Source organism: Hyperoodon ampullatus (genome assembly GCF_949752795.1).
Source record: "Hyperoodon ampullatus genome assembly, chromosome: 2".
In the NCBI taxonomy this organism is placed as follows: domain Eukaryota; kingdom Metazoa; phylum Chordata; class Mammalia; order Artiodactyla; family Ziphiidae; genus Hyperoodon; species Hyperoodon ampullatus.
Window position 1 is genome coordinate 26,365,225 of NC_136915.1, and position 281,024 is coordinate 26,646,248.

Here is a 281,024-nt window from a genome sequence, read left to right on the forward strand (position 1 = left end):
CCGAGAATGAGTGAGCAACCCTCAGACCAGCAAAGGTAAACTTGAGGATGGTGCTGGAGCATCAGCTGGCAGGGGAAGTCGGGAGGAAGGACCTAGCAAAGTGAAGAAGAGGACCCCTTCTTTTCCTTCCTTAAACCCCTGTTTGCTGAATTCCTATCCTATGCCAGGCACTGCAGCCTTCACGGAGTTTACAGTCTAGTGGGGGAATATATTAGCACATTTTTTGTTGCAAGTGACAGAAACCAATTCAAATTGGATTCAACAAAGGGGAATTTATTGGCTCACTTAATTGACAAGTCAGTTGGTAGGATGGGCTTCAGGCTGGTTGATCCAGGGCCTCAAAAATGTCAGTGGGAGTCAGTCTCTTCCTACCTTGACTCTGCTCTCCGCTGGGTTTCCTCCATTCTCAGGCAGCTTTTCTCCTTGTGGTGGCATGATGGCTGCCCCTCGCTCCAGGTTTTCTTCTTAGCCTGTCAGTACCATCCCTCCACTCCTGCCCCTGAAAAAGATTGTTTCTTTCCCAGTTGTTCCAGTAAAAATCCTAAGATTGGCTCTGATCAATTACCTTGATTCCACGCTTAACATTGACCCAGTTTGGGGGCTTAAGGATGGAATATGCTGACTATCCAGGCCTGAGTGATAGGCACACCCTTCTGTGCAGCTCTACCTAGACCACACAGATTGAGGGTGGAGGGATTGTTCCCAGGGAAAATTGCAGTACTGACTAAGAAGAGGGGAATGAATGCTGAGTAGGCAAAAACAACAGACGGTTGATCCAGGGCTTCAGGCAATGATCCTGGTAATTACAACACAGTGTGATAGATGACATGGTGGGAAGGAAGTGGCTAGGGGAGTGCATAGGCAGCACCTAACCCAGAGGAAGTGACTGTAAACTGAGACTTGAGGAGGTCTCAGGACAAGGAGGGGCATGAAAGGGGAAAGGAGAAAACAGGTCTTGCAAGTTTTTTGAGATATGTGAGATTGTGGCCTGAACGTTAAGAGGAACAGTGAAAATGAAGATGATGGGCCAGATTATGAACTGGGCCTGAGCAGAAAGAAAGGAAAACGGATTTGGGGTTAAGAGGAGATGAAGATTTCAGTTTGGAAGTAGAGTTGCGGATGTAGAAAACAAACTTATGGTTACCAGGGGGTGGGGGGGGAGGGATAAATTGGGAGATTGGGATTGACATATACACACTGCTGTATATAAAATGGATAACTGATAAGCACAGGGAATTCTACTTAATACTCTGTAATGGCCTATATGGGAAAAGAATCTAAAAAAAAAGAGTGGATATATGTAAAAAAAAAAAAAGATTTCAATTTGGGATGTTGTTTTTCAGGAGCACGAGGGTCATCCTGTTAGAGATATCAAAGAGCCATCTGGATATGCGGGTGGAGAGTTTAGGAGCAGAACCTCTGGAGGCAGCACAAGGATGGTCATTGAAGTGTGGGTGAGACACTTCTGGGTGAGAGGATCAAGGTTGATCAGACTCTTTGAAAAGAACAACCAAATGGCCAATAATAAGCATATGAAAACAACATCATTACTCATTAGGGAAAACACATGAAAGCAATGAGATACCACTACACATCTACCAGAATGGCTGAAATTAAAAGGAATGAAAATATCGGGTATTAGCAAGGATGCCGAACAAACAGAACTCCCATACACTACTAATAGGAGTGTAAATTGGCATGACCACTTTGGAAAACTGGCGGTATTTATTAAAGCAAAACATATGTACTCACTGTGACCTAGCAATTCTACTCACATATATATATAGCCAAGAGAAATAAGTGCTTAAGTCCGCCAAAAGATGCATAAAAGAATGTTCATAACAGCTCTATTCAGAAGAGCCAAGGGGCTTCCCTGGTGACGCAGTGGTTGAGAATCCGCCTGCCAATGCGGGGGACACGGGTTTGAGCCCTGGTCCGGGAAGATCCCACATGCCACGGAGCAACTAAGCCTGTGCACCACAACTACTGAGCCTGCGCTCTAGAGCCCGCCAGCCACAACTACTGAGCCCACGTTCCACAGCTACTGAAGCCCGTGTGCCTAGAGCCCGTGCTCCACAACAAGAGAAGCCACCACAATGAGAAGCCCGCACACTGCAATGAAGAGTAGCCCCTGCTCGCTCCAACTAGAGAAAGCCCGTGAGCAGCAACGGAGACCCAACGCAGCCAAAAATAAATAAAATAAATTTATTAAAAAAAAAAAAGAAGAGCCGGGGCTTCCCTAGTGGCGCAGTGGTTGAGAGTCCTCCTGTCGATGCAGGGAACACGGGTTCGTGCCCCGGTCCGGGAAGATTCCACATGCTGCGGAGTGGCTGGGCCCGTGAGCCATGGCCGCTGAGCCTGCGCGTCCAGAGCCTGTGCTCCGCAACGGGAGAGGCCACAACAGTGAGAGGCCCGCGTACCGCAAAAAAAAAAAAAAAAAAAAAAGAAGAGCCAAAAGCTGCAAACAAACCAAATGTCCTCTGTTATATGTTCATTCAATACAATACTACACCATACGCATAAAAAAGAACTAAGTACTGACATGGATGAATCTTAACAGTTACAATGTTGAATGAAGGAAGCCAGACGGTGATTTCATTTATAAAAAGCTCAAAAACAGGTATAACTAGTTGATGGTGATAGAGGTCAGAAACAGTAGTTTCTATTGTGGGAGGGGATGTACCTGAAAGGGAGCCACAGGAGGCTTGCCGGGGTGCTGAAAATGTTTTGTATCTTTTTTTTTTTTTTTTTTTTTTTTGTGGTATGCGGGCCTCTCACTGTTGTGGCCTCTCCCGTTGCGGAGCACAGGCTCCGGATGCGCAGGCTCAGCAGCCATGGCTCACGGGCCCAGCCGCTCCGCGGCATATGGGATCCTCCCAGACCGGGGCACGAACCCGTATCCCCTGCATCGGCAGGCGGACTCTCAACCACTGCGCCACCAGGGAGGCCCAATGTTTTGTATCTTGATCTGGATGGTGATTAAAAAGGTGCTTACAGTATAAAAATTTATCCAGCTGTTCATTTAAGATTCGTGCATTTGTACAACACGGGGAGTATAGCCAATATTTTATAATAACTATAAATGGAGTATAACCTTTAAAAATTGTGAATCACTATATTGTACACTTGTAACTTATATAATATTGTACAGCAACTATAGTTCAATAAAAATAAAGTACTTAGAAGAGTTAAAAAAAAGATTTGTGGGGCTTCCCTCGTGGCGCAGTGGTTGAGAGTCTGCCTGCCAATGCAGGGGACACGGGTTCGAGCCCTGGTCTGGGAAGATCCCACATGCCGCGGAGCAACTAGCCCCGTGAGCCACAATTACTGAGCCTGCGCGTCTGGAGCCTGTGCTCCGCAACAAGAAAGGCCGCGGTAGTCAGAGGCCTGCGCACCACGATGAGGAGTGGCCCCCACTTGCCGCAACTAGAGAAAGCCCTCGCACAGAAACGAAGAGTCAACACAGCCATAAATAAATAAATAAATAAAAATTAAAAAAAAAAAAAGATTTGTGCACATTACTGTATCTATTTTATACCTAAAAAACCAGGGGGGAAGCTTAGCCCCTCCTCCAAAAGACAAAAGAAATTATGATAGCACTGACCCAGGGACTATCAATATTTTACAGTTTGTGATATGAGATGACAGTTCCCCAGACCCAGCTTGATGGTGAAGTCCCCCAGGGCCAGAAGTCTTTTTTTGATTCTGATCTCTATTGTTCCAAAGCATCTATATTGGGGTTCAGATCTCATCAGGCCCACAGCATCCAGGACTCAGTGTCTGCTCAGAGCAGCACACTCCAGCCTCTGAGTGTTCAACTCAGCACTTATTTCTGGCATGTCTGCTCTGTGCCAGGCCCTGTGCTGAGAGCTAGGAGTGTGAAGACAAATAAAACACTATCCCTGCACTTAAAAGCTGCCAACCAAGAGGTGGGTGCTCCAGGATGAAGGAAGGGTTCTTGCAGCAGCGAACTCATCCATCAGCACATGTAAAATAATAATAGTAACAAACAGCCACCATTTAAAAACGGTCAGGTGCTTTATGTAACAGATTTTTTCCCCCTTAATTGCTATTTAAAACCACAACTGCCTGCAGCTACTTTTGTCTGTTAGGGAGTGGCATAATTTTTCTCTGGGTATAGGGATCTTTGTTTAGGAAAATACTTAATAAGTTGCTTTGGCATGAAGAATGAAGCTCCCCGGGGCTAGGCAAGACAAAAGGAGCTGAATAGCTTTGCAAATTAGAGTGGGGAAATGTGGCCCTAGGGAGAGAGGGAGGTCTGAAAACCTGAGGAGGGGAGATGTTAGGAGGTATGGTTCAGGAGATCTGTGTTGTTTTTGTTTTCCTACATTCTGTTCCTTAGAGCACCACCCCTCTGCCTTCCTAACGTCACTCGTTCTTCAGGTTTTGCCTTTTCAAAAATCACTTCCCCATACCACACACAACCTTCAAAAGGAATGAGGCAAAGCTTGTCCTGACATGGAAAAAGGCACAGGATACATTGTGAAGTGAGGAAAAGTAACCAGCAGAGTAGGTGCTTAATAAAATCCCATTTTTTAAAAGGAGTGCCATATATATGTATTTATACCTAGCCACATAAGCAAAATCCCTGAAAAAGTACTGTATTAACAGCTGTTACTACTAGGGAGGGGAGTGGCGGATAATCAGAAGCTTCTATTTTCAATTTTTCCCCTTTTTACCTTTAAATATTTTATCATGAGATTTTATCCCTTTTTCAAAAGTCTCTTCCTCCAAGCAGCCCTCCCTGATGTCTACGGTAGATCAGGTCCCCGTGGTATCCTGCCCTCCTCTGTTGCGACATTCAGACCTTTGTAATTCCTGCTCCCTACCTCTCCCACCCCTCTACCTCCGGTACCCACTGTGCTCTCCGCAGCTCCAAGATGACAGGGACGAGGAACTCCTAGCAGAGTGCTTGGCATAGCTGTTAACCAAATGAATGAATTCTTCCACCTTCCAAAGAGTTTTCTCCTGCCTGGCTTTGAACCTTCCAGAGAGAGGCAGCCCCACCTGTGTGTGCTGCTCAGGCCCGGCTCACTGTGTTCCAGCTAATTCTCTGCCCTGGGCGGGGTGAGATGCCCTCTTTCTTGTTCTGGAGAGAAGCGTAAAGGCAGCAGCTCTACCCTCTTCAGTGCGTCAGCCCTGAGGGACACCGAAATGCCTGAGACCAGGACAACCTGTGAGAGGTGTGAGCGGGGGGGGGAAGCCAATTACCAGAACGAGCCAGGGCAGCCTGGCTGACCTCGGCAGGAGCAGAGACGGCTTCCCTTACATCTTCCTTTCCTTTCCAGCAGCAGGGGGAGGAGGAGACGAAGGCCTAATTGCTTTCACCTTGAGAAAAATCTGCTGCTGACCATGTGCAGAGAGAGAATTGCTCAAGTTATACAGCAGGGGCTAGAGATGATATCAGATCAGGAAGGCTGACAGTTTCCCTGAGGCCCTCACTAACAACTAAGGGGAAGAGATGTACTGGGCCTACTGCTTCCTCCTTGCTCGGGCCCACCAATCACATGTCAGCCCATCTCCAGCTTTCTTTCTGCCCAGAACCCCACAGGGAAATCTCCGTGTCTGCCTCCTCGCCCCGCAGGCTGCTGTCACTAAGATGGTGCCTTCACTAGGTTTTACCCAGGCCAGAGCGAAGGTTCTGGGAGAGAATTAGCTGTCTCACAGGCCCTGACTGCCGAGTGGACGCCTCTATCGACCCAGCCAGCCTCTTCCCACCAAGTTCAGACAGGAAAAGTGATGCCGGCTGCTGCAACAGCCAGGGAGTGGCACTGGCCAGCCACAAATGCCTGATTCTGCTGGATCACTTCTAACAATTAAAGCAAAGGATGAACTCTCAAGGCTTTCTCCATCCCTGATGAAAAGCAAATTCAAAAGCCACACACTGTCCTCAACCCCTGGGGTGAAGCAAGTAATGTGATAAAGAGAAAGCACTGCAACTCAGTAGAGCAGTCTTGAAGTTATACTGATGCTGTACAGGGAAACTGCCACCAGAAGTTCAGCATTCGAGCCACTGAAAATCACCCAGGAAGTATGTGATACTGTATGTGATACAATTAATGACATAAAACTTAAGTGAACTAGCTGGTCACCTATTGAGTCCCGAGTAGAAATTTCCTTTAAGAAATTCTTGAGACGCAATAGAAGCCCCCAGCTTCATATATAGACCACTTCAACCGCTTTCTAGCTGTGTGACTTTGGTGATGCCACTTAACCTCTCTGAGTTTCAATTTCCCCACCTGTAAAATAGAATTAATAACACCTACTTCAAAGGGCGTCACAAAATAATATACATAAACTATCTAGCACAGTATTTAGTGCCCAAAAAGTGCTCCCTAAATGGTAAATGTTCATATTATTGTCATGGAGTCATCAGTGCACACTCCAGCACAGACATTGGTGAGGTGGAAAGTGGGGAGGCCTTTAGGACCATGCAGACCTGGTTTGAGATCCTAGTTCCATTACTTCTATTGTGTGGCCTTGGGAGAGTTAATTCACTTCTTTGAACTTCAGTCTCCCTCTCTAAGAAAACATTAATAATACCGACCTTGTCAATGGGATGGATAGAGCCCAGCCATCACCTGAGCCTGAACACCTAGAAGGTGCTTAGGGAATGTTAGCTGCATGGGTACAGAATCATCACCCTCTTTCCAGCATCCTCCACATAGTCTGTTCGGTAGTTTTTACTGAGAGACAAAAGCCTGCTCAAAGTGACTTACTTTGTGGCAGCATACTGATTTTATCAAAGCCAGTGACCTCTTTCCTGTTGATTCTTTTTTTTTTGGCTGCGTTGGGTCTTCGTTGCTGTGCGTGGGCTTTCTCTAGTTGCAGCGAGCAGAGGCTACTCTTCGTTGCGGTGCACGGGGTTCTCGTTGCGGTGGCTTCTCTTATTGTAGAGCACAGGCTCTAGGCACTCAGGTTTCAGTGGTCGTGGCACGCGGGCTCTAGAGCGCAGGCTCAGTAGTTGTGGCGCACAGGCTTAGTTGCTCCATGGCATGTGGGATCTTCCCGGACCAGGGATAGAACCCATGTCCCCTGCATTGTCAGGTGGATTCCCAAGCACTGCACCATCAGGGAAATCCCCTGTTGATTCTTCTAGCCATCTCTATACTATTTGACCCTGGTGATCACTTCTGAATTTTTTGAGACCGCCTCCCTGTCCCCCATGGTTTTCTTGACTCTGATCCCTTGATCCCTCTCTCTCTCTCTCTCTCTCTCTCTCTCTCTCTCTCTCTCTCTCGCTGTCTCTCTCCTTCTTCCCAGGCTCTTCAACCTCCTTGGCTTACTCCTTATTCTTCTGACCTTTCGTCTCCACATTCTCCGCAGTTATCATTTTCTCAGAGTTTCCTCTGATGTTGGTGTGGTGGTGGTGATGGAGAGCTACCTGTCTGAGGAGTTGGTCGATGCCTACTGAGACACCTGTCTATGCCTTCAACTTACACTGGAGGGCAGAGTTGGTATCTCGAACATCCTCCTGGATGGCACAGCATAGTGTCATAGCGATTTGGAGTTGTACAGGCATGTTCAAATCCTAACACGTCACTTCCCCACTGGTTGCAAGACCAACCTCTCCCAGTCTCACTTCCTCATCTGAAAAACAGCAGTCATAATGACCTCATAGATTTGTTGTGAAGATTAAATGATAATGTATGCAAATAACCCTGCACAGTGCCTGGCACCCAGTCTAATTCAATAAAAGGTAGAGATTATTAGAGTTCCTGGCACCCTTCAGCTTAAGCATTAGTTATGCATCCCTGCTCATTTGCATAGTCAAATAGTAATTTACATAGACTGTGATATTTTACTATAGGTATATCTGCTTTCAAAACAGCTCTCTTTTCCAACTTTCCATTTTTATAAATGGCACCACTGTTCCAATGCTCCCAGGTTCAAACCTTGGCAGTGTACTCGGCTTTTCCTACTCTTTCATGGGCCAAACCCGTTGGCACTTAACCATGGGCTGTCGCTAACTGTTCTGAGACTGTCTTAATTCCCCAGTGGGACTGTAAATGCTTTGAGAGCAGGAACTCTGACTTATACTGCCTTGGTACCTATTACACTGGCATAGAGCAGGAACTCAATATATATTTGTTTTCTGACAAGATGCTATCAACAAATTAATTTAGAGGGGCAGGTGTGAAGGAGGTACTACGCCAATCTGAAACAAGGATCATATATTCTGTGATTATATTTTATCCTCTCCCTGTTTTCTACTCCATGAATTCCTCCTACTCATTCTTTAAGCCCAAATCAATATCCTCCTTGCTGAGATCGGCCATAAACATTATTTCCTTTCTTTCTTTCACTTATACTACTTATTTAACTGCATAGAGGTTTAACCAATTTTTTAATTAAAAATTGAAAAAACTGGAGTTCCCTGGCAGTCCAGTGGTTAGGACTCGGCGCTTTCATTGCCATGGCCCAGGCTCAATCCATGGTCAGGGAACAAAGATCCCGCAAGACATGCAGCGTGGCCAGAAAAAAAATAAAAACCTGAAAACGATACGGCAAGGTGTAAAGTGATGATGAAATTTTTTTCTCTTTGTTCCACTTCTCAAAGGCAACAATTGGAAATTGGTGGGTATCTCTCCAGATCTTTTCCTGTTGTATTGGGAATTGATACCCTATACTATGACAGAACACAAAATAAAATTTTAAAAATAATTGTATTTCTCTGAGATTTTACATGCCCCCAAATGACCATTTCTAGGTCAGGGGGAAGGGGATTAAAATAAATCCAAGTTGTGAAATAAATGTGTAAACTTCAAATCTGTTCCATAGCACTTTGACACCTCTCTTAGAGAGTACCTATCACACTGCAGTTTGTGAACACCTCTGCCTCCCAGCTAGCTTGTATACTAGAGCAACAACTGACATTAATTTTGATATTCCCTGGACATCCCTGGTGGTACAGTGGTTAAGAATCCGCCTGCCAATGCAGGGGACACAGGTTCGAGCCCTGGTCCGGGAAGATCCCACATGCCACGGTGCAACTAAGCCCGTGTACCACAACTACTGAGCCTGAGTGCCACAACTACTGAGCCCGCATGCCTAGAGCTGGTGCTCCACAACAAAAGAAGCCACTGCGATGAGAAGCCCGTGCACCGCAACGAAGAGTAGCCCCCACTCACTGCAGCTGAGAAAGCCAGCACGCAGCAATGAAGACCCAACACGGCCAAAAATAAATAAATAAATTTATTTAAAAAAATTTTTATATTCCCAACACCTAATTTGCACATAGTAAGTACTCAATAAATGTTTAGTAAAGAATGACTTAGCGATTTCCCTGGTGGTCCAGGGGGTAAGACTCTGTGCTCCCAGTGCAGGGAACCCAGGTTCAATTCCTGGTCGAGCAGCTAGATCCCACGTGCATGCTGCAACTAAGAGTTCGCATGCTGCAAGGAAGATCTGCGTGCCACAACTAAGACCCAGCGCAGCCAAAATAGATAGATAGACAAATAAATATTTTTAAAACTTTAAGAAAGAAAACACAATTGCTTAACATGAGCTTTATCATAGCAACTTAATATTATAATAGTTTGAGAACAAATTAATTCGTTTAGGTCAACTTAATGGTACAAAGAAATTCTGTTTTTATGTGTTGTAAATGGTTTTTGGTAAGCATTGTATTGACGCCATTGTAGAATCACCAAATTCAGTATAATTACACCTAGTTTTATAGAACTAGAGGCCAAAATCTACCAATTTACATAATTTTAGGAGTTTACGGTTGTATCATTTTCTTTAAATTCCTAAATTTGTCACATCTATGGTGTAGTGCTTAAAATTTTGGGCTCTCAGAAGAACAGAATTAGAGGAATCACACTCCCTAGCTTGAGAGTATACTACAAATCTACAGTAATCAAAACAGTATGGTACTGGCACAAAAACAGACACATAGATCAGTGGAACAGAATAAAGAGCCCAGAAATAAACCCACGCACTTATGGTCAATTAATCTATGACAAAGGAGGCAAGAATATACAATGGAGAAAAGACAGTCTCTTCAATAAGTGGTGCTGGGAAAACTGGAGAGCTACATGAAAAGAATGAAATTAGAACATTCTCTAACACCATATACGAAAATAAACTCAAAATGGATTAAAGACCTAATATAAGACTGGAAACCATAAAACTCCTAGAGGAAAACATAGGCAGAACTCTCTTTGACATAAATCGTAGCAATAGTTTTTTGATCTATCTCCTAAAAGCAAAGGAAATAAAAGCAAAAATAAACAAATAGGACCTAATTAAAGTGAAAAGCTTTTGCATAGCAAAGGAAACCATCAACAAAACAAAAAGACAACCTACTAAATGGGAGAAAATATTTGCAAATGATATGACTGATAAGTGGTTAATATCCAACATATATAAACAGCTCACATAACTCAACATCAAAAAAAAACCTGATTAAAAAATAGGCAGAAGACCTGAATAGACATTATTTCAAAGATGAAATACAGATGGCCAACAGGCACATGAAAAAATGCTTAACATGGCTAATCATCAAGGAAAAGCAAATCAAAACCACAATGACATGTCATCTCACAACTGTCAGAATGGCCTATCATCAAAAAGCCTACAAATAACAAAATGTTGGCGAGAATGTGGAGAAAGGGAGCCCTCACACACTGTTGGTAGGAATGTAAATTGGTGTAGTCACTGTGGAAAATAGTATGGAGGTTTCTCAAAAAACTAAAAATAGAACTACCTTATGACTCAGGAATTCCACTCCTGGGTATATATCTGTAAAAAACAAAAACACTAACTCAAAAAGATATATGTACCCCACTGTTCATAGCAGCATTATTTACAATTGCCAAGATATGGAAGTAATCTAAGTGTCCAGCAACAGATGAATGGATAAAGAAGATATACAGATATAGATATACAAAATGGAATATTACTCTGCCATAAAAAAGTAAAATCTTGCCATTTTCAACCACATGGGTGGACCTTGAGGGTAGTATACTTAGTAAAATAAGTCAGACAGAGAAAGACAAATACTGTATGTTTCACTCATATGTGGATTTAAAATAAAACAAACAAATGAATATAACAAAACAGAAACAGACTCACAGATGTAGAGAATAAACTAGTGGTTACCAGTGGGAAGAGGGAAGGGAGGAGGGGCAAGATAGGGGTAGGGGATTAAGAGGTACAAACTATTATGTATAAAATAAATAAGCTACAAGGATAAGAGAATGGACTTGAGGACATAGGGAGGGGAAGGGTAAGTTGGGACGAAGTGAGAAAGTAGCATTGACATATATACACTACCAAACGTAAAATAGATAGCTAGTGGGAAGCAGCTGCATAGCACAGGGAGATCAGCTCAGGGCTTTGTGACCACCTAGAGGGGTGGGATAGGGAGGGTGGGAGGGAGATGCAAGAGGTAAGTGATATGGGGATATATGTATACATATAGCTGATTCACTTTGTTATACAGCAGAAACTAATACAACATTGTAAAGCAATTATACTCCAATAAAGATGTTAAAAAAGAAAAAATATAAGCTACAAGGATATATTGTACATCACAAGGAATTTAGCCAACATTTTATAATAACTATAAATGGAGTAAAACATTTAAAAATTGTCCAAGCTGCTCTGCGCGGCCAAAAAGAAAAAAGAAACAAAAGAAAAAGAAAAACTGTAGGGAATTCCCTGGTGGTCCAGTGGTTAGGACTCCACACTTTCACTGCCAAGGGCATGGCTTCAATTCCTGGTCACAAAACTAAGATCCCACAAGCCGTACGGCATGGCCAAAATAATTAATTAATTAATTAATTAATTTAAAAATAACAATTGTGAATCACTGTATTGTACACTTGTAACATATAATATTGTACAGCAACTATACTTCAATAAAAAATAGATTAATTTTAAATTCTTTATAAAAATAAATAAATTTATTTATTTTTAAAAATAAATAAATTTATTTATTTATCTTTGGTTGCGTTGGGTCTTTGTTGTTGCGCCTGGGCTTTCTCTAGTTGTGGTGAGCAGGGGCTACCCTTTGTTGCGGTGCACAGGCTTCTCAGCGCGGTCGCTTCTCTTGTTGCAGAGCACGGGTTCTAGGCCCGCAGGCTTCAGTAGTTGTGGTGCGTGGGCTCAGTAGTTGTGACTCATGGTCTCTAGAGTGCAGGCTCAGTAGTTGTGGCACGTGGGCTTAGTTGCTTCGCGGCATGTGAGATCCTCCCGGACCGCAAACCCGTGTCTCCTGCATTGGCAGGCAGATTCCCAACCACTGCACCGCCCAGGAAGCCCAGATTAATTCATTTTAAAAGAATTTGGGCTCTCGAGTCAGACTGCCTGGGTTCAAATCCCTGGTGACCTTGAGCAAGTGACTTAACTTCCCTGCACTTTTATTCTTTCAACAACAAAATAGGAATGACAGTACCAGCGTCATAGGATTATTGTGAGAAATAAACTGAACACATGTAGATGTTGGCTATTATTATTTCTGTGATTCCAAGTTCCTAGGTCCTAGTAAAGAACAGCCTGTTCTATCAAAAAAGGTATCTGAAAGTGCCCTAGTGAGCTTGTCTTAGAAAAAAAGTCTGATTATACAGGCAGTGAACCATTATCCCAAGAAATACAGACCAACTGTGCCAATAAGGAATCATTTTATGCACAACTACCCTAGAAGTTAGGGACAAACCTAACGAGTCAGTTTATTGGAGCACAGAATCAACTGACTGGTCCCATCCTTTGATAAGCTGGATTTGTCAAGTGTCCTTAAAAAAGCTTTAAGCAGGCCCTAAGTCTCTTTGCCACACTGCACACCCCCAGGCTATGGCCTCACAGATGATAGGATTTAAGTGGTCTCAGGCAGTTTCCCGGCTAGGTCTTTTCCATTACTCAGAGAGTAATGATTTTTCCCTCCTCTGTTCCTTTTCATCTTAGTTAGGGATAACCAGAGGTGTTCAACAAGAATGCTTTGTGTTCTTCAAGACTGAGTATATCAGGTTCAAAGTTACAGCTCAACAGATTATTATTAAGACTGACGATATCAGGAAGAGAAGGAATTGAGGGTTGGGCAGTCCCCTAAACCATGTCCTTCAGCTGCTGAAAAACCTTTGAAAGTCTTTCCTATGCAAACTCAAAAGGTTTACCTTTTAAAAAATACAAAACTTGGGCTTCCCTGGTGACGCAGTGGTTGAGAGTCCACCTGCCGATGCAGGGGACACGGGTTCGTGCCCCAGTCTGGGAAGATCCCACATGCCGCGGAGCGGCTGGGCCCGTGAGCCATGGCCGATGAGCCTGCGCGTCCGGAGCCTGTGCTCCACAACGGGAGAGGCCACAACAGTGAGAGGCCCGCGTACCGCAAAAAAAAAAACACACAAAACTTAAGGCTGATTTCTTTTTTTACAGGATGTATACCTCTAAGACCCAGCCATGCTGAACTCCTTGTGGGTCCTCAATTTCACCAAGTTCTTGCTCCCCTCTAAGCCCCCTTAAGGCCTGGGATGCTCTTCTCCAGCCCTTCCCATGGCCAATTCCTGAGGCCCTTCAAGTTCAGCTTAAATGGCACCTCCTCCAGGAAGCATTCCTTAAGCCCTCAGATTGGTGACCCTCCTCTGTACTTTCACAGCACCTTGTACCTTACTCCTATTCTAGCATTTAATACCGATAAGCAACTGCCAGTTTACTTGTCTGTACCTCCCACTGTTGTCAGCAACCCAAGAACAGGAACCCACATCTTATTTACTATTATATCCCTAGCAACATGCACAGTTCCTGGCACGTAGGAGATGGTCAAGAATTATTCATTGAGGGCTTCCCTGGTGGCGCAGTGGTTGAGAGTCCACCTGCCGATGCAGGGAACACGGGTTCATGCCCCGGTCTGGGAAGATCCCACATGCCATGGAGCAGCTGGGCCCGTGAGCCATGGCCGCTGAGGCTGCGCGTCCGGAGCCTATGTTCTGCAACGGGAGAGGCCACAACAGTGAGAGGCCCACGTACCTCAAAAAAAAAAAAAAAAAAAGAATTATTCATTGACCCTGACTTTAAACTATACTACAAAGCTACAGTAATCAAAACAGTATGGTGCTGGCACAAAAACAGACACATGGATCAGTGGAACAGAATAGAGAGTCAAAAAATGAACCCACACTTATATGGGCAATTAATTTATGAGAAAGGAAGCAAGAATATACAATGGGGAAAAGACAGCCTCTTCAATAAATGGTGTTGGGAAAACTGGACAGCTATATGCAAAAGAATCAAAGTGGTCTACTCTCTCATACCATGCACAAAAATAAATTCAAAATGGATTAAAGACTTAAATGTAAGACATGAAACCATAAAACGTCTGGAAGAGAACACAGGCAGTAAGTTGTTTGACATCAGTCTTAGTAATATTTTTTTGGATATGTCTCCTCAGGCAAGGACAACAACAGCAAAAATAAACAAATGGGACTACATCAAACTGAAAGGCTTTTGCACAGCAAAGGAAACTGTCAACAAAATGAAAAGGCCACCTACTGAATGGTAAAATATATTTGCAAATGATGTATCTGATAAGGGGTTAATATCCAAAATATACAAATAATTCATACAACTCAACATCAAAGAAACAAATAACCCAATTTAAAAATGGGCAGAGGATCTGAATAGACCTGTTTTCAGAGAAAACATACAGATGACCAACAAGCATATGAAAAGATGCTCAACATCACTTATCATCAAGGAAATGCAAATCAAAACCATAATGAGATATCACCTCACACCTGTCACAATGGCTATTATACAAAAGACAACATATAGGGAATTCCCTGGCTGTCCAGTGGTTAGGACTTGGCACTTTCACTGCCAGGGCCCAGGTTCAATTGCTGGTCAGGGAACTAAGATCCAGCAAGCCTTATAGCGCAGCCAAAAAAAAAAGAAGACAATACATAGTAAGTGTTGGTGAGGATGTGAAAAAAGGGAACACTCATGCACTGTTGGTAGGAATGTAAATTGGTGCAGCCACTATGGAAACAGTTTGGAGATTCCTCAAAATATTAAAAATAGAACTACCATATAATCCAGAAATTGCACTCCTGGGTATCTATCTGATGAATACAAAAACACTAATTAGAAGAGAAATATGCACCCCTATGTTCATTGCAGCATTCTTTACAATAGCCAAGATATGGAAACAGCCTAGGTGCCCATCAGTAGGTGAATGGATAAAGAAGATGTGTCATATATATATATAGTGGAATATTACTCAGCCATAAAAAAGAATGAAATCTTGCCACTTCAACACCATGGATGGACCTAGAGGATATTATGCTAAGTGAAATAAGTCAGGCAGAGAAAGACAAATACTGTATGTTTTCACATATATGTGGAATCTGAAAAACAAAACAAATGAACAAACATAACAAAACAGAAACATAGTAAGAGACACAGAGTACAAATGGGTGGTTGCCAGAGGGGAAGGGGGATAGAGGGAGGAAAGAAATAGGTGAGGGAGATTAAGAGGTACAAACTTCCAGTTGCAAAATAAATGAGTCATGGTTATGAAATGTATAGTGTGGGGAATATAGTCAATAACTATGTAATATTTTTAAATGGTGACATATCATAACTAGACTTACGGTGATCATTTTGAAGTGTATAGAAATATCAGGGGAGTTCCCTGGCAGTCCAGTGGTTAGGACTCGGCGCGCTCACTGCCATGGCCTGGGTTCAATGCCTGGTTGGGGAACTAGGATCCTGCAAGCCTCGTGGTGCAGCCAAAATGAAAAACTCAAGGCTTCCCTGGTGGCGCAGTGGTTAAGAATCCGCCTGCCAATGCAGGGGACACAGGTTTGAGCCCTGGCCCGGGAAGATCTCACATGCCAAAGAGCAACTAAGCCCGTGCGCCACAACTACTGAAGCCCGTGTGCCTAGAGCCTGTGCTCTGCAACAAGAGAAGCCACCACAATGAGAAGCCTGCACCCCGCAACAAAGAGTAGCCCCCGCTCACTGCAACTAGAGAAAGACCGCGTGCAGCAGCGAAGACCCAATGCAGCCAAAAATTAAATAAATGAATAAATAAATAAATTTATTTTTAAAAAAAAGAAAAACTCAAATCACTATGTTGTGTAACAGGAACTGACATACTGTTGTAGGTCAATTATACTTCAAAAGCAAACAAACAAACAAAAAAACTCATAGAAAAAGAGATCAGATTTGTGGTTACCAGAGGGGGGAGTGGGGGCAGAGGGAATTGAATGATGGCAGCCAAAAGGTACAAACTTCCAGTTATAAGATAAAGAAGTACTAGGGTTGTAATGTACAACATGATAGATATAATTAACACTGCTGTATGTTATATATGAAAGTTCTTAAGAGAGTAAATCCTAGAAGTTCTCATCACAAGGAAAATTTTTTTTCTATTTCTTTAGTTTTGTATCTATATGAGATGACGTTCACTAAACTTCTGTGATAATCACTTCCTGATGTATATAAGTCAAATCATGCTATATACCTTAAACTTATACAGTGCCATATGTCAATTTTGTCTCAATAAAACTGAAAGAAAAAATAACAACAATAAAACATAGGTTAATTTCTGTACTAAATAAACAAATATTTGTTGAGTATTTACTGTAACAGCCTTTTCATTGGTCTTGGTGCTTCTCTTCTTCCAGAGAACAGAAGCCAGAGAAAACTCCTTACTGCAACCTACGTGGCCATACTGGATTCTGATCCTCCCTACCTCACCCACTTTACTCCTATAGCTACCCCCTGTGCTCGCTTATTCTCCAGCCATTTGGCCCTTGTTCTATTCCTAGAATTCACTCAGCCAGTTCCTGCCTCAGGGCCCCTGCACTTGCTGTTCCTTTTTTCCAGAGCAAGGTTCCTTCAGCACGGGCCATGACTGGCTCCTTCTCCCTCATCAGGACCCCCTCAGAGAGACCTCCAGGGACTATCCCACCTAAAGTATACAACCCCCAGTCACTCTATCACAGTATCTTGCTTTACTGTCTTTCTGAAACTTCTTTCAACCCTGTTAGTTTGCTTGGTGATTATTCATCTCCCTTATTTAGAAAGCGGCACAAAAGCAGGGACCCTGTCTATCTTGCTCACCACTTACCTCGACACTCAGAACAACACTTGGCATCTGTTAGGTAGGTATTTAATGAATACTTATTGAATGAATGCATGCATGCGTGAATAAAACAAGTGCTCTTCTTGAAGTAGACGCTTTGGGTGGGTGTGTTCTGACAGTGCCATCATCTGTCAAAAGTATTTGAGGATCACTTTAAAAGTTACACAAATAAATCAGATTCACTACTCTATAGTCACACTCAATTCTTTACTTGAAATTTTTCTCCCAATTTGATTACTACCTTATTTACTAACTTTGGCTCTGAATTACCTGTTTCCCCAAATTAAATTCACCCTCAAGAATAAAAATTGGGGGACTTCCCTGGTGGTCCAGTGCTTAAGAATCTGCCTTCCAATGCAGGGACGCATGTTCGATCCCTGGTAGAGGAACTAAGATCCCGCATGCTGCGGGGCAACTAAGCCTGTGCACCGCAACTACTGAGCTCGCGCACTCTGGAGCCTGTGCGCCACTAGAGAGAAGCCCGCGTGCTGCAACGAAGAGCCCACACACCGCAATGAAAGATCCCACATGCTGCAATGAAGATCCCTCATGCTGCAGCTAAGACCCGACGCAGCCAAATAAATAAATAATTTTTTAAGTTAAAAAAAAAAGAATAAAAATGTGTCAGCTTTAATGTTAAATGCTATTCATGCTACTGCATAAATTGCATATGTGTTAATTCAAAGAGTCAGCTATAGGGCTTCCCTGGTGGCGCAGTGGTTGGGGGTCCGCCTGCCGGTGCAGGGGACGCGGGTTCATGCCCCGGTCCGGGAAGATCCCACGTGCCATGGAGCGGCTGGGCTCGTGAGCCATGGCCGTTGAGCCTGCGCGTCCGGAGCCTGTGCTCCACAACGGGAGAGGCCACAATGGTGAGGGGCCCGCCTACCACAAAAAAAAAAAAAAAAAAAAAGTCAACTATAAATTCATGAACACAACAACAACAAATTGTCAGCTTTGATAATAGTCAGAAGAATGAGCTTTAGGCTCTGAAGGCAATTTGAAAAGAGGAACTCAAAACCTCTGATTTCAACATGTAATTTCTGGAGTGTTATGCTGATTTAAAATGATTACCTTATTTTACGGTGAAACCTCATACAGTGGGACAATGGTGTTTTCACCTCTGGATTTGTTTCTTGTTTTAGTTATTTTGAAATAGTTCCATTTTAAAGAATTCAACTTCTAGACAACAACCCAATGGTATTTAGATTAAAAAACAACTTGGGGGTCTAAACAATTTGCTTTCTTCTCTTCTATAAAAATCATTCTGACCCAACACTTCTCTATTCCTCACACATCTCATGCATTCTCACCAGTTCTTCCTGTTCTTCCTTCTGACTAGAATGGACTTTCTATGCTCCAACCCAAGTGCTAGCAAAATTTTATTATTCCTTCCAGGCCCAGCCCAAATGTTTCCCTTCAAGAGCTCCCATCCTTCAGAATTAATTCCATCACCCACTAATCTCCCAAACCACCTAGGTGTAAACTGTATGAGGGCAGAGGCCATGTCTGTTTTCTTGATGACTATACTCCCAGCACCTAGCACAGTATCTGGCACATGGTAGGGGCTCAAAATATATTTGTTGAATGAATGAATGCTTTCTATTCTATTATATAGCACTATTTAGTTATTTAAATGTCTTCCTCCACAACAAGACTGTCAATTTCCTCTGTACTAAGGACCATGGTCTTACCTATCTTATATCTCTCTGAGACATGGAGAGGACAAGGGTGGGCCCAGAAGAAGGTAGCTTTTATCTTGCTAAACCTCTAAAGTTTCCATTCATTTACTCTCAGACCAGCCAGGATCACAGTGGGTTTCCTGTTTTGTTTTTATCTTCTCTTTGGTCCAAACAAAGCTTCTTATGGTGGAAGAAGGGCCTTAGGATCTGAAGCTTATTCCCCTCCCCCACTCCAAGCCTGAGCTCAGCTGACTGAGTCCAGATGTAGGGTCCCTTGGGCCTAGGTGTCTCCAAGTTGCATATGAACTCCCTTTGTTCCCTGAGTTCCTCCCGCTGCCATTGCCCTTCCCCCACCCGCTCAACCGTCTTCAATCTCTTCGTCCATTCCCCCCACCAGAATGATCCCTCTAGAGCTGGGTCACTAACTCAAATGCTTAGAGAGTCAGGCTGGTAGAAAAAAAATGCCTGGGAAGTTAGAGGCAGTGCCTTCTAAAGGTGGAAGCTAATTATTGTTTGCAGGAGTACAAACCCAGTGTTCTAGAACAGCTGATGTTTTGAGAAAAACTAGAAATGCAGAATTTAAAAAAATATGTGACATCTCCCAGTGTATAAGTACTGGCAACTCTTTCAGTTTTTTTTAATTAGGCAAGCCAATTAAAACATATGTACAGGCCAGATATGGGCTGTGAGCCACTGGTTTCCTTCTCTGCTGTACATCTCTGACCATGTGATCTCGATGCTCCCCCTGGGCATTCTATCTCCTTACTTGAACATCAAGACATGGACTACCTCTGGGGCCTGAAAAATCTCCTGCCATTTTCCATGCACCTCCCTCCACCCCCAGTCTAGATCATACCATGTGACTTGCCATTAGGGCGCCATGCCAAGCTTTGTAATGCTTTCATGTCTCTGCATGTGCTGTTCCTATTTCTATTCACTGAGCCAACAACTCCTTGTTGATCAGCCAATCCAGCCAATCCAATATGTGCTGGTTGCTGGGGACATAACCATCAGCACCACAGGCAAAGTTCCTGCCCTCATGGGGCTTACATCCAAGTGGCAGAGGTAGATGTTACTCAAATAATCACATGAAGAAGTAAACTTCAAATGTGGTAAGTGTTAGGAATGAGCCCTGAGAACATATTACAACGAGAGCTAAGCTGACTTGCCCTGGGAATCTGGGAAGGCTTCCCTGAAGAAATGACATTTTTAGAAGTCTGAAGGATGTGTAGGAATTACAGTATCTAAGGAAAAGAGGTGGAGCAGGGAGGGACTGGAGTTGGGGGAGGGGAGCCGTGATTGGAGTTTTTGGAGAAGAAACCAGACAGCTTGGAGTCCGCGGGAGGCAGGAGTCTCGCTTGTTTGAGGAACTGAAAAAGGGCAGGGTTGCCAAGCAAAGGAACTGAGGAGAATGGCATGAGATGAGGCAGGAAAGCCAGGCAGGGCTCTCCATGCGGGCAGGGCTGGGTCAGACATGGTAAGGGTTTTGGTTTTTATCCTAAGGGCAATATGAAGCCACTGAAGAGGTTTAAGGGTATGTGTGTGTGTGTGTGAGAGAGAGAGACACACACACACACACACACAGACATGATCAGATTGGCATTTGAAACACTATGCTGGCTTCTGGGTGGAGAATAGAGAAGAGGGGCAGGAGCAGGAGAAGAAATTGGGGACCAGTTCAGAGGTTGAAGAAGTTCAGGTGAGGCATTATGGCACCTCAGATGGAGGCACAGGTAGTGGAGACAGAGAAACACCGATGGGCACCATTTATGAAGTAAACAACAATAGGATTCAGGCATGGATTGTATAGGGTAGGCATAGAGCAGTGAGGCAGCAGAAAGAGGTTAAGGACGACTCCCAGATTTCTGGCTGTGTGGTAAGTTGGGGGTGTTGTTCCCTAAAACAGGGAACAGTGGAGGAGAAGCAGGTTGGTGGTGAAGGCAACGGGGAGGATGAGAGTTTAATTATTTAGCAGGTATTTACTTGGTCAACACACATTTATCAAAGGCCTGCTTTGTGCCAGCCTCTGTCTATATAAAGACAGAAGTGGTTCCGGCTCACAAGCTGCTCTGGATGGCAGGTCAGGCAGAAAAAAAGTTATTATAATCCAAATATCACGCAGGCCTCATAACCCTGTGGACTCAAACAAAGCCACATGAGCACTAATCATCCCTAGTTTCTGTTGTTGCCCCTGCAAAGTTCCCTTCAAGTATTTTTGGGACATTTCTAGGGACTTTTCACATGTGACTGTGTGACTAAGCAGTGGGTCAAGTCATTGGGCACATCAGCCCTGCTCTGACCCCCTTTGTCCCTGCCCTCTGCCCCTACCAAGGGTGCCTTCTGTGGCAATGCTAAGAACACCCTTGGACTAGAGTGAGGCAAGCAAGGAGATGGTCCTGAAAGTGGATGCCTCCTTAAATGTTGCTGGCCCTGATGCTCTCGAGGTGCTGGAGCAGGACTGGGTCTAACTGAAGGATTTAATTTCTCAAGTCATCTGAGCCCTGAAGCAGCACTGCTCGTGGCAGAAGTTTGAGTTCTACTGGGAACATGTTGAGTTTGATGGGTCTCTGAGACATTGAAAGGGGGATGTAACAGGGCTGCAATTGGCTATCTGGATTTGGAACTCAGAAGTTTGGGTTAGAGATCTACATTCCAGATCATGGAGGAGGGAGAACAGGCACAGGACCAAGCTCTGCTGAAGTGCCAACATTTAAATGCCCTGCCCCCACTCCACCTGGCATCTTCCCCCAAAATCCAACTTCCCTCACTTACGTTGGCAGTTGACCAGTCACTCCTTCCGGTGCATTTCTTCAGCTCTTCGTACAGTCCTCTGTGATAACACTTTTCACACTACTAACTCTTGATTTATATATTTGTTCCCTTCACTCTACAGTGAGCTCCTTGAGGGCATGAACTCTCTTATTCAATGTTGACCCTCATGCCATTTTCATCTACCACATTGGCAAAGACTAAAACTATGGGCAGGGAATAAAGAAGATGTGGTACATGTACACAATGGAATGATACAAATGAACGTATTTACAAAACAGACTCACAGACTTAGAGAACGAACCTATGGTTACCAGTTACCGGGGTGGGGGAGGGATAGACTGGGAGTTTGGGATTGACATGCACACACTGCTGTATTTAAAATAAAATGCCTTTCCATGAAAAAATAAAATAAAATCAGGTTAAAAAAAATAAAACTATGGGAAGAGAGTACCCAGAATTGATTGAGGAGGTACGAGAAGAGGATGCTGCTTATCCTTCTGCTTGGCACAGTCTTTCTGTGTCATTTCTAGGAATTTATCCCATATATATATTGATATTAATGCACAAAGGTGTCCTGTAGGGTGTGGCTCATTGCAGCATCATTTGCAATACTGAAAAGCTGGAATCAACCTATATTTCTATCAGAAGGGAACGGATTGAGAAGTACTTGGTGGAATAATAGGCTACCATGAAAAATGAAGTAGAGGGGACTTCTCTGGTGGCGCAGTGGTTAAGGATCCCCCTGCCAATGCAGGGGACACGGGTTCAAGCCCTGGTCGGGGAAGAGCCCACATGTCGCAGAGCAACTAAGCCCATGCGCCGCAACTACTGAGCCTGCGCTCTAGAGCCTGCGAGCCATAACTACTGAGCCCACGTGCCACAACTACTGAAGCCGGCGCGCCAAGAACCCGTGCTCCGCAACAATAGGAGGCACCGCAATGAGAAGCCCGCGCACCGCAACGAAGAGTAGCCCCTGCTCTCCACAACTAGAGAAAGCCTGCGCCCAGCAACGAAGACCCAACGCAGCCAACAATAAATAAACTAAAAAATATATCTTCCATGTCTCTATTTGACTTATTGTTTTAAATTTTATTTATTTTTGGCTGCGTTGGGTCTTCGTTGTTGCGCGGGGGCTTTCTCTAGCTGTAGTGAGCGGGGGCTACTCTTCGTTTCCGTGCGCGGGCTTCTCATTGCAGTGGCTTCTCTTGTTGCGGAGCACGGGCTCTAGAGCGCAGGCTCAGTAGTTGTGGCGCATGGGCTTAGTTGCTCCGCGGCATGTGGGATATTCCCGGACCAGGGCTCGAACCCATGTCCCCTGCATTGGCAGGCGGATTCTTAACCACTGCGCCACCAGGGAAGCCTGAAAAAATATTTTTTAATGTAATAGATTTATAAATAATGACAAGGGAAGGTCACCAGAATATTTCACTTAAAAACTGGTGATCCAGTGGTTAAGAATCCGCCTTCCAATGAAGGGGACGCGGGTTTGATCCCTGGTCAGGGAACTAAGATCCCACGAGCCTCGGGGCAACTAAACCCGCACCTGGCAACTACTGAGCCCACGTGCCACAACTAAAGAGAAGCCCTGCATGCCTCAACGAAGATTCTGCGTGCCACAACTAAGACCTGACGCAGCCAAAATAAATAAATTTTAAAAAAAAGTTAAAACCTGTTCGTAGAGTATGCTGCAGTTTGTGTTTAAAACAAAAAAAAGATAGACTTGCATATACAATAGATGCAATAAAAATGTCTGGAAGGCTACACAAGCAACCACTGAATAGTGTCTTTAGAGAAGCGCAGTCAAGTGCATGGGTCAGGATTTAAGGGGAATTTTACTTTTCACTTTATGCCTTTTTTATAGTTAGATTTTTCTTAAAACTAGAAGCATGTATCTTTTATAATAAAATGTAATATTTGATATTTATAATCTGCTGAGCATTACTCTAATTACTTTATATAAATGCACTCTTTAAGCCCTCCTAAGAGCCCTATGAAGTAGGTAGTAGTTTTTTGTTTGTTTATTTTCTGTTTCTGGCCGCAACATGCAGCATGCGGGATCTTAGTTCCCCGACCAGGGATCGAATCCGTGCACCCTGCAGTGGAAGTGCAGAGTCCTAACCACTGGACCACCAGGGAATTCCCAGGTAGTAATTTATCCCTATTTTATAGAAGAAGAAATGAAGCACAGAGATGTCAAATACTCAAAGCATATATTTTTATAATAAAAAAAATCTTGGAAAAAAAATTAAATATTCTCAGTCTTGCTTTCTCCTTCCACACCCTCCACATATTTGGCACTTTCTTCCAAGAAGAGAAACTGCCCAGGGCTGGAGCCCTTCTTCTCTTGGAAACCGTCTGTGAAGCAGGGGAGGCGGACGGGGCTACAGATCCTCCATTGGTGGGTCAAGCACGGGTCAAGCAGCTACAGGCAAAAAAAAAAAAAATCCTCCAGCCCCTCAGTTAGGGACTCACATGAAAGTGTAAGTATGCAATAAGGTACTCAATAAAGTGTGTAGTAATAACAATGGCCGCTATCACTTATCAAGCACCTACTAACTGTCAGCTCCTGTGCTGAGTGCTTTACAAATACTATCATCACTTTTAATCCTAACAGCCCAAAGGTAGGATTGTTATGACCCCTTTTTTATCAAGCAGGAGAAAGCAGAGGCTGAGCAAGTTTAAGTAATGTGCTCAATTATCCAGCAGGTAAGAGGAAGAGCCCGATTTGGACCTAACTCCATCTGAATCACAATGCTCTCAATTGCTCCTGCATCCTACACCACAGTAACTCAATTAAGGGAGAAAATAGGGTAGAAGGAACTTCTCCCTCCCCCACCCCAAAACAAAGTCTAGCTATAGTCAGTGAAAACCAGACAGATTAGAGAACAGGCCTTTCAGATCCACAGCTCACATGAAACACCCAAAAATCTTCATTAGGCACTAAATGGAATAATAATAATTATTATTCTGCTTATAAGTCCAGGAGGTTTACACTGGTATTTGTTAATATTCACAACAATTCTGAAAGGTAGATGTCATTATCTCCACTTTATATAGGAGGGAACGAAGGCTCAGACAGGTTGTAGTTCTCCTAATGACACACAGTGAGGACAAGGCATCGCTGGCTTATGAATTTGTCTGCCTCACTCCAAAATTAGTTTTTTCACAAGGCCATGCTGTTAATACCTTCAGGTGAAACTGAGGCAGCATATCGTGGTCAACACAAAATGAAATCCAGACCTCTAGGCTTTCAGGACAGGAATTACTCTTCCCTGACCCCAGGGAAGGCCCCCTTCCCCCAAACAGAAGGCTGTTGCTTCACCTACTTGGTAACTACACTGTAGCCTCACAACCCATCACCTCAGAGATTACCTTTTGTGTGTCTCACTAGGAAGAAGAGCTCAAACTTCGCCTCAACCCCACCTTTAAACAAAGTACGTAAAGGTTTGGCAGCCTCCTGGAAAGAATGTTGAGTCTAGTCTAGAAACCCACAGATACCACTACCCAGTGCCTTTTCAGACACTTCTTTATCAAAGTTTTATTAGCCTCCGCTCAAGGTACCTACATCTAGGCATCTCATTACAGAGCAAGGACACTTCAGCCATTTGTAACACCACCACCCAAGCAGGAGTTTCAAGGACAGCAGCAGAAATGTGTTGCAAGGGAGCTATAAATCCTCCTCATCCCCGTTCCCCTCCTCCAGGCATTTGCTCTCTCAACTCACCTATTTCTTCACAGTCTGCAACTGGATTACTCCCATTTCTTAAACTATCTGTGACATTCTCATCTCCGCTCATTTATTCACACTTCCCTTTGCCTGGAACTCATTCTCTCCTGGCCGAAATCTATCTTCCACTTTGAACTCCAATCCCACCTAATTTATCTTTGGGCACCTGTCACTTTACATTCTTCATTACAATTATTCAAAACCATTCTTTTTTTCCCCCTCCTACTTGACTATAAACTACCTATGTGATCTCAAAGTAAAGTACCGCCCTAGACACTGGAGATAAATATGTATAACATATATGTGATAATTTACGGAGAGATTTGTGTTCTCATTTCTGCTGGTGATTTGTCTCCCTACCCCAAAGAAGGTAGCCAGGCCCTAATGTTCCCTAGCTGAAGGCGTCTAAGTTTCAGATCTAAATATCAGCAGTTTCCAGGCACCCAGAAGACAATTTCCACAAATGCTTTTGAAAAGTGTGGGCTTATTAGGGGAACTGATCCAGGAGAAGGGATGGGAGCGAGTGCTTTCAATGGGGGAAGCAAAAATCTGTGGAGGGAAGGAAAGGGTTAGAGAAGGTACCAGGTGTTTGAGAGTTTATGGGAAAGTAAAGACCTAGCTTTCGTTTGCATATAGCACCCCAGGATGAGGAGAACGCTGTGGGAGACTGTCCACTTTAATACCTTGGCCTTGAGAGCAGTGGTAATGGTCTCTCTCTTTGAGCAAGTGTGGAATGATTTATTCATCGTGAAGGGCGGGAGGATTAGCACTCACATTCGTAGAAGGCGCCACCCTAATGATTACGCAGCTGGCCTCTACCCCATGTTTTTGTGGAAGAAACACGTCTGCAGAAAGCCGTACTATATGTACAGAGCCAAAATGCTTTGCCTTTTAAGACGACTTCTCTGATCAACAACAGCTAACGTTTAAGAACATACTATATTGGAAACCATGGGATACGTACTTCTTGGATTCCCTGCTTTGGTCTGGGGCCCTTTTCCTGGCTAGATATCAGGTCTCCGATGTGAACCCTCCCTCTTAGTTTAACTCCTCCAATAGCCTTCAGCCTTTCCATTGACCCGTCCGTCCTTCCTCAATGTCCCCCTCTAAGCTTCCCTTCTCCACCTCTCAACTCTGAGACTCTCCCTTAGTCGTCCCTTCTTCACGCTCTCTCCCTCCTCTCTTTCTGCCCAGACAGCCCCAATTCTCTCTCCTTCCCCTCCCGCGTCCCCCAGGCGGGTCTCCTTTCATTTCCATACTTCAGTGACCCCTCTCCCCTCCCCCCTCCCCACCCCCACCCCCACCCCCACCCCATTGCGCTCCACAGCTCAGCCGTTGGAGGAGGCGTGGCCCCGCGAGCATCAGGTCTCCCGCCCCACAAGCCGCGGGCCCGCGCGCAGACAAAGACATTCCACAGCCCCCGCCCCCTCCGCGCTCTCGGCCAGAAGTGGGAGGAGACACGTGTCCCTCTAGCGCGAGTCACGAGGAAAAGAAACTAACTGAGCCCGCGGACACCCGCGCACGCGCACAAGGCTGCGGCCTGGCGGGCTCGGAGGAAAAAGGGGAGCGGGGAGGCGACTTCTTCGGGCTCTGCGGCGGTGCGCAGGCGCCGTGGCCCGACCGGGGACTTTGTTCTCCGCGGAGAAACCCAAGGGCGGTGCCGGTACTGGCTGCGCACGCGCGCCGCCTCATTTCCGGTGCTCTCTTTCGTTGGGTCGCTCGGGTCGGCTTCGGTCGCTATCGCTCCCGCTCTCCCACCTTCGCCAACCGTCGCTCGGGCCTCTGCCGCTGCCGCGTCGCTTCCTCGATCCCTCGGTCGCACATCCTCCACAATGCAGCGCCGGGACGACCCCGCCGCGCGCATGAGCCGGTCCTCGGGCCGCAGCGGCTCCATGGACCCCTCAGGTGCCCACCCCTCGGTGCGTCAGGCGCCGTCTCGGCAGCCGCCGCTGCCTCACCGGTCGCGGGGAGGCGGAGGGGGGTCCCGGGGGGGCGCCCGGGCCTCGCCCGCCACGCAGCCGCCGCCGCTGCTGCCGCCCTCGGCCACGGGTCCCGACGCGACTGTGGGCGGTCCAGCGCCGACCCCGCTGCTGCCCCCCTCAGCCACTGCCTCGGTCAAGATGGAGCCGGAGAACAAGTACCTGCCCGAACTCATGGCCGAGAAGGACTCACTCGACCCGTCCTTCACTCATGCCATGCAGCTGCTGACGGCAGGTAAGGGGGCTTCCGGGGTCCCTGTGGGTCGCCCGGCCACCCGGGGGCATGGGTGGTAGCGGCTTTGTTCCTCTCCCTTACCGCCCCCTGGGGACCCAGGCAGTCGTGGACTCCCCTTCTCTCGTCCTCGTTTTCGGGACCCCAGATTCTACAACTCCCATCTCGGCTCAGGGTGTGAGGGAGAATTTCTAGGCTGCAGTGGAGGCCCGAAAGGGACTTGGCGATCTCTTAGCGCAAAGATTTTGATGGATAGTGCCGCGCTCCCCGCCCCCTTGCCGACCCTTCCCCCTCCCACCTCTTGCAGCTGCCCCGCGCTCCGAGTGCTCAGATTCTTCCAGAAATGAACCTTCACCTCCCGCTTCCCCGAAAGGGGAAGCTTTTTGATCGCGGGTGGCGGTCGGCGCCTCAACTGAGGGTGTAGGAGGTGAAGGCAGCCTGAGCCGGGAGGGAGGGAGGGAGGGCCGAGGTGAGATGGGGTGAGGCTGGGGTGCCCTGTCCAGCGCGCCGCGGCCGGCGGGGCCGGGTCGGACTTCGCGGTAACTGGAGCTTGAGTTGCTCGGAGGCAGGAGCAACCTGTGGGAATCGGAGCTTGAGGTTTTCCGAATCAGATTGCCGACTTCGGCCGATAAGATGGTCATTGCTGTAGAGCCAGACGGTTGGATCCCTTTATTTTACAACGCGTGCTCGTCATTGGAGAAGGGAAAAACAAACCTAGAGACAGAGAAAGGGGGTGATACAGGGAGATTAAGGATGGTTTGCATGACATTCCCAGTAAGATGAGAAAAAATTGAAAGAAGTTGCATGGTCTCCCCCCCCCCCCCTTTTTTGCTTCAGTCCTGAAATAGATTAGGAATAGTAGCCTTTGTTCTCTGTGTGTAGGCTAGCGCTCCTTTTTTGCTCAAAACTGGCCATCACCTAGTCGCCTTGATTTCTCCCTAAAGCCGTCTGTTTTGCTCTCCCTTCTAGTTTAAACGTTTTAATAAGTGTACCTTATGATACCTAAATTTTATTAAGCAAATAAAAATTCACAGCATTCCAACACTGAATGAGTAGTTGGACTCCTTGGCAGGGTTGATATAATGGACACGTCCGTTATGAAAATATAATTTCCCTCCCTTTGTTCTCTGTCTCCCACCGTTGGTTAGAGGTCGTTACTTTTAAAACCAGTCAACAAAGCCTGAGGTGGTCAAGAATAAGAACATTTAGATAAACTGCTTACATTTTCAACTCTGTGCTTTGCTGTTCTATAACACAGTCAGATTGTTTGAAACATTTCTGTTCATTGTGTTCTTCTGGCAAGCTCTTTGAGGGCAAGGAATGCTTTTAAATCTTTATATTTTTCATATTGTCTTGCATATAGCAAGCACCAGGTGTTTGGAAGCAAGTACATGCAGATTCAGGAACGTCAGACTAAATGGTATAGGTTGACTGGGTCTTATTTTTATTTCCTCCTGTCTTTAATCAGTTCATATTAAATGAGAATAAAATAACAAACTTTAGAAGTTTAAGGTGTTGGCTTGGGTTTGAAATTCTAACTCTTGACTAGTCACCTACTCTCGGGAAACTTTCTGAACCTCAGTAACCTCATCTGTAAAGTGGGATGGTGAGTTGTGAGGATTAAATGTTGTGTGAAAAGCACCAGCACAGTTCCCTTTGACCTGTAATCATTAGATAATAAAGTGTCACCAGTTTTCTCCTAGTTGTAAATTCGTGGTACTGAGTAAGGTATGAAAATGCAAGCTTTTTTTTTTTGCCTTTCTGAGCACATCAAGTGTCCAGTATGGTGCTCGTCTTTTAATAAAAGATGGTTTCTTAGGATAGCCATCAAAAACTATTGATCCTTAAAAGTTACTTCTGATTTTCACCCTTCTTTCATTTTTTAAACTTGGGTGCTTTTTTCCCCCCACTCTTCACACCTTTTATTTTATTATTATTTTTAACATCTTTATTGGAGTATAATTGCTTTACATTGTTGTGTTAGTTGTTGTATAACAAAGTGGATCAGCTGTACATATACCTATATCCCCATGTCCCCTCCCTCTTGCGTTTCCCTCCCACCCTCCCTATCCCACCCCTCTAGGTGGTCACAAAGCACCGGGCTGATCTCCCTGTGCTATTCGGCTGCTTCCCACTAGCTATCTGTTTTACATTTGTTAGTGTATATATGTCAGTGCCACCCTCTCATGTTGTCCCAGCTTACCCTTCCCCCTAAGTCCACTGTCTACATCTGCGTCTATTCCTGTCCTGCCCCTAGGTTCTTCAGGACCAATTTTTTAGATTCCATGTATATGTGATAGCATACAGTATTTGTTTTTCTGACTTACTTGACTCTGTATGACAGATTCTAGGTCCATCCACCTCACTACATATAATTTAATTTCATTTCTTTTTTATGGCTGAGTAATATTCCATTGTATATATGTGCCACATTTTCTAAACTTGGGCTTCTTTAATGTCTTTTTCCTTTAACCAAATTGAATTTTAATTGGAGAAATGGGATTGAGGTAATGCTGGCTCATTGAGAAAACTAGCTTGGGATACGTGAATATTTCTTAGCATGGATAAGTCTTGATATATGTTGGACCTGGCTTTGAAGATATTTTTTTAAATTGAGATACAGTTGATTTAAGGTATTTTTGAATGATCTGGAAAAGTGGTTGTAGTAAAGTCAACCAATTGTGAGAAAGTGAGATTGAGAAGACGGAATAGTAGTATTTAAGCTCTGATAAGGATACAGGTAAGAAAAATACAGCTAACACTATACTGGTTGCTGGACACTGGCCTGAGCACTTTACATCAAATGTTTAGTCTTCATAACAATACTATGAGGAAGTTACTCTTATTATTTTTACTTCTACACATGAGGAAAACAAGGCAAACAGATTAAATCATTTGCCTAAGGTAACAAAATTAGTAAGCAGTGTATGGAGGCTTTGAAGTCAGTCCGAGTCTGGATCCTCACACCTAACCCTCTTTGCCCCCCCCATCCCCCACTATAGGACCTGCAACAAATTGTACTAAAAAAAATAAAAGTAAATTTTGTGCTAAAATATTAAAAGAAAATCTGTTTCATCAGATTTTCTGAACACATCAAAGTCCTGGCCAACAGGGCAATGAAGATCACAAGGCAAGACGAAGGAGGAGGAAACCCAGAGAGCAGAGCCTAGCACTTAGGACTGTAACTCCTCCAGGCAACTCTGCCTGTTTCCCAAGAGGTGCTACAAGACCCAGACCACTCTTCTTTACCAGCCACATAGCCCTCCGTGTACCTTTTCCTAGCTTTAGATTATTTTGCACTTAGCAGCATCTGATGCACCATATGTTGTAGTTAATGTGTTTGCTTGTTGGCTGCCCCTTCTTTATGACTAGAATGTCAGCTCTACCAGGGCAGGGATCTTTTGTCTGCTTTGTTCATGGCTGTATCTTCTGTTCCTTTAAGAGTGCTGCACAGAGTGGCCTCTTACTAAATATTTGATAAATGAATATTCATCCTCACTGCATGATGGAAAAATAACGCAATTCTGAGGGATTTAGATTTTGAATATAGATTTCTATATTAGCCAAATTGATCTTCAACCACGATGACAATTAAATGTGTTTGCAGACATACAAAGACTCTCAGGGTACCCATGCTTGTTTTCTGAAACAAAAATAATTTATCATATTATTTGTGTTAAATATTTACATGATAAACATACGATGTTTTTATGTATATCAGTGTTCTTTTTCTACTTTTTATAACTAGGAAAATACAAGTTAGTGTAAATGACTCAGGAATAAGTAAGCATTTTCAGTAGATTAACAATCCCCAGATGATCTTGAAAAGATATGCAGAAATTCATCTTCCAAAAGCATTCAGTGCAGGGACTTCCCTGGCAGTCCAGTGGTTAAGACTCCACGTTTCCACTGCAGGGGGCATGGGTTCGATCCCTGGTCAAGGCTAAGATCCCACACACGGCGGAGCAGCCAAAAAAAAAAAAAAAACCATCAGTGCAGAATATTTCCAGACAAAAATCTATTGAAATTTCAAAATAGTACATTATTTTATTTACAGTATACTATGGAAATACACCTAGATGTCCCCATTTCATTCTACAGAGCTAGCAAAACCTATTAAAACCAGAAAGTGGAATTGCAAAGGAACTATAGACCAAGTATGGCTCTTCATATCCACGGGTTCTCCATATATGTGGATTCAACCAACAATGAATCAGAAATACTCAGGGGTGGGAGGGATTCCAAAATGTCCTGAAAGCAAAACTTGAATTGGCTTTGCGCTGGTTTACATTGTATTTACAACTATTTACATAGCATTTACATTGTATTAGACATTATAAGTAATCTAAAGATGATTTAAAGTATACAAGAGGATGTGCGTAGGTTATATGCAAGTACTATGTCATTTTTTATAAGGGACTTGAACATCCTCGGATTTTGGTATGGGAGTTTGGTCCTGGGGCGCCAAGGGATGACTGTGTAGGTGTAAGTATATAAATATTAGGAAAGGAAGAGGCAGAATTTATCATTATTTGCAACAAATTCATGGTTGTTTACCTAGGAAAATGGTGAGTGATGTGGCTGATTACAAGGTAAAGATGTATAAATCAGTAGCTTTCTGATATAGAAGCAGTAGCCAATTAGAAAAGAATTGACAAAATGATCTCATTTTTTAGAATAGCAGAAACTTTGGGATAGGCAATAAAAATCAATTCAAAATGTATGTGAATATCCATAACAAACAATAACAATATGTAACCTTTGTAGAGCATATAACATGTGCCATGACCTGTGGTACTCATTAATTCCATCTTCATGGCCATTCTATGAGGCAGGAAGAATTTTTATCTCAATATTACAGATAAGGAATATTGCAATCACATATTGTTGACTTAAAATTTTATTGAAAGTGGTAAACGAAGATGTGAATAAAAAGAAATATGCCATGTCCTGGTGGGAGGAGGAACTAGTCTTATAAAGATGACAACTTTTAAATTAACATTTTTTTTTGCATTTTTCAAACTAATTCCAAACTGGATTTATTTTTTTCAACTTGACATATTGAATATAAAGTAGTTAAAAGAGAGAAACAACAAGGGGTTGTACTGTATAGCACTGGGAACTGTATTCAATATCCTGTGATAAGCCATAATGGAAAAGAATATGAAAAAGAATATATATGTGTATAAGTGAGTCACTTTGCTATACAGCAGAAATCAAACACAACTTTGTAAATGTACTATACTTCAATAAAATTTTTTAAGTAGCTAAAAGAGTAAATGAAGATAAATGAGAAAAAAATTTTTTGGAGACAGGAAAATAATGGAAACCTGCTACATTGAAAGAAATGAAGTCAAACAAGACTTAGTGCTTGAGGGGATGTGGATTAGAAGGAATAGTGCTGGTAGAAGTGTGAATTGGTACAACCACTATGGATAACAGTTTGGCATTTCCTTTGAAAGCTGAACATTCAAATTCTTTAAATTGAGCAAGGTTATTCCTAGGAATATACTCAAAGAAACTTTTGCCCGTGAATGTCTCACTCATAAAATAGTGCACCTTGTTTCACCATTGATTGGATACTGTGAGATTTTCAAAATGAAATACTTAATACGGCAGGGAAAATGAAAACTATAGCTGAATGCCACAACATGGAGAAATCTTGGAAATCTAATGTTAGGTGAAAAGGTCAATCCCATAAGGCTGCATACCTATGGTACAATACTGTTTTGTTTTGTTTTTAGTTTATTTTATTTATTTTTGGCTGTGTTGGGTCTTTGTGGCTGCACGTGGGCTTTCTCTAGTTGTGGCGAGCGGGGGCCCCTCTTAATTGCAGTGCACAGGCTTCTCATTGTGGTGGCTTCTCTTGTTGCAGAACATGGGCTCTAGGCATGCAGGCTCAGTAGTTGTGGCTTGCGGGCTTCCGTAGTTGTGGCACATGGGCTCTACAGCGCAGGCTCAGTAGTTGTGGCACACGGGCTTAGTTGCTCCGCGGCATGTGGGATCTTCCTGGACCAGGGCTTGAACCTGTGTCCCCTGCATTGGCAGGTGGATTCTTAACCACTGTGCCACCGGGGAAGCCCTACAATACTGTTTTTATGGAACATAATACTAGCAAAATTAAGTACAATATTGTTAGCATGCATGGGTCTGTGATAAAGCAGTTTTTAACAAAACTAAACGTGTTTACCATACGACTCAGCAGTTGTACTCTTGGGCATTTATCCCAGAAAAATTAAAACTTATGTTCAGGGGGCTTCCCTGGTGGCGCCAGTGGTTGAGAGTCCGCCTGCCGATGCAGGGGACGCGGGCTCGTGCCCCGGTCCGGGAGGATCCCACATGCCGCGGAGCGGCTGGGCCCGTGAGCCATGGCCGCTAAGCCTGCGCATCCGGAGCCTGTGCTCCGCAACGGGAGAGGCCACAGCAGTGAGAGGCCCACGTACCGCAAAGAAAAAAAAGAAAAGGAAAAAAAAAAAAAACAAACTTATGTTCATATGAAAACTGTACGTGAATGCTCATAGCAGCTTTATTCATAATAGCCAAAAAACTGGAAATAACCCATATGTCTCCAATTGATGAATAGTTTAGCTGTGGTACATCTATACCATGGAATACTACTCAACAAGAAAAAGAAATGAACTGTTGATAAAGCAACAACTTGGATGGATCTCAAGAGATTTTTTTTTTTTTTTGTCAGGCCGCACAGCTTTCAGGATCTTAGTTCCCTGACCAGGGATTGAACCTGGGCCCTGGCAGTGAAAGTGCCAGGTCCTAACCACTGGACCTCCAGGGAATTCCCTCAAGAGAATTACACTGAGTGAAAAACCCAATCTCAAAAGGTTACACACTGTACAATTCCATTAGTTTAACATTCTTGAAAAGATAAAATAATAGAGATGGAGAACATTAGTGGTTGCCAATGTTGGGGAGAGAGGAAAGGAGGTGACTGTGGCTATAAAAGGGTAGCATGAGGGATCTTTGGTGGAACTGTTCTGTACTGAGACTGTGGTGGTGGTCACATGATTAAATTGCATAGAACTAAGCAAACACACACACACACATAAGTACATGCAAAACTGGTGAGGTCTGAGTAAAGTCAGTAAGATTGTATTAAAGTGAATTTTCTGGTTATGATATTATAGATATGCAAAATGTTATGGAGAATAGTGGGTGAAGGATATACGAGATCTCATATTTCTGACAACTGCACATAAATCTACAATTATCTCAAAATAAAGTGGTTTGTTGTTTTGTTTTTAAGAGGAAAAAAAAGCCTTAAACTCTTAAGTTGTACCCGAAGAAAGAGATTTGGGAGACTCTGGTCAATATGCCATAATAGTTTGCCGCTATCCTGGAATGTGGGAATTGAGCCCCTTAGAGTGCTCTTAACTCAGGCTTTGAGGGATTTTTTTGAGCCAGTACCCACCCTTAGTCAACACTGTATGTGAAATACTGTGTTGGTATCTTTTTTCTGGGGAGCTAGTCTGTAGGGGCTCATGACCCCAAACCAGATTAAGAACCTATAGCTCGGTGCTCTTGCTTTAAATAATAAATAATTTGAAAAATGAAAAGAATGGAGTGGTTTGATACAAAATTAATGAACTTACTGGATTTGTGATTCCAAAAGGATTTACCAACAGAAAAGATACAGGGCAAAGAACTATAAATTTGGGAATGATGAAGTTATATGAGTCGTTAAGGGAAGTTAGGGGGTGTTAATGGTACATTTCTTTAATTTGGTAAATGGTTTTTTGGTTTTTTTTGCGGTACGTGGGCCTCCCACTGCTATGGCCTCTCCCGCCGCGGAGCACAGGCTCCGGACGCGCAGGCCCAGCGGCCACAGCTCACGGGCCCAGCCGCTCCGCGGCACGCGGGATCCTCCCGGACCGGGGCACGAACCCGCGCCCCCCGCATCGGCAGGCAGACTCCCAACCACTGCGCCACCAGGGAAGCCCTGGTAAATGTTTATAGATGCCTGTTGTCTATTAGACACTGTACTATAAATGGCAGATAGTTTAGTAATGGCAAGGGTCCAGAAATTGTTCATAGCAGGGGAAAGTGTGCTGTTGTTAGATACATGAACCAAATTCATTGATAGTCTGGAGGAGGGCATGACACCTGACCTTTTGGAGCAGATATCCTATGAATCTTGCCCTCCTAGAAGCACTATCTCTGGATGCCTTAGTCAGAAAATCTTGCTTGTCTTGCTCCTTATCACATGTTCAGTTAATGGAATGTACATGATGGCCTTTTTTAGTTAAACTAGTCCAGTTGATAAAATCTGTATATAATTTTTTTCAAACTTCTCTTGTATTAACAGTTCTGTGTTCCTTAAATCTTTCTTCCATTAAAAAAAAAATCCTCCTTTTTAAAAGTAAGAAGGAAGACTAAATGAGGTTTAATGGCTTGCCCAAGGTCACACAGCAAGCATGTAGCAGAGCTGGGAGTCAAACCCAGTTCTTTTTAGCTTCAAAACTCAGGTTCTTTCCTCTCAGTCATACATTTAAGAAACAGTTCTCATCCTTTGGAGCTAACAGTCTGGTTGTGATAACACCTACCAAAAAAAGGAAAGATTAAGTTATAGTAAAAGAGTAGAAGAAAAGCCACGAGATTTGTTGAATTTGCTCTGACTGATGTAAGGAATAACCTGGGTTTAAATACCTGCTCTGTCGCTAATTTTGTGATCTTGGACAAGATTTCTTCACTAGTTAAGTGGGGATAATCCTGGTTATAAAGACGAAGGGACACAATAAATACAAAATTCCTGACACATAAAAGGCACTCGGTAAGATATGATTATTGTCAGCATCTGACTTTCAAGCAAATGGGTCACCTCTTTGTGTTGTTTACACCTTAGCTTTTCTTTCTTTGACTTTTGGGATATCCAGGGTCTCCAGAGGCCCAAGCAAAGATCTTTTAAAGGAGTCAATTTCAGAAGATTGTCTAGAAAGTACTTTTGCCTGAGGGTGAGGCATTTTTAGGAAGCTTCTCTTTGATTTTTTTTTCTTCCCATTACAGCCTGCTCCTTAACCCTCCACAAGAAGTGAGGCCAAGAAGAGAAATTGAAAAAGAAAAAAGGAGGGAAAAAAAAGAGAATTGAAAAAGAAAAGAAAGATCAGGCAGCTGAACATCTGAGGCACACGCAGAGAGCCCTCTTGTCTTTAGCTGCATGACAGTGTCTGGGGGTATAAGCAGTACTTCCCAAAACTTTACAGAATCAGCTCTTTTTTGCTTAAAGTGCCCCCCACAACTCCTCACTGAAAGGCAATAATAAAAGCATGAGGTCTGAAGTTAGAGAAAGCCTGGGTTTTAATCCGTACTCTCTTACTACTTTAACAGCTTTGTGACTTAGAGATTTAACTTCTCTGATTTTGTTTGCTCAGTTATAAAATGGGGATAGTACCAGCTACTTCAGAGTTATTTTTTAGGATAAATGAGGTAATATTTGTATAGAGTTTGATACATTGTAGGCATTTAATAAATATTTGGTCCTTCCCCTTCCAAACATGGAAGACCACCCTTCTTGAAGGCTCAAGTTGCTTCTTATTCTTTTGCTTTCTAGGCTAACCCCCTGATTGTTTTATCTTTTCAGTTCTGTTTTACTTGTATCATTGTTCTCTGAATTCTCTAAAAATGCTTTAACATTATTTTTTAAATTGTGAGGTAAGTGAACAAGGGGATCCTAATTAAGATCTGCCTAGTTCACAATATAGCAGAAGGATCCATGTTATAGAAAGGTCTTAAATTCACGGGGCACATTACATTGATATTAAACAAACCTTTCTACTGGGTTCAATTTTTGCATCCCTGCTTCCTATGGGAGTACAGATTAACAGACTTTGAGTCTTATCTTCTTGTTCTAACCAATTAAAGTTTCTGGAAAGTGGTATAAAGTACAGCTGAAGGGCCTAACTAGATGGCAGCAATTAGGACACACTGAGAGACATAGATAAGATGAAGTATGTAATTTGTTCCACATATTTAGAAGCTCCTCAGTGATGTTTTCAGATTAGAAATGTGGCATCTTTATTCCTGTGGACTTTGGAAGATTGAGTACCCAGTTTCCCAGCCCAGAACTCAAGAGGTGTGTTCAGAGGTGGTAGGCTCAAAACTAGAGACTACAAAAAGTTAATATTAGCAGTAAGTGGGAAGGGGTGGGGTCAGGATACACTACCAGTGAAACAGTAAACAAATAGGGTGTTGAATGAAGGAAGCATTTAGTCTGTTGATTGTAAGGTCAAATTTGTTTTCTATTCCAGGCAATGAAAAATAGGAGTGCAAAGAGCACTGTCATTTACCGTTCTTATAAGAGTGTAACATCTGAAATTAGGCTTTTTAATAAACAGAAGCCTTCAGTTTGAAATTCTGAACTCTGTGTAGTCTGTCAGGCTCAGTAACTTTCCTTCATCCATGTACTTTACAGCTGGACTTAGTCTAAACAGTTTTTTTTTTTAATTGTTAAAGGTTTAGATTTGCAGTATCTGTTTGAAGTCGTATGTCTTTATACAGAACTGGTGGTTTTCAAAGTGTGATCCCTAGAGCAGCAATATCAGCATCACCTGCTAACTTGTTACAAATGCAAATTCCTAACACAATCCCAGACTGGGATTGGAGCCCAGCAGTCTAGTTTAACAAACCCTCCAGGTGATTCGATGACGTTTGAGAACGCTTGCCTTAAAATTATAGAAGAAACACTGTGGAAATGTTATATAAGGAGAACATTCTGTGTTAGAATGTTCCACTAATTTTAGGGAGTATAATTTTTTTGGTTGTTGTTGTTCTCAGTGGACCATAGTATATAACCTTTTAGGTGCTGCTCTTCATTGCCTCCATACTCGGCCCCCATCTCTGTTAGTACTCCTGTCGTGTAGCATTTAACTATACTTCATTGCTGACTTCATAGACTGGGAACTCTAGTATATAAACATAGTGGAGATTGGGACCATGTTTGACTTGTTCTGTTGTTTCTCATATACTTTACAGGACAAGGTGCCTGGCTCTTAGTAAGTCTTCCATAGTGGTTAGTGATCATACCTGTATCTGTCCCTTCATGTGCCTCTCCATAGGAAGCACTCAAACACTTGCAGTCACTGAATGAATGGATGGATGGGTGAATGAAGTTCCCTAATGATAGGAAATCTTTTAAGGTTCTAGCTGATGAAACTGTCTTAACCCATGAATTGAAATTATCTTGGTGCATTTTTTCCTTTAGGACACTGAGTGAATTTGGGCTAGATAGTGTTGAGTATATATTAAAACACTTCCTGAGAAATGGGCTTTTGGGACTTTCCTGGTGGTCCCATGGTTAAGACTCCACACTTCCACTGCAGGGGGCTCAGATTTGATTGCTGGTTGGGGAACTAAGATCCCACCTGCCAAAAGGAAAAAAAGAAAGAAAGAAAGAAAGAAATGGGCTTTAATTAGCATGTTTACATATGTTATTTTATTCTGTCTTTATAGTAACCTCATGAGGTAGATATTGCCTCCATTTTACAATGAGGAAACCAAAATTCAGAGCAATTAAAAAACGTTTCAGAGTTCACACAGCTGGTGAGTGGCAGAGTAAAAATCAGGTCTTTCAGACTCTTAAGGACTACTACTATCCACAGCACTACTGTTACAGAATTTTAATGGGACTCTCGGTTGTGTGTTTAAATTACTGACTTTGTCTTTTCATTAAGATATAACTTTGTACTTTTTTCTTGATGCAGATTTTAATTTTTTTAGTTCGTTTATCCCCTTTTCCCCAATTCACTGCTAAATCCATTTTGTGTTAAGAACATTTAAATGTCTCTGTAGAGGTTTCCACTAGAAGTGGAAGAACAAACTGCTCTTATTAAAAGCAGGCTTTGGGTTTCCTAGTCAGCTTCATCTAGCTTTGGTGCTTTCACCCAGTCTCCATTTGAAATTAGCACTTTCTCGTTACACAGTACTGTGTTATTGCTTTAAGCTAAGCAGACTCAGAATTTTGCCTTTATTTAAAAGAAAAAACTAAATTAAATTCTGTTTGTCCTATTTAGAAATTGAGAAGATTCAGAAAGGGGATTCAAAAAAGGACGATGAGGAGAATTACTTGGATTTATTTTCTCACAAGAACATGAAGCTGAAGGAGAGGGTTCTGATACCTGTCAAGCAGTATCCCAAGGTAAGGGAAAGAGTGCCTCACTTTGAGTTGTCTTTGTCGTATGAGAGTATGTAGTATGTCTTGTAGCGTGGGCTGTAGCAGAAGACTTACAGAGATTGTGATGTGTCAGAAACTTAAGCTGGTGAAGGTTCTGTCCCATATACGTATCTGGCAGTTGAAACATACAAGTCTGTCACTAATAGCATAGCTATAGCCAGGATGGAAATATAATCATCTTTTTATTATCAAAAAAGAAAGAATTTTTTTCTCAAAGTTTTTTTTTTTTTTTTGGAAAGCAACTAGTTATATTTAGTTTATCAAACCAGTACTACCAAAGGGTACCATATGTCTGTTCTGTTCTGAAGTAACTGGCTTTAAAATGTTTATGTAAAAGTACAAAGGGTTGCAGTGTGGTATTATGGAAAGAGTGCCAAACTACATCAGGAAATTCAAGTCTAAGAACTGCCACTTTCTAGTTGTATAACCGTAGGCTAATCACTTTATCCGTACAGCCTCAGTATATCCTTCAGTAAAATGGGAGCGGTAATACTCTACCTATTTTACAGGATTATTGAAGATAAATAATACATGTGGAAATATTTTATAGGAACATATGTGTTTAGAAATCTGTCTTTATTTTCTGTCAGTTCAATTTTGTGGGGAAGATCCTTGGACCACAAGGGAATACAATCAAAAGACTGCAAGAAGAGACTGGTGCAAAGATTTCTGTGTTGGGAAAGGGCTCAATGAGAGACAAGGCCAAGGTAAGCTCACATTAATGAGGCAAGAAGACACCCTAATGCCTTCCAGTAGCCCAGAGTCCAGTATAGATTCCTTATGGAAATTAGCATTTGCATATGTACAGAATGTGATTCCCTTAAATTTGCATTGGATGTAAGAGATTATAGACCAGTTAATTCACTTCTTTGGCAATGCTGGAAGAACCTAGGTGTGCCCTGGTAATTGTTTTCTTTCTGACTTTGACTGCATAGTAATGGAAACAGCAGTAACAACTTTGGCATTAGTAAGCTTATCTATGAAAACTTGGAAGGGGAGCTGGAGGTACTGAAACTTACTGAGACTAAAGACACTAAAATGTGAACAGCACATTCCCTTTTCAGTAATGTGGAAAAGTGAGAGCACTAGTGTTGTGAGTGCAGGTGAGTCTGAGGATTAGTTGTCTGGTTTGTTTTATAGCCAGCTGGAATGTGAGGCCCTCTAAAAGAAGATATTACAAAAGGAACCATGAGTAATCCTGACAACAGAACCTAATGCTTTTTTTTTTTTCCATGCCATAGCCCCCTACTGTTTATGCTCTTTGTAAGCGTGGAGAAGCTTACCACCGAAACAGAATAGTCTTAGCCTTCTAGGGTCAGCTTTTTAGATGAGACATACCTGCTACAGCCTAAAAACTTACTCTTTCAGGCCTCCTTTTATGCAGCCTAATTGACAAACATGTTTTCTCAGACCCTCTTTTGTCCACTCTCATTTCTCACTAGATGAATACAGTTAGGGCTGAAGTATGTTATTCTAGCTAATGAGATTTACATGAGATTTTCTTCTCTCTGTCCTGACTTTTTTCCTTCCCTAGAACTTCCCAGACCATATAAGCAGATAAGAAGAGCTGGTGATTAAGAGCTCTACCTGGGATTTAAAAGCAAATGCTTGGCAATAAATGAGTGAATGGATGAATGCTTGGCAAACAGCTGTTATCTGAATGGAAACTGGAAATAAGTTTGTCTCTTGTATACCTTCTAATAAGAGCTCCAGTGAATACACCAGTGATTCAAAACAGAAGAGCAGCAGACTAATTGCAGGTTTAGCAGACTGTGTAAATTACTATTCTCCAGAGTTTGTTTTGCTTTTTTCTTACACTTTTCTATTTTTTTAGGTGTTGGGGTCATTTCTCGGTGTCTCTTTGGCCTAGAGGTAAAGGTGTCATTTTCTCCCTAGTCCAAGTGATGCGATGTTTTTGTGCATCTTTCCACAGGAGGAAGAGCTGCGCAAAGGTGGAGACCCCAAATATGCCCACTTGAATATGGATCTGCATGTCTTCATTGAAGTTTTTGGACCCCCGTGTGAGGCTTATGCTCTTATGGCCCATGCTATGGAGGAAGTCAAGAAGTTTCTAGTACCAGTAAGGAAATCTATATCCTGTATCTTTTGAGCAAGAGAAAACTGGGATCTTGTGCTTACTGCTAAGGCAGGGTTTCTTATCCAGGGTCTGTGCGTAACCTGAAATTATATACCAAATTCTGCATTTATGTTCATTTTTCTGAGGTGGTCCATTATTTGTATCTGGTTTTCAAACCACTGTGCCCCAAGGCCACTCTCCCACTCCATGTCTAATGTGGTTTTAATTGTATACCAGTATCTTTTGTCAATATTTTGGATCCACAGTGTGTCTGGCATTTTAACATCTGGTTAACAGAGATTTAACAAGGTCTTCACTAAATTGTGTATTTTGGTGCTAGAGTGGAACCAGAAGGTTATGATAGGAGAATGACTAAGGTGGTCATAATCCCCTGCACTTAGGGGGGTTTTATTCTAGACTCTAGAGAGTCTAGATGATAACAGCAAGAAGCCTCTAGCCTCCAGTGTTAATGGATTGAATTCCGACCTGAATGCATTCAGGGCTTTCTCTCCTGGAGGAGTTTACTCAAGTAGAGTTGATTTGAAAGAGCCATGATGGTTGTAGGCTTAACTGTTGATAATATTAAACAGATTGGTGTACAGCTCCTTTCAGAATGTAACTAAGGCCTTGGAAGAATTGGGACAGACCAGGTTACCTGTCTTGCTTATTATTACCTGGTCAGAGATTTCATTCTTTGAGTAAGTAGAAAATGATGAATTTTTGCCATTTGGCAAGACCTGTTAGTTTTCAGAGTTACTCTGAAAACTACTTACTGTTGAATATTTAATAACCAAGTATGAATCTGGAACCTTAAGAAGCATTTGGAGTACTATTCAGCTAGAATTGAGTAAGCATCATAGTTTCATCACTAAGAGGAGGTGATATATAGTTCTTGGTTTTCTTGTATATGTAAAATGAGGGAGTTGGAACTGTATCAGAGCATGTGAGAATTGGTAGAGCAAAAATTAATAGGGCGTGTGTACCTGTAATGCTGAGCTCCAAGGATTCCAACATTGTCTTAAATGTCTCAGCAGCTGCTTTGCTTCTAAGTATCTCGTCATCATTAGAGTGTTCAACATGAAACAGCCAATTTAAAATATCCTAGGAAAGGACTTCCCTGGTGGTGCGGTGGTTAAGAATCTGCCTGCCAGTGCAGGGGACACAGGGTCAAGCCCTGGTCCGGGAAGATCCCACATGCTATCCCACTAAGCCCGTGTGCCACAACTACTGAGCCTGTGCTCTAGAGCCTGCGAGCCACAACTACTGAGCCCATGTGCCACAGCTACTGAAGCCCACGTGCCTAGAGCCTGTGCTCCAAAACAAGAGAAGCCACCGCAATGAGAAGCCCATGCACCACAATGAAGAATAGCCCCCGCGCGCAGCAACGAAGACCCAACACAGCCATAAATAAATAAATAAATAAATGTATATATTAATAAATAAATAAATAAATAAAATATCCTAGGAAAAACTCAGAGCTCGTAAATCTTCCCTTGAGGATATGCTTTTTACTCTTTGAGGTATATGTTGAAGCATCCTGAGCCATCCGTTTTCTGAAGGACTGCAGGGGGATGCCCATCTCCTCTTTATCATTAGTCTCAGCATATTTCTCAAAAGGACTAAGCTTACAAGGCTTCCATGTAAGTGGATCTTCAAAAGAGAAGCCTGCCAGGGAGATCTGGGTTTCCTCAGTGTTGCTGTGGCAGTTAGAGGAATATGAGCAAATGGCCCATCATTGGTCACTTGATTCTCCAGTGAGTCTCAAGCAGCAGAAATGTGTACAGTAGGAGGAGTTGAAGAGTTGGGGGCAGGGGGCATCTCTGGTGACTAGAATCTTCTAAAAGCCGTATACACCTGGGGTATATAAAAATGCATGAAGTATTAAGACTGAATGCTTCTCATCAGGAAATATGTGAAAAGATTTGCAAATGGCATTTGGCTCAGTTCTTCCCCCTTGTGAAGAAAAAAAGTGAGCCTGTTTTTGCGTCCATGACCAGAGCCCTCCGTTTTCCCCTTAGAACCTGGTACAGTAGGAAGAGCACTGGACTGGGAGCTTTATCTGCATCATCTTGGACAAGTTATTATATCACTTTTCTGAGCCTCAGGTTCCTTGTTCATCCCAAACATTTGTTAAGTATCTGGTAGGTGCCTAATACTATGCTTGGGTCTGAAGTTACAAAAATGGCTCTTGAAGAGCTCACAACCTAGTGAGAAAGACATACAAACAATTCTAAAATGATGTGGTAAGTGCTTAGAGAAAATTACATGGTGCTGTGGGAAAAGAGGAGGGAGTGAAGGGTTGGCATCAAGAGAAAGTTTTTCAGAAGAGGTGAGGTAATATTTTAGATTAAATCTTGTAAGAGTTAGAGTCCCTCAGGTGGACAAAAAAGGGCAATAATATAGTCTGATGATTCAAAACCTAGATTTTGGAGACAGGTAATTCTGAATTTACATGTAGAATTTGCCACTTACTAGCTCTGTGTCCTTAGACTGATTGCTTTATACTTCCCGAATCTGTTTTCCCAAATGTAAAATGGGAAGGTCTGCCTACTTCAGGGTTAATTTGAAGATTAAACTGAAAACTCGATGTAAAGCTTATTGTATGGTACCCAGCCATAGAACTTAATTAATGGTAGTGGCTTTTATTATTCTAGAAAGAGGAAACTATTTGCAAGAATGGATGTGTAAGAGTATGCCATGTTCTGAACTGCAAGTTGTTCAGCATGGCTTGAAAGGAGGTTATACATGGAGAGAGGATGGAAGTGATCTGGAGAGCTAGGCAGGGACCACATCATGAAGAACTTCATCTGAATAACGAGGGGTCTACCATCAAGACTTTCCTCAAAGAGGTGACAGGTAGAGTGCCATTTGACTTCAGAGAATGAATGACCTGAGACTTTATCTGGGCTTTCAAAGTTGTTCTTAGCATCCAAGGCTCCTATGGGCTAGATGACTTCTCAGCAGAAGGTAGAGAATAACACTCCTTCTCATTATCTTTTATCCACAGGATATGATGGATGATATCTGCCAGGAGCAGTTCCTAGAGCTCTCCTACTTGAATGGAGTACCAGAGCCCTCTCGCGGACGTGGGGTGCCGGTGAGAGGCCGGGGAGCTGCACCTCCTCCTCCACCTGTTCCCAGGTATAAATAATGGAGACAACTAGAAATGGGATGTGAATTTGACTGCTGGTACCATCTCTGTTTTACTGGTGCTCTTATCTCCAGCTTAGAAGGGGTCTCAGGATTTGTATGCTGCATCAGGAGTGGAGTTCTAGGGAGTTCCCTCGTGGTCTAGTGGTTAGGATTCGGCGCTTTCACAGCTGTGGTCCAGGTTCAATACTTGGTCGGGAAACTGAGATCCTGCAAGCCGCATGGCACAGCCAAAAAAAAAGAGTGGAGTTCTAGATCTTGGTCACTTTGACCATAGTCAGGTACAGCAGTCCGGAAGCTTTAGGACTTCAGGACTAAAGCTTTTAAAAAAAGCTTTTTTAACTTTTGGACAGTTTTAGCATTTTTAAATGGTCTTTGACTTTAGAATTTTACCTTTGCTGATTGACCTTTATGGACTGTTCAGACTCTCCAAGGCAGACGCTCCACTAATGAGACATTAACAGGTTCACCATGGGACCTGGGGAGCCTTCTAATATGGGTCCTTTACCCACCTACACATTCCTCTGTGTTGTTTTGTTTTGGCTGCGCTGAGTGGCTTGTGGGATCTTAGTTCCCTGACCAGGGATTGAACCCTTGCCACGGCAGTGAAATCGCCAAGTCCTAACCACTGGACCACCAGGGAACTCCCCCTTCCTCTGTGTTTTGATAATAGTCTATTTAAGGCATTGTAAAATCTCCTATCTAGCTCCAGAATTTGCAAACAAATCTGAACATGAAAGTAGCCTATTTATAAAAATCTCCATTTAAAATAAACTTTCTTTTTTGCAGGGGCCGTGGTGTTGGACCACCTCGGGGGGCTTTAGTGCGTGGTACACCAGTGAGAGGAGCCATCACCAGAGGTGCCACTGTGACTCGAGGAGTGCCACCCCCACCTACTGTGAGGGGTGCTCCAGCACCAAGAGCACGGACAGCAGGCATCCAGAGAATACCTTTGCCTCCACCACCTGCACCAGAAACTTATGAAGAATATGTAAGACATTCGGACAATGCCATTTCCTAATACCTAACAGGTTGCCAAAGAAAGTTGAATGACAGGGCCCTTGATGTAGGTGGCAGGGACTGCCTGTAAGATTTGGAATCTGCCCTCTTCTCTTGCAGTGAATGTTAAACTATGAGAAGAGTTTTCCATTTTTAAGCATGGTTTACTGTATGTATGTAGATTAAACAGGAAATAAGCTGTCCCTTGATGTTTAGTGTGTTACTAAAGGAACTCACACTACTACTGCTGATAATGCTGAAGTTCAAAAGAAACCTGGTTTCTTTTTTTTTCTTTAATCCTTTCTTTTTTGACTATTCCACAACAGGTGTTAACATTTTGGAGGGAAATTCCATGTTCTGTTAATCCAGAAGCCCGCCATACTCCTATGGGATATAATTACCTTACCTACTTTCCGTGATTCTGACTTTCTATTTCATTTTATTTGTTCTAGGGATATGATGATACATATGCAGAACAGAGTTATGAAGGCTACGAAGGCTATTACAGCCAAAGCCAAGGGTGAGTCAGGCAGTAGAAGTGCTGTTTCATGTCCTCGGGATGGATAAGAGGGAGTTGGAGGAACTGAGAGATTTAGGCAGCACAAATCTAAGGAGCAGGGTGGCTCACCTCTCTTGAGGGTGTCTCCTCTGCTTTTGACATCTGTAAGGCACACACTTGGATCTGCAAATTTGGATAACTGTGAATCTTAAATTATAGTGTAGAATCTGGGGTTAGCAGATGAAAAATTCCTGAGCTGTGACTACATGGAAACAAAGGGAAGAGGCCTGAAAATTATTTTGATTTATTATTAAAAAATGTCACAGCCACATTAAAGTTGCATAAAAGTTTAAAAGGATACTAGAATCCCACTATTGTAACTCAGGTTCTTTGCTGCTCTTTTTTTAAAAAACATTTTCTGTGTATGTGTGTATATATATCTTAACTGTGATTGAAAAGGTCTCTCATAATTCTACAATGGGGACAGAACAGTTCTTTTCATGTTTCTTTAATCTCTTCCAGTTAGCCCTGTGAATACATGTGTATGTACACTGTGGTTAAAGTTGAGCTTTTGGATTCAGCTTTTTCACTTTAAATTGTTGCTATTCATTTTTCTTTGCTATAGTTGTCACAGTTTTTAAATGAGTACCTAGTGTGTACATGCTTTGGAAATACTTTGTGGTTTGGAGATGGGGTAAAATGAGCATCTTTTCGTTTTATATATATATATAGTATTGGGGAGAAAGGTAAAACTGAAACATGGTTACTATATAGCTCTAACACTCTGTCTTTGGCTTTCAGGGACTCAGAATATTATGACTATGGACATGGGGAGGTTCAAGATTCTTATGAAGCATATGGTATGTCTTTATTTCTGTGGTGGGACAAAATGTGCAAGTAAGTGCCCTGGAGAATGCTGGTGAACTGATTATTGGGGGTGACTGGATTATTGGGGGTCAGTCATGCATCTAAGGAGAAACCTCTAATAGAAGGCCAACATGTTGATAGATGTGGCAATAGGAGTCCTGCTCTTAAATTGTGTGGTGTGCGGTAGAAAGGACTTACTGAAGTGAGTTAGGTGTGCTATTACTCTTGGACGGCTAAGCAGATGTCCTAAACTAGGGCTCAGGTCTAGGTTGGCCTGGTTGGAGCAGCAGGCTTTTCAGCTGATGTTGATTCTTTTTGTACTTTAGGCTGGGAGATGGCTAGGCCTGGGTTATGTTGCTGGGCCTTTGCTGCTGATACCTAGGCCATGGTGGTGGATAATAAGAATTTAATCGTATCCAATTCTTCTGCCCCACCTCATTTTTAAAAACAATTTTGGATCTCATCATAAAGAATCTCAGTGTAGAGGAAATGCTAGCTGAAAGAAACCTAAACGGCAAGAGCAGGTTGGGGGCAGGAACAGTGTCCATTAGATTAGAAACTGGGGGCTGAAGCCAGTTCAGGGCAGCATGGCACCAAGCTCCTTACTGTCTTGGAGACATCTCAGTTCAGTCCTATAATCCTAAGAGAGCTATAGATGCTGGAATGGCAGCAGGACCAAACTGCCTTTCCTGAGGCTTGGTTGAAAACACATTGCTCAAGAGTATCCTCAAGAGCCAGTTATGGCCCTGTATTAATGGGTCCCAGAGGGAGTACCATGTGGCAGTAGATGCAGAGAGAGCAGCCTTTTAAATGTTAGGTGTTTCCAGCACACCCAAGGGGAGTCCAGAGACTTTGGCAAGGGGGTCAGCAGTTGACCGTTTAAGTTACTAGCTGACAGTCTCCCTTACCCCTAACTGAAAAGAGAGCCTCTTAGGGTTCCCACAGACAGACTCCTCAACTCCTCAGCACAGTATGTAGTAACCAGTCAGCTGCTTGCCCAGGGAAACAGTTTTTACCAGTTCTAGCTAAATGGTACTGGACAGTTGCCATCTGTAACACTGCACTGCTCTCTGCTCATATGCCACTATTTAGAAGGGTGGTATGATTGCTCCAGGGTATTTCCCTTCGTCGGTGAGGCAGCACAATGGGGCCTCTGTATGTGTTTGACTAAATTACATTTCTGTTTTGCTGGAGAAAAGACTGCACTGAAATAGGCAGGCTGCTCCTTGTTCTCCTGGTATGATGTTGCCACCGTTAATCTGTTCTGATTTCTGCCTTTATAAGCAGAGTTAGAAAAATAAACTGTCTTGTTGGTACCCAGAAGCCACTTGGAAAGTGATGGACATATCTATTTTACTAGAGGTATAAACAGGCCTAGATAGCATAGGGCTTTGTGCAACATCCATAATGGAGTTTAAGACCTATATTGATGGAAGCAGATGTTTGTGAATGCAAGCAGCTAGAGAAATAACAGGCCTGGGTAACATCTGGGGGTGAGTGGGAAGAATAAGCTTATAAACACAGCTCGTGTTCATAAGAGATCAGCTCTAGTAAGTGATCATCTCTTCTATAGGCTTTTCCCTGTCACAAAGGAAAACCATTTGAGGATGTCAGTCATGTTGTCTGGCTTCTCTGGACTATTGGCACAAAAAAGGAGATAATGAATTCTCCTAATGTGTGCTGTTAACACATTTGATTGTACTTCCCACTGCCAGAGCAGTGGACCAGCTCTGCTGGTGAAACGTGGCCATTGCTTGCTCTTCCCAGGGAGCCAGAGGACATTTCTCCACGGGGAAATTAGACTTGCTGTTGCATGGAAAGGGAGCTACCTGCTGCTTCCAATCTGAAAGACTTGCAGAAATTGTCACCTTACTGGAGGCTCTGTGCCAAATTGCTTTGGAAACAGGAAAGGGGGGCTTCCCTGGTGGCGCAGTGGTTGAGAGTCCGCCTGCCGATGCAGGGGACACGGGTTCGTGCCCCGGTCTGGGAAGATCCCACATGCCACGGAGCGGCTGGGCCCGTGAGCCATGGCCGCTGAGCCTGCGCATCCGGAGCCTGCGCTCCGCAACGGGAGAGGCCACAACAGTGAGAGGCCCGCGTACTGCAAAAAAAAAAAAAAAAAAAAAAAAAACAGGAAAGGGAATTGCAGATCCACTGAGGTCGATTTCCTCATTGTCCCAAGCAAGGTGTTGAGTTTATTCAGGTTTGGGGGCTGGAGTATAGATTATGTTGCCTATGGACAGCTTCTTTCCTGGACATCACTCCATGTCCTTCCTGAACTGTTTCCTCTGTCTGTCCACTCAGAACTGTCCTACAGTTGGAAAATTGCCTAAGCTGCTCAGGCGGGCCAAGCAGAGTAAAAAAGTAAGGACCACCCAGGAGGTGGCAAGACATTGGAAGCAAAGCAGTGTTTTTGGTGATCTTTACCAGGTGACCTACGCCTGCCCATCCGGAAATGCCATTGGCACATGGGTTATAAACTGTTCTTGCTTTTTCCCCACAGGCCAAGATGACTGGAATGGGACCAGGCCATCGCTGAAGGCCCCTCCAGCTAGGCCGGTGAAGGGAGCATACAGAGAGCACCCATATGGACGTTATTAAAAGCAAACATGAGGGGAAAATATCAGTTATGAGCAAAGTTGTTACTGATTTCTTGTATCTCCCAGGATTCCTGTTGCTTTACCCACAACAGACAAGTAATTGTCTAAGTGTTTTTCTTCGTGGTCCCCTTCTTCTCCCCCACCTTACTCCATTCTTAACTCTGCATTCTGGCTTCTGTATGTAGTATTTTAAAATGAGTTAAAATAGATTTAGGAATATCGAATTAATTTTTTAAGTGTGTAGATGCTTTTTTTCTTTGTTGTTTAAATATAAACAGAAATGTACCTTTTCTAATAAAACAGAAGTTGAGTAAAAAAAAAAAAACCACAAACCTGTTAGTTTCAAAAGTGACATTGCTTGCTTAAAGGTTCTGAAGTTAAGGCTTGTTAACTTTCTCTTAGTTTTGACTTGAGGCATCCCGTAAAGTTGTAGTTGCAGAATCCCAAACTAGGCTACATTTCAAAATTCAGGGCTGTTTAAGATTTAAAATCACAAACGTTAACGGCAGTAGGTGCCACCATGTAAAAGTGAGCTCAGACGTCTCTAAAAATGTTTCCTTTAAAAGCACATGGCGGTTGAATCTTAAGGTTAAATTTTAATATGAAAGATCCTCATGAATTAAATAGTGGATGCAATTTTTAACGTTAATTTGATTTAAAAACAACAACAACAAAATTAGGTTCGTAAAACTGACTTTTTCATCATGTGGGTTTTGAAATCTAGCCCCAGACATACAGTGTTGAGAGATACTTAGTGGGAAGTAGGTTTGAAGAGGGTGATTTGGGGAGAGGGGCTGGCCACTTGAATTTGATGCAGAGCTTTTTAGTCACGAACAACCTTTCAGTAATACTACTAATAATTAACATTTCAGTATTTAAAAAGGCAAAGTATTTTGTCCATCTGAGATTCTACACTCCATGAAAAGCTCACTTGGACACTGGGGCCAAAAGCTGATGATTTTCTTAAGTTGACGGTTGTCAGTATTGAACTGTTACCAAGGTAGTTAGTCAAGTATGTCTCAACACTAGCATGATATAAAAAGGGACACTGCAGCTGAATGAAAAAGGAATCAAAATCCACTTTGTACATAAGTTAAAGTCCTAATTGGATTTGTACCGTCCTCCCATTTTGTTCTTGGAAGATTAAATGCTACATGTGTAAGTCTGCCTAAATAGGTAGCTTAAACTTATGTCAAAATGTCTGCAGCAGTTTGTCAATAAAGTTTAGTCCTTTTTTAATCAAAGTAAATGTGATGAATTGTCATTTTTTTGGGTGGACAATAAAATAGTTTTCTCTTTCAAATAAACTTAAATTAACTCTAAAGTTAATGGGCTTGTTAAAAGTTGGAGACATTCTTAAAAGTGGTGGGGGGGGATTTTATTTTAAGTTTACCAAAAAAAAGTTTATGAGTTGTTAAGTTTTAGTTTAAAAATAACCAAAGCTTTTTCACCCCCTGGAAGTTGTTGAAAGCAGTTTTATCCAATCCTTATCACAAGCTCTAATTTTTGGAGAGAAAAATCCAACTAAGTTGAAACTTGGATTGGTTTCCATACATAGGCCTCAGTACTTAAAGTTCCAGCCATCCTAGTTTGCACCTTCTGTAGAGCCCGTAGGTGGCCCTAAGAGTGACACCAAATAATCTCTGTGAGCTTGGAGAGGAATAGCACTTGCCTTTAGATAATGACAATTCAGCAAACCCTGGGTGCCCTTAATGGTTTCCCTTCCAATCCCAGAAATGCTGTTAATAAATCAGCTGGGCTGGGGCAGGATCTGGCATGATAGCCTGGCTCTGAACCTCCCTCCTGAGAGACCAAGAGAGGAAATGATGGAATTGGTTGACCCTGTTTCCACTCCTCTACATTAATTCTCAGGGTTCTCATGCCTTCCCTAAGGGAGCCACCTAAACTGCTCGGGGGTGAAAAATCCTCTTGTATGAAGTGCCAAGCTGCCTGCAGCAGTGCATGATGGACATTTTTTTTTCTTTTTAAAACACACCAACAAAAAAATGTATTTGTAGATTGTGATAAAGTGTAAATAACTGAATTTTCAACCGTGGTTTGAAGTCAGCTTTCAGGGCATTATGTCTTGTTTTGATGAAAAGAGATCACTCTATACCCCCCTTTTTAAAGGAAAATTATCGCAAGAGAATCAGGATGTGTAAAGCTAACATGCATCGCAAAAAACCAAAGGTAACCTAAATGTCTGATTTTAATAGCACATATTTCTCTTTTACATAAACTGTGATAGCAACTTGCATAAACAATTCTTTAGCTGTTAATTTTAATGTTAAAACTTTGCAAAACTTGTTTAATAAAAATAGCTGTAAAAAGAAAAACCATATGCTGCCGCATAAATTAGCCATAACTCTTAATAATCCTGCCCATCACAAGTGAACTGTAATGTAACCTGGGCACAAAGTCTGACATCTTAAATGACACATTGTAAAATTTCAATGACTGTAGTTTAGACCTGCTGCTCCCCAAAGTAAAGCTTTCTGCTCAGCTATTTTAAAATGTACAAGGATGTGAGCCCCTATAGGTCCCCGTATTGATATTCACAATGAAATGTTAGTTAAAATTTCTTTAAAGTTGCATGTTTCTCTCCTGTAATGTGTAAACTGCATGCAGGATCTCTATCTTTTATTTTGTATGTCTTTAGAACTTCCTCTTTAAAAGACTTATCTCTTACTTCTCCATTTTCAGGTGATTGAAAACTCCTGAGGCATTTCTTGGAGTAGAATGGGTAGTGAAGACCCATGTCAGGTATGTTAAGGTGGCTTTCTATTAAGGATATTGGACTTTTATCCTAACTAAAACAGTTTTGCCAGGTGGTAGCCTGGGAGGTAATCAATGGGCAAATCTTGCTTGTATGTACTTTGTACCATATTTACAGCATGACCATGCTTTTACGTTGGTTTACAGTCCATATTGAATTTACTTGTAATGACCAGACTTTTCAGCTTACATCTTTTGACTCCCACTCTATTTTGTCAATAACCTGATAAGGTGGTGTTTCATTTGGAGTTCATTGGTTATAAGCAACAAAGTGACTGGCTCATGTAAATGAAAGGGAATCTATTGGAAGGATATTAGGGGTCCACAGATTTAATGTGAAGGCTAGAAAATCTTGCTTGGGAACCAACCAGAGTGGCTACAGCAAACTGGGACAGCAGTGGTAGACCACAGGAGTGGTTCTAAAGCTGGGATTAGCTCCTTGGACACTATTGCTGGAATAAGTACACTCTTAGCCATGTTTGGTTTCAAGGTTCAAGTTCTAGGGAGGCAAAGTGTCAGACTGGATTAGCTTGAGTCACATGCCCATACTTTACCAGTATGCAGTAAGAAAAAACTAATTCCTCAAAAGGAAGTCAGGGTGTTATTAGGAAAGAGAAATAGATACTGAGCAACCAAACGACAGTTATTCAGTAATAACCGTATTTTACAGAAGTAACTGAGACTTAATGAGGGTAAGTGACTTCCCAGGGTCACATAATTAGTGTGGGTAGTAATCAAGCCCAAGTTTATGTGTTGCCAGAACCTAACATCTTACCTCTCATACTATGCCACTTTTAATCTAAGGAAAGGGTATTTCTCACACAGAAGAGACCCCTGGTTAGAGACATTGTGGTGTAGTAGAAAGGACATGGAACCTGAGAAACCTGGAGTTGAATCTATGAGCTATCTTTTGTTTGGTGACCTAAAACACATCACTTATTTCCACATCTGAGAAGGAAGATAGTGATAATGTACACTTCACAGTGGTTGGCAAACTGAAGGAGTTCAAGTATACATAAGGTCAACCAATTCCGTGCCCTATACATAGTAAATATTAGTGTTCTTTCCCTAAAAAAGTTTAACTCCCTGGTTGGGTGGTTGGGGGCTCTGACAACTGAGTGAGCCTTTCTATTGGTTTTTCCTCTGCCCCTGAGTAAGTTGTTAGGGTTATGAGGGCACTGAGGAGAAAGGATCCAACTAGGTAGGCCAAAGATATTGTGTCCTTTGACAGTGAAATTTGCCTTCTTGGAGATCATTTCTTCCAAACCCACCTCTCGGCCAGGAGCCTCTGCGATACGGAGGCTTTAAGGAGGGCCATGTGTACTGAGCGTGGTTCTGTGCATCCAGAAGTCCTAAGTTTGATACTGGTGACATGAATGGTTAGAAAATTTTAGGGGAAAGTCCCTGAATGCAGAGAATTTAGTCTCAACTCTTCCTAAGGTAGTCTTAAGAGCAGAATTTTGGGGAAACGTCTTTCTTCATTTGGCCTGTGATTTGTACTTGGAAAGGCAGGTTCCATTGTTGGCAGACCCAGGCCTGCCAGTGGTCTGCCTATTCTGGGTGTGCAGTTTCGGTCCCAGTGTTTTCTATCACTACCTGTGAACTTTATTACATCTGTAAGTTTTAGAGCCAGGGAAGACTGGGGACCTGTCCTGGCTGTGCCTCATCATAGCCCTTGTCTTTGTTTTAACAACGAAAAAAAAACCCTTACCCCTTGTCTCATTTCTTTCTTTCTTTCTTTCTTTCTTTTCTTTTTTTTTTTTTTAAGCATAGTGAACATCTTTTTTTTTTTTTTTTCGCTGTGTCACACGACTTGCAGGATCCTAGTTCCCTGACCAGGGATTGAACCTGGGCCGCGGCTGTGAAAGCACCGAGTCCCAACCACTGGACCACCAGAGAATTCCCTGTGTCTTATTTCTTTTTATGATTTGAATTTTATTTTAGTTATTTTTTTTATATAGCAGGTCTGTGTCTCATTTCTTTATCATTAAATGGAGTTGATAATAATAGCTAACATGTATCACTATGTGCATCATAATATCCTAAGCAGTTAATAAAAACTATCTCATTTGGTCTTCTCTACCTTTTCCTTTTTAATTGAGATAAAATTCACATAACATAAAATTTACCATTTTAATCATTTTAAAATGCACAGTTCAGTGGTTATTAGAATATTCACAGTGCTGTATGAGCATTATCACTATTTAGTTCCAGAAAATTTCCATTACCCCAAAAAAATCTCATACGTGTTAGTAGTCACTCCCAATTCCCCTCTCTCCCACTAAGCTACTTTCTGTTTCTATGGATTTCCCTATTCTGGACATTTCATATAAATGGAATCATAATATATGTGCCTTTTGTGATTGGCTTCTTTGACTTTGCATAATGTTTTCAAAGTTCATGCATGTTATAGTACATATCAGTACTTCATATAGTGATAGGAAACAATATTACTTCCCAAAGCAGCCCATTTCATTTAAGACAGCTCCAAGTATTAGAAGTTTTCCCTCATTTTGAATGAGTCACTCTAGTAGCTTATACTGATTCTATTTTGGACTTCTGAAGGGATTCCTATCATGTATTTGAAGATCTTTTTCTTTTTTTTTTTTAAATTTATTTATTTTTGGCTGTACTGGGTCTTTGTTGCTGCGTGCGGGCTTTCTCTAGTTGCAGCCAGACGGGGCTACTCTTTGTTGCGGTGCACGGGCTTCTCACTGCGGTGGCTTCTCTTGTTGTGGAGCACAGGCTCTAGGCGCTCGGGCGTCAGTAGTTGTGGCACAAGGGGTCAGTAGTTGTGGCTTGCGAGCTCTAGAGTGCAGGCTCAGTAGTTGTGGCGCACAGGCTTAGTTGCTCCGCAGCATGTGGGATCTTCCCGGACCAGGGCTCAAACCCGTGTCCCCTGCATTGGCAGGCGGATTCTTAACCACTGCGCCACCAGGGAAGTCCCTGAAGATCATTTTCACTCATGTTTCTTTCCCAGCTCTAAAAGTTATTTGTTAGACTTGCTAGATCTGATTTTCAAGAAAAACTAGAAATTTGGATTTTATATACTGCCAGTTGTTTAATGTTTGCTTAGATTTGTGTCAGTCCCTGTAAAACATATGCTGCAAGCCAAATTCTGCCCATCACCTGCCAGTTGCAGCTTCTGGTTAGCTTATATTAATACAGATTAAAAGGCATATTAGGATTATTGATACATAATTCATATACCAAACTATTCACTCATTTAAAGTGTACAATTCGGTGGTTTTTAGTATATACAAGAGTTGTACAGTCATCAACACAATCAATTTTAGAACGTCTTTCTCACCCCAAAAAAGAAATCCTGTGCCCATTAAGCCATTTCCCCACAATCAGCTTATCCTTTCTAGCTCTAAGCAACCATTAATCCATGTTCTGTCTCTATCACCTTGTCTATTCTAGACACTTCATAAAGTGGAATTATACAACATATAATCTTTTATGACTGGCTTCTTTCACTTAGCATAATATTTTCAAGCCTCATCCGTGTTGTAGCATGTTGTCAGTACTTCCTTTTATTGTCAAATACTATTTCATTATATGCATATACCACATTTTATTTATCTATTTACCACTTTTTGGCTAATACGAATAATGCTTCTATGAACATTCATGTACAGGTTTTTGTGTGGGCGTATGTTTTCAATTTCTTGGATGTATACCTAGGAGAGGAATTGCTAGGTCATACGGTAACTCTTTGTTTAACTTTTTGAGGAACTGCCCATCTGTTTTACACAGAGACTACACCATTCCTACCAGCAATGTATGAGGTTTCTAATTTCTCCACATCCTTACCAACACTTGCTATTTTCTTTTTGTTTATTACAGCTATCCTGCTGAATTGGTATCTCATTGTGGTTTTGATTTGCATTTCCCTAATGAATAATGTCGTTGAGCATCTTTTCATGTACTTATCCACCATTTTGTTTATCTTCTTTAGAGAAATGTTTATTTAAATCTTCTGTCAATTTTTAAATTGGATGATTTGTCTTTTTATTATTGAATTGTAAATTCATTATATAGTTGGATGATGGACCCTTATCATATATGAGATTTGCAAGTATTTTCTCCTATTCTGTGAGTTCTCTTTTTATTTTCTTTGAAACACAGAAGTTTTTCATTTTGATGAAGTCCAATTTATCTGTTATTTTCTTTCATTGCTTGTGCTTTTGGTGTCATAGGTAAGAAGCCATTGTCTCTTTCGTGGTCCTGAAATTTTATACCTTTTTCCTTCCAAAAGTTTTATAGTTTTAATTCTTACATTTAGGTCTATGATCCATTTTGCGTTAATTTTTGTATATGGAATGAGGTGGGGGGTTCATATTTGTTTGCATGTGGATGTCCAGTTGGCTCAGCACCATTTATTGAAAAGACTGTTCTTTCCCCATTGAATGATCTTGGCATCCTGGTTGGAAATCAATTGACCATAGAGGTATGGATCTATTCCCCTTTGAAGTAGGTATTACTTAAAGTGATTAATATAATTTTTGGCATATAGTAGCTACTCAATAATAAATAATAGCTGATTGGACTACTTTGGCATCATTAAGAGCTAGTAAGTGGTGGGACTAGGATTTGATCCCAGGTATGGGTGACCCCAAATCATGTCTGTAATACTGAAGGCTGCTAAAGTGGAAATGAGGCTGTTCTAGCTGCTATGCCTGGCCATATGTAGTTGTCCAGAGGCTCAAAGGCTGAGGCCCCACATGCCCGTCCCCCACCATCAGCCTCCCTTGCTCCTCCCCGCATCTCCCTCCAGGGTTTCCAGGATACTCTTAGAGATGACACTTACTGCTAAGGGAACTCTCTCACCCTTTCTTACCTAGGGATATGACAGTATTCAGATAGCCTTAGGGTTTGTCCACTCTTGCTTTCTCTCCCACCACTTCCCCCTCCTGTCTCAGGCTAAGAATGTAGGTGAAGATGCATCAGCAACTGCTAGGGCTTTCTGGCCACCAAGGATGAAGCAGACTCAGACTGTGTTTTGTTTCAGGAACAGCAGCCTGAGAGTTAGGACCCATAAGGCTTCTTGCCTACACATGTGCAGAGTGCTCCCGAACCAAGTGAACTAGGGGGATAAAGGTAGTGATGGTGGATATTTTGCTCAGATATTTGAAGCTTAAATAATCCCTCCATGGCCTCAAACCTCTGAGGCTGTATGTCGCCCAAAAATCACTTGAGTTAGAATTCATAAAGTAGCACATGGGCTCCCTTTTTCTTGATATGTTCTTGTGCTTTGTTTGAGCCTATACAGGCTGCTGTTAGCTGGCAGAGTTACTATTAAGTAGTCATTTTAATTTTCCCTCATTTTGTTACTTTTCTGTCTATTCCCATTAATTGGTCTTGACCCCTCCCCCCCCCCTTTTTTTTTCCCCCCGGTACGCGGGCCTCTCACTGTTGTGGCCTCTCCCGTTGCGGAGCACAGGCTCCGGACGCGCAGGCTCAGCGGCCATGGCTCACAGGGCCCAGCCGCTCTGCAGCATGTGGGATCTTCCCGGACCGGGGCACGAACCCGTGTCCCCTGCATCAGCAGGCGGACTCTCAACCACTGCGCCACCAGGGAAGCCCTTGACCCCATTTTTTTAAAAGGAGAAAGTGATGTAGAGAAAATAGGCAGCTTTGCCTGGCTAAGGGAGAAGAAAATTTAATTTGAATGTCTACTGTGTCTCTGTTTTTGTAAATGAGGCAGCTGTTACTAGGAGAGGTGAAGTAATTTACCACAGTTGGATTGCAAGTTGTGGAGGAGGTCCACATCAGCATTTTTGTATACCAAAGTCCATTCTTTATGCTGAAAGCATGCTGCTTCTATAAGATGAACACCATATTTCATTGACACTGAGGCCATGTATTATAAGATGCATCATTAAATACTGCAAAGAAATAAAAAATACTGCCAGTTAAACTGACACAGTGGTTTGTTTTCATATAAGTAAGATGCATCCTGATTTCAGAAATGTTAAAATCTGAAAAAAAGGTTACTTAGCTACTATTGCAGTTTTGTCAATTCTAACATTCTTTACTGTGTACCATGCACTGTCTTCTCCACCTGTAAAGTAGCTATTATTATCCCACTTTTACACAGTTTAACACATTTTTACATAGTGTAACTAGCTTTGGAACCTTAGATGGGTTATCCCCTCCAAGTCTCAGTTTCATCATCTATAAAATGGGAGGATAATATCATTTATTTTATAACATTGTTGTGAAGATTGGGTGAATTAATGCATGTGAAACATTCAACATGACATGTAATAAGCACCCAGTACACGTTAGCTATAAACAGAGGCTAGGAGAGTAACTGCCGATTTTGAAAAGCGAAATTTTAGTCAAGGGATTTGGACACTATTCTAAAGTTTAGGGAGCTATTTTAAGGCCTTAAGTAGGGGAGTGACTTGAACACACTCGTGTTTGCCCTTGTGCTGGCGAGTTGGGGAAGTGAGGGAAGCAGAAGGGAATCATCTTCCATAAAGTGCACCACTCCTTTGAGAGCCTGACTTCTGCTCCCTCTTACCTAAAAGCCTTTTTTCAGAAAGAATAACCTTCTCTCCTCTCAGATATTTGGGCTCTTTGAGGGTGGGATGTTAGGCCTTCACCATATGTTGAGGGCATCATCCTGTATCCTATCCCTTTCACCCACCCTGTGAATTAGAGACCAAAACTCTGTGAGTCTCCACTGATGGAAACTTCACTCTTAAGGAATTATTAAGCAAGGCTTTGCTTCACCACTTTTAAGTCTTGAATGAATGAAGTCTCTGCCTCCATTTTAAGCTCAATTCTGTGCTGACTCTCCGGGGAGCATCATATTGCAGCATCCCATGTAATTCTCACAACTCTGTGAAGTGAGGATTATCCTGGGAAACTGACATGCACAGGTTAGGATGACCACAGGGTCCAAGAACTAGAGTTCAGACCCTAGTCTTTCTGCTACCACTTAGCTGCCTCCTGGTCTTTCCTCTGTACCTACAATGGCCACCAGAAGATCAGCTTACACTGAAAGTAGTTCCCGGCTTTGATATATAGGATGTGTGGTGCCCCTAGCTTGGTTTCCAGATTCCTGAAGTTAAAAGAAGTGGATCCTTCTTTGCCCTCCCTTTTTCTCTCTCTCTGGACCCTCATGTACCTCTTGCTCTCTGGATTAATTGTCATTGCATGTTTAAAGCTAGCAAGCATCTGATGAATATTTAATAGCCTTGAGCAGACAGGCTGCATACAGTTTTCTGAGACAGCAGCTGCTGGGGGGAAGGGGAGGAAGCACAGTGCGCTGCCTAACTGCGTATTCTTTTGTTCCCTGGCCTAAGCCCTTGGGAGCAAAGACCTATGGTGGGCACTGCACCCTAGTCCTATTGTGGCCTGATAGCTCCCCTGGGCTCCCAATGAGGCTGCATTCAAGCAGTAGACCAAACCCTTTTGTTTGAGGTAAGGAGCAGATATGTTCACTGACCTCTAAAAATCAATTTTCTAACCCCCAGGCTGGAGGTCTTCTGCTCAGTAGCCTGTTATGGCTCTGGGGCTGAGGATGTGTTCTCTTCCAGAGAACACTAGCTCTCTCTTCTAAAAGGAGGGAGCCTTGTATCTGAAAGGGATTTGAATTTCATAACGGTGCTGCTGGAGGTTACCTTCTTGACATTCCTTGACTACAAATCCAGCAGCTTCTCAGCAGTAGGTGTACTTCTCCCTCCTAGCCTAAGCTGTGCTGGTTGTCTTTGGCTGCATCTCAGGCAGCAGTGGGCAGGTAGGAGTCCTCAGACAGGTACACAAGCTGTCACAGTGCTTCCCCCCACTTGACCAGGGAACTTTTTGCTTCAAGGAGGCCTTGTCATTTCCAGGTCAGATTGGGAGAGGTGGTGGGGACTCCTGAAGAAAGACAGCGCGTTTATGTTTCCAGGCAGAGTGTGAGGTACAGCTAGGCTGTCAGCCCAGATTAATCACCAAAGTAGAGCACATTGCTGGAAAATTGGGGACTGTTTGCGTTCTTAATACTGCATTAAGATGCCTGAATTAGCTATTGCCTTGTCAACCTTGGGAGCCTACCTTGGCCCACCTCAGGATAGCCAGTCTCTTCACCAGGCACATAAGGAATTTGAGATGGAAGAGTTTGGGTTTAGATACAGAGCTAATTTTTCTCTGCTTTCCTCTGTCTCCTGCAGCCTTCGTGCTTCCTACTTACGGCCCAGCTTTAGGTATAAAATGGGGTGCTCCCCATCTCTCAGACTCTCCAGGGTTGGAATGTAGGAAACAAGTTCTGCATCTGCCTTTGAGAAATAGAAATACCTTGTGCTCTGATATGATTCTTCATAAGCTTCTCTCCAGAGATCAGTATGAATGACCCCTTTCATTCCTTTTTTTAAAAATACATTCACTATTATAAATTGAAACACCTACTATGTGCTAGGCAATGGAGAGTCAGTGGCAAGTGAACAAGGTAAAATTGGTCCCTGACCTCGTGGAGCTTATAGTGTATTTGGGGACACAGACACTAAACGTATTAATCTCATAAATAGGATAAATCATCTCAGTTGTGATATATGCTGTGAAAGAAAGGAACGGGTGCTATGAGGGTATACAACAGGAGCTAACCTAGCTCTAGGGTTTTCCTTGAAGAAATGATGTTTAAGCTGACATCTAAAGGCAGAGTTAACTAAGCAGAGAGTTTGGGAGATGGTTTGGGGAAAGGGCATGAAAACACATTCTAGGCAGAGTGTAGGACTGAGGCAGGTTCAAGGTGAGGTGGAAATCTGGGCCTTATGCTATGGTCATCACTGAAGACCACTGAATTCCAGTAGTGAGGGGTAACACGATTAGATTTCTGCTTTTTAAACTTCACTTGCTCCTGAGTGGAGAATGGGTTATGGGGACCTATGAGGAAAGACATGAGAAAGACCTACACTGGAGAAATGAATGGATTCAAGAACTTCAGAGATAGAATGATTGATTAGATGTGGGAGAATAGGGACGTACCAATGAGGGCCCCCAAGTTACTAGCTTGAAAACCTGGGGCATTTTTTCTTTTTAAGATGAAGAGCACAGCTACAGGCTTTGGCATAAGATTAGGGCTCTGACCTGTGCCCCCCGGCTTAGGATGTGTCTCTCCTGTGGATAACGCCGAGAATTGGGGGCTAGGAAGAACCCCTCATAAGGCCAGAAGAGGTGGACCCCCGAGCCTAGGATTGAGGTACTGTAAATAATAGCTACGAGAAGATTCCTGTTCCCCATTCCCTTTCTTCCAAAAGATTTAAAGCTCTTTGTTAATTGTTATCTTTTTCACATCTCTGAGAGAGCAGAGATTATTTTCCCCTTTATATAGCTGGAGGCCCCAAAGCTTGTATAGTTAAAGGCCCCAAAGGTCTAGTTGATTCTGCCCGGGATCACTCAGCTCAGGCATGGCCAAGGGTGGGAGGTGTGAGGTGTGAGTCTCCATTTTCATTGCCTGACTGATAGCAAAAAGAGCTCATAGGCTGTGGACTTCTGTTTTCTACCCACCTGTGTACCTAAAAACCTTGTCCTGAATGCAGCAACAGGGGTTGTGCTGTGGGGTGGGGAGGTTGTGAGGGAGGCAGTCCAGCCAAATGGGAGGCTGGGAAGCCCCCGATACGGCAACTTCATGCTTCTTAATTTTCTGCCTATGTCTTTGCAGCATCAGAGGACTCCCGGAAACCAGGAGAGCCGCCTGCTGTGTCAAGGCTGGCCTGAGGGCATTTGCTGAGCACACAGAGACCCAGGAGAGGAGATCAACAGTCTTTTCACACCCACCTCTTGATCTGTCTGATTTACCCACAGAAAGCCACCCAGAATCCCCTAAGAGTCCCTAGGCCCAGAATGGAGTCCTTAGGGCTACAGGGGGCTGTGATGCTAACAGTTAAACCTGCTCAGGACTTTAAAGAATTGAAGGGGACTAACATTATCCTCAGCATGGCCTCCTAGATGTGAATAAACTGGCAGCTCTTACTGTGTCATTCCCAGTTTGCCTGCTTCCCCTTAGTCTCCAGCAGCACTGGCTGGAACACCCTACTACCACCTATTTCCCACCCTGCCACACATGCGTTGTGGATGCCAGCCTTGAACACTTGCAGAGGGCTCCCAGAGAGTGGCTGGTCACCAACTCTGTAACAGGCTGAGGAAAGTCAAGTGAGAAGGTTCGGGTACTTTAGGCAAGTTATTTAACCTCGGAGCCTGTTTTTCTCTTCATTGTTGATTACTAACGTCCAAAAATCTCCTGAAGGATACGGTAGGGCTTTTCCCACTTCACCTCTGGGCTACATCCCTTCCCCAGCAAACATCTGGCACTGAGGAGCTCAATAAAGGTTCAGTCAAGTGATGAATAGTCCCACTCCGGTAGCTTTTATCAGCTTTGGGAGAGAGCCAAAGGAGGTCCCCTGTCTAACTCCCACTCTCTGTCCAGCTATATTGGGCTAGCCATTTATCCTAACATTTTCTCTTAAAGGATTGGAAAGTCAGCCTTTCCTAGACTTCTGGTTTTCTGTGGCCAATGCCATAGGCTGGTTTTACACTCTTCCTTCAATGCCTCCTGGTTATTTATCCAAACAAGGGAACCAGGGGAAGGGCTGAGTTTGGAGAGACCTATCCAGACTGTGCCTGAGGTATTCTAATGAGCTTTGGAGTCTGTTCTTAGCAGTAAAGGGACCTTGAAATCAGTTGATTTACTTTGGGCAAGTTGTTTAACCTCTAAGCCCATTTTTATCTTCATTATTGATTAAAATATATACTAGCTAATAATTTATTGAATGTTTAGTTGTACCAGGCACTATGTCAAGCATTTATATGTACTATTTGACTTAATCCTCCAGTCCACTATACTCATTTTACAGATGAGGAAACAGAGGCTCAAAGAGGATAACTTGCCTAAGGTTAAAGAAAGGTGCTATCAGACTCCATAGCCCCTGCTTTTGACCTGTTTGTACCTCTTACAGCCACAAGTACTTTGAAACAGTAAAGCATTGTATTTGAGAGATTTATTTAGGGTGACAAACGATCCAGGGTTTACATGACTGAGAAGATTCCTGGGATATTGAACTTCAGTCCTAAAACCAGGAAAGTCCCAGGCAAACAGATGAGTTTGTCAGTCTGTTTGCACTGAGATGCAGTCCAGAGGTGGCCACTGAGGCTTCATTTTCCCTGACTTCTTGGTCACCTACGCCTCATCTTGTGGCCAGTTTCTTTAGCATTTGAGGACCTGCTTCAGTCCAGCAGGCAGGAGAGGAATATAGGGCAGGGGGCAGTTAGGGATTCAGATGGTGTCCTGGTTGTGGAAAAATGGAGGTGCAGAACCTGGGTCACTATTTGAGAAGCCAGCGCTAGATTCTAGGCAGCCTTACCTTCAACCCCCAGATGCAGGATACCTACTTGGGAGCCATGGAATTACAGGAAAGTCCACAAGGGCCAAAGCCAAACATCTAGATTCAAATCCTAGCTCCTCACATATGTGTATTTTTCTGGGCCTGTTTACTCTGTAAAAGTAGGATAATCATCCCAATCCACTGAGTGGGATCTGAGAAGCAACTGAAATGTGTGTGAAATACTTCACGCAGAGTCTATGCATAATACTGCTCAACACTTAGGTGTCCTTCCTCCTCTTTTCCAGCTTGTGTTTCTTAGCCAGCCCTGTCACCTGTCAAGTCTATCACATACTCCCTCCTCCCATTACCACTTGCAGCCCTAGGGATTTTCCTTTGAGAGCCCTGACCTAGTGGGCCTGGCCCACCCACCCAGCTGCCCTGCATGTCAGTCACCTCGCTTGCAATCGGAGAAGGGATGACATCAGCTTTTCCCCCTCCCCCATCCAAAGCCTCTGGACTGTTTTGAGCCATAAATATTTTAGCTGGGCCTTTCTCTGGCTGTTGCCAGGGTGATGGACTCTCAGGGGACTGGGGTGGGAGTGTGGAGGCGGGGCTCGGCAGCCTGGGGCCTAGAAGCAGAGCTGGCCCTTGAGGGGCGGGTTTGAAGTCTGGCCAAGAGCCAGCACTTGCAGCAATTCTGAAGGCTGTTGCTCTGTCTGCCTGCCTTCCCTTTCCTGGGCCCCTCAGAGCCATTCTTACTGCTTTCCAGGCCCAGCTTTGCCCTTGAGTGCCACTTGATCTTGGGTTAATTGCTAAATATCTCTAGGCCTTGATTTTAACATCTGTAACAGAAAAGTCCCTGTTTAAATCACTGTAAGTGGGGAAGGTAAGGTAAAGGAGGTTTTGTAAAAATCGAATGAAACAAGTTTGGTTAGTAAGTCATGATTGGAGAAGCTAGGTCCCACAGCCCTTCCTGATAGACCTGAATGCTGGGGTCCCAGGGCAATGTGGATGCCACTCTAAAGGCTGATAGTCAGATGTGGCACTGCCTCCCATTCTCCCCACCCCCCATTCCTCATGCTGTAGCCCCAGCTCCTTTTCTGAAGTTCCCAGGCCTGGCTAGACGACCTGGCCTGGCCCACGGTGTTCTAAGGAGTTTGGCCCTTATGAGTAGAGTTGATGAAAGCCTTTTTTGATTCAGATACAGAAACTCAGGCCCCCAAACTGGATCTGGCCCTCACTCTCCTCTACCCGCTCCCCCCCATCCTAGAGCTCTTCAATCTGAATAGCTGCTAAACTCTAGCTTGCAGCAGCATGCCCACTCCTCTCCTTGGAATGGGTCTAAGAAACAAAAGAGGGCCAGAGAGGGGGCGCCTGGATCCATTCCCTACCCCTACCATCGAGAAGCTGTGGATTGGGTGCAGAATTCCACATCCCCTGCCTAGCCCTGCCCACCAGTTTTCCTGTTGAGCTGGGAGCTGTGCTTCCTTTGTGTCGAGCTCCCTCTGGTGGCTTAGCTGTGCATTGCATAAAATACCTCAAGAGAGACTGAATTGCAAGCCGCCCTGAGAGATGGGATTGTTTGCTGTATACCAAGAAGAATCCTTGACCCCAACTCCTGATGACAGCCATTCCATTTCCTATATAGGATAACTCTGCCATATGTTTGCTTCTCTAGGTCATTAATCCTCACAACAATTCAATGACATGAGAATTACCCTAATTTTACAGATGAAACAGGATTAGAGAGGTGAAATCAAATCCAAACTCTTCACTGTATGTAGCCTGTAGTGTTCAGGATCCTCAAGTGATAGGAACTTAACCTGTTTTTCCAGCCCCATATTCCATTCTCCCAAGCCAAAATGACTTACTCTTCTGGAACATAGCTTGCCTCTGGACCTTTGCTCATGCTGTTTTCTCTATCTTCACTGCCCCCACCCCCACCCAGTACATTACATACCAAAATCCATACATTTTTGAAAAACTAAAGAAATGCAGCATTTTCTCAAGCTTGCATATATTATCTTTGTAATAACCAAATATTATAAGACATGGATGAGAACAAATGTCTGGATGAGAACAGGTGGGTGAGTGTCCCTGAGATGTGGAAGGTTGGATGGGGAGACTAACATGTACGCGGAAGTGAGAATTGCCCAGGAAATTAAAAGAACATGACATCTGGATTCTCTGGTAGGTTCTTGTAGTGAAAATTCGTTGTAAGTATTCTTGCTGGCAAAAGAGCAAATCTCTGGGAAGCTGAGGCAGAGATTCAGGTGACATTTCTTCAAAAGTCACCGATCTTAAATTCACATTAGTTTTCTTGTTACTTAATAATATATCCATGTTTTAATAACAATAACAGGTGATACTTAAATAGCACTTCCCGGGCACGGGGTATGTTCTAAGTACTTTACACAGACTAACTTAATCTTCACCATAATCTCATAAGATAGGTACTAATACTACCTTCACTGTTTTTTTTTTAATTCAGGTATAGTTGGTTTACAATATTAGTTTCAGGTGTACAGCATAGTGGTTCGAAATTTTTATAGACTACATTTAAAGATATTATAACTTTATATTGGCTATATTCCCCGTTCTGTACAATATATCCTTGTAGCTTGTTTATTTTATACATAGTAGTTTGTACCTCTTCATCCCCTACCCTTATCTTGCCACTCTCCTCTTCCCTCTCCCCACTGGTAACCACTAGCTTGTTCTCTACACCTGTGAGTTATACTATCCTCACTTTACACTGGGGAAACTGAGGCATAGAGAGGTTAAGTAATTTCCTAAGGTTGTGCACCTAGTAAGTGGTAAAGCCGGGATTTGATTCCATATAAGTCTGACTCAGAGAAGGTGCTCCGGATAACTACACTTTAATATTGAAAATATTGCCTTACATTGCCATGAATAAAAGTGACACTCCAGGAAGCAGTATTGTGTTTTACCCTGCGGTTTCAGGACCCCCGCTGTGTACCACCAGAGGTCTGCATAATCCAAGGTGAAAACCGATCAGACTTGCCAGCCTTGGCCCCAGAATAACAGGACCAAGGAAGAGATCCCAATTCCTGATATCCAATGACACATGACTGGCCTAGAGCCAGTGGCATTTCCTCAAAAACTCAAGACTCCTGGAAGAGCCAATAGAGAGCAAGTTAATCAGGAAATGAAGACATACAGGAGGGAAGTGAGGGCTTCGAGGTCACAAAACAGCTGAGATGTGGGGCCACAGATCTGGAGGACAAGAACCTAACCAACATCCTGCCATCTTATGATTATTTTCCCAGGGAGACTGTAGGCGGCAGATGTAAAAGGATTAAGGCCCTAGACGTTTCTGGTAGATACTGAGAAGTGTATATTGTTCTAGATTCTTGCAGTAGCACTTGTCAGACACTAAACACAAACTGGCTTTTTGTTAACAGCAAAGTCCATAAAGGCTTCAGGTATAACTGGATCAAATGATGCCATCAAGAAAGTGTCTCCTGACTTCTTTTAAATACATTTATTTATTTATTTTTAGCTGTGTTGGGTCTTCGTTTCTGTGCAAGGGCTTTCTCTAGTTGCGGCGAGTGGGGGCCACTCTTCATCGCGGTGCACGGGCCTCTCACTATCGCGCCCTCTCGTTGTGGAGCACAGGCTCTAGATGCACAGGCTCAGTAGTTGTGGCTCACGGGTCCAGTTGCTCTGCGGCATGTGGGATCTTCCCAGACCAGGGCTCGAACCCGTGTCCCCTGCATCGGCTGGCAGATTCTCAACCACTGCGCCACCAGGGAAGCCCTCTGACTTCTTGATTTTTCTGTGTTTCTTTCATTGTCAGCTAGTTCCCCCCAAAAGGTGGCAAGATAACCACCAAGAACTTCAAGTTTATATTTTATTAGCCATCCCAGAGGGGGGAATATTTATTTCCCAATAGTTCTAGCACAGATCCTAGGATTGGGGCTTCCCTGGTGGCACAGTGGTTGAGTGTCCGCCTGCCGATGCAGGGGACACGGGTTTGTGCCCCGGTCCGGGAAGATCCCACATGCCGCGGAGCAGCTGGGCCCGTGAGCCATGGCTGCTGAGCCTGCGCGTCCGTACCGCAAAAGAAAAAAAAAAAAAAAAAAGATCCTAGGATTGCATCTCATTTGGCCTAATTTGGGTCACTAACACACCTCCACCCTCACCCCAACCAGTCAGTGTAGCCTGCCTGATGTGGCAGGGATGGAATGCTTTGATTTGTCAGGCCAGGGTTATCTGCATACACTGAAACTGCAGAGTAAGGCAGCCGCACTAAACCACATGGCCTGAGAGAGTGGGAGGAAAGGTAGATTCCCAAGGGAAAATTGGTATTCTTACCAGAAGAAAGAGGAATGGATGCTGGGCAGGTAAAATCAGTAGTCAACCTGTAGAAGGTGGGCAGGAGCCACAGGTCATGGGTTACATGCATAGTGGTCCATTTGAGTGGCCTTACCCTCTTACCCTGGGTTGTACGAATGCCCTCAAATCAATTCAGCAAACGTCTCCTGAGTATTTGCCATGTACAAGGTCCAGTACCTTCCATATAATAGATGCACAGCTAGACAGTCCCCTGCCACCAGCCCCAGTAAGGCAAGTACCAGACTCAAGCTACTGCTTTCTCCCTGAGGAGTATAACAGGCAAACTCCTATTCGTCTCTCTGAAACCAGCTCTAATGTCCTCTCCCATGAAGGCTTCTCTTGACTACCTCCCCTGTCAGGGTTAGTCATCTTCCATTCACCTCTGAACTTGGTACATACTGCTATTGTTATCACACTGTCATAATTTATTGATTCTCCTCTCTGTCTCCCACTGATGAGTGGCATCTCTGTATCCCCAGTGCCCAAGATATAATAGATGCTCAGAAATGTTTACTGACCTGAGTCAAAATGAGTTCCCAGGAATGGCGCAGCCTCAGTCTTCTATGGAATATTCCTGAAACCATTTAGCTTCCCTTCCCAACTGGCCTTTTCAAGAGCCAGTTTGCCACTACCTCAATTCAACTGAACTAATCCTAGCTGAATGCCTATCTCATGCCAGGCGGTGTTAGGCTTTGGGGATTCAGTAATTAACAAGATACACTTCAAATTCAGTATTCCAAAGAGGTCAGGAAGAGCTCTTCTAACCAGACTTTCCTTGGCTGGAAAAAGAAAAAGCAGACTTTGTGACCTGCTTTGTGACCCAGTCATTCTCCCTCCCTGGGCCTCTTTTTCCCCAGAAAGGAAGGCCTGACTTGGTATAAAATCTACAATAGATGTATATGTGTTAAACTCCATCTTTCCATTTGCCTTGGCTAAAAACCTTGGTGTAATCCTGATCTTCTCTTTCTTCCACACACCTATCCAAATTTGTCAACAAATCTTGTTGACTTTACCTTCAAATCCAGACTCCAACCATGTCTCATCACCTCACCCAGTCTGGTACAAACTATCACTATCTCTTGCTAAGATCACTGCCATAGCATCCTGGTCTCCCTGATTCCATCCTTGTGCCACTACAGTCTATTCTCACAGGGCAGCTGGAGTGATTCTTTAAAAATGGAAGTTCAGGGCTTCCCTGGTGGTGCAGTGGTTGAGAGTCCTCCTGCCGATGCAGGGGACGAGGGTTCGTGCCCCAGTCCGGGAAGATCCCACATGCCGCGGAGGGGCTGGGCCCGTGAGCCATGGCCGCTGAGCCTGCACGTCCGGAGCCTGTGCTCTGCAACGGGAGAGGCCACAACAGTGAGAGGCCCGTGTACCGCAAAAAAAAAAAAAAAAAAAAGGAAGTTCAGGTGGCTTCCCTGGTGGTGCAGTGGTTAAGAATCCGCCTGCCAATGCAGGAGACACTGGTTTGAGCCCTGCACTGGGAAGTTCCCACATACCACGGAGCAACAAAGCCCATGCTCCACAACTACTAAGCCTGTGAGCCTAGAGCCTGTGCTCTGCGACAAGAGAAGCCACCGCAATGAGAAGGTCACACATGGCAATGGAGACCCAATGCAGCCAATAATTAATTATTTATTTATTTATTTTTAAAAATGGATGTACAAACCCTCCAATAGCTCCCACCTCATTCAGAGTAAAAGCCACACGTCCATTCCTTCTCATGTCTGACTCTCATGTCTATTCCATTCCAAGCCACACTGGCCTCCTTGCTGTTTCTTAAACACACCAGCCATGCTTTTACCTAAGGGCCCTTCCAATGACTTTTCCCCTCTGCCTGGACTGCCCCCTTTCTCCAGATATCTGCATGACTGACTCACTCATTTCCTTCAAGTGTTTGTTCAAAAGTCACCTTCTCAATGAAGCCTACTGACTACCCTGTTTAAAATTGCAACCTCCCATCCCCCTTTCCTGTTTTCCTCCACAGTAATCATTCCCTTCTAACATACTGCAGGATTTACTAATTTTTTTAATTCATCTCCTCCCATTTAACTGTAAGCTCAGTGAGTATCTATTAATTAAATATCTACTAAATCATTTAATTAACTGACTCTTGTTGTCTATTATGTGCCAAAGACTGTGCTAAGTAACAGAGGTACCAGATGATTGAGATATCTTATAGGTCTTATGAGGGAAGAAATCATAACGGTTACTAGTAGCAGCTCATTTATCGAGTGCTTCCTCTGTGTTAAGTGCTTGCCATATATCATAATAGTAATGACAGCGAACATTAATTAAAACAGACTCTGAAAAAAACAAAAACAGACTCTGTTCTACATGCATTATTTCACCTTATAGGCCACCAAGGCCTATAAGGTGAATATTACCAGTAAAGAGCAAGAAACAGGATTTCAAGTCTTGGAAATGTCAGAATCAGGAATTGAACTAAGATGGTGGAAGGATAGGGTCAGATGTGGTAAATAATTAGGACTTAGGGTCAGCAATAATAGGTGGAAGATTGGATGTGGGGGTAGAAGGAAATGGGGAAATAACTCCCAGGTTTTGACTGGGGTGGACCTAAGAGCAATAAGGCCAAAGAGAAAAGATGAAAGCCCAACTTGGGACGCGATGAGTTTGAGGCGCCGGAGGACCACTCATGGATGCAGGAACCGAGAGGCTATTCCGGCCCCCTCCCTCTGCCCTGAAGAGGTGCTGGGAGAAGGCACGCAAGGTAAGAGCAGGAGGTGGGTTCCCCTCCCTCTCGGGTTTTTCAGCAGCAGCTGCAGGAAAGGCGTGGGGGACCGCGAGACAAAGAGCACGCGGGACTGCCTTGGTCCGAGCGGCCCCTTTAAGAAGCGCGCCCCCAGCTTCTAGCCCGCCTTGTATGCAAATTTGGCGGCGAGGCGGGAGCGCGCAGCTGATACCAGGGGACTGGGCTGCGGCGGTTAGTCCTCTCCCGGCCGCCGTCGCCTCCGACATATTGCCCGCTGGAGCTGCGGCGGCGAAGCGGAGAGCGCCGGGGGGAGGAGATGGGTGAGCGGCGCGGGTCCAACTCGGCCCGGGAACGGGCGGGCTCGGGGGTTAGGACGGCCAAGCTGCTAATTGCTCCCCCACGCGGACAGGATCCCGGCGAGGGGAGGGGGAGGGGATGTGGGCGTAGGGGGACCCCGCCCCCTCCTGTCGTTTTGCGGGTGGGGCTTCTGTTGTGGGGGCGGGACATCGGAGCGGTGGGAGGGGCTTCCAAATGCTGAGGCTCCCTGGGGGCTTTGGTGAGGACCCACTCTTCTGGGCTAGAGCGAACCGAGGCTTAGCGGCGGGCGTGGCCTTAGTGCTAAGGGCGGAGCTCCTGAGCTGTAGGCCCCGGTGCAGGGGCAAACTTTCTGGGCAGTAGGGGCTTTGTACTGGCGAGGTGGGCCGGGAAGGAGACCTTCCAGAAGAAGGGAGCCCACTCTGGAGCCAGGCTTCTGGGCAGAGAGAGCTTTTATTGGCTTGTGGGCGGGTTTTATGAGCTGACAATTGTGTGTAGGCGGGGCTTCTGGGCTGAGGGGCTTCATGTGGGTGCAGAGCTTCTAAACAGAGCAGAGTGGGTGTGGGCAGAGCATCTGGACTGAGGGTGCCTGTGTGGGGTTTTCCAAGCCAGGTACAGTAGTGCATGAACAGAGCTTTGGGGCTGGGGGCTGTTTGGGGCAGAGCTCCCGGACAAAAACTTTTCCGAGACGTGTGGGAAAAGCTTCCAGGCTGAGAAGCTAGGGCAAGGGGTGTGTGTGTGTGGAGGCTGCTCTGCTGCCATGAGGAGGTATGAACAAGGCTATAACTTTGACTGGGACTGGGGTGGTGCCTTGGAGCTTTGTGCAGGACTTTTGTGCAGGGTGGTGCCTGGGAGCTTGGGCTAGACTGCTAAGCCTAGAGAAGGAGGTTGCAGGTCCAAGTTTTGGGTTCACAACCACACCATTCTCCCTTGACACTGTGCTCAGGCCCTGGGTCCTGACTGTGAGAGTCCAGGATGCCCACTAAGCTGGATCTTGGGTCCTGGAGAAAAAACTTCAAGGGTGCCCATAGTTGTAAGCCTACAGGGAGTTGTAGTATCTGAAAGGAGCAGTGTACACCAGCGCTAAGAGCGCAGGACCCAGACCCCCAGACTACCTGTGACACAATGTAAACTGAGTTTACCAGTCTGTGGAACCTTTCCGGATTCATTCCCTCATCAACAGTTATTGAGCACTTACTTCATGCTGGGCACTGTGGTAGGAGGAGGGGATACAACAGTGAAAAGGACAGATCAGGATAGTGACCTCACTGGCCTTCCATTCCAGTGGGAAAGATAGACAGTAAATATGTTAACAAATGAATAAGATGAAGAGTGAATTGTGAAAAAATATAGAAATAAGATAGAGAGTTATGGGGGCAGATACTTACAAAATGGCAGGGAATGGCTCTCCAGAGAGTACAACAAGTGCAGAAGGTAGCAGTAAGCTTGGTTTGCTCAAAGAGAGAAAGGCCAGGCTGGCTGAAACATGGGGACGAGGCAGGGAATGGTAGGAGATAAGTTGGAAGAGGTGGGCAGGGGCCAGATCATGGGTCTCTGTAACTGAGTGACAAAATGAGACAGCAGGTAACTGGCAGCGAGTATCATTGCTGTTATCCTTGATATATGCCCTCTGGCTTGAGGATCTACCTTCTGTCGAGCCCTGCAGGAGGACGAAGAGGTCCCAACAGGACATCCTACTGTCGAAATCCACTCTGTGAGCCAGGATCCTCTGGGGGCTCAGGTGGGGGCCACACTTCCAGCGCATCAGTCACCAGTGTCCGTTCCCGCACCAGGTAAACTACTTTCTGTCTTTTGTGCCTCACTGTGTGCTCTCAGGAGCAATCTGGACAAAGCTCTCCCTGACTGGGCTCTAGGGTGTGATACCCTAGATTCCAGATGGGGGGCTTAAAGGGTGGGGAGCAGCAGAAAAGTCCCAGAGGGTGGTCAGTGGGACAGATGCAGTGGGACATAGTGTAATAAACCCGAAGGCCTGGATTCCAGTTACAGTTCTGCTTCTGATTTGCTGGTGGCTTGGACAAGTTGTCTCCCCTCTCTGGGCCTCCTTTTCTTCATCTGTAAAATGGACCTAATAATTCTTTCCTTCCTGGGGAATGTTGGAAAGACTGAATCAGCTTATGAATAGGAAAAGGCTCTGTCAGCTCCTTTGTCTGACAGGCAGGATTAGGAGGACTCCATCCCTGCCCTGAGCTGCTTTTCTGGTCCTGCTCCGCAATCCTGTGCCCCAGAAGTGCTTCTTGGTAGGGTTCTCAGGTCAGCTCTTGATGTTGTTCCCTCCCACCCCCAGGAGCAGTTCTGGGACGGGCCTCTCCAGCCCCCCACTGGCCACCCAGACGGTCGTGCCCCTGCAGCACTGCAAGATCCCTGAGCTGCCAGTCCAGGCCAGCATTCTGTTTGAGTTGCAGCTCTTCTTCTGCCAGCTCATAGCCCTCTTCGTCCACTACATCAACATCTACAAGACAGTGTGGTGGTATCCGCCCTCCCACCCGCCCTCCCACACCTCCCTGGTAGGTGCCCAGCTAGGACCCGCTGTGTGTGTGTGTGTGTGTGTGTGACATGTTTGGTTTTAGTTTAGCATAGCTTACGCAGAACCCTGTGTGTTTGGCCTCATGCTGGGCATGAGAGGTATAAAAAGAACAGGAAACTGATGATTCCTGAACGCTCACCCCTAGTGTGCTCAGCACCACACTACACAGTGTAATGGTAGCAGAGATGAATCTGACTCAGATTTTGTCTAAAGGAGCACAGAGTCTTAAGTCCTGTGGGGGAGGTGAGTCACAGGCATACATGGCTATTTCAAGGAGAGGAAAGAGCTCTGTGCAGAAGGAGAGGTGCAGGGGCAGGGGCATGGGTGATCAGAGCAAGAGGGCTCACACACCACTCTCTTGTCTCCAGGGACTGTCCCACTTTCCTCCTCTGGGTCCTGTTCTACTCCTCTAGGTATTTTCCTGATCTGACTCAGCTGGAGGCCTATGAAGGTCAGAGAGTGGGGACAGTCCTGATGGAAAGGACTGGGCAGGGGGAGGTGGGTATGCGAAAAGCCCGTACACGGGCAGGGGGCCCACGTGACCCCCAGCCTCTGCCCCCTGACAGAATTTCCACCTGATCGACTTCAACTTGCTGATGGTGACCACCATTGTTCTGGGCCGCCGCTTCATTGGGTCCATCGTGAAGGAGGTGATTGGGTCCCAGAGGCTGGCCGGGGAACTCTGGGACTCCCCTTTACCCATGGGGGTACCAAGGAGGTGTGCCCAGCCCTTCAACCCTGAGGCATTTCCTTGGGGCTCCCTTTGAACTTGGTTGAAGAGTATTACATCCCATCGGCTCTTGGAGTTTCCTGGGCGTCGAGGGAAAGGATTCACCTTGCCAGGTTCTGCCCAGCCTGCTGCCCCACGTTTCCCCGGGCGGGATCACGGGCCATCCTGGGTGGGATTTGGGCACAGCCCCCATGACCTCCATCCAAGGCCCCATCCCGTCCTATCTCGCCCTGACCCAGGCTTCTCAGAGGGGGAAGGTCTCCCTCTTTCGCTCCATCATGCTGTTCCTCACCCGCTTCACCGTTCTCACGGCAACAGGCTGGAGTCTGTGCCGCTCCCTCATCCACCTCTTCAGGACCTACTCCTTCCTGAACCTCCTGTTCCTCTGCTATCCGTGAGTACCCCTCACTCCACCCCCTCACTGCCCAGCACCTGTTCCTGGCCTCTGCCCTGAGTGTGGCTGGGCACTGGGCCCCCCTACCCAGTAGACTCACAGGCAGGCAGCAACAGTACTCTCTCACATTGTCTGACAATATCGTCCTGAGATCAGGACGATTAGCTTTCTTTTGAAGGAGCAGAAACTGAGACGGCAGGCATAATTTCCCCAAGGTGCCCTCAAGGGGGAGGTCAGAAGGGGACTCAGAGCTGAGTGTATATCCCACAGCTCCTGAGGGGGTATGCACGGGCTTCATCTTCCTCTCTCTTCCTTTCCTCTCTCTCTGGTTCTTTCTCTTTCTCTGTCTCTTTGCATATCTTAGTGTTTATGTAGTCTCTCGGTGCCTCCCCCCAGGTCTGTATGCTTGCAAGCACCGGGGTGCGTGCATGTTTCTGTGTGGGTGTCTGTGCATGAAGCATGTGTGTGTGTGTGTGTGTATGTGTGTGTGTGTGTGTGTGTGTATCTTCACATGCATATCTGTATGTCCGTTTGTGTGTCTGCTTTGCTCACTCACTTCCTCCGTCTTGCCAGAACCCAGATTGTTGAGGATGGAAAGATAGTGTCTGGGAGGAGCACAGGCCTGCCCCTTTCCGGACTAGAATTGGGGAGAGCTTTGGCAAGATGTCCACTCTGGCTGTTTCTGGGCATTAACAGTAATTTCCCAACCCCTGGGCTTTCTGAGTCATGAACTTCCTCAGGCTGGGTTACCTCTGTTCCCTGGGAAGCTTCAGAGCTGGACACTCGTCTCTCCCCTGCGTGATCAAAAGGTCACTGTCATGGTAGGAGCCCAATCACACTTGCTTTAGTTATAACTAGTTTTTAATTATAAGAGTGATACATGTGTCATGTAATAATATTAAACTTTACAGAAGCTTTTAACATAGAAAATGGAAGTCCCACATAATCTCAGTCCTCCAGCAAACCATTATCTTGCAGCGTGTCCTTCTAAATTTTTTCTGTGCAAGTACCCTCACATATACATTTTTTAAAATTATTTATTTATTTATTTATTTGTTTTTGGCTGTGTTGGGTCTTCGTTTCTGTGCGAGGGCTTTCTCTAGTTGCGGCGAGCGGGGGCCACTCTTCATCGCGGTGCGTGGGCCTCTCACTGTCGCGGCCTCTCTTGTTTCGGAGCACGGGCTCCAGACGCGCAGGCTCAGTAGTTGTGGCTCACGGGCTTAGTTGCTCCGCGGCGTGTGGGATCTTCCCGGACCAGGGCTTGAACCCGTGTCCCCTGCATTGACAGGCAGATTCTCAACCACTGTGCCACCAGGGAAGCCCACATATACATTTTTTAAAAACAGAAAAATAGGGTTAATCTCTGTGCATGATAATGTATAATTTATTACATGTTCACGTAGTCATATAACTTGGATATTTTCCCATGGCAGTATATATGGGTCTGCCTCAGTTGTTTAAATGGCCTCATAGTATTCCATTGAATAGACTTTTCACAATTTTTTTTGTTTGTCTTCTGTTGGTGGACTTTTGAGTTGTTTCCAGCTTTTCCCTGTTGGAAACAATGAGGCAGGGAACATTCTTTTGCATACATCTTTGCACACTTGTCCAATATTTCTGTACAACAGATTCCCAGAAGTAGAATTATTGCACCAAAGGTATGTTTTACATTTTTGATAGATACTAACAAATGGTCCTCCAAGATTGTACTGATTAGAAATGTCAACAGTTGCCTTAATTTGACACTTTCTGGTTACTACTCAGACATCACCCAGTGTTCATATTTTGCTTTATTTTATATTATTTAATCTTTAAATTTTTATTAATAAAGACAAGTATATCATTAAAAAATCAAATGCAATAGTGCTAAAAAACTTGATGTTGGAAATTCTCTGGTGGTCCAATGGTTTGGACTCCGTGCTTTCACTGCTGAGGGTGCGGGTTCGATCCCTAGTCAGGGATCTAAGATCCCACGAGGTGTCGTGTGGCAAAAAAAAAAAAAAAAAAAAAAAGCTTATTATGAGAAACAGCCTTTAACCCCACCCTCCAGATTTTTAGTCCCACTTCTCAAAAGCAACCTCTTTTACTGTTTCTGGTTTTAAGTGTTCTCTGAGTTACCTCCATAATTCTAATGTCCTTATGCTTTTGTTTATTTCTTTACACATTTATTTATTGATTTTATAATTGGGTAATAGGTTCACATCATTAAAACTGAAAAACAGATAAAAGAATGTAGAATGAAAAATTCTTCCCTTGACTCCTGTCTCCCAGCTACCCAGTTTCCCTTCTATTCTTAGAAGGAAGGGAACCTAACCACCACAAGAGGTAACCACCATGTTTCTGGTTTCTTGTATATCCTGGAAATGAATGTTCTGTGCATATACAAGCATACCACACACACACACACACACACACACGCACACATGCACACATACATTGATTCCCTGCATTGACAGATGAAGATTTACTTCACCTTCCATCCGTACTGTTCCTAGTATTTGATAATTGTTATTCTTTTTAATTTTCTGTTGGGCCTCTTTTTCAATAATATGAGTATGCCTATGTTTTTTATTCCATCAACAATAGTCAGTGTCTTAATCCCTTTTATGTAAGAACATAATATTAGGAGCCCTGTCCATCGGCTTTTCCTCCCCTCTTCCTCCTATCACTTCCTGGCAGCTGTACTCTTATATTGTCATGCTTGACATTCACATTCTCCTATATAGCCACAGTTAAGTCTTCCTTTCTTTGTCTAAGGCTAATTTTAAAAATTAAAAACCAATAAGTGGCCTTGATATTATTATGAGTATGAAAATATTATTCACTGCAGGGCCGAGTAGTGTGCATAGATGATATTCCTTCTCTATATTTACTGAATTATAATCTTGGACCTCTTAAAAAAAGAATGTTCCTAGTGTCAAGGTCAAATGGTTTCTCTTTTCTTATATTCCATCAATTGCTTAAAACCATGCCACATTTTAGTTTGCTTCATATTTAGATAGTAACTTTCTTATATAGCTTTTTATTTTTCTTGGAGTTTCTAATTGCCTTTCTTTTTTCTTGTTGACAAAAGAATGACGGGCCTTCATCATATCCTCAAGTTTATCCAGCCTGTCAATCATACTACCTGTTGCCTGGAGTCCATTTTTCCCCCCAAAGACATCCCTCCTGGAGCCCTCCATCCTCCTGGTCCAGTCTGGAGTGGTTGCTCTTTAAGCCTGCTATACAGCTCTCAGCCTGGGACTTCCTTTCTCTGCCCTCCTGGGTTGGATCCACTGTTTCTTGGATCCTGTGTCTTCCTCTTTCTTGGTTTTCTCCCTTATTTTGCTGAAGTGCATTATGAGGTAATTTTCTTAACAAGGGGTATATGGGAGGTATATACAGTCTTAGTCCTTGCATGTCTGAAAATGCCTTTATTCTGCCCTCATACTTGATTGATGGTTTGGCCAAATGTCGATTTCTAAGTTCAAATTCATATTCTCTCAGAATTTTGAAGATGTTGCTCCATTGTCTCTAGCATCCAGTGTTTCTAATGAGAAGTCTCATGCTAGTTTGATTCCAGTTACTTTGTGGATGACTTGTTTTTTCCTTTCTGAAAGCTTTTGGGAGTATTCTGTTTATCTTTTGATTATTTGAAATTTCACAAGAATGTGTCTGATATGGAACTTTTGTCATTCATCTTATCAGTACTCTAGGACTTTTTTAACCTGGAGATTTGTGTATTTCTTAAGGTCAGGGAAATTTTCTCCTATTATTTCTTTGATAATATCTTCCCTTCCATTTTTTCTGTCCTCTCTGGGACTTCTCTGCGTCGCATGGTAGACCTCATAGATTGATCATCTGTTTCTCTTATATTTTCCCTTATACTTTTCATCTTTCTCCCTTTCTTCCTCTCCCTCCATCCCTCTCTCCCTCCCTCTCCTCTTTCTTTCTCTCTCTGACTCTGTCTCTCTCTTTCTCTATCTTTTTCTCTCTCTTTCTTTTTATGTTGTCTTTAGGGGGATTTTCTCAACTTCATCTTGCAGATTTTTTATTGAGATATTTTTCAGCAATCATATTTTTCATCTCTAAGTCCTCTTTCTTGATTTCTGATTGTTCTTTTCTCATAGCATTCTGTTCTTGTTTTAAAAATCTCTTATGTTCCCTCAATTTTGTCTTTCCACCAGGTCAATTTTTCTGTTTCATGCTGCTAGTTTTCTAAGTGTAGTTAGTTTCTTTGGTTGTCTGTTTACATTTAAGAGTGGAGGACTGAGTGGCTTGGAATGCATTTTCTCTCTCTCTGCCATTGTATACGTGAATGGGAGGTTTGACTGGGAATTCTAAGTATGTGGGCAGGGCACACTGACTGGTAGACTTTGCTTTAGGAAGAGTGAATGAGGTGCTAATTGTCAGGCTGTGGGCACCCATAGACCAGAAAGGGGAGGGAGGTATTACTCTAGGGTGCCCCCATTAGAGACCTCAGTTCTCCTCAGTTTATTCAGTTTCTTTAGAGAAGAATCTTTCAGGGCAGATTGTGTCAGGTTTGTAGGAGAATAAAGGGAGTGACTCATAAATGAATACAGATCTGTGTTTAATCCCATTTGTTCAGCCCTGCTTCTCACTTCTACCCTCTATCAAATGTGCCCACTTCAAGCCAGTCTCTCTTGGGTCACTCTGGGCAGATAAGCTCCTACCCCCATTGTAACCCTCTCATGGCACATTCTGGGTCTACGCTGTCTCATGGCACATTCTAGACCTACGCTATCCAGTTTAGTAACTTCTAGCTGCCTATTGTTATTAAACATTTGAAATAGGCTAGTTTTAACTGAAATGTGCTGTTAGTGTAAAACGTACACTGGATTCTGAAGACTTAGTACAAAAAAAGAAAGTAAAATATCTCATTCATAAATAATGATTATATATTGAAGCGGTAATATTGTGCCTATATTGGGTTAAGTAAAATAGAGTATTAAAATTAATTTCTTCTTTTTTTTAATGCGGCTTCTAGAAAATTTTAAATTACATGTGTGACTCTCATATTTCTATTGGACAGCACTGCTCTAGATGATGACCTCCTCATCTGTCAACATGTTTCCATCTGCTATCTAAATTTGTCAGAATCACTTATGTACTGATAACCCCCACTCCCATTCTCTTTGCTGATATGGATTTATTTTCTACTTTTATTTATTTACTCTCTACATTGATACTGTCACATCTAGGATGGAGAGGATGAAAGAGGATCTGCCATCTTGCATGTGAAGTTGTTTCTAACTTGTGACCTGTCAGAGCAGCTACTTGCTGTTACCAAATAATTTAATTGTATCGGCAGTCCTTCTTAGTGGCAAAGCCAAGAAGATTCTTAAGTACTTGTCCTTAAGGTTGAGTCTGAAGCCCTTGTATGTTCATGTAGGTGCCTCGTGCCCTCATTCCCACCGAGTGCCCTGAAGAGTGTTTTGGGAATCCCATTTCAGTGTTCTTTTCTGTCCCATAGAACCATTGACCTCTTTCTTTTCTAAACAAAATTGTATTGATCTTCTACTTTAGGCCGGACACCATGCTGGGCATTGTTGCAAAGATTAAAAGAGAGTATTTATAAAAACACTAGCATAATGCCTGACTGAGCATAGAGAATCAGTACAAGCTAGGTAACTTAAGGCAAGTTAAGGAAACTGAGGCTCCTAGAGATTATATAACTTGCCCTATATCACAGCATTAGTAAGTGGCAGACCTGGGATTTTAATCCTAGCCTATTTGACCCCAAAGGTTATGCTCTTCACCAGAATTCTCTAAGTTATCTTACTTGAACCTTACCCTAGGAGAAGTGGAAGCATTCCCATTTTATAGGCCAGAAAGCAAAAACCCAAAGAGGCTAATTATATGAGTGCCCAAGAACACTCATATATCCCTTCCTGGAAGTTCAGAATAAAGAAAGAGAACATTACTATAGATAAGAAAATGTAGCATTCTCACTGGTTCTGGCTCCTGGCAGCAGCCCAGGGACCCTTCTGGAGCTATGTCTGAGGGCCTGGGGAAATTGAGAGGCCCTAAGCTAAAACAAGGAATGCCTGTCAAGAGCACCTATCATGATGTTCCATGTACTGTGCTTGGCACTTACCCACTTTAATGATCTACTCTTCTGGGCTATGGGTCTGTCTAGTTTTCTCCTTAAATGATATCAGCCACACACTCCATCTCTTAACTAATTAGCTCCAGCCCTGACCTAGGGGTACTCCTCAGGGGAAGTGGTTTGTACTGTTCAAGGGCCCATTTCAGTGCCTGGCACATAATAGACACACAATAAATATTGTTCCTGAACTGTCCTCCTCTGCAAGCTAAAGAGCTGCCCCCATGTACACCCATGACAATGTCTACCTCTCCTTTGTGGTACCATGTATATTTTCAATTAATGAATTACTTGTAGTATTTGCTGAGTATCTGTCTGTTTTTTGTTTTTTTTTTTGCGGTACGCGGGCCTCTCACTGTTGTGGCCTCTCACTGTTGTGGCCTCTCCCGTTGTGGAGCACAGGCTCCGGACGCGCAGGCTCAGCGGCCATGGCTCACGGGCACAGCCGCTCTGAGGCACGTGGGATCTTCCCGGACCGGGGCACGAACCCGTGTCCCCTGCATCGGCAGGCGGACTCTCAACCACTGTGCCACCAGGGAAGCCCTGAGTATCTGTCTTGATCACCGGTACCAGACAGTTCTGGATTTGAATCCCAGCTCTATTACTTCCATACTAGTTGTGTGACCTTTCGGAATCCACTCCACCTGTCTGAGTCAAAGCTTCCTCAGCTGAAAAGGGCACAAACTAATAGTACCTAACACAGGTTAAGAGAAACAAAAGAAGAGAATGCATGTAAAGCACTTAGTACAGTATCTGGAGCACAGGTTGTGCCCAGTGAATGTGGACTGTTATGATTACTGCTGGGCAGCAATAGTGTGTGAGGGCCAGGACTCGTGTCTTGCTTCCTACTGTATACCTGCCGCTCAGCACAATGCTTGGCACGCACTTAGTGCTAATACATGAGTTGAATGACTGATCATTGGCTGGGAGGCTGGATGGCTAGAGGGTCCGGTAGAGTCTCCCCTCTGAACAGCCAGGAGAGCTAAAGCCCAGGAGGAAAGAAGATTCCCTTGGTGGTTAAGAGTTGGGATCCTGGCCCTTGGGCAGGCCTGCCCTCACCACTGTCTTCCCCAGCAGGTTTGGGATGTACATTCCGTTCCTGCAGCTGAACTGTGACCTCCGCAAGACAAACCTCTTCAGCCACATGGCCTCCATGGGTCCCCGGGAGGCTGTCAGTGGCCTGGCACGGAGCCGGGACTACCTGCTGACACTGCGGGAGACGTGGAAGCAGCACACGCGGCAGCTGTACGGCCCGGACGCCATGCCCACCCACGCCTGCTGCCTGTCGCCCAGCCTCATCCGCAGTGAGGTGGAGTTCCTCAAGATGGACTTCAACTGGCGCATGAAGGAGGTGCTGGTCAGCTCCATGCTAAGCGCCTATTATGTGGCCTTTGTGCCTGTTTGGTTTGTGAAGGTGCGTAGCTTGACCCAGGGAGGGAAGGGGCCTCACCCTGCTGCCTGCCCCCCAGGAGCCCTCTTGCCCACATAAATAACTCTGCTGCTCTTGATGAGATTCCCATATGTGCTCCTGAGGGCCAGAGTGACTACTGCCTTCATTTTAAAGTGGAAAAAACAAGGCTCGCTGAATGGACATGGCCCGCACGAGGTCACCCAGCCAGCGAGGGGGACGTGGCACTGTTGTTTGTAATACTTGGTAAAGGAAGGCGGTGACTTGGTGTTTCCATGTGGCGGTTTTGGCACAGGCACGTCACAATGTCCTGCTTTGTCATTAAGTTCGAAAGGCAGGACTCATCCAGATCTGAGTGACTCCAAAGGCCTGTGCTCTCTCTCTGGCTTGTATGGCCATGTGGGAAGGTACCTCCCCAGCTGGCTTGACACATTTCTCTGAGGATGGGCTGCACTGAATGATTGGGGGTTGAGAGGACTTCATGTCCGTTGGGCACCTACAACCTGCTAGAACGTTGATGAGCATTATAATCCTCCTCACGCCTCTCAGAGGTGGTTACTCTTATCCTCATTTAACAGATGAGGAAGTTAGCCCAGAGAAGTGAAATGACTTGCCCAAGGTCACATAGTGACTAAGCAGCAGAGCCAAGATTTGAACTCATTTCTGTTGAACCCCAGAGCCTGTTCTCTGGCTCAGAGTGGGAACAATTTTTCTTTGTAGAAAACTGAGTAGTGGGCATAGGGTTTAAGCCCATGATTAAGCCACCTTTGTTAGGTGTTCAGTCCTTCGTCTCAGGCCACCCCGAGGTCTCTCTAGGGCTGTCTTGATCTCCGAGACAGATGGAATCAGGGATGGGGGAGGGAGTGAGGCCATTATGGGTGTCCAAGGTCTCACCCACCTCCCGCTGCCCCCAGAACACACATTACTATGACAAGCGCTGGTCCTGCGAGCTCTTCCTGCTGGTGTCCATCAGCACCTCGGTGATCCTCATGCAGCACCTGCTGCCTGCCAGCTACTGCGACCTGCTGCATAAGGCCGCTGCCCACCTGGGCTGCTGGCAGAAGGTGGACCCAGCACTGTGCTCCAATGTACTGCAGCACCCGTGAGTCTGCCCTTCTCTGCTTGACCCCAGCCCCCGCTGGTCAGTGTCTGGAGTCACTCACCTCCCTGCTCATCAACTCATTCATTCAGTCAGCAAATAGTTATTGAGCGTGTCTTGTATGCTAGGCCTTGTGGCCAGAGTGGGATATGGCAGGGCCCAGGAAGGACATGTCTCCTGTCCTTGGGTAACTTGCAGTGTCTTGAAGATGGGAGGAAGGCAGGTGGTAAATTCATAGACTCATTGACTTTCTCATTCACTGACTTAGGTACTTGCTCATTGGCTGATTTGCTCATGCATTCACTCATTGCTTCCCTCCTTCCACTCACTCATCCATCCAATCATTGGCTAATCTACTCTTTCAGAAAGCATTTACTTCTACCTAAGCTGTCCCAGGCCTGGTGCTGTGTATTGGACAAAGGAGCTTGGACTTTGACCTATAGGCAGAGGGGAGCTATGGAGGGTTTTGAACAGTGGAGGGACCCATTCCAAGGTGTGCCTTAGAAACATCAGTCTGGTAACAGGGTATGGTGCTGTGTTAGTTGATGACATACCCTGGCCAGGGAAGAAAAGCCACAGGGAGGAAATGAGACCCCTTGAGGAGTTACAGTCTGGTGCAGGTGATAGCCATGTACACAAAGCGTTAGGATGAGTGGGGTGAAAAAGGCCCAGCTGCAGGATGGCATTGCACTCAGAGCAAAGGCAGAAGTCACCCTGCTCAGGAGCCCTGAGGGGCTGGGCTGTCCTCCCCTCAGCCTGACCCATCCTTCCTGGTGCCTAGCATTTCTACAGCCCTTCATCACCGTCTTTTTACCCCAGTTATGCTAATTTTCCTGCCTGTATCCCCCCATTAGACTGGAAGCTCTTCAAGGCTGGGACCATCTCTGAATCACATCTGAGTCTTGGGCCCAGCACAAGGCCCAGCCGAGAAGAGACCCCTAGGACAGGTTTGTAGAGGTAGGCCCACAGAGATGCAAAGGGAGGCCGCAGAGGCCAAGCCTCCTGCTGTTGGCCCTCCATGCCAGTCAGGGTCCCTCTCAGGCTCTGTCCAGGTGGTCCAGAGAGGGGATGGATATTGCCAAATGGGCTGAAGTGGGGCTTGGCTTAGCCTAAGGCTCTGAGGGGAGCGGGGAGAAGAAAGAGTACATGGCTGAATATGAGGATAAACCTGCCCATGGCTCACCATGGTCTGCGGGTAAGATCCAGGCTCCTTCACGTGGCTTCCCATGACGAACTGACTCCTACCAGCCTTTCTGCTCCGTCTCTTCCCATGCCCCAACTCATACTCTGCTCTAGCCAGACCCAACCTCTTCGGATCCTCCAATTCTGTATGTTCTTTTTTTTTTTTTTTTTTTGGCCGCATTGGGTCTTCGTTGCTGCGCACAGGCTTTCTCTAGTTGTGGTGAGCGGGGGCTACTGTTTGTTGCGGTGCGCGGGCTTCCCATTACAGTGGTTTCTCTTGTTGCGGAGCATGGGCTCTAAGCGCACAGGCTTCAGTAGTTGTGGCTTGCGGGCTCTAGAGTGCAGGCTCAGTAGTTGTGGCACATGGGCTCAGTAGTTGTGGCGCACGGCCTTAGCTGCTCCACAGCATGTGGGATCTTCCTGGCCCAGGGATCAAGCCCGTGTTCCCTGCATTGACAGGCGGATTCTTAACCACTGCGCCACCAGGGACATCCCTGTATGTACTTTTGTATCCAGGCTTTTGCCTATGATGCATGTTTTGCGTGGAGTGACCTTTCCAATTTTCTTTTCCTGTTTAATTCCTATTCATCCTTTAGCACTTTGCGTCCTCCAGGAACACTTTCCTGACCACTCGGGATAGGTTCAGTGTCCCTGCCCTGCCTGTGCTCCCCCTCTGCTGTGTTTGCTTAGTTACTTGCCTGTCATTCCAAGACTAAAGCTCCTGGAGGTCAGGGTCCTTATCTGTCAAGCACTCGGCCATCTCACTCCTGGCAAAATGCCTGGCTTGTGATAGGTCCAACAGCAAATTTTTTGTGTTTTTTGTATGTAAGCTTTTTTTAAGGTAGAATTTCCATACAGTGAAATTCACAGATCTTGAAGTGTACAATTCTTTGAGTTTTGATAAAGACATACACACCCATGTAACCCTTCCCCCATCAAGATACAGAACATTTCCAGCCCCTCAGAAAATTTCCTTATGGACCTTCCCAACGACCCCCTCCCCCTGGCAACCATCTTTTCATTTCATTACACCATAGGTTAGTTTTGCCTATTCTACAGCTTCGTGTAAATTAAATCATACAGTAGACATTCTTCTTGGGTCCAGCTTCTTTCATTCAGCATATTGTTTGTGAGGTTCATCCATGTTGTTGCATATGACATGGTAACTGTTTTTTAAATGAAGGAATCAACAGGACAGGAGCATGAGATTGAGCTTCTTGTGGACAGTTATTCTCAGTCCTCTGGCCCAGGACCCTTAGGTTTCCTGGGAGATCTCAAAGAACAATGGAAGAAAATTCACTGGTCCCACAACCTTATTCACATGCTCTCTGGGGCGTCTCTGTGCCAGGCCTTGTGGCATGCTCCGAGGACACAGAAATGAACTGGACACCATCCCTTCCCCTTCAGCGCTCCGAGACTAGTGAGGGATACAGGGAAATAAATAAGTGACAACACATTGGGGAAAGTGGACCAGTAGCAGGAGATTCAGGGAGCATTTAAAAGATGCTGAACTCTGTGGGATAAGGCATCTGGAAGAGCAGTCCAGCTGGAGCGGGCACCTCATGAAGAGACAGGAGCAGTCAGGTGTGCTGGAGGAACTAGAGGCAGTTCTGAGTGGCTTGAGCAGGCGCTATGTGGTGGGGGTCATGGAAGGCCACACTGGGACTCGGAGGCCATAACACATCGTTGGGGACTTGACTCCAGGGGCACCGGAAAGCCTTCAAAGGGTTTTGAGGAGAGATTAGTCAGGCTTGGCTTGGTGTTTCACAAAGACCACTCGGGCAGCTGTGTGGTGGACTGCTGGGAGGCTAGAAGTGAGACTGATGGGAGGCTAGATGAAGAAAATGACCCCAGGGAGGGAAAAAGGTTTTCTTGAAATCCCTCAGAGACATGGATGTCAGCCCTAAACCTTCCGACTCCCAGTGCAGTGAATTTCTTAACAGTTCTTACCCATTTTACAGAAAAGGCAACTAAGACCCAGAAAAGGAAAGTCACTGTGTCTAAGTGATAGAAATGGGAGTAGAGCCCTGGTGATCACCCCGTGCCCAGTCTTCTCACATCCCCTTGTGTGGGTGAGCTGGGCATAAGGGGGTTTTGTCGGGCTGTGCCTCCAGGTGGACTGAAGAATGCATGTGGCCACAGGGCGTGCTGGTGAAGCACAGCAAGAACGTCTACAAAGCAGTGGGCCACTACAACGTGGCCGTCCCCTCCGATGTCTCCCACTTCCGGTTCCACGTGAGTCTCCTCCCCTGGGAAGGAGGGGTGGGGCCTGATCTAGAGGGCAGGAGGATCAGCTGGGCAGGAAGGTGATGTCATAGCAAGAGGCGGCTATTTTCAATATTTCCCAAATCCAAAAGAAGACAATGCACATGTGCAGCCCAAGGACAGCCATACAAATGATCCCTTCATAACTGTAGCTCACTTGGTACCAGATCTTTGAAAACATTGGGTGGAGGTAGAAAAGATGATACAACAAAAGGAGGGGTTCTTGGTGGTCAAAATAATTACACTCATCATTCCTTACTGTGTGCCAGGCACTGTGGTAAACACTTCCCATGCACCCTCCCATTCAGTCTTCACCAGAACCTTGTGTATGAAAGAAATACCAGGGCTGTCCTGGTTTTCAGGTACTGAAATCAGCTTAGAGAGTTTAACTTGTTCCAAGGGTGCCTTACTGGGAAACTTGGGAACTAATGGTAATGGCTCACGGAGTCAGTACTATGGAAAGGGCTGCTCAAAATCATCTGGGCTGGTGGTTTCCATTTTATTTACTTATTTTACTGTCAAAATCCTTTTTTCCAACTCAGTCAAACTAAAGTTCAGTATGTAGGACCTCATGGCGCTGCTCTGTTTGAAAGGGTTAGAACTCCCCTCACTTCCTGCTTACCACTGTGGTAGCCCCTAAAAGACCTCCTGGAACCTGGGGCTCTGAGGAACACAGTTTGAGGAATCATTGATCTGGGCTAACCTCTTCTTTTCCGAGTAGAGAAACCTGAGGTTCAGACAGGGAAGGGACTTGCCCAAGGTCCTACAGCCTGTCAGGTGCAGAGCTGAGCCTGGCGTGCTGGTCTCTCGGACTCCTGTTTCCTGGCACTTCTCCTGCCATCCTATAATCAGCTCTTGAGGTTTAGGTACCTTGGCCCCTGCAGAATCAAGATCCCTGGGCATCGATCATTCTTTTAAACTGACCGGAAAAATTTTCTTAGTCTCTACACTCTACCTTGCCCTTTAGACACCAGGTAAGAGTGATGCGTCTCTGTGTCCCCTGGAAGCTTCTAGCCTAGCGGGGGATGCTACACATGAAATAGTAAATGACTCAGGCTTTATAGTCTATAATAACTTTCCACGCCTCTGTCATAAGATTCTGCTTTGTTCAGGCCTGACAGTATCCAGGAAGTCACATATAATAAGGTGTTGGTTTTCGACCAACAAAAGTTTGAGAGAACAAGCAGGACTTCTCAAGAAAAGTTTCTGGGAGGAGGTGGAAGTTGATCCGGATCTTTTTTTTGTTTTTTTTGATCCGGATCTTAAACAGCTTCTGTGGGAAGCAGTAGTCTTGACAGAAGCAACACCACAAACAAAGGCAGAGAGATGGCAAGGTCCACGCCCAACCCTATGAAGTCTTCTTCCCCACCCAAGTCTGCATGGGGCCCGAGAGCTTGACCCCTTCCCTGGCCTACCCAGAACCCCCTTCCCAGAGGCAGGTTTCTGGAGCCCACTTTCCAGTCCATGCCTCCTCTTTCCTGGGCAGTTCTTTTTCAGCAAACCCCTGCGGATCCTCAACATCCTTTTGCTGCTGGAGGGCGCTGTCATCGTCTACCAGCTCTACTCCTTAATGTCCTCTGATAAGTGGCACCAGACCATCTCACTGGCACTCATCCTCTTCAGCAACTACTACGCCTTCTTCAAGCTGCTGCGAGACCGCCTGGTATTGGGCAAGGCCTACTCGTACTCGGTCAACCCCCAGAGGGACCTAGACCACCGGTTCTCCTGAGCCCCAGGGCAACCCAGGGACAGCATCCAGGCTTCAGCCAGGGGCTCCCTGGGAAGCGGCTGTTGGGGAGGGATGGGTGAGGGGCAAAAAAAAACCAAAAACAGACAAAAAAAATCCACCAGAGCTTTGTATTTTTGTTACATACTGTTTCTTTCTTTGATAATTGATGTGATTATGAGGAGAAAAAAAAAGTCCTATTTTTATACTCCCAATAAGCCTGTGTCCTGTATTTCTTTCTCCTTTTCTTGCCTGTCAGGCAGAGAGCAGAGGTGTGGGATTCTTGGCCAGGACACCCCATGTGTGGCTTCTGGGGCCCCTGTGAGCTCTGCCTTCTCCGGTGGAGAAAAGCTGAGACACCCGAGGTCACCGTAGCATGGTAGCTGCTGCTGGCTGAATGTTCGCTGTGTGCCAGAGGCTGCTCTACGTGTATTACAGGCCTTGTCTTAATCCAGTTTTTATGACAACCCTAGGAGGTAGGTGCTGTCACTCCTATAGATGAAAACAGGAGCTCAGGGAGCTATCTATCATGACTTGCCCAAGGTAACACAGCTAAGAAGTGGTAGCGCTGGGTCCCAAAACCCTCTGAAAGAGAACACTACTATCCCAGCAGAATGCGATGTACTGATTCCCAGCACGCAGTCACTGAGACCCTGCTCTGTGTCAGATGCCGAGGTAGATGGTGAAGATGCCAAGACACAGAAACAAACAAGTCACTACACTGAGAGGGGTATAACAGTTACAAGGTACAGAATAGCACGGGGGAGAGAACATTTAATGCTCTCTGGACTTCTTGGAGGAGGGGATAGTCTGAGTTGTATCGGCCGCTTCCTAGGTGGACAGGAGGGGGTAAAGGCGCTTCAAGCCGAGCAGTAGCATTCTGGGGTACTTGGAGAAGGTAAGCAGAAAGTGGTTCCTAGAGCAAGAAAGATAAGGAAAGTTGGGGGGAGGTGGGTTGGATCTGGAAAGGTCTGCAGGACTGGATCAGGGAGGACCTATGGCTCTAGGCTAGGGAGGGTGTGTGAGCAAGGCCAAGGGCTTGAATGGAAACAAAGCCGCTTGGAAGGCCACCTGGCTTCTGTGGAGCATAGGATGGAGGGCGCAGGGGCTGGCAGGAGAGGAGACACGGTCATAGCCATTCATCTAGTCTGCCCGTGTCCCCTGAGCCCTTGTTTGGCTGCAAGTTATGCAGATGCTCCAATGGTGGTGTACAGGAGGCAGACACTGCAGCAAATGTTTGTGGTACCTCTGCTGAGGCAGGCATTGTGCCAGGCACTGGGACAGAAACAAAGATGAGGAAGATACCGTCCCTTCATAGACAACCAGGAGAGAGAGACACCTTGTGAACAACCTAGATTGCCAGTTGCTGAGGAAAATGTGTGTCCAGGGCACCGGGGAGCAGAAAGGACAGATAGTCTGACTCTGTCTGGAAAGACAGGCTTTTTCAAGAAGGTGGAAATTGTATTCGGTCTTGAAAGTGAGTAGTTCACCTCATAGTCAAGGGGGAAGGGAGGGCATTGCATTCCAAGCAGAGGAAAGAACATATGCAAAGGCACGAAAGAAGATAGGAGCATATTTGGGGGAATGTGGTTCCCCAGATATGGATGGAGCCTGGGTTACCTGGTAGAGAGTAGCCCAAGAAGCCAGTAAGGACCAGCCTAACGGTCAGATTGAAATGTTTGGGCATTACCTAAGGCCGTTAGTAGGAAATCACTAAGCAGAGGACATGATAAGGTCTCTGCTTTTAAAGAGGTAATGGGTGCAAGTGGGAGAACCTGGAGGCACACCAGTGAGGAGGCAGGTAAAATAGACCAACAGAGAATGAAGAGGTCTGACCTTGAGCAGTGGCAGTAGGAAGAGAAAGATAACGCTCCCTTTCCTGACCCTGAGTCCTAGAATTGGCTTTTTGAGTTGTTTCCCTCAGTGGGCCAGGTACACAACTAGAGGTGGCAATTTGTTATGACAGGACCTGGGCTTCCAAAAGATAGCTCCCTCTTGGGACTAGTGACTTGAAGACATAGCCTTCCTCTGTGTGTTGAGGTGGGGGACAGAAGGACCGGAATCCTATTATGCAGAAAGGGAGGTCTAATGTGTACCATGATTCAAAAGACACACGACGACAGGACTTCCCTGGTGGTCCAGTAGTTAAGAATCCGCCTTCCAATGCAGGGGACATGGGTTCGATCCCTGGTCGGGGAACTAGATGTCGCATGCCGCAACTAAGAAGTCCACATGCTGCAACTAAGAAGCCCACATGCCCCAACTAAAGATCCCGCGTGCTGCAATTAAGGACCTGGCACAGCCAAAATAAATAAATATTAAAAAAAAAAAAAAAGGCGCATGAACCTCAGAGCCTCAATTTCCTCATCTCTAAAAAGGGAGATCATACCCCTTTTTTTGTGTAACTCACAGATCTGTTCATTCGTTTGTTTATTCATTCAACAATTATTCATGGAGCAACTACCACGTGCCAGATGCTGTGCTAGGTGCTGGAGATCAGTGATGAACACTATAGAACCGACTTGTGCCCTCAGAGAGCTTGCAGTAAGGATTAATGAAATAGCTCTGTCAACTATAAAGCACTGCACCGGTCTCATTATTTTTCTACTTTTTATCTCCCAATAAGATTGTAATCGGGTTTACTCTAGACTTCTTCATTTCCTTATCGCTATATCCTTGAGCAAGTCACTTCACCTTTCCAGATGACTCCTTATTCATATCCAGCTCAGGGTCTATGGGTGGTTTTAACTACAAAAGGAAGGAATACCTTTCTGGAAGAAAAAGTTTCTAGGGGAGGAGACCTCACTACAAAAAGGAAATAGCAGAAAAAGCTGAGAAATCCTACGCACACTTAACTTTCTTTAGTAGGTATCCCAGTTTTTCTCCACCCACTCCTTTCATATTCCATCCTTATTCCCCGCCTTTAGTAGCTGCGGTCTCTTTAAATGCGGTCGGCGCTGTGAACTAGGCGGTGGGGCCGAAAGCGCGTTTCTTCCCGGGATTGAATGTTAAGTCGTTTGTCCGTTTCGGGCTGCCGTCCTGCAGATCCGCCATATTGTCTGCTGAAGCTGCCGCCGAAGCTGCCGCCGCTGCCGCCGCCAAGTAGGAGCGAGCGGAGCCGCGATGGGTGAGTAAGGAAACCAGGCAACTGGGGACTCGGGCTGAGGCAGTCTCGGGGCTTGGAGTCTGGCGAGAGCCTGTCTGCAGTCTGCAGATGATGTCTGAATCTCCTCCAAATAGGTTTGGGGGGAGAAGCCAGGCCGGGAGCGCCGCTCAGGCCAGTTTGGGGCCAGGTTAGGGCCCAAGCGGGGACCAGTCTTTGGGGGCTGGTTTCGGGAACACCTTGCCACTCCTGGAGCCCCCACGTGGTGGCCCTGGGCCGGACCCCACGCGTTCCCGGAGATTAGAAAGGGGCTGACCCTCCGGTCTGGGCCGGGCTCCCGGTGGCAGGCCCGGGAGGCGTTTAAGGCAACCCTCTCCGGCGTGTGTCTGACCCACGCGCCTCTTAACTGGATTCACTGGTTCCCCTGAACTCAGGGAAATCCTCCCTACGTCGCAGAGAGAGTTCTCTGGCGAAGGGACGCCAGGCGAGCCAGCTCCAGGCCTGTAACCAGGGGCAGCCATGCCGAAGGCAGCCTGGGCCGCTGAAGGCCGGGAGAACTTCCCGAGCCGAGGCGGAAATGGGGTGGTTCGGTTGGGTTCAGAGTGACAGCCTTCGTAGTGGTAGAAAACCAGTGCCAAGATCTCGTAGTCATGTATAGGTCGGGGGCTTTAGGTTTCTTGGCCTGGCCCTGGTTAGGAGAAAAGGAGCGACCTGTTGCTCTTTCTAAAGGGACTCCAGGTAGCAAGGCCTGTGCTCAGAGAGAATACGATGGCGAAGTCTTTGGACTTAGGGACAGAACCATCAGTGGTACTTCTTCTCCAGCAATGAGAACTGTTAAATTTGCTGAGCTCTTCCTGTGTGCAGGCATTGCTCTGATTGCTTTACATGTCACGTTTTATTTAATATGCACAACGTATTTATTGAGATAGATACTGCTGTTATCCCTATTTTACAGATAAGGAAACTGAGGCTTAGGGAGGTAAAGTAACTTACCCAAAGTCACACAGTCAGTGGCTTAAACCAGGTTGATCGCTCCAGAGCCCTAGTTTATAGCTGTTGTTCTTTATGGCCTGGCCCCCAAGTGATTGGGCTGGAAAAGGGGGAAAGAAAGCTTTTAATCCTAGGCAGAGTTGTAAAGGTGTTTTGTATTTTTGCTAGAGGGCCCACTTTGAAATCTTTAATCTGAAAGAAACTGGAAAACTCCAAAGTGAATTGCTAACCCCAACTATTGTGGGTGTGTTGGGGGTGGGGATTGAGATTCTGGGATTGAGTTTTGTAAGAAACCTGATCCTGAGGAAACATAAATTACTCCCTTGAGCTGCATGGCAATGACTTTAGAATCAGATCTGGTATTATAATCCTGCCTGCTACTTCCTAGCTCTCATCCAGAGAAGTCACTTAAATGTCAGATGCAGTGATGCATATGGAAAACATCCAGCACAGTCCACGATAAATGCTATTTTCCTTCCTTTCTGAGCCTTCCTTTCCTCACCTCTATAAAGAGGGGAGGGGGCAGGGTTATCAAGGTGTTTGAGAATTAAATAAGATACCACAGTGTTTGGAGACTAGTAAGGGCTCTATAAATATAAGAACAGATTCTTTTCCACCTTCAATAATGTTTTCAGTAATGCTTGTTCCTTTCCTTTAAGCACTCTGGTTTCCAGAATCCTCCATTAAGACTGATAGGCCTGTCTTCGTAGCTGCAATTTTATATATCAATGAAAAATTTTAGGGGCTTTTATGTTATAGATTTTGTATTGGCCTTCAATTTCAGGAACACTGCTGCCTCAAAGGGAAGGGGCTAATATTTAGTTTATTAAGCCCAGTGAAATAAATTTGACAGCGATTTACTCAGTTTTTACAGGTGGGGAAACTACCTCAGAGAATATAACACAGTTAGTTACAGCAAAGCCAGAAGTGAGATTCTTACCCATTTTGCTGCACATACACCTCTAAGAAGACTTCAGGTGTGAGTAAATTTAATCCTTTTCTGGTAAACTTTGAAATGCAAGTTCTTCAATAGAGCAACAGAACCTGACCAGGGTCCTGAAGGGGAGTTTTAGTCTAGAGTCAGGCAGCCTCCCCTCTTCTCTGCAACTCCATTTTAGGTACCTCCCCGCCACCCCCATCGCGCCTTGCACCTTGTCTTTCTGAACACCAGGCCATTGGGGTTTTTGTTTTGGGGGTTTTTGTGTGTGGGTTGGTTATTTTTGTTTTTTCTCTGATCCTTATACTACAGGGGTGAAATGTATCCTTACATTTAATCCTAACATCAAATCCGAGATAATTTGGGTTATCCCCATTTATAAATGAGTAAACAGGCTTTGAGAAGATTAAGTGATTAAGTCCAAGGCTGGTGATCTAGACCCTAGGGCTGGGGACACTAACATGGCCTGCAGTCACACCTCCATGAATCTAGAACCTGCTGTGTTTCACTGCCTCTCAAGAGTACGCTCCTCGAGCTCTGGCCTATATCCTATACTTTTTCTCCTGTGCCAAACTTCACTAGCCTTAACAGACCTTTGCAGTGATTTCATTGCTCTTAGGAACCCTGTGGGGGTGAGGCTTACAGCTCTGGAAGTTACTTTTTCTAACCCTCCCTAGCAGAGACCACAGCCTCTCAAGACTAAGTCTTGGCAGACACCGGTTGTTTTTATCACTGTTCCTGCCATCCTGCTAACCAGGAATCTGGCAGCACCTTCCCAGCCCCAGGGGGTAGGTCTTGATTGATATAAACTAAACCAATCATTGTAATTCTATCTCCCTAGGCAGTGACTGATTTAGGTATGGGCGTGTGCTGCAGATTTTGGCTAATGAATGTGAAGGGAAGCCTGAAGGACTTCTGAAGAAGCGTTCCTTATTTGCCAAGTTTTATTCTGTTGTTTTTTGCCAGTTTATATTTTAACCCAGTTATCACCAAAGTGTGAGAGCTTCAAAAAAAAGAGAGATAAGAAAGCTATAATAATAGCGAACACTTACATAGAACTTGCTATGTGCTAGGCACTAAGTACTGTAATACTAATTCGTTTATTTCTCAGATTCTCACATTCTAGTTGAGAAAACTGAAGCACAGAGAGGTTCAGTAACTTAAGCAAGGTCAGAGCTAGTAAATAGAGGAAATACTCAGGTAGTATGGTTCTAACCAAAATATGGGCTATTAAGGGCTGTGTTCTGCCTCTGGAAAGGAAAGATCCCTTTTCTGACTCTGAAATTGCCATTAGCAATGCTGGGATCATGAGGCAGAATTTAGAAATAAGAGCAGGCAGTTCTAAGGGTGAGGGTCGAGAAGACGGAAAGAATCTGATTTCTTCATGATGTTTTTGGAACTGTCCTGTCACTGGGCTCTAGGACACTAAAAGCTGCTTCTGGTTTGCTGCAAGTAACAAAACCTTTCTGATAATGCCTCCAGGTCAGGAAGTAATTTAGCCCATTTCTTAGTTTCCCTCCAGCCTTGCCCACCCACCCCACAGTTCATAACAGCAACTTAGAGAGCTACTAAACTGTGTCCCACAAGCATCAAACTCACTCCCCCTTCCTGGTGTACCTTTCCTACATTTTTGTTAATGGTGCGACCATTGGCCCAGACACTAGGGCATAAGATAGAAATCTTACCTATCTTTGGTTCCTTACTCTTTTCTTCCCTTCCTATATTGGCAGTTGTTGGATACTGTGATCCTGTTACTGATGTCTTCCCTAAATTGTTTTGTGTATGTTTTTCTCACAGCATAGTCCCACAAAGACTTAATTCTTTGGTCTTTAAACTTGCTAAGTCTCAGGCTCCTTGATGTCAAAATATGATAATACTATTTATTAATGTTGTTAGTGAAGTGTCAGTGAAGTATTAGATGTCAGAAAATATTGTAAATTGTAAAGGTGTTGTTACTTCAGGAGCCTTCTAAATCTGTTCTATAGCCTCCTTACCATGACCAATTCTGCTGCAGCAATGTTGCTAAAGCACCCTTCTGGTCTTGTGACTGTTCTTAGTTTAGGAACCTTCATGGACTCCTTTTTGTCTACAGGATAAAATCATAACCCATAGGGTATGGTATTCAAGGCCTTCCTATTGACTTTACTAGTCTTATTCGATTTAATATTTATCCACATATCCTGCATTCTACTCAGACTACCTCCTTGGTATGTACTTCACCTTTTCTGGTAGAGAAAGTGACAAAAGCAATCCCTTCCCCACCCGTCTTTTCCTATGAAAATCTTGGCTCTTTTACAAGATTTAGTTTAAATGCTACCTCCCTCAGGGACCTTTCCCAAATATGCGTGTTGTGCCTTCCAAACTGGAAGTGAACTGGCCTTCTGAATTCTGTAGCACTTTGTTCTTGCCTTTCATATAGCTCTTTTCATATTTTATCTTGTGTTACAGTTATTTCATTTTGTAATACAATTAGAGCTTTGACCAATTGCTTAATCTCCAGAGATTCATTTTCCTCATCTCTTAAAACAGGGGTGATAGCATCTGCCTCATAGGAGTGTTAGGGTGATTAAATGAGCTAATGCTTGTAAAGCGTTTTAGCATGGTGTTTAGCACACAGTGAGTACTCAGTAAGTGATAACTAATTGCTATTAGTCATACAGTGAGCAAATAAAGTACTTAATATGTGTCAGGCCCTGTGCTAAATATAAAAGATAAATCAATTTGTCTTTTAGGGGAAGGCAGAAACATACTATGAATACCTGTCAGAAACATTTTTAGGGATTAGGCAGGCACCTGTTATTTGTTAATTTCAGCAAATGTTTATTGAATGCCTACTGTGTGCCAGCTACTGTTCTAGGCCCTGGAAATACAGCAGTGAACAAAACGGACAAAAATATTTTTTTTTTTAGTGAAATCCTAGAGCTTAAATTCTAATGGGTAATCGAGTAAAATCAACCAAATGGAGACTGGCGGGCCAACTAGAGTCCCATGCAATCTGATGAGGTCCAGCCAGTTGTTGCCATGACAGAATGTAGGTCTAGTGTTGCCTTACTGCATAATTTCACATCCCTTTCCACAATCCCTCTCCCCCTTGAGGTTGCAAATCTGAATTTTCATATGATTTCATAACAGATTAAAATTTTTTAGATGTTACAAGTTAACTTTTAAAACATAAACACATTTTGGGAATTCCTTGGCGGTCCAGTGGTTAGGACTCTACTTCCATTGCAGGGGGCCCGGGTTCGATCCCTGGTCGGGGAACTAAGATCCCGCAAGCCGTGAGGCAAGGCCAAAAAATATATACTCCGTATATATTATAAAAGGATGAAGACAAGTGTTTTTAAATTTATTTATTTTATTTATTTATTTTTGGCTGTGTTGGGTCCTCGTTGCTGTTTGCGGGCTTTCTCTAGTTGCGGCGAGCAGGGGCCACTCTTCATTGAGGTGCACAGGCTTCTCATTGCTATGGCCTCTCTTGTTGCAGAGCACGGGCTCTAGGCACGCAGGCTTCAGTACTTGTGACACGTGGGCTCAGTATTTGTGGCTCGCGAGCTCTAGAGTGCAGGCTCAGTAGTTGTGGTGCACCGGCTCAATTGCTCTGCGGCATGTGGGATCCTCCCAGACCAGGGCTCGAACCCGGGTCCCTTGCATTGGCAGATGGACTCTTAACCACTGTGCCACCAGGGAAGCCCAAGACAAGTGTTTTTAAATGTCTTGCTGATCATGATAGCGTGTACTCAGTAAGTATTATTTTTAAGCATATTATACATTCAGAGTAAGGTGCATGAGAGAGTGTAAGTCCATATTTTAAATAATCTTCTAGATAATTTTAAATCTTTGGCTGACTTAGATCTGATTAGCTGGTCATTATGTTATTTTGTTTTGTTTTATTGTGATGTGGCAGGTGAAATTCTGGTACTTAGGAGCTTTTACTTCCAGAGACATCAGCTCTGCTGTTTCTTTGTTCTTCTTCCTGCATTATTAACATTATCTTCCATTCATTTTCTTTTTTTAAATTTATTTATTTTATTTATTTATTTTTGGTTGCGTTGGGTCTTCATTGCTGCGTGCGGGCTTTCTCTAGTTGCAGTGAGTGGGGGCTACTCTTCGTTGCAGTGCGCGGGCTTCTCATTGCAGTGGTTTCTCTTGTTGTGGAGCACAGGCTCTAGGCACGCAGGCTTCAGTAGTTGCAGCATGTGGGCTCAGTAGTTGTGGCTCGCAGGCTCTAGAGCGCAGGCTCAGTAGTTGTGGCGCACAGGCTTAGTTGCTCCACGGAATGTGGGATCTTCCTGGACCAGGGCTCGAACCCATGTCCCCTGCATTGGCAGGTGGATTCTTAACCACTGCGCCACCAGGGAAGCCCCCATTCAGTTTCTTGATAGGACTCTAAGCTGTTTATTTATTTTGTGAATGTTAATTTAGTTAAAACTAGCTATCTTTTAAATCCACTTAACTAGGCACACAAACTACAGTGTCATGCAGTATGATAAATGTGAATGAACTAGTGTCTTCACCTGCTTGGTATAACTCCCAGTCTTGCTTCAGGAAAGCTTGGCCACCTGAGCAACAGATAAAAGTTGCCAGTATTAATAGGCTAATGCATAATAAAGGTAAGCCTTACTTATATATATGTAACATTCGTATATATTATTTATATATATATGTAACATTTGTATATGTTATTTATATACATATATGTGTGTGTTAGTTACAACATATGTGTATGTTTTTCTTCCTGTGTCCCAGTTGATTTTGTATCGCGTACTTCGGAGACCATTATAAAATGATAAATATTTTGAGTGGAGCAGTCCGCAGTACTATGGATTTGTATAATAAGGGAGTCCACCCCGGCGTAGGGGGATCAGGGAAGGCCTTTAAGCTAATGAGAGCTGATCTATGGATAGTTGTCAGTGGCAGGGTGAAATGATTATTTCACAAGCAAAAGATTGGTAGGCTAGGTGGGTTGGTAGCATGGGGGGAATGATATTTGGACCTTATCCTGATAACAGTGAAATGCCATTGAAAGGTTTTAATCTCAGAAGTGACATGATCAAATTTATTTCTTTATATTGCTTGACTGCTCTGGGAAGAATGAATTAGACTGCGATAACATTCCAACCAGGAGGTTCTTGAAGTAGTTGGTTCTTAAGTAGTGTGGTAGTCCTAGCAAGAGATGTTGATGGAGATTGAGGTAGTAACAGTGGAGAATAAGAGTTAGGAATTTGAATTAGCAGAGCTTGGTTATTGGTTTCATCTGGAGGCTGAAAGTGGTTGGGGCAGGGTGGAATTAAGCATGACTCCTAGGCCTCTTGCCTTGAGCAGCAGAGTGGATAGTGATGCTTGTAACTAAGTTGAGTTTAAATTTGGACATTTTGAGGTATCTCTGTGACCTCCAAGGGAAGCTGTCCAAAAAACAACTGGATAGAGAAGTCTGGGGCTCAAGCGTGGGGTCTGGGGATGGAGATAGAGGATTAATCATCTGTTTATATGTGGTAACTAAGACCATGGGAATCACTGGTAGTGCCTATGAAAAATGTATATCATGGGAGATGGGCTGAAAAGAGAACCTCAAGTTTCATTAGCTTTAATGTGCAGGAAGAAGGGGATCAGCAGCCACAATTTGAAGAAAACAAGTAGTGATTGATGTCTCATAAACCAACGGAAAAGAGTATTTCAAGAAGAAGGAAATGGCTATCAAGATTGAGTGCTGCCAAGAGGACCAGAAAATAAGGACTGAAAAGGTCTATTGAATTTAGCATCTTGCACTTGATCAGTGTCTTTTACAAAAACAGTTTTGATAGCATGGAAGCAGATTGGAGTGGGCTAAGAAATAAGAGAGGAGAGACAAACTGTTTCAAGAAGTTTGGAATGAAGAGAAAAGGAACAGGTTAATGAGGCTCTTATAAAGTCTAGGCAAGAGATCATGAAGATCTGAGTTAGGGTAATGGCAGTAGGAATGGAGAAGAAGAGAGAGAGACAGTCCAGAAATAGTTAGAAAATAAAGCTGACCATTACTAGTGATTGGGGATAAGTGGAAAGGAGTTGTCAAGGGTGACTCCCAAGTTTCTGACTTGAAAAGCTGAGAAGATACTGTTACAGATCCCTAATCCCTTATATCATTGTTTCCTCAACCTTTCCATTCATTATCACCTTCCTAAGAAGGCGACATCTTCTTTCCCTAATGCATCCCTCCCATGAAATTTTAACATGCAGATATACTCTATATCTTTTAATGTACAGTAACTATGTCTGTGCTTTATACATAAAATGAGTAAGCATAAAGCTTGCTTTTTATTCAGTGCAAAGTTAAGAGTGACTAAACAAGATTTTTAGGTTAAAAGTTAAAAAGCTATTTATATTTAACTAAGTTTTATAGCTGTATTTGCTGAGTAACTTTTATTTATTTATATAAGTTGTAATGTATCAAATTGCATATGCAAATTAGTATTTATAAACACAGAAACAGTGTAACCAGATTTTTAAAAATCATTTAAAGTTGTTCATTTTCCAGCAAAAACAAAACAATAGAAAAAAATCAGTTTCTTAAAATTATTTTTATTAAACTTTTAAACTTTTGCCTGATATGAGAAAATAACTTTTAACTAGCTGCTAGATAGTCATTCAGATATTGTTAACATTTTTCTTTTTAGCACTTGGCATAATTAATTGGGACACATTTTAATTTGTAGAATTAAATAATAAAATGTAAATTTTTAATTTAATTATCAAAACCCATGTCACACACAAAAACACTGAGGATCAAACATAAATAACATCCACAGGGCAAAACAGGCATGCTCAGGCCACCTCTTGTCATATGACTTCAAGATTCAGCCATCAGTCAAGAGAAAGTCCCCCAGTCATGGCTGTCTGTTTGCCATAGCTTTGTAGTATAGTTCTTGCATACTTTTTGTCTGCCTTTTATGAAGTCAGTGTCAATGCTGCTCATGTAATACTCAAGAAAATCCAGCAAGAAAAATTAGATACTAGGGAATAGGTCTTTATTGATAAGGTTGAGCTTTGGAGGGCCACATACCATTGCAATGTCTAAGTTCTCCCCCTCCCCCATGAACCAGTTTCACCCTTTTGAGTGCATAACACCTCCAGCAGGGTCTGGGATAGAGCTCTGTATAGTCACATAATATTAATATTTTCAGGCAAATCACTTGAATATTAATTGAGTGGGATTAATAAGGGCTATAAATAGTCTCATGTTAATTTTGTTCAGGTTTTGTTGCTAAATGTATTTTGTGTTATATATACTAAAAACCTTCTTATTTTCAGAGCTCTTTTGATTTCAGAATTCCAGATATGGGACTGTGGATAATGAAATGTATAAGGAATGTATGAGGAGCAGGTTTATGGAGATGATGACTTAAAAAAAAAATTTTTTTTTAAGCATTTGAGGTGCTTATGGAACTTGGATAGAAGGAACCCCTTGAGTATTAGATATGCACTGCAGATGTAGATTTGAAAGTCATCAGCTTTTAAATCTTCCAAAGAAGCAATAATTGTAATGAGACGTGGTTAGAATTGCTTATCTTGGGGTGAGGTAAGTGGTAGAGAACAGGCCCTTTCTAAAAACTCTGGCTCGGGACTTCCCTGGCGGTCCAGTGGTTAAGGCTCCATGTTTCCACTGCAGGGGGCACAGGTTTGATCCCTGTTTGGGGAACTAAGATCCTGCATGCCACACGACGTGGCCTAAAAAAAAAACAAAACGAAAAACTCTGGCTTATTGGTTCTTACAGCCTAGCTTTGGAGGGAATGAAGATGGAATAGAAGGATAAAGGTTAAGAGAAAGGAGCTACAGTGTTAGGAGAAAGGAAGAGGAAAAACCACCTGCTAATGGAGAGCAAGAAAATATAGTCGTCCTCTTTGACTTCTGGAATATTGCCCTCATGGGGAATTGAAGCCTTTCAAAGTAGGTGCTGAGAAGAAAAAGGAAATAACATTGATTCAGCATTTAGACCCTAGACACTTTCACGTTACCTCATCAATCATACTGGGCTATAAAGTTTATTATTCTCATTTTATAGGTAATGGAAGCAGAGACTCAAAATAGTGGGTAATTTGCCCATGGTTATTCAGTTGGGATTGGAACCAGCTCACCTGACTCCCAAATCAGTGCTCTTTCTCACTACATCATATTGGAAGGAGCTGACAAGGTTTGAGGGGCAACATTGAGTGTCTGTCCATAGCATGTCTAATGAGAACAGAGAGGGTTCCCTTTGTGTGGCCTCTCAGTCTGGCTCTTCTTCCCCATATTGTCCTGGGCTCCTCAGAAGATTGCATCCCAAATCTAGCTCCTCCTTTTTGAATTAATATGTACAGGTTAGAGAAATCCTGCTTTTAATTTGTCACAAGGGCTGTTAGAAAAACCCTTTCTCCTATTACCAAAGGTTGAAAGAGAAGAGCCAGTCAGAGAGATTTGTGTAATTCGCCTACAGGCCATGCAGAACCCTCCTTGTCTGAAGACTGGGGATAGAGGGGTGTAATGCTGCAGAATAGGGGCCAGCAGTTCACTGTTACATCCCAGAGACAATTTGTTTGTGGGCCTTTGTATTTATACCTCTCTAGCCAAACTGATCTTGTTCCTCAAACCAACCTTGGGCTTTCTGATCTCTAATCTTTGCTCCTGGTAAACTGCTGTCCCTCCCTACACCATTACCTTTAGAAATATTAACCATCTAGCCTTCAAAGACCACTTCAGAGCTCACCACACAGTAAAAATTGTTCTCATTTCCACTCTCTGACATCATTGCACACTGAGATTCATTATGTTTTTTGTTCTTGATGCTGTGAGACTAGACTAGGTTGTAAAGCTTCCTGAAGGCAGAAGTTTCTGCACAGTGTCTGGCACATACATTTTATTAAATGAATAATAAATCACTTGTCTATTTGAGTCAGTTTGGAGATAACCATTTGGATTTTTCTTTTCCCCTTGATTCCTTGAGCAGTGTGAGTGCTTGGGAGATATTCAGTGAATGTTTTTGCATTGACTGAAATGGAAGGTAAGCGCTTTGGTTTTCCTACTTTAAGTAATTCATTTTAGTTCCTTGTAGCACCTAGTGGTAGTGGCAGTGGGGTGTCCCTAGGAAGGTAAGAGCCTCCAGATTCTGCACAATCTACAAGGGATATTTGGAATTTTTCTTTTGGAGAAATTGGACTGTAGCTATCCTGGGCCTCTCCTATGTCTCTCACCACCCCTTACTTCCCCATTCCTAGGTCTGAGCATTGCATTTATATATAGATTCAAGGGCCAAAAGGACTAGTAAATCCTAGGAGAGAATTAGGATTAGAGAACTTGGACTATCAGCTATCTGGTTGATGCAGTATCTCAGTGTGCCATGCTTCACTTAGGCCTTGAGCTTTGAATATATAGTTGTGTATACAGAAGATCGTTTTTCCCACATGATCTTTTAGCCAGACCTCCTGATTTATAGATTCAGCTTTGTTTCCTGGAGTGATCATTCTTCAGCCCAGTCCTGTGAGGATCTGCCAGAATATGAGCAGCCTTATTATGGCCCCATTATGGACTAATCCAGTTGTTCATAGAGAAGTCTCTCCCATTGTCTTGGTTATTGACAGTTCTGACAGGCTTACAGATAACACCCTGAGAACCTCATGCCATCACAACTGTTTCATACTATTTCCTTGTTTGCAGTATTTCTTGGTCATAAAAAGCTCTGAGAGAAATTCCAGAAGTTTGAGAAACTATTACCAAACCTAATCCTACCTTACTAGCACAGCATTTTACTATTTACAAAGTGCTTTCATGTGTATTCTCATTTGATCTTCACTGTAACTCTGAGGTAGACAGGGCAAGGGTAGGAAAATTGAGATACAGATAAGTGACACCCAAGGCTGTACACTTGCTAAGTAGCAGACCAGAAATCAGATTGTCTGGCTTTGTAGCTCCTTTGGCTAATACCACACTATTCCAGTGTGCCTGTTGATATTCTGTCCAGCACAGTGCCTTCGCTCGGCCTAAGTATTTCTTTTCTTTTTTTTAAAATTAATTAATTAATTAATTTCTGGCTGTGTTGGGTCTTTGTTGTTGCGCGTGGGCTTTCTCTAGTTGCAGCGAGTGGAGGCTACTCTTCATTGTGCTGGTGGGTTGTCGTAGTAACCAGGCAAGAGATGATAGTGACTTGGATGGGGTGAGAGAGAGGTAAATACATTCAAGATACATTCAGGATTTGTCAGTAGGTTAGATCAAAAAAGTGTGAGAAGGGAAGGAGTCAAGGATGATTTTTCTTTGCGGTACGCAGGCCCCTCACTGTTGTGGCCCCTCCCGTTGCGGAGCACAGGCTCCGGACGCGCAGGCTCAGCGGCCATGGCTCACGGGCCCAGCCGCTCCGCGGCATGTGGGATCTTCCCAGACCGGGGCACAAACCTGTGTCCCCTGCATCGGCAGGCGGACTCTCAACCACTGCACCACCAGGGAAGCCCCTGATTTTTTTTTTAACCTAGGATTTGGATTAAGTAACTTGTAAAAGCTGTTGCTCTTGGTATTGCCGGGGTGGGGGGCGGGTGTAAGAAATTAAGTTAGTTTTGGATACGAAAGTGAAGATTTCCATAGGTAGTTGAATATATGAGTTTGGAACTCAAGAGAAAGGACTGGGCTGGGGACATAAATTTGGGAGTTACGGGAATGGATGAAATCACCTCGAGAGAGTGAAGATAGAAACCAGTATGTAGATATAGGGAAGAGGAGCCATCAGGAGAGACTGAGAAGACTGGATGAGGTTGGCAGTGGTGCCAAGAAAACTGAGTGTTTTGAGAGAAGGGATTAATAACTACTATTGAGGGGTTAAGAAGAGGACAGAAATTTCTATCCGTTAGATAAGGCAATGTGGAGGTTATCGGTGACCTTGATAAAAGCAGTTTCTTTGGAGTAGAAGGAATGGAAGTCAGATTTGAAGAGTTAGAGTGAAACAGAGCACACAGAGATGCAACAGTATTGGCAATGCCTATTTTTTTTTCTTTTTTTTTTTTTGGCAATGCCTATTTTTTAAAGTTGGTTATTTCATTATGTTATTATATCTTACACATAAAATGTGTAATAGTCAAGAAACATGTCACATTAATTTTATGTGAATGGAGACTTAGGGTCCATAGATGACTTTCAAGAAGAGAGATCTGATTACCGTCAAATTTAGTATCATCTGGGCAACCTGCCATTAGATGCCTCCTGATGTGATGTAGTATGAAGCACAGAACATCACCTATATGTATTCTTGCCAAAAGTATATTTTTAACCTGAATCTGTTATAGCCTCTAGACCCAACTTCCATTTTGCAGGAAACACACAGGATAGGGGTATAAATTAATGGCACAAAACTAGAATGTGGGGTATGCTTTAAGACATTAAGGCATTCTTCAGAGAGTCAATATCACAAGTAAATAAAAGGGTTGGGGAAAGGAGGGCAGGGACATTGTAGATTAAAAGTGACCAAATGTTGGAATAATGATGCAATTTAAAAAAATGTTTTTATTGTTTGTGAAATATATGTTGTTGGAATGATACGCCAGGAATTTGCTTAAATAATACAGGGTCTGTGAGTAGATGGAAGCACAGATGAATGGCAGCTAGTTGATTATTGAATCTGAATGATTGTTGCATTGAGTTTCATTTTATTTACTATTCTGTCTACTTTTGTATATATTTGACATTTTTCATAATAGAATGTTAAATAGAAGGCGAAATACAGTGGCTGAAACTTGACTAGATTCTGATTTGGGCGAAAAAAACTAGCTATAAAAGCCATTTGAAGTAAGGAAATTTGCATATGGACTAGATAATAGGTGTTTCATTAATTTTCTTAGGTTTGAAATGGTATTATAGTTATATAAGAAGGTCCTTATTATGAGACAATTACTAAAGTAATTAGGGTGCAGTGCCAAGTCATGACATTTGCAACTTTGTTTAAATAATTCATAATAAAGAGGGCAGGTAGTCCTCTTTAATTAAAAAAACTATTTTTCTGCTGAAAAAATAGTTTTCCTATTCATTAGAACAGAAAAATAGGGCAGTAGCTTGGGAGGGCAGGTAGTCAATGAAAAGATTCGGTGTCTGGCTGATGCTCAGTATGAAGAATTGGTAGGTGGTGAGATTCCTGGAACTAGTCCTACATTGCTGATTTTAGCTAACAAAGTTACAAATCAATAGTGTCAAATCTGTTGTATACCTGAAACTTTTATAATATTGTATATCAACTATACCTCAATTTAAAAATTTTAAATGTACCAAAATTTTGCCATCAACTTTGTATGCATTCACAGTAGTTATCTACCAGGTAGACCAGCAAGAAGACAGGCAAAATTTAAGGCAGTCTTTGTTGTCATCTTTGATAAGAAACTCAGCCATGTAAGTTTTAGAAGAACATCTTTGAAAATGATTGCATTTATTAGTCTCTGTATCTGTCACTTGTGTATTGTGTGTTATCTTCCTACCCTTCCAATCTGAGCATCATAGCTGGTTTCATCCACTTTGGAGGAATTTTGATTTAATTAATTCTGATGGTATGGGTGTTCACAAAGGGTCAGATATACTTCAGTTTTGTGGTTGGTTGGATTTCTGGTCTAGGAAGAGAACTCACTGCAAAAGAAAAACCTGTATTATGAGGTTGAATTCCTGAAAAGTCAGATATGGTGGGTGGAGGGGGGAATCTCTTAGACAAACGTCTTTGGTACTAGTTTTTTTTTTTAAGATTTATTTATTATTTATTGATTTATTGATTTTATTTATTTTTGGCTGTGTCAGGTCTTAGTTGTGGCATGCGGGATCTTCGTAGAGGCATGCAGGGGTCTTTCATTGTGGCTCGTGGGCTCTTCATTGTGGTGCACGGGCTACTCTCTAGTTGCGGCGTGTGGGTTTTCTCTCTCTAGTAGTGGTACGCAGGCTCCAGAGGGCCTGGGCTCTGTAGTTTGCAGCACGCGGGCTCTAGTTGAGGCGCACGAGCTCAGTGGTGTGGCGCGCGGGCTTAGTTGCCCCGCGGTGTGTGGGATCGTAGTTCCCTGACCAGGGATCGAACCCAAGTCCCTTGCATTGCAAGGAGGATTCTTTACCGCTGGACCACCAGGGAAGTCCCAGTACTAGTTTTCAGTTGCTTCTGGTTCTTATGCACTAATTAGAAAATTGATTGCCAGTAACTGTTTGGTTTTTTTTATGTTATTTCATTTTTTTTAACAAGATAAAAATTTAATGAAAATTAGTCAGTAGTCAGTAATTCTTAAGTTAAAATGACTGTGAGTAAATAGATCAAGATGGATAGAACCTAGTCTAAAGGCAGGAGCCCAGGAGCCAAATTGAATAGAATTATGTGTCTTATCAGAGAATGAAAAGAAGTTGTTCTCTGAGGTTGGATGAAAAGAGGCCTATGGAATTACAGGGTCTAGATCTCAGTCCCAGCTTCACAACTTGATAGCTAAATGATCTTGTGCAAGTCACAGTACCTCTGAACCTGGTTCCCTAGCTGTTAAGTGGATATGCTCCTAATTGACTAATCTTTCTCATTGTTGTAGAGGTCAGCTAGATCTTGTGTATGAAAACATTTTTTAAAAAGGGAGGGCTTCCTTGGTGGCGCAGTGGTTGAGAGTCCGCCTGCCGATGCAGGGGATACGGGTTCGTGCCCCGGTTCGGGAAAATCCCACATGCCGCGGAGCGGCTGGGCCCGTGAGCCATGGCCGCTGAGCCTGCGCGTCTGGAGCCTGTGCTCTGCAACGGGAGAGGCCACAACAGTGAGAGGCCCGCCTACCGCAAAAAAAAAAAAAAAAAAAAGGGAAGCATGGTGCTGGGGTTTATGTAATTATTTACTTGTCCTCAAACCAAGGGCTGTTTAACAGCTGATTTCACCCTAGCCCTTGTTAAAATTAAATTTTGTTTGGCTGGCACAATGTTATGAAAATTGAGTGTGAGCGCAATCCCTGTTGTCCTATTATAACTGTCTCGTTAAAAATCATTAACTGGGCTTCCCTGGTGGCGCAGTGGTTGAGAGTCCGCCTGCCAATGCAGGGGACACTGGTTCATGCCCCAGTCCGGGAAGATCCCACATGCCGTGGAGCGGCTAGGCCCGTGAGCCATGGCCGCTGAGCCTGTGCGTCCGGAGCCTGTGCTCCAGAACAGGAGAGGCCACAACAGTGAGAGGGCCGCGTACCGCAAAAAAAAAAAAAAAAAAAAATCATTAACTTCAGGACACCCCTGGTGGTCCAGTGGTAAAGAATCCGCCTTACAATGCAGGGGACACGGGTTTGACCCCTGGTCAGGGAACTAAGATCCCACAGGCTGCAGGGCAACTAAGCCTGCACGCCTCAACTAGAGAGCCCGCGTGCCCTGGGGCCTGCACACCACAACTAGAGAAGAGGAAACCCGCACACCACAACTAGAGAGAAGCCCGTGCACCACAACGAAGATCCCACGTGCTGCAACTAAGACCTGACGCAGCCCAAAATAAATTAAATAAATAAATAATAAATCTAAAAAAAAAAATCATTAACTTCTTGGGAATTCCCTGGCGGTCCAGTGGTTAGGACCCAGCACTTTCACTCCCGTGGCCTGGGTTCAATCCCTGGTCCGGGAACTAGGATCCCACAGTGAAGCACAGCCAAAAAAAAAAACCATTAACCTCTTTACCTTTTAAGGCATCTGAGTTTGTGGTTAACTGAAATTCTGGAATGGGAGCAGATTTGTTTATTGGTAACAGAGCAGTCCCCAACCCAGAATTCTGATGGATTTGCTGTTGTGCTCCCTTTGGCAGCACATATATTGATGGATTTGCTGTTACCAATTGCTTCCCTTTTCAGGAAATGAAATGATGAACCTGGAGTTTGGGACCAACTAGATCAGGGTTGACTTATTAACTTCCTGGCTTGTCACTTACCCTCTGTGTCTCATTTTTCTTGACTGTAAAATGGATTCTCAGGATTGTTGTGAAGATTGGAGATTATATCTACAGAGAGATTCTATATCCCAGTACACTCTTAGCTCTTCCTTTTTAATTAACTGGCATGTGGCCAATGTTTTAACTCAGGCATCTTACACTGATGCACATTTGGTAGAAAATTCCTAGTGAGAAGTAAGAGAGGCCGGCTGAAAAAAGCCATTTCACTCTGGGAGGAATCAGTTTTCTTACATTCCTGAAGTAAGAGGCATTAAGTTTAGCTCGTTTTCTGTGCCTGGGAAGGTACATTTTATTAGAAACTTGCCCTCTGCAAAGAGGAGCCCCCACTCAGTTTAGCACCAGGACAAGAGAATTTATTTGCTTGTTTATTTCTTTATTTATTTGCCACACCATGCGGCTTGTGGGATCTTAGTTCCGGACCGGGGATTGAACCTGGGCCCTTGGCAGTGAAAGTGTGGAGTCCTAACCACTGGACTGCCAGGGGATTCCCCTGAGAAATAATTTTAAAAGGCTGACTGACTGCTTCATGGTGTTAAATACAGACCATGAATGTAAGACTTTGGTTTGCAGAGTCCTAGAGCCAGCAGCTGTCGTAATATCATTCCCATCCCATACACAGGAAAGCTGGCTATATGTAGTATGCCTTTTTCTGAGAAAATGTGCATAATTTTAAAAATGTTATGAATCTTAAAATTTTAAACATACCATTGATTAAATGGAATACTGCAGTAATCTAGCTATTCCCTTAGTGTGTGACTTGAGACTCAGGTTATTCATCTATCAATTAGGGCCTGTATTAATTTGCTAAGACTGCATAACAAGGTACCACAGACTGGGTGGCTTAAACAACAAAAATTTATTCTCTCATAGTTCTGGAGGCTAGAAATCCAAGATCAAGATGTTAGCAGGGTTGGCTTCTTCTGAGACATCTCTCTTTGGTTTACAAATGGCTGTTTTCATGTTCACATGGTGTTGTCCCTCTAAGTGCATCTGTATCTTAATCTTCTCTTATATGGGCACTCGTCATATTGGATTACGCCTTACTCCAGTATCCTCATTTAACTGTAATCATCTTTTTAAAGACGCTATCTCCAAATATAGTCACATTTTGGGGTATTAGGGTTTAAGACTTCAACATATGAATTGGTGGGGGATGGAGTACAATTCAGGCCATAACAGGGTCCGTACTTATTTTGTATTTTTATTGCGAGTCCCTTGGTTCTCAAAGCTTAGAAAATGCATGGCAACATTAGCTAGTTATTTCCTAGAAATGAGAGGTACAACTTCAGGGACCTATTCACTTTGAGAGAGTTCCTTGATAAGAAAACTCAAAGGCTACCTGAGACAGTCAGATGCTTGAAAAGGTATTGATATATTTGTATTGTGGATTTCTTGATCTGGGCTCAGCAAGTAAGGGAGAGCATGATGAAAAAAGCCCTCTTCCTGATAGTCTCTGAATGAAAGTCCAGCATTCCTTTGGTTGCTGATTCCAGATGTGCTTCTGCAAATGTTCCTCCTTCCAATCTAACCTCCTGCTTGGCTTCTCCAGTGAAGTCATAAGCACATATTTGTGATGGTTTCTTGTCACCATGGTGACTAAAGAAGTACAGCCTGGTTCTCCTTCCAGCTTCACTGTCAGCTCTTCTTGAAGGAAGAGAGCCCTCTGGGAGAGTCCAGGCTCAGAGTCATGAAAAACCATGTCAGGTAATGGGCGAGAGCAGTCCACAGTGCTGCCTTTAGAAATTTGTCCTGTGCCTATTTGTTTCCAGGCATAGGGGTAATCAGGGACCCCAGAGGGAGGCCACTGCAGCCCCCTAGAACTTTTAAACAGTAAATGGACTTGGGCTTTGCCAAGTGGATGTGGAAACTTGCACCTTGTAAGACCCTGCTGTTGCTATTGGTTTGCCTAGCTACTTTCCAGAATGAACAGAGGCACTTTCTCTGAAGTTTCATTTCCTTATTTCAGCTCTCTCCTCAACTTCCATTCTATATCTCTTTTTCACTCAGATTCTCTTAATAGACTACTTTTCCCCCTCACATTTATGTACTTTCTTATTCCATTTGTGTCCTCGAGGTGATCTGCTTGAAGAACCAGCCCCAGTCTTGCCTTTGGGAGCTTTCTTTTTAAACTCTCATCATGATCACCCCAACCACTCCAGAAAAGAGGCAATATTAGAGTTAATTATCCCTTCTGTGTGCCTATAAAACTTATTTTTCATCCCTTTTGCAATACTTTTATTAACTGTTTCAGATGAGAAATTTAGAGGATGAGAAATGCCTATAAAGGGAGAAAGAACCAAGTTGGTAATGTTTCCTCTACTCATACTTCAACATTATCACCTTCACTTTTATCAGTTTTTTAAAATAATGAGATTGTTTTTCAAATGTAAATATTGAGTAAGGTATGATAAAGTCGCTGAGGCCACAGGAGGAAACAAGAATGAGGTTTGTAAGGAAGAAGTTTATTATACTCACAGGTCTGGCTGGGGTGGGGTGGTCAGGGGGTGGGAAGTGGGTCACCACTGGCCACACAGGGTAACAGAGGAAGACACCAGGGTGGTCAGGAGGCAGAAGGAGCAGGAGCAAGCAGAAGGTTTAGGCCAGAACCTGGAGTTTCAGAGGGAAAGTGAAGTCAGGGCAGAGTAAACAGTTTAGGACTGGCTAATTTGAATAATTCTGGAGGGCTTTGGGCTATGAGAGTAGTCTCTAGTTGCCTACTACTTTTTGGGCCCTGGGATGATTGAAGCACTGGAATATTGCCTCCTGGGTGTACAGGCAAGATAAAGTAGGTATGTCTCTGGATTGGTTCCTTTGCAAAGGCATGCTCTTAAGCACGATTGTTATCTGTGGGAGTTAGCTAGCCATGGGCGTGGCAGTCTCTCCTGGGTTTGTAAGGCCCCAAGTGCCAGAACATCAGGAACACAGAAAATAAGAAAATATAGTTAATATAATTGGCCCTGTGATGAATGAATGCAAATAAACAAATACAGAATGTTAAAAAAAAAAAAAAGTTGAAACCGGGATTGTATGTTAGATTTAAATGGAGGACATATGCTGCAATTAAAAAGTTTTTTGTGGTCAAATATAATTCACCATTTTGACCATTATTATTATTATTATTATTATTTATTTATTTATTTTTGGCTGCGTTAGGTCTTCATTGCTGTGCAGGGGCTTTCTCTAGTTGCGGTGAGCAGGGGCTACTCTTCCTTGGGTGTGCAGGCTTCTCATTGCGGTGGCTTCTCTTGTTGTGGAGCACGGACTCTAGGCATGCAGGCTTCAGTAGTTGTGGCACGTGGGCTCAGTAGTTGTGGCTTGCGAGCTCTAGAGTGCAGGCTCAGTAGTTGTGGTGCATGGGCTTAGTTGCTCCGCGGCATGTGGGATCTTCCCGGACCAGGGCTCGAACCCTTGTTCCCTGCTTTGGCAGGAGGATTCTTAACCACTGCGCCACCACGGAAGTCCCACCCCTATGTTTTATTCTAAGAGTTTTATAGTCTTAGCTTGTTTATTTAGGTTGTTGATCTATTTTGAGTTTTATGTATGGTGTAAGCTAGGGATCTAACTTCATTCTTTTGGATCTGAACATTTAGTTGTCCCAGCACCTTTTGTTGAAGAGACTATTCTTACTCCATTGAATGGACTTGACATCTTGTCAAAGATCAGTTGGCTGGCTGTGGATGTGTGAGTTTATTTCTGGACTCTGTTCTATTCTGTCAATTCTTTTTTTCTTTTCTTTTCTATCAGTTATATTCCGTTGATCTATATGTTTATCCTTACACCAGTATCACACAGTTTTGATTACTATAGCTTTGTAGTGAGTTATGAAATCAGGAAGTGTGAGTTCTCCGACTTTATTATTTAAGAGTCTGTAGTTTCCACATATTTGTGAATTTTCTAGTTTCCTTCTGTTATTTATTTCTAGCTTCATTCCGTGTGGTGAAGGAAGATAATTTGTCTGATTTCAATCTTTTAGAATCTGTTGAGACTATGGCTTAACACGGTCTGTCTTGGAGAACGTTCCATGCACACTTGAGAAGCCGTTTTCTGCTGTTGTTGGGTGGGAGTGTTCTATATGTCTTTTGGGTCTACCTGATTTATAATGTTAAAGACTTCTATTTCCTTATTGATATTCTGTCTAGGTTCTATTCATTATTGAAAGTGGTGTATTGAAGTCTCCAAATGTTACTGTAGAACTGTTTTTCCCTTCACTTATGTGAGTGTTTGCTTTATATATTTTGGGGCTCTAGGTGGTGCATTTATAATTGTTATATCTTCTTGATGAATTGACACTTTTATCAGTATGTAATGTCCTCCTTTGACTCTTGTAACAGTTTTTGACTTAAAATTTTTTATCTGATAGTAGTATAGCCATCCCAGCTCTCTTTTGGTTACCATTTGCATAAATATCTTTTTTAATCCATTTACTTTCAGCTTGTTTGCATTTTGGGATATACAGTAAGTCTTTGCAGACAGCATATAGTTGGATCATGTTTTTTTAATCCTCTGCCAATCTCTGCCTTTTGACTGGAGAGTTTAATCCATTTAAGTATAATGTAATTACTCAGGAGTTCCCTGGTGGTCCAGTGGTTAGGACTCTGTGCTTCCACTGCTGGGGGCCCAGGTTTGATTCCTGGTTGAGGAACTAAGATTCCTGAACCACATGGCACAGCCAAAAAAAAAAAAAATGTATAATGTAATTACTGGTAAGGAGGGACTTCTGCCATTTTGTTCTTTTTTTCTATATGTCTTAGGCTTTTTTTTTTTTTTGCGGTACGCGGGCCTCTTGCTGTTGTGGCCTCTCCCATTGCGGAGCACACGCTCCGGACGTGCAGGCTCAGCGGCCATGGCTCACGGGCCCAGCCGCTCCACGGCATGTGGGATCTTCCCGGACCGGGGCATGAACCCGTGTCCCCTGCATCAGCAGGCGGACTCCCAACCACTGCGCCACCAGGGAAGCCCGTCTTAGGCTTTTTTTCTCCCTTTCTTCCTCTATTACTGCCTTTTGTATTTAGTTGGTTTCTTGTAGTGAATTGTTTTCATTCCCTTCTCATTTCCTTTGTGTATATTTTTAATTTTTATTTTGTGTGTGTATATGTATTTATATATAGAGATTGTGGTTACCATGGGGATTACATTTAACATCCCAAATTTATAACAATGTAGTTTGGATTGATACCAACTTAACTTCAGGAGCATACAAAAACTTTGTTCCTGTACAGCTCCAATCCCCTCTTTATGTTGTTGCTGTCACAGATTATATCTTTATATATTGTATGCCCAATAGCATCGGTTTATAATTATTTTATGTTTTTCTTTTAAATCATGTAGGAAATTAAAAGTGGCATTACAAACCAAAAATCCTATAGTACTGGCTTTTGTATTTCCCCATGTAGTTAACCTTTACTGGCTTCAAGTTACTGTGTAGTGTCCTTTCATTTCCTTTCATTTTCAACTTGAAGGACTCCCTTTTAGCATTTCTTATAGAGCAAGTCTAGTGGTTAACAAACTCTCTCAGCTTTTATCTGAGAATGTCTTAGTTTCTCCCTTGTTTTTGAAGGACAGTTTTGTCAGATACAGAATTCTTTGACAGTTTTTTCTTCTAGCACTTTAAAAATCTCAGTGCCTTCTGGACTTCATGGTTTGTGATGAGAAGTTGGCTTATATGTGATGAGTCACTTCTTCCTTACTGCTTTCAAGATTTTCTTTTTGTCTTTGGCTCTCAACAGTTTGATTATGTATCTAGATGTGGGTCTGAATTTTTCTCATGATTAATTGGGTATCTTTATGTGTACATTCATGTCTTATACTAAATTTAGGAAATTTTCTGCCATTATTTCTTCAGAATTCTTTTTCCCTTTCCCTCCCATTTCTTTGACTCCCTAAATGCATATATTGTGATTTGCTTGTTGGAGTTCCATGGACCCTTAGGTTCTGTTCACTTTTCTTCATTCTTCTTCCCTTTCTGCTCAGACTGCATAATTTCAATTTTCCTGTCTTCAAGCCTGCTACTTCTGTCTGTTGCCTGCTCAGATGTGCTGTTGAACCCCTCTAGTGAATTCTTCATTTCAGTTATTATACTTTTCAACTCTAGAACTTCTCTTTGGTTCCTTCCCTTTTCTTTTCTTTTTTTTCTTTTTTTTTTTGCGATACGTGGGCCTCTCACTGTTGTGGCCTCTCCCGCCGCGGAGCACAGGCTCCGGACACGCAGGCCCAGAGGCCATGGCTCACGGGCCCAGCTGCTCCGCGGCATGTGGGATCTTCCCAGACCGGGGCACGAACCCGTGTCCCCTGCATCGGCAGGCAGACTCTCAACCACTGCGCCACCAGGGAAGCCCCCATGGTTCCTTTTCTATTGTTGATATTCTTATTTTGTTCAGCATTGTTTTCCTGATTTCCTTTAGTTGTTTGTCCATATTTTCCCCTTAACTCTTGGAGTGTATTTAAGACAGTTGTTTGAAAGTCTTTGTCTTAGTTTGTCTAGTGTCTGGGCTTCCTCAGGGAAAGTTTCTGTCCATTTATTTTGTGCCTTTGAATGGACCATACTTCCCTCTTTCCTTGTATGCCTTGTAATTTTTTTTAAATTAAAAACTGGACATTTGAATATTATAATGTTGTAACTCTGGAAATGAGTTTCTATTTGTCGTATGTTCTTGGTTCTTTTTTCCCTCTTTACCTGATTTCTTTTGGATTATTTTTTATAATTCTCATTTTATCTTCTTAGGTTTAAGGAAATTTTTTTAATGGAAAAGTTATTGTATATGTACCTACTTCTTACCATTTCTAGTATTCTTCCTTTTGTGAAGATCTGAGTAACCTTCTGGTATCATTTCCTTTCTGCTTGAACAACTTTAGCATTTCTTTAGTGCAGGTCTGCTAGAGACAGTCTCAGCTTTTGTCTGAAAAAGTCTATTTCACTTTCATTTTTGAAAGTGTTTTCATTGGGCATAGAATTCTAGTTTGGCAGTTTTTTTCAGTACAGTTAATGATGTTATTTCATTATCTTCTTTTTTATTTTATTTTTTATTGAAGTATAGTTAATTTACAATGTGTTAGTTTCAAGTGTACAGCAAAGTGATTCAGTTATACATATATATATATATATGTATATTTTTTCTCAGATTCTTTTCCATTATAGGTTACTACAAATTACTGAGTGTAGTGCACTGTGCTATACAGTGAACTACAGGTCTTTGTTGTGTACCTACTTTATATATAGTAGTATGTGTATGTTAATCCCAAACTCCTAATTTATCTCTCCCCCACCTCCCTCTAATATTATTTAGAATTTTTGTATCTTTGTTCATAAGTGATATAGGAAAAGTATAGGACCTTCTCATATTATCCTTCTTTGGTATTGTTATCAAAAGAATGTCCTTTCCGGTACTTCCCTGGTGGCACAGTGGTTAAGAATATGCTTGCCAGTGCAGGGGATACAGGTTCGATCCCTGATACAGGAAGATCCCACATGCCGTGGAGCAACTAAGCCCACAACTAAGGAGCCCGCCTGCCACAACTACTGAAGCCCGCGCGCCTAGAGCCCATGCTCCACAACAAGAGAAGCCACTGCAGTGAGAAGCCCGTGCACTGCAACAAAGAGTAGCCCCCGCTCACCGCAACTAGAGAAAGCCCACGTGCAGCAACGGAGACCGAACACAGCCAAAAATAAATAAAATAAATAAATTTATGGAAAAAAAAGAAAGCCCAGGACTTCCCTGGTGGCGCAGTGTTTAAGAATCCACCTGCCAATGCAGGGCACAGGGGTTCAAGCCCTGGTCTGGGAAGATCCCACGTGCTGCGGAGCAACTAAGCCCATGCGCCACAACTACTGAGCCTGTGCTCTAGAGCCCACGAGCTACAACTACTGAGCCCACGTGCTACAACTACTGAAGCCCGCTCACCTAGAGCCCGTGCTCCGCAACAAGAGAAGCCACCACAGTGAGAAGCCCGCACACCGCAACAAAGAATAGCCCCCATTCACCGCAACTAGGGAAAGCCCATGTGCAGCAACAAAGACCCAACACTGCCAAAAATTAATTGATTAATTAATTAATTAAAAATAGAATCCAGGGCTTCCCTGGTGGCGCAGTGGTTGAGAGTCCGCCTGCCGATGCAGGGGATATGGGTTCGTGCCCCGGTCCGGGAAGATCCCACATGCCGCGGAGCACCTAAGCCCATGTGCCACAACTACTAAGCCTGAGCTCTAGAGCCTGCGAGCCACAACTACTAAAGCCCACGCGCCTAGGAGCCCGTGCTGTGCAACAAGAGAAGCCACTGCAATGAGAAGCCCGCACACCGCAATGAAGAGTAGCCCCTGCTCACCACAACTAGAGAAAGCTCGCGCACAGCAACGAAGACCCAGTGCAGCCAAAAATAAATAAATAAATAAATTTATTTTTTTTAAAACCTCATTTGTAAAACAACTTAAACCTGGCATTTTCTTTTTTTTTTTTTTTTTTTTTTTGCGGTACGCGGGCCTCTCACTGTTGTGGCCTCTCCTGTTGCGGAGCACAGGCTCCGGACGCGCAGGCTCAGCGGCCATGGCTCACGGGCCCAGCCGCTCCGCGGCATGTGGGATCTTCCCAGACTGGGGCACGAACCCGTGTCCCCTGCATCGGCAGGCAGACTCTCAACCACTGCGCCACCAGGGAAGCCCCTGGCATTTTCTTTGTGGGAATATTCTTTAGTGCTGATTCAGTATATTTAATGGTTATAAGGCTAGTCACATTCTGTTTGAGTCACTTTTGGCAAGTTATATTATTCTAGGAATTTGTCTTTTCAGACATGTTAGCTAGCATAAAGTTGCTCATATTCGCTTTTCAATCTTAGTTACCTAACATTATTTGTGTCCTCTTTTGTTCTTAAGAAATCTCACCAGAGACTTGACTATTTTTCATCTTTTGAAAGTTCCCAGTTTTGCCTTGTTGGTTCTCTCTGCTGTATGATTTCTCTCTCCTTTCTTTTTTTTTCCCTAACCTGTGTACCTAAGTCATTAATGTTCAGACTTTGTGTTAACTTCCTAAAGCTTATACACACACAAATAATCAAATTTCAGGTATATGAAACACCGGCATGTAAAGGGCAAGCTTTAAAACTTTCAGAAGACATGAGAGGGTATCTTTCTGACCTTGAGAGTGTGAAAGGATTTATTAAACAAGACACACAGAAAAAGCTAAGTATTAAAGAAAAATTTAACTACATTATAATTAAGAACTCCATAAAGTGAAAATTGCAAAAAATGAAAAGATACAAACTCCTAAAAGATATTTGTAATACAAATAACTAACAAATGGTTAATAACTAGAATATCTAAAGAACTATAAATCAATAAGCAAAGGACAAGTAATTCAATAGAAAAATATTCTAAGTACCATAAACAGACATTTTTCACAGAAAGGGAAACATGGCTAATAAACATAAAATCTAACCCTATTAGTAATGCAAATCATTATCCCGGTGAAGTACCTTATACTCATTAGATTGGCAAAAGTGATAATTCTGAGTAATAGGATATACATCAGTGGGAACCTGGTACGTATTGCTGAGCTAGTGTGAACTGGCATCACATTGGAAGGCAACGTGGTACTATCTGGTGAAGTTTAACATTCACTTGCCTAAACCCAGCAATTCATTCCTTAGAGCAGCGGTTCTCAAAGTGTGATCTGCAGACTATTTCAGAGGGTCTGGGAAGTGAAGACTAAGATGTTATTTGCCAACTCAAAATAGATTAAAGACTTAATTGTAAGACCTGAAACTGTTAAAACTCCTAGAAGAAAACACAGGAAAAAAGACCTTGGTCTTGGCAATGATTTTTTTGGGTATGACACCAAAAGCACAAGCAACAAAAGCAAAAATAAATAAGTAGGATCACATAAATGAGAAAGCTTGAACTAGAAAACTTAAAAGCTTCTGTACAGCAAAAGAAATGGTCAACAAAGTGAAAAGGCAGCCTATGGGAGAAAATATTTGCTAACCATATATCTGATAAGGGATTAATATCCAAAATATATAAGGAACTCACACAATTCAATAGCAAAAATAATAATAATAATGCAATTAAAAATGGGCAAAGAACCTGAATAGACACTTTTACAAAGCAAACGTATAAATGGCCAACAGGTTCATGAAAAAGATGCTCAACATCACTAATCATCAGGGAAATGCAAATAAATTATAATGTGTTTATACAATAAAATAATATGACATAGGAAAAATTAAAGAAATACAGCTCCATGCAAAAACATGGGTGAATCTTAAAAACCCAGTGGAAGGGGCTTCCCTGGTGGCACAGTGGTTGAGAATCTGCCTGCCGATGCAGGGGACATGGGTTCGTGCCCCAGTCTGGGAAGATCCCACATGCCACGGAGCGGCTAGGCCCGTGAGCCATGGCCGCTGAGCCTGCACGTCCGGAGCCTGTGCTCTGCAACGGGAGAGGCCACAACAGTGAGAAGCCCGCGTACCGCAAAAAAAAAAAAAAAAAAAACAGTGAAGGAGCGACAGTTCTCAGTAGACTAAACATAGTATGATATAATATTTAGGGGTAAACATATATGTGATTAATAAAAACAAAAAAAGCAAAGATAATGACAATTCATCATAGCAGTTTTCTTTTGGCTGGAGTTGGAGTGGGGATGGAGGGGCCTGGGATAGGGGAAGACCCTACTACTAGATTCAGGCATATTAATAATCTAGTTCTTAAGTTTAGTGGTGAGTTGACAGATGCTCATTGTATTATTTTGCTTGGTAACTTTACATTATGTTTCATTTTTTTGTATGTAGCAAATATTATAGAATAAAATTTTAAATTTCTTTAAAATATAGATGGGTGGCCACATGAGTTATTTAAAAAAATACATGGTATTCCACTGAATTGGGTACACTATAACGTATATCACCTGGGTAGGTTAAATATATTTGAGTTTATTGGGCAAGTCATACAACTTTTCTGTCTTGTCATAGAAGTGATCATAGCTTGTGAGCATTTACCATATGCCTGTTGTTCTAAATAGTACTTTGCATGTATTAAGCTATATAATCCTTCTGACAACTCCATTTTCATGTATTAAGCTATATGATCCTTCTAACAGCTCTATGAAATAGGAATTATTATATCCCTATTTTAAAGATGAGCTCCTGAGGCATAGAGGTTAAAGCAACTTGTTGAAAGTTGCACAGCTAAGAATTAGAAGAGCCGGTATTTGAACCCACACAATCTGCCTCCAGGGCCTACACCTTTTAAGTCCTCTGCTTATATCAATTGCTATAATAGCACTTACTTAATAAGTTTGTTATGATTAAAGGAGACTGTGTTGTGTTGTTGTTTGTGTGGGGGTGGTACTAGAGATGTCAGGTGCAGTTACTGAGATTATTAGGCCTCCTTGGGAACCTGTGAGTCCCCCTGAGAAGGGGAGGGTGGGTAGGGAAAGAAGCCAGTGAGAAGGAAATGCTGTCCTCCTAAGAGCCTTTGCCAATATGTTTGTATCTTCCCTTCTTCCAGAGACCATGGCGAGCCCAGGGAAAGACAATTATCGAATGAAGAGCTATAAGAACAATGCCCTAAACCCTGAGGAAATGAGGCGAAGAAGAGAGGAGGAGGGCATTCAGCTCCGGAAGCAGAAACGGGAGCAACAAGTGGGTTAGCCCAAGTATTCTCAAACGTGCTCTTCAGGGAGGCAGGCCAGCCACCATGGTTGACCTCCACCTTGCACTCTCACTTTCCTCTTGGGAAAGTAGCTTATCTCTGTGGGCCACTCATCCAGCTTCCTTTGTTGTAAAGAAATTTTGGAAGCTTTGAGAAAGAACTGTCCCTTATTCCTTTTCCATAATTTAGAACAACTTGGACATCATTTATGTCTTCAATATAACATTCTAGTGCTAACCCCTCGTTTTTACCCAGTAGTCACTGTTAGATCTGGCTGTCAAGGCCCAGCCCCAAGCCTGGCCCTTTAAGAATTTTGTCAGCCATCTGGGCTGCCTTACTTCTATTTCTTGAGTCCATTCTTTGTAAGTCTCCCTAGAACTGAGACTGTTTTAATGCCTCATCGTCTACACTCTGCCATGCACCATGCACCACAAGCCACCACCAAATTGGTTCCTTGCCCAGGTCTAGATGCTAAACTGCTTTTGCCCACCCTTTTGCTTTACCATTATTTCTTTCCTTCACAGCCTTTTATATGCATCACCTTTTATACAAAGGGCACGGGAATTTTAAAAGATTTTTTTTTTTGCTTATAAAAATGTTCTCCAAAAATGTAAACAATCTAACATAGAACATATGTTAACAATCTAACATAGAACATAGAAAGTAAAGCCCTTGAATGTCTTTCCATATCAGTATATTAAGCTTGGCATTTTCTCATACAGTAGCATTCCTTGACAGTTATGCCATAATTTAACATTGGGTCATACTTTGTTTTCTTTGTTTCGGTAAGAAGTCTTACCACCATCTCTTCTCTTTATTTTCAGCTTTTTAAACGGAGAAATGTGGAGCTGATTAATGAAGAAGCCGCCATGTTCGATAGTCTCCTCATGGACTCCTATGTGAGCTCTACCACTGGGGTAAGACCCTTGCAAGCTTCCCAGGCAAGCTTGGAAAGTACCTGCTTCTACAGAACAGAAATTGGTCAGTTCACATCATCTAGTTAGTTTTACCAACAACCATGCTAAGCTCTTTATTCCGTGGGCCCTTCTGTAGCTGGTCAACTTACGGAGTCAATAAGGATTCATCTCTGATGGAAACACCAGAGGAAACATTTAAGGGAGGCTATCAGTTGCCTCAGAGGTTAAGAATCACTTCCAAATGTTCCAACTTGAAGCAGCTGTGGATTAAACACCTTCTGAGCCTGCTGTTACCCCTTCCCCTTGCCCTAAAGTCTTTAGAAAGCAGGATTCCAAACAGGATTACGGGCTCATATCTGGCTCTAGTATTGGTTTGCAAAGTTGTGAACCTGTTTTATGTTCTAGGAGAGCGTGATCACAAGAGAGATGGTGGAGATGCTCTTTTCTGATGATTCTGACCTGCAGTTAGCAACCACACAGAAATTCCGGAAACTGCTCTCCAAAGGTACAAAGCCTAGTCTTCCGCAGGGGGCCCTGCATGACTTTAGCATCTTGTTTCTTCTCACTGACCTCATCAACTACTCCCTTTCACTCATTCTGCTGTAGCCCTACTGGCTTTGGTGTCCTTGGACAAGCCAGGCACATTCTTACCTTTGCACTATTTCCTCTGCCTGATATCCTTTACTTGCAGATAACTGTGTGACAGCTGCTACATTTCTATGATCAGATCCTGCCTTCTCAGTAAAGCCTACCCTGACACACTATCAGAAATTGCAGCTCCCCCCACCCCTGCAGCCTTTTTTGTCTCCTTACCCCGCCCTACCTATTCTTTTTTTTTCCTATTACACTTACTGCCTTCTAACATAACAGGATATTTCTCATCACAAGGATATAAGCTCTACGACGGCATAGACTTTTGGTTTTGTTCACTCCTGTATCCTCGGTACCCAGAACCATGTCTGGCATATAGTTTGTGCTCAGTAAAAATGTGATGTATGATGGGAAAAATATTCCCTGACTTTTCTTCCTCCCAAGAAAAGAATGCTGGTCTTGGAAGGGAAGTGTTTAGGCTAGGGTTGCTCCTCCCTTGGTCTTCTCTCCCTTAATTCTTTACTTGCTTAGGTAAGTAAGGTTAGTTACTTGCTTAGGTTTAGGAAGCCAAAGGTGAGCATAGTTAAATTAGGATTGGCTTTACTCTTTGGCATCTCAGCTATTTTATACAGTTCAAAAATGACCAGCTATTGTTTTTTCTTATATATATATATATTTATTTATTTATTTTTGGCTGCGTTGGGTCTTCGTTGTCGCGCGCGGGCTTTCTCTAGTTGCGGTGAGCGGGGGCTACTCTTCGTTGCAGTGCGCGGGCTTCTCATTGTGGTGGCTTCTCTCGTTGTGGAGCACAGGCTCTAGGTGCGCAGGCTTCAGTAGTTGCGGTGCACAGCCTTCAGTAGTCACGGCACGCGGGCTCAGTAGTTGTGGCGCACGGGCTTAGTTGCTCCACGGCATGTGGGATCTTCCCGGGCCAGGGATTGAACCCGTGTCCCCTGCATTGGCAGGCAGATTCTCAACCACTGTGCCACCAGGGAAGCCCCATGACCAGCTATTGTTAAAACTACCTCACCAAAAGGGAGTTTGGGAATGTTTAGAAGGATGATCAGGAGTATCTAGGAAGGATGGTGGACTTACCCCCATGAAAGCATTAGCCAAAGCCTCTCCTGACTTTTCCTCTCCCTCTTCCAGAACCTAGTCCTCCAATAGATGAAGTTATCAATACTCCAGGAGTGGTGGATCGGTTTGTGGAGTTTCTGAAGAGGAATGAGAATTGTACATTACAGGTGAGGCCTGGGGTGGAGAGTTACCAGATGAAAGCCCTTTTGCCAAGAAATTGTAGTGGCATGTTTCTACAGACACATCTCTTAGGATATAGACGAGATATTGAGGGAACATTTAAGAGATGCTGTTACCTCAGAGGTCTTGACCTCAATCAAATAAGAGACCCACAAACTCTTCCCTAAAACAATCTCAGAGGAAAGATACCAGAATATGACAGACTGATTATTCAGAGGTTATATTATAAATTATAAATATAAATATATTAGGTTAGCCAAAAAGTTCGTTCGGGTTTTTCCATAAGATGTTACAGAAAAACCTGAATGAACTTTTTGGCCAACCCTAGAGGTTCTAGTCCACTTCTAACCCTGAGGTGAACCATCTAGCTTTTCTGGGTCTCTCTTCTCACAAATGGGTAATGAGTCAATCCATTGGAACTTATTAGAAACGTGGCTGAAAGGGACTTTTAGAGACCCATCTCACTCTTATCCTGGTTTCAGAGATGAATAAAGTGAAGCTCGGGAAATAAAAACGTGACTTGCCAAAGGACTCATGGGTGCTGTGGTAGTGCAGGACTAGACCTGGGACCATGGAAGCCCAATTCTGTCTTCCCATTATGGGTAATGAGTCAATCCATTGGAACTTATTAGAAACTTGGCTGAAAGGGACTTTTAGAGACCCATCTCACTCTTATCCTGGTTTCAGAGATGAATAAAGTGAAGCTCGGGAAATAAAAACGTGACTCGCCAAAGGACTCATGGGTGCTGTGGTAGTGCAGGACTAGACCTGGGACCATGGAAGCCCAATTCTGTCTTCCCATTATGTTATATCACTGCCAGTACCTCTTCCTGTCATTTAAAGGTGGAGAGGGAAAGGCTTGTGTGGTTTTTTGTTTTTGTTTTTAAGTCAGGGGCAGGAGGCTTATTGCTCTGAGCCAGCGAGTAGGCACGGCTGCTCATCTGGAATGACCTCTCACTCATGGCTTTAATCTCACTTTCAGTTTGAAGCTGCCTGGGCTCTAACAAACATTGCCTCTGGAACCTCTCAGCAGACCAAAATTGTCATTGAAGCAGGGGCTGTCCCCATTTTTATAGAGCTGCTTAACTCGGACTTTGAGGATGTACAGGAACAGGTAATGCCCAAATTTGACTTAATTCTTTTATTTATTTATTTATTTTTTGCGGTACACGGGCCTCTCACTGTTGTGGCCTCTCCCGTTGCGGAGCACAGGCTCCGGATGCGCAGTCTCAGCGGCCATGGCTCACAGGCCTAGCTGCTCCGTGGCATGTGGGATCTTCCCGGACCGGGGCATGAACCCGTGTCCCCTGCATCAGCAGGCGGACTCTCAACCACTGCGCCACCAGGGAAACCCCGACTTAATTCTTGATGGTACCAGTGGTATAATAAAAAGTATATTTTGTCCTTATCCCCAGTTAAGAGGTTAAGAGCAAAGAGCTCTTAAAAACATTGGGATTTTCTTAGTGATAGAAGTGCCTTTTGTTATTCCTAAAGAGCCCCTTTGGGACACACCTGAGTCTGTGCTAATGCGGTGACTCCGGGTGGGTCCCTAGATAGCTTCAGGAAGGGAGGTCTAGTCATCAGAAAGACCAAATTTAGGATTAGAGGATAGGAACTCTCAGCCCCACCCCACCCCCACTCTTCCCACCCCGACTCTTCCCACCCCTCCACCCCACCCTCCCCAGGGAGGTTAGAGGGGCTAGAGATTGGGTTATAAAAAGGCTTGAACAGTGAGATTCAGAGAGCTTCTGGGTTGGTGAACACTCAGTGTGTTGGGAAGGTGACGTGCCTGGAGAGGGCTTGGAAGTTCTGTGCAACCCCACTCCTCAACCCATACCTTGCCCTGTGCATCTCTTCCATTTAGCTCTTCTGAGTTGTATATATTACAGTAAACTGGTAAACGTAAGTGAAGTGTTTTCTTGAGTTCTGTGAATCATTCTAGTGAATTATTGAACCTGAGGAGGAGATTGTGGAACTCCTGAATTTATAGCCAGTTGGTAAGAAGTATGGGTAGCACCTGGAAATTGCAGCTAGCATCTAAATTGAGGGCAGTCTTGTGGGACTGAGCCCCTAGCCTGTGGGATCTGCCCTAACCCGAGTTAGTGTCAGAATTTAACTGAATTGACCCAGTTGGTATCAGAGAATTGGTTGTTGGTGTAGAAAATACTCCACACATTGGGCATCGGAGGTGGTGCTGAAAAAAAGACACCACAATACCCATTTCTCAGCACCTACAGATCATAAAAACCCAACTTCCATTTCTTCCACTGGTTGGATAGAAGTGGAGAGTGGTACTAGGGTTTTTTCCTATATTACTACATATAGGGTTGGTCCTATGAGGCTACAAGAATGCAATTTTCCCATCATTTTCTCCTTTTCTGGGGGGTGGGGATAAGGAGGTCTTGGTCTGGCTTCTCTGGCTGCAGTACGATGTCAGCCTGCCTTCCCCAATGAACCAGGAACTCTCAGAGAAAAAGTCCTCATAGAGCAAGTGCTCAATTTTAACAAGGAGGGTACCTGAGCTTATTTAGTGTGTTTCAGGTCTTGATGGGGTGTTTGTCCTGGTTACTGGTGGGTGTCACTCTGTAGTTGTGAGTATAAAGCACTCACAGAAGCCACTAGGCTCTGTGGGTGACAGTTCCATCATCCCTTTTTTAGGCAGTCTGGGCACTGGGAAACATAGCTGGAGACAGCTCCGTTTGCCGAGATTACGTCTTGAACTGTTCCATCCTTAATCCTTTGCTAACGTGAGTAATTATTATCATCTGCACCTGGGGTATCATTCTGGCAGCCATGTGGCAGATCTTTGGGGAGCAGTTTACCTTAAGACGATGAGTGAATACAAAAATGATAAAAGTGCATTCTCATTGCCAGAGTAAAAGATAGTATCTTTTGAGAGTAAGAAGATTGTGTCACTGGTCTGTGTCTTGTGCTTCCTCACTTTGTAGCACTGTAGAATCTCATGTTGGTCATACCTGTCTCATTGTTGAGCCAGAGGAGAGAGCAAGGACTAGCCCATCTGGAAGAGTCTAACCTTCTCTACGGAATGCATTGATTTGCTATGGGTTTATGCCTAGTACATTGGAGAGCTCTGTTGTAAGCCACAGATCTAAGACCCCTTGCAGAGTCATCTGGATGCTCCCATCCCTTCCTCTGTACCCTTATAGTAGAGCTACATCTAAACCAAAACAGAGGGAGGAGCTTTTCTTGAGAGGCCACAATCTCATAGGCTACTATTATAACTACTTCTTGGGTCTGTCATAGAAAATCATTCCACAGTGCATGGCTAAAGCCCTCACAGTAAACTTTCAGCTTTTATTTCCAAAGACAACAATACTCTTGTTTAGAACTTGTGGCCACAGTTAGGGACACAGTATGTCCTATCTTAAACGTTTAGCATGCTTACTCACAGTCCAGCCCTCTGTTTGTCCTTATTAGCTATGGTCTTAATAAGCCACAGCTGGTCCTAATCCTCTGTGAAGATGTAGGTCGGCCTCCTGGGCCAAACAGGCTCACTTAACTTAAATCTATGGGTAGGAAGAAACAGGCTGCTAGAGTCTTAGGGGTCTGATTGGATTTGCTCCTGGGGTTCGTAGGCAACAGCTCTATGCAAAGAGCATCATTGCTCAGGATCTGGCTTTGCTGTCCCCTTCAGGCTGCTTACCAAGTCCACACGACTGACAATGACACGGAATGCAGTCTGGGCCCTGTCAAACCTGTGCCGAGGCAAGAACCCACCCCCAGAGTTTGCAAAGGTAAGAGAGCTTCTCTTTTTTTTTTTTTTTTCTTTTTTTAATACTTTATTTATTTATCTGGTTGCACTGGGTCTTAGTTGTGGCAGGCGGGCTCCTTAGTTGTGGCATGCATGTGGGATCTAGTGCCCTGACCAGGGATTGAACCTGGGCCCCCTGCATTAGGAGCACCAAGTCTTATCCACTGTGCCACCAGGGAAGTTCCAAGAGAGCTTCTTACCAATTCCTGAGTGAAAGCAGGTTCCTTCATATGGGGGAATTTTGATATGGGAGTTTTCAAGTCTTTGGGGAACCCTCCGAGTCTCATCCTTGGGAAACTGAAAAAGGCAGTCGTCGATGAAGTAGGTGATCTCAAATGCCTGGATGGTAAAGTGAAAATGTGGGCCTGATGGTTTAATGTAGTAGAAATCTGCAGATCTTAGACTTACTTAGTAGAGGAGGGCTCAGCAATTTTAGGGTTAGTGGTAGAGATGATGTAACCATGTCCGCCTGAGTCCCTCTCTCTCTGCTTCCAACAGGTCTCCCCCTGTTTGCCTGTGCTGTCTCGCCTACTCTTCAGCAGCGACTCAGACTTGCTGGCAGATGCTTGCTGGGCCCTTTCTTATCTGTCTGATGGCCCCAACGAGAAGATCCAGGCAGTCATAGACTCTGGAGTCTGCCGGAGATTGGTTGAGCTTCTAATGTGAGTGATCTCAGTTAGAAAGGGTACAGATTCCCTAAGCTTCTCCAAGCTCAGAACTGCAGTCAGCAGTCTGCTGCCCTATCCAAAGGTCTGGAGCCATGAGTGCTGCTGGCCTTGGTGGTCAGCCGAGTTGAATGCCATGTGCTGGCCCTCTACTGATCAGATCGCCCTCCTCTGTAGGCACAACGATAACAAAGTGGCTTCTCCTGCTCTGAGAGCTGTGGGTAACATCGTCACCGGGGATGACATCCAGACCCAGGTAAGGAGGAGGAGGAGAGCTGTCTATGGACAAAATCCTTCCCTGCCACAGACTTTGGTCCTGGTAGGAGGCAACATGATCTAGGAGAGAAAGCATAGGCTTGAGTGAAAAATTCCAGCTCTGCCACTTTCTATATTATTTGGGGGCAACTTGGTTGCCTTCATTTTTTTCTATAAATTGGAAGCAAGTCATCATCCATTGGGTGCTATTGAAGAAAAACTAAATGGAATAACCTGACTCACTACCTGGGACATTGTAAAGTAATTGTTAACAGATTTTGAGTTACGGTACCTTTGAAATACTAAAAGCTATGGAACCTCACCCCTACTTCCTAGACCTTTAGGATCCCATGTCTCATGTTACTCTCCTGTTAGTAACACTTCCATTGAGAGCACAGTATACAGTGTTTCTCTGTTCAAAGGCTAGAGATCTGAGTATTCTTTGCGTCTTGAGTAGTTTGTATAATTCTGTGGAATTCTTAACAAATTTCTTACAGGTGAGCAGTCTCACTCAAGCCCACACTCATTTTCTAGGTCATTCTTTTGTGTTTGTGTGTGTACGCGTGTGCCTGTGTGTACAGATATTCATAACTTTTTCTGTTTTTACGATTTTTAAGTATAGTTCACTGGCATTAAGTACATTCACATTTTTATTCAACCATCATCGCCATCCATCTGCACCATTTTGCATCATTCCAAACTGAAACTCTGTACCCTTTAAATAATAACTTCCCATTTCCCCGCCCCCCCCCATCCTTTGGTAACCACCATACTACTTTCTGTCTCTTAGGAGTTTGACTACTCTAGTTACCTCATATAAGCCGAACCATATATATTTGTCCTTTTGTTTCAGCTTATTTCACTTAGCATAATGTTTTCAAGGTTCATCCATATTTTAGCATGTCACACCTTCATTCCTTTCTGTGGCTAGATAATATTCCAAGTGTGCATATGCTACATTTGGTTTATTTATTCATCTATTGGTAGACACTTGGGTTGCTTCCACCTTTTGGCTAGTATGAATAATGCTGCATTGAGTATTGGCATACAAGTATCTGTTTGAGTCCCTGCTTTCAGTTCTTCTGGGTATATATCCAGAGGTGGAATTATTGGATCACATGGTAATTTTATGTTTAAGATTTTGAGGAACCACCATACTGTTTTGCACACAAAACAGTGTAATGGCTGTGCCATTTTACATTCCCACCAGCAGTGTACCGGGTTCCAATTTCTCCGCATCTTTACCAACACTTGCATGGCCTGGATTTTTTAAGGATAACTATTCTAATAAGCGTGAAGTTGTATCTCACTGAGGTTTTGATTTGCATTTCCCTAATGATTAGTGATGTTTGGCATCTTTTCATGTGCCTATTGGCCACCTGCATTTAAAAAAATTTTTTTTTGTATATTCTGGATATTAATCCTTATCAGATATATGATATGTATATACTTTCTCCCATTCTGTGATTTGTGTAATTCACTATGTTGATGGTGTCTTTTGGTACCCAAAAGTTTAAAATTTTGATTTTAAGTCCAGTTTATCTAATTTTTCTTTTGGTGTTCTAGGTCATTCTTAACTGTTCAGCCCTCCCTTGCCTCCTCCACTTGCTGAGCAGCTCCAAGGAGTCAATCCGAAAGGAAGCTTGTTGGACCATTTCAAATATCACTGCTGGCAACAGGGCTCAGATACAGGTAGAACAAGCAGGAGGGAAGTTGGTGGGGGGGACAGCAGGTAGAAAGGCCTGGGAACATGAGACATTGTGGGATATTGCCCTCTAGAAGAAAAAATTTATTTCCCTTTTTAAATTGGGGTCAATTGATGCTATCAGTCAAAGATTCTGTGTAACAGAAGCCAGGTTCCTCTGTAGCATCTTACCTATGTGAAAAGAACTTTCAGGAAGGGGAAGATGTCTTAATCTTTTAGCTGATTTGGGGTCTAGATTTGCTTACCCTTCTTGAAGTGACTTTCTTTCTTCCCCCACACCCCACCCTCCACCCCCCATTTCTTCTCAGGCTGTCATAGATGCAAATATCTTCCCTGTGTTGATTGAAATCCTTCAGAAAGCAGAGTTCCGTACAAGGAAAGAGGCAGCCTGGGCCATCACCAATGCCACCTCAGGAGGAACCCCTGAACAAATCAGGTATCACAGTCCTTTCCCATCGTCTTGAGTGATATGTGTACTCTACCTCTTGGCTCACAGTTCACATGTGACCTCTAAACTGCCTTTTGTGGGATAGGTCTGCCCCTGTCCAGTAGGGTTTAACTGGTGAGCTGCTAGAGTGTAGCATGGGAATCTGAAGTATATTCCTATAAACCATGTACCTCTTTTCCCTCCTGGAGAATGGAAACTTATGACAGATATCTCTCTCCTCTGCCTCTTTCTACCCTCAAGAGAATTTAAATCTGTGTAATTCTCAATTATCCATACAAATGAAAGAGAACCATGCTATGGCTCATTCAGAGCAGCTTCTTTGGGAAATCATTTTTGGCAGTGATACTTGGGAGAAGCAAATAGGAAAGCTATTTTGTGCGAGGATACTCTCTGATTTTGGTTTCCATTATCAACTTGAGTAGGAGTGGTGGGAATTGGAGAAGTGCCTTGCCTTCAGCTTGTAGCTTAGGAAGGGGAATATATTCATTATAAATAAAACCTTAGGAGAAAAGGATAGCCACTGAGTGAAGCTTTTGAGGATACAGGGTTGTAAATGGCATTTTGGACAGGAGAAAGCATAAGTAAAGGTACAAAAATCAGAAACCTGGAGACCTTTACTGTTTGACTGGAATGTAATATTCTCGGAAGGGAATAATGAGAGGGGAAGCTAGAAAAGGTTAGGAGCCAGATTGTATTGTTATGACTGTAGAGCTGGGACTACAGAAATTTTAGGCAGGGAAATGATGTGTTCAAAGTAGGTAATACTGCAGCAAGGAGACGTTAGAGACAAAGAGGAGGAATCCATGGCAGCCTTCTACATGGAAATGAACTAAACCAGTAGCACTGGGAGGGTGATGAGATTGAGGTAAAGGATGGGTGGTTATGAAAGCTCAGTCAGAGTGAATTGCTGAGAGCATTGATGTGTGTGAGGGAGACCCAGAGGCCCCATAGCACCTTCCTGGCACCTTCCTTGCCTTGTCTTAATTTAGAACTTACCTGGTCTCTGCCCCTCAGGTACCTGGTCTCCCTGGGCTGCATCAAACCCCTGTGCGACTTGCTGACTGTGATGGATTCAAAGATTGTGCAAGTCGCCCTCAATGGACTGGAGAACATCCTTCGGCTCGGAGAGCAAGAGGGCAAGCGCAGTGGCTCAGGGGTCAATCCCTACTGTGGCCTCATTGAGGAAGCCTATGGTAGGTGCCCTCTCCCCAGCCTCACGTCTGCCTTAAGTAGAGAGAAACTCTGAAATAGTATACATATGTGAGGGTGTGTGTTTTGAGGGGGTCATCATTGAATGCAAGGTTTTATCCCACCAGTTCCATTTCCTCTGAGGAGCAGTAGATGAGTTCTGTTTCTGATAGGCTCTACCTAGTAAGTAGGTTATGGTACAGATGCAAAAATAAAGCTCCAGAATTGATAATAGAATCAGGAGCTGGAAGGCATGTTTTCAGCTGAGTTTCTAGCAGCAAGTTCTTTTCTTTCTTTTGTTTTGTTTTTCCATTACAGTTTATTACAAGATATTAAATATAGTTCCCTGTGCCATACAGGAGGTCCTTGTTGTTTATCTGTTTTGTTAATAGTAGTTTGTATCTGCTAATCCTAAACACCTAATTTATCCCTCCCCACCCTTTCGCCTTTGGTAACCATAAGTTTGTTTTCTATGTCTGTGAGTCTTTTTTTGTTTTATAAATAAGTTCATTTGTATCATTTTTTAGGTTCCACATAAGTGATATCATATGATACTTGTCTTTCTCTGTCTGACTTACTTCGCTTAGTATGATAATGTCTAGGTCCATCCATGTTGCTGCAAATGGCATTATTTTATTCTTACTTATGGCTGAGTAATATTCCATTATATATATGCACCACATCTTTATCCATTCATCTGTTGATGGATACTCCAGTTGCTTCCATGTCTTGGCTGTTGTATATAGTGCTGCTATGAACACTGGGGTGTATGTATCTTTTCGAATTACAGTTTTCTCCAGATATATGCCCAGGAGTAGGATCGCTGGATCATATGGTAGCTGTATTTTTAGTTTTTTAAGAAACCTCCATAGTGGCTGCACCAGTTTACATTCCCACCAACAGTATAGGAGGGCTCCCTTTTCTCCACACCCTCTCCAGCATTTATTATTTGTAGACTTTAAAATTTTTTTGGCTGCACCACATGGCTTGCAGGATCTTAGTTCCCGGACCAGGGATCAAACCCAGGGCCCCGGTAGTGAGAACACTGAGTCCTAACCACTGGACCACCAGGGAATTCCCTTGTAGACTTTTTGATGATGGCCATTTTGACTGGTATAAGGTGATACCTCATTGTAGTTTTGATTTGCATTTCTCTAATAATTAGTGATGTTGAGCATCTTTTCACATGCCTATTGGCCATCTGTATGTCTTCTTTAGAGAAATGTCTATTTAGTTTTCTGCCCTTTTTTTTTAAGATTCTGTACACCTACAACACATACATTTTTTAAAAATATTTATTTATTTATTATTATTTATTTTTGGCTGCGCCGGATCTTAGTTGCGGCATGCGGGATCTTTAGTTGTGGCATGCATGCAGGAACTAGTTCCCCGACCAGGGGTCAAACCCCGGCCCCCTACATTGGGAGCACGGAGTCTTACCCACTGGACCACCAGAGAAGTCCCTAATGCCCATTTTTTTATTGGGTTGTTCGTTTTTTTGTTATTGACCTATACAAGCTGTTTGTATATTTTGGAAATTAAGCCCTCATCGGTCGCATCGGTTGCAAATATTTTCTCCCATTTTGCAGGTTGTCTTTTCGTTTTGTGTATGGTTTCCTTAGCAAGGTCTGTTAGTGCTGGATTGACTCATGACTCATCTCCAAGAGATTCGGAACAGTAATGGTTTGCCCAGGTTAAACGCAGAATCGGGACTAGACTCTCCGGTTTATAACTGACATTTTGGTCTTTTTCCTTTGGGGTTATGTCATTTTAGGTAAAGATCTCGGCTCTCCTCTTTCAGATCAAAGAGAGATCTGATCATATTACTTGTGTTTATAAATGCTAACATAACTCAGGGAAGGAAAAAATAGATTGTTTCATGGACCCATAGAAAAGCACTCAAAGTTTACTCTTCTCCCTCCTTTCTTCTTGCCACCATAGGCTTGGATAAAATTGAGTTTCTCCAGAGCCATGAGAACCAGGAGATCTACCAGAAGGCCTTTGACCTCATTGAGCACTACTTTGGCGTAGAAGATGATGATAGCAGCCTGGCTCCCCAAGTGGATGAAACGCAACAGCAGTTTATCTTCCAGCAGCCTGAGGCCCCCATGGAGGGCTTCCAGCTATAATGTCTGCCTCCGGGGAGGGGAGGGGATGGGAAGCACCACCAACCAGCGGAAAAGCAGCCCTCTGGTGGGCGGGAAACCAGCCCCCCCACCATCAGCCACCACACACCTCTGCTGCCCTGGAAACTGTGCTCTTGACCTGCTCCGCCCCCTTCCCTGGAGGGAGCACCCTCTGGACAGACAGAACCATCTGAGGCTCACATTTGGGTTTTGTGACAAGAAGGGGACGTGTTGGGTTTTTCTTCCTTACACTAGATTTTGGCTGCACATATGTCTTTAACCCAGGAGCCCAGGGGTAGACAAAGGAGGACTGAGGTAATCAATTTTGCACCTTTTTTATTTTTATTTTTTTTCTTTAGTGGTGACTTCCTTCCGTTTTATCTTCCTTCATCCTTCCCAGTCCTCTGCCCTGATCTCTGTAACTCTTATCTTGGGTACTTGAGCAGATGGAATATTCCACACGTCAGGGGTGGGAGGGGAGGGGAGAAATCCAAAACAAAGTGTTCTTGCTCGGACAGAATATTAATCTTGTATGCTTGGATTGCGTTATTTAATTTTTTTTTCTTTTGCACATTTTTCTTGTATTACGATTGCTCTTTCCCAGAGCCATGAGTTCCTGGTTTTAGGAATCCCAGCTGCCAGCATTGTCTGGGACTAGAGACTGAGGGGGAGGTCACCATGAGACAAAGGCCCCTCCCTCCCTTTAACCCCTTGCCCAGACCTCTTTAGTTTGGGAGATACCCTTCACTCTCCTGGGGCACGTACACCAGTGGGAGTGAGGGGAGAGGAACACAGGCCTTCAGACGGGGCTTCCCATGTGTCGCTACTGATCCCATGTTTCCTACCCACCTTCCAATGGTGCGACCCAACTTCATTTGTTTACTTGAAAATTCCCCTCAGAGTAGAGATGAACCTCTGAGGTAGCTGTATTTTCTCCTAAGCACGTGACAGAGGGCTGTGGTCCTTCCTTTCTCCTGAGGAGAAAGTCCTTGCTCTGGTGACCCATAAGTTGCAGAGGAGGTTGGAGTGAGAGTGTCATGTATTGGGATAGCCAGTGGATCCCTGCCTTTGGCCTTTCTTCTTCTTCCTCTTCCGTAGTTGGATCATGTATATTTTACTTCCAAAGGAGAGAATGTCAAAAAGTTCTGTATTTTTTTATATTCTATATATTACGTAGGTCAACCTTAATTGGTCTCAAGAGGAAGAACTGTCTCTGTAATTTCTGTGAGTAGGATACTGTGAGGAAGACCAAAAAGAGATGTGGAAGCTCTTTTGCTCAGGAAGCCTGACCTTGATCCTTCTCTCTGCTTGGGTTCCGGGCCATCACCAGGGACCAACCCTTAGCTCTGGAACCTTTATATAGCAGGGCAGCCTGGTCTGATTGTCCTAGTACCTGAATGGAGGGAGCAAGGATGGCCCCGGGGCCCGGTGAAGTCTACCACTCTAGTCCTTACCACTGAGCGTCCTGCTTACATCAGGAAACCCAGAAAGCAGTCTGCCTCCTCAGATTCAGTCTCAAACGCCCTTGTCCACATAAGTTATCACAGATGGCTGCCGTCTCCTATCTGAGAAATTTAGCAGCCTCAGGACTTTTTTTGAGAGTGATTGATGTCTTCCCTGATTGGGATCCTTGTACATGGTTTGGATTTTACCCTTCCTGTGACAGATATAATCCTAATGCCTTTTCTTTCCCCTTTGAGTAGAGCTACTGCAGTGCCTCAATGGCTTGCCTGTGTGCTTCAATGGATTACATGTGATAGTAAAGCCCAGGTGTTGGGGGTGGGGTGGAGGAAGTTGTTGGCTAAGTGTAGGCCAGTGGTGGAGCTGAAGGCACAATCTCTCTGTCCCTGCTTCCCCACAGAGGTCAGGCAGAGGTGCCCTGCTCCAAACTGTATTTTCCCCTCCCCAGAAACAATCCCATTCTTGCTCCCATTGCTACACAAACCCCCTCTGGCTCAGGTGAAATCCATGCCACTCTGCTTACAGATAAAACATTCAGTTGTTTTTGGCCACTGGTCTTGAATTTGCCCTCTCTTTCCAGTGTTGAGATCCAACTCCAGAGGCATTTTCTGAGAAAGGTGGTTGGGGCTGGTGGCTATCACTGAAAAGTGACACCAGTGCTGTACCGCCTAAGTGAGTCAGATGCTGCTCTGCAGGTTGGCCATGATAACTACCAACCCCACTCTCCCAGGTAGGCAAGGCGCAGGACCCTCTTCACTTGGCCTGCCGACTCCATTACAAAACCATTTTCCTACAGTTCAGAAGAAAGCCACCCCCCACCCCTTGTCCTTGTCCAAAGGGCAGAGCATTTTATTTTAGTAAGATCTACTTTGTACATCTCTAGCAATAATTAAGTCCCTGACATTGGGGCCAAATTCTTATTGTGAGACATACACATCCTGCCTTCCCCAGCTGTTCCTCCCAAATCTACTTCTGCTTCAGATCTGGGCCATGCACCAAAGAGAAGACTCTATTGATCATGGGCTACTGCTCGAAGCCTGTTTTCTACAAGGACTCCAAAGGCTGAAGTCTCCCAGGGCACGAGGACAAATTTCTCTTCAGATAAACATGGCCTCTAGGAGCTTGCCTTTGTTAGTGTCTTCCTCAGACCGTGCTTTCCCATTGTATTCCTCTGACCCACTTTTCAGTCAACAGGTGAAGTTCTTCCAGCCCACAGAGGCAGTAACATCATCTTTTGTGTCTCCTCCTCTCCTTTGGCCATCTTGGGAAGCAAAATATTTCTTTTTAGCCCAGGCTTGACAGCCACTCTTCATGGGCAGTCCCCATCTGGACTCCAGACCCTGGCCTAGGTGAAGTCAGAGCTTTCTGACAGATTTCTGAATGGATGTTACAGGGATGGAGGGGCTCCCCAACCTGCTGTAGGGAGTAGCCTGAGAAGACTTGTGTTTGGAATCTTAATACTTCGGCACATACCTATGTCCATTTTAAGATTTCTGGCGGGTTGGAGATACTTAGATGTGGATTAAGGGGACAAGGAGCCTTTTTCTTAGCTAAAGTGTTCAAATACTGTTTTGAACAGTGCCAGCTATTCTTTATTGCCAGCCCTTCTGGGCATCCCACCCCCATGTCATCTTCTCTAGTATTAACAGGCTCTCTGGTCTTAGAAGCCTGCCTTCAGTTCTGAGCTATCCCCGCTGACTGACTGGCCATGGTATTGACTGCAACCTTCTGTTAGAACCACATAGGTTCCACCCTCACCTGGCCAGCCTAGTTACTTGAGGCAGTGGGTACAAAAGACCCAAGTAACAGGTGTTGATGACTTCAGCTTTCAGGGACCCTTTGTGTTCCTCCTTACCTAGAACCTTTAGATCTACTCCTGTTTTCTTTTCCCTGGAAGCCTCTTTCCAAGAGCCCTATTTAGAGCTGAACTGCACAGATTATAGCTGCTACCACACTTAAGGAAGAGCAAAAGAAGGCTCTCAGGCACTGACCTTCATTTTCTCTTAAGCCAAACCAGTTTAATATGAAAACTCTGGCAGAATGAACTAGATTTCAATTTTCTCATGTCTGCCTGCCCTCCCCCTACACTGTACAATTATCCATTTCCAGCAAAATAGAAGGGAAGGAGATGAACGCCTAGCAATACTTCCCTCCTCCTCCCACATGCCCTTCTTTGAAGGCCTCAGCTTATTTGTTCAGGCCATGTCTCTTCTCCCCAAGACTCACTCAGCTTGGTATCCATCATCTTGAATATTCCTCAGTAGATTCATCTGTGGTCTTGGCTTCTGGATTCTCAATTGAAGGCAAGGAGCCAGATTCTCCAGGTCCTCGCAGGCACTACAGGGACCCATAGGGAGAAGAGGCTGGCTGGGGACCTCAGGATTGTGTGTGCCTGTCTGCCTCCCTGGCAGGCTGGGGAAGGGTGCAAGGCTCAGTGCACTGAACCATAGGAAAGCCTCACAACCAGTAGCAACATCTTCCAGGTAGGACTATCCTAGAAATAAGTGCACGTGAGACTGAGAAATTGCTCAGAGTAGGTTTTTTCCATAGCCGTTTTAGGATTGCACATTTTAGACCAATCTTGTCCAGTGTTTTTTCTGTCTTAACTTTTGTATTTTTTTTGTTAAGCCAACAAGCTGAGAATTTGGCCCTGCAGGGATCCATGTGGTAGGCAATAGCTGCTCTTTGGCCAAGGCCTTCATAAAGGATTCAGTCATCCCATTGGCTGTTCCCTAGACCCACCCCCAGATGAAGACCATGGTAAGGGAAGAATTTTGAGGTCAGTACAAACCAAGTAAGTCTGTTAATTAAAGCTGTTTTCCTCTGAGAGGGCATTTTGTATCAGGCCTGGGCTACATGCAGAATCAAACCTGGCTGTGAGAAGAGGCACCATTAAATGTGGGGCCCAGAACATCCCAGGAGAAAGGTTTGTGTAGTGTGTCATAAAGGTCTTCAGTGCATTTGGGCGCACCTCACTACTACTGGGCCAGCCTGGCTGCTGATGTCCACATTAGCACATTGCTGAACCCCTCCGCTAAACTCTAGCCCCGCTCCCCTATGTAGGTCAGATGTTCGGCCTCTGGGTTTGGGAAGAGAAAACTCTGCCATAGCGACAATCCTCAGGCCCTGGAGTTGGGTATTGGCTCTTTTAGCCAGATTTGTGGGAATTGCCTTTGATTGAACCACTAAAGAAGCAAAGGGGGTATGAGGTCCCAGTTACCCAAGACAGACCAGATGTCCCTCAAAAACAGCTTGGGTTCCCAGCTATAGACCCTAGGAAGGTGAATCAAACCTTTTCCCTCACTAATTTTTCTTTCCAAATTTATTTGCTTTTAAGAACTATAAACTCTGGCTATTGTTTTCCATGTTCTCAGGGCCCCTGGGTAGACAGACAAAGCTTGATGATTTCAGAGCAGATACAGGCCAAGAAACCATGGCATTGAGTGTGCTGAGTCCAGACAAATGATATTTATATACACATCCAAATTTGAAGAGAAAATGTATTTCTTTAGGTTTCAAACACTGTAATAGATATAAAGCAAAAATAAAAACCTGTTGCAAAGTTCTAAATCGTGTTCTTTGGAGTGATCCGAGACTGGATTTTTTGGAAGTCAATGAAGTGAGGGTGCTTACACTTTTGACCTAACAGTGGAATTAAGAATTGTTACAGGGCTTCCCTGGTGGCGCAGTGGTTGAGAGTCCGCCTGCCGATGCGGGGGACATGGGTTCGTGCCCCGGTCCGGGAGGATACCACGTGCCGCGGAGCGGCTGGGCCCGTGAGCCATGGCCGCTGGGCCTGCGCGTCCGGAGCCTGTGCTCCGCAATGGGGAGAGGCCACAGCAGTGAGAGGCCCGCGTACCGCAAAAAAAAAAAAAGAATTGTTACAGCCTGCTTCTGCTATAAAGAATTTTTGAAATCAGCTTTATTGAAATATAATTGACGTACAGTAAATGGCACATATTTAAAATGAACAACTTGTTAAGTGTTGACATATTTTCATCCATGAAACCATTACCACAGTCAAGAGAGTGAACATGTCCATCACCTCTAGAAGTTTCCACATGCCCCTTGGGAATCCCTCCTTTCTGCCTAACCCCAGCAACCACTGATGGAAGCTCTGTCTCTCACTGTGGTTTAATTTGCATTTTCTAGAGTTTCTGTAAGATTTTCACATTTCATCACCACTCCACAGCCCTTTGAGCCCAAAGTAGTTCAAAAACTCCTCACTTTGGTTTAGATCAGTTCCTAAAGCGGCGATTACAGACTAGCAGCCAAAAAGTTGATACAACCCAAAAGGAGGGTTTTGGCTGGCTGACAAGAGTACGTTTTAAGTTTTAATTCGTTCCCAACGTTAAAAGATGTGTCTATATTTTAAAAATATCTGGCACTTCTGGGCCTGAGTTTCTGCATGAAAACAATCTGCAAGAGCTCTGTTACCGGTCTCCATCACCACCATTCCCAACCACCACTCCCAGAGGGCTCCCTAACTGACTCTGGCAGGCGCTAATATTGTGGCCATTTACTCTTACAACAAAGAAGAAAGTAACTTTTTAACCCATGTCTCTATCAAATTTTCTTATTCCTTGCCTGTCTGTTCTTCTCATTACCAGCTGGCCCCTGGAGACCACTGTTGACCCTTCCTGGTGCACCACTCCACCTCTCACCCCATGTGTACCTTGTTATATTATGTTCTTTATCTCTGCCTAGAACACCCTCTTCCTATGGAAATCCATCAAGGCCTGATTCATATGTTACCTCCTCTAGAGATTTCCCACATGCTTTTCTGGAAATAATGAGGGCCTTGGTTTTGAGAAACCTGAATTCCAATGCTTTCTGAGCTTGAGTTCCACCTTTATACTGTTATACCAATATTGCCTCTCAGTGTTACCTGATAGACACTGCCTAAGGGGTGAGAAGAAGCACTGCACTGAAGTCTCTTCAACTAGGGGAAATATTTAACATCTTAAGAGCCCTAAAACGATGCCCAATTTGCACAACAATTTAAAACATTCTCTGCCTTCTCAGCCCCCAGACTGTTGCTAGGCTTTAGGACTAGAGTATTTAGCCAACAGTTCTTGAATGTTCAGTGAGTTGTAAGTAAATAATTTCAACACCTCATCGCTAATGCTGTAATAGAACTCTGTCTAGACCCAGGGAGCTAGGACAGACTGCAGAGTACTGAAAAGGTTCTGAAGTGAACTTTGAGCTCAGTGGGCCTCAAAAGATTTTGTTTCACCAAGAAGGGAATTTTGGAAGGTAGAAAAGCACCTGCAAAAATCTGGGAAATCCTGGACATAGTAAAAGTAGAGATGTAACAAAAAAGGCAGAGGGATTGGGCAGGATTGGCTGGAAACAGAAGCCAAACAAACCATTTAGGCATTAAACTCCAGGCACATGGGTTGCTGGGTTTTATTCCATTATCTATAGACAAATAGATAAAGAATTGTGATCTTACATTTGGAGAAAAGCTTGGCTTTTTTTCCCCTTTAGCCCCAGTGCAATTGGGACTTTGTAGAGGGTGGGCCAGTCAGAAAAGGCTCAGGAATCTGCTAAGGCCAAAGTCCCCCTTGCAGGGGGCCCCCTCAGCACCCTCCAAAGAGGGGCTCAAGCTGGTAATGAAGATGGAAAAATAAATTACTTTCCCAAGTTATTTTGATTCATCCTCAAGGAAAGCCTACGGTGGTGGTGGTTTCTTCTGAGTAAGAGACAGGGTAGTCCAGTAGTTAAGATGGGTGCCAGACTTCCTACCTTTGAATCTGCTCTAATCAGTCGATAGCGATGTGACCTTGGACAAGTTACCTAACCTTTGTCTTACAGTCCACAGCTGTAAATTGGGAATAACAAATAGTACAGTATTTACGAGGAACCGGGAAAGCTACTGTTCAAAAAACTACTATTAAAACCTTCTATTTGCATACGGAAATTGAAGCCCTGGGAGGGAAAAGAATACCATCACGTAGCAAATTAGTGATGAAGTTGAGACTGGAATACAGGTCTGATGCCCAGCCCAGTGTATTCTCTCCCTCGTCCTCAGGGTTCCTAGATAGTCATAGATGTTCACAGCAGGAGGGAAGGGGTGGTGGAGGCGTACCGGAAAAAGCAGCCAGGCGCAAGTCTCTGGGAGCTGAATCATAGCTCCTTCGAGACAGAAACGAGGCTGACGTGAGTATTTGTGCAGAATGACTGGCTCCTTTCGGACCTCCTGGCTCTGCGGCTCCGAGGACTAAAAACCCTATTGCATCTTGGGAGTTGGGGTCAGCCCCGGTGCATGGAGGGAAGCGTAGTCCTTTCCCTCCCCTGCCTTCCCAACTCACCCGCCTCGGAGGCCGCCTTCGCTTCATCTTTCCCAGCAAGCCCCGCGCGAGCGCCGGCTTTTGATTGGCTGCGGCGCTAGCAGGAGGCTCTGCCGGCAGCAGTTATCCAGGGTTTCCGGTACGAGGGCAGAGCGGGCGAAGCCGTCAGGGCGTCGGCGGTGAGGTGAGTACTGCGTCGGCTAGGGGTACGAAGCGAGCAGAGGGTCTGTGGTCCCAGACGCTTCTGGCCGGTGCGAGGAATCGCGCGGATTCCGTGCTAGGGCTCGGGCCGGCGGGGGCAGGGCTGAGGCCTGTGCGCATGCGCGCGCGCCGCGCGCGCGGCTGGAGGGCGCGCGAGGCGTGGGTGGCTGCGCGCGGGTGGGGGGGGAGCGGCACGTGGGGCATGGGGGGCGGGGAGGGACCGGCAATCCAGCGTCCCGCCACGTCAGTCCCGGGCCCTGAACCTATCCCGCGCGCGGCCTGTGGTGAGGGGGCCGTGTTGTGCCGGGAAGGGCTTCAGGAAAAAGGAGGCCTCTCCTCCCTCGCTCCTGGGCACACCAGGCGCCCGTGACGGACCAGAAACTGGGAGAACCGCTGGCTCCCTCCAGGGAAGACCGGCCGGTTTGTTTCAAGAAGCTTTGCGCGCCCGGTGTTGGAATTTCTGATCCAGGCTGCGAAGAATTTTAAAGTCTGGAAAATAGCAAGTGTGTTTGTTTCTATAGGATCTGCTCCTAACCTAACATTGCAAACCACAATGAAGAACCAAGACAAAAAGAATGGGGCTGCCAAGCAATCAGGCAACACTTCCAACCCAAAAAACACCCCGGGGCAACCGGAAGCTGGACCCGAGGGAGCCCAGGGGCGGCCCAGCCAGTCGGCTCCTGCGACAGAAGCTGAAGGCTCCACCATCCAGGCTCCAGGGAAGGCTGAGGGTGTGTGCCAGCTCTGCTTTTCCAGCGGTCAGGGGGAGGAGTTTGTGGTGCGCCGGTCCAGCTTCTGGAGTTAGAGGCCAAGGCCACTGTTTACCCAGCAAGGAGGAAATGTAGAATGAGAGGAGGACAGCGCTGAGTCTACAGTCCCCACCGGCTGCTGGGGAGTTGATAGAGGCTCCCACTCTAAGCACAGGGACAGAACTCTCTTGAGAGAAGGCTCTGACAGGAACACGTCAGGTTGGCAGTCAAATGAGACACCCAACCAGCAAATCCAGGTTACAAACACGTCGTTCACCAGTGGGTAACTGCTGTTTATATTTGAGGCATTTCTGGGACTTTTTTTTTCCCCCATCAGAGAAGGAAAGATTTATTACTTGCAGCAAGTAAGGAGAACACTTGCTTTCCCAAAGCAGTGTCTCCTCTGGAACTTTTTTTTTTTTTGGCGGCGCCAGTGGTTTGCGGGATCCTAGTTCCCCAACCAGGAACTCATGCCTCCTGCAGTGGAAGCATGGAGTCCTAACCACTGGACCGCCAGAGAATTCCCTGAAACTTTTTTTTTTTTTTGCGGTACGCGGGCCTCTCACTGTTGTGGCCTCTCCCGTTGCGGAGCACAGGCTCCGGACGCAAAGGCTCAGCGGCCATGGCTCGCGGGCCCAGCCGCTCTGCGGCATGTGGGATCTTCCCGGACCGGGGCACGAACCCGTGTCCCCTGCATCGGCAGGCGGACTCTCAACCACTGTGCCACCAGGGAAGACCCCTGAAACTTTTTTTTTTTTTTTTTTTTTTTTTTTTTTGTGGTATGCAGGCCTCTCACTGTTGTGGCCTCTCCCGTTGTGGAGCACAGGCTCCAGACGCGCAGGCTCAGTGGCCATGGCTCATGGGCCTAGCCGCTCCGCGGCATGTGGGATCTTCCTGGAACGGGACACGAACCCATGTTCCTTGCATCGGCAGGCGGACTCTCAACCGCTGCGCCACCAGGGAAGCCCTGAAACTTTTTTAATGGCAAGATGTGACATTGGCGGGGAGGAGAAGGGGATGGACTGGACGTAGAGTTCCTGCTACATGATGCCACCCCTGTGTGTTGGGTGGTCTACTTACTTGATTTCTTTTATACTCACAACAAGCGTGGTTGGGCATTAGTGAGAAATAGTTACATCGTTTTACAGGGAAATAAACTGAGGCTTAGAGAAGTTAGGCAACCCAAACCAGTACGTTTGGGCCTGAAAACTCCCAACCAGTGGCATAACCATCTTATTTCTCTCTCTTCCCCTCATCCTCTCCTGCTGAAGGAGCACAAGCCAAAACTGCTCAGTCTGGGGCCCTCCAGGATGTCTCTGAGGAGCTGAGCCGCCAGTTGGAAGACATCCTCAGTACGTACTGTGTTGACAACAATCAGGGGGGCCCAGGCGAGGATGGGGCACAGGGTGAGCCTGCTGAACCCGAAGATGCAGAGAAGTCCCGGACCTACGCCTCGAGGAATGGGGAGCCCGAGCCAGAGACCCCAGTAGTCAATGGTGAGAAAGAGACTTCCAAGGGGGAGCCGGGCACAGACGAGAGCCGGGCAAGTGACGAGGTCGTAGACCGAGACCACCGAAGGCCACAGGAGAAGAAGAAAGCCAAGGGTCTGGGTGAGCAGAGGGCAGCTACTTGTGAGGCTGGTGAGGGGAGGGAGTTTGGACCTGACATCCTGGGCTAGCCTGCTCTGCCAGGATTCAGAGGAAACCCTACTTCCAGAACTGTCAAACTACGTCGTTTAATCAAAGCTGGGACAGTGGTGCCATAGATAAAGGTGTACAGGTTGTTCACTGCACAAGGGCTTCTGGCCTTGGGAGCAGGCAGGAACCGAAGTTCAACCTGCTGTCTTTGAGAGATGGAAAGCAGGAGTCCTGAGTAGGCAGTCCTGTGCCGGCCAGCACCATTTCTAATTTGCTGTGTGACCTTGGGCAAGACCTTTCTCCTCTCTGGTCCTTAGTTTTCACTCCTCTGCACAGTAAGAGAACTGGACTAGACCAGGGTTGAAAATTCAGATAAGCCAAGCTAGCCAGAGGGCCCCATGAGACCAAGAGAATGCCTCCTTTATCCAAAAGCTTGACTGCCACCTGGTCCCAGTGAGTTGATAGCATGTAAAAAATGTAGCTGGCTTTTTTTTTTTTTTTTAAGCCAGAAATCTAGAGTTACTATGTGAAATCTCTAGATTTTAATAATTAGCAACTAATACGATAGGAGCCAGACAGAACCTATCTGTGGGTTGGATTTGGCCTGTGTGCCCAGGATTTGCATTCTCTGCATTGATCTCTCAGAGCCTCCCGGGGTTGATACTTCAGGAGCCTGGCACAGTGCTATGTACGGTGGCCCTCTCTTTGACTCAGGCACAGGCATGGGGGAGTCACTTGGGTGGGGATGGAGGGTTAGTGTGTGTCAGAGAATCAGAGGTGGTATTACACTGACGTCTTAGTCGCTACTCCCCCACCCCCTACCTGTTGTCCTAATTTAAAGGGTTTTTTTTAGTTATTTTAATCTTAGGATCAAATATTGAAAGGTATATTTATTAATTGGGGAGGATAGTCATTTTAAAGTGCACTCTTGGCTGCCTCTGTTGACTGGAGTGCAGTGTTCTTAAGGAGACCTGTTCCTTTTGCATCCTTCCTCTTTCAGAAGGGCCTTCCTTGCATTGAAACAGCACTGACTTAGCAGGTGGGACACCTTTCTTTCACCTGTAGGTAGAGTAGGCAGTTTTCTTTCTCCCACTTGTGCTCACCACGGGGATTTGACAGAGACTCAGTCATTCATTTAATTAGTATTTATTGAGCATGTCCTCTGTGATGGGTGCTGGAGAATAGGGGAGGGCTACCTCAAGGCAGAAAGAGTGGGCCCAGACCTGAAGGGGGGCCCCCAGAGAAGGGGGTACATGCCTTTGCTTCCTGTGCTTTGCAGGAAAGGAGATCACGTTACTGATGCAGACGTTGAACACGCTGAGTACCCCAGAGGAGAAGCTCGCGGCTCTGTGCAAGAAGTATGCTGAGCTGGTCAGTTCTCCCCCTTCTCCTCGTACCCTCCCTGCCCTGGGAGGTCAGCACATTTTTAATTGCTCTGAGTCGCATTGTATTTCTCATGTACAGTGCTGAATAGGCTCATGGGAGGGGACCTGAGCTGGGAGAGGACAGGGTCCAGGGAAGAGGTGAGGGTCTGTGAAGCCAGGGAGCCAGAAGGATTATCTGTCGATAATGAAAAGGCCACCTTGACTCTAGGGATCATGTTGAGGAGAGAAATGGTGAACCAGGGTCTGTTGCTGAGTATAAGGAAGGGGGTAGCAGGTGGGCTCATCTGAGGGCATGGGTGTCCCGAGAGTTGGGGGAATGTCATGGTCTGAGAGTCTTGCAAGCTTTGAATCTGCAGTCAAAGCTCAGAGAGAAACTGGCATCTGCTGGCTGTGCACCTCTGCTTGTCCTTAGCGTCCATTTCTGTATCCTTGAGCTGGGGCCCTTGGGGTTATTGGGGGCAGTGTGTGAAGCACCCTCATGGTGTCCGGCCTGAGCTGTGGTGGCTAGAGTCGGGTCAGCTCAGGAGACCCTGGGTCCCCACGGGGCTCTTACCTGCCGTCCCCATCCCCATCCCCAGCTGGAGGAGCACCGGAACTCCCAGAAACAGATGAAGCTCCTGCAGAAGAAGCAGAGCCAGCTGGTGCAGGAGAAGGACCACCTGCGTGGCGAGCACAGCAAGGCTGTCCTGGCCCGCAGCAAGCTCGAGAGCCTGTGCCGAGAGCTGCAGCGCCACAACCGCTCCCTCAAGGTGGGCCAGCCGCTTTCCCTGACCTCACTTGTCTTTGGTGGCTTTCCCCCTAAAAGCAGCACAGGCTTTCGGCATAGAAAGAGATTTCCCCAATGATGCCGTACTTTAGAGAGCTACTTGTAACCACTTGACAGGCACTTGTATTAGATGAGATAAAGGCTAAGGTGCTGAAGGAACCTGGATGCAGGGCTTCAGGTTTCTCCATCCCATAGCAGTCCCAGGTGAGCAGCTGGAGGGTGGAGGGCCATCAGTCAGGAGTGCCGGGGCCTTTCTCCAACCTCTGCTTCTCCTAGGGTGGGGTCAGTCTGGTTAAGGCCTGGTCATTACTGTGATCTCCAGATAGCTTTTGTATACATATCCTTTATATTTCTTTAAAAATTTGCATCAGTAAATATAAGATATTTTGCAACTTGTTTTGCTCAATTGTATTTTATTTTTTAAAACATTATACATTTAATATAAATGTGATGTAAGAGATACAAAGGTGACAAAAGTCTAACAAATCAAAGGTAATTGTTGCCCACCCTCCTTGACCCCGATCCCGGTCCTAGCAGAAACTAATGGGAAGTAAACCTACTTATATGTAAGTCTAAGTGCAGCCTTCTGACTTTCTTGTCTACATATAAAAGCTTACATAAAGTTGTTTTAATGAAATTATTATACATGTATTGTTTCATAGCTTATTCTATTTTCTCACTTTACACAATGCTTTATCTTTCCCTATCAGTTTATATAAGCCTATCTCATTCTTTTTAACAGCGTCATTGTATGGATATACTGCATCTGATCAGTACCCTAGTTAATGTGTTTTGTGTTGTTTCCAATTTTTCACTGTTACATGTATAGAGCTACAGTGAAAATTCTTATTATATATATCCCTGGCTAATTACATGGAATTTATCCATAGTATAAATCTCAGAAGTGAAATGTCTGGGTCGAAGAATATGCAAATTTTAATAGATTTTGCCAGATCGCCTTCCCACCAACAGTGTCTGAGTGCCTAATTCTGCACAACCCTGCCAACCCTGGGAATTACTGAATTTTAACTACTTGGTCGGGGAGGGGGTGTGGGTCAGAGATAGAAGCACATTAAACTGAGACAAATAGGTCTTCCAAATCCTATTTTGAGGCCTGGAAGAGTAGGCCTCAGGAAATCCAGATTTCTTTAGAAAGGCACTTACGTGTATGCCTGCATTTTTCTAGGGAGTCTCTGGCTCGATGTCACCTGATACACAGAGGGGTCCATTAGGAGCCCCCATTGCATGACATCTTGGATCCTGGCTACTCCTCACTTGGAGAGCAGGGAGGGCTACTGGGAGAGAACATCCCTGAACTGGTGGGGGAGCCCTGTGAGTCTGGCCAGGGGACAGTGGATGATGGAGCTGGGGCTGACTTCTCTGCCCAGGAAGAAGGCGTGCAGCGGGCCCGGGAGGAGGAGGAGAAACGCAAGGAGGTGACCTCGCACTTCCAGGTGACACTGAATGACATCCAGCTGCAGATGGAACAGCACAATGAGCGCAATTCCAAGCTGCGCCAGGAGAATGTGGAGCTGGCTGAGAGGCTCAAGAAGCTGATTGAGCAGTACGAGCTACGGGAGGAGGTGAGGGGTCGCCAGGGGACTGTGGGTTCTGGGTGGATGCCAGTGCCAGGCAGCGCTTTCTAGGCTTCATCCCTTCACCCATTCTCCCTCCTTTCCTCGGGAGGGGAGTGATGTTGTACATCCTTATGTAGATGAGGGCTCAGGTGTTGAGAAGAGACTCGCCTGTGGCCACACAATCGTGGGTCCACAGCGCCTCATCCTAAACGGTAGGGCCAGGTGTCTTTTGAAATTAGAACTGTCCACGTTTTAGACTAGAGTTATGTTCATGGACTGGGCATTACGTAGCACCCCCAGCAGGGCCTTGTGGCAGCACCCCCAAATCAGACACGTTAATGCTTATGCGGTTAAACTTCTGAGTATTCTCGCCTAGGTTTATAATTAACCTTACAGTGCTTATTAGCCTTACAAGTTTATCTGCTTGCTTAGGGCAATTTCAGTTTTCAGAGTATTTTAGAATTTGAGGAGCTGGAACTGTGTTCAGTGATCGACTCTAGGGGCTGTGTCCTCTGATTACTTGCTGCTCTGCTGCCCCTGCCACTTGAGAGGGCAGGATATCACTCCCTTGGCTGGTGTTGGTTGCTGCCCCAGGCACTCAGATCCCTCTCTTGGGTCCCCACACGCCAGTCACTTGGTGTTCTGGGCTTCTGTTTCTTTGTTGTGAACAGGGAGATTGGCAGCTACCTTACAGGGCTGGACCAGGCCCCTTCCTAGACCCTGGGGTGTGGTGGTGGGTGTGATGGGCAAGACCCTGCCCTCTTGGGCTCACAGTCCAGTGTAGTGATCATGTGTGCAGGGCCTGGAGGGCCCTTCCCTGACCCACCTCTTTTCCTGTGCTTCATCCTCTGGGATGAAGGCTGGTTTGAGAGGAGTTGGTTTGGTTCTTGTCCCCCAGCACTGAGAGACATGGAGCCTTCCTGAGCCACCAGAGTGAGGCACCTACTTCAAGAAGCTGAGGCCCCTCTTCCTCTTCCCTCTCCTTTCCCCCTGGTTCTCCCTGTGGGAGTGGAGGTGCACCCCGTCCCCAGTCAGATTAAGGCACTCCCATCCTGCCCCAACCGTAGATCACAGGTGACTGACATTCATCGTGTCTCAAACCAGACGTGTCTCAAAGCCACCTTCTCTTCCCCCATCCAAAAAATACATCCCATTCTCCACCTCCTGTTTTCAGTTTCCTTGACCTTTGAAGTAGCACTCACGTTCATCACCTTCTCTCCGTCACTGTTTTCTCACCTGGTCCCAGTTCCCAGGGCTCCTCCAGCAGTCAGGAAAGCCATTCCTTGGGATCCACACATCTGATCTTCACCTACAGATACAGCAGATCTCTACCAACTGAGCTAAGCTGTTATGTTGGTCGAGAAGTCATGTTTGCCCTTTCTTCTCATTTACAAGGGAGTTGGGCTCCAGAAGTAAGGGTTCTCAGTCCAGTGGAGTATGTAACCTTTCTTAAGGCTAGAGATTTGAGTGTATTTATTACTTGGCTTCCTGGGAGCTGATCTCATCCTTAAACCCCTGTGCTCACTCTAGAGTGACTCAATGGGAAAGACACAAGGTGAGGTTGGGCAGTAGACCTTCCAGGGACTTGGGGCCCACATCCTATGGGACACGCGGGAGTCCAGCATGTCAGACTGAGGTAGCAGGCTGGCAGTGCCCTGGTCTCTGCACATGGGGCATCCCTGCAGCCACTGGGCCTCCCTGAGAAAGGGAGCTCCTGACAGATGGACCCCTCCCATGATGCTTTCCTGCAGCACATTGACAAAGTCTTCAAACACAAGGACCTACAGCAGCAGCTGGTGGACGCCAAGCTCCAGCAGGCCCAGGAGATGCTGAAGGAGGCAGAGGAGAGGCACCAGCGGGAGAAGGATTTTGTGAGGCTCAGGCCCCAGGGGTGGGGGTCTGGGAGGAGGCAGGTTGGGTTCTGGCTCAGCTTATAGTCAAGTTTGTACGGGAGAGGTTGCTGTCTGGTCAGACTAGGGCACTGCTTCCTCAGACACCAGTCTGAGAGCAGGAAGCCTTGATGGGTTATGGTCCGTGTGGCGAAGAAAATCCAGACGTAGCCTCTGGGGGCTTCTGATGGGATCTGGGGTCCTGTCTCGGAAATAGCTCCTCAAAGAGGCTGTGGAGTCCCAGAGGATGTGCGAGCTGATGAAGCAGCAGGAGACCCACCTGAAACAGCAGGTGAGACTGTGTAGCCTCCCCCTGTGCCTTCGTGGTCCCCACGCTGAGCCCCATCCTGTGGTGAGGGAAATAGAACCCTCATTCTAGGACCACCTTGACTCCTGTGTGGCCTTCCTAAGACTTTGTTCTCCCCGGACCCTCCCAGCACCTGTGTGGTGGTGACCAGGTGGCTAGGTGAGCTCGAAGTACTCTGCTCCTAGTCAGAATTGTTGTGCTGCTTTTGAGGAGGTGGGGACGGAATGGGTGATTTCAATTACATTAGTTAGACTTCTTCATTCTGGAAGAAAAGTTTGAAAACAAACGTAAAAGAAAATACAAGTCACCCCCAGATGCTACTTTTTAGGCTTAACATTTTAAATAATATCCTTCCAAATATATGGTTTTTGTTTTGTTTGAAAGAAAACTGGTATCTCAAGAGAGTTGTTGGGTCAAAGGGCCATGGGTGAGTCTGAGTGGGTTGACCAGAAGTGCCCTCCAGAGAAACCCAGTCTTACTTGTGGGCTTCTTTCTCACCCAGCTTGCCCTATACACGGAGAAGTTTGAAGAGTTCCAGAACACTCTTTCCAAAAGCAGTGAGGTGTTCACCACATTCAAACAGGAGATGGAAAAGGTAACAGTGGTCCAGGCTGAGTGTGGCTGCAGGGGCATAAGCAGCTTCATTCAGAGTTGAACACTGGGCCTGCCTTCAGGAAACCCCCTCCCTGGAGTGCTTCACAGGGAGCTGTTTACAGGAATAGTGTGATTGAGACCATAAGTAGGGTCTGAGTGGGCTGTATTTAACTGGAGACACCCTGGGGTGGCACAGAATGCACTGACTGCGCCCAGTAATACCTTGCCACCTTGGGATCGTTCCCCACTTTGGAGACACAGATGCACAGACAGCCTGGCCGCCTGACCATTTCCTTTTATGTGTCACATAACCCAGATGACTAAGAAGATCAAGAAGCTGGAAAAAGAAACCACCATGTACCGGTCCCGGTGGGAGAGCAGCAACAAGGCCTTGCTTGAGATGGCCGAGGAGGTGGGCTGAGTGTGACCTGCATCTGACCTGGGGGTGTGCGGCTGTTGAGTACTGGGCCCTTTCCTGTACATTGTACCGAGAAGTGATGCAGCTGCCATGAGGTAGAGCTGGGATTCACGTACATGTCCATCCAAGTCCAAAGGCACTGTCGGCTGTCTCCCCAAGGGAGGTGGTGAGCTTAGTGATAGGTCTGTAGGGGAAGCAAAGAGAACAGATGGAAGAAAAGAGGAAAGGAGCAGAAAAAACAAGGGGTGCCAGTGATGCGCATAGCTTGCATGCAGATGCAGAACCGCCCAGATAATTTGATTTTGTGGCTTGAGATGTAGGAGGAGAAAATAACTAATTGACGGAGAGGCTGCTGTGTGCCAGACCCTGCTGAGTGTTTAGATGTGCCAGTTCATTGAGCTCTCTTTAGATCTGTGAGGGTGACATTAGTAGTCCAGTTTGACAGATAAGGCAGTAGGCTCAAAAACCAAGTACTTTGCTAAGGCCATCTGGTGGATAAACAGAGGAATCCGTTGTCTCCAAGCCACGCCCCTTCTCTACACCACACTGCCCCCAACCGACAGCCAAGTCTCAGCATAAACCAGGGCTGTTTACTTGAAAGCGGCCAACTTTTTTACTCTGGTCGGTGCCCAGCGTTGTTAAAGTGTGAATGTTTTCTACCAAGTGACAGTGTTGGGTGGGGCGTTGATGACATGGAACTGAAGGCCCTATGTCTCTCCCTAGAAAACACTCCGGGACAAAGAGCTGGAGGGCCTGCAGGTGAAAATACAGCGGCTGGAGAAGCTGTGTCGGGCACTGCAGTCAGAGCGCAATGACCTGAACAAGAGGGTGCAGGACCTAAGTGCTGGAGGCCAGGCTCCCCTCACTGACAGCGGCCCTGAGCGAAGGCCAGAGGCTGCCAATACCTCCAAGGAACAGGGTGGCGAGGGGCCCAGGGTCCAAGCACCTAGCTCCCCAAGGGTCACAGAAGCTCCTTGCTGCCCTGGAGCACCGAGCGTGGAAGCATCAGGCCAAACTGGGCCCCAGGAACCCGCCTCCATCACTGCCTAGGGAGCTGGGAAGGGAGCGAGCAGCCCAGCCAGGCCTGGCCCATGTGAGGCTCCCGCCGCTGAGGCCCAGGGTGCTGTGACCTGGCTGCCATCTGACTCTTTGCAGTTTTGGATTTTGTGGGTCAGTTTTAAGTACATATGGCATATGTGCAAGGCCTCATACATTTATATCTGTAAGTGTAAAACGGGCTTGCATCGGAGGTGGGGGTGTGTACAGATGAAGTCAGTGGCTCTTCTGTGAGCTGAAGAGTCTTAAAGCGGAGTTGTCTGTGGCTGCCGTCACAGTAAGCTGGCAGGAGAAGTGATGTGAGCGTTTCCCTGCCCAATTTGAGGCTCAGCCCCTCCCTCCCTGCTACCTTCAGGGCTCATGACAGGTGACACACCCAGGCCATGACTGTGTTCTCCTGTTAGCAGGACTTGGGCAGCTCTGGCTCTCCTAGCTCTCCTGGAAGCTCCTTTGCTTCTCTTAACCCGGAAAAGGGGTCGCCAGGCAGAGCATTGACAAGGCACTCAGAGCCAGCCATCAGACTGCTTCCCTACCTAGGACAAGGGACCTGGAGCATGTTCTGTGCGGGATGATGTGCTGGTAGGGAGCCCCTCAGCTTACCCTGCGCTCCGGTAGTGCCAGGACCAGGCCAATGATGCTTCGCAGTAGCCTTATCATTCACAGGTGCCTCTCTAGCCTGCACAAATGATTGACAAGAGATCACCAAAAGGATTCTTTCTGAAGGTTTTTGGGTTTTGTTCTGTTTGCTTTGTTTTTGTTCGGTTTTGCACATGACCGTGTTTGTTTTGAGGATCTTCTGAGGAAGAAGGGGTGCTATGTTGGTGGTGCCTGGGTTCCTGGCCTCCAGTGCCCCACCCCCTCACCACCCCACCTGGCACCTCTGCCATGTTGGTGCTCAGGTTTCCTGCTTGATGAAGTCAGATTGTTTGTTTATAGTGAGAGAAAGGAAAGGGCTTCTGATGGCTTTGTCACAAGCTTACAATCCTGGGAGGCCACTGCTGATGCCACCACCACTGTCTCCATGCAGCAGTTGCTGGGCCCCAGGTCCAACTGTCCCTTTGGCTTCATGAGTCTGTTTCTGCTTCCTGCACCCACACCACCAGTGTGCATTCTTTAGAGGTTTGCCATGATTTTGTTGCCCAAGTAGTAAGAGCTGTGATGTGTCCCCCTTCACATCCCACTTCTTCCTGTGTGGGAGCCCCCAGCTCTTGTCTGACAGCTAATGGATAAGAATGAGACTCAGCCATTGACTGAGCCCCAGAACTCCACAGAATGGCTGCAGATAGTTGTGTCTGTTTTCCTCTCTACCCGCTCTCCCACCCCTCATACATGCTACTCTATACTCTGAAAGTCCTGCTGGTGGCAAACTTGCCAGTGTATTAGTCAATCTTTGTACAGAACAATGTTCTGGAACAGCAGAATGAGTCTTGGGTCAGGAAGCAGGGCTACGCTGCGTTTGGAGTCCTATAACCCCGTCTCCAGCTGGGCCTCAGCTTCAGTGTAGCTGAGGGAGCCACAGACCAAGATGGATCGGAGGGTTGAGTTTTTGCTTCTTGCTGTATTTTCTTGAAGTTAATTCATTATCTTATAAGTCCCTTCATCTTCCACAAATAGCCCGCTCTTTTCAGCCCTTAACTTAAATCCCTCAGATAATTAGGTTCATGAAGAGTGTTAAGTACTCCTGAATTGTGTTAGGACTTAGACCAGAGATGGCAAATGAATGGCACAGCATTTCCCCTCTTCCCCCCATGGTAGGTACCACTAATCTGCTTTGGAGTATTTCCTGCTAAATCCCTGGTATATCCTCATTTCTCAAGATTCCCCCCAGCAACCAGTATGAGGTTGAGACCTATTTGCCATCCCTGGCTGAGATACTACTCTGCTGAGGAACATAAGAGCTGCCAACCCCATACGGGGTTTGCTGAGCTAAGGAAGTACAGAGAAGAGACAAGTTTCTGCCTGCCCCCTTCAGAATGAGCAGGAAGGCCTGCAGTGACCCGCATGATTGCCTGCCCCACTTCAGCTACCTCTTAAAGCCCATAGTGTTGGTGGGGAGGGGACGGTTGGAGCCCAGTGTGGTGTGGGAAATTATAGCCCTCCGAAACCAAGTCTAGCTGCTGAGGATCTACAGTGAGCAAGGCGGCCCCAGCTGTGCAGGGTAGGACCTCTGCTCTCACCTCCAGCCGCCTGTCTCTAGGCATCCAGGCTAGGCTATAATTGGGGATCCCATTCTTCTGTTCGTTGACCAAATCTTAACCGATCACTACAGCTGCTCTGCTTGCTCTGCTTTCCAAAGTCAGCCCAGGTTTCTGGGTGCTGCCCACACCAGCCAGGGTCCTGGGCCAGATGAAGAGGTGGCCTGTCCATGAGTGAAGACCAGTTCCTTCCTCCCTGGGGCAGGTCTCATGCCCATGACCTCAGTTTTAGGACCAAGAGCTGTGTTGGTTTCTTAGATTGCTAGCTTTTCCTCCAGGGGACCACAGCAGATGAGGCTCTGCTGACAGTAACTTGTGCTCAGGGTCTTGTCCAGCTGAGAGCTTCGTGTACACCAGATTCTGAGAGGTGTCAGCAGCACTTTTAAAAAAATTTGTTTTCCGTGAGGTTTTTGGACCATGGGCTGCGCTCAGGCACTTTCTATGAGAGAATGTTATGTCTGTAAAAATGGTTTTTTCCCCTCCTCCACCCCCACCCTGGTGGCCCTTCAGAGGGCTGACCAAAAGGCCAGTGGAGCTGCCCTGGTGTCTGTGGGGGAGGGCCGAGGCCGGCTGAATTGGTTCTCCAGCTGCTGCTCCAGCCCTCCCACCTTGCACAGCACAGAGGAAGTCATCCTAGGGACATCCAGGCACCCGCCTGGGGGAAGGGTGCTGCCTTCTGTCCCTGTAACTGCTTCCCTTATGGCCCAACCTGGCTGTCCAGATTTGTTTGAAGCTGTGCTGACAGCTTTTTTTGTCTCTGTTTGGTATTCACAACAGCCAGGGACTTGATTTTGATGTATTTTAAAACCACATTAAATAAAGAGTCTGTTGCCTTAACTTTTTTCTCTCTTGACCTTCGTGGTCATTTGCTGCTTTTGGATCCATCCAGCCACACTGATGTGTCCACATCTGCTACGAAGTCTCTGGCTCTGCCTTCCAGCAGTCACCACAGGCTCAAGACACTAGCAAATCCACTTCAGCTGCCTGAGTGGAGCCCTTGGCAAAGTTGGTGTGATGCTCATCATATGTATATATGATTTTTCTCAATCAAAAGTTGTCCCTGTCAAAAAAAAATTGTCCTTGTTCCCTGAGGGTTTACAGGCTAGTGACGGGGAAAGGTGCTTTTAGATACAGAAAGGTTGGTTGTGCTATGGGAGCATGGGAGAGGTCCTGGGAGAGGTCCTGTTCCCTTCAGCAAGGGGATAGAATTGGATCCTGGAAGGGCCTTAGGACCCAAAGGGCAAGTGGAAGTTTGACGTTTAGTGAGGAAGTGGTTGAAAATGCAGGTGCACAGGAGGGCGGTGGGAGATGAGGCAGGGGCCAAATCACGAGCCTGTGTGCCAGGTTAAGGAATTCGGGCTAGATCCAGGAGACACGGGCAACCGCCTAAGTTGTTTAAATAGGAAATCGGTCGAGTCCATGAGGAGGGCAAAAAGCAAGGAGACCAGAGAGTTGGGCATAGGCCAATGGGGGCCCAAATTAAGATGAGGGGACACTGTCATCACCGCCACTGGGGGCTGTCTGCCATGCATAGCATCCTTTTGGCACTGGCCCACCCAAGGGAATACACAGGAACCTCCAGGTTCCCTTGATTCCTTTCCTTGTCATTCCATGACAAGACCCAAACTGCACGTAGTCCTTAAGAATGGGCTGTTTCTAACTCCTGTTCACCCACCCCAAGGCTAGGTGTAAAAGTTGAGACTCCTATAAGAGACATCCTACTGGTGGCCTCACCCAGCACCCTGTTCTCTGCCCTCCCTGGGCTGATGTGGCACAAAGGATTATACATGAATGCCCCCCAAATGGCAGAAACAAACTGCCTTTCCATCCAGGCCTCCACAGGCAGATATGTCCACACTGGCTGTGACAATCCCCACAAGACCTCTGCCCCTTCAGGCCAGGACCCTAATGGGTTGATACGTTTCTGTGCCAGCCACGTGGGTTGGTTCCAGTTAAATATCCTTTGGAGGGGGTCCGGGGAGACTGCCACAATTCTTGGAGCTCCAGATTAAAGCAGCTCTGAGAATAACTTCACCCTAGAGGTGCTCCTGGACTCTCTGCCACTTTTCTGGAGGAGCATTTGTGCCCCTCTCTAGCAGCCCTGGTAGGGGAGGAGAGGGACTTCCAGCTGTCCCCTCTGCCTACCTATGCAGACCCCTCCCTCAGACCCGTGGTTGTGGAAGTCCCAAAGTAATGTCTCCCCTTCTGGAGCAGTCTAGGTGTTGGAAGCATCTGGGAAAGAACCCTGTTCAGGTGCCTTTGGAAAGAGTGCCCAGCCCCCTGGAACTCGGGGAGGCCCGGGCCCAGGGAAGCTCTGCTCCTGCCCAGTGGGAGGGGAAGGTAGGTAGGGTCGCTGTGTGCTGGCCCCGGGGCAGTTATCTGAGACTGCAGGGCAGCCTCCTGTTGCATCAGATGCTTCTCTGGGGACCTGAGCTGGGAGCCTCTGCCAGGTCTTTTGTTAGCTGCCCCATTGGTCTGGCCTCCTGGGGCGGCACCAGCAGTGCTGGGTCAGCCTCCCATCAGGCATGCAAGTTTCCCCCCTGGGGGCTGGTGTCAAGCGCTGGGTAATCACACTGGTTTTGCTCTGACCTGATGCTCCCCACACGTGTCCCTTAGGCCTGGGTGTGGGGAGAGGGTCGGCTTGATCTTGTCATTTCATGAGTGACTGAATACAGCCCTCACCACCTACCAGCAAAGAGTGTCTGGGTGCTGTGGGGGAATGGTGTTACCTCAGAAGACTACTGTTGGGACTTCCATGGTGGTTCAGCGGCTCCCAGCGTGGGGGGCCCGGCTTTGATCTGTAATCAGGGAACTAGATCCCACGTGACACAGTTTGCATACCGCAACTGAAAATCCCACGTGTCGCAATGAAGACCGGGTGCAGCCAAATAAATAAATTTTTTTTTTTTAAAAAGACTATTGTTGACTTTCAGTAAAATGACTACCTTCCTTCAGGGTTGTTATGAGGATTAAATGTACGTAAAATGCTTAATAGGGGACCAGGACTCACTTGAAAGATGGTTGTCTTTTCTTGCAGTTTCTTCCTGCTGCTGCTGCTTCTTGTGCTTCTTATATGCCATATATGTATGTGTGTGTGTGTGTGTATATATATATATATATATATATATATATATATATTCATTCTCTACCCCCCACCTCCTCCTCCCCTCCATTTCTGACAAAGCTGCCACCATTTGGTAAGGGACTGTAACTTCTCTCCAAAACTGATAGGAAAGTGAAAGGGTTTTTTTTAGATTGCCATCACACAACCAATGTCATCACCTTAGCTCAGCTGGGGAGGTAAAGTCTAGTGAAAGGGACAGCTTAATAAATGTGGGGATGTTCCTCCCATCTTACTCCATCCCACTCTAAAAAAGGTCACTTTCTCTTTAAATGCAAATTACCTCCTGCGAGCTCAGCTTCCACCCTTTCCGTTCCCGAGTTGGAGAGAGCTGCGGAGGGCGGAGGGAACTCCCACGGAAGCATCACTCCAGACCCCAAACCTCCAGGTCAGTTATCCACTTCGGGGGTGGGTGCAGAGGCTCAATGACGCGGGTCTGATGCTCCATTTCGGATCCTGGCTCCCGAGATGAGCGATCCATTTGGCACACGGCTTTGGAGATTGTGGGAAATAGATCCCAGGTCGCCCCCAGCCATTCCTGGGGAGCCGGGGCCCCCGCTGCAGTTTTTCTATCGAGTCCCTAATTGAGCCAAGCTGCCGCTGGGCAAGGCATCTGACGCGCTTCTGTCTCCCCTCCACCACCGCCCTCCCACACCAGTGCCAGCCAGCCTCGTACCAATTTAAATGCTTATGCCCCCAGCGCCACCGCCATCCCAGAGTGCGGAGTCGGGCTTGGTGGTGGAAACTGGGAGTAAGCAGCTTGAGGAAACCCCGTAAAGGGCCTTCAGACCTCCATCTGGGGGGGGCCTCCGCGGACCTGGGGCTGAAGGGGTGGGGCCGGGCGGGAGATCCAGCGGTGCCAGCCTCGGGCGCAGCCTTTGTTGGAGGCCCAGGCTGCCTGCTACGTGCCCGACCACCCGGCCCTCTCTGGCTGCAGCTGAAGCCAAGCGGGGACTTCCTGACTGGGGAGGGTGAAGCGGCTGGAAGTCTGTCCCAGGGAACTTCTGGGAGTCTCCTGGTGTTTGCCATTGGGGGTGGGGTGGAAGAGGAGGGATGCCAGTGCGGGGAAACCACACTGAGCCCTGCCAGCGTGCCACGGCTTCTGCCATTGCTGCCCATCCTCAGGGGGTTACTGCCTGACACTGGGGTCTTCCCAGGTGATCCCATCCACATCTCTGTCACCTTCCATGCTGAGGTTTGTCAGTGTGTGTCCAGGCAGTTGATAAATAGAACGGAGCCGAGTTAAGACACTCGTAATCCTCAGCCGGGCTCCTGCCAGCTCACATCCACCCTGTCTCCCCCTACATTTCCTCTGCCAGCTCCGTCCCCTCAGCTACAGGGACAGGAAATCCCAGGAGCAGCAGCAGTAGGAAAATAGTGTCTGGTCCAGCCCTTTGAGGCAGGGCCTAGGTTTTCAGGCTAAAACTGGAAGGCAAGGAGGACCTGGGGTGGGCCACAGAAGGTCCTTCAAATACACATCTGTGACGCCAGCAGTAGGTGCTGGCACCTGGCTTTGCCCATACTGGGCAGCTGAGGGGAGAGTTAGGAAGTTCTAGGGGCCATTCTTTGCAGCTCTCAGGGATTGCTGGGTGGAGGGATGGCTTTGCCCCTCACTATCTCAGTGGGACTGCCTCCCTCCCAGGGCCTGAGGCCTAGCCAGCATCCAATGGAGGACAAGAAGAAGAAAAGGAGTCCCAAGCCCTGCCTGACCCAGCCAGCCCAGCCCCCAGGCACACTACGCAGGGTCCCAGTGCCCACCAGCCACAGCGGCTCCTTGGCCCTGGGACTCCCTCATCTGCCATCCCCCAAGCAGCGGGCCAAGTTCAAGAGGTGGGTACAGAAGGGAAGAGGGCAAGGAGGGAGGGACCCTAACTCTGGGCTGAACCCTGTGGGCAGGAAGGTAAAGGGGGCCTTAGCCTACCGTTACTAAGCAGTAATCCATGCCTTCCCTGGGGCTCCTCCCACCCCCCACCGGCCCCTGAGAACTCAGACCCAGTTCCTACTCTCAAGTGTGTTGGGAAAAGGCCAGGTGGGTCACTGGGATCACACAGTGTGATGATGCACCTCAGAGCAGGGAGTGAGCAAACTTCCAGGAAGTGAGTCAGAGAAGGCTCTTGGGCACACTGGAGAGGGAGAATGTTCTAAGCTGAGGGGCTTGCCTGGCAGAAGTATGGTAGAAAAATATTGCCTGGAAGGTTCCAGGAACCACAGGTGATTTGGTAGTCCTGGATTGTCATGGGGTAGGAAATGGTGAGGGGATACTCGGGTGAACAATTTGAATTCTCCGCTTAATTTTTTTAATGATTGAAAATTTGCCTCCTACCCTATAGTGTCTGTGTTTGTTTCCACTACCCATGCGTTCTTTCTCTGAGTACTGTGTTCCCCTGTGCCTTTGGCACCACCTGCCTGAGAGGCATGTTTGGAGATGGCCAAGTGGGGGTAGCTGAAGCTCAGGGCTGGGGCAGGGATAGTAGGAGACGCAACTGGAAAGGCAGTGGGGCCAAGCTGGAAAGATCATTCAGTGTTATCCCGAGGGCAATGGAAAATTTTTTTAAAAAAGGTTTTTACAAACAAGAGGGGCAGAAAGATATTTTTGGAAGAGGTGAGATGGCTTTCATGGTAATAAGGGAGTAACTGTCCCCAAGTTCACTGAGGACCGGTGAGGACAAGTGATTCACCCAGGGTCACAGGAAGAATGAGTGAGGTGCTCAGACTGGAACCCAGGAGCCCCATTCCAGGCATGGTTCTGGATGTATCACTGGCAGAAAAAGACTTCTTTTGACCTCTCACCCTCACCCTCCTTCACCCACTCCCTTCCCTTTACCCACCCCGGTGCCCAGAACAGGACGAAACATCCATTTACGTTGGTGGGTGGATAGAAGGGTGAATTAGTGCATAGACAGATGACACAGAAGACCTGGGCTTACCTGGCTGCCACTCACCCTGTGACCATGGCCATGCCCACCCACCCAGGGTCGGCAAGGAGAAATGCCGCCCAGTGCTGGCAGGAGGTGGGGGTGGCTCTGCAGGCACCCCCCTGCAGCACTCGTTCCTGACCGAGGTGACCGACGTCTATGAGATGGAAGGCGGGCTGCTGAACCTGCTCAATGATTTCCACTCAGGCCGGCTGCAGGCCTTCGGTGAGTCCTGGGGGCGGGGCTTAGAGGGCATGTAGGTGGGGCTGGAGGGCTGGGTCTCTGGGGCGTGGCTGGGACCAGGGTCCCAAGCTTGCTCCCAGAGCTGACAGGTGCTGTCCAGGGAAGGAATGCTCCTTTGAGCAGTTGGAACACGTGCGGGAGATGCAGGAGAAGCTGGCCCGGCTGCACTTCAGCCTGGACGTGTGTGGAGAGGAGGAGGAGGAGGAGGAGGAGGAGGAGGACGGGGTCACTGAGGGGCTACCTGAGGAGCAGAAGAAGACGATGGCTGACCGCAACCTGGACCAGCTGCTTAGCAATGTGGGTCAGGGCTGGGTGCTTCAGTTCCTGGGGGCACCAGAGGGTGTATGGAGGGGTACATGCTTCTAAGACCATTCCTGGCCCCTGGGTGAAAAGCTGGGGGTGCATGGAGCCAAAAGCTCTGGACCTCTCAACCCCCCACCAGAAGATGAACCCCAGAGCATCTGGAGTTTGACCAGGTGCCCCTCCTTACAGAAACTTCCCTTTCTCTCTCTGTTGACAGCTGGAAGATCTTAGTAATTCTATGTATCCTTTCTAGGGGACTTGACAGTGTGTAAGTGTGTGCACGCCTCCCAGAGATAAAATCAGCTTCGGCCTCCCCACCACCCTGCAGGAATCTTTACAGATAACCAACATCCTCACCCCTTTCAGTCCTACAGAATTAGCCACAAATTCCTCCTACCCAGGTAGAGGGTGCAGAAAGAATTCCCCAAATATTAGGAGAAAGAAAGGTGGTTGCAGGGAATATGTTTTACTTGCTTATCAAAATCATTGCAAGGGGCTTCCCTTCCCTTCCCTGGTGGCGCAGTGGTTGAGAGTCCGCCTGCCGATGCAGGGGACACAGGTTCGTGCCCCGGTCCGGGAAGATCCCACATGCCGCGGAGCGGCTGGGCCTGTGAGCCATGGCCACTGAGCCTGTGCGTCCAGAGCCTGTGCTCCGCCACGGGAGAGGCCACACACACAAAAAAAATCTTTGCAAGTACTTTAGCTGACACCAATCCATGACAAAGCTTGTCTGATGTCTTCCTACTCTTTCAGCACTGAACAATTCTTTTTACTGACTTAAATTATCTCCGCATCTAGTTCTATCAGAAGTAGTGCGTGTGCACGCCTAAACCAAAAGCGAAGGGGGTAAGGCACCTTAGCAAGAAGGACAGGTGAGGACTACAACCCCAGACCACGGAGCACTCCAGAGTCCCTGGCCCCCGCCCCTTTGCGCAGTCGGGGAAACTGAGCCTGTGCAGGTTGGGAAAATAGGGTTGCAAGGACCCGGGTCCAGAGCATCACAATCCTTGACCGGCACAGACAGAAGCTGCACCTGGCTGAGAACGCCGAGCCTGAGGAGCCGTCAGCTGTGTAGGTGTCGCACCCAGGCTCAGACTGCCCCTTCTCATTCCCTTCAAACTGTGACTTTTTACGGACTCGATTGGGTGTTCCGCGGCCCCCCCAGGTGCTATGGGGGAGGGGGGCATTGGATGGAATTAAACTATAAAGAAAGAAAGCGGCTCTGTGTCCTCCCTCCCCTCCTCGCGCCTTTACTCGGCAGGGGCGCCGGGGCCCCAGCTCTCGCGGGGACGCCCCTTTGCAACAAACTTCTGGTTTGGGAGGTCCCGCTCGGGGGGCTGGACTCCCCTGTGCTACTCTTGGAGTGGGAGTTGCAGACAGGTGCCAGCTGGCGCCCAGCCCCGGGCAGGAGCCGAAAGCTTGCCATGGAGACGATGGGGCGGGGCCTGAGCAAGCCAGCGCGGCGCAGATTGGTGACGCACTGCGCAGGCTCCGGGCGAGTCAGTTTGCGCCCGGATGGAGCGGGAATGGTTGGATCAGAAGGTGACATCGCTGCAGGTGCGGTGCCAGGCGGGGCGGGCGGGGGTGCGCATGATTCCTGCCCCCCACGGGATCTCGAATTGGGACCTTTGGACAAGATGAGGCTGTCACGTCTAGTAACCTGCCCGCGTGCCCACCTTTGAACCTACCGACCCAGCCCCAACGGCCTGAAGAATGCGGGGACCCCACGGACCCTCACGCGCCCCCCACTCCCACCACACACTCCTACGGGATCAGGGAAATGAAGGGAAGAGCCTTTAATCGACGAGGTGGATCCAGCCCAGCACGCTCCCTCGAACCCCCAGAGCGCCAACACACAGCGTCACCTGTCCTCTCCCCGGGGCCGGGGCCTCTCTTGCAGACCTCTCCAGCAGAATCCCCCAAGATGCCCCCGTGTTGCAGTGATAAGGGTTTTCTTTCCCCTCGTTCTCCACACCAGGCCTGCGTCCGGGGCTTCTTGGTCCGACGCCAGTTCCAGAGTCTTCGAGCTGAATATGAGGCTATTGTACGAGAGATCGAGGGTGATCTGGGCACGCTTCAGTGGACTGAGGGCTGGATTCCCAGGCCCCGATTTCTCCCAAAGGTACTACACACCCTAGAGGTAGAAGCGAGGGGGAAGAGGGACCTGGGCAGGGGATTCCACCCTTCATGCTGACAAGCTATTCTCATTGGAAAAGGCAGCAGACTCAACCTCCTCACACCCCAGTCCTTAATCCTTATCAACTTGTATGCTAAATCGTGGCACCCAGACACTTGGAGGGTTTAGCCTTGGGGCTCTCATACCTTTCTAATTTCTCAGAAGGCAAAATCCCATCAGACCTGGAAAGCTGGAGAGAGGGTACCAAATCCAGAGCAGGAACTATGGAGCTGCTTCCCGTGTAAAGAGCCTGAGAAAGAGGCCATCTGGGAGGAGATGATGCTGAAGAAGTCAGGAGAGAGCTCAGCAAACTCAGGCAGTCTTCCCTGCAGAGATGATAGCCCATGGCTTCAGAATGAGCAGAGCAGGAAGACCAGGAAACCGAGCCAAGAGGAGACCAGAGACATGTCAAAGATGGAGAACCCAGGTACGTCTCTGCCTAGATCAGGGCAAGCCCCTGACCCTCTCTGGGCGTCAGCTTTCCCATCTGAAAAGTGAAAGGCTTGTGCTAGATAAGCTGCATCCCTTTCCTTCTTCCCTCTGCTTGGTTGGGGGCAACTCATGGGTGGGCAGGGGGAGGGTGCCAGGGTCTAATGCTAGGCCAGTGCCCACTGTCTGCCCCCTCAAGGCTTTCTCCCTTCATTCTTCCCTCCTTCACAGAAGCTGCAGGTCCAGGACTGCCCCACAGCCAGACTGAGCTCCAGGAGCTCCAGTACCACCGCAGCCACTTGGCTATGGAGCTGCTGTGGCTACAACAGGCCATCAATAGCCGTAAGGAGGTAAACACTAATTTGGAGCCCTCTCTGCACATTTAGGGCCAAGGGTGGGGGTTAGGGAAAGGGGGTTAGGGCCATGCCCAAACAGGCCTGCCTGGTACAGTGTCCTGTTCTCCAACAGTACCTAATTCTCAAACAAACACTGAGATCCCCAGAGGCGAACCAGGCCAGAGACGAGCCCAGCTTGTGCCCAGACCATGGGGGACAGGGCTGTGAGGAAGCTGGGTCACGACCAGGCCCACCACTGGAAGACCAGTCCTACAGAACTACTAGAGAGCCAGACCACATGGATGACTCCAGCTGGAGACTCAGATCACAACCCCATAAAACCCCAGAAATACTGGCCACTACAGACAAAACCACTGCTGGGGCTAAGTACAGGGACCTATGCTGCAGACAGGCAGGACCACAGCTGCCCACACCATGGGATAATCAGGCCATAGGGAAAAGGCTTACCAAAGAGCCAGAGTGTGGAGAACAGACATTTGGAGGGACCTGCCTGCAGCTGACAAAACTTCTAGAGGACGAGGCCCACAAAGGCGTCAAATCTAGGGACTACTGTTCTGGAAAGGCCAGGACACAGCTGCCCACACTCCGTGAGGACCCAGACATTGAAGACAACTCTCCCAGAGGGCCAGGCCAAAAAGAGCCTGATTGCCAAAGAGGTGGGCCACGAGAGTTGGGCCTCTCAGAGGACCATGTCATCTGTGATGGGACTTCGGCAGAGCATGGTGGCCTGGATCTCTGGAAGACTAAACCACCCAAGGGCCGGACTCCCAGTGATAAAAGCTCCACAGATAGAGCCTCCAATGAATCTAGCCATGAAGGGTGGAAAAACCAGAGGACTGTACCATGGAGATCAAGGCCACCTGAGAAGCTGTCTTCCACAGGGTCAGACCACACAGGAGAGGATCACTGGAGGGGGTAACTGTGGAAAACAGGACCACCAGGCTAGACCCTGGGGAACCAGGGAAGACCAGCTTCCAAAGGGGAATTCTATGAAAGGGCAATGAGGGAGACAGGACCTCATTGTAGCTCCCTGGTACCAGCTCTACTTCCTGCCCCTGCCCGTGGGTACTGGTGGTTAATGAGGCCAAGAGAAGCTGCAGCACAGAGCTGGCATCAGTAGAGGTAGGAGGATACTTTCATCCTCTGCCTGTGGCTCAACCCAAATTTTGGGATAGGGAGCCACCTGGGGTGAGTAAAGTTGGGGGGCTGATGGAGAATAAAGGTTTTCCTTAGATTCTGAGCCTCGTTGTATTTATCTTCTGCCTCTGGTCAGGGCAGACTCTGGGCCCTCCTGTTCACTTCCTGCTGACATGGGGCATCTTCCCCAGAGCTGGCTGGGAGCCACAGCCCAGGAGCAGACTAGCCGTCCTTGGGGAACAGCCCCCAAAGCTGATCTTCCTTTAAGCTCAGCCCTTGGGCTGCAGAGTGGCAGGCTGAGAATCCCTCGCTCTACCCAGTACTGGAACATCTGTGTTTCAGTGTGATCTCTGCCACTGCCTCTCTCACTGGGCCCCAGGCTCTTTCTTCATATATAGAGATCAGACCCACCTTACTCTTGTGAGGCCCCACCAAGAGCAGATTGGATGAGACCTTGAATGCAGACAGATGCGCCTATGGAGGCTCTCCCTGCCTTTCTGGGTGAGAGGGCAGGACTCCACCTCTGATTGGCACTGCTCCCAGCCCTGCCTTAGTTGCCTGGCAACAGTTTTGCGTCTCTAGCCGGGGACACGCTATGGCAGGTGGCAGTCCAGCAGCCAAGAGGGTAGTGGTGTACCGGAATGGGGACCCCTTCTCCCCAGGCCACCAGCTGATGGTGACTCAACACGGCTTCCCCACCCTGCAGACCTTCCTCTGTGATGTGACATCGGCTGTGCAGGCCCCACTGGCCGTGCGTGCTCTCTACACGCCTTGTCATGGCCACCCTGTCACCGACCTGGCCGACCTGCAGAACGGAGGGCAGTATGTGGCTGCTGGCTTTGAATGATTCTGCAAGCTCCCATGAGTGGGCTGGGGCTGGTCAAAGAGCCTGGGGAGAGAGGTAATAGCAGTAGCAACAGCATGTGTTCAGTACTTCCTATGTATCTCACGGAACACAGCAGTCCTATGAAGGGGGGTGGTCTTATCCCCATTCTTTGGAAGGGGAAATCAAGATAGTGAAATAACCTACCTAAGAGTACATAAATAACACGTGGAGCCACAGTGCAAGTCAAAGTCTCACACTGATGTTCATGCCTATCCAGCCAGGACCAACCAGTGGGAAGAAGAACATTCTGCTGGTTGAGCCCCTTTTTCCAAAGGCTGTTCCTATTGGGTCCTTACCACCACCATGACCACCACCACCACCACTAAATACTCTAAATCCATCCATCACTTCCTCCCTGCTGTGTTTAGGCATCCCGTGCTCTCCATTAGGCTGGGATTATCCTTTACAGGGTGGGGCTATGCTTTCCAAGATGGGAGAATAAGTAATTTGAGTGTCTGAGCTTCCAGCTCAGATCTGGCTTCCAGGTCCTCCTCCGCTCTCAGCTGAGGTTGCTCGCTGTAATGCTAAGGAGCCGGGAGTTGGGAGCCAGACAGACTTAGAGTCTGGGCTCTGTCACTTCCATGTTGCTTAGGTGAGTCACTTAACTTGCCCTCAGTCTCATACAAAATGAGATGAAACCGCACACCTCATGAATGAGAAGATTTCTGAGCTACAGGAGGATCTCGACCTTTAATCTGTGGTTTGTGTCTGAGACCCCAGACTGGATATCCAGCCTGATACATAACCTAAGGCAGGTTCAAATGTCAGCATCTGTTTCCAGACTGAGATGATAGACTATTCCAGTGGGAAGGAAGACTTGGTGAACTGGGCCCCAGCCCCACACTCTGGCAGCTGCCAGGCTGTTGAGGACCCAGGCTCCCCAAGATGACCAGTGACCTATCTGTCCTTTCAGCTCTTTACACCCTAGAGGGGAGGATCCAGGTGGGAAGAGCAGCAGACTACCAGTAAGTCCTGGGACCGACCAGCCCCCAGCCTTCTGTTCTCCCATTCCCCTGGGGGCTGCCCCCACTTTGGTCTGGGAAGTCAGGAGCCCTGGAAGCAGCAGGATCTGCCACTCTCCACACCTACTCTGGAGCCTTCCCGGGTGCAGGATTTCAAGACACTGTTGCTTGTGCCATTCCCAAACTTTTACTTTACTTTAGCTCCAGGCTATGGTCCTCAGAGGAAAGAGGAAGCCATAAAACAGAGGGATGGGAGGGGGTTAAGAATGTGACCTAGGGGAGGTAGAAGTACCCTTTGGTGAAAGGTGTGACCAGTCGCATCCCTCCTTGTCCCCTCTTCTGCCCCAGTCTGGTTTCTTTCCCTCACCCTACCCACCTTGGACTGACCTATCCCTGACAAAAGGCCTCAACTCGCTCCTGATCTGGGGGCCTGATGGGTTTCAGGGCCCTCCTGTGATTCAGTAGCCATGTGGTGGGGCCCTTGGACAGCGGCTACCTGCAGGTTCCCCCTGCTGTATCCAGTGAGTGCCCGTGTTGGGGAACAGAGGCAGAGATTTTTGTTTCAGGGAGACCAAGGGAAAGTGGGTGGATTTGTTCCAGGAGCCCCTGGCGACTGGGATATAAAAAGTCCAACATGCTTAATGGGTGAAAAACAACGCACTGGTTCTTGGACCGTCTTCTGGCCGCTGTGCCATCCTTCTTCCTCTCACACGTAGGTAGTTCTGGGGACCCTTCCCCTTACCAGGCTGCTCTTTGTCCCAGTGTGTTCAGGAATGGGGACCTGTTAAGCCCCCCATTTAGCCTGAAGCTGTCCCAGGCTGCCAGCAAGGACTGGGAAGCAGTGTTGAAACTCCTGACTGAGAAGGTGAAATTACAGAGTGGGGCTGTGCACAAGTGAGTTTGGGGACTGTGGAGACCTGAATGTCCCCAAGGGGAGCCTCCCTGCTGCTTTTCGCTGCCCTTGAGGATGAAAAGGCAAAAGGAAAGCATGTTTCCCCAAATGGGGCTGCTTTCTGTGCCTCAGGGAGAGGCCCCTCCAGCCCAGCCCTCGGAGCCAGGGCAGAGCCTGGGTGACTGGCCCTGGTGCCCAGAGGGCCAGCAGCCAAAGGGTACCTTGAAATAGCTGTACCCACCCCCTTGTAGTCTGCTGAATATGAAGATACATCTTGTTCACCAGCCCTTATGTACTCACCTCTCTCTCCCAGACTCTGCACCCTGGATGGGCTCCCACTGTCAGCAAGGGAGGCTCTGGTGAGTGGCTATTACTATGTGGCTGTCAGAGAGGATGGTTCAAGACCCTCCCCTATCTGGTGCCTCGTCCCTCACTGCCCAGGGCTGCTGGTATGTATGTGTGAGGTGGAAGGGTAGCAGGTTAGAGCAGAGGAAGCCACCCTGACTCCATGTCCTGCTCTGCCTCCTACAAGCCTTCTCTTTTTTCACTGCAGGCAACCCCCGGACCCAAAGTCCAGGCTCCACAGCAGGGGGTAGGTGAGGCAGGGGGTCATGGGGGGTGGGAAAGAAAAGGAGTGACTAGCTGAGTCCTCTTCCAGCTCAGCCTCTGACCTTATCTCACTGCATCCTATCAATAATCTTGTCAAACAGAGGTTATTATTCCCGTTTTCCAGAGGAGAAGCTGAAGTTCAGAGGAGTGAAGTGATTCGTTCAGGTTAACACAGTTATTGACAGGGGCCAGACCAGAAACTGGTCCGAAGCCAGCTTATCTGGGCTCTGTAAAGACCTTCAGGACTCTGAGTCGCTGGACCTAATGCCAGGTTGGATGCTTGGAGAGGGAATTGGCATATCTGGCATAACAGGGTCCAAGGATGCTTATCAACTCCCCATCTTATCCCAAGCCTGAGCTCTCCCAAGAGATGAGCCAGTGAGCATTGAGTGGGGGGTAGGGGGATGCGGCCTGGTTTCACTGGGCATCTAGAATACCAGGCACTATCTGCCGTGTCCCTGAATAAAGCGGCCTGATGGAAGAGGGAGCAGGGAGGGAGGATGCAGGCTATGAAGATGGATGGCATCTCCTCTTCCAAGCTCCCACCAGGAGCATTCAAACCTGGACTGGGAGTGGAGAAGGTAAGGCCGGCCTGCACCCACGGCTCAAGCCCAGTGTTCCCTCCGCAGGCCCATGGCCACAGAGCATGGGCAACCCAGTCCTCTCCAAAGGAAGCCAGGCAAATTGAGCCATCTGCTTTTTATGCCAGCCCCCAGCAAGCTTTTCAGCATGCTCCCCACTCTCTTGAGGGGACCCAAGAATCCAAGGCCTTCTCTGCCAGCCTCTAACAGTGACATAGGATGGTCCCTGCTATGCTGAGGGAGTTCCATGGGGGCAGAATGCCCAGGTTCAGAGCTGGTCCTGACTTCAGGGCGACTGTCTCCTACTCCCCCGTGTGCATGGCCAGTCCCTTGCCTCTTCACAGGGACCTGGTTTATGAAAAGAAGCACATGGAAACTCAAAGCCATGACATTTCGGGGGTGGGATTCGGAAGGGGTGGGGGTGGGGCCAAAGGCCTGCCTCTGAGCTAACCTGCCATCCTCTGAGGTCCTGGGTGAGGGGGAGGGGAGGGGAGGGGAGGGGGCTGGTAGAGAGGGTCAAGGGAAAGAATGTGAGGGCTCCTCAGCCTGGGCATCGGCCTGTAACTTCCCACATCAGGAGTCAAGGGAGTGTATGGGGCTCCCCATGCAAGGACAGAGACAGCAGGGTCCCAGGGAGTAGCACATGATGAAGCCACCTGGACAGAGGAGCCCCTGGATCAGGTGGGCTGGGGCCGGGGCCGGAAGCCGTATGTTGGGACAGGAGTTCTGAGCTGGAAAAGGGCAGCTCTGGGTCCCAGAAACGGTTCTTCTCCCTTGCGATTGTGAGCAAATCTCCCAACCGCTCAGAGCCCGACTTCCTACCTTGTTGAATGAGAGGGCAGATGCTAATTTCTGGTCCCTTCCTTTCCTGGGGTGGGCAAACCCCAGGCTGAGGACTGGAGGCTGGATGTGGGGTGCTAATGGCTCCATTCTGTGTGGCCTTCTGCCTCCTCCAGAGGGCAGCACAGGTAGTGGAAGAGGCCCTGATCCCGGAAAGCCGGCCGGAGCTGGGGCAGCTCTCTCGGCCTCGGCCCCTGCTCCGCCATCTTGAGAGCCAGCAGCTGCAGCCAGGAACTGGGGACCGCCACTCTGCGGCCACCATTTATCCTCAGCCTCCGGCAGCCGGTTCTCGAGGAGCCAGGGCCTCCCCTGGGCTCACAGGGTGCGCTGCAGCCCCTCAGTCCCTCTTCTGCCCCTAAACCCACAGCCCAGCCTCCTTTCTGCTCCGAGCAGAGCAGCCCAGCCACAGAGGCCATTTCCTTATGAGGTTCTCTGGCCAGAGAGATGAGTAGCCAATGGAGCTTCAGGGAAAGAACACAAACTGGGGAGCGGGTCGTCCCAATAAAAGAATACTTACTAACCTCCATCTGTCTACTACACATTTATTACAGACTACTGCTCACCTGGCATTGCTCCATACGTTGGGGTCTGGCAGTGCAGGGGCCCATAGATGTCGATCTGTTTGAGAGGGGCCGGCACCCACCTCACAAGAGGGACAGGCAGGGCTAACAGCAAACTCCTCTCCCCAGCGTCTGCTGTTCTTACGCACCTTCCCCTCAGTTCCCTCCTCAGCCAGCCAAGGCTGAGCCCTGGAGCCCTCCTGGGCTCATTTCATTTGCATTTCTGGCTCAAAGACTGTAGCTGGCTCTCTTCTTGCAGCTGGAATTCTGCGGTCCACCAACCAGCTGCTGGGATAGTCTGGGTCAGGCACAGGAACAGTGGCAGGCCTGGGGGCCTGGGGCCTGACATGACAGCAGAAAGTGTGCTGCTGGGGCAGAAAGGTTGCTGAGGGTGAGGGTGAGTGTGAAGTCTCTTGTGCTAAATCCGAGCAGGTGAACAGCACGTGGAAGTTACAAAACCCTTTCACTTTTGTTCTCTTATTAGGATCCATGAGGTAGCTATTATCCCAAGAGATGAGGAAGCTGAGGCTGGGGGGTGGAAGGGGGTGGGAGGGCTAAGTCCGCACGCTCACTGCCTCTACCTCATGGCCCAGGGGCTTCCTGGAGACAGCAGAGCCGGAGGGTGGCCTTGGTTCACTCAAGGCGTAGATGGTTGCCCCTGGGTCTTGGTCACTGAGCTTGTGATGCAGAGTGTAATTCCTGCCACGGTGAGCACCATGCCTGCGAATGCTCCTGGGATAATGGGCAGAAATTGAGAGGCTCTGAGACCAGCCATGCCAGTAGGAGCTGGTGCAGGGCTGAGGGAAGGGCTCAGACAGGGTTTGTCCCCAGACTACCCAGGGGAAGGAAACTTTCATGGCCACAAGGAAGCAGTGGAGCTGCAGAGGAAGGGGGCAGGATCGGGGAAGATCCTCTCCTCACCGGGCCAAGGGAGATGGCTCTGGAAAAAACTAACTAACCCAGGGGTGTCAAAGCCCAAGTAGTGGCTCCCCAAACTTGCGGTGGCCAGACTTACGTTTTCCACCAATATCTTCTCCAAGGGCCTTCCCAACAATCAGTGTAAAGATGATGGCCAGAGAGTTACTGATGGGCACAGCTAGGGTCAGATCTGAGTGATCAGAATGAAAAGAATCTCTGAGATGCAAAAAAAAAAAAAAGTCTTTCTAGGCACAAAACACTTTCATTACATCATCAAGACAGTCTTTTAAAAAGGGTATCTCATGACCCCATTTTCCAGATGAAGTCACAGCAAAGCTCAGGATTCAAACTCAGGTCTCCTGACTCTAAATTCAATGCTCCCTCAGGATTCCAGCATGAAGACCCGAACTACAAGGTCTGGGACCACCTTGGTTTGCTGGTAAGGATGAGATCTTTGCACTCAAGGAGAACTTCTGAGATCTCAAGGGCATCTGGACAGACAAGTACCCAAAGCCCAAAGGATGCAGTAGCTATTAACACCAAACACATTTATCAAGTATACATTATGTGCCGGGTGCTTTGTGCACACATCTCATTAATCTTCACAAAAACACTGCAGGAAGAGCATTAGCATCATTCTGCATAAATAAAAGAATCAAAGGCTCAAAGACATCACATAAATTGAGGCAAATTGAGGATTTAAACCAAGGTCTGCCTGACTCCAAAGCCTGTGCCCTTATTGAATCTATTTAGATGGATAAGGACAAACCAAAACTGCAGGTGAAGCATATTTTGTTTCTGTTTCAGCTCAGACTTGGGCCTTACGGAATTACAGAAGAGAAAAAATGTCAGCAGTAGGAAGCCAGGTACAGGACAGGCCCCACAAGGCTGGGCCTTAAGTAGAGGTCACCACAGTCCAGGGTCTGTTCCTTAGTTTTGAAGCCCCAAGGGACTGACTTGCAAGAAACAAACTTCAAAAAGACTAATGGAGTTAAGAACACTGTTAACTTAAAATTTATTACACTTAAATTTTGTGCACCTAAAGCTTTTTAAGAAGATAGATTTTACGTTGTGTTCTTAAACACATAAAAAAAACAAAACAAAAAACGAAATCAGAAGCTGAGTTACTAGTTTACAAGACTCATAACTGCCAGGCAGACTGTGCATGTTGGCTTCTCAGCACACTCTTTCCCAGCCCTCCCGGGCCTCACCTGCTTCAGGTAGCGGAAGAGAGAACTGTGCAGCTCCTCATCCCCTGCGAGGCCCCACCAAGGCTGGCATTAGCCATCCAAGAAACTGACATAACTGCTACCTACTCAGAGCTCCTTCCTTAAGCTTTCACACTTTACATCGAGTGCAGTGGCTGCTAAAGTCTGGTTTGCAACGGTAGATTGGGGAGGGAAGCAGCATGGTACAAGGGAAGAGCGAGGGCACTGGAGTGAGGCTGACCCAGGTTTCCCTATGTCGCCTTGGTTAGGTCATTCAAACACTGTGAGCCTGTGCCCTACATGAAAAACAGTGATAGCAAGATAACAACATCACCTTACAACAGGGTTGTAAGATGAAATATGATAACGTGTGTATATCCTTGGCTGAATATATCCTTAATAAACAGAGACCACTGTTCTGATTATTAGAATGGGTGGGCATTAAGGGATACAGAGTAGGTGGTGAGATAATAGGATCCTAAAATTCCAATTTGCTCAAAACTTGGTAAATGGCTAACTGCAGTCAGCTGACCAGAGGGCTCAGCATTCTGGGCAGCAAGGAGTGCCAGAGGCTTTCAAACTTTCTTTTAAATGAAGTCTTATGAGAAGCCCAAAATGTAAGATGAAAGCGGAGTGACTCTACTTGAAGCTGACGTGGCAGGTCTGGAGGTCGGCCTATCCGCTCACCCTCCTATGGCCTCTGAGGGGTTTCCCAGGGCTATCTGGGACCCAAACTACCTTCAAGTCCTTGGGGGGCCTAGGTGAGACTCCAGGAGAGGTGAAATTCTCATAGCAAAGTTCAAGAGCATAAATTTTAGTAATATGTGGCTTCAAATCCTTCTGCACGGACATGCAGTGGGACTTAAAGAGAGATGCAATAAGTTGCCCAAAGTTCTGTAACTTCATCTCCTAGGTGGAGACAATCATGCCTACTTCATAGGGTCGAGATGAGAATTTTTAAAAATGTGTAAAACTAGAACAGTATCTGAGGCAGTAGAGGGCAGTCAACAACAGCAGGGGAAAGGCAATTTATATTTATTGAGCTCCTGGTACAGTGTGCACCAGGTACTCTGCCGAATGCTTTTCATACACTGAATTTAGTGCTCTCAGTGTTATGAAGCCAGTTGTAAAAAATCAAGGTTCAAATAAGGGACTTGCTCAAGGTTAGGCAGGTAGCAAGCAGCGGAAGCAAGAGTGTCAAAGCCAGCCCTTGGCACAGCAAAATGAACCTTTCTTCCTCTGCCACTGCATGAGACTGCCAGGCTTCAAACCAACTCTCGTGCCTGGCAGCATACTCATAACCATCCCACTGTGCCCTACTGCCCAGAGAAGAGGGTGCAACTCGGGAACCAGAGACAGTGGGCTCTCCCTCACTCATGGCAACAAGGTGTTTTAGACACCCTCCCCGCAGTGACTCTCCGGGTGGCCTCCACCACTAAGCATAGCAGTTCTAACCCAGAGACCCACCTGTTGATGCCAAGGTGAGGTAGTAGAGAAGGGAGCCACACTGGTTAAGGGAAAAGGGCACCAGGTACTGGAAACAAAAGAAAACTGCAGTCAGTGTGATTGCTTAACTGAGCAGTGCTGCCTTCTCTGAGCTTTGAGATATGCCTTTCCTTGGAGGGAGGGGTAGCTATAAGGGCCTAGGGCCTAAGCCCTCTGAAAAGAACCCTTCCAGGGCAGAGGGAACGTCACTGACTGAATTCCATGCCTTTGCCCTGAATGCCCTCCCCCTCAGCCCTGCTGGTTCCTATCCTCCCCATCCTGCAAGTCCCTGAATGCCAGTGTTACTCTCTCCAAGAAGCCCTCCCCCGGTCCCCTAGCTCCAGCCTCCCTCCTGTGAACTCACGCAGCACTTATCTGTACCTCTCTCAAAGCCCTTAGCCCTAAGAGGCGGTTGGGTGTATGTCTTGTCTTTCCCACTAGCCTAGACTGGCAGCGTTGGGGTCAGAGGTAGTTCTCCATATCCTGCCTCCCCAGGGCCAATTTGAGCCCTAAGCCCTCCCTCCGGAAAGGTCTGTTGGAGGGATCACCAATAATAAAATATTAATAATAGCAGCTGAAAACATCATAGATTTGAGCCCTAATTATGTACTAGGCCCAATGCTAAGTGCTTTATGTGCCTCACCTCACTTAATCCTCACAACTGCCCCATGAGATGGTTACATTATTCCCATTTTACAGATGAGGAAACTGAGGCTCAAGGCAGACAAGGGACTCATCCAGGAGCTTCTAGCGAGTAAGTGGTGGAGCGCAGATTCTGACCCTGACCTGTTTGACTCCAGAGACCAAATTCTTAGCGGCTACCCCCGAGAAAGGGGTCATTCACCGACGCACCTCAGTATTCAAGAAGAGGGTCTTCGTCTCCTGCAGCAACTGCCGGGCCCAGGTCCGCTCATGAACCTGCTGCAGGTGCGAGGAGGCCCGCTTCAGCAGCGGCTGTGTGCCACCCCACAGAGCGGCCACCAGCACCAGAGCCAGCACCTGCCCTGGATGGAGATGCGAGTGACACTCGCCGCCACCCGCCGCCCCACCGCACGGCCCCAGCCCTCCTCCGGCCTCCCATCCCCAGACCGCCGCTCCCACAGCCCTTCTTTGCTCTCCAACGCCCCGGGTGTGACTGGCGGGTAGGACAGACCCCGGGAGGCCGGGGAGGTGGATCCAGGAGCCCAGGTTCGGGGTTGCAGCAGTGGTCGGGGTTAGGTGGTGGAGGTGGAGTAGAAATGAATTCCGGGTGGGAGTCTGGAAGCCTGGGGAGGGGCGGGGCCCGCCTACCCAGGGTCGCCGCCATGGCAACGCCGCTCCTCTCCAGTTCCGGGAACGAAGGGGCGGATACCCGTAATCCGGAAGTGGTGCCAAAGCCTCTTCCGGTTCTGCTCCCGTTGCGTTTTTCCTCGCGTCACCGCCGGCATGGTGAGTTCCCCTGAGTTAGAGTTGTTGCCCTAGGGGTCCGGGCCGAGGCCGATTCTGGGCGCTGACACTCCCGTCCTGTCCCCACAGAAGCCGATCCTGCTGCAGGGCCATGAGCGGTCCATTACACAGATTAAGTACAACCGCGAGGGAGACCTCCTCTTCACGGTGGCCAAGGACCCTGTGAGCGTCGGCCGGAGGGCGGGCCGCTGGGACAGTGCGGAGGGGGCCCGGGAGGGGGCGAGTTCATTCTGCCGGGGCGAAGGGTGGACAGGCCAGTTTTGCCGCGAGAGAGAACCCAAAGAGCGCCCCATTCTGAGAAGTAGGGAGAGACCATCCCGGGATTAGGAGGGCGAGAACATTAAACCTGGAGAGGTGGGAAAGGACTCAGTTGTTGGTAGAAGGAAGGACTAGCCGGGGAGAAGAAAAGCAAGGGACCTTGTGGAAGGGGAAGGGGGACGAGGGTCAGCTTGCTCAGGGGGCGGAGAGACCACCATTCTGGGGAAGAACAAAACTATTCTACAAGGATAGGGTAACAGACCACCTGAAGAAAGGGAAAGTTGATCCTTGGGTGGCGAGGGACACAGAGGCCTAATGAAGATGTCCCTGGTATCATTTCAGTCAGCCCTTTCCTGCCGCTCACTGACTACAGACAGCCCCTCACAGTACTGCCTTTTGAGGCACCTCCATATGGAGGAAGTTAACTCGAGTGGCTAGAAGTGAGGGCTCTGAAACCAAACAGACCTGATTTGAATCCTGAGTGCTGCGTTCACTAGCAGTGTGACTTTGAGCATGTCGTTTAACCTTTATAAACTTAAAGTGTCCCTTTTTGCAAAATATGGGTAGTAATAGTGCTTCTTTCTGGGGTTGTCTTTAAGATTAATGAGATTATTCAAGTAAGGAGCTTGTGTGTGAGTGCCTAATTAATGTTAGTCACTTATATTTTAAATTCCTTAGACAGTATTTTATTGGAGCTACCCTTTGAAGAAGGCGTTACTGTCCTGACCATTTTACAGATGGGAAAACTGAAGTTCAGAGGGGAGAAGCACTAATTTTGAGATAATACAGTGAGATAGTAGCAGAGCAGGGATGGGAACCCAGGCTTTCCTACTACCAACTGCCCCCATTTGGACAGAATACCAAAGCTACTGTTTTGCTAGGCTGGCACCCGACTTGACCTTTTATTTTTCTGAGGGTTTAGGAGTCTGGGAAAGGGCCGGTATAGTGGCAAATGGAGACTTTTTGCAAGCCTCCTGACTCCCTTGCTTCTTACCTGCGGGAAGGAGGAGAATCCAGGAGTTGGTCTTTTTACCAGCAACCTGCTGTTTCCCAAGAGATGAGCAGGAGAGGACAGAATCTGGCCTGGGTAGAGGCTGCTGGGGGCTCCTGGGGCAAAATAGGAGGCCGTTGCTCTGCCTGAGATGCCTATCATCCTGTCATTGTCATTGACACCTCCAGATCGTCAATGTATGGTACTCTGTGAATGGTGAGAGGCTGGGCACCTATATGGGCCATACCGGAGCTGTGTGGTGTGTGGACGCTGACTGTATCCTTGTCTTTGCTCTGAGTCTGTGCTCCCAGGGTCTGCCAGCAATGGAGAGGCTGCTGACTTGGAGTTGGGAGTTTGGGTTGCTCTTGTGGGTCTAGAGAATGATGCTACCTACCTCCTTGGTCTGTTCATTGGTTGGGGGAGCATTTAGGACAAGTTCCAGTTCTGGATGAGGAGGTTAGGAGGAGAGAAGAAGGAAGGCTCTCTGGTACTGAACAGGTAGGTGATTCAGTTGGTCTTCCAAGAGGACAAGGGCTCAGATGAACTCTGTCATGCTTCTTAACACCCTCTTCAGGGGACACCAAGCATGTCCTCACCGGCTCAGCTGACAACAGCTGTCGTCTCTGGGACTGTGAAACAGGTAAGCCTGGATCCTTCACTTTTACAGCAAACAGTGAGGACCTACAGGTTTCCCCCGAACCTGTTCACCTTGTTGAGGTGAACAGGTTCTGGGGAAATAGAGATAAATCCAGAGATGGTTCTTAGTCTAGGGGAAAAGAGACAGACAAGAAAATAAAGAAGACAGAGGAGAAAAGAGGCATACGGTGAGACATAATCCATGTTAGAGGAAGCAAAGAGCACTGTGGAAGGCCGGAGGGGGGCAACTGAATGCCTGGAATGGGGGTGGGAACAGCCTGGGAAGGTTTCCCAAAGTAAATGTCATATGAACCGGGGCTTGAAGGATGAGAAAGAGGTCATCGCTCTGGAACATGCAGGAATGAAAGCAGGACAAATACCATATCCAAGCCATCTGATCTGGCGGGAGTTCCTGCTTCTTGGGAGATGAAATAGACAGCAGTGGGGAAACTGAGGCAGGCTAGGGCCAGAACAGGCCTTGCATGCAAACTCAGGAGCGTGGCTTTGTTCTGTAGGATTTGGCATGCCGTGGAGGTCCCTGAGCAGGGAAGAGCGTGTTTAGCTTTAGCAAGCCCAGGTAGCAGTGGGGAGCGTTGGAGGAACAGACAGAAGACAGGGGAGCCTATTAAGCTGCTCCATTTAGTAAATGTTTACTGGTAATCCAGATCTCTCCCAGGTCTTTGCTGGGCACTGGGGACACACAGAGAAATTAGAGCAGGACTTTGCTGTGGAAGAGTGCATTCTGAGGCAGAGACAGACAGAATGCAGTCCACTGTGAGTGCCGCAGTGGCAGGTGTCTGAGGAGGGACTGTGGGGAGAAGTTAAAAGACTTGAGCCAAAGCACAGCAGTGAGGAAAAAGGGGTGGGGGAGGGCACTAGAGTTAGTAGTGCAGGAGAAACAGTGCAGTGTGACGATAGGCAACTGTATTTTTTTGTTTATTTGTTTTGCTTTTTAAAAATATTTATTTGGTTGCACCAGCTCCTTAGTTGCAGGACGTGGGCTCCTTAGTTGTGGCGTACGAACTCTTATTTTTTTTTTTTTTTTTTTTTTTTTTGCGGTATGTGGGCCTCTCACTGTTGTGGCCTCTCCCGTTGTGGAGCACAGGCTCCGGACGCGCAGGCTCAGCGGCCATGGCTCACAGGCCCAGCCGCTCCGCGGCATGTGGGATCTTCCCGGACCGGGGCACGAACCCGTGTCCCCTGCATCGGCAGGCGGACTCTCAACCACTGCGCCACCAGGGAAGCCCGCGTACGAACTCTTAGTTGCAGCATGCATGTGGGATCTAGTTCCCTGACCAGGGATCGAACCCGGACCCCCTGCATTGGGAGCGCGGAGTCTTATCCACTGTGCCACGAGGGAAGTTCCAATAGGCGAGTGTAGAGAGAGTCCTCCCTGCAGTGGGCAAGGGCTCACCCACACTCTGCCTGTCTCCAGGGAAGCAGCTGGCCCTACTCAAGACCAATTCAGCAGTCCGGACCTGTGGCTTTGACTTCGGGGGCAACATCATCATGTTCTCCACGGACAAGCAGATGGGCTACCAGTGCTTCGTGAGCTTCTTCGACCTGCGGGATCCGAGCCAGATTGGTGAGCCGGTGCTGGGGCTCAGGACTAGGGTTGAGGTGAAGGGCTCGACACCAGAGCCCAGGGCCTGACATCTGCTGCCCCACACAGACACCAACGAGCCCTACATGAAGATCCCTTGCAACGACTCCAAGATCACCAGTGCTGTTTGGGGACCACTTGGCGAGTGCATCATTGCAGGCCACGAGGGCGGAGAGCTCAACCAGTATAGCGCCAAGGTAAGGGGGTGGGTGAGGCCTAAGCCCATCAGAATGATTCTCTGTGAGAGGCAGGATAAGCCCAGTGGTTAAGAGGGCTGGATTCACATACAGATTTCACCCCTTTCTCATTGTGTGATCTTGGGCATATTACATAACTTCACGGAGCCTATTTATCTTTAAGATGTTTCAAGGATCAGATGACATCAGGTGTTTGAAAAACTTGTCATAGAGTACTCAGGATATGTTACTAATGATGACAATTAAGCACTCTCCTGCCACTACTGAGTGCCAGGCCCCATGCTAGCCTCTGAGGACAAAGAAGTGAATCAGACATGGGCCCTGCCCCGGGGGAGACAGACTGGCAAACACCTAGCACATGGGTCAGATTGTGAGTTTTGCCACCATAGAGGTCTCAGCCAAGTACAGAAAGTGCCCTCTGTCACAGAGGAGGTGGCATGTACATTAATCTCTGAAGAATAAATGGAGCTTCAAGCCGGAAGAGAGGGGCCAGGACTAGATAGTTTGCGGGTCAGGAGACAAAGGAGTTGTAATTTTCCCTTAGGCAGGAGGTAATCTTCAAATGGTTATGGATGATCAGGTTTTCTCTTTAGAAAACTCTCACAGGCTAGTTTGGAGAATGGACATAAACTAGGCAGTAGTCATGGGGATGTGGACTACCTGACAGTCAGGAGACATTCAGAGGTGACTGATGAGATGGAGGGTTAGGAAAAGGGTAAAGTCCAGGCTGTCTCGGATTTCCGATGTGGGTGCCTGGGTTTCTGAAGAACACTGGACTATAAGACCATAAAGATTAGTCAGTCACTCAACAAGCACTGACTGTGGTCCACTAAAGTACCAGGCCTACCTGCAGGAAGGGAATGGGAACCAAGGGCAAAGACATAAATAACGCTTGATGATAGCAACAGTGAGCTGATCTGTGCCCCCAGGTAGGCCTGACTGCAAAGCTGGTACTTGTTCCCTGAAATGTAAGAGCCAGATACGTCCCTGCCATGTGTCCAAATTAATGGAGGAGACAGAAATACATTCTCCCCTCAGAATAGGTGAAAGTAACTCAGGAAAGGAAATGACAGTCTTCTGAGGGTCTCTGTTTGAGGCCCAATGCTTGAGGCCTTTTAGTCATCTAACAAATGTTTACAGAGCACAGGCCAGGTGCCTGTCATTCAAAGTCAAGTAAGACCCAGTCCCAGTATCCTTGCTTTTTTTTTTTTTTTTTTTTTTGGCCACGCCATGCGGCTTGCGGCATCTTAGTTCCCGGACCGGGGATCGGCAGTGAGAATGCCAGTGAGAGGCCGAGTCCTAACCACTGGACCGCCAGGGAATTACCCCTGGGGGCTTTTTTTCTTTTAATTTAATTAATTTATTTATTTTTGGCTGCATCGGGTCTTCGTTGCTGCGCATGGGCCTTCTCTAGCTGTGGAGAGTGGGGGCTACTCTTCGTTGTGGTGCACGGGCTTCTCATTGCGGTGGCTTCCCTTTGTTGTGGAGCACGGGCTCTAGGCGCTTGGGCTTCAGTAGTTGTGGCACGTGGGCTCATTAGTTGTGGCTCGCAGGCTCTAGAGCGCAGGCTCAGTAGTTGTGGTGCACAAGCTTAGTTGCTCCAAGGCATGTGGGATCTTCCTGGACTAGGGCTCGAACCCGTGTCCCCTGCATTGGCAGGCAGATTCTTAACTACTGGGCCACCAGGGAAGTCCCCCCTCAGGGCTTTTAATAATCTTGTTTTCTAGATAGAGAAATTGAGACACAGAGAAGTTTTGTTTGTTTGTTTTTGGCCACGCTGCTGGGCTTGTAGGATCTTAGTTCCCTGCCCAGGGATTGAACCTGCACCCTTGGCAATGAAAGCACAGAATCCTAACCACTGGACTGCCAGGGAACTCCCACAGAGAAGTACTTTTAAGGGCAGACTCTAAAACTCTGTACTACATAGTCTAGCAGGTTCTTTTAGTGGGAAGGGAAATCCGGAGATGAGACGGCCTTTTGAAAAGACCTAAGAAAAGGATGGACGAGCAGTGGTCCTTGTGAACTGTGACCAAGACCCTACGAGGGAAGGAGATGCGAGCGGATTCTGCCTCTTACTGGTTTTAGGATCTCCAGTCACACCACCTCTCTGAACCTTAGTTTCTTCCTTTTAAAATTTCTGTTAAAATACCTACTTCATAGGATTGTTGTGAGGATTAAAGGAAATAGGTGTCGCTAAGTGCTTAGCACAATGCTTGGCAAATAGTAGCCATTCAATAAATATTTGTTGGAAGGATTAAATGGAAACTTCTCTACTGTTACATGATAATTAATTAATAGGTCTGTAGATTTGTCACCATAAGTGTGTGTTTTCCTAGGTACACCAGCAGTGTTTATGAAACCTGCACACTTGGGCCAGGTTGGGCTTGGGAGTGGGAGTAAATGTTGATTCAGGGGACACCGAGGCAGGCCCAACCCAGACCCCTCCCCTTCATGGGACAAGAAACACTCCAGAACCCTGGCTGAGCAGTGGGGTGGTGAGGATCAGGTTGGTCAGAGCCTCACTCTTCTTCCTTTTGCAGTCTGGGGAGGTATTGGTGACTATTAAGGAGCACTCCCGGCAGATCAATGACATCCAGTTATCCAGGGACATGACCATGTTTGTCACTGCATCCAAGGACAACACAGCCAAGGTGAGCCCGGGCAAGGGGTCTGGTGGGGCTGATCCCCTCCTCTAGCCTGGCTCTCGACTTCCCCCCAAGAAGGCTCCTTTCACACATTTCTCCCCTGCCTTCTCTCTCTAGCTCTTTGACTCCACAACCCTTGAACACCAGAAGACTTTCCGGACAGAACGTCCCGTCAACTCAGCTGCCCTCTCTCCCAACTATGACCATGTAAGGGACCCCACCCGAGCTTCTTGCTAAAGCCTCAGAATGTTTCCAGGATCTAGTTGTTTGTCTAGCAATTAAGAAAAGATCTCTGGGGGAAAATGGTGTCAGGCAGAGAGGAGATTCTCAGAGCAGCAACAAGGCTGAATGATTGGGAAGCCCCAGGGGACAGGGTAGGAGGTGGCTGAAGGATGTTTGTTCCTTACCCTTAATATATTCCTAGTCTGATGTGGGAGATAATTAAAGGCTTATGGGGTGGGGGGAAAAAACAGAAAATGGATTTGCCTCCCCTTTGGGCCTGTCTAGAGTTTCTTCTTCCCTTCAGGTGGTGCTGGGCGGTGGTCAGGAAGCAATGGATGTAACCACCACCTCCACCAGGATTGGCAAGTTCGAGGCCAGGTAAAGGGGGAAGGAGCTCTTCCAAACTGAAACTTCGTGAAGTGTCTTCATGATGGACACAAACCATACAACTGAAGAGACTTCCCTTAATTCACTGGCTGCTAGGAAGTGCAGCCAGATTTGTGGCCCTCCTGTGACAAGTGTATAATATAGCAGTTAAGAGCATGAACTCTTGGGCTCGCTCTGAAGCTCTACACATTACTGTAGTTCTCTGTGCCCAATTACCCTTGACTGTATAATGAGGACAATGATAATATACTTACCTCATAAAACTGTGCAGATTAAATAAATGACTTAATAGTTGTTAAGCTCTTAGAGCACTGCCCAGCACATAGTAAGGAAGATGTTTGGGTCCAGTCTTCCCCCAACTTTGTCTTGTTCTGTTCACATTCATTTCTCCTTTTCCCAGTTCCCCCACTTTACAGTTTGTGTTTGGGGAGCGGTACCTCTCGACATGTTTTGGAAGGAGATGGAAAATGAATGAACTGTCACTTCCCACCCCGCTCTCTCCTCCAGGTTCTTCCACTTGGCCTTTGAAGAAGAGTTTGGAAGAATCAAGGGTCACTTTGGACCTATCAACAGTGTTGCCTTCCATCCTGATGGCAAGAGGTAGGGCCCAGTGAAGGGAGCTGAGCTCAGCCCTGGTCTGCCCGCCTCTGCCCCTTTCCCATGCCCTGCCCCCTAGGCCTGCCTCCCCCAGGGCAGGCCTCTGACCGGGCCCTGCCTGTCTCTTTCCAGCTACAGCAGCGGCGGAGAAGATGGTTATGTCCGCATCCACTACTTCGACCCACAGTACTTTGAATTTGAGTTTGAGGCTTAAGAAGCCGGATCTCTGGGAATTCCCTGGCTATCCAGTGATTAGGACTCCGAGCTTCCACTGCAGGGGGCATGGGTTCTTTCCCTGTTCGGGGAACTAAGATCCCACATGCCGCATGGCGTGGACACACACACCCACCCACCCCCCAACACACACACCACAAAAAGAAGCCGGATCTCCATATGGGCCAGGTTCACAGAAGGCTTTGGACTCTTGAGAAATAAATTAGTTTGGAAATAAATGGTTTCTGGTCAGAAATTTCGTCAGTTTCTTCACTTTCCCTTCTCAGTGACGCCCCAGCAAGCTCATACCAATCATGGATACCTTTATTACTTGGACCGTCTCCCTACACTTTGGACACTTCAAAGCTGGAACTTCAGTATTATGGGCTAGGCTGGGTTGCAGGCACCGTCATTCAAGGTCCAAAGGTGCTGAGGGGCCTGGAGAAGTTTCAGGAAAATCTCAACCACCATCCAAGGACCAGTACTTAGGGTTGGGGCTCAGAGGCTGAATCTGTTGACTGAGCGCCTTCTGTCTTCTCCTGATCTGTTGCTATTTGCCACACCTTCTCCCATGCTACCTCTGAAGGCTCAGGTGGATGGTTCCAGCGCAGAAACAGGCCTGAGGAGGAGGAGGAGGACAGGTAAGGAAGCTGAGCAGAGGGGAGAACTCCCCCAGGGAGGAGGAGGGAGAGGGGCTCACCTTGCCACAGTCGCAGGCTCTGGGGCTCCACAGAGGGCCAGATGGCCAAGGGATTGGGGACGTAGAGCGGGTTCCGGAGTTTTCGTTGCTCTTTCGGCTGATTGAGCCCAGACCACAAGGAGTGTGTTCGAGTTCTCACTTCACACAGGCATCTGGAGGGGGTAAGAGAGTGAGCTTCCAGACTCAGCTATGCCCTCTGGGACTCTGGGTGAGGGCCCTGGGTAGTAAGTAGGGTGACAGCTCCCCCAGGGCAGTGATACCCTCTCCCGCAGATGTTACTGTGAGTCAGATCCTGAACTGGGCACTACAGTAAAGCAGGAACAAGACAAAGTCCTAGTTCTTAAGGAGTTCTGCTTTGCTTTGAAAGGATCAGGGAAGGCTAATTAAGAGTGTGCCATTTGAGCTGGGTCTAGCAGCAGCAGTTCACCAGGTGTGCAAACACATGGAAATACTTAGGAGGGGGAACTGCAGGAGCAAAAGCAAGAAAGTGGGGAAGGGCCCACGGTGGATACTGATGGGTCTAGACTGATGAGTTAAACAAAAAAGGATGAAAGTGGAGAGAAGAGCAGAGAGGAAGCTGTTCCAGCGGTCCATGTGGAAAGGAAAGTCTGGATTAGGGTAGTAGGAGGGGCCTTGGACAGGAAAGGACTAAGCTAAGAAATTCTTGGTAGAGGGACTTCCCTGGTGGTGCAATGGTTAGGGCTCCGTGCTCTCAATGCAGGGGGCCCAGGTTCGATCCCTGGTCAGGGAACTAGATCCCACATACATGGCACAACTAAGAGTTCGCATGCCACAACTAAGGAGCCGGCAAGCCGCAACTAAGACCTGGTGCAACCAAATAAATATTAAAAAAAAAAATAAATTCTTAGAAGAAAAGCTAAATATGAAGGATGGGGGAGAGGGAGGTAAAAATAAGTTTCTAACCTGGATGATAAGCAGAGTTAGTGAAAACAACATGGTGGAGAGGAGGCCACTGGGCAACAAAAGATAACTAAATATGAGCTCTATCTTCTTAGGAGTGAACCCTCCCTCCCCTCATCTCAGTCTGATGAGAGAAAGATGGCTAATGGGAGCTCATTGGCAGCATATGCAACAAACCAACCAAATAATAAAAATAACTACCACTCGGGCTTCCCTGGTGGCGCAGTGATTGAGAGTCCGCCTGCCAATGCAGGGGACGCGGGTTCGTGCCCCAGTCCAGGAAGATCCCACATGCCGCGGAGCGGCTAGGCCCGTGAGCCATGGCCACTGAGCCTGCGCGTCCGGAGCCTACGCTCCGCAACGGGAGAGGCCACAACAGTGAGAGGCCCGCGTACCGCAAAAAACTAAAAAATAAAAAAAATAATAATAACTACCACTCTTGTGCCCACTGTGTGCCAGGCACTGTGCTAAGCACTTTCCATGCTTTAACTCAGCTAATCCTCACACATGCCCCCACCCCACCTCTAGGCTACTGTGACTATTATGATCCTTTGCTTGCTACTGATGAAACAGATTCAGGGGTGCTTTTGATCGCCCAGCAGGTGAGTGGTGAAGCCAGAATTTGAGCCCAAACAATTTGACTCAGCATTCAACCTCTATTGCTTCACCAGAATCAACCCTGCAAAGTGGTAGAGAGCCCCAGAAATGATTTTGGCAGCAACTTTCCCCTTCAGTCTTTGCTTTTAAGCTAGGAGTGCACTTGTTCTTTGCTATGGACAGAGTGGGGGGTAGGTCTGAAGGACTGGCCATGGACCCATTTATTTCTGGCTTTGCAGAAGTTAGGGGGAAGTGTGAGCTCTGGAAGTAGGAGACGAGAGGACACTCCGAGTTTTTCTAAGAGAGAAGCTCGTTTGAAAAGGAAAGATGTCTTTTTTTTTTTTTTTGGCTGTGCCTTGCAGCTTGCGGGATCTTAGTTCCCCAACCAGGTATCGAACCGGGCCCCAGCAGTGAAAGTGCCGAGTCCTAACCACGGTCCACCAGCAAATTCCCGAAGATGTCCTCTAAGAAAGTAGGCTGCCAATGCAGCAGGTACCCGCCCCTGTCTTGTGCCTGCCCTCTGACCCACCTTGACACCCCCTTAGCTCACCTCTCCTTTTCACTGTTGCAGAGGAAGGTGCCGAAAGGGGAGGCATAGGAGTGATCAAACAGCGCCAACAGCATCCCCTCCCCAAACTCCAGCGACAGCGGGAACTGGCGGCCCAGCTGCCACACGCAGTCCAGGAAGAGGAGAAAGATGGGTGCCTCGTGCTTGGGGCGGGTGTGGGAGAAGGCCGAGTGAGCACAGCGCAGCTGGAAGGGGTGGCCGGCCTGGGGAGGGGCAGAGCGATGGGCACGAGGAAGTGGAGATTCTGGATGCAGGGCTAGGGCTGGGCTGGGCATCCACTTACCTGGATCCACTCTCGCTCTATCAGTTCCTGGAATCCAGCCATGGTTCGGCTCAGGGGGTCTAGGATGAGTTGGGCCAGTGAAGTCACTAGCAGGGTGCTGTCTGTGCCTTCGGCCCCATGTACCAGGATGCAGGCCCCTTCCCTGTGGGCCCAGGGCTTATCAACAGTGGCCTGTCCTTCCCTGCCTGGGGTGGCCAGGCCAGGAATAGAAAGGGCCCATTTGAAACCTGTATTTGCTTACTGAGATGTGGTTTTGTGCCCAGACATTGAGAGCCCTGCCCACCCTGCCCTCTTCTCTGTCTTGTAGGGCGGGGGTGGCCTTACCACTCCATGCCCTGGGCTGCTAGGCAGGCTGTGCTTAGTGCCTCCTTCACATGTGACAGCCAGCGGCAGCCATCTAGTCGACTAAGCCAGCGGTCCATGCTCTGCTCCGGGTCCCCACAGGCTTCCATCAGGCGCACGAAGCTCTCCTGTAGGGGCCGCCCCCTGCACAAGTGGGAGTCTGGTCATCCCTTCTCCAGCCCAAGCTCTGGTGAGCATAGCCTAGGAACAAATGCTCCAGACCAGTGAGGGAGACATAGAGCCCTCAGAGGAGCCCATCTGACAAGAGGGACACAGGGCCCTTTGGAGAGCCCACCTAATCTGATGGAAATGTTTCCCCAATCTTGAGGAGACCCAAGACCCTTTGGGGAGACCTAGTCTGTTGGGGAAGCATAGCAATGCCTGGGGAGGGGTCACATAGCCCCCTGGAGAAACAGAATGCCCTGGGAAACCCCAATTTGATGAAGGTGTCACAGTACCCTTGATGTACCCTAGTCTGATGGGAGCAACACAGTACCCCCTGGGGAGAACCAGTCTGACAAGAGAAACACGATACTCCTGAGATTCTGGTATCTGCTCCTACTTCCCAGGAACTGTTCTGCTCTAGATCACCAGTAACCTCCTGCCAGAAAATCTAACTGAGACTTTTTCAGGCTTGTTTAAAAGCCTTCAGTGGCTCCCCACTGCCTTTAGGATAAGCTCTGAGCTCATAATCATGGCATTCAAGACCTTTGCTCTGGCCCCTGTCACCCCTTTAGCCTCTCTACCTCCATCTCTCTTTCCCTGCCTCAACCTCACACTCCTCACTCCCACCTCACTGAAGTGCTTGCAGTTCCAAAACAGAACAAATGACTAGGCTCCCTGCTCCTGCACACCTGCAGTGCCTTCACCTGTTCTCAGGGAAGCTTTCTTAGGATGACCTATTCTAAGAGAGGGGCGCCTCTTCGGTGCTGCTACTTATCACACTGAAATCTAATTGCCTATTTACTGCTGATCTTCCAACCGTGTCTGGGCTGGCCACCGTCTCAGACTCTGTGCTGGGTCAATGTTGGCCGAATCAATGAATAAACAGAGTTTTATATTCTGGATAGGGGAGCAGTCCACTCTCAAAGCACAAAAGTCCCTCAGGACCTTCTCTTGGTTCTACCAGCACCTGGAGATAGAGGGAGCAGATAATGACTGTGCGGGTACAGCCCTTAAGGGCAGGGCTGGGACCAGTGCAGTGTGTGTGTGTGTGTGTGTGTGTGTGTGTGTGTTTGTGGTGAGGTTGTTCCTGGAAGAGAAATTTCAGTTCAATGTAAAGAAGTGCTTTTTCTACCCAGGCAGAGTTGGGGTGCCTAGAGTGGAATAAGCTCTGTCAGTGGGGACATGCCCACCTGGCAGGATGGCTACCAGGAAAGACCTAACAGTCCTGGAAGTTCCTAGAAGACAGCCCTCCCCCTGCCCCCATCCATGAAGAGTCCTGCACGAAAGAACCTAGGAGAGGATGGGAAGACCCCTTACCTCTCCAGGGGCCGGTGCAGCCGTTTCCAGCCCGGGTAGGCGGCCTTGGCCTCGGTGCCGCCGCCAGTCATGCGGGCCTGTTTGGCGGCCTGGGCGGAGCGCGTGTCCACAATGAAGCCCCGGGCCCCCGGGCGAGCACCCGCCAGCACAGCTCGCAGCAGCTCCTCGTCCTCAGCGCAACGCCGCTTCTGGGGCCCGGTCAGGGGCTGGCTGGAACGTAGCAGCACCTGCGGACAGGGACTCAGCTCGGAAACTGTATCCACTCGGCCCCGGTTCAGGGACTTCGCTCAGGGGATCCCTAGGCCGGGTTTACACACTGGAGCGGGTCTAGAGCTGTATGGGGGCGTGCCGGGGGGGTGTAGCTCAGGAGCCCTGGGGGCGTCGGACCGGGTCTGGGTGGGTTGTGGCCAGAGGGGGGAGGGACCCGCTGGGTAGAACGTGGGCGGGTCATGGGTTGACAAAAGAGGGACAAGGCTTCAGGGGGCCCAGACCAGCCGGAGGTGGGGCCAGAGACTGGCGAGACTCGGAAACCAGGGAGAGGGGCGGGGTCAGAATCAATGAAGGCAGGGTTGGGCCGAGTGGGCGGGGCCAGAATAGGGCCGGAGCCCGGGCCGCAGCCGGGCAACCAACAGGCCGGCCAGGGCAGAGAAGAGCCAAGAAGGGACGCAGAGGGTCCTATAGGCGGACTCTGGGGAGGGGTGGGGCTCACGGTTCCGCTGGGAGCGTGGTAGTAGCTGAGCACAGGGAAGCGGCCTCCCTGGCGGAAGCGGGCGCTGCGCGCCAGGGCATCGTCGTCCACGGCGCGAGGCACGATCACCGCGCGGGGGTAACTGGGGCACAAGCTGAAGTCCTCGTTCGCCTCGCTCAGCCGCCACGCTCTGGTCTGCGGCACAGGGAGGGGCGAAGACCAGGTCTAGGGCACACAGTGAGTGCCCTGTCCCCGCGCCCCTTCCAGACCCGACTCTCCCACATCCCCAGGCCCCCACGACCGCGCCGACCTCGCGAGCTATTCGCTTGTAGTAGCGTTCGGGTGGGTGGAAGTGCCAGGCTTCGCCCAATCTCAAGCCCTTGGGACGGTAGAAGAACGGGAAGGAGGTGATGACCGATTCTAGGGAGGACAGCGCCTGGGGAACGAAGGCAAGGGATCTGGGAAAGGTCGGAATCCAGCCCTCCGCTCCGCAGCTCCCGCCTCTCCACGCACTCCAGACCACCCTGCATCCCCTTGCCATTAGCTATGCTCCGGGATAACACTGGATGCTGAGTCCCCTTGTTACGGGATAGGGTAGCTTAAGTGCCCCTGGTGCTCCCCTGGCGTACCTCAATGGAGCGGGCGATGTCCAGCGTCGCTTCCACGCCCTCTATGTCCAGCTGCAGCACTCGCAGGTCCTTACAGCGCAGCGTGATGGTGCCGGCGTCACCCGCGACCCTGGGGATGGATAAACTTAGGCTTAATGTCCCCTGACCTCTACCAGAGGGGAGGAGAAAGGAGTTTCTTAGGATTGTACGTTATGCAAGGGGGGGGGGGGCACCAGCTCCAACTGCGTTTGCCCTTCCCCCTCTCCCTGCGGAGCCATGCGTTCTCAGACTACGGGGATGTCCCCGCCACGTCTCACCGCTTCTCGATGGAGTCAACACTACGCAACAGCAGCAGCCACAGGTCTGGAGTCGCCTGGGGTCCTGGCGACAGCAGCAGGTGGTGGCCGGTGACGCAAAGCGTGCCGCGCAGCGGGGGCATCTCCGGGCCCCGCAGGAGCTCGGCTTGGGCCTGGCCCGTACGGATCAGCTCCGAGAACTCCATTCCTCCAGCGGTGGGCCTGGGACCCGGCAGAAGGACAGACTCAAGGAGCGTCAGGCGGGGTGAGCGCGGGCTCCGAAAGGGACAGGAACTGGCTGGGCAGCTGGCGCCGCCGGCAGGACAGCTGTTAAGGAGGCCCCTTGGAGGAAGGGATCGCACAGTTTCACAGGAATTTCCCCCTCCTATTGCCAGCACTTCTTAGTGAAGACCCCGGGGCTAGAACCTGTTAAGGAAACCTCAATTTCATCATCTGTGAAATGGGGAGAATATTCTTGTTAAAGCCCTTTACCTCCTGCCTGGGTCTCAGGAGGCACTCACATTTTTGTTTTTTTTAACTGTGGGGTGCTGGCACTCTCACCGATTAAAAAAAAATAAAGAAAAATACCGTCTCTTCTCCTGTACCCTGGTGGAAGGGGTGGAAAGGGTGGGTGTGAAACTGGGAACTGTCTGCATCCTCCCCTACATCGGAGGCTGGGTGGGGGAAATCCCTTGGTCCACCTTAAATGCAAGCAGCTGTGTAGCAGGCACCCTTCCCCCACCACAGCTGGAAGTCTCTGCCTGAGGGCGCCCTCTATGGGGGCCACTTCTGGTATAGTTCTGCCCTCAGGAGCTCCATCCCTCATCACTCCATCCTTTGCCCAAACATGAATTGCCTGTACACTGAGCTGGGCCCTACACTGGGTGCTGGGACCCAAGAATGGCTGAGGAAGGTTCTGTTCACAGGGTTTTCAGTCTGGCAAGAGACACACTTAAGCTGGTAAATTACTAGAGTTTAAGCCTATTTGCTGGAGGACCCATCCATCCAAGTATTCTTTTATTTCTTAAACACTGGTGCCTACACTGTGTTAAGTGCTGATTACTAAGAAAAATAAGATGTACTCCTGCCTTTAAAGAGCCTTCTGGTCTACTAGGTTCCAGGCTTCTGTGTGTGTGCAAAAGCCTTCCATCAAATAATGAAATCATAGGTGCCCCCCCCCATAATATAACATAAAGTTGGAACTGCTTTATGACAGGAACCAGACATAAAAGAGTATAAATTATAAAATTCCAGTCCAGCAGCATCAGCTGGGATGGGAATTCGTTAGAAATGCAAATTATTGGGCCTTACCCCAAACATACTGAATCTGAAGCTCTGGGAATGGGGCAATCTATTTTAACAAGTTTTCCAGATGATTCTGATCCATACTAAAGATTGAGAACTGGGACTTCCCTGGAGGCGCAGTGGTTAAGAATCCGCCTGACAACGCAGGGGACACGGGTTCGAGCCCTGGTCCGGGAAGATCCCACATGCTGTGGAGCAACTAAGCCCATGCGCCACAACTACTGAGCCTGCGCTCTAGGGCCCTCCAGCCACACCTACTGAGCCCATGTGCCACAACTACTGAAGCCCGTGCGCCTAGAGCCCATGCTCCACAACAGAGAAGCCACCGCAATGGGAAGCCTGCGCACCGCAACAAAGAGTAGCCCCAGCTCACCGACTAGAGAAAGCCTGCGTGCAGCAACAAAGACCCAACGCAGCCAAAAATAAATAAATTAATTAATTTTAAAAACAATTGAGAACCACTAGAAAGTATACAAAAAGGCAAAACTAATCTATGCTGTCAAATTAGGGTAGTATTACTGAAACCAAGTCCCCCTAAAACCAAGATTCCTTACTGAGTTTATGGTTTATCTCTCTATCCAAAACTTTACTCTCTTTTATGTCCCCTCTGACTTCAATCCTGTGCTAAAAGAACACTCATCAACCAGAGTCAGGGACTTCCCTGGTGGTCCAGTGGTTAAGACTCTGTGCTTCCAGGCTTCCCTGGTGGCGCAGTGGTTAAGAATCTGCCTGCCAATTCAGGGGACACAGGTTCGAGCCCTGATCTGGGAAAATGCCACATGCTGCAGAGCAACTAAGCCTGTGCACCACAACTGCTGAGCCTGCACTCTAGAGCCCGCGTACCACAACTACTGAAGCCCGTGTGCCTAGTGCCCATGCTCCACAACAAAGAGAAGCCACTGCAATGAGAAGCCTGCACACCAAAATAACTAGAGAAAGCCTGTGCGCGCAACAATGAAGACCCAACACAGCCAAAAATAAAATAAATAGAATAAAAAAAAAAGACTCCTGGGGCTTCCCTGGTGGCGCAGTGGTTGAGAGTCCGTCTGCCGATGCAGGGGACATGGGTTCGTGCCCCGGTCCGGGAGGATCCCACATGCCGCGGAGTGGCTGGGCCCGTGAGCCATGGCCGCTGGGCCTGTGCGTCCGGAGCCTGTGCTCCGCGACGGGAGAGGCCGCGGCAGTGAGAGGCCCGCGTACCGCAAAAAAAAAAAAAAAAAAAAAAAGACTCCACACTTCCACTGTAGGAAGCACGGGTTCCATCACTGGTAGGGAACTAAAATCCCACATGCCTTGTGGCATGGCCAAAAAAACAAAAACAAACACAGAGTCAGAAGTCTAAAACTGCTGCTGTCAATAACATCATTAATGTACTGGAACTGCTGTTCTAGATATCGTCATTAACATACAAATTCAAGTTGTTTCTCTAAGACAAGATGAGGTAGGTAACAGCTCATCAGCCCCTAGCTGTTGTGGACCACCTGGCCAGATAATCATAAACCAGAGACATTCTGACTCCTGAAACTACGATTAAGAAATGTCACAGGGGGCTTCCCTGGTGGCGCAGTGGTTGAGAGTCCGCCTGACGATGCAGGGGACACGGGTTCGTGCCCCGGTCCGGGAGGATCCCACATGCCACGGAGTGGCTAGGCCCGTGAGCCATGGCCGCTGAGCCTGCGCGTCCGGAGCCTGTGCTCCGCAACGGGAGAGGCCACAACAGTGAGAGGCCCGCGTACCGCAAAAAAAAAAAAAAAAAAAGAAAGAAATGTCACAGAAACGATTACAAAATGTCACAGAAACGTCACAAGATGATGGCTAATCTCAGCCTCTTTGTTCTTCCCCTGTTTTTTTGGGGGGGGGGGGTTTGGTCACACCACGCGGCATGCAGAACTTCCCCCACCAGGGATTGAACCTGTGCCTGCTGCAGTGGAAACGTGGAGTCTTAACCACTGGACCACCAGGGAAGTCCGGTTCTTCCCCTTTTATATTTTTTTACTTTATTTTTTATTTATTAAAAAAATTTTTTTCTTCCCCTTTTTTAAAAAACCCCAACATTCAGAGACCAAGTTGGAGTGGAGCTGAGGCTTGGCTCTTATTCCCCTGCTTGGCTCCCTGCAATAAACCCTTACTTTGCTGCAAACACCCTGTCAGAGCTTGGCTTTTTGCCCTGCAGGCACATGAGCGAGCCCTATGCTTGGTTACATTACCCTTAGGAGAGTTGTGATAGGCCAGGAGCACAAGAGAGGCTTCCTGGATGATAGTAATACTCCTTTGCTTGATCTAGGTACCACTTACATAAGTGTGTTCAGTTTGGGAGAATTCAGCAAGCCAAGTATTTACGACATGTAAATTTTTCTGTGTGTGTTACATTTCAATACAAAGTTTTAAAAAGGGAAGCGTTGTGGTTGAAGCCCTGGGAGGGGCAGGGAGAGGAAGGTCTAGGAGCCCATCCACAGCTGTGCCCTCACTCTGTGCACAGTCCTTGAGGGATTTCCAAGGGAACCAAAAGTTCCTTAGAATATAGCTTGAAATCATTGATCTGTCCCAACAGAGAGTCAGTGACTTGTCCAAGGTCCCACAGATCTAGCACCAGAACCCAGTTCTCCTGACTCCTGAGCCAGGGATCTGGACCCTATTCCTTTGCTGAAGGGCCAGTGTCATGAGTGAGGACAGGGGGCAGCTTGTCAGCCTCCTATCGCCTCCCCAATCCCTTAACTTGGGTCTTGGGAAGAGGGCCAAGACTCTGGTGTGGATGATGCTTTTCTTATCCTGGAGCAACTTCCTTTCTGGGAACTGGGTGTCTCCTTCTGGGCAAAGACAATAAATTTTATCCAAGGGGCCAGAGGAGCAGGGCTTCTCCTGCCCCCACCCGGACAGGCATCACGTGGCTCGTGGATTAGCAGTGCAGGAAAATCCCAGCCCTTGCACACTCAGCCTCCCATACCCATCTACCTACCCACCCTGACACACTCAAGCCTCCCTGACCCACCTTGAACATTCACCAGCGCACACTCCCTGCACATTTCTTTCACCCTCAGCTTCTGCCATCTCTTCCCGGGTAATATTGCCAGCCTTTCCCTAATCCCAGAGCTGCAGACTTGCCCTGTCCCTCATCCCCAACCATGTCCCTGGAGCCACTGAAATTCCAGGCAGTGGGTGAAGAAGATGAGGAGGATGAAGAAGAAGAGAGCCTGGACTCTGTAAAGGCGCTGACAGCCAAGCTGCAGCTGCAGACACGGCGGCCCTCATATCTGGAGTGGACGGCCCAGGTCCAGAGCCAGGCCTGGCGCAGGGCCCAAGCCAGACCCGAGCCCGGGGGACCTGGGACCATTTGCGGCTTCGACTCAATGGACTCTGCCCTTGAGTGGCTCCGACGGGAGCTGGTGAGTCTGGTGGGGAGGGCAGCCTTGCAGAGGGCCTTGAGGGCAGTCCTTAGGGCCCAAGACACTGGGTATGGGGAGGGGATGAGAATGACCCTGCCTCTAGCAAATGCCCACTCCTGTGGCTTTGTCCCAGGGCTGAGGAGCCAGGAATGGAATTGTCCAGTGTTTTATTCAGGGAGCCTTGCTGAAGAAGGAGTCCATCCAATTTACTGACCGTGTGGTCCTGTGGCTCAGGGGACAGAGTCTGCCCTTGTGGGGCAACCAGTTATAGCTGGGGAAGGCATATGGCCTCCCATACTCTGGGAATTGCTATACCCCAAAGATACAAAGGAGGTACTGACCACGCTGTACAAGAGGCCAGTGTTGAATAGGTGGTTCAATCCAATATGTGCAAATATAAAAATGTCCAGCCTCCAAATTGGAGATTCCATTTAGTGGATCTAGGATTGGGCCCCAGGTACCTGTATTTGTTTAGCTTGGTTTTAGAGCAAGATCTATGAGATGGGATGGATAGAGCTGGGGTGTGAGGGTGTGGGGAGAACATAGCCAGGGCAGAGACCCAGGGTGTTGACCGGGAGGGAAAAATGGGAGGCGCAGCAGGCTCACGCCCCCTCTCGGCCGCAGCGGGAGATGCAGGCACAGGACCGGCAGCTGGCAGGGCAGCTGCTTCGGCTGCGGGCCCAGCTGCACCGGCTGAAGGTGGACCAAGTCTGTCACCTGCACCAAGAGCTGCTGAACGAGGCCGAGCTGGAGCTGGAGCTGGAGCCGGGAGCCGGCCTGGCCCTGGCACCGCCACTGCGGCACCTGGGCCTCACGCGCATGAACATCAGCGCTCGGCGCTTCACCCTCTGCTGAGGGGCACCCGCGTGCCTGCCTCGCCGCCTGCTACCCATTCCCCAGCCCACCTGGGAAGAAGGAAAGGAGGGGCGCCCCAGAGGAGCCAGCACCTGGAGAGCGGTGGGGGGAGAGTCCAGGAGATGCTCAGAGCTCTGGGAGCTTAAAGCCCCTGCATCCTGTTGCCCCTGCTGCCCCAGATGGGGGAGGGGGGACGGTGTGGAGGAAGGGGAGGAGTTCACAGACTCCCAGGCTCCTCAATAAATCTCTGCTTCCCATCAAGGTCTCTGCAGTCATTTATTCAGGCCCAAGGTGGCTGTGTGTCACTTGTTGCTGGGACCAGGGATTCTACTGCCGGAGAGAAGGCTGGCCTTGGGGGTGGAGATGGACAGATGGATCCCCATCTTCCCCACAGCTCCACTTCTGTTGCTCTATCTTATCAAGATCAGAACTGGAAAAGAACTTAAAATTCTAAATCACCCCCATGGAAGGTGACTTAGGTAAATGGGCAGCTGAAGAACGCAGGATCTGGTAGACCTGGGTTTAAAGGCAGCTCCACCGCTGATTTCTATTGATATGAGACTCTGAGGAGGTCCCTTAACCCCTGCATCTGCTTCTTTGTCTTTAAAATGGAAATGCTTCTTCTCACGCTACAAGTAGTTGGATACATCCGAAGTGGGATAATGCACTGTAAGCCCTCAATAAATGTGCATTATTATGTATTATTACTAGCCCCAGTGGTGTTCTTGCTGTTGCGCTGAGGCCCAGAGATGGACTGTGAAGTGCTCAGGTTCACAGCAAGGGGAGCTGGGGCCCACAGCTGGGACTCTGGGCTCTGTGTCATTCGGTAGGTTTTTGTTTTTTTGTCTTTTGTATTTCTCGGCTTTTGTTTCTGCGTTACCCTCTTTGTCTGACTTTCCAGCTCAGGCTTCCTCTTCCCCCCACCCATTTCCTGTCTCCCCCTTCCCTCCGCAGCTGAGGTGCACACAGCCTCGCAAACCCCAACAATGCTCTGTGGGCTCCCCTCCCCCAGCCCGCTCCCCCAGGCAGGCTTAGGCGGTGGCAACATATTTATGCTTTCCGCCGGGTGGGCTCAAGGCCCAGCTCTTGAGCCTGAGAGAGGCCACCTAGAGTTCCTCATAACGCTGGTGACCTGGCCCTCAGCCTCTGACGGGTGTCACCCTCAGCCTGGCCCCTGAGGAAAGGGAGATTTTTGGCCTGCTTGCAGCTGTGACAAGGTCCCCGCCTCCTGCCTATAACAGAAGGCGCGGCCAGTCTGCTGCCTGCACCTGGGTGCCTGGGCAGGAGTGTCTGTTCTGTCTCCCACCTGTTGCAGGAGGTGGTGTCAGGCCCTGTGCCTCTGACAGGAGCTGTGGTCTCGCCTCTACCTGGTTAGAAGGGTTGCCCTACTCTCCAACTATAATTAGGGGGGGTTGTCCTGCCCTCTGCCCAGGACAGAGGCTGTTACTCTGCCCCCTTTAAAGACAAGAGGTTGTCCTGCCCGCTTTCTTAAACAGCCTGTTGTCCAGTGTTCTGTCCGTAAGAGGGGTGTTAGCCTACCCTCTGCGTATAATAAACTATTGTCCTGTGCCCTGAGATGGCATGGCTGCTGTTCCGCTGCTGTGTCTAGCAGCTGTGTGAGCCTGGTATCTATCTGACTGGAACACAGGTGTCTGCTCTCCCGTGATGTTACAGGGATGCTGTCCTCTCCTCTGACTCTGAAGTGATGTTAGTTTTGCCCTCCGACTGTAATGAAAGGGTCACCCAGCTCTCAGACTGTGACAGCAGTGCTACTTGCCCTTCACAGAAAGCTGAGTGGGCGTCTGTTTGCCTCCCGCTCAGTGGGGTTTCAAGGCTGCCCTTGAATCTCTTGTCCAGGTGCACCCTGGGAGGGCGGGGGGGAGTTCTATCAAATATCCTCCCTCACCTCCAAGTGCCACCTTCAGGGTGAGTAGGGCCTGGACTGGAGACGTATAGGACCCCTGAGGGCTGAGAGGCAGGGGGCTATGGCAGCAGGAAGCTTGGGGTGCTGGAGGCTTGTGGTTGGGCTGCTGGGGCCCTCAGGAGGTGGCAGGAAGTCAGGGTGGGACGTGGGCGCAGGGAGACACGCAGTGGCTACGACGGAGAGGGGAGCCGAAGCTGTGTCTGGGCAGCCAGGCTAGGCCAGGAAGACCATGTGAATGGGGCCAGAGGGCTCCTGGGCTGGGCAGGTAAGGAGTACTGGGAACAGGGGTCTAGGGGCCGCGGTGGGGGGCCTGATAGCAGAGGGCTGCAGCTGGGCCTGGGGCCAGGCTCCCCAGGTATGCAGCAGTCCTTCAGACTGGGGGACAGATAAACCTGGCTGGAGGTCAGGTGAAAGACAGGCAGAACAGCCGGATCGCCTCTTTCCTGCGTAGTTGTTACCTCTTGCCTCTGTCACACTGCCCGCCATCAGGCCCCACCTCACTGGAAGCATTTTTCTTGGGGTTCTGGCACATGGACTGTCAGGTACTAAAAAGGCCTTCAGAAATCCCTAAATCCAGTCCCTCATCCCATGATGGATGAGCCTCCTGAGGCCCAGACTGGGGCAAAGCACTCCCTCCCTGCAGTCCGTCAGCAAGGCAGAGGCAGAGAGGGTGATGGCCCTGAGAGAGGGTGATGGCCTAGGGTGTGACACCCCCCCCCATGGAGCAAGGTGATGGGCAGGCTTGAGTCAGGGGGTCCCAAGAATACTTCCGGTTGCTGGGGCAGACCCCAATGACAAGACTCTCCTGAGAGAGAGAGAGGAGTCACCCAGAGCATCCAGATGGACACGTGAGAAGTGATTTTAGCCTCAGTGACCAACATTTTTTGAGAGAAGGAGGAGTGTTCCTTTGGGAACGGATGGGCATGTGAAGGGATATTTATCATCCGGCATGGGGCCTCCCGGGTGGAAGTATCTGACCGGAATCTGGGAAGTTGGGGGGTGAGAGAATGATGGGAGACGGGAAGAGGAAGGGCTATTTTTATCCCGGACAGGGGTGCAGTTGGCCCCAGGCAAGGACCGCGTGGACTTCCATCTGGAAAGTTGCCATTGTGTCCGCAGGAAGTCCTCCCCTCTTTCCTTTGCTCCCTCCCACTCTAGCCCCCCTCCCACTGCTGCTGTCTGTGTAGGGCCAGTGGGTCCTGCTGATTCCTGCTTCAAACCCCAGGAAGGTGGTGGCGGCCCAGGGAAGCAGAGTCAGCTCCCTGCCCACCCCCTCGTTTTCTAGCTCTCAGCCTGCTGTTTATGGGGCAAATCCCCACCTGAGCCACACTTTGCAGGTTTCCCCTGCTTCCCTCTCCGCCTTTGGAGTTTTTCTTGAAACACAGTTTCCACTGAGTCAGCATGTCCCAGCCTTTCTTTTGTCCCCAGCTCCAAGGCCTGCAGCCTCTTGTGGGGCCTGAAAAACATGCTGGGTCTCCCTACCCTCATCCAGACTCTGGACCGGCATACGCCGTCCCCTCTCGCACCCAACCTGTGCTGATAGATGACTCAGGGTCCCTCGCCCTCGGGGCTCAGAGACAGAGATTCTTCTCTAAGGGAAAAAGGGCCAAGTGATGGAACAAGAGAATAGGCGGAGGGTTCAGAGGGTGGGAGAAGTCTTCCCTTAGGTGATCCGGAAGGCTTCCTGGAAGAGTCAAGGCAGTTCTGAGAAGGATAAAGGCCCATTCTGCAGAGTACCTAGGACATGAAGCCAAGGGCACTGTCCCTGGGTTGTTTCTTGGGTCCCAGGAGGGCAGAGGCCTCAGGGCAAGACCCAACACAAGAGAGCCAGCGGGTTTGGTGTAGCGTGAGGGACATGCATTTCAGAGCCAGGTAGACCCAGGCACAGTTCCAGTTCTGCCATTTCCTTGAACAAATGGCTTCATTTCTCCGAACTCCAGTTTACTTATTGGTGAAGAGGCAATAATAAATCCCTCTTTACAGAGTACCTGTGGGGAATCAAAGAGAAAATAATGGCTGTGATGTGCCCTGGGTAGTACCTGGCATGCAGTAGGTGCTTAACAGAGGTTAGGCACCCCCTTCTCATGCAAACTGTGCACCAAAGGGTGGGGGGGATGTCTGCACCAGAACTACTCCTCCTCAGCACCTTGGGCAGGCCAGTGAGCCACCCATTCCCTCACACTTGTGGTGTGGCTTTGCAAATGAGCTTGTTTCCTGTGTGTACTAGTGGGTGTGAGAACTCTAGACTGGGCCACAGGGTCTGTCTTAGAGGAGGGTCCCACACACAGCTTCACACAGACACACACATGAACCCTCCCTCCCTAGCCAAAACACCATTCATATCATCATTAGAAAATGTATGTGTGCATGTATGTTCAGAGGCAGAGGCAAGGACCGCAGATACATCACACGCTGGATCTTACAAATCCATCCACACACCCACAAGCTGATGGCTTCAAGGCCAAGCTCAACGTAGTGAAAGCGATGCTGAGGGGAGCTGAGTATGTGGGTGGGATGGGGGCAGGTGGGACAAAGATACCATCCAGGTATTGGTTTGAAAGCACCTGGAGCTGCATTTCCAATGCTTGCTCTAAAGAACGCTAGTCCCATGAGGCACCTGGAAAGAAAACGGTCTGGGGCCAAATCAGCATGGTCTAAGCTACAAAATGTCCCACATTAACTTCACCATCAGCATTAGCTTGTTGAAGCTCTGAAAGTCTCCCCAGAGAAGGTGGCTGTTTGATTTTGTCTAACCCAGTGTTTTTCAGACTTCTGTGGTCACAGAACCTTTTTTCCTGTATCCCCTATTCCATGCCTACACCTCTTGAGACAAGGAGAGGAGTGGAAGGGCAAGCTGTACAGTTGATTCTCCTCAAATGCTTGTGTCTCTTAGCAGAGTTTTTGCGTTCGTGGGGGATTTGTTGTTTTTTGTTTTTCAACTACAAAATTAGCACATGGCTGTTTTTAAAAATTTAAACAGTACAGAGACATACAAAGACATATAAGAAATACAGCTCCCTCCAGTCTCACTCCTGGGCTGTGCTCATTGTGGACAATTTGGTGCACGTCCTTCCAGAGTTTCCTATGTGTGTCCACTGGAAAGCATACTGGTTAAGAGCCTAATCTCTGGAGGCAGGTAGACCGAGGTTCAGCTCGCCTCTCCACCACTTATTTGTTTGTTATGAGGCCTCAGACAAATACCTTTACCCCATTTGGGCCTCAATTTTTGCATCTGTAAAATGGGGATAATAATAGCACTTACTTCATAGGATTATTATGAGAATTACATGAAGTCATGCAAATGAAGGCTTAGCACAGAGCCTGGCTTAAAAGAATCCCCTATATCTCCATATTTAAATGCAAATAGACTTAAACTCTACATTCTGTTCTGTAACTTGCTTGCCGTGTTATATCTGGGACGTCTTTCCATGTCAACACGTGGAGATCTACCTCATCTTTTCAGCGGTTTTAGCTAAATGTCGTTAACTTGGTTAATGGGTAATGGTGGTGATTTTGAGATGCTACTTCCTGGCAAATACTGTTGTTTTGTGTTGTCAGTTTGTCAGGGTCACAGAGGTTACCGATCAGTGAGCTGAAGACAGGCCTTACTGCCTCCTGTGAAAATAGAGTGACCCGCCAGAGGGGCACCCACCTCTAACACAGCAGGCAGGGCCAAGTGGATGGGAGCCTCTCTGACTGCTCGCCTCTGTGTCCCCAGCTCTAGATCAGGGCCTGGCACATAAGACATACCCATTAAATTTTTGTCGATAGGCTGGCCAAGTAGGAAGAAAGTTATGTCTCCTCTAACTTACCAACAGAGTCCTAAGCCCAGAGTTCTGTCTCACAGTGTGGCATTTCCCCAGATATGGCTTGTGCATCATTGATGCGGGTGAGTGATTTTAGGGGGGTAACGAATGAATATTTACAAATGTGAATTTAGGTATTCTAGTACGTGTTTATTTTAAAATATACAGATTACTATTTATGGCTGGTGATACTGGTTTTCCTTTTTTTTTTTTTAATTGAAGTATAGTTGATTTACAATGTTGTGTTCTGGTTTTCCATTTATGGTAGTGAAGCTTCCATTTGAGGTAAATATATTAAAGATGAAAAAGTGGTTTGTGGAAGTGCCAAAAATCAGAAAGGAAAATGAATGTATTTAAGGCTGGGGTAATGAAATACCCATGCAGGCCTCAAATAACTATTTTCATTTACTTAGTCCTTACTATGTACCAAGCACCATGTTAAGTACTTTATTATATGAGATCATCTACATATCACATATTATGTTCACAACAGCCCTAGACGCAGGTCCCTTTTTTATTCCCATTTTGAAGCTAAAGGAACTGAGGGAGGTTCAGAGAGGTGTAGTAACCTGCCCAAAGGCCCTCTGTCAGTGAGTGACTGGGAGGCCTTGGGAATGAACTTGGTTCACTATGATATGGATATGATGAGCTGAGCCTCCCTGACCTGCAGACTTCTAGAAACTTAAATAAAGTGGTGTGGATCGCCAAACTGTAAGTAAGGCTTCGTCCTGTTTACCCCCATGATGCAAAATACAGACAGAGGTACATGAGGAAGGGGGCTCAATAAAAGAAATTACTAGGTACCTACAAGTTACTAGTTGGAGGGCCTCTACCAAAAATACCAGCTTTAGAATAATTGCTCTATAGCCCTTGTTTATGGCAATAACTAATTAGCAGAATCAGTTCTATGTTTAAACCACTCCCAGTTTTTGAGAATAAATCCATCTTGTTTGCATAAGAGAAGGCTTATCTTTTTTTATTCTCTTTTTTGTGAACTCTGTGAATTCACAGAGTTTATTCCAAAGTGGTATTATATCAAAGAGGAACACATGAAAAAGGAGGGAATTCAGGAGACATCCTTGTTTTACCCACTAGAAATTATTTACCATGCCTGTCAACCCTGATTCTTGAGTACATGGTGAGGGTTCTGTGCAGGCATCCACAGCTAAGGCTATTCATTGAACATATGCAACTTTGCCAATAACCAAATCTTGGCCAAAGAAAAAGGCCAAGAAAATGTTTTAAATTATTCCTGACGGATTTTGCCACAGGGTAGCCCAGAGTGCAACAGTGGTCTGCAGTAGAAGAGCCTGCCTGCCCTTGACATAAAGCGTTAGCCCAAGAAACCCAGGCAAGAAGCTGGCACACATTTTGGACAGAATGTTCAATAAATGAATCGGTTTACAGTTTAGGGGAGGAAAAGTGTTACATTTTTTTTAAGGGGACAAAACACATTCTAGGCCCAGCCAGGCGAGACAATGTCTATGGAGTTGATAAAAGTGAACAAGTTGGCAAGAATCAGAGCTCATTGTGATATGATTCCTAAACAACCCTGGGACCAGAAACTCTAGTCCAGGAGCTTCACGCAGCCTGGGATTTTTGATCAATCCTACACAGAGTAAGAAGGGCCACTCTGTGTGTTGGGCTCTGTGCAAAGAGACAAGAGGCATGGTACCTGAAATCTAGCCCTCACTCCACTCTCCAAGTTTGAAACCCCAGGGAGGGGAGGCCCTTTATAACTGGCACAAAGTGCTCTGTGAACCGTGGACAGATCTTGAGTTTGACCGAGAACATTTCAGACGCTAGTCAGAGGAGGTCTAGAATCTACAAAATTTCTCCTATTGACCTTGAATTCCTGAGTTGGGAGAAGAGAATGTCCTCTTTCATTCACCACAGAATCTGCCTTTGTTACCGGTTCTGAGAGTCCTGAGGATTCTCTGGATCTGTTTCCTTTTTCTTTCTTCCTTCCTTCCTTCCCTCCCACCTTTCTTTCTTTCTCTCTTTCTTTTTCTTTCTTTCTTTTTCTTTTCTTTCTTTCTTTCTTTCTTTCTTTCCTTCTTTCTTTCTTTCTTTCCTTCTTTCTTTCTTCCTTCCTTCCTTTCTTTCTATGAGAAATTTATATTAAGCTTTAATTTTTTTTAATTTATTTATTTTCTTTATCTTTTTGGCTGCGTCGGGTCTTAGTTGCAGCATGTGGGATCTTTTGTTGCGGCGTGCGGGCTTCTCCAGTTGTGGTGCATGAGCTTCTCTCTAGTTGTGGTGTGTGGGTTTTCTCTCTCCAGTTGTGGCATGCAGTGGAAGGGCGCATGGGCTCTGTAGTTTGCAGCACGCAGGCTCTCTAGTTGAGGTGCACGAGCATAGTAGTGCGCTCACGGGCTTAGTTGCCCTGCGGAATGTGGGATCTTAGTTCCCAGACCAGGGATCCAACCCTCATCCCCTGCATTGGAAGGCGGATTCTTTACCACTGGACCACCAGGGAAGCCCATAAGCTTTAATTTTGATTTTCTTTTTGCCGACCTCATTTATTAACCTGGTTGAATCAGACTAGGATGGGACCCACATTTTGTACAAATAAATACATGCATATATGACCTCACAATTACATAGGGACACGCACAAACTATACATGCCCCCATTTTTTTGCACATCCATCTGCACACAGGGGTTCCTACATACCCACGGGTATGTACACATAAGCATGATGCTCGATGATTCACATGCCTCAATATGTGCTGACTTGTATTCACCAAGCAGGTAAATGTCCACTCAGAAACATGCATTCCAGATAGAGGGAGAATTGCCTTAGAGAGAAAGGCCTTTGTTAACGGCACAATGATCACATCTTGATGGAGAGTGGACCCCACTCTGTCAGACCTCCCTCCCTGCTCCATTGTCTGCATGACCCCTCAGGATTCCCTGCCCGCTTTAGTCTCCAGGGAGGGAAGAATAGAGCAGAGTACCTTGAAAAAGGAGGTGGGGGCTGATTGGAGTCCTGCCTCTGCCAAGAGCCCTCACGTGCTATTGGGAAAATCACTTACCTTCTCTGATTTGCCACCTTCTCCATCTTTAAAATGAGGCTGGTGACTTACATGAGTGCTTCTCAACTCTTCCCTCCAAGGACTCCTTTGCCCTTCCCCCGTTGTACTTTTCCCCTCTTCCCCCATGGATCTCATGATTTTGAGGGTTTTGCTGACTGAATGACCTCTTAGGTACTAATTTTCTTGTTTTCTAGTTCAAATTTTCATCAGAGACTTAAGTATGCATTGAAGAAATGATAATGCAATTTGTCATACTGAGAAACAAATCATAGTACCATTTCCCTTCAGATTTTTGAAATATTGAAATAACCTTCAACATTATCCTTGGGCCTCATAGGAGCATGTAGCTCTCAGTGGCTGAGAGCCACTCACCAAAATAACCTCTGGCATTGCCAGGTCTTGGGGTCTTCTGATTGCTGCCAGGCCCTATACTCCAAAACTCACACTTTTGTATAGGGCAGGGCCTGCTACCTGCAGCTGGAGGGCTCCAGGTGCACTAAATAAGCCAGAGAGGAAACACTAGGGGTCAGATACCTGGCAGAGTTACTGAGTACCTTTTGGCTTAATTTAACACAGCTTAACTTTTTCTCGCTCCTGGCCCCACTCCTTTTATTTATTTATTTGACGTATAGTTGATTTACAATATTTTGTTAGTTTCAGGTGTAGAGCAAAGTGACTCAGTTATGCATATATACATTTTTTTCTGATTCTTTTCCATTATAGGTTATTATAAGATACTGAACATAGTTCCCTGTGCTATACAGTAAATCCTTGTTGTTTCTGTGCTATACAGTAAATCCTTATTGTTTATCTATTTTATATATAGTGGTGTGTATCTGTTAATCCCATACTCTTAATTTATTCCCCCCCTTCCCCTTTGGTAGCCATAAGTTTGTTTTCTATGTCTGTGAGTCTGTTTCTGTTTTGTAAATAAGTTTATTTGTATTATTTTTTAGATTCCACATATAAATGATATCATATAATATTTGTCCTTCTGTGTCTGGCTTACTTCACTCAGTATGATAATCTTAGGTCTATCCATGTTTCTGCAAATGGCAATATTTCATTCTTTTATATCTGGCCCCAGTCCTTTATGGCAGGCCGAGATTTATCCAGGATACACGTCCTGCCTGCATGCTCTTCTGGACCCTGGCCCAAGGCCTTGTGGCTCCTTTTCCCTCCCCACGTGACCCCAGCCTGGACAGGTACAGTTTCCAGCCCTACGAGCTTCAGCCTTCAGAAGGTTCCTTCTACCCTGTCTACCAGCCTCCCCTCACTGCTACACCCCAGTTCATCCCATTTTCTCAACCTCAAACTCTTCTCATCTTTCTCTTACCCTTTTTCAAAGCCTCTGAGAATGTCAAGCCTGGAAGGGACCTTACTGATCTAAGTTGACACCTCATCTGATGTTGGTGTTCTCTGTGTAATATAACCAACCTGTGGTTTTCCAAGGCCTATTTGAATATCACAAACAATGGGTTGCTCAGGACCTTACTAGACAGCTCGGCTCATCTTAGGCTGGTTCCAGGTTGTTATCAGTTCTTTTCTAGAGGCTTTTGCTGCTGATCAGTTCTTAGCCATAATACAATTAGCAATCAAAAAAAAAAAATAAAAAGCCATTTGCAGCCACAGAGCCGAGCAACATTTCTCAAATGTCTCCCCAGGACTCCTAAAGTAGGGGGAAGAGTATATGCGTGTACACTTTTCCTTGAAAGTCTCTTGATTTGGCTTAAAATTCCATGTACATTTTGTATTTTCCTCTATTTGTAATAGATCTATGTCTGTTTAACTACGTGAATAAGGTTTAACTATGTGTTTAACACTCATGCTTTGGGAGGTACACACCCGTGACTTCCGGTACCCATGAAAGGTTATAAGTATCTCAGTTTAAAAAACATAAGCTTATCAACTATACTCCAATATAAAATAAAAATTAAATTTAAAAAAAAAGAGGGCTTCCCTGGTGGCGCAGTGGTTGAGAGTCCGCCTGCCGATGCAGGGGGCACGGGTTCGTGCCCCGGTCTGGGAAGATCTCACATGCCGCGGAGCGGCTGGGCCCATGAGCCATGGCCACTGAGCCTGCGCGTCCGGAGCCTGTGCTCCGCAACAGGAGAGGCCACAACAGTGAGAGACCTGCGTACCGCAAAAAAAAAAAAAGAAAAAGAAACATGAGCTTAAAGCCAAGAGGATTATTTACCAGTCCCATTCTCCCACCATCCAAAACAGGGGTTGGTAGGGCAGAATGGGCACTGGTATAAGTCTTTCTCAGCTCTAAATCAAGCCAACATTCATCGAAGCTTATGAGAAAGGGATGACGATCCCCAGTTGACAGAAAAGGCAAAGTGAGGCTGGGGAAGAATGATTTCAGCAAAGAGACACAGTAAGTTATGAGAACGAGAATTTGAACATAACTCCAGGGCCTATCCTTGAATCTTTTTTTCTTTCTTTAATTAAGATATAATTGACATAGGTCCTTAAGTCTTTTTTTTTTTTAAATTAATTTATTTATTTTTGGCTGCGTTGGGTCCTTGTTGCTGCGTGCGGGCTTTCTTTAGTTGTGGCGAGCGGGGGCTACCCTTCGTTGTGGTGCACGGGCTTCTCATGGTGGTGGCTTCTCTTGTTGCGGAGCACAGGCTCTAGGCACGCGGGCTTCAGTAGTTGTGGCACACGGGGCTTAGTTGCTCCGCGGCATGTGGGATCTTCACGGACCAGGGCTCAAACCCGTGTCCCCTGCATTGGCAGGTGGATTCTTAACCACTGAGCCACCAGGCAAGCCCCGGACCTTAAGTCTTTCTAACCAAAAAACCACCACTGGTCCCCACTTCTACTTGGTCCCAGCATGTATTAGCAACTCTAGTTTTATTCTGCCCCAAACAGTTGTGTGAGTTTAAGCAGGCTTTCCTGGTCCTCTGTTTGCTCATCTAAAATCAGAGGTTAGACTTGGTTTCTAAGACCTCTGTAGATGGGAGAATCTGTGCATCAACCCTCCACATACCAGTCAACACTTATTAACAAGAATAGTTCCGGGTGCTGGGACATTCAGGCAAATAAAACACAGCTTCTGCTCTTGATAAATCCTCCATCTCATCAAGGGGGTAGAAGGGGCAGGGGGACTGACACATAAATTAGAGTAATCATGGCACTCAGTGCCTAAGTTGATGATTGTGGTCTAAGTGGAATGCTGTAGGAGCAAAGAGCATTGGGCATTGGGAAGGCTTCACAGAGAAGGTGATATCTGAGTTGAGGCTTGAAGGTTGAGTTAGAGTTCAACTGATGGGCAAAAGCATTCCAAGGCAGGCGAACCACATAAACAAAGGCACGTTGTAAGAAAAGAGCGCGAGGTTTTTGGGAAGACTAGCTCAGAACACAGGCTGTGTGAATGTGTGTGTGTGTGTGTGTGTGTGTGTGTGTGTGTAGCAGAATAGACTGAGGAGGTGGATTTGATTCTGATATTAAATGTTCTTGAATGCACAGTAAATTCAGTTAAACTTTACCTGAGGACTGCTGTTTCCAAGCAGTCCTGAGGAGCAGCCCTGGGGGAGGAGGTGCTGCAGGATTCCCAGGAGCTTCAGAGTGAGGTCCCGCCACACTCTGCTTCAGGCAGAACAGCTCCACTTTTACCTGCTTTATCTATGAGGTTCGGCTTGATTTCATCTGACAAAAAGTTTCCACTGCTAAAGCAAGCAAACAAGTAAAAGGTACGGACGGCCAAGAGGGCCGCTGAAGTGTTTTCTGCTGGGGAGAAGCAGAAAGAAGCCTCTGAAGGAGACTTTGTGTGTGTGGGGGGGTTGGGGGAGCAGAGGCCTGATGGCTGACATTCGGGAGAAAGGGTCTCATATTCAGCTTCCCTGTCTGGAAAGGGGCATTGTAATTAGGAGGTGGGGCACACACACCCCTCTGGGAGGGGAGGATCAAAACTTATGTCTTCCCTAGGGCTTGGGGAAGTGTATGTGATCTCTAGTAGGTAGTCCCCCCGACTTGGGGGATGGGCAGAGAGAGCGGGAGGCGGGAGAGGCAGGAAGTGGGCAACTAGACTAACAAAGGTGCCTGTGGCGGTTTGCCCAGCCCAGGTGGGAAGGCGGGGCCTAGGCCTCAGCAGGAGGGCATGTGTGACTTTACTGGGAGCTAGGACCCCATTTCAGCTTTTCTGTGGCTGATGAATGGGGGCTGGGGGGCTGACAATCTTAGGTCCTTCTGGAAGTTCCCAGGGCTAGGCCTTAGCATGTCTGATGTTGCAGGGGTAGATCTTGGGGGAGCCCTTTCAGCCCCCTCTCCATTCCCCCAGGGACCATGGGCTGTAGCTGCAGCTCAAACCCTGAAGATGACTGGATGGAAAACATCGATGTGTGTGAGAACTGCCATTACCCCATAGTCCCACGGGATGGCAAGGCCATGGTAAGAGGCAAGGCAGGGGGCTTGGTGCGGGAGTCGGGTGGGTGTACGACCCGGAAGAGAGAAACAGACCACCACTATAGGTCCTTGAGATAACAGTGAGCCCTCTCCCCTGCAACAGAAAGGAAAAGAACCCCGGAGAGGGAAAGGGGTTCTCACAAGGTCACGGAGCAAGTGGTTGGCAAATTCAGTGATAAGACCCAGCCAAGCTGAAACGAAGGAGAGCAGGGCAGTGGGGAGGCAGGCCAGGGTCTGACCCAGCCTCCAGCTCTCTGACTCCACTCATCCCCCACCCCACAGCTGTCCTTCTGGAATGGCTCTGAAGTGCGGGATCCACTGGTCAACTACGAGGGCTCCAACCCCCCAGCTTCTCCACTGCAAGGTGACTTCAGCCAGCAGGGCCTGGAAAAGAAGTCCTGTGGACCCTTGGTTGTCAGCCTCCATCTCCTCACCTACTCACCACCTGTCCTTCCTCCTTCCCCCTCAGTCTTGTCGGCTACTATGTAACTCCTGAAGTCGCTCTCCCAGCCTATTCCAGGCAGGTTCTCCCTGACTCCCCCTGTCTTTACAGACAACCTGGTTATCGCCCTGCACAGCTATGAGCCATCCCATGATGGAGACCTGGGCTTCGAGAAGGGTGAACAGCTACGTATCCTGGAGCAGTGAGTGTCCCCTTCACCCCATCCATCCTTGCCCTGCGGTAGAATGTGAGGGAGCAGGGATCTCCGGTACTGCAGCCCCCCTGCGGCCCCTGATCTGGCTTGCAGTGGGTGCCCTTAAGACAAAATGGGAGGCTCCGGAGTGTTGAGCTGAAGGGTGGGGTGGCATGGCCTAACTGGGGGCTCTGAGGGGGGTTTCCGGCCAAGTCCAAGGCTGAGCAGACCGTGCTAACCGCCGCTGTCGCGCAGGAACGGCGAGTGGTGGAAGGCGCAGTCCGTGACCACGGGCCAGGAAGGTTACATCCCCTTCAACTTTGTGGCCAGAGCGAACAGCCTGGAGCCCGAACCGTGAGTGGGGACTCGTCGTGGGGGATGGCTGGGCGTAGATCCAGGGACCTCGGAGCAAAGGAGAGATGCTAGGGGTGGTGTGAATGCTGGAGGGTGATGGAGGAAGAACGGACCAACAGACGAAAGAAGCCCTCGCTTCTGCCTTGCTCAGCTGGTTCTTCAAGACCCTGACCCGCAAGGACGCGGAGAGGCAGCTCCTGGCGCCCGGGAACACGCACGGCTCCTTCCTGATCCGAGAGAGTGAAAGCACCACGGGTGAGCGGCTGGGCTGGCCGGGGGGCGGGGGGCGGGGCCGCGGGCTGGGGCAGCGAGCAGAGGTCGGGGCGCGAGGAGCCCGCGGGGCTGGTGTGGGATGGGGGGGTGGCGCGTCGGCGGAGGTGCGATTCGCTGGAGGCCACCGCCCCCCTCTTTTGCGTTCTTTCATCCTTTCTTTTTTTCAGGATCGTTTTCACTGTCCGTCCGGGACTTCGACCAGACCCAGGGAGAAGTGGTGAAACATTACAAGATCCGTAACCTGGACAAAGGCGGCTTCTACATCTCCCCCCGCATCACTTTTCCTGGCTTGCATGAGCTGGTCCGCCATTACATGAGTGAGCACGGCAGGGTTAGGGTTAGCACCTGTGGCCTATCAGCCTGCCTCCCCCAGTTCCTCTCGGGGTACCCTCCCTCCATCTCTCAGTATGCTCCTTCATTCCCCCCGCAGTGGGTGAGGTGCGGTACCTTGGAGCCCCAGGGATCAGGTGACAGCTCCACAGCACCTCCCCTGCCAGTCCATTTCCCCAGGTGGGGACTGGGTGGGCCCAACCCCCAGTCCCGCCTTATTGACAGCCTTACCCTCCTCCCTTGTCCTCACAGATTCTTCGGACGGGCTGTGCACGAGGTTGAGCCGCCCCTGCCAGACCCAGAAGCCCCAGAAGCCATGGTGGGAGGATGAGTGGGAGGTTCCCAGGGAGACGCTGAAGCTGGTGGAGCGGCTGGGGGCTGGCCAGTTCGGAGAGGTGTGGATGGGTGAGTGAGGCCCTCCAGGACTGCGGGGAGGGGAGGGGTCTAAGGTCGTGAGAGTCCCACGACAGTGCCCTGTTTCGGGGCAGTTGCCTGGCTCTGGGGGCATGGGCTCCGAGTGATTCCCCCCACCCCTCCCTGCCCCAGGGTACTACAACGGGCACACGAAAGTGGCAGTGAAGAGCCTGAAGCAGGGCAGCATGTCCCCCGATGCCTTCCTGGCCGAGGCCAACCTCATGAAGCAGCTGCAACACCAGCGGCTGGTGCGGCTCTACGCGGTGGTCACCCAGGAGCCCATCTATATCATCACGGAATACATGGAGAATGGTGGGCGCCGCCGCCGTGCGCGGCCGCTGGGGGGCACTGCCATCTCCTCCGCCCCTGCTGGAGGGCGGAGGAGATAGGCCTGGCTCAGCAATGAGGTTTTTTAGAGGAACTTTCCTGAGCCCCCAAAGACTCACTTCCAGGGGCGACTATAGGGCATGTGGAGAAGAGGGTGTGTTGTTGTTCGAGCCCCGTCTGGGAGCCCAGCTTGAGGTGGCAGGCTCTGGAAGAGCATTCACCACCACCACCACCCCCCCGACCTTCTTCTCTGACCTGCAGTCAGTCCTGTTTGCCTTCTTCAAACCCCACCTTGATCTAAGGATGCTTGATCTCAGGAGATGAGCAGGTCCCTAGCCCCATCTCTTTCCCTTCTGCCCCTGAGCCTTGGGAGTGCTCCAAAGCCCTCTTTTTCAGTTCTGGGTGAGCCCCTCCCCCTCCCTTGGTCCACTGTCGGACAGATTGAGAGCCCCAGGAAGGTAAATAGGAATTTCTAGGCCCAGCTTTGGGCCAAGTCCCTGTGCCACCTCTGATGCTCAGTTCCCCCAAGAATAACAGCAGAAATCTAAACAGGCTTATCCAGAAATAAGAGTAGTCATTAAGGGCTCTAGAGTCTGACTGCCTGGGTTAGAATCCTGGCTTCGGGACTGTGTGGCCTTGGGCTTGGTCACTTCACTTCCATCTGCCATGGTTTCCTCATCTGTAAAATGGGGATAATAATGCAATAGCAACTTTCTTACAGGGTCTTTTTTTAAAAATTTTATTTTTGGCTGTGTTGGGTCGTTGCGGCGAGCGGGGACTACTCTTCGTTGTGGCGCGTGGGCTTCTCATTGCAGTGGCTTCTCTTGTTGCGGAGCACGGGCTCTAGGCGCGGGAGCTTCAGTAGCTGTGGCACACGGGCTTATTTGCTCTGCGGCATGTGGGATCTTCCCAGACCAGGGCTCGAACCCGTGTCCCCTGCATTGGCAGGTGGCTTCTTAACCACAGGGAAGTCCTCTTATAGGGTTTTTGTGAGGATGAAAGTTAATGCATATAGAGCAGTTAGAACAGGGCCTGCCATATAGTAACAGCTTAGTAAGTTTGTTGTTATCTGGCTCTGATTCTTTGGGAGTATAAGATCTGTCCCTCTTTCAGGAAGGGAAAAAAGCTGTTAATTGGCTAATGGATTCTGGAAATGGCAAATAGCGGACCACCTTCAATTGGTAGTTGCTTGGAGTTCTGTGTTGAGAAGGATTCTGAGGTTCATTGGAAGTGAGTACTGGGATTGATTAGCAACATCTGCCATGGATACAATGAAGGAATGGCAGTCTATGTCCACATATTTGCTGCCTCTGGGTGAGGTCTTTGCCTTCAGTGACTAATTCAGCACTCATAGTGGAGACACTCAAGTTGTTGTCATCTTCACATAGGGTTTTTGTCTCTTGAGAAGGACCAGCGGTCACTAGCTCTGTTCCAGCCACTCCCATCCCTGGTCTTCTCCTAGTTACCCTCTGCTACCCTCTGAGGTCTCTCAGTCCTCCAGGACACCTCTTTCCATATTCCATTTACTACATTCAGCATACATTTATTGCTGCTTACTGTGGGCTGGGAACATTGATTGATTGCTGCTATCAGTTATGCACACTAGGAAAACCAGAGTTTGTGCCATAGGAAAGTTCCAGTATACCATGGGGAAGGTAGATGATGATGTAATTTATTATGCTTGGTAGGATCGAGAGAGGCTTTCTAGAGGAATAGTCTAGCTGGGCCATGAACAAAAAGAGTTTTTAGCATGAGACATGGGACAAAGAGACTTTGGGGTGAGAACCCAGGGGTCTATGTGGAAAATCTCGCCATTGTCTAGGGTGGGTGGAGTAAAAGAGGCAGGAGTGGAGGGAAGAGAAGAAACTACAGATGTGGACCATGCAGGGCTTTGGATGATTGGCTGAAGAGTTTGGGCTCCACCTCACTGGTGACAAGAAGCTTGCAGACCCCTCCAAGTAGCCCCCTAGTCCCCGGGAAAAGGGCATCACACATCCCGGGCATCCTCACTCTGAATACACACTCCTCCTTTTTCAGCTTTTACTCTTCCTTTCCACACATCAGGCACTGCTTCTAGACTCCCAGTTAGGGGAGAAGGGTCTGGGGGCTTTCCCCTGGGGCAACTTGGGTCAGCAACTCTTGCTTCTGCCCACAGGGAGCCTGGTGGATTTTCTCAAGACCTCCGCAGGCATCAAGCTGACCATCAACAAACTCTTGGACATGGCAGCCCAAGTAAGAAGACTGGTGAGGGGCTGGGCATGGGCACAGGGCAGTGGGATAAGGATGTCAGGCCCAGGACTGCTGACCTGTACCTGACCTGCAGATTGCAGAGGGCATGGCATTCATTGAAGAGCGGAATTATATCCACCGTGACTTGAGGGCTGCCAACATCCTGGTGTCTGAAACCCTGAGCTGCAAGATCGCAGACTTTGGCCTAGCACGCCTCATTGAGGACAATGAGTACACAGCCAGGGAGGGTAGGTATGGGATATGAGGGAAGTCTGGGACCTGCAGGGTCTGGCCAAGCAGACCCAGGTGACCTCACTTCCTCTCTCCAGGGGCCAAGTTTCCCATTAAGTGGACAGCACCAGAAGCCATTAACTATGGGACATTCACCATCAAGTCGGATGTGTGGTCTTTCGGGATCCTGCTGACGGAGATTGTCACTCATGGCCGCATCCCTTACCCAGGTCAGGGTCAAGGGCAGGAGCTGAAATGGTGATGGGGAAGGGCAGCAAATTCATGTCTTTCTACTTACTTCTTTCCAGGCTAAGAATCTGAAACTCTCTAGCTGCTTCTCCTCCATCATCTCAGGGGTGGCACTCCTACATCCCCAATTAGGTGCACATCTCCCAGGCCTGGCTTCCATCTCTGTCTCTGGATCTCTCTTCCCTCAACAATCCCAGCTCTTTTCTTTAGTTCTAACACTGGCAGCCTAATATGTAGAAGAGGATCTGGCCTGCGAGGCAAGAGGCCTGCTTCTTATTACCAGGTCTGCCACTGATGCTTTCTGTTTGGCTTTGATCAGATCATTCCTTTTTTCTCTAGTTGTAAAACGTGAGGTTAGAACAGTACCTGACCCATACGAAGCACTCAGGAGTGTTAGGTTTTATTATTAATCACTATGGGCAAGTTATTAATCACTGTGGGCAAGTGACTTGGGCAGGTGACTTTACCTCTCTGAGCCTCAGTTTCATGATATGAGAAACAAGATTATTTGTGAAAGAGCTTGACTCATAGTAGGTGTTCACTAAACACTGACTTCCCGTCCCTCTGTAGCCTTCCGTGTAGAGTGAGAGAGACGTGTAAACAGCTAATTCCCACCCTCTCCCATTCCTCCCTCTCTCTCCTGGACAGTCCTTTACCCCTGAATTCAGCCAAGACAGGAATGAAATTTTTTTTGGAAGGAGCTTACTCGGAAACTCTGGGGAAAGGAAATAGAATACAAAGACAGGGTAAGGAGGTCATGGAGCACAGTGGCAGGACTTGCAGAAGCTTCCCACATCCCCACCAGTGTGCACAGAACTTTGCTCCTGGGAAGGTAAAGACACCTTAGAATCAGGTGAGGGTATGCAGGCCTTCCCTGCCCTGGACTTGCCCCATCACAGAGTCCAGCGGCAGCGCTGGGACTAGAAACACACTCGTTGTCCTGCCAAGAGCTCACACTGCTCCCTTAGAGAATTTTTCTTTTAGAAGAATAAAGGCAGTGAAAGCATGATGATAAATGGCAACTGACACACAGCTTCAGGGTCAGGGAAACTATGGGGAGTAATGGGGACCTGGGTGAACTTGCATCTGCTCTAGCAGATGGCTGCTATTAAGACATGGGGGCCCAAAAAACAGATCTTTGTTTTTTCAAGAGAAGCCAAAACTTGGAGTTTTAGGAAAATTTTCCATTTCCAAATATTGGTGATGATTCAGATTATTTAAAAATGCCAAAAGGGGGGACATCCCTGGTGGTCCAGCAGTTAAGATTCCATGCTCCCAATGCAGGGGGCACGGGTTCGATCCCTGGTCGGGGAACTAAGATCCCGCATGCCAAAAAAAAAAAATAATAATAATAATAATATATACACACACACAATAACAACAACAACAACAAAACACTATAAGGGGCCAAGCCAAAGTAGGTCTGTGGGCTGTGGGCTGTATTTAGGCTGAGTGTAGCCAATAGGTTTGTACCCTTGTTCCCTGGCCTATGTCCTTCAGTGTCCTGATTTTGAAATCTGAGTGACACATAGCTAGAGGCCCCCCAGCGGAAAGGCCTGGGGAAGAGAGGTCTCTATTGACTAGGGTCCAGTCTGAAGCTTTGTAGGAGTAAAACTTCTGTTTTGCTAGTACCCTCTAGGGGTTAGGCTCTGGGGACTGCCTGTCACAGTCTCTTCTCAGGAGAATGAAGGAGAAACCAGAGGCCATACAGGTAATTTAGAAACAGGGAGCTATATTTCTGCTGTGACCATGCAGTTCTCCAGAGCAGCTCCTCTTGGGGTCTACATGCAAAGAGCCTACTATGGGGGCCAGGATCAGCACCAAGGGAGGGAAGTGGCCCAAAGATGATTTCATCTGGATCATGGAGGGGCCTAGTGAATCTTCTCTGCCCCATGCAGGGTCTGCCTTGCTGGGGTCCAGGGTCCATCTGGATTCCTGGCAGTATCTCATGTGCTAGTTCTAAAAGCTGGAGAAGCCTCCCCATTGTCCTGGCTGTGGGCTCCCATCCTGCCCTGGGCCCTGACCACTCCATCCTTCCCTACCAAATAATCATCATTACAGGTACTCTTTTTGCTGAATCTCCTCTTCCAGGCAGCATCCTCAATGCTATATCTACACTTTCTCTTTCAATCCTGATAACACCTCTATGAGGTAGGAGCTACTGCTTTCCCCTTTTCCAGATGAGGAAACTGAGGCTCAGAGAGGTGCTGTGGCTCACCCAAAGTCTCACAGCCACATGTGTGCATTACTGAGTGTTTAAGCCATAGCAGACACTACAAGTGGCACAACTGACATTTAGCAGGTACCGCGAGTATAGCTTTACCATTGATGAAGACCAAGATCCCTTTGGATTGGTGCTCACACCATACCAGTTGTCAAATATCTTGACCATCACCCCTGCCTGTGGGCTTCCAAAGCCTGGAGCCTTGATGTCAGTTCTCTCATCAACCTCTAGGGATGACCAATCCTGAGGTGATTCAGAATCTGGAGCAAGGCTACCGCATGGTACGACCTGACAACTGTCCAGATGAGTTGTACCAACTTATGTTGCTGTGCTGGAAGGAGCTCCCGGAGGACCGGCCCACCTTTGACTACCTGCGCAGCGTGCTGGAGGACTTCTTCACAGCCACAGAGGGCCAGTACCAGCCGCAGCCCTGAGGAGCCTAGCTGGCTGGGGCTTGGAGCCCTCCCCATACCTAGCCAACCCGGCTCGGGGAGATGCAGTTCCTGTGTTACACCCACATGGCCTATGCACATATGGACTCTGCATGTGAATCCCGCCCACGTGCAACACATACACTTCTCGTGTCCTGTACACGGGTTCTGTAGTTGGGTGGGCTCTGCACATGTGTCTTGTACATGTGTGGCCTGTGCATATATGTCTTGGACACTCATCCAAGTTGTCCCTTTCTGGGCCCATCCACTTCTGAGACCACCAAAGAGAGGAGAGAGGCCTGTGATTGACACCAGCTTCTCCCCACCCCCTTTTCCTTTCCCCTGGTCATCAAGAAGCTCCTTGAGGGCCGGGGCCTTATCTAATACCTCTGTGCGCTCCTCTTTGGTGCCTGGCACCCATAAGGAGTTCAATAAATGTCTGTTGGTGAAGATTGCACATCTTTCTGCTCCCCACTCCAATCTCCTTTTCCTTGGGAGTGGGGAGTGAGCATTCAGAAGATGGAAACTGGGGCACCCTGAATTGGGGTGAAAGATGGGATGAAGGGATGTCTGAACTTTTTCCAGCCCTGCTGATGTTGGGGGCCAAGAGGAGGTCCCTATACTTTGCTGGATGGGTTCTTTGAACCCCTTCAAACCCCCACCCCAAAGGATTATGGGCAACCCCTACCCAGAACCTCCTAGAGAGTAGATGTGTCCCAAGACACTCCCCCCTCCCATTATATAAATGCAACAGCATTTTTGAGAGCTACTGATTCAAGGACTATATTTGACCTTAGATATGTTCTGATTCACCTTCAAGGTGTTTTTAAACATTGATTTTATTCACTCACTTAACAAATATTTATTGAATATCTACTGTGTGCTAGGCATGATTCTGGGCTCATAGGATATGCAGCAGATAAAATCTCTGGAGCTTACACTCTGTAAAGGAAGATAGACAATAAGCATCACAAAGAAGTAAATGGTATGGTATGCTACAAGGTGATAGTGCTAAGGGGAAAAAAGAGCAAGGTAAGGGGAATTAGGAATGTCAAGTTTGGGGGAGGTTTGTAGTTTTAAAGAGGGTGGTCTGGGAAGGTCTCATGGAGAAGGTGAATTCTGAGCAAAGATTTGAAGGTCAGGGAGTGAGCCACGTGGTGTGCAGGATGAGCAGTCAGGCAGAGGGAACAGCCTGAGGCAGAAGCTTGCCTGGGAAGATCTGAGAGGTAAAGGTAGCCTGAGGGAGGGGGATAGATCCTATGGGGCCTGGGGCCTTGTGGCCTTTGCAGGAGCCATTTTGAGGAGCCTTTGCAGGGTGCTGAGCCATGACATGATCTGACTTACATTTTATTTATTTATTTATTTTTGCGGTACGCAGGCCTCTCACTGTTGTGTCCTCTCCCGTTGCAGAGCACAGGCTCGGGATGCGCAGGCTCAGCAGCCCTGGCTCACAGGCCTAGCCGCTCCACGGCATATGGGATCTTCCCGGACCGGGGCACGAACCCGTGTCCTCTGCATCAGCAGGCGGACTCTCAACCACTGCACCACCAGGGAAGCCCCTGACTTTTTTTTTTTTTTTTTTTGCGTTACGCGGGCCTCTCACTGTTGTGGCCTCTCCCGTTGCGGAGCACAGGCTCTGGACGCGCAGGCTCAGCGGCCATGGCTCACGGGCCCAGCTGCTCCGCGGCATGTGGGATCTTCCCGGGCCGGGGCACGAACCCGTGTCCCCTGCATCGGCAGGCGGACTCTCAACCACTGCGCCACCAGGGAAGCCCCTGACTTACATTTTAAAAGGATGGCTCTTACTGCTGTCTTGAAAGTGGACTGAGTTAGCAGTCAGTTTAAAAAACTGGGGTAGTTTTGCATAAAACTCCAGATTTCTGCCTTCTCGTGAAAAAAATAGGAAGATTTGGCTCTTTTGGGCTTACCTGTCCTCATGGAGCTAAGTGGCCAATGCCTTCAGGTGGGGTATGAGCTCTCCCATTGCCAGAGTCCCCTTCACATCCTATTGCTCCCAGACAATAAACCTGAGTGTTAGTGGTTATTTATCATCATGTTCGTGCTGTTGTTTTTATAAAAAGAGGAAAATGAAAAATTTTTTGCACCCATATTTCCATTAAAAAGTGGGAAAATTAAAGATTCCTGAAGATGGCAGTGTGTTTGAAGAAAGATGGGGAGAAGGACATATTTCTTTAGAAAGTGAAAAAGAATCCAATATTAAAAACAAGCAAAATACCTGAATCAAACCAATATAAATATAAATCCACTCATTTACATCACCTGCTGACCTCTGAAGGTTGTCTGAGTTCGTGATTCCTGTTCTGCATTTTTTTTTTTCCGGTACGCGGGCCTCTCACTGTTGCGGAGCATAGGCTCCGGACGCGCAGGCTCAGCGGCCATGTCTCACGGGCCTAGCCGCTCTGCGGCATGTGGGATCTTCACAGATGGGGGCACGAACCCGTGTCCCCTGCATCGGCAGGCGGACTCTCAACCACTGCGCCACGAGGGAAGCCCTGTAGTTGTTATTTTAATAGCCCATCACAGTGCTTTTCAGTCTGTAGCTTTCAATAATGATTAGTTGATGACTGATCTAGTGCAGTGGTTCTCAAGGGTAGGGTGGGGAGCACTTATACACTCCCTCCAATCCCCTCCCCCTTGCCCTGGAGACATTTTGCCACGTCTGAGGACAATTTCTGTTGTCACAGCTGGGGGTGGGGGCAGGGTACTACTGGCATCTAATAAATAGAGGCCAAGGATGCTGTTAAAAATCCTACAGTGCACAGGACGGTCCCCTACAACAAATAATTATCCAAAATATCAATAGCTTCAGTATCCTGAGAAACTCTGCTCCCAGTATAAGGGGACAATCAGTTTCCTCCCATCTAAAGGCACTCAGTTCTCCTAGGTGACTGCATCAGGGACGCAGAAGTAAGAAAGGCTGGGTTCTGCCACTTTTTTAATGTGCCTCTGGTGCATAGTAGGCATTCAAAAAATTACGATTGAAAATTGAACGTAATTACTGTGTGACTCTGAGGAAGCCACAAAGTTCCGAACTTCGTTATCTTCGTCTGTTAAATGGTGATAAAAAGCCCCCCTCCAAAGCAGTAGTGAAGAATAATGGAGATGACTGAGATAATGTCGGTAAAGCTATTGCACAGCGTTTGGCCTACAGCAGTTTCCTGTCCTTTGTCAATTTATTTCTCCTGCTCCAAACTCAGCTGAGTGACCTTGCGCAAGTCACTTTCCACCGTAGGCCTCTGTCAAATGACAAAGTTGGTCTCTGATCTCCAAGCACTCTCCCAAAGCCGAATGGGACAGCGAAGTTTGCAGTCCGGCTTTCTTCCCCCGGGACGAATGGTACGGTCCTGGGGCCCCACCCCCTGTCGCGGACCTTGGTACAGGCCCAGGGGGCCCTCCGAGGCCTCGCCGGGCTGCCCTTGCCCCCCGCCGAGTTCCGGGCCGTCCCGGCGCCTCTGATTGGCTGGAGCGGTGCCCGGGCTGTGCGGCTATAGGTGAGCCCGGGCGGGGACGGGCGGAACGCGCTGGAGGCCCGCCCCCTCTCTGCTGGGTCGGACGCTGAGCGGCGCTGCCGGCGGGCGGGAGGGTGGACGGACAGACTGACGGGAGGGACGGGAGGCGAGCAAGATGGCGCAGACTCAGGGCACCAGGAGGAAAGTGTGTTACTACTACGACGGTGAGCACAGTCCTCGCGCCGGGGGCGGGGGCGGGGCCGGGCTAGGCGGGATCTGGGAGAGGGAGCCGAGGAGATCTGAGGGGGGAGGCTGAGGCGCTGGGGAAAGACTGAGGGAGGAGGCTGAGAGAAGGAGGCTGAGAGGAGGTCGAGGCTGAGGGCGGAGGCTGAAAAAAGGTGGTCGGGGCTGAGGGAGGAGGCTAAGAGGAAAGGAGGTGGAGCCTGAGGGAGGAGGCTGAGGGGAAGGAGGTCGAGGCTGAGAGGGGATGCTGAGAGAGGAGTCCGAGGCTGAGAGGGTCGCCTGGGGAAGCCTGAGGTCACTTTGGAGGGGACTTCTGAAGTCTGATGTGGAGTTTGCGGCGGCCTCCTAGAGGGGAGGCTGAGTCCGAGGGGGGAGGCAGAATCTGGTGGAGAAGGTTGCAGGGTTACATGTTACTGCTGAGAATCCGAAGGTCTCTCACTGCCCCTTTCCTTCCTCATCTCTTCTGGTGAGAGGCCATCAGAACTCACCAGCATCCCTCCCCGTCTCCCAGCAGGCCCTGCAGTTGCTGCTGGGAAATGGGACCCCTGAGGTTGGAAGGAGAAGGATGCAACTTGTTACAACAAACTTTTTCGTTGAACAGAGATCTGTGGAGCAGCAGCTTCCTCTGTTCTAGGTAGCATTTAGGGGCTGGGGCCATGGGAAGACCAAAGCACTTGCCACCTTCCTCTCAGTCTGGAGGAGCAGGTAGACAATGACAGAGAATTGCTCTCCACTATCAGGCTGGGAGGAAGGACAGCTCAGAGTGTTCTGGGAGCACAGAGAAGCACCCGCCCAGCCTGAGGAGTCAGGCAAGGAGGTGCCGTCTCAGTTAGGACCTGAAGAACAGGAGTTATTAGCCAGGCCCAGGAAGGGCAAAGATAACAGCAAGTTGAGAGGTAAGAGAGGACAGCACATTTGAAAAACGGCAGGTCTATGTACAGAACGGTGGAGGCATAGATTTGAGGGCACAGTGTTAGACGGTAGAGAGCAGGGGTGAGAGAAAGGTTGCAAGTGATGAGGCTGGAGAAGTAAATGGGGACCAGATCATGAAGGGCTGGGCATACCAACCTAAGGAAGTTGGACTTTATTCTGACGGCACTTGTGAATCATTGAAGTTGTATGCAGGTTAGTGACATCATCAGATTTATACCTTGGAACTATCACTCTGGGACAGAAATTAAACTCATGAATGGAGAAGTAAGGAAGAAGACAAGGATCCAAAGTTTCTGGTTTGGGCAGTTTGATGCTGAGTGTTTGTAGAAGGCAGGGTCAGTTAATAACTTTGGGTTTTGTTTTATTTATTTACTTATTTGGCTGCTTTGGGTCTTCGTTGCTGTGCGCCAGCTTTTTTGAGTTGCGGTGAGTGGGGGCTACTCTTCGTTCGGTGCACGGGCTTCTCACTGCAGTGGCTTCTCCTGCTGCGGGGCACGGGCTCTAGGCGCGGGCTCAGTAGTTGTGGCTCGCGGGCTCTAGAGCGCAGGCTCAGGAGTTGTGGTGCATGGGCTTGGTTGCTCCGCTGCATGTGGGATCTTCCCGGACCAGGGCTCAAGCCTGTGTCCCCTGCATTGGCAGGCGGATTCTTAACCGCTGCGCCACCGGGTAAGTTCCGGGTTTTGTTTTTTAAAGAAATATTTGTTGAGATGTCTGGGGGATATCCAAGTAGAGGTGTCCAGTAGGCAGTTGGCCATTCAGGTCTGCAGTTTAGAAGACAAACAAGAAGATAGAGATTTTTGGTGATTGTCAGAATACATACATACAGATGATAATTTTATTTATAGGAGAGGATGCAGTCACCCTCGCATCCCATGTAAGAAGTTGTATAGGGTGAAAAGAGAAGAGGGTCCAGGGCGGAATTCTAAGGAAGTGGACTGAGAAAAAGTGTAGTGTTCTTCATGCTCTGCACTCTCTTGCCATAGCATTTGTCACTGTGTATTGGAATTGCCCATTTACTTGTTCATACTTCTTAAAGACAGTAAGCTCCTTAGGGAAAGGGATCATGTTTTGTCTTCCTTTGTATGCTCAGTCCCCAAAACAGTGCCTAGCTCATAGTAGGCACATATTTTCTCAAGAAATACTTGTTGATTTAATGAATAAAGATACAAAGGGAATGACCAGAGATGTAAGTGAACCAAAAAGTGTTGGGTTACAGTAGCCAAAAGAGGGAGGGAGTGGCCAAGTGTTGGCAACAGCTGTTTCCTGTGCAGGGTTTGGAACTGAAGCTGAATTGCAGTAGAGTGAAGAATGAATGGATGGGTTAAGAGGAGACATTAGGTTGAACTTTTTTTATTTTTATTTTTTATATTATTTTTGGCAGCGCTGCGCAGCTTGCGGGATCTTAGTTCCCTGACCAGGGATCGAACCCGTGCCCCCTGCAGTGGAAGCACAGAGTCCCAACCATTGGACTGCCAGGGAAGTCCCTAGGCCGATCTTTTAAAGGAAGCTTGTTGGGACAGAGAGAGAGGGTTGTTGATAAAGGGGAGATGTAGTGGCTGAGAGTTGAGTATATGCAAATTCTTATGGAAAATAGCCAGATGTTGGAGAGAGGGGCTAGTAATGATGGAGATCCCTGAGAAGAGACGAGGTGAGATGGAAACCAGAGCACAGGTAGGGACACTCGTCTTGCAAGGGGAGGTTCCTCTGGGACGAGAGGTTAAGTGGCAAGGAAAAGTTCAGAGATCGATAAGTTTGAAGGGGAAATGATGGGGAGAAAGTGGAGGGAGGTTTCAAGATGAGGTAAGAGAATATTCCTTTTCCTGAGAGTGGGGGAGGGCAGTTGGTAGAATAGGAATCTTGAAGAGAGATAGCTGTTATGAAAGAGGGAGCCAGGAAAAAAAATTGGAAGGATTGCTGGACAGTGGTGAGGGCCCATTTGAGGCTGGCGTCTGTGACTTTGTAGCCTTATCAGTTTGCACAGTTTTGTGATCTCTACACTCAGTTTAAAAAGAGAAAAAGTGGAAAGACATCAGTCTTTAGAGAAGGGAGATTTCTTACTTTTTGAGAAACTACTTGTGAGTTTTGCAGTGAGGTCACTAGTTTGGGGCTCAGATTTGGCTCTGCCACTCAGAAGCTTTGAAGTATTGGGCAAGTCATTTTGCCTTACCGGGCCTCAGGTCACTCCCCTATAAGATTGAGAAACTATAAGAACAGTGCAAAAAGCTCTTTTTAAAAAAATTTTTTAAAGTTTAAAAAAGCTGGATTGGTTCCACGACCCCAGTGCAAATATCAAGAGGATGCTCAATTCCTTACATAAAATTGCATAGTATATAGTAGGCCCTCCTTAGCCAGGGTTAGTGGATGGGGAGGGCCAATTCTATATAAAAGCATTATTTCTTTTTAAAGTCTCTCAGCAACCTGATTAAAAACTGTTAAGGAAAATGGTATCTTTGGGCCCCACCCTCAGGTACTCCCTTAGCTTTCTAGATAAGTTATCTTAGTTCCCCAGGTCTAAACCTTGGCTGGATTCTGGGTTGATAGGCCAGAGATATGGGTAAGCAGGAAGCCAGTTATATCACATAGTAATGACCTTGTGACTCCTGACTGCCCACAAATTGGGTCTGCATCTGGATGTCTCTGCCAGTGCCTTGAGAACCTGTTCTACCCCCCCACCCCCCCACCCCCCATGGCTGACAAGGTTGTCTGAGGAGCCCTGGGAACAAACTTTTCTGCCTGCCTTCCCTGCTACTGTGTCTCAAAGTCTGTGTCTGTATGGGACAAGGGTCCCTCTTGAATGCCACTACATGCTGTGCTCTGGCTTGTGGCTCTGGCTGAGAGCACAGGCCTCACTAAGATTAAGAGAAGAGGATGAAAGGACATTAGGTAAAAACTAAGGAAATCTAAATAAAGTATGGACTTTTAGTTAATGATAATGTATCAATATTGCTTCATTAATTGTAACAAATACTTTTTATTTATTTATTTAATTTATTTATTTTGCGGTACGCGGGCCTCTCACTCCCGTTGCGGAGCACAGGCTCTGGACACGCAGGCTCAGCGGCCATGGCTCACGGGCCCAGTCGCTCCGCGGCACGTGGGATCCTCCCGGACCGGGGCACAAACCCGCGTCCCCTGCATCAGCAGGCGGACTCTCAACCACTGCGCCACCAGGGAAGCCCCCAAATACTTTTTATTTTACTAATGTAAAATGTTAGTAGTGGGGAAATAGTAGTGTATCTAAGAATTCTGTACTTCTTTTTTTTTTTTCGGGGATACAATTTCTTTTATTTCTTTAAAGATATTAATAACAGTTTAGAATTCTGTACTTCTTTACAATTTTTCTGTAAATTTAAAATTGTTCTAAAAAATAAGCTTTATTTAAAAAAAGAGAGAAGAGGAATGAAATCCTAAATATCCAACTGTTGAGAAGTTTCCCATTATCCCAGGCCATGTCTGTGCCAAAGAGAATTGGAGTGGCTTGGATGCTGTTGGTGGCATTCCCCACAGTGCACTGCTCCCTGGAATGAAGCCTGTTTCTGGCACTACCAGATCAATGATTAAGAGGTTGGGGCCTTTTTTTCACTGGTGCTGAAAGATCTGCCTCATCCTGATGGACTTCCAAGGAGAGAACTTTGGGTGTGCAATTCACGTGATTTTGAAAATTGTTCCAGGAACTTTCTACCAGGTAGACTCACAGAGCCGAGCCCTTTAGATTAAGTGAGAACTGAAGTAGGTACCTGGGAAACCTAATGTAGTTTTTAGCATTCCAGATTCGGAGTTAGAAGGGTTGACTCCCAGATCATTCATTAGCTGTGTGATCTTGAGCAGGCACATAACTTCTCTGAGTCTCACCTCAGTTCCTTGAATCTTTATTGAGCATCTATGATGTACAGGGCATATTTGTCCTTGCCTTCAAGGAGCTAGTCTTGTAGACATAAAATAGATATGTAAATAATTTAGATACAGGGCTTCCCTGGTGGAGCAGTGGTTAAGAGTCCGCCTGCCAGTGCAGGGGACACGGGTTCGAGCCCACGTCCAGGAAGATCCCACATGCCGCAGAGCAGCTGGACCCGTGGGCCACGGCTACTGAGCCTGCGCTCTAGAGCCCGCAAGCCACAACTACTGAGCCCACACGCCACGGTTGCTGAAGCCCATATGCCTAGAGCCTGTGTTCCGCAATGAGAAGCCACCACCATGAGAAGCCCACGCACTGCAACAAAGAGTAGCCCCTGTTTGCCACAACTAAAGAAAGACTGTGCACAGCAACGAAGACCCAACACAGCCAAAAATAAAATAAATTAAAAAAAAATTTAGATACAAAACAAAATTACATGCCATATATAAATTGCATGCAGAGGAAAAGACCATTTATTCTGATCAGGACTATGGCTGGAGCTTGAGCTGGGCTTTGTAGTATGAGGATCATCAGAGAAGGAATGACATTCCAGGTCAAAGGAACAGTCTGAACAAAGGATACTTTGGTGTGAAGGCGAATGCCACGTTCAGGAAGCTGGTAATCTAGTGCGTTTATAGCAGAGATTGGCAAACTTTCTGTAAAGGGCCAGATAGTAAATATTTTAGGCTTTGTGTACCATATGGGTGGGTCTCTGTAGTAACTATTTAACTACTCAACTCTGTCATTATAATGTGAAAGTAGTCATAGATAATATATAAACTAATGGGCATTGTTGTGTTCCATAACATCTTATGTACAAAAAACAGGCAGCTAGGGCTTCCCTGGTGGCGCAGTGGTTGAGAGTCCACCTGCCGATGCAGGGGACACAGGTTCGTGCCCCGGTCCGGGAAGATCCCACATGCCGCGGAGTGGCTGGGCCCATGAGCCATGGCCGCTCAGCCTGTGCTCCTCAACGGGAGAGGCCACAACAGTGAGAGGCCCGCGTACCGCAAAAAAAAAAAAAGAGAGAGAGAGAGAAAGAGTGCATATGTGTTTGTGCTGGGGCAAGGTGGTGGTGGTAGGAAGTTGGAAAAGTAGATTAAGAAACTCCTTTAATGCCAGGCTACTGAAATTGTTCTTTATTCTTTATCCTGTAGGGGATGGGGAACCATTAAGGACTTTTGAGTAGGCGAGTGATGTTATCAAAGCTGTATATTAGGAAAATAACTGGTAACAGTGTGGCAGATAGTTTGAATTGAAGGCAGAGGGACCAGTTAGAAGGTTATTGCTATAGATGAATCAAGAGATGGTGAGTTTAGTCTTCTTATCTATAAACTGGGAATAATACTCCCTGTCCTAACTATTTTACAGGGTTTTTGTGAGAATCCAGTAGGAAAATGAACGCGAATGTACGTTGACACCATAAAGTGTCATGATGTGCAAGAGGTGAACTGTGACTTACAGTAATTCTAAGTAGTGATGGTTATTTTTCTGTTGTGGGAATGAATTCCTTGGAGATATAGTGAGGTGAGTCGCCTCACTCGCTGCTGTTCCCCAGTAGATTTGGAATGACCTCCTCACACTATCCTAGTGCCTGTAGGCTCCAGGGGAAAAAACTGGGCTAGACAGACATCCTTACATGCTCACCTCACCAAGATCCCCTGCTTTTTGTTTGTTTTTTCTTTTGGTGTTACCCTTCCTTGAGGTGGGAGAGAATCTTGGAGTCTAGGATGAACCAGAAAGAGAGTTTGCCTAGAAATTTGTTGTGAAAATTCATGGGTTCTCCTGGGAGTGTATGTCTAACTGTGTCACTGAAACCGTCACTCTTTCTTCTTCAGGGGATGTTGGAAATTACTATTACGGACAAGGCCACCCAATGAAGCCTCACCGAATCCGCATGACCCACAATTTGCTCCTTAACTATGGTCTCTACCGAAAGATGGAAATCTATGTGAGTTACTGGGAGTGTCACCCCTCCCTAACCTCGTCAGCTCTGGTTTCCCATATGTCATTCATTATCTCATTTTTTCAACTACTCATTTATCAAATGTGTTGAGTGACTGTTACGTGGCAGACACTGTAAATGATAGAGATCCTCTGTTTTTAAGAAGCTCACTCTAGTGCTGGTGACAAACATGTACACAAATAAATTGTACAGTGTGTAAGTGCAACAATGAAAAAATGTATAAAGTGCAGAGATAATAAGGTGTGAAGGTGGAAGGGAACCTTGGAATGTTTTCTAGAGGTAATATCTGAGCAGTGTTTTTTTTTGTTTGTTTGTTTTGTTTTTTTTTTTTTTGAGCAGTGTTTTAAAGATTGAATAGAATTTAGCCTGGAGTCCAGGAGGGGACTGGCATTCTAGGCTGAGGAAAGAATATATACAAAAAGGCAGAGAGGTAAGAACAATATGGTGTGTTTGGGGAAAATATAAGTAGTTCAGTGTGCAGGTATTGCTGTAGTATAAAGTTCACAGGTGTGAGAGAGGGGAGCTAGAGCTGGAGAGGTCAGCAAGGATTGGATGTACTAAGCAACTCTGTGGCACCAGGGTCAAAAAATCCAATGGCTGGAGAAAAAAAAAAAAAAAAAAGAGTGATTGGAACTGTGTTGAACTAGATGCCAAGTCTCTAGTTACTAGAGAGTATGGACTGTCTAACATCTTGACTCAGCTCCAGCTGATGACTTTTGCCCCATCTATCAGTTTTTAAAGAGAAGCCAGAACTCTAGATTATTATGTAAAATCTCCCAGGTTTAAAATGTTGGCCCAAGTTTGTTTGTTTGTTTTAAATGTGTACAAACAAAAGCACATGAGCATATCTGTGGACCAAATTTGGTCCAAAGGTTTCCAATCTGAGCCTCTTCTGGAAGCTGTGAAGAGCAAGTGAAGTATTTTATTTATTTATTATTATTTATTTAATTTATTTATTTTTGGCTGTGTTGGGTCTTCGTTGCTGCGCACGGGCTTTCTCTAGTTGCGGTGAGCGGGGGCTACTCTTCATCGTGGGGCACGGGCTTCTCATTGCAGTGGCTTCTGTTGTTGGGGAGCACGGGCTCTAGGCGCACAGGCTTCAGTAGTTGTGGCACATGGGCTCAGTAGTTGTGGCTTGCGGACTCTAGAGTGCAGGCTCAGTAGTTGTGGCGCACGGGCTTAGTTGCTCTGCAGCATGTGGGATCTTCCTGGACCAGGGCTCGAACCCGTGTCTCCTGCATTGGCAGGTGGATTCTTTTTTTTCTTTTTTTTTTTTTTTGCATTACGCGGGCCTCTCACTGTTGTGGCCTCTCCCATTGCGGAGCACAGGCTGCGGACTCACAGGCTCAGCGGCCATGGCTCACGGGCCCAGCCGCTCCGCGGCATGTGGGATCTTCCCGGACCGGGGCACGAGCCCTCGTCCCCTGCATTGGCAGGCGGACTCTCAACCACTGCGCCACCAGGGAAGCCCTGGCAGGTGGATTCTTAACCACTGCACCACCAAGGAAGTTCCACAAGTGAAGTATTTTATTTTTTATTTATTTTTTATTTATTATTTTTTTTGCTGTACGCAGGCCTCTCACTATTGTGGCCTCTCCCGTTGCAGAGCACAGGCTCCGGACGCACAGGCTCAGTGGCCATGGCTCACGGGCCCAGCCGCTCCGCGGCATGTGGGATCTTCCTGGACCGGGGCACGAACCCTCGTCCCCTGCATCGGCAGGCGGACTCTCAACCACAGCGCCACCAGGGAAGCCCAAGTGAAGTATTTTAAATGAGAGATAGGAACAGGCATGCATTTTAGAAACAGGGAGGCCAGTTAGGAGGCTGTCACAAGGGTCCAAATGAGAAAATAAAGAGGGGCTGGAGGCCTATGTTGTCTTTTTTTTTTTTTTTTTTGGCTGCGTTGGGTCTTCATTGTTGCGCGAGGGTTTTCTCTAGTTGCGGTGAGCAGGGGCTACTCTTCGTTGCAGTGCATGGGCATCTCGTTGCAGTGATTTCTGTTGTTGCAGAGCACAGGCTCTAGGCGCGTGGGCTTCAGTAGTTGTGGCACACGGGCTCAGTAGTTGTGGCTCACAGGCTCTAGAGTACAGACTCAGTAGTTGTGGCACATGGGCTTAGTTGCTCCACGACATGTGGTATCTTCCTGGACCAGGGCTTGAACCCATGTCCCCTGCATTGGCAAGCAGGTTCTTAACCACTGCACCACCGGGGAAGTCCCCCAAGAAAATATTAAAAAAAAAAAAAATTGATCCTATCTTTAAGTGAGAAGAAAAATTAATGAACATTTATTGGTGATTGCTAGGTATCAAGCCAGAGCTACTTGTTATTTCCTTAATGTTTACAGCAACCCTAATTTGGATCACTCTCCACTGTCCTCACCCCACACTCTATTTTTTATTAAAGAGGAAAACTCGTCCTAGAAGCTTCCTAACAGATTTCCCCCTAAATCTCCTTGGGTCATTTGCTGTCCTTAGACCATTCACCAGCAATTTGATTCTTGGGGCTGGGTACACGCAACCAAATTGAGATCTCTTAACAAGAAAGAAGGGAAAGAATGGCTCTTTGGGAAGCAACCAACAGTAGCTATCATAGGAGATAATAATACCTTATTGGAGATTACTTCATCTGTGTGGTATGCTTATTGTAAACTTCTAAAGCAAAACCCTAATATAATCTCTTTCTGAAATCTCTAGACCTTGTTCTCTTTCATGTGATCTTTTTCCTTCTCTGGCTCTACCTCTTTATTGAGTATGAGTCGTTAGTCCTCTTCCCCTCAGCAGTGTTTCTTTGCATTCATCCCTTCTTTCTTCTCCTTTCTCTGGGCTATGATTCTAGCATCCCTTTCCCAAAGCACAAAGAGCCATTTATTTTAGTGTCTGTCTTGAAATTAATGGCTTTTGAGAGTCAGTCTTGAAAGAAGTTCCCTAGACTGCTCATAGAAGTTTCTGTACCTGAAGGAGACACGTTGAAGTTTTTTTCACACAATTTCACCCTCTTTGGTACCTTCTCCAATTCTGTCTCTACACGTCTAATTAATCTGTCCCAGAATCTAAATCTTCGCTTTTCATCCAGGCATCTTCCTATTTACATAATAAAAATCCTGCTCTCTTCCTTGCCTTGGATGCTAATTTTGTATAGTCCCAGTCTTCTTATTCATTGCCTTCTGTTCTTTTTTAAATGTCTTTATAAAATATTGAATAGATATGAAAGAATTTTTATAAAATATATGTAGGGTATAAAGAATCACATTATTATTAATACCACCTAGTTTAAGAAAAGGAGTATTTCCATGACTGCTAAAGCTCCTGTATGCCCTTCCCTGATCCTGTCTTCTTCCCCATAGTTAACCTCTGCCGTGAACTTGGGATTTATTATTTCCTCGCTTGTCTTTATAAATTTACCATTATGTATTCTTTTTTTCTTTTTAAAATATTTATTTATTTATTTATTTTATTTGGCTGTGCTGCGTCTTAGTTGCGTTACCCGGGGTCTTTAGTTGCGGCATTCGGGGTCTTTAGTTGTGGCATGTGGGATTTGGTAGTACGGGATCTAGTTCCCTGACCAGGGACCAAACCTGGGCCCTCTGCATTGGGAGTATGGGGTCCTAACCGCTGGACCACCAGGGAAGTCCCTACCCGTATGTATTCTTAAATAGTACATGTTTTACATGTTTGAATGTTACGTAAGTGGAGCCATACAGTGTTTATTATGTGACTTGCCTTTTTTGCTCAACATGTTCCTAAGAGTCATTCATGTTAATACATGTAGCTGTATTTATTTTCACTGTATTTCATTGAAAGAGTATACTACAAGTTGTCTATTTTATTATTATTGGTAGGCATTTGGTTTGTTTCTAGTTTTGAGCTGCTACAAACACTGCTGCTGTGAACATTCTTGAGCATGTTTCTTGGATGCATATATGCTACAGTTTCACAAGGGGATGTACTAGGAGTAGAATTGCTGGGTCAGGACATTGGTACACAGTCACCCTTATTAAATAATGCCAAAATGGTTTCCAGTTGCCACCAGTGTAGAAGGATTACAGTTGCTCCAAGTCCTTGCCAACACTTGATTTTGTTATATTTAAATTTTTTTACCAGTTTATGTTTCGCTTGTTACTGGTGAGGTTGAGGATCTTTTTACAGGTTTCCCTATTGAAGTTCCTATTCAAGCCTTCTGCCCATTTTTCTTTTTGATTGTCTGGTTATTGTTTTGTTTCTCTTGGATACACAGAATTGGGTTAATCATTATCCTTGGCTTATAAGCATCTAAAGAAGGTTCATGCTTGGCCTTCTTTTTTTTTTTTTTTCTTGCGGTACGCCGGCCTCTCACTGCTGTGGCCTCTCCCGTTGCGGAGCGCAGGCTCAGCAGCCATGGCTCACGGGCCCAGCTGCTCCGCGGCATGTGGGATCTTCCCGGACCGGGGCACGAACCCGTGTCCCCTGCATCGGCAGGCGAACTCTCAACCACTGCGCCACCAGGGAAGCCCATGCTTGGCCTTCTTTTTAAAAATTTTATTTTATTGTTTATTCATTCATTTTACTTAAATATTTTAATAATGCAGTGAACTTCCATATTCCTACAACCCAATCACTCTTCTAAATTTCATGTTTATCATTCTCTTGTTTATCATATTATGTTTATCATGTATGTACGTGCCTAAACAAGTTATAGTATTTATTTACTTGTTTTTGAATTATTTAAAAAAGGTATCATGCTACATGTAGTCTTTGGGGACTTGCTTATCTCTCACAATATTATAACTACTAAAATCCATCCACCTTGTTGCATATAGCTATAATTCTTTAATTTTTCTCTGCTGAATAATATTTCATGATGTCAGTATACTGCAATTTATCCATTCTCCTGTGGTCTTAATTTGTATCTAGGTTTTTAATGTTAGGACCATTGTTACTAAGAATATTCTTGTACATGTCTGTTAGTGCATATAGGCAAAATTTTCTTATGGCTCTTTCTCTGGGAGTGGAATTGCTGGACTGTAGAATATGTGCATATTAAATGCCAAGTTGGTTTTCAGTGTGGTTGAATGAACTGGCAATATATAAGAGATACCGTGATTCACATCCTCTCCTACACTTAGAATTAGACTTTAAATTTTGCTAATCAAATGGGTGTAAAAAAACCAATATGTAATTATGGTCTTGATTTGCATTTTGCTAGTGACCAGTGAAACTAAACATCTGTTTATATGCTTATTAGCCATTTGTATGTCCTCTGCTGTGAAATGTCTTTTCATACCTTTTGCCCATTTTCCTCTTGGGTTGTTTGACTTTCTTTTTCTTAACAATTTGTATTAGTTCTTTATATATTCTGGTATATATAGTTCATTGTCAGTATATTGCTGTAAGTATTTTCTACTTTGGTTTTGTTTTTTCAATCTAATGTATCTTTAATGAACAGAGATTGTTAATTTTTTTTAAAAATTTATTCATTTATTTATTTTTGGTTGTGTTGGGTCTTCGTTGCTGCGTGGGCTTTCTCTGGTTGTGGAGAGGGGGGCTACTCTTCGTTATGGTGCACAAGCTTCTCGTTGAGGTTGCTACTCTTGTTGCGGAGCTCGGGCTCTAGGCCCGTGGGCTTCAGTGGTTGTGGCACGTGGGCTCAGTAGTTGTGGCTCGCAGGCTCTAGAGTGCGGGCTCAGTAGTTGTGGCGCATGGGCCTAGTTGCTCTGCAGCATGTGGGATCTTCCCGGACCAGGGCTCGAACCTGTGTCCCCTGCATTGGCAGGCAGATTCTTAATCACTGCGCCACCAGGGAAGTCCCGAGATTCTTAATTTTAACATAGTCATATTTGTTGTTTCTTTTATAAGTGCTTTTTATATCTTAATAAATCCTTCCCAACCCTTAAAGTATTATCCTATGTTAATCTTTTAAAATCTTTATAGGTTTGCCTTTCACATATAGATATGTACTGTATTTGGAATTGATTTTGTAATATGGTTTGTTATGTATCTTTTTTTTTTTTGGCTGCACTGTGCGGCATGCAGGATCTTAGTTCCTCGACCAGGAGTGCCGCCTGCAGTGAAAGCGTGGAGCCCTAACCACTGGACTGCCAGGGAGTTCCCTAATATGATTTGAAGTAGGGAATCCACTGAAATTTTTTCCCCCATATCGTCCCAGCTGATTGGTTGAAGTCTGTTTTCTCCCCGCTAAGTGCCACCACTTTTGTATCTGAAATGTCCGTATTTATTCATTTATTCCACAAATACTTATTAAGCACCTACTTAGTGCCAGGTACTATGTTTGAGTCTGTTTCTGGGCTCTCTGTTCTCTTGACTTGGTCTGTTTATTGCCCTATATGCCATTGTCACAGTGGCTTAATTATAATAGCTTTTTATGAAGTCTTGATATCTAGTATTAAGTCCTCCCACTTTGTTGTTGTTGTTGTTGTTGTTTTTTTTATTAGTTTCTGCTTTATAACAAAGTGAATCAGTCATACATATACATCTGTTCCCACATCCCCTCCCTCATGCATCTCCCTCCCTCCCACCCTCCCCATCCCACCCCTCCAGGCGGTCACAAAGCACCGAGCTGATCTCCCTGTGCTCTGCGGCTGCTTCCCACTATCTATCTACCTTACGTTTGGTAGTGTATATATGTCCATGCCTCTCTTTCCCTTTGTCACAGCTTACCCTTCCCCTTCCCCATATCCTCAAGTCCATTCTCAAGTAGGTCTGTGTCTTTATTCCTGTTTTACCCCTAGGTTCTTCATGACATTTTTTTTTTTTTAATTCCATATATATGTGTTAGCATACGGTATTTGTCTTTCTCTTTCTGACTTACTTCACTCTGTATGACAGACTCTAGGTCTATCCACCTCATTACAAATAGCTCAGTTTCGTTTCTTTTTATGGCTGAGTAATATTCCATTGTATATATGTGCCACATCTTCTTTATCCATTCATCCGATGATGGACACTTAGGTTGTTTCCAGCTCCGGGCTATTGTGAATAGAGCTGCAATGAACATTTTGGTACATGTCTCTTTTTGAATTATGGTTTTCTCAGGGTATATGCCTAGTAGTGGGATTGCTGGGTCATATGGTAGTTCTATTTTTAGTTTTTTAAGGAACCTCCATACTGTTCTCCATAGTGGCTGTACCAATTCACATTCCCACCAGCAGTGCAAGAGTGTTCCCTTTTCTCCACACCCTCTCCAGCATTTATTGTTTCTAGATTTCTTGATGATGGCCATTCTGACAGGTGTGAGATGATATCTCATTGTAGTTTTGATTTGCATTTCTCTAATGATTAATGATGTTGAGCATTCTTTCATGTGTTTGTTGGCAGTCTGCATATCTTCTTTGGAGAAATGCCTATTTAAGTCTTCTGCCCATTTTTGGATTGGGTTGTTTGTTTTTTTGCTATTGAGCTGCATGAGCTGTTTATAAATTTTGGAGATTAATCCTTTGTCAGTTGCTTCATTTGCAAATATTTTCTCCCATTCTGAGGGTTGTCTTTTGGTCTTGTTTATGGTTTCCTTTGCTGTGCAAAAGCTTTGAAGTTTCATTAGGTCCCATTTGTTTATCTTTGTTTTTATTTCCATTTCTCTAGGAGGTGGGTCCAAAAGGATCTTGCTGTGATTTATGTCATAGAGTGTTCTACCTATGTTTTCCTCTAAGAGTTTGATAGTTTCTGGCCTTACATTTAGGTCTTTAATCCATTTTGAGCTTATTTTTGTGTATGGTGTTAGGGAATGATCTAATCTCATACTTTTACATGTCCCTGTCCAGTTTTCCCAGCACCACTTATTGAAGAGGCTGTCCTTTCTCCACTGTACATTCCTGCCTCCTTTATCAAAGATAAGTTGGCCATATGTGCGTGGGTTTATCTCTGGGCTTTCTATCCTGATCCACTGATCTATCTTTCTGTTTTTATGCCAGTACCACACTGTCTTAATTACTGTAGCTTTGTAGTATAGTCTGAAGTCAGGCAGCCTGATTCCTCCAGCTCCGTTTTTCGTTCTCAAGATTGCTTTGGCTATTCGGGGTCTTTTGTTTTTCCAAACAAATTTTGAAATTTTTTGTTCTACTTCTGTGAAAAATGCCAGTGGTAGTTTGATAGGGATTGCATTGAATCTGTAGATTGCTTTGGGTAGTAGAGTCATTTTCACAATATTGATTCTTCCAATCCAGGAGCATGGTATATCTCTCCATCTATTTATATCATCTTTAATTTCTTTCATCAGTGTCTTATAATTTTCTGCATACAGGTCTTTTGTCTCCTTAGGTAGGTTTATTCCTAGATATTTTATTCTTTTTGTTGCAATGGTAAATGGGAGTGTTTTCTTGATTTCATTTTCAGATTTTTCATCATTAGTGTACAGGAATGCCAGAGATTTCTGTGCATTAATTTTGTATCCTGCTACTTTACCAAATTCATTGATTAGCTCTAGTAGTTTTTCGGTAGCATCTTTAGGATTCTCTATGTATAGTATCATGTCATCTGCAAACAGTGACAGCTTTACTTCTTCTTTTCCAATTTGGATTCCTTTTATTTCCTTTTCTTCTCTGATTGCTGTGGCTAAAACTTCCAAAACTATGTTGAATAAGAGTGGTGAGAGTGGGCAGCCTTGTCTTGTTCCTGATCTTAGTGGAAATGGTTTCAGTTTTTCACCATTGAGGACAATGTTGGCTGTGGGTTTGTCATATATGGCCTTTATTATGTTGAGGAAAGTTCCCTCTATGCCTACTTTCTGCAGGGTTTTTATCATAAATGGGTGTTGAATTTTGTCGAAAGCTTTCTCTGCATCTATTGAGATGATCATATGGTTTTTCTCCTTCAACTTGTTAATATGGTGTATCACATTGATTGATTTGCGTATATTGAAGAATCCTTGCATTCCTGGAATAAACCCCACTTGATCATGGTGTATGATCCTTTTAATGTGCTGTTGGATTCTGTTTGCTAGTATTTTGTTGAGGATTTTTGCATCTATGTTCATCAGTGATATTGGCCTGTAGTTTTCTTTCTTTGTGACATCCTTGCCTGGTTTTGGTATCAAGGTGATGGTGGCCTCGTAGAATGAGTTTGGGAGTGTTCCTTCCTCTGATATTGTTTGGAAGAGTTTGAGAAGGATGGGTGTTAGCTCTTCTCTAAATGTTTGATAGAATTCGCCTGTGAAGCCATCTGGTCCTGGGCTTTTGTTTGATGGAAGATTTTTAATCACAGTTTCAATTTCAGTGCTTGTGATTGGTCTATTCATATTTTCTATTTCTTCCTGAGTCAGTCTTGGTAGGTTGTGCATTTCTAAGAATTTGTCCATTTCTTCCAGGTTGTCCATTTTATTGGCATAGAGTTGCTTATAGTAATCTCTCATGATCTTTTGTATTTCTGCAGTGTCAGTTGTTACTTCTCCTTTTTCATTTCTAATTCTACTGATTTGAGTCTTCTCCCTTCTTTTCTTGATGAGTCTGGCTAATGGTTTGTCAATTTTGTTTATCTTCTCAAAGAACCAGCTTTTAGTTTGGTTGATCTTTGCTATCGTTTTTTTCATTTATTTCTGATCTGATCTTTATGATTTCTTTCCTTCTGCTAACTTTGGGGGTTTTTTGTTCTTCTTTCTCTAATTGCTTTAGGTGCAGGGTCAGGTTGTTTACTCGAAATGTTTCCTGTTTCTTAAGGTGGGATTGTATTGCTATAAACTTCCCCCTTAGAACTGCTTTTGCTGCGTCCCATAGGTTTTGGGTCGTCGTGTCTCCATTGTCATTTGTTTCTAAGTATTTCTTAATTTCCTCTTTGATTTCTTCAGTGATCACTTCATTATTGAGTAGTGTATTGTTTAGCCTCCATGTGTTTGTATTTTTTACAGATCTTTTCCTGTAATTGATGTCTAGTCTCATAGCATTGTGGTCGGAAAAGATACTTGATACAATTTCAATTTTCTTAAATTTACCAAGGCTTGATTTGTTATTTATTTATTTTTTTTTTCCATATTTCTTTCTTTCTTTTTTTTTTTTTATTATTAGTTTCTGCTTTATAACAAAGTGAATCAGTCATACATATACATCTGTTCCCACATCCCCTCCCTCATGCATCTCCCTCCCTCCCACCCTCCCCATCCCACCCCTCCAGGCGGTCACAAAGCACCGAGCTGATCTCCCTGTGCTCTGCGGCTGCTTCCCACTATCTATCTACCTTACGTTTGGTAGTGTATATATGTCCATGCCTCTCTTTCCCTTTGTCACAGCTTACCCTTCCCCTTCCCCATATCCTCAAGTCCATTCTCAAGTAGGTCTGTGTCTTTATTCCCGTTTTACCCCTAGGTTCTTCATGACATTTTTTTTTTTTTTTTAATTCCATATATATGTGTTAGCATACGGTATTTGTCTTTCTCTTTCTGACTTACTTCACTCTGTATGACAGACTCTAGGTCTATCCACCTCATTACAAATAGCTCAGTTTCGTTTCTTTTTATGGCTGAGTAATATTCCATTGTATGTATGTGCCACATCTTCTTTATCCATTCATCCGATGATGGACACTTAGGTTGTTTCCAGCTCCGGGCTATTGTGAATAGAGCTGCAATGAACATTTTGGTACATGTCTCTTTTTGAATTATGGTTTTCTCAGGGTATATGCCTAGTAGTGGGATTGCTGGGTCATATGGTAGTTCTATTTTTAGTTTTTTAAGGAACCTCCATACTGTTCTCCATAGTGGCTGTACCAATTCACATTCCCACCAGCAGTGCAAGAGTGTTCCCTTTTCTCCACACCCTCTCCAGCATTTATTGTTTCTAGATTTCTTGATGATGGCCATTCTGACTGGTGTGAGATGATATCTCATTGTAGTTTTGATTTGCATTTCTCTAATGATTAATGATGTTGAGCATTCTTTCATGTGTTTGTTGGCAGTCTGTATATCTTCTTTGGAGAAATGCCTATTTAAGTCTTCTGCCCATTTTTGGATTGGGTTGTTTGTTTTTTTGCTATTGAGCTGCATGAGCTGTTTATAAATTTTGGAGATTAATCCCAAGGCTTGATTTGTGACCCAAGATATGATCTATCCTGGAGAATGTTCCATGAGCACTTGAGAAAAATGTGTATTCTGTTGTTTTTGGGTGGAATGTCCTATAAATATCAATTAAGTCCATCTTGTTTAATGTATCATTTAAAGCTTGTGTTTCCTTATTTATTTTCATTTTGGATGATCTGTCCATTGGTGAAAGTGGGGTGTTAAAGTCCCCTACTATGATTGTGGTACTGTCGATTTCTCCTTTTATGGCTGTTAGTATTTGCCTTATGTATTGAGGTGCTCCTATGTTGGGTGCATAAATATTTACAATTGTTATATCTTCTTCTTGGATCGATCCCTTGATCATTATGTAGTGTCCTTCTTTGTCTCTTCTAGTAGTCTTTATTTTAAAGTCTATTTTGTCTGATATGAGAATTGCTACTCCAGCTTTCTTTTGGTTTCCATTTGCATGGAATATCTTTTTCCATCCCCTTACTTTCAGTCTGTATGTGTCTCTAGGTCTGAAGTGGGTCTCTTGTAGACAGCATATATATGGGTATTGTTTTTGTATCCATTCAGTGAGCCTGTTTCTTTTGGTTGGAGCATTTAATCCATGTATGTTTAAGGTAATTATCGATATGTATTTTCCTCTTACCATTTTCTTAATTGTTATGGGTTTGTTTTTGTAGGCCCTTTTCTTCTCTTGTGTTTCCCACTTAGAGAAGTTCCTTTAGCATTTGTTGTAGAGCTGGTTTGGTGGTGCTGAATTCTCTTAGCTTTTGCTTGTCTGTAAAGTTTTTGATTTCTCTGTCGAATCTGAATGAGATCCTTGCCAGGTAATCTTGGTTGTAGGTTCTTCCTTTTCATCACTTTAAATATATCCTGCCCCTCCCTTCTGGCTTGTAGAGTTTCTTCTGAGAAATCAGCTGTTAACCTTATGGGAGTTCCCTTGTATGTCATTTGTCATTTTTCCTTTGCTGCTTTCAATAATTTTTCTTTGTTTTTAATTTTTGTCAATTTGATTACTATGTGTTTCGGCATGTTTCTCCTTGGGTTTATCCTGCCTGGGTTTATCCTGCGCTTCCTGGACTTGGTTGGCTATTTCCTTCCCCATGTTAGGGAAGTTTTCTACTATAATCTCTTCAGATATTTTCTTGGGTCCTTTCCCTCTCTCTTCTCCTTCTAGGACCCCTAAGATGCGAATGTTGTTGCATTTAATGTTGTCCCAGAGGTCTCTTAGGCTGTCTTCATTTCTTTTCATTCTTTTTTCTTTATTCTGTTCTGCAGCAGTGAATTCCACCATTCTGTCTTTCAGGTCATTTATCCATTCTTCTGCCTCAGTTATTCTGCTATTGATTCCTTCTAGTGTATTTTTCATTTCAGTTATTGTATTGTTCATCTCTGTTTGTTTGTTCTTTAATTCTTCTAGGTCTTTGTTAAACATTTCTTGCACCTTCTCGATCTTTGCCTCCATTCTTTTTCCGAGGTGCTGGATCATCTTCACTATCCTTATTCTGAATTCTTTTTCTGGAAGATTGCCTATCTCTACTTCATTTAGTTGTTTTTCTGGGGTTTTATCTTGTTCCTTCATCTAGTACAAAGTCCTCTGCCTTTTCATTTTGTCTATCTTTCTGTGAATATGGTTTTCCTTCCACAGGCTGCAGAATTGTAGTTCTTCTTGCTTCTGCTGTCTGCCCTCTGGTGGATGAGGCTATCCAAGAGGCTTGTGCAAATTTCCTGATGGGAGGGACTGGTGGTGGGTAGAGCTGGGTATTGCTCTGGTGGGCAGGGCTCAGTAAAACTTCAATCTGCTTGTCTGCTGATGGGTGGGGCTGGGTTCCCTCTCTGTTGGTGACCCAACACTGTGGAGCCTACCTGGCTCTTTGGTGGGACTAATGGCAGGCTCTGGGAGGTCTCACCCCAAGTAGTACTTCTCAGAGCTACTACTGCCAGTGTCCTTGTCCCCGTGGTCAACCACAGCCACCCCTCGCCTCTGCAGGAGACCCTCCAACACTAGCAGGTAGGTCTGGTTCAGTCTCCTATGGGGTCATTGCTCCTTCTCCTGGGTCCTGATGCACATACTACTTTCTGTGCGCCCTCCAAGAGTGGAGTCTCTGTTTCCCCCAGTCCTATGGAAGTCCTGCAGTCAAATCCCACTAGCCTTCAAAGTCTGATTCTCTAGGAATTCCTCCTCCCGTTGCTAGACCCCCAGGTTGGGAAGCCTGACGTGGCGCTCAGAACCTTTACTCCAGTGGGTGGACTTCTGTGGTATAAGTGTTCTCCAGTTTGTGAGTCACCCACCCACGAGTTATGGGATTTGATTTTATTGTGATTGCGCCCCTCCTACCATCTCATTGTGGCTTTGTCTTTGGATGTGGGGTATCTTTTTTGCTGAGTTCTAGTGTCTTCCTGTCAATGATTGTTCAGCAGTTAGTTGTGATTCCAATGCTCTCGCAAGAGGGAGTAAGCGTGTGTCCTTCTACTCTGCCATCTTGAACCAATCCCCTAACCCACAAAGTATTTTTAAGAACTTTATGTTAGTATCCAACCTTTGAAAAAAATGAAATTTAACCTGAAAGACTCTGGCAGTTGGGCCCAAATTCTTTCATGGCAGCAATCAGCTAGAGCTGTGTAAAAGCTTGTCCTCTGCTCATTAGTTTTTTGTTTGTTTTAAGCATCAATTTAGCTAAACTGCCTGGCCCTTATAAGTGCTCTGAATTTGGTGTTCCCTAGGCTAGAGCATAGAATATTTAGAGGGATTCTAGAGAGGTGAGCAGAGACCCAATTATTTTGGTTTTTCAAGCCAGGCTAAAGAGTTTGGGCTTGATCTTTTGAGTAATGAAGCCACTGAAGGGTATTTAGAGGGGAGTGACATGATTCAGTTTGAATTTTAGACAGATTACTCTGGCTGTAGGATTGAGAATAGATTCATGATTGTTAAGATTGAGGGTGGCATACCAGTTAGGAGATTGTTGTCACAATCCAAGCCAAAAATGTGTGGCCTGGGGATGGAAGTGGACAGGTTTGACAGATACGTTGGCAGTAGTTTCAAGAGAAGTTGAATGTAGTAGATGAGGAAAGAGGAATCAAGGGTGATGCTCTGACTTCTGTCTTGAGCAGCAGAGTGGATGGTGGGGAGAATAGGAAACCTGGGAAAGAGGAGCATAGGAGAAATAAGGTAGTGGATACAGTCAAGATTATGGAGGTATAATGAAAGGGATTGGCAATGGACTGAAATGGAAGGCAAGCAAGGACAGAGTTAAAGAAGACACTTATGTCTTCAGTTAGAGTGGATGTTTGTATCATTAACAAAAATAGCATAAGAGAAGCTCTGGAAGTAAAGTTAAATTTGAATGCCTCTAGGCTCTCAACAAGTTGTAATGTCCAGTTGAATTTGAAGTGCCTCTAGGATTCGTGAGTGGAGCTGGCTGAGAAGCTGTTGGAATTGTGAATCTGAAGCTCAGAACATCAAGATGGAGTGAAAGTCTGGGCAGTCACCTATCTAGAAGGGAGTAGTCAAAGTAGAGCTTTGACGACATTGCCAAGAGGGTAAAGGGCTTCGTATAGTGAAAACAACTTAGTATTGGAACCACTACTTGCTTCTTTCACTATGGGTGTTTTTGTTTTTTATAAATTTTATTTATTTATTTATTTATTTTTGCGGTACGCGGGCCTCTCACTGCTGTGGCCTCTCCCGTTGAGGAGCACAGGCTCTGGACGCACAGGCTCAGCGGCCATGGCTTATGGGCCCAGCCGCTCCGTGGCATGTGGGATCTTCCCGGACCGGGGCACGGACCCGTGTCCCCTGCATCGGCAGGCGGACTCTCAAACACTGCGCCACCAGGGAAGCCCTATTTATTTATTTTTGGCTGCATCGGGTCTTCATTGCTGCGCATGGGCTTTCTCTAGTTGCGGCAAGCAGGGCCTACTCTTTGTTGCCGTGCGCGGGCTTCTCATTGTGGTGGCTTCCCTTGTTGCAGAGCACGGGCTCTAGGCGCGCGGACTTCAGTAGTTGTGGCTCGCAGGCTCAATAGTTGTGGTGCATGGGCTTTGTTGCTCCTTGGCATGTGGGATCTTCCTGGACCAGGGCTCAAACCTGTGTCCCCTGCATTGGCAGGCGGATTCTTAACCACTGCACCACCAGGGAAGCCCTCTATGGGTGTTTTTTAATAAAACAGTATCTGTCTTTCAATCTCAGTATTTCTCGTTATATTAAGTGAGGATTAAATGAGAGTCAAATAGTCCCTGGAGCCAGACCTTTTGAGTTCTTATGCCGGCTTACTAGCCATGTAACCTTGGGCAAATTATGTTTAACCCCTCTCTGCTGTAGTTTCCTTACTGCAAAGTGAAGATAATAATAGTATGAACTTTAAAATGTTGTGCCTAAAACAGTGACTGGCACAGAGTAAATAATTAATGTTAACAGTATTGAAAATGCTTTATAAACTATAAAAGTATTGGTTATTAGAAAAGAAGAGGGTTGTCTTTGAAGGAGACCCACCTTTAAGGCAGAAGAGGAAGAGAATTTTTAAAAAGAGGACATGCTGAATCAGGATGTTGGGATAACCTGGAAATTACTATGTCAAGGAAGTTTTTATGGGGATGATGTGATCAGAATTGTTGGTGTGGTGATGATTCATAAAGGATTTCCCATCTATTTCAGTTATTACTAGTCACCCCTTCTTGAACTCTTAGAGCCATTTGGCTCATAATTATATATTGTTATATTTAATATTAAAAAAAAAGTGATTTGTAAAACAATTTACAAAGAGATTTAACAGTCTCATCCAATTCTCACAGCTTCCCTGTGAAGTAGATGTTGTTATACCTATTTGGTAAATGAGGAAATTGAGGCTCAAGAGATAGACTTGCCACCACAATTAAATACTTAAAACAATTTTTTAAATTAAAAAATGGAAAAAAAGAAAAAAAAGATAGACTTGCCTAGGCAACAGAGCTTGAGTTGCCATCTAGGTCTTGAGATACGGAATCTCTTTTGATAATCTTATTTGCTTAACTAGATTGTGAGTTTCTTGAGGCCTGAATCTAATCAGTCATTTCTTTTTATTCTGTGCAGCACCTAGCTCAGTGCTGAGTGAAGACTGGCAGTAGTCAAGAATAACATGCTCTTTTCTCCCCTTTGCCCTCTAGCGCCCTCACAAAGCCAATGCTGAGGAGATGACCAAGTACCACAGTGATGACTACATTAAATTCTTGCGCTCCATCCGCCCAGATAACATGTCTGAGTACAGCAAGCAGATGCAGAGATGTAAGTCCATTCTTTTCCCTCCCTACTCTCAAGCCCCCAGTTGGATCTCCCTTCAAGTTGGAGAGACTCACCCTACCTTCCCTTGTATCCCCCGTTCAGCTGACACCTGATTTCCCCTGCTTCCTGAGGGTACCGAAGTGTTTCTTTTGTCTCGAGACTGGTTTTCTTTGTTTCCTGATTGTAAGGAATAGATTGAACTTTGTCCAGTTAGGTTCACAACATTATCCCCCCCAAACTGTAATTGTTGTAATGCAAAAAGCACTGACCTGGGTGGGGGAGACAGGCGATATAGGTCCCAGCACTGACTCTTAACTGACTGGGGCAAGTCACTTCCCCTCAGATTTTTCTTTTGTAAAATGGACTGGATGTCATCCCATGCAACTGTAGCTGCTCTCACTATGTGAGTATTAGTTAAGAACTTAGCAGCCACTTAGACTCTAGGTGATGTAATCTTTGAGTTAAGGTGATTCTGCCCCTGCCCCTTGGGACTTGAAACTCAGAACAGGTCACATCTCAGAAGCCACACTCAGCTTATAGGAATTACGGGGATTGTTTTAGCTGTGTGGAAAAATTATGTTCAAATTTGGGAAGAAACTATCATCCTGATTTCTCACTTGTGTTATTTTAGAAATTATTCCTTAGTACCTAAGATCTCATAATAAAACAATGTAACAGTATTGTCTAGAAGAAGTTTTGAATAGTTTATGACAGCTTATTTTGAAATACCAGGAAATCTGTGGCACTTTTTTGTTGCTACTGGCCACAAGGTAGTCTGATTCCCAAGGCAGAAATTTATTTGTTACAATAATTGTGCGCTGGTAATGATTAGAGAACCACAGAGACCTTTTTTGAAGCATTAAGCTTCTTTGCCACCCACAACTCCAGGAGCTGCTTCCCCATCTAAGTGAGGTATTTACTGTCTGAATTGACAGGGTCTTACTTCCTTCCCAGGTGAGACAGATTCATTCCTTTGCTTTAGATGGCTTTAGGGCCGTTCCATAACTTATTTAGGCTAGCGATCAGGCTCCACTCTCAGTAGAGACTGCTCTTATTAGAGAAGCAGCTTGGTATTAAAGCAAGAGAATGAGCTTTGATGTCTTGGTTTGAATCCCATAGCTCTGCCACTTAGCTCTGTGTTCTTGAGTATGTCCCCTAGCCTTTCTGAGCCTTGTTTTACCTTCTTTAAAAGGAAGACAGTAGTGCCTGTTTCATAATGGAGTTTGGGGGGATGAGTAAGATAATGTATTTATTTATTTATTTTAAAATTTTTTTATTTATTTATTTTTGGCTGTGTTTGGTCTTCATTGCTGCATGAGGGCTTTCTCTAGTTGTGGTGAGTGGGGGCTACTCTTCGTTGTGGTGTGCAGGCTTCTCGTGGTGGTGGCTTCTGTTATTGCCGAGCATGGGCTCTAGGAGTATGGGCTTCAGTAGTTGTGGCACGCGGGCTTAGTAGTTGTGGCTCACGGGCTCTAGAGCGCAGGCTCAGTAGTTGTGGTGAACAGGCTTAGTTGCTCCATGGCATGTGGGATCTTCCTGGACCAGGGCTCGAACATGTGTCCTCTGCATTGGCAGGCGGATTCTTAACCACTACGCCACCAGGGAAGCCCAAGATAATGTATTTAAAGCACTGACTTTCAGTGAGTAGTAGCTTTTGCTGTTATAACTTATTGCTTTTATTTTCAAATCTGTCAAGGCAGACAACATATTAGGCCCTCAGGAGTGCGCAAGTTTGGTTCTGGCTCCCAGTTTGCTCCAGTTTTCCTGAAACCAGCATTCTAAAGTTGTGCATTGAAAAATGAGGTCTGAGATTTTTTGTCATTGAAGGTGGGGGTAAAAAGGATGAGGCTCTCCACAGATTCAATGCAATCCCTATCAAACTACCAATGGCATTTTTCACAGAACTAGAAAAAAAATTGCACACTTTGTATGGAAACACAAAAGACCCTGAATAGCCAAAGCAATTTTGAGAAAGAAAAATGGAGCTAGAGGAATCAGGCTCCTGGACTTCAGACTATACTACAAAGCTACAGTAATCAAGACAGTATGGTACTGGCACAAAAACAGAAATATAGATGAATGGAACAGGATAGAAAGCCCAGAGATAAACCTACACACATATGGTCACCGTTTTTTTTTTTTTTTTTTTTTGGCGGTACACGGGCTTCTCACTGTTGCGGCCTCTCCTGTCACGGAGCACAGGCTCCGGACGCGCAGGCTCAGCAGCCATGGCTCACGGGCCCAGCTGCTTCGCGACATGTGGGATCTTCCCGGACCGGGGCACGAACCCACGTCCCCTGCATCGGCAGGTGGACTCTCAACCACTGCGCCACCAGGGAAGCCCGGTCACCTTATTTTTAATAAAGGAGGCAAGAATATACAATGGAGAAAAGACAGCCTCTTCATTAAGTGGTGCTGGGGAAACTGGACAGGTACATGTAAAAGAATGAAATTAGAACCATACACAAAAATAAACTCAAAATGGATTAAAGACCTAAATGTAAGGCCAGACACTATAAAACTCTTAGAAGAAAACATAGGCAGAACACTCTATGACATAAATCACAGCAAGATACTTTTTCTTTTTTGCAAGACAATTTTTGACCCACCTCCTAGAGAAATGGAAATAAAAACAAAAATAAACAAATGGGACCTAATGAAACGTAAAAGCTTTTGCAAAGCAAAGGAAACTATAATCAAGACGAAAAGACAACCCTCAGAGTGGGAGAAAATATTTACAAATGAAACAACTGACAAAGGATTAATCTCCAAAATTTACAAGCAGCTCAATATCAAAAAAACAAACAACCCAATCCAAAAATGGGCAGAAGACCTAAATAGACATTTCTGCAAAGAAGATATACAGATTGCCAACAAACACATGAAAGGATGCTCAACATCACTAATCATTAGAGAAATGCAAATCAGAACTACAATGAGGTATCACCTCACACCAGTCAGAATGGCCACCATCAAAAAATCTACAAACAATAAATGCTGGAGAGGGTGTGGAGAAAAGGGAACCCTCTTGCACTGTTGGTGGGAATGTAAATTGATACAGCCACTATGGAGCACAGTATGGAGGTTCCTTCAAAAACTAAAAATAGAACTACCATACGACCCAGCAATCCCACTACTGGGCATATACCCTGAGAAAACCATAATTCAAAAAGAGTCATGTACTACAATGTTCATTGCAGCTCTATTTACAATAGCCAGGACATGGAAGCAACCTAAGTGTCCATTGACAAAGAAGATGTGGCACATATAAACAATGGAATATTACTCAGCCATAAAAAGAAACTAAATTGAGTCATTTGTAGTGAGGTGGGTGGACCTAGAGTCTGTCATACAGAGTGAAGTAAGTTAGAAAGAGAAAAACAAATACCGTACGCTAACACATATATATGGAATCTAAAAAAAAAAAATGGTTCTAGGGGCAGGACAGGAATAAAGAAGGAGACATAGAGAATGGACTTGAGGACATGGGGAGGGGATGGGTAAGCTGGGACGAAGTGAGAGAGTGGCATTGACATATATACACCTCCAAATGTAAAATAGATAGCTAGTGTGAAGCAGCCGCATAGCACAGGGAGATCAGCTCGGTGCTTTGTGACCACCTAGAGGGGTGGGATACGGAGGATGGGAGGGAGATGCAAGAGGGAGGAGATATGGGGATACATGTATATGTATAGCTCATTCACTTTGCTCTAAAGCAGAAACTAACAACATTGTAAAGCAATTACACTCCCATAAAGATGTTAAAAGAAAAAAAAGATGAGGCTCTCTTGATAAACCTTTAGCCAGACACATCAAGAAAAAGAGGGAGAGGACTCAAATCAATAAAATTAGAAATGAAAAAGAAGTTAAACAGACACCACAGAAATACAAAGCACCATAAGAGACTACTACAAGCAGCTCTGTGCCAATAAAATGGACAACCTGGAAGAAATGGACAAATTCTTAGAAAGGTATAACCTTCCAAGACTGAACCAGGAAGAAATAGAAAATATGAACAGACCAATCACAACTAATAAAATTGAAACTGTGATTAAAAATCTTCCAACAGGGGCTTCCCTGGTGGCACAGTGGTTAAGAATCTGCCTGCCAATGCAGGGGACACGGGTTCGAGCCCTGGTCTGGGAAGATCCCACATGGTGCGGAGCAATGAAGCCCGAGCGCCTAGAGCCCATGCTGCTCAACAAGAGAAGCCACTGCAATGAGAAGCCTGCGCACCATAACAAAGAACAGCCCCTGCTCGCTGCAACTAGAGAAAGCCTGCATGCAACAACGAAGACCCAATGCAGCCGAAAATAAATGAGAAAAAAACCCACAAAAGAACCACATATTAAAAAATATATATATATCTTCAACAAACAAAAGTCCATGACCAGATGACTTCACAGGTGAATTCTGTCAAACATTTAGAGAAGAGCTAACACCCATCCTTCTCAAACTCTTCCAAAAAACTGCAGAGAAAGGAACACTCTCAAACTCATTCTATGAAGCCACTATCATCCTGATAACAAAACCAGATAAAGATGTCACAAAAAAAGAAAACTACAGGCCAATATCACTGATGAATATAGATGCAAAATCCTCAACAAAACGCTAGCAAACAGAATCCAGCAACACATGAAAAGGATCATATACCATGATCAAGTGGGATTTATCCCAGGGATGCAAGGATTCTTCAATATATGCAAATCAATTAATGTGATATATCATATTAACAAACTGAAGAAGAAAAACCATATGATCATCTCAATAGATGCACAAAAAGCTTTTGAAAAAATTCAACACCCGTTTATGATAAAAACTCTCCAGAAAGTGGGCATAGAGGGAACCTACCTCAACATAATAAAGGCCATATACGACAAACCCACAGCAAACATCATTCTCAATGGTGAAAAACTGAAAGCATTTCCTCTAAGATCAGGAAAAGGACAAGGATGTCCACTCTCGCCACTATTATTCAACATAGTTTTGGAAGTCCTAGCCACGACAATCAGAGAAGAAATAGAAATAAAAGGAATACAAATTGGAAAAGAAGAAGTAAAACTGTCACTGTTTGCAGATGACATGATACTATACATAGAGAACCCTAAACATGCCACCAGAAAACTACTAGAGCTAATCAATGAATTTGGCAAAGTTGCAGGATACAAAATTAATGCACAGAAATCTCTTGCATTCCTATACACTAATGATGAAAAATCTGAAAGAGAAATTAAGGAACCACTCCCATTTACCACTGCAACAAAAAGAATAAAATACCTAGGAATAAACCTACCTAGGGAGACAAAAGACCTGTATGCGGAAAACTGTAAGACACTGATGAAAGAAATCAAAGATGACACAAACAGATGGAGAGATATACCATGTTCTTGGAGTGGAAGAATCAATATTGTGAAGATGACTATACTACCCAAAGCAACCTACAGATTCATTGCAATCCCTATCAAGTTACCAGTAGCATTTTTTACAGAACTAGAACATAAAATCTTAAAATTTGTATGGAGCCACAAAAGACCCCGAATAGCCAAAGCAGTCTTGAGGGAAAAAAACGGAGCTGGAGGAATCAGACTCCCTGACTTCAGACTATACCGCAAAGCTACAGTAATCAAGATAATATGGTACTGGCACAAGAACAGAAATATAGATCAATGGAACAGTATAGAAAGCCCAGAGATAAACCCACACACCTATGGTTAACTAATCTATAGCAAAGAAGGCAAGGATATACAATGGAGAAAAGAGAGTCTCTTCAATAAGTGGTGCTGGGAGAAAACTGGACAGCTACATGTAAAAGAATGAAACAAGAACACTGCCTAACACCATACGCAAAAATAAACTCATAATGGATTAGAGACCTAAATGTAAGACTGAACACTATAAAACTCTTAGAGGAAAACGTAGGAAGAACACTCTTTGACATAAATCACAGCAAGATCTTTTTTGACCCACCTCCTAGAGAAATGGAAATAAAAACAAAAATAAACAAATGGGACCTAATGAAACTTAAAAGCTTTTGCACAGCAAAGGAAACTATAAACAAGACGAAAAGACAACCCTCAGAATGGGAGAAAATATTTGCAAACAAATCAAAGGACAAAGGATTAATCTCCAAAATATACAAACAGCTCATGCAGCTCAATATTAAAAAAACAGACAACTCAATCAAAAAATGGGCAGAAGACCTAAACAGACACTTCCCCAAAGAAGAGAGAAGAAGCACATGAAAAGCTGCTCAGCATCACTAATTATTAGAGAAATGCAAATAAAAACTACAATGAGGTATCACCTCACACCAGTTAGAATGGGCATCATCAGAAAATCTACAAACAGCAAATGCTGGAGAGGGTGTGGAGAAAAGGGAACCTTCTTGCACTGTTGGTGGGAATGTAAATTGATACAGCCAGTATGGAGAACAGTATGGAGGTTCCTTAAAAAACTAAAAATAGAATTACCAGATGGCCCAGAGATCCCACTACTGGGCATATACCCAGAGAAAGCCATAATTCAAAAAGACACCAATGCACCCCAATGTTCATTGCAGAACTATTTGCAACAGCCAGGTCATGGAAGCAACCTAAATGCCCATTGACAGACAAATGGATAAAGAAGATGTGGTACATATATACAATGGAATATTACTCAGCCATAAAAAGGAACGAAATTTGGCCATTTGTAGAGATGTTGATGGATCTAGAGACTGTCATACAGAGTGAAGTAAGTCAGAAAGAAAAACAAATATCGTATATTAACGCATATGTATGGAACCTAGAAAAATGGTACAGATGAACTGGTTTGAAGGGCAGAAATAGAGACACAGATGTAGAGAACAAATGTATGGACACTAAGGGGGGAAAGTGGCATGGGGGAGTGGTGGTGGTGGGATGAATTGGGAGATTGGGATTGACATATATACGCTAATATGTATAAAATAGATAACTGATAAGAACCTGCTGTAAAAATAATAAAATTAAATTTAAAAATTAAAAAAAAAGATGAGGTTCTCTAAGGACTTCAAGGCACCTTACTGACTTGATTCAGAGAGATGTCACTAGTGCAGTGCTTTATAACCAGGGATGTCTACAGGGACAATAACAGGGATGAAGAGCTGAGCTCTTTTTTCAGTATTTACCAACACCTAACCTAGGAAGTTAATACCTGTGATAAGACCAATTAAGTCAGGTTTCCTTGCTCTTGCTAGAATGTAATTTAAATGCTTTATGGTCACTTTGAGAATCTTAAGCAGAAGCTCTGACATAATTTTTAATAATTAAAAATGGGAACATAAGTAAATGCAATTTTTATTTTTGGCAGATAGTCTATCAAAACCTGAGGCTTATGGTAGAAACGTGATAAAAGGGACTTGTGCTGGTACAATTTGGAGGCATTCTTGTCCATTTTGTAGATGTATAAACTGAAACCCAGGGAGGTGAAATGACTTTCCCAGGGTCACACAGCAAGATAGTGGTAGAATGGAGAATGGAACTCTGGTTTCCTGATTCTGGACTATTTTAAAATATGTTGCACATAAAATATTTCAGACACACACAAAAAAATATAAAAAATAATACAGTGATCAAACATGTCCCTACAACCAGCCTAAGATAGAAAACATTGCCAGTACAGTTGAAGCCCCCCTGGGCACCTCTCTTTGATCACATGCCCTTTCTCTTCTACTCCCCTCTCCACCCCATTCCCACCACCACCAAGGTGTAAGCACTGTCCTGAAGTCAGTGTTTAATCCCATGTGTCTCTTTCTGCAGTATGCTTTTTAGTGCCTTCTTGACCTACGTCTGCTCCCCCATCTCTCACCCAGTATTGCTCCCCATCAGTCTAAAGCCAGCCTAAGAATGAGAGAAGTATTTATAGTGGGAAGAGGGAAAACCCATAGAAAAGTCCTCCCTAGTCTCACAGATTAGTCCCAAGTGAGGGTCTGCTCTCCCATTTTACCCCTTTTCCATCTGTAATCACGCAGCTCCCTTGAGCTGGGAATAATGGACTGGCCATTTGAGCCACATGTTGGTTTGGGGCCTGAAGGAATATATTTTTTCTCGTTTCTAAAATACCAGTTTCTTGTCATGGGAGCTCCACATCTCAAATAGAAGTATAAGCAAAGCTTTGTCAACCCAGACAGGCCAAACCCACTGAAGGAGGAAGCAGCCAGAGAGGGAAATCAATTGCCGATGGATAAATAAATAGCCTGGCCTCAGGGACCAAAGTTCTTATTGACACAGCCTCCCAGTGTTTACCTGGGAAGTGGGGGAGAGAGCCACCTACTGCTTACTCCCACACACACACCACCCTTCCTCGGAGCACTGTGCTTGGCAGGGCACCAGATCAGAGCACCCTCCAAGTTTAGGGCAGTGCCAGAGGTGGTAACTCTTGTGGTTATTGCAAACCTTGAGCTTCAGCTGTGTCTCACGAGGTCACCACAGTCTAAGCTGGGCTCTCCTACCCTCCTCATCCTAGGGCTCCTACTCCTTGCTCTACTTTGGGAACCCCTGTTGATAATAGTGCATGCAATGGGAAGGCTGGGACAAGAGAACAAGGATTTAGCCCCCACCCCTGCCTCTAACTTCTGTGTATCGTTGATGTCTCAGCAGTTTCCTTTTCTGTGAGAGCAGACTTGGAGCCATAAGGTTCCTCTGTAGCTCTGAGCCTACAGCCTTCAGGTGTGCTTCCCTTCCTGTCTTTTTCATTTTATTTGCATTATTGTTTGCATGTGTTTCCACATTATGTGTTAGTTTGTACTTTTACCCCTTAGGCCTGAAATAACTTTCCTCCAGTTGTCACTTGGTATAGTAGAAGAGCACTGGACTGTGGGAGTCAAGACACCTGGACTCTGGTTCTAGACTGCCTGGTTATATAACCTTGGGCGAATCACTTAACTTCTCCACATCTGTTTGTTCCTCTGCACAGTGGGGTTGATATTTGTCTCGTCCCGCTTTTATGGGGTTGTTAGGATCAAATGAGACTGTGTATGTGAAATTACTGGGGAAGAGGCCAGAGTATATTTTCATAGGCTTTTAGGACAGGCAGACCAATCCTTGAATATCGCCTCTGCCATTTACTGACAGTTCACCTCTTTGAGCCTGTTTCTCCATTTATAAAATAGGACCAAATCCTACCTCAGGTGTGTGAGGATAAACGACACCAGGTACTTAAAGCACTGAGTATAGTGTCCGGCACGTTGTTAAGCATCCAGTGGATGACAGTATAGGTCTCTGTTCTTCACTTCCTTGTGGGCCAGCTGGAGTGAGGTCCAGAAACAAACCCAGGCTGGAATAAGAGGCTATATTTTTCTCCCTCAGGCATGAACCAACATTTTCCAAGCATTTACTTGCTAAATGCTTCCCCATATACGATTTCTGTCAATCTTCTCAACAATTGGGTAAGGTGGATGTCATTATTGCTAGTTATAGATAATGAACCAAAGCTCAAGAAAGTTAAATGACTGGACCCGGTCACACAGCCAGTAAGTAGTAGAGCCTGGACAGGAACCCAAGCCTTCTGAATCCAAATTCTGCATTTTTTCCATCAGCTCATAAATATGTAAACAAAAACTAAAGGAAATTGTGGAAACTAACCTTTTCCTATGTTTTTTCAAGTTAACGTTGGTGAGGACTGTCCGGTATTTGATGGCCTCTTTGAGTTCTGTCAGCTATCTACTGGTGGCTCTGTGGGTAAGGAATATACATCCCTCCTAAAGGCTGTGCTGGGTTGTACTAGTGAGGTCTGTCTTTTAGGCCACTATCCCAGTGAGGCTGACCTGTGACCATGTAAAATGGTCCTGTGAGTTTTTACCTTAGGTCTTGAAAATGTCCTTCTGGTTTAGTCCCAGCCCAGGTTCAATCTGACATGGTACAGACAGGTGTCCTTGGCTGTCCTCTCCTACCAAGACATCCTATATACAGGAACTCTCTGCAGACCTCATGGGCTTGTTGAGATGCTGTACATAAAAGTAACTTGTGAACTGCACAGTGCTATAAAAATGGGAAGTGTCATCATCTGTGTCTTACAAAAGAGCATGGTAATTACCTTTAGAGGTCAGAAATACTCCCCACACATCTCCCACTTCCATTAGTAATGTCTAGATCACCTCCAGGATCACTCTACACTTTCTTTTTTTTTTTTTTCTTTTAAAATATAGGAAGTTTTTTGGTTTTTTTTTTTTAATTAATTAATTTTGGCTGCACTGGGTCTTAGTTGCGGCGTGCGGGATCTTTAGTTACGGCATGCATGCGAGATCTAGTTCCCCAACAGGGGATCGAACCTGGGCCCCCTGCATTGGGAGTGCGGAGTCTTACCCACTGGACCACCAGGGAAGTCCCACTCTACCCTTTCTTAACAAATGTTTATTTTTCTATGATCATTGTTTTTTCTCCTCCCCCCTCGCTACCACCTCCTAATATAATCTCAGAAAACAAAGAAGTGCACAGGGAAAAAAATTGACTACAATCACACTGTCCACAGATAACTATCGTTACCATTTTGGTGTTTGTACATCCAAGCTTTTTTCTGTGTGCATATATCTGGACATAACATATATATATCTGTATTTTACAAAAAATGTGTCATATATATGTATAGTTTTGTGCTTACATTTTTTACTGAGTAAATCTTTTTATTTATTTAATTTTTTAATTTATTTATTTTTGGCCACTCCATGCGGCTTAGGGGATCCTAGTTTCCTGACCAGGGATTGAACCCCGGTCCCCGGCAGTGGAAGCGTGGAGTCCTAACCACTGGACCGCCAGGGAATTCCCTCTATGTTTTTATTGCTATTAAAGTTATATTGCCACGAAGGCACTTGCACACATGGTGTGTATTTCTCTCTCACTTTTTCTTGGACCTTTTTGTACTTTAAGCCTCTACTACATTTGATATCTTCAAAATGTTTTGACCATGAACCACATTTAGAAGTATTTACACTTGCAATCCAGGTTATGCATGCACGTGCACAACACCCTCTCTCACTCTGAAGCCAGTTTCACAAAACAGTGGTTACCTTTACTGTTATTCTGATATTTTTATTCTAGTCTGTCTCATTTAAAAATATATATACTAATCATAACCCACTAAACCAATTTTAAGGCCTACTAGTGAGTTACTACCTTCAGTTTGGAAAACAGTTTTTATAGAGTAGCCAATATCGTGTTTATTCCTGTTGGAATAGGGTAGGGGGAGAGGACTGGCTTGTGAATTGTACAATACAGCTATTGAATAGGCAGGTCCTACCTATCACTGGGTTCCCTTGGCTTCTTGGGGGAAAGGGAGAGAGTGGCTTGATAACAGGCTTGTGTTCTTTCTTCCCACGTCCAGCAAGTGCCGTGAAACTTAATAAGCAGCAGACGGACATCGCTGTGAATTGGGCTGGGGGCCTACACCATGCAAAGAAGTCCGAGGCATCTGGCTTCTGTTACGTCAATGATATCGTCTTGGCCATCCTGGAACTGCTAAAGTATGCCTTCCTGGCCTTGTCTCTTGGAGGAGCATCTTAGGCCAGGTTCCCATTTCCCTCTCCCCCGGGCTTGCCTCCCTAGTTTGCTTTTCCTAGCAGTGTGCTGGCTAGGATGTGTTCGGTGAGTGTCTCTGGCCATCCTCTCCTTGACGGGGTCTTGATTTGATCTGAGCCCACGGCAAGATCAGGGGCAGGCGCTGCTCAGATCCTGCCTCCAGAGTGTCCCTGTGTGGCTGGAGTTGACCCTGGCTGTAGAGTAGGAAGATCGGACTTGATCGGCTTGGTCAGGCCTCTGGAGACACCCTGCCGCTCTTCCACCTTCCTTCAGCCAGTTTCCACGTCTCTGGTGCTTAGAGATACCTGAGGGAGGCAGCCAGCCCGGTAAGCTGGGACCTGGCGCCCTTGGCGCGTCCCACTCCCAAAGAGCCCCCCAGAACCCCCTGACCCCCTTCTGATCCTAGGTATCACCAGAGGGTGCTGTATATTGACATTGATATTCACCACGGCGATGGCGTGGAAGAGGCCTTCTATACCACAGACCGAGTCATGACTGTGTCCTTTCATAAATATGGAGAGTACTTCCCAGGAACTGGGGACCTACGGGTGAGAACTCCCTTTAGGGGCCAACCAGCTCACCCTCAGCTGCCAGCTCTTAACTCTCCTATCTCATGTCACCAAAAACCACTTCCTGTGTCTTCTGCCATTCAGAATACCACACCCCAGCCTGGGACACCTGCCATGGTCTCTTTCCCTCTCTTCTTCTGGAGGAAGGGAATGATGGTACATAAAGGGTTGGAAGGGATGGGGGTCTCCTGACTATTGCACTTCCCTCCTGGCCACAGCTGAGTTGCATTACACTATTCACATGTCCCAGACAGCTTGAATTTTAGGCTAGAAACATCAGGTTCTCTCCCATGGGCTAGGAATTGGGACTTTTATGGACCATCTCAAGGGTTCTTAATATTTTTAGGTTACCCTCCCCTTTGACCATCTGACTGAAAGCTACGTACTCTCTCCCCATAAGTACATGAAATTTTACATTTGATATCAAATAGTTAATAGACACCTCCTCCTGCTGAAGCCCATCCATGGACCTCAGGATAAGAATCCCTGGAAGCTGATTCATTAAACTGTTCTGCTTTGTGAGAGCATGAATGCAATGAAACCAGCCATTTTGCCATGCCAGTGGCCCCTGGGTGAAAAAGTGGCACTAATTCAGTGGTTTGCTGTGGCGAGCTTTACAATAACTGAGCCTTTACAATTTTGAAGAATTCTTCCGTTTCTGCTTTCCTTCCACACCTCCGTAGAGAGGAGAGTGGTGGGTAGAGGAGTGAGCAGTAAAGCGCTCTGGAAAGGAAAGGGTTGTTGTGGGGTGGGTGTTATTTCTATGGTCCAGCCCCCAGCCACCTTTAACCCAGTCCAGAGGGAGAGGTCTCATGCTGTGTGGTAGGATATTCAGTCTCTGGTCCCATAAATGATTCTCAGCCTGGGTGCAGACTCAGTGGTGTGTCCAGAGACGTGAGCTAGACTTGTTCCACCAGTGAGGGGAATGGTGCTGACCTGCTCTGTCCCTGGCCCACCTCACGGGCCCAGCTTATCTCTCTTAGAACCACTGCTTCTTTCCTTAGCCTTCCAGCCCTCATCCTTGAACTTCCTCCTAGCTTCATCATCTTTCAGTTTTACTTTAATGTGCTTCTTGATTAGGATATTGGGGCTGGCAAAGGCAAGTATTATGCTGTCAACTACCCGCTCCGAGATGGGATTGATGACGAGTCCTATGAGGCCATTTTCAAACCGGTAAGTGGCCTAGGCTTATCTACCACTGGGCTATAAACAGGATTGATCTAAGGGAGGGGTGGCAAAGCACCTCCAGTGTACTTCGGGATCTCTCCCCACTGAGAGGCTGGCTGGAAATGAGATGTGTTTGAACCCTGGATTGCATGCTGTATGGCCAGTTAGGGGAACAAAATTCATCCAGATATTTACTGATGCCTTCTGTGGGTCAGGCCTTCCGCTGGATACAAGAATAGCTAAGACATGATCCATGCCCTTGAAGACCTCACAGTCTGTGGTGTGGGAGGCAAGCACATCCCCGACAGCATGTCGTCAGTGCTGTTTTTGAGGGATGAACAGAGGAGCGAGAGAAACTGCTGCCTGGGCTGGGGAAAGGGTAGTCAGAGATGATTTCACAGAGGTAGTGACATTTGAGCTGGACTTTGAGAAATGAGGAGTTACCCATGTGAAGGAGGCGGGGGCTGGAGGGGAGGGGTGGCATTCAGCAGAGGGAACAGCACCAGCAGAAGCATAGAGGTGCCGATACGTAGTATGTAGGCCAGTATGATGTGGGGGAGGAATGTTGAAGGATGTGGTGGGAAATGTCTGTCGGGGTCAGTATTTCAGAGGGAGCCTTGAATGCCACGCTGAGGAGTTAAATCTTCACCTGTAAGCAACAAGGAACCATTACTAGAGTAGTAACCTAGTTAGGTTAGGTAGTCGTTCAGCAAACACCAGGTGCCTACTATGTACCTTGTAGTAAGGGCAACAGAAAAGCCTAAGTTATAGTCTCTGTCCTCAGTTACATTAGAATCTAGTTGTGAGAATGAGATAAACAAAAGTGAAGTGCCTCACAGTATAAGGCTCAAAGTCTGTAGAACCAAATGCGTAGAGCAGATGCAGCTAAGGGCTGCATCAGAAGGGCTTCTTGGAGCAGCGAAAGAAGGGAAAGATCTAGGGAATTGATAAGGAGGTTGTTTTAGGCTCCTTATTAGAGCTAGAAGGCTCTTGGAGATCCTCTCAAATTGGAAAACTGAACAAATTGGGGAAATGAGAAGCCCAGGCTGGTACTCCCTTTTCTCTACCGCTCAGCCTGAGGGAGAGTGGAAAGGTAGGAGTGAGTGATAAGGAACCGAAGAAAGTGCTGCACCCACACTTTCCAGCCTGGACCTCAAATAGCTTTTCTTGAGGCTGGTAGTGACCAGGTTGTGTCCTTTCAGGTCATGTCTAAAGTAATGGAGATGTTCCAGCCCAGTGCAGTCGTCTTACAGTGTGGCTCTGACTCCTTGTCTGGTGATCGGTTAGGTTGCTTCAATTTGACCATCAAAGGTGAGACCAGGTAGCATAGAGACGGGAGGGCAGGGTCCTGCTGGGTGCTCCTGTAACTTGGCACACCTTCTCCCACCAAAGGGCACGCCAAGTGTGTGGAATTTGTGAAGAGCTTCAACCTGCCTATGCTGATGCTGGGAGGAGGTGGCTACACCATTCGTAATGTCGCCCGGTGCTGGACATACGAAACAGCTGTGGCCCTGGACACGGAGATCCCTAATGGTAATAGCTGCAGGGCCAGATTGGGCTGGGCAGCGCAGGAGCTCACGTGCCCCTTTCCCATTGGCTCTACAACCTCTCCTCTTCAGACTCTGATTCTCCTGCTATCCTCTTGTGGTTTTCAGACCGTAGCTGTCAGTTTTTTCTGAGTCCTTTAGTTGACCCTGTCCCCTGTCCCTCAGCTGCTGGTCTGGACAAAATTATCAGTGCTTATCTATAGCTTTGGAATTCATACTCTGTAGGGTAACTGGGGTAGTGAGTGAGGGAGTGCTCGCAATGAATATTGCCTAAATTTTTCTAAACCAGGGGCTTCAGCCTGCTCCATACACACACACACACACACACACGTGCGTATGCACACAAACACACCACTGGTGTGGACACTGGAGAGTGGCTTTAAAAAAAATTGAAATCCTATAGGTACCCAAGCCTCACCCTATCTTGGAGGCATGCTTCTCTGTTTGATAGCTGGGCTCACAGGTCCAGATAAACCTACAGATGCTTTTCTCAGGGTCCCATGGTGGCCAGGTCTCTTAACTCTCTCACCCTCTGCCCCAATTAGAGCTTCCATACAACGACTACTTCGAATACTTTGGACCAGATTTCAAACTTCACATCAGTCCTTCCAATATGACTAACCAGAACACTAATGAGTACCTGGAAAAGATCAAGTGAGTATATCCTCCCCCACACCCCTAATTGAACATTCCAGGCTCTGGTTGGTCCCTCATCAGAGCCCAGCCACCTCTCTACCATTGGCCATAGACAGCGACTGTTTGAGAACCTGAGAATGCTGCCCCATGCGCCTGGGGTCCAAATGCAGGCCATTCCTGAGGATGCCATTCCAGAGGAGAGTGGCGATGAGGATGAAGAAGACCCTGACAAGCGCATTTCAAGTAAGACCCAGACCCAGGGGCCTCTACCTTCCCACTCTGCAGGCAGTTCTGACTTCCCTCCACTGTTCCTGGCTCCACATTCTCCCCAAGCTGTCCACCTGTTGAGAAACCCAAGTACCTGTGCCTGTAGGGATAATTTAGAGAGTCCAGGTCCCCTTCCCTTGGTGTCTTTTGGGGGAACATGCAAGAAAGCGCTGGGCAGACCCTGAGATAAAGAATCTGCTCTCCCACCCATATTTTCCATTACCTCCCAGTCTGTTCCTCGGACAAACGAATTGCCTGTGAGGAAGAGTTCTCCGACTCTGACGAGGAGGGAGAAGGCGGTCGCAAGAACTCTTCCAACTTCAAAAAAGCCAAGAGAGTCAAAACAGAAGATGAGAAAGAGAAAGACCCAGAAGAGAAGAAAGGTGGGTTTGGGTTGGGCCAGGACTTGGATCTTGAGCCCCAGGCCCTGGAGGAGGAATTTATGTAGGGCACTGGGAGGAGGGAGCTGACTCAGGCCCTGCCAGCTCCTTAGGGCTCTTCCTTAGCTACTTGGGCCTTTCACTGGTTCCCAGAAGTGGCAGGGCCCACAAAAGAATGAAACTCAATTCGTCATCTTCACTGGCTGATTGAGCCCTGCCAGGCTCCAGAGCCACGGACATGCCTGGGCTCCCCGTGGTCAGGAGCATGGCTCTCACATACCACCCAAGCCCTTTTCTCAGTGCTTCACCCCAGTTTCCCAGGGGGCTGCCTCCACCCACCGGGTTCAGGCTCTAGCAGGCTGGGAAACCGGTCCAACCTGTTTGTCCTCTGCAGGGCTAGCTGGGAGGGCCTGGGATGGGCTTTTCTCTCTTTTGTATGTCCAGTGAGCTGTAGTGTTGGGGAAGGGGTTTCAGAGTAAGTGGAGATCCCATGGGTCTTTCCAGAGGGGCTGCCCTTGGCCATCCCTGCACTCTTATGTTCTAGAAGTCACAGAAGAGGAGAAAACCAAGGAGGAGAAGCAAGAAGCCAAAGGGTGAGGAAGGAGCTGTCTATCATCTCCCTGGCATTGGAGCACCAGCCCCTTTGTCCCACCACGCTGAGAAGGAAGGCGCAGGGACAGCTGGTCCAGCTTACAAAGGCCTCTTTCAGGGACCAGTCTATCTGTCTCTGCAGTTCTAGGCAGAGCTAGGAAGCCCCAGCCTTTAGCAGTCACCTGGGCAGCCGGGGTCCTGTGGAAGTCATTGTACCCACACTTTTGCCTCAAAGCCTGTAGGGTGGGTTATCTCATGCCAATCTCTGCTCTCTCCACAGGGTCAAGGAGGAGGTCAAGTTGGCCTGAACAGACCTCTCCAGTTCTGGCTTCTTGCCAAGTTCCCCATCTTTATCCCACAATCCCTCAGATTTTATATTTTCTACTTCTCTGTGTATTTATATAAAAATATATTAAATATAAATATCCCCAGGGACTAGACAGGAACCAGGGCCCTGAGCTCAGGGCACACGTGTTAGGTGAGCTTTTCTAGTAGCTGCCTCGCCACCCATCCCTCCCGAACTCTTAATTTTGAACCATAACGGATGCCAGGTCTGGGTGGAAGGGATACACTTAAAGCAGCCATAGGACAAAATCTCGAAGTGCCTGCTTTGAAAAGGTGCCCTCATTGAGCATTTTAGAAGGGGTGGCTGGGTCTTCAGGGACTCCCTGTTGTTCTCAGGCTCTTGTCATCAGCCATTTTTAGATTGATTCTGTTCTCATACCTTCCCACTGGCCCCCAGTGAGCCAAGAAACTCACACTGCCTGCCCTCTGTCCTCCCCCCAATTCTGCAGATGAAGATTGGTAGTCTTAGTTTCCTTTTTGAGATACTATTTTCATTTTTGTGAGAATCTTTTTAATAAAATGGTACATTTCTACACCCTCCTGAGCTTGTCTCCTAGTGGTATCCCTGGGTTCATTTCGACTCCACTTCCCTGCCCTTCTGGTGTCCATGAGGATCTGGGCAACCCCTCAAAAACAAAAGAACCCCACAAACTTACCTGTCTCAATCCCCCCTCAAGGTTTGAGGTAGACCAATCTTCTCACCCTACCCCAGAAGACCACTCATTAAAAAGCACCACTAAAGGGACGACGTTTATTCCTTTTCCAAATGTTACAGTAAAACCAGGTGGAAGAGAATGGTTTTAGCAGTTAGAAAAAAAAAAAAAAATTACAAATCTGGGGTTTGGCCATTAAAAGTTATTTACAACAATGGGAGGGAAAAAAAAAAAAGACAACAAGAAGTTGTTTCACATTACATACCTCCCCCCCACCCCAAAGCTTAATACTTGCTTACCAAGTCAAAAAAGAGACACAGTTGATTCACAAGCTGGAGGTTCGAACTTGAGTAAGACATTTAGAAAAAACTAGACAGGGGCAGTGTCCTCCCCAGCCCAGGGGCCACTAGGCCCAGCACAGGAGACTACAAACAACAGGGGAAGGTGGACACTCAGGGCGTGGGAGTAGGCACCCCCACCTCTGGCTCAGGGATTTGGAGAGTAAACAAAGCCTACTTGGAAAAGAATTGGGGAAGAAAACCAGCAACTGCCTTCTGCACAGGTGGGGACAGGGAAGGAGGCAGGGACAGGGGCAGGAGCATTTCACATCACTAACCTAACTTGGGAAACTGCAAGGGACCATCTTCGACTGGCCTTAAGAGGAAGACCAGATGGATGATGGGAGAATCCACAGGAGGGAGAGGAGGAGAGGGAACGTGGCCAGGGGGCAACAGCCCCTTCCTTTCTGGGCACAGGAAGGCAGCCAGGGCACCAGGTCCAGGCAGTGACCTCACAAGGACAGCACAGTTTTTGCAGCTTAGAGATCACCCACCTGCCCCCACCCAGCTACTCATTCTGCTCGCTTGCTGGTGTAGGGCCACTCTCCGGCCCCGAGGGAGTGGATGGCTCTGCGGCCTGGGGCCCTGCCTCTTCTGTGTCTCCTCCCTTGGAGGCAGCGCTAGCCTCTGCCCCTTTGGCCTGGGGCTCCTGGCTCTCAGGGGTGGCGGCATCCTTCCCTTCCAGGGCAGTGCCTTCCTCGCTGCAGGCACCGATCTCCCCCTGCTCCTGCTCTTCCTCTGTGGGTGAGGAGGCAGACGAATCACCCCCTCCCTCCTTCCGATTTCTCTTGAAGGACAGGCCACTCAATTTGAAAGGCTTCTTGAAAGAGAATTTCTTCTTCTTCTTGGGGGTCTCCTTGGGGGGGACCTCCCCCTTGGCCTCAGCGCCCTGGTTAGGGGGTGCCGGCTCGATGGCATCGCCAGTGGCCCCGGCTGCCTCCTCTGTTCCGTTCACGGGGGTCGACTCCCCTTCACCTTTGGGGGATAAGTCTCCATTGCTTTTCACGTGGCCGTTCTCCTGCAGGGCAGAGGAGACAGCAATGAGGGCCGGGGCTCTTACTCCCCTCCCCCAGCCCGCCTCTGACCTCTTCCACGCAACTGGGTCCCGACTCATTCCGCCGCACCCCCAGAACCTGGTTGTAGCCTCACCCCACAGCCGGCATCCCGTCAAACCTCTCCCTCCTGCCCCGCACAGGCGCGCAGGGGCCGCGGCCGGCAGGAGGCGCTGGGGTCCCGGGGCCCCCACCCACCTCCCCCGGGGCGCGCTCTCTATTCCGCGCAGGGCCGCCCGCGGCCGCGGATCCCGGGCTGGCGGGCGAGCCGTGCAGCCGATATTGGGCGGGAAGCCGCCCCGGGGCGCTGTTCCCCGCACCTGGACGGCCTATTTTCCCAGCCTCCTGCTTTGTGTAAACGGCCCCCACCCACCTCAGGCTCTCCCCACCTCGAGGCTCCTCCCTAAAAAAAGCCGTGGGCTATCGAGGTCGAGTCTGCGGGGGGAGTGCCCTCCCCTCCGGCCCCCGCCCCGCGGCCCCCGGGCGCCCCCTTGGCGCGGCCCAGCAGCGCCTTTGTTCCCCGCGCGGCACTCCGGGCGGCCAGGGGGCAGCGCCGGGGGCCGAGGCCGCGAACAAAGAAGGCGGCGGGGCCCGGCCGGCGCCCCCTCCCCGCCCCTCCCCTCGCTTCGCCCGCGGGGGCTGCGGCGCCGAGAACAAAGGGACCGGGCGGGGGAGGGGGCGCCGCGTGTCCCGGGCCGGACAAAGCGCGCGGCCCCGGCCCAAGGCCCTAGAGGGGACGAGGTACGAGAGGAGGGGGACGAGTCGGGCCGTGCCGAGCGCACCCACCTGTCCGTTGACCTTAGCGGGGGAAGCGCCTGCTGCCTCCTCGGCGGTCACGTCGCCCCGGGGAGCCTTGGAGCTCTGGCTGCCCATGGTGGGGGTTCTGCTGGGGGGCGCCCGGAGCCGCCCCGGGCTCGCGCCGCAGGGGATAGTTCGGTCGGGTGGGCCTGGCCGGCGGAGGGGTGGGGCTCGCGCCTGAGGGGGAGGGGTGTCGGGGGGAAACCTATCTGCACCCCCGCTCCGCGCCGGACCCGCTAGCTGCACCAGCCGCCGCTCCGCTCCGCGCCAGAATGCCGCCCGCTGCCCGCCGAGCCGCCTATATATATGCGCCCGGAGCTTGGGGCGGGGCCGGACATTTAAATGAGCACCCAATCAAGAGGCGGAGGCGGGCTCAAGTCGCGGGCCCCACTTGAGCGGTGGGCGACGCTAGCGGTCTGGTCCCCCCAACCCGCACGGCTCCCGGGGGCAGGTGGGGTCCAGGGTGGGAAGGGGAGAGGCGGGTCCCTGAGGCGAGCCCAGAGGCGAGCTGGGTGGAGGGGGGCTCCTAGAGGAAAGAAGACAGAGCAGTCATCCCTTCCTCTCACCGCCCACCTCTCAGGTGGACACCCCAGCTCCTGGAGTGGCCCCCATAGCCTTGGTCCCGCATTGACAGCCCCTGTCAGTCTCCCCCTAGAACTCTTCGAAGGGCTCACATGCCCAGACTCGTCAGCCGGCTGGTCCCGAGTTATGCTCCAGAGAATATGGTCATGGAAGTCGCAGGGCCCTAGCTGGGTTTTGTGCCCCCTCAGGCCAGGAGACCAGTCCGAGGTCCCGCCCACGTGCCTGCCTGTCCGGGCATTTTGGGAGGTCTGACCCACCGCAGGGTCACTCTGGTCAGACTGGTGAGGTCGTCCCTCATCCTCCTCTCAGTCTCTTGGTGGTCCGTCACACTAAGCCCCCACAGATAAGCTCACCTTTGGTCCCTCCTGCTCTCAGCCTGGACCATGACAAAGTCCCATCTGGGGTGGTGCCGTGATCTTGAGGGGCATCTTCATCCCCATTTGAAAGCCGAGGAGCCTGAGGCTCAGAGACCTGGACATACCCTGTCTGACTTCGGTGCTCTCCCTTCACATCTGCTCCCCTACATCAGGGTTCCCCGAAGCCGGCAGAGGAAGCCCGCGGTTTGCGGGGGGGGGGGGGCGCTCAACAACCCTTAAAACACTCCAGTTCCTGAGGAGGAGGAGCCTTGGATGGCCCCTTCAGGACAGCCCCCAAGCTGCCCAGTCCAGCCGTCAGCCCCGCCTGAGTAGGGGAGCCCGGGGAACAGGGGCAGGGGGGAGGAGGCTGGAGACTCTCCAGCTGGAGTCTCCTGCCACTCCCCCTAGCCCAGGCCAGGGGGAATCCCAGAGTCCTGGCTGGCCCCGGTTGTGTGTCTGGCTGCCTGCCCTTGGCCCCCAGGAGGAAGGGGATGGGGGCTGGAGGAAGCAAAGTGCTGCAAAAGCAAGGCTGTGTCCTGGACAGCTCAGCACGTCCCTCCCTTGCTCCCTCCCTCCTACAAGTATGGCCTCCTGGGAGGCCTGAGGCTGTGCGGTGTGGAGACACCCCAGGGCCCGAGAAATCAGGAACTCCCACAGATCTGACAACAGAGGGGTGAGGAGGGCTGAGGTGGCTTCTACATACCAACTCACTCCTGTAGCCTCCATCCCCACCCCCACTTTGACACTACAGAATACTCTCGGCTTCATTAGCACCCCCCATTTTACAAACTAGGACACAGGTTCGGAAAGGGAAAGTGACATGTCCAAGGGCACATAGCAAATACCAGTAGCTGAGGCTAAGAAAGAGTTTGGAGAGACCTGCAAAAAGGGGCTGGGGGCTATAAGGAAAGTCCTGGAAGGAGTCTCTGTTGAGATCTGGGGCTGCCTGGTCAGCGTGGGAGGTGAGAAGAGCTAGCTTTGGGGAGAGGAAGGGGCACCATGCCCCACTGCAACTCACTGACAGGACGGTGACTTCTCTACCCACTGCCACTAAGGGATGGACCTTGTGACCCACGTCTCTGTCTCGGCCACAATAGGGAGCCCACAATGCTGCCAGGCGCGGCCCGCACCGGCTGGCAGGGCTCAGATGGAGGGTGTGTGAGTCCTGGAGGAGTTGGAGTCCGAGGTTAGGAGCAGATGCTAAGTCTCCCGATTTCCAGGCGCTGCCCCGTGGGGATGAGAGGCAAATTGCCGGGATGATTCCAGGAGGACAAAGGAGCATCAGGGCTAAAGGACCCCGTGTCCCCAGAGCCCCAGAGGGAGGCTGGTCCACAGGGGAGCCCAAGCGTCCCCCACCAGACATCGAAGGAGACTGGGGAGGGGGCACCTGGGAGCTGAATCCCTCAGCAAATCCAGGTCCCAGCCGAATCCGGCTTCTGGAAGAGGGGAGAGACTTAGGATGCTGCGGGTGTGAGTGGGGATGGTATAGCAGACCCCACGGCCTCCTCCATCCACACTCGGCTCCTTCCTCCCCAGCTGCTGCCCGCCCAGACAATGCACCCATTGTTCTGTATCTCCAGGGGCCTGTGTGCAACTGTGTGTGTCTGTTTTTCTCTGTGTGTGACTGTGTATTGCTCGGTATCTGTCTTTATGACTCTGTGTATGTGTATGTGTGTGTGTGTGACCAGGTGTGTACTTTTGTAGTTGTGTGAGTCTGCATCTTTGTTTGGCGATGTGTATTTAGGGTGAGAGAGAGAGCCTTGGTGACTCTCGATGACTTTCTGAGTCTTTCTGGGTATGTGCCTGTCTGTCCTTGAGATTGTGCTGGTGACTGTGTCTGGCTGTGATCGGGTGTGTAACTAGGAGTTATGTGCATAAGAGAGTGGCTACTTCGTGTTTGTGTGAGTGGCCGTGTGTGCCTCAGCCAGTCAGGTCGTGATGCTCAGGACCTTTGTGAGCTTTTGCCAGGGCAGAGTGGCAGGGGAAAGAGGAGTGGGGAAGACAGGGGGACTCGAGGATGGACGGCAGAAGCTGCAGAGTCTAGACTGTTTTGCACATCCCCCATCTGTCTCAGTTCTCCAGTAAAGGCTCAGACGCTGGTCCTGGCCTGAGATGCTCCTAGGGCTGAAGGAGGGCAGAAGAGAGCACCGCCTCATAGAGAAGGCTGTGCGGACACTTTGAGGCCTCTGAGGAGGGCCCTGTGGTGGTGATCAGGTTAGATGCAAGGTGAGGGCAGTATCTTGTCAGAAATGGAGGATGGGCCTTCCTAGGGGAGGGACCAGCATATGCCAAGGCCTGGAGAGGGGAGGAGACACCAGGGGATGGCCAGGTCCCAGTGGAGGCCTCAGAAGCGGTGACTTGGCACAGCACAGTTCCCAGGGTCCCCATCTCCTTCCAGGGAGCATCAGCTGGACTAGGAGACCTTAGTTCTGGCCCCAGGTCCGCCCCCTGCTTTTTTTTTTTTTTTTTTTTTGCGGTACGCGGGCCTCTCACTGTTGTGGCATCTCCCGTTGCAGAGCACAGGCTCCAGACGCGCAGGCTCAGCAGCCATGGTTCACGGGCCCAGCTGCTCCGCGGCATGTGGGATCTTCCCGGACCGGGGCACGAACCCGTGTCCCCTGCATTGGCAGGCGGACTCTCAACCACTGCGCCACCAGGGAAGCCCCCGCCTCCTGCTTTACCCGTAAGCCAGTCCTCTCTCCTCTTGGGCCTCAGTTTACTCATCTGCAGAGTGACAGCTTGGCGGTCTGTGATTCACACTCATGGAGACTGGAGTTCCTCCTTCTGCTCCTGCATGGCAGAGTGTCAGCTGTGAGTCACGCAGGGCCCCTGCCCTCAGGGCTTTCCTGGCAACGCCTTACAAGGAAAAGAAAGAGCCAGAGCAGGGTCAGATGAGGGGCCTGTTGTGGGGGGTGGGGCTGGGGATGGAGGAAGGGCTTCGAGGGCACAAAGGGGAACAGCAAATGGTTTGTGCGGGGTGGGGATGAAGGTAGAGGCCTTGTCTGGAGCAAGATTTAAGGGACAGGATCCTAGGATTTGGGGACTGGCTGGTACAGGGATGGGGGTGGGGATATGGGAGTGATGATGTTGTAGCCCACATTTCTGTTTTGGGTGACACCTGCCAAAATGGATCCATGACTGAGATAGGGCATCAGAGGAAAAACAAACTTGGGAGGGAGTTGCTGAATTTAGCCTTGCTGAGTTGGAGGTGCCCAGAGAATATTTGCGGGGGACATACAGGAGGAAGTCTGCAGTCTATATGCTTCAGCACATAGACATGTGATCATGTTTCCTGAGCCAAAGGCCAGAGCCCAAAGGCTAGGGTCTGGCTGGTGACCTTAAAGGGATAACAGATAGAAGGTTTTCAGTCAGAACTGACCCCAGGAAATCTGGATCTCTGGTTGCTGCTAGTAAGAGGGTGGCTGGAGCCAAGCAGTGCATGAGGTCACCCAGGAAGTCCCCGGGCGGTGGGAGCTCTGCCACTAGTGGGGCCAGCAGCAAGAGAGGGCCCCGGGAAGGGAGCCAGCAGGGAGGAGGAGGAAAAACCCTAGAGGACAGAATCATGAGATCCTTGACCACACGGGAGAGTTTTAAAAAGGTAGGAATGGGGACTTCCCTGGTGGCGCCTGCCAGTGTAGGGGACAGTGGTTCGAGCCCTGGTCTGGGAAGATCCCACATGCCGCGGAGCAACTGAGCCCATGCACCTCAACTACTGAGCCCGTGCGCCACAACTACTGAGCCCGAGCGCCTAGAGCCTGTGCTCCGCAGCAAGAGAAGCCACTGCAATAAGCCTCGGCTCGCTGCAACTAGAGAAAGCCGGCGCGCAGCAACGAAGACGCAATGCAGCCAAAAATAAATAAATAAATAAATAAATAAATGTTTTTTTTTTTAAAAAAAAGGTAGGAATGATCAATGGTGATAATAATCATAGCTGCCAGCATTGATTACATGCCTATTGTACACCAAGCCCTGTGCCAACTGCTTTCCATACGTTACCTCATGACCTGGTGAGATGTGTGGCATCATTGTTCCCCCTTACAGAGGAGGACACTGAAGCCCAGGGAGGCGGAGTGTTTATGTGAGCGGAAGAGGAGGAGGTCAGGACTAAAAGGGGCGTGGCCGTGCTGGGTTCAGCCGGAGGCCTCCACAAAGGGTCCTGATGCTTCCGATTTGGGAGAAGCAGTTAGGGATGTCGGCAGGGAGACGCAAGGCAGCTGCAGGGCTGGGATCCCTGGGACTTGACTCCCCAGCACCCTGGGCACGCTGGGTTCTGGCTTGTTTGTCAGCAGGACCCAGGTGTGCAGCCTTCCTGCCAGTCCTGGGCCTTGAACCTGGGTCTGGATACTGGGGCACCTCAGGGGCCCTTCACTGGGACCCACCATCCAACAAGTCACCACATCACAGAGACAAGGGATTCTGGAAATTCCCTTTCAGGATTTTAGGCCACCCAGACCTTTCATTTCTCCCTTTCCCTCCCTCTTCCCCTGGTCTGTGTGTGTGTGTGTGTGTGTGTGTGTGTGTGTGTTGCGGGTGGCTGTGCAAACTAGACAGGACCCAGCCACTATCTAATAGAGCTGTATCTCTGGGGCTCAATTTCTCCAATAGCTAAGAGGTGTGTAATCGCAGCTTGCCTGCCTATCTCCCCCAGGCTCAGTGAGGTCACCAGAAATTCAACCCAGTTCTTCTGGGCTGCCCTCAGCCTCTCCCTTCCTCCCTCCCTCCCCATTCCCTAACTTTCAGTTTCTTTTCAGATCCTGGGTGCCTTTGGGGGAAGAGGTGGCCAAACCAGTGGAATGTGGACTGCTAACAACTTTCCAACCAAAACCCCCCATTTAGGGGAAGTCCCTTTAAAAGGAAAACTGAAACTCTCTCCTAGTCCAGTTCCCAGTCCCACCCTTTCCTCTCCACACTGCTCAGACCTTGACCCATCACCTCTCCCATTCAGCTTCTTCCCCCAAATGATCTGGATCCAGACTACAGCTACCTTCCAGCTTTGTGACTCTGGACAAGTCCCTTCCCCTTGCTGAGCCTCGCAACGCCCACTCTGTAAAACGAGGACACCAGGCGCCACTTTGAGTTGTGGCAAAGGGTTCAGTGAGGTACTGCTGTGCGGAGGCAACTGTAGTGGTGAAGAGCCGGCTCCGTCATATCCCAGCGGTGTGGCTTTAGGCCCTATCTGAGCCTCAGTCTCCTCATCTGTAAAATAGGAATGATGATCATACCTACTGCCTCAGGGTTATTGTGAGACAAATGACCTAGTACCATGACGTAAAGCCCTGAGAACCAAGCACTTGAGGCACAGAGCACGCGGGAACATTCAACTATGTTCCTAAGTGCGATTACGTGAAATGCTAGGCAAGGGCCATTCCCTTCCCTTCTCTTCCCTTCCTGCCCTAGGGAGAGGAGGTAGGTGTCTAGGACCACCCTGGGATAACCTTGCGCCCCCTCCATCAGCTTTCTTCTGGGGCAGGTGGTGGGGCTGGTGCTGAAGTGTTCAGAAGGGAAATTTATTTGGCTCAGTCAATTCCTTAAATGGCAAAGGAATCTGCCTCTCTCCAGAACCTTGAGGATTTTCTTTCTTTCCTCTCACACCCCAGAAGTGTCCCGGGGACCTCCTTTAGGTGACTTTTCCCAGAAAAGACATACTCTGGACCCCCCTCCAACACACACATCATCTGTCTGTCCCCTCCCAGCCTCTCACATTCTCCTTCCCGCCCATCTGTCTGCACAGGGAGGCCTTACATCCCAGGGACTGGCCCTCAATGTTCCAGGTTGTGCCTCAGAGAGATCGGGCTCCCAGCCTCACTTCCTTCTTCTTGCTCCTTGGCCCACTGATCTTCAACTCTCCTGACTTTTTAGCTCATCAGAGCTGAGCCTCTCCCACCTCAGGGCCTTTGAACAGGCTGTTCCCTCCGCCTACATTGTCTCTCTCCACTTCTCTACTTGCTGAATTTCTACTCTTCTCTTAAACCACTCCTGAGGACTTTCTAGATTCCCCAGGAGGAAGGGATGGCTCTCCCACCACCTGCTCCACACCTTTGGGCTTAGGGTTCCCACCATTCGGTTTCCCACCACTCGGAACCTGGGCTGCATCACCAGGCCACCCCCGTCAGCAAATCATCCCCTGTCTCCGCCTCCATAACTGGCCCTTCTCACCTGAACCTGGGCCATTTCATCAGCTTTCTCACTTGTCTTTCTGCACAAGTCTAGCCCCTCTAGCTGTTTTCTGCCTCAGGGTCACTTTCCAGTAGAGGGTGCTCAATAAATATCTGTTGACGGATGGAGTAAATGAGTGAAGGAACGAATGAAAGAGTGACAGAAATGTAGAATCAAGCATATCCCCCTTGGCTTTAAACCATTCCATGGCTCCCTACTGCCATCAGGACAAAGTCTGTGCCTTATATTTAAGGTCCTCCCTGTCTGATTCCCCATAGCGCACTCTGGGCTTTTCCCCAAGCCATACCCCGTTCTCCTTCCTGCATTCATGTAGCATTGTCCTTCTTCCCTGCTATGCAGCAGGGAAACAAGATGGGTTGTTGAAATAATCCAGGCAAGTGATGATGGGGAACCTGCACTAAAGAGAGACGGGAGAGTCAGCCAACACCAACATTTCCTGAGCTAGACTCTGCCCTCAGTGCTCGGGACTGCACGTGTAGCCTTGGAGCTTAAGTTTGAGATGACTATTAGGGTCCCCGTGGAGACATCAGGCTGGTAGTTAATCGATCTATGAGCCTGGACTTCAGAGGAGAGCTTGGAGGCCTCCCCCAATTTTTTTTTAATAAATAAATAACGCTATTTATTTATTTATTTATTTTTGGCTGCATTGGGTCTTCGTTGCTGCGCGCGGGCTTTCTCTAGTTGCGGAGAGCAGGGGTTACTCTTTGTTGCAGTGAGTGGGCTTCTCATCGTGGTGGTTTCTCTTGTTGTGGAGCACGGGCTCTAGGTACAGAGGCTTCAGCAGTTGTGGCACATGGGCTCAGTAGTTGTAGCTCGCAGTCTCTAGAACACAGACTCAGTAGTTGTGGCACATGGGCTTAGTTGCTCCGCGGCATGTGGCATCTTCCCGGAACAGGGCTCGAACCCGTGTCCCCTGCATTGGCAGTCGGATTCTCAACCACTGTGACACCAGGGAAGTCCGGCCTCCCAAGTTTGAAGCCACAGGACTGGATGGGATCCACCGAGAGGAGCAGCTCAAGAAGACAGTGCCGGGGTCTCTCCAACTTTGAGACTCTGGGTGGGGAACCAGCAGGGGGATTCAGCTCGTGGGCAGAGAAAGGAAGAGAACCAGGAGCAGGGGTGTCCTGAAGGCTGAGGGAGGAAATGGCTTCCAGAGGGAATGCGTGATCTGCCATGTCAAATGCTGCTGAAGGTGGAGGAAGACAGAGGGAGAGAGGTAGAGGAGGGGCCCAGGGGGCAGAAGTGATAGGTCTTCGCAAAGGACTACGGATGTCGGGAGCGAGGAGGAAGGACCAAGGATGGTGCCTGAGGGTCTGGCTTGGGAAATGGGTGGAAGGAGGTGCCAAGCCATACACAGAAGGCCTAGGGAGGAGCAGTGGGGCACCGTGGAAAAGGAGAGGTCAGCTTTGGACAGGCTGAGTTGAGGTGCCTTTGGAATGTCATTAGGATCTATGCGTCTGGAATGAAATGTGTGTTGGAGAGAAAAACAGAAGATCCCCCTGTGTGTGTGTGTGTGTGTGTCTGTCTCTGTCACTCTCTCCTCTACCCTTTTTTTGTTTGGCTGTGCCATGTGGGATCTTAGTTCCCTGACCAGGAGTCAAACCTCTGCGCCCTGCATTGGGAGTGCGGAGTCTTAACCACTGGACCATCAGGGAAGTCCCTCTCCTCTATCCTTTTCTATGTGTATTTATGAGAGAATCTATATGCTGACCATTATGAAATCTCTATCTCCAGCCCAGGTCTCTCCAGAACTCTGGCTGCCCTTGGAGATCACCCCGGATGTCCCCGACAGGGACCTACAAGACACAGAAAAACAGGCTCAGGACACAGATTAGAAAGGATAGAGTTGGAAGCGAGATAAACCAGGGAAGAGTTGATCAGACTGGTCCAGACAATGGCAAAGGTGGCCTGAACTAAGCAAGGGCAGAGGGCGGAGGAGATGAAGTGCAGAGACATTCAGGGAGCGGAGAGCACCAGAGTTGGGGGCGAGGTTCCATATGGAGGGAGAGGGGCTAGAGGAGGAAGGGAGACGGTTCTAGGGGTCCGCTGGGTGTGGAGAGTGGGGGCAACCGCCCTGCAGTCACCTGTTTATGTGACTGAGACCCCTCCCAAAAGGGCAGGGGAGGGGTCATAAGTGGGTCTTATGGAGTGGGGAGGGGGCTGCTGTTGACCACAGAGTGCATGAGTCAGGGTGGACACCCGAAGACTCCTTCCTTTAACCATTGGCACCCTCTGCCGAACCCCTGCAGGGAGGCATGAGCGGGATCCACTCCCAGCCTCAGTCCCAGGTAGGATCTGCGAGAGTGAGTAAAGGGGAACACAGGGACAAGGTGCTCAGGGCCTTGGACCTAGTTGAGGGCTAGAGACCACTTGTTGCCCACCAGAGTGGACTCTGAGACCCCGGGAGGGCTCTAGGCTTAGGGATGTCACGATGGGACCATGTTCCTCCCTTGCTTTAAACCTGTCCATGGCTCTCTACTTCCTCTTGGAGAATGTCCACCCCCTTGGCCTGGCCTTTAAGGTCTTTGAAGCTCCAGGCCCAGCTAGCTTCATCTTAGACAGAGCCCACCTGGCTGCCAGTATCACGGTTCTCTCAGCGGGATGACCACTTTGATGATACCATTTCAGGCTGCAACTCACCAAGCCTTTCTCCATGCTGCCAGTTCTGCTTGGATTGCTACTCCCTTTGTAGGTCTACCCAGGGCCTGCCCATCTGTCAAGATTCAGCTCAAGGTACCCCTCCAAAAGGCTTTCCTGCTCTTCCAGAGGAGTCACTGTGCCCCAGACAAACTAATGTCACCCTCTGTGGCATTTTACTGAGCTGGCATATGTCTCTGCCTTTCTCTTTCTATGGCCTGTGAGAGTCTGGGGAGGAGGAACAAGTCGGGTTCACCCAGTCTACCCCATGGGGGGGTGGTCACGGGTGCAGTGGGACATTCATGGGTGGCTACAGAGGCCCTCCCAGCCCTGTGGGTTCATTCTAACTCAGTGTGTGTGGATGGGGAGAACAGAGATCATCCCCCAAAGTAGGGAGAGCCAGAGAGCAGTGAAAGTTGCTTTATTCGGGCAGTGAAGGGCGGAAACATGGAGACGCCGGGGCGAGGGCAAAGGCGGACAATCTTCATCCACTGAGAGGGGACACAGGACTGTGCAGTGTTCCCAGGCCATCTTCCTGCTCATCCTGGCTTGGCACAAGTTAGCCTTGGGACCATGATGAGATGAACCTGAAGCCTGTCTTCCCAAATCCCTGGAAAACAGACATCTGTGACACTCCTCTGGGACCTGGGGCACAGGTTGTGTAGCTGAGCACCCTAGACTGTCTGGGCTCTCGTACAGCTCTGCTGTGAACTCGCTGGGTGTCCTCGGGCAAGTCATTTAATGGCTCTGAGCCCTGATCAGTCTCCTTATCTGAGAATAATGGGAATAACAATGGTTGGTACCCACCTCATAGGGTTGTGATGAGGCCTGCGAAGTGTTAGCATAATAACTGGCTGAAAGTAAATGTGGAATAAATATGAGTTGTTAGGATTATAACTATTCTATCAAGAGACCTGGGTTCTGGTCCCAGTTCTGCCATGTTTTCCTCACTGGACCTGCCTGAGTTTCCATCTAAAAAATGGGATATTGGGCTTCCCTGGTGGCACAGTGGTTGAGAGTCTGCCTGACGAGGCAGGAGACATGGGTTCATGCCCCGGTCCGGGAAGATCCCACATGCCGCGGAGCGGCTGGGCCCGTGAGCCATGGCCGCTGAGCCTGCGTGTCCGGAGCCTGTGCTCCGCAATGGGAAAGGCCACAACAGTGAGAGGCCCACGTACTGAAAAAAAAAAAGATATTGAAGGATTAAATGAAATAATGGATGTGGCAGAGGCTCCTAAGATGAGTGATGGTCTCTTTCCCTCTGAGGCTCACCTCCCTGGGGCTGCAGAGGGGTTGTCACCTCCACTCTGTCAGGTCCTTACTGGGCTCTCTGTCCCGGCAGGATCTGCTGCCGCAGGGCCAGCCCATCTCCTCCTCTTGGCCCATGAGGCAGAATGAGAGGAAAGGGCTGCGGTTGCCCCAGCAGGGACTGTGGTTACGCAGGACGAAGGACTTCCTTCCAGACTGCAGGATGCTATCCTGGGAAGGAGCCAGAGATCGTGGGACAGAGGCTGCTGAGGGGAGGGATTGCTTCCAGGGGAATGTCCAGATTAGGCTGGTTAGGCCAGAGTGGGCCAGTGGAGTGAATGAGCTCAGCAGTGACCTCACTTCCAGAGAGCCTGGAGGGGCCCTGTTTAAACCTGCCCCATGGCTCCCAAGATCACAGAGACAACAGACAGGAACAGAGACATAGCCAAAGGGGTATTCCAGGAAAGACAGCCAGGGGCAAAGGTCCACCCACGAGACACATGCATGCTATTCCCTCCACCCAGAACACTCTTCCCAGGTCTGGAGTGGCTGATCTCTCATCCTTCAAGCCTTGATTAAGAGCTACCTCCTCAGACAGGACCACTCGGCCAACCGATTCATTCATGCAATCTTTAGTGAGCCCCAGTTATGAGTCAGGCACTGTTCTAGATCTGTGAACAAAGCACAGTCCTTGCCCACTCCATATAATGTAGCACCTGGCCCACCTCGATCTTCTCAAACAGAGCACACTGTTTATCTTTTTTTTCTTTTTTAAAAAAATATTTATTTATTTATTTTGGCTGTGCCGGGTCTTAGTTGCGGCACGCAGGATCTTCATTGTGGCATGCAGGATCTTCCAGTTGCGGCATGCGTGCTCCTTAGTTGCGGCATGCACGCTCCTTAGTTGCGGCATGCACACTTCTTAGTTGCGGCATGCATGTGGGAGCTAGTTCCCCAACGAGGGATTGAACCTGGGCCCCCTGCATTGGGAGCACAGAGTTTTACCTACTGGACCACCAGGAAAGTCCCCATATCTCTGACTTCTTTTGTTTGTTTGTTTGTTTGTTTGCGGTACGCGGGCCTCTCACTGTTGTGGCTTCTCCCGTTGCGGAGCACAGGCTCTGGACGCGCAGGCTCCGCGGCCATGGCTCACGGGCCCAGCAGCTCCGCAGCATGTGGGATCTTCCCGTACCGGGGCACGAACCCATATCCCCTGCATCGGCAGGCGGACTCTCAACCAGTGCGCCACCAGGGAAGCCCTCTGACTTCTTTTTATTGTTGTCTTCCCAACCAGAATGTAAGTGCCATGAGGACAGGGATTTCTACTGTTCTTTTCACCAATGTGAACTCAGTGACTCAGAGTATAAACCTGGCACAACCCTCTAAAATAGGCCCTTGATAAATATTTGTTGAAGAAATAAAAGGACACAGAGACCAGGGATAGACAGACACACAGAGAAAAAGAGCCATGCTCAGAGGTGATGCAAACATTCAGAGATGCCCCAAAATATCAAGCACACACAGACACACACAGGACAGTGTCCTTCAAGCAGGCCGCTTCCCCTAGGTCGTTCAGTTTGGTCATCAGGCCTGGGGCTGGGGTGACTCCTGTCCTGGGACTGACCCAGTTGGTGCCCAAGGGCATGACCTATTCTGGTTCCCACACTCCCTGCGCGGGGCACCAAGTTGGCATTATGTTTGAAGAAGCCCTCTTTGGAACTCTATTTTACTCCTTTAGTTGTCTTTTGATGAACAGAAATTTTAATATAGTCGAATCTGTCAATTTTCCAAAAAATGTTTGTGGTGGTTTGAGAAGGGCGGGGCTGAATAACGCCGAAGAAACCCACGCCCGGCCCGCGGGGCCTCTCTCACTGCGGCTCAATCCCCTCTGGGTCCTCGAGCCTGTAAGGCAGGGCGGACTAACCTCGTGCCCGGGTATCACCCTTTCCCCACCCCAACCTCCGTCAGGCCCCGCCTCTAGACCCGCCCCTCCAAGGTCGCGCCCTCTTCTGGCCCCGCTCCTCACCGGCTCTCACGGGCGCAGGGGAACTAGATGTCTCTTCCTCTTGCCCAGATATTGGTAGTTAATATTCTGCCACCGGTGCTTCCACCTGGAGGGAGGGAAAACTGGGCCGACAGGACGGCGGCAAAGCTCCCCCCACCCTCTGGGTCTACGCCCGCTTCGCCTAGTCCCTTCCGTGGTCAGCCGCTTCAGGCCCCGCCCTTCCTACCCAGTTCCGCCCACTCCTCCCGCTCCTAGGTACAGTCAAGCCCGGTTTATCCAACCCCTGTCCGACCCTCGCGTCTGGGGATCCGCCCCTTCCCACAGACCCCTCCCCTGCCGTAGGCACCGCCCCTCACTCCCAGGGCTTCCGCCCCGCCCCCGCGCGCTCACATGAGGCGCGGGCGCGCGCCGTAGCAGCTGGGCCAACGCGACGAGGGTAAGTCCGCCAGCCCAGTGGCACCCGGCAGCAGCAGTAGGTTGCGCGCCGGCCAGCGCCAGGCGGCGCCCGGCGGGCGGCGGCGCTGCGGGCTCAGCCAGTAGTCGCCCAGGCTGCGGTGGGCGGCGGGCGCCGGCATGGCCGGGCCCCGGCAGCCCCAGAAACACAACTCCTGGTCAAGGCGGTGCGGGGGCGTGGCCCGGGGGCGCCTGCGGGGTAGAAGGGCAGCGGTCACCCCAGGAGGCACGACAGGCGGGGAGTAGGCGGCCGCCTCGTGTCACACGCGGCGGCGCAAGGGTCGGGGTCACTCCTGGCCCATGTAGAGGGGTGGGGAGGGGGATTGGAGGCCCCCCTCGGGGCCTTCCCAAGGATCTGGACTCCTCCCCACCAGCTGCCAGACCTGGGCCCTTCATCGCGCCGGCACCCTCCCCCGGGCCCCCTCACCGGGACAGAAGAAAATTCACCACGAAGTGGGCAGTCTCGGTGAATAGCATAGTGTCCAGTCCGCCTGGCCCGGCTTCGGCCTCTTTAATACCTGCTGGGACGTGGAGGGGGAGGCCTGAAAGCCCATAGTCCCCCCGGGCCCCGCTGTTTTTAGCAGGAGGCGTCAGCTGGCAGAGCGGGGTGGGGCAGCGCCAGCCCCTCTGGCGGGGTCTAGTCCGTGGTCTGTCTTCAGCTGCTTCAGTGGGAGGGGGTTGGTCACCAGTGCTGGAGGATCCCCTGAGACCCTCCTCCCCCAGGATCAGGGACAGAAAGGCAAGGACAGGCAGAGGCAGCAAGAGGGGGCCCAGGATAGGAAGGTCAGCTGCCGTTTGGATAAACCCTTCCTTATTTCACCCAGGGGCCTCCAGCTTCTGCTTACACACCCCTGATGGTGTGTTCAGGAAGAAACCACACCTCAGAAGGCCGCACTGCTCCCGGGCTTAAGAGCCTCCCACCTCTGCCCCCATGGCCCTTACAAGAGCCTTTCCCTTGCTCTGGGGCACTCTTAGATATCAGAGGCAGAAGGCTTCTCAGCCACCTCTAATTCAGCAGTTCTTATCTGGAAGCCAGGACTGAGTTCGTGGGAGCTTCAGGAGGCCCGAAACTGTTTGCAAAGTTCAAATACACATATATTTCTGGAAGGAATCTAGAAAAGGTCCCTGACACCTCCCCCAGCCCCCCCCCCCCCAAAATAAAATTAAAAGCCCATATGTTTTGCAGAAAGGAAAACAGGTTCAGAGAGGGGCAGAGAAAAGCCAGTAGTAGGACCCAGGCTTCCTACTACTCTGCCCATCCTTACAAAGGGTGAGACAACCTCTCTGTGCCCTTGTCCTGCTCAGAGCATGGGGTTCCGGGCTCAGAGCCCAGGCTGGGCCCTGCTGCCCCACCCTCTGGGGATCCTGAGGAGCATGCTGGCCCCGCTCCCTTCCCCACACTGCCTGTTTGGGCTATTTCCCCCCAGTGACTCACACTGGCTGCTGGGGAGAGTGGGCAGCTGTTCTGAGCCCCCAGAGCCCTGTATGGCCCTGGCTTGCCCCCCTCCCAATTGTGTGGCCATATTTGGGGATTTCACCTCCTCTTTTCCCTCCTTGGGGAATTTCCCTCCTCTCATTCCTTCCTCCTTCACCTGTCTCCAAGTTCTCCCTCCCTGATGGCTCCTTCCCAGCAGCAAACAAACAGGCTCTAGTCTTTCCTATGTTTGAAAAAGAAGAAAGCCCTCCTTCGACCCCAGGTCCTTCTCCAGCTCCCCTTCACAGCCAACATTCTTGAAAGAGTTGTGAACACACGTTGTTTCCACTTCCTCACCCAACCCCTGCAGTCTGGCTTCCTCCCCCACCATTCCACAGGGGCAGCTTGTCAAGGTCACCACTGACCTCCCTGTTGCTAAATCCATGGGATGCTCGTGAGTCTTTATCTGATTTGACCCCTTAGCAGTGGCTGACTTTGACACAAACACTCCCTCCTACTTGAAACACTTTTGTGCCCTTGTTTTTCTGGACACTGTGGACTCTTGATCTTTTTGCTATTTTATTTACTTGATTTTTTTGCTATTTATTTGCAACCATGTGGTTGCCACCACATGGCAAATTTGTCATCCTTCACTCACTGGCTAATCATGGGTGTTCTTGGGCCTTCTACAGTCTGTCCCAGGGGGTCTCATGGGTTCCCATGCCTTTGGTGTCCACCTGTGTCAGAGACTCACTTCTCTCTTTCAGCCCAAGCCTCTCTTCCCTGCCCAACACCTATCTCCTGGCCCCGTCCCCCTGGATGTTTCACCTCACAGCAAACACGCCCCACACCTGCCCTTCCTCCCATGTTCCCCAGCTTGGCCGTTTTCTCGGTTGCCTGAACTGGAAATCTGGGCTTTGTTCTAGACTCTTCCCTGTCCCTCCCTTTTCATATTCAAGCAGTTACGAAATCCTGCCCTCTCCAGGATATGTCTAAAATCCAATTGCTTCTCTCCATCTCCACTGCTACCACCTGGTCCAAGGCCCCATCGCCTTTCACCTGGGAGGCTGCAGCAGCCTCCTGAATGATCTCCCCGTTGCTACTCTCAATCTCCTATGTGGTCTGTTCTCACAGAACAGCCAGGATTGTCTTTCCAAAACATGAACGTGTCCCTCTTCACCGTGTCTTCAGCACCACGTTCACTCGTGGCACAGACCAGTCCCAGGGCCAGGGATATTTCCCACCGCCATGTCCTTGTCTGGGTAACTGCTTCTCAGCTCAGTTCCAGTGTTGCTTCCTTAGGGAAGCCATCCCAGATCCCACAGCTGGCTCTGCTATTCCTTCTCCTCACGGTGCTCAGCCTCTCTGTAGACCCATCATGCAGTCATTCACTAGCCAGTCTAATCTGCAGACGTTCTACCAACTCCTGAACCCTTCCATTCTAGGCCCCAGGGTGTTAGGATGAATATGACACAGCCCCTGCCCTCCGTGAGTCCATAGTGTAATGGGGTAAACAGGCACTCAACAGGGATCAAGGAAGAGATGAGTACACAGTGGGACAAGCAGGTGCTTTGGGAGGGGAAGGACAGGTGGTCAGAGGAGGCTTCTTTGAGGAGTGACAATTGGTGGAGATCTGAGAGGTAAGGGGGATGGGAGGAGGCTATTCCAGGCAGAAGGAACAATGTGCTGAAAGGTGGGAAGAAGGTTTTGTGAAGAACTCGGGGGTGTCCACGTGGCTGGACAAGTGATGTAAAGAAGCCATTGATGAGATTTAAATAGGAGAATTACATGGCTGGGTTGTGGTCTTTATAGAATAATTCTGGGCTAGAGGAATCAAGCAGGGAAGGAAGCACAAGACCAGTTAGGGGGCTGCTGGAGTAATCAAGATGAGTAGTGATGGGGGTCTGATTCAGGGTAGTGCGGTGGAATTGGAGCAGAGTAGACTGCGGGCACCAGGACTGGGGATTGGAGAAGAGAGAGGGAGTGAGGATGATTCCAGTGTCCTTACCCCAAGGGCAGGTGGGGAGAGGCCAGTGGGAGCTGGGACACCCATATTCCTGGGGGGTCCAACCCACTGATCTACCTGGTGTTAGGTTGCCTGATGTCTTCCCACGGCCCTCGTCCTTGCTTTTTCCTAGAGGAGCAGATGGAGTCCCGAGTGTTAGATGCCTGCTAAGGAGGCCTAGGAGGAGGCCGGCGGGGGGAGGAAGGGGAAGTTGGGTCAGGGTCCAGATGTGATGGGGTTGCAGGGAAAGTGGCATTGGGGTTTCCTCTGAGTCTGGAAGCTCCGCTGTCTCTGGCTTCACCCTGAGACCCCCCAGTTCTGAATGCTCAAACTCAGGGCCCAGTCCTTAGGAGTTCTGGGGGCCTCTTAGGGGCTTCGAGTCTATATCTGAGAAGCCACAATGCCCTGACAAGTCCCCAGGACTCTAGAGAGTCGCTAGCATCAGTGTGCACTTCCCACGAGCTGGCCCACTGCCTATTACCTGCATGATCCCCTGCAATCCTCATATTAACCCTTGGAGGCATGTAGCTTACTATCCCCGGTGTATGTACTAGACTTCCAGGGTTAAGGGACTTGCTCAAATTCAAACAGCTAAAATGATGCAGAAAGAGGATTTGAACCAAGGTTTGACTGACATCAGAGTCTGTGCTTTTAACTCCTGTGCTATATTAAGCCTGTCGACCCCTTGGTTGATTGGCTCAGTAAAGGGAGGAGGCTTTGTGGGGGATTTGCTTGTGGTTGGGGTGGCTGCCCCCTTCTCATATCAAGCGATGGGAAAGGGTAGCGCTGACGTCAATTGTTGCCATGGAGATATAGCAACCCTTTCCCTGCCATCTCCATGGTAACCTGGGGGGGGTCCATCTGTACTTCGCCCCCTCCTTCTAAAAGAGGGTCCCTTAGGGAGGGGCTGTCTAATAAGGTGTCTGAGAGAGAAGTCAGGGAAGGCAGTGATTCAAGTATCCTTTCCCTGGGCCCCTCCTCATTCCTCAAGCTGAGAATGAGGCTGCGATGTGGGGGTCTTGCCTGAGGGTCTGGGGAAAGCTTTCCCCTCTAGGGTGAGGGAGGCAGTTCTGCCTTTCCCACCTGGGGATTCTCCTGGAAATGACCACCCCCTCCCCCGCCACCAAGTTCCTCAGCACCTGAGCAGGACTGCGAGGAACTTGGTAGAGGGAGGTGAGAGAGATTCCCCAACCCTCTCCAAGGCTGGGCATCACCCAGCCCCTTGGTGATGGTGACATGGCTGGCTGGCTCTCTGCTGCCCCTTGAAGCCAAAGGTAGGAGCAGCAACAGCCTCTCTTGCTCAGTGCTAGTGGTGCCGGACATTCCTGCCTGGTGCTCTACATGCATTACTTTACTGAAAGCTTCCACCAGGTTTCATTAGCCCCATTTTACAGATTTGGAAATAGAGACTCAGAGAGGCTAAATATGTAGCCCAAGTTTGCACAGCTAGTAAATGGCAATCAGGACTCAAATCTAGGACTAGAGTTTAGGCCAGTGACTTTTCCAGGGGGAAAAAAGGAAGAAGCAACAGAGAACATGATGGAAAAGGAGAAGAAAAATAGAGTGAAGTGACCCAGGTTGGAGCCTGTCATTCTCCCTGTCACCTACAGAACAAAGTTCAAACACATGGTCTCCCTGATTCAGCTTCTCTTCTGTTAACTCATCCCTGGATCCCTTGAATTCTGAGCTCTGCAAGGGCAAGGGATCTGTCAGATAAAGGCCTGGGTTCTCCACCTCGTGTGGCCCAGGTAGGTGTTGGTAAAAGTTGATTGAACTGAGTTCCTTGAAATTGTCCTCCACTTTCCTGACTCAAGGCCTTTGTCCACAGTGTTCCACCTGGAATGCCCTTTCCCCTTGCTCATGGCCATTCTAGAGCTATGTAGCCCCAGGGTCTGGCCCACTGGCAAGGTGTTTGTCTGTATTCTTTGCATCCCTCACTAACCAAACATATGGGAGGTAGCGGTAAATCTTTTTTGTTTG

At 47.1% G+C, this 281,024-nt stretch overlaps 14 protein-coding genes across 17 annotated transcripts; 11 read left to right on the forward strand and 3 right to left on the reverse strand.

The window, feature by feature from the left end:
• Positions 1–27,120: 27,120 nt before the first annotated feature.
• KHDRBS1 (KH RNA binding domain containing, signal transduction associated 1) lies at positions 27,121–51,121 on the forward strand (the record flags this gene model as incomplete). The annotated part of the gene is made up of 9 exons (XM_079696563.1): positions 27,121–27,502; positions 39,520–39,644; positions 40,271–40,387; positions 41,614–41,760; positions 44,765–44,898; positions 45,697–45,898; positions 46,359–46,426; positions 47,207–47,265; positions 49,776–51,121. The coding sequence occupies 9 exons, from the start codon at positions 27,121–27,123 to the stop codon at positions 49,871–49,873; spliced, it is 1,332 nt and encodes a 443-aa protein (XP_079552689.1). The 3' UTR covers positions 49,874–51,121.
• Positions 51,122–72,972: 21,851 nt separating this feature from the next.
• Positions 72,973–88,962, forward strand: TMEM39B (transmembrane protein 39B; the record flags this gene model as incomplete). The annotated part of the gene is made up of 8 exons (XM_079725551.1): positions 72,973–73,142; positions 73,655–73,874; positions 74,461–74,544; positions 74,864–75,018; positions 82,202–82,538; positions 83,447–83,634; positions 86,928–87,048; positions 88,565–88,962. 8 exons carry the CDS (start codon positions 72,973–72,975, stop codon positions 88,805–88,807), a joined length of 1,518 nt encoding a protein of 505 aa, XP_079581677.1. The 3' UTR covers positions 88,808–88,962.
• Positions 88,963–91,809: 2,847 nt separating this feature from the next.
• Positions 91,810–133,302, forward strand: KPNA6 (karyopherin subunit alpha 6; the record flags this gene model as incomplete). Its single annotated transcript, XM_079698144.1, is given in 15 exon segments — positions 91,810–91,911; positions 91,913–91,931; positions 120,232–120,365; positions 121,200–121,292; positions 121,698–121,797; positions 123,033–123,127; positions 124,123–124,254; positions 125,799–125,887; positions 126,796–126,895; positions 127,411–127,574; positions 127,755–127,833; positions 129,399–129,524; positions 129,846–129,973; positions 131,000–131,178; positions 133,115–133,302. Coding segments are annotated over 15 exon segments (1,728 nt in total).
• Positions 133,303–141,807: 8,505 nt separating this feature from the next.
• On the forward strand, positions 141,808–151,626 carry TXLNA (taxilin alpha; the record flags this gene model as incomplete). Of its 2 annotated transcripts, none has more annotated exons than XM_079697278.1 (10): positions 141,808–141,987; positions 143,253–143,613; positions 144,920–145,011; positions 145,604–145,774; positions 147,180–147,374; positions 149,120–149,239; positions 149,475–149,549; positions 150,067–150,159; positions 150,475–150,570; positions 151,300–151,626. In XM_079697278.1, 10 exons carry the CDS (start codon positions 141,808–141,810, stop codon positions 151,624–151,626), a joined length of 1,710 nt encoding a protein of 569 aa, XP_079553404.1. The 2 variants fall into 2 exon arrangements, with proteins under 2 accessions (XP_079553404.1, XP_079553405.1); XM_079697279.1 differs by having other exon boundaries at positions 141,808–141,985; positions 143,275–143,613.
• Positions 151,627–157,273: 5,647 nt separating this feature from the next.
• CCDC28B (coiled-coil domain containing 28B) lies at positions 157,274–161,595 on the forward strand. 2 transcript variants are annotated; one of them, XM_079697510.1, is made up of 6 exons: positions 157,274–157,336; positions 158,571–158,778; positions 159,922–160,088; positions 160,207–160,403; positions 160,627–160,649; positions 161,430–161,595. In XM_079697510.1, the coding sequence occupies exons 2-6, from the start codon at positions 158,615–158,617 to the stop codon at positions 161,482–161,484; spliced, it is 606 nt and encodes a 201-aa protein (XP_079553636.1). In that variant the 5' UTR covers positions 157,274–157,336; positions 158,571–158,614; the 3' UTR covers positions 161,485–161,595. The 2 variants fall into 2 exon arrangements, with proteins under 2 accessions (XP_079553636.1, XP_079553635.1); XM_079697509.1 differs by having other exon boundaries at positions 157,275–157,336; positions 158,591–158,778.
• Positions 161,596–162,122: 527 nt separating this feature from the next.
• IQCC (IQ motif containing C) lies at positions 162,123–164,604 on the forward strand (the record flags this gene model as incomplete). Its single annotated transcript, XM_079720419.1, is given in 7 exon segments — positions 162,123–162,203; positions 162,206–162,217; positions 162,388–162,531; positions 162,748–163,012; positions 163,246–163,364; positions 163,483–164,286; positions 164,290–164,604. Coding segments are annotated over 7 exon segments (1,452 nt in total). The 3' UTR covers positions 164,317–164,604.
• A 498-nt stretch (positions 164,605–165,102) lies between these two features.
• DCDC2B (doublecortin domain containing 2B) lies at positions 165,103–169,488 on the forward strand (the record flags this gene model as incomplete). Its single annotated transcript, XM_079720429.1, is given in 15 exon segments — positions 165,103–165,351; positions 165,353–165,372; positions 166,307–166,358; positions 166,800–166,817; positions 166,821–166,876; positions 167,118–167,249; positions 167,561–167,640; positions 167,643–167,700; positions 167,801–167,829; positions 167,832–167,839; positions 168,486–168,583; positions 168,782–168,852; positions 169,015–169,118; positions 169,394–169,450; positions 169,453–169,488. Coding segments are annotated over 15 exon segments (1,068 nt in total).
• Positions 169,489–170,474: 986 nt separating this feature from the next.
• Positions 170,475–174,769, reverse strand: TMEM234 (transmembrane protein 234; the record flags this gene model as incomplete). Its single annotated transcript, XM_079720440.1, has 5 exons — positions 174,739–174,769; positions 174,301–174,452; positions 173,431–173,497; positions 170,853–170,945; positions 170,475–170,569 (listed from the first exon to the last, which is right to left on the reverse strand). The coding sequence occupies exons 1-5, from the start codon at positions 174,752–174,754 to the stop codon at positions 170,475–170,477; spliced, it is 423 nt and encodes a 140-aa protein (XP_079576566.1). The 5' UTR covers positions 174,755–174,769.
• Positions 174,770–174,968: 199 nt separating this feature from the next.
• Positions 174,969–182,899, forward strand: EIF3I (eukaryotic translation initiation factor 3 subunit I). Its single transcript, XM_079696825.1, has 10 exons — positions 174,969–175,056; positions 176,332–176,419; positions 176,718–176,783; positions 178,215–178,364; positions 178,452–178,579; positions 181,120–181,230; positions 181,342–181,431; positions 181,751–181,824; positions 182,341–182,433; positions 182,563–182,899. The coding sequence occupies exons 2-10, from the start codon at positions 176,380–176,382 to the stop codon at positions 182,642–182,644; spliced, it is 834 nt and encodes a 277-aa protein (XP_079552951.1). The 5' UTR covers positions 174,969–175,056; positions 176,332–176,379; the 3' UTR covers positions 182,645–182,899.
• Positions 182,900–182,970: 71 nt separating this feature from the next.
• LOC307047993 (myotubularin-related protein 9-like) lies at positions 182,971–189,349 on the reverse strand. Its single transcript, XM_079696823.1, has 10 exons — positions 189,150–189,349; positions 188,854–188,962; positions 188,535–188,660; positions 188,246–188,419; positions 187,537–187,763; positions 186,037–186,198; positions 185,713–185,854; positions 185,412–185,632; positions 183,344–183,495; positions 182,971–183,262 (listed from the first exon to the last, which is right to left on the reverse strand). Exons 1-10 carry the CDS (start codon positions 189,332–189,334, stop codon positions 183,129–183,131), a joined length of 1,632 nt encoding a protein of 543 aa, XP_079552949.1. The 5' UTR covers positions 189,335–189,349; the 3' UTR covers positions 182,971–183,128.
• Positions 189,350–193,555: 4,206 nt separating this feature from the next.
• FAM167B (family with sequence similarity 167 member B) lies at positions 193,556–194,671 on the forward strand (the record flags this gene model as incomplete). Its single annotated transcript, XM_079728516.1, has 2 exons — positions 193,556–193,816; positions 194,441–194,671. 2 exons carry the CDS (start codon positions 193,556–193,558, stop codon positions 194,669–194,671), a joined length of 492 nt encoding a protein of 163 aa, XP_079584642.1.
• Positions 194,672–200,289: 5,618 nt separating this feature from the next.
• On the forward strand, positions 200,290–215,549 carry LCK (LCK proto-oncogene, Src family tyrosine kinase; the record flags this gene model as incomplete). Of its 2 annotated transcripts, XM_079698562.1 has the most annotated exons (13): positions 200,290–200,341; positions 207,725–207,834; positions 208,132–208,213; positions 208,403–208,493; positions 208,740–208,838; positions 208,990–209,093; positions 209,279–209,428; positions 209,694–209,846; positions 209,988–210,167; positions 212,338–212,414; positions 212,506–212,659; positions 212,741–212,872; positions 215,347–215,549. In XM_079698562.1, the coding sequence occupies 12 exons, from the start codon at positions 207,730–207,732 to the stop codon at positions 215,547–215,549; spliced, it is 1,530 nt and encodes a 509-aa protein (XP_079554688.1). The 2 variants fall into 2 exon arrangements, with proteins under 2 accessions (XP_079554688.1, XP_079554687.1); XM_079698561.1 differs by lacking the exons at positions 200,290–200,341; positions 209,694–209,846 and having other exon boundaries at positions 207,730–207,834.
• A 3,642-nt stretch (positions 215,550–219,191) lies between these two features.
• HDAC1 (histone deacetylase 1) lies at positions 219,192–259,870 on the forward strand (the record flags this gene model as incomplete). Its single annotated transcript, XM_079698565.1, has 14 exons — positions 219,192–219,240; positions 225,926–226,038; positions 242,179–242,296; positions 251,917–251,991; positions 253,631–253,769; positions 254,231–254,372; positions 255,474–255,566; positions 256,763–256,871; positions 256,953–257,093; positions 257,653–257,761; positions 257,856–257,986; positions 258,241–258,393; positions 258,935–258,983; positions 259,262–259,870. 14 exons carry the CDS (start codon positions 219,192–219,194, stop codon positions 259,287–259,289), a joined length of 1,449 nt encoding a protein of 482 aa, XP_079554691.1. The 3' UTR covers positions 259,290–259,870.
• Positions 259,871–260,825: 955 nt separating this feature from the next.
• On the reverse strand, positions 260,826–262,242 carry MARCKSL1 (MARCKS like 1; the record flags this gene model as incomplete). The annotated part of the gene is made up of 2 exons (XM_079697533.1): positions 260,826–261,335; positions 262,156–262,242. 2 exons carry the CDS (start codon positions 262,240–262,242, stop codon positions 260,826–260,828), a joined length of 597 nt encoding a protein of 198 aa, XP_079553659.1.
• Positions 262,243–281,024: the final 18,782 nt, after the last annotated feature.

Bases quoted from the DNA above. Each gene is read 5' to 3' on its own strand.
- CCDC28B (XM_079697510.1), top strand. From the start codon at position 158,615: ATGGAGGACAAGAAGAAGAAAAGGAGTCCCAAGCCCTGCCTGACCCAG. The intron at 158,779-159,921 runs GTGGGTACAGAA...CCACCCACCCAG, and splicing joins CAGCGGGCCAAGTTCAAGAG to GGTCGGCAAGGAGAAATGCC. The intron at 160,404-160,626 runs GTGGGTCAGGGC...CTCTGTTGACAG, and splicing joins TGGACCAGCTGCTTAGCAAT to CTGGAAGATCTTAGTAATTC.
- EIF3I (XM_079696825.1), top strand. From the start codon at position 176,380: ATGGGCCATACCGGAGCTGTGTGGTGTGTGGACGCTGACT. The intron at 178,580-181,119 runs GTAAGGGGGTGG...TTCCTTTTGCAG, and splicing joins TCAACCAGTATAGCGCCAAG to TCTGGGGAGGTATTGGTGAC. The intron at 182,434-182,562 runs GTAGGGCCCAGT...GTCTCTTTCCAG, and splicing joins TTCCATCCTGATGGCAAGAG to CTACAGCAGCGGCGGAGAAG.
- LOC307047993 (XM_079696823.1), bottom strand. From the start codon at position 189,334: ATGGAGTTCTCGGAGCTGATCCGTACGGGCCAGGCCCAAGCCGAGCTC. The intron at 187,764-188,245 runs GTGAGCCCCACC...CCCTGTCCGCAG, and splicing joins ACCACGCTCCCAGCGGAACC to GTGCTGCTACGTTCCAGCCA. The intron at 183,263-183,343 runs GTGAGCCCCTCT...CCTCCTCCTCAG, and splicing joins GAGCCTGCGACTGTGGCAAG to GCCTGTTTCTGCGCTGGAAC.